This window comes from Phycomyces blakesleeanus (genome assembly GCF_001638985.1).
Source record: "Phycomyces blakesleeanus NRRL 1555(-) unplaced genomic scaffold PHYBLscaffold_17, whole genome shotgun sequence".
NCBI classification, from domain to species: Eukaryota; Fungi; Mucoromycota; class Mucoromycetes; order Mucorales; family Phycomycetaceae; genus Phycomyces; species Phycomyces blakesleeanus.
This window is the reverse complement of record NW_017265150.1, coordinates 329466-602410: the sequence shown is the minus strand read 5'-3', so window position 1 is coordinate 602410 and position 272945 is coordinate 329466. Positions and strand designations below refer to the sequence as shown.

The 272945-nt window shown below is 36.9% G+C and overlaps 88 protein-coding genes across 88 annotated transcripts; 43 read left to right on the top strand and 45 right to left on the bottom strand.

Annotated features, from left to right (window-relative positions):
- Positions 1-262: 262 nt before the first annotated feature.
- Positions 263-2149, top strand: PHYBLDRAFT_170980 (C2H2-type zinc finger transcription factor; the record flags this gene model as incomplete). Its single annotated transcript, XM_018436459.1, has 4 exons — positions 263-320; positions 503-524; positions 730-846; positions 1051-2149. The coding sequence occupies 4 exons, from the start codon at positions 263-265 to the stop codon at positions 2147-2149; spliced, it is 1296 nt and encodes a 431-aa protein (XP_018288937.1).
- Positions 2150-2726: 577 nt separating this feature from the next.
- PHYBLDRAFT_187881 (hypothetical protein) lies at positions 2727-5910 on the top strand. The gene is made up of 14 exons (XM_018439432.1): positions 2727-2810; positions 3021-3121; positions 3265-3300; positions 3391-3495; positions 3603-3650; positions 3813-3868; positions 3977-4094; positions 4167-4345; positions 4420-4499; positions 4591-4622; positions 4710-5256; positions 5349-5381; positions 5462-5536; positions 5678-5910. The coding sequence occupies exons 1-14, from the start codon at positions 2750-2752 to the stop codon at positions 5728-5730; spliced, it is 1524 nt and encodes a 507-aa protein (XP_018288936.1). The 5' UTR covers positions 2727-2749; the 3' UTR covers positions 5731-5910.
- Positions 5911-7907: 1997 nt separating this feature from the next.
- Positions 7908-8386, bottom strand: PHYBLDRAFT_64030 (hypothetical protein; the record flags this gene model as incomplete). Its single annotated transcript, XM_018441223.1, has 2 exons — positions 7908-8157; positions 8325-8386. The coding sequence occupies 2 exons, from the start codon at positions 8384-8386 to the stop codon at positions 7908-7910; spliced, it is 312 nt and encodes a 103-aa protein (XP_018288935.1).
- A 104-nt stretch (positions 8387-8490) lies between these two features.
- On the top strand, positions 8491-12153 carry PHYBLDRAFT_182351 (hypothetical protein; the record flags this gene model as incomplete). The annotated part of the gene is made up of 7 exons (XM_018438604.1): positions 8491-9159; positions 9686-9998; positions 10098-10293; positions 10423-10659; positions 10810-11310; positions 11913-11983; positions 12060-12153. The coding sequence occupies exons 1-7, from the start codon at positions 9045-9047 to the stop codon at positions 12151-12153; spliced, it is 1527 nt and encodes a 508-aa protein (XP_018288934.1). The 5' UTR covers positions 8491-9044.
- A 289-nt stretch (positions 12154-12442) lies between these two features.
- Positions 12443-13831, top strand: PHYBLDRAFT_148116 (CCHC-type zinc finger transcription factor; the record flags this gene model as incomplete). Its single annotated transcript, XM_018432013.1, has 1 exon — positions 12443-13831. The coding sequence occupies one exon, from the start codon at positions 12443-12445 to the stop codon at positions 13829-13831; it is 1389 nt and encodes a 462-aa protein (XP_018288933.1).
- A 5391-nt stretch (positions 13832-19222) lies between these two features.
- Positions 19223-23607, top strand: PHYBLDRAFT_30464 (hypothetical protein). The gene is made up of 10 exons (XM_018439964.1): positions 19223-19428; positions 19661-19729; positions 19894-20033; positions 20134-20327; positions 20420-20549; positions 20693-20794; positions 20890-20995; positions 21122-22347; positions 22426-23127; positions 23247-23607. The coding sequence occupies exons 1-10, from the start codon at positions 19389-19391 to the stop codon at positions 23334-23336; spliced, it is 2799 nt and encodes a 932-aa protein (XP_018288932.1). The 5' UTR covers positions 19223-19388; the 3' UTR covers positions 23337-23607.
- Positions 23608-24024: 417 nt separating this feature from the next.
- PHYBLDRAFT_170975 (hypothetical protein) lies at positions 24025-25377 on the bottom strand (the record flags this gene model as incomplete). Its single annotated transcript, XM_018436458.1, has 1 exon — positions 24025-25377. The coding sequence occupies one exon, from the start codon at positions 25375-25377 to the stop codon at positions 24025-24027; it is 1353 nt and encodes a 450-aa protein (XP_018288931.1).
- Positions 25378-27185: 1808 nt separating this feature from the next.
- On the bottom strand, positions 27186-30297 carry PHYBLDRAFT_114945 (hypothetical protein; the record flags this gene model as incomplete). Its single annotated transcript, XM_018428428.1, has 11 exons — positions 27186-27260; positions 27342-27602; positions 27669-27842; positions 27912-28194; positions 28267-28330; positions 28395-28481; positions 29019-29121; positions 29210-29545; positions 29686-29769; positions 29879-30043; positions 30178-30297. The coding sequence occupies 11 exons, from the start codon at positions 30295-30297 to the stop codon at positions 27186-27188; spliced, it is 1752 nt and encodes a 583-aa protein (XP_018288930.1).
- Positions 30298-32204: 1907 nt separating this feature from the next.
- On the top strand, positions 32205-33345 carry PHYBLDRAFT_148110 (hypothetical protein; the record flags this gene model as incomplete). Its single annotated transcript, XM_018432012.1, has 3 exons — positions 32205-32235; positions 32288-32524; positions 32654-33345. The coding sequence occupies 3 exons, from the start codon at positions 32205-32207 to the stop codon at positions 33343-33345; spliced, it is 960 nt and encodes a 319-aa protein (XP_018288929.1).
- A 586-nt stretch (positions 33346-33931) lies between these two features.
- On the bottom strand, positions 33932-35814 carry PHYBLDRAFT_148109 (CCHC-type zinc finger transcription factor; the record flags this gene model as incomplete). Its single annotated transcript, XM_018432011.1, has 6 exons — positions 33932-34141; positions 34967-35139; positions 35315-35393; positions 35465-35532; positions 35634-35694; positions 35773-35814. 6 exons carry the CDS (start codon positions 35812-35814, stop codon positions 33932-33934), a joined length of 633 nt encoding a protein of 210 aa, XP_018288928.1.
- A 1198-nt stretch (positions 35815-37012) lies between these two features.
- PHYBLDRAFT_170971 (CCHC-type zinc finger transcription factor) lies at positions 37013-38368 on the top strand (the record flags this gene model as incomplete). Its single annotated transcript, XM_018436457.1, has 1 exon — positions 37013-38368. The coding sequence occupies one exon, from the start codon at positions 37013-37015 to the stop codon at positions 38366-38368; it is 1356 nt and encodes a 451-aa protein (XP_018288927.1).
- A 3106-nt stretch (positions 38369-41474) lies between these two features.
- PHYBLDRAFT_159494 (hypothetical protein) lies at positions 41475-42181 on the top strand. The gene has a single exon (XM_018433996.1). It carries the CDS (start codon positions 41524-41526, stop codon positions 42163-42165), a length of 642 nt encoding a protein of 213 aa, XP_018288926.1. The 5' UTR covers positions 41475-41523; the 3' UTR covers positions 42166-42181.
- A 3575-nt stretch (positions 42182-45756) lies between these two features.
- Positions 45757-47808, top strand: PHYBLDRAFT_182346 (hypothetical protein; the record flags this gene model as incomplete). Its single annotated transcript, XM_018438603.1, has 11 exons — positions 45757-45938; positions 45998-46188; positions 46251-46274; positions 46334-46420; positions 46508-46573; positions 46633-46758; positions 46832-46990; positions 47058-47178; positions 47243-47294; positions 47360-47431; positions 47491-47808. The coding sequence occupies 11 exons, from the start codon at positions 45757-45759 to the stop codon at positions 47530-47532; spliced, it is 1122 nt and encodes a 373-aa protein (XP_018288925.1). The 3' UTR covers positions 47533-47808.
- A 130-nt stretch (positions 47809-47938) lies between these two features.
- Positions 47939-49426, bottom strand: PHYBLDRAFT_148105 (hypothetical protein; the record flags this gene model as incomplete). Its single annotated transcript, XM_018432010.1, has 6 exons — positions 47939-48083; positions 48158-48306; positions 48363-48531; positions 48592-48700; positions 48770-49116; positions 49377-49426. The coding sequence occupies 6 exons, from the start codon at positions 49424-49426 to the stop codon at positions 47939-47941; spliced, it is 969 nt and encodes a 322-aa protein (XP_018288924.1).
- Positions 49427-49687: 261 nt separating this feature from the next.
- On the bottom strand, positions 49688-50182 carry PHYBLDRAFT_170967 (hypothetical protein; the record flags this gene model as incomplete). The annotated part of the gene is made up of 1 exon (XM_018436456.1): positions 49688-50182. One exon carries the CDS (start codon positions 50180-50182, stop codon positions 49688-49690), a length of 495 nt encoding a protein of 164 aa, XP_018288923.1.
- Positions 50183-50457: 275 nt separating this feature from the next.
- Positions 50458-51836, top strand: PHYBLDRAFT_170966 (hypothetical protein; the record flags this gene model as incomplete). The annotated part of the gene is made up of 4 exons (XM_018436455.1): positions 50458-50526; positions 50718-50971; positions 51037-51359; positions 51697-51836. The coding sequence occupies 4 exons, from the start codon at positions 50458-50460 to the stop codon at positions 51834-51836; spliced, it is 786 nt and encodes a 261-aa protein (XP_018288922.1).
- A 1225-nt stretch (positions 51837-53061) lies between these two features.
- PHYBLDRAFT_170965 (Homeodomain-like DNA binding domain-containing transcription factor) lies at positions 53062-53788 on the bottom strand (the record flags this gene model as incomplete). The annotated part of the gene is made up of 2 exons (XM_018436454.1): positions 53062-53378; positions 53422-53788. The coding sequence occupies 2 exons, from the start codon at positions 53786-53788 to the stop codon at positions 53062-53064; spliced, it is 684 nt and encodes a 227-aa protein (XP_018288921.1).
- A 2663-nt stretch (positions 53789-56451) lies between these two features.
- Positions 56452-57592, bottom strand: PHYBLDRAFT_89718 (hypothetical protein; the record flags this gene model as incomplete). The annotated part of the gene is made up of 4 exons (XM_018443731.1): positions 56452-56956; positions 57054-57169; positions 57201-57370; positions 57496-57592. Coding segments are annotated over 4 exons (888 nt in total), but the record flags the coding sequence as incomplete, so codon positions are not given.
- A 961-nt stretch (positions 57593-58553) lies between these two features.
- On the top strand, positions 58554-59196 carry PHYBLDRAFT_170962 (hypothetical protein; the record flags this gene model as incomplete). The annotated part of the gene is made up of 4 exons (XM_018436453.1): positions 58554-58719; positions 58829-58919; positions 58971-59089; positions 59144-59196. 4 exons carry the CDS (start codon positions 58554-58556, stop codon positions 59194-59196), a joined length of 429 nt encoding a protein of 142 aa, XP_018288919.1.
- A 1375-nt stretch (positions 59197-60571) lies between these two features.
- Positions 60572-61001, top strand: PHYBLDRAFT_159493 (hypothetical protein; the record flags this gene model as incomplete). Its single annotated transcript, XM_018433995.1, has 2 exons — positions 60572-60574; positions 60633-61001. 2 exons carry the CDS (start codon positions 60572-60574, stop codon positions 60999-61001), a joined length of 372 nt encoding a protein of 123 aa, XP_018288918.1.
- Positions 61002-61318: 317 nt separating this feature from the next.
- On the bottom strand, positions 61319-61674 carry PHYBLDRAFT_148097 (hypothetical protein; the record flags this gene model as incomplete). Its single annotated transcript, XM_018432009.1, has 3 exons — positions 61319-61398; positions 61468-61510; positions 61639-61674. 3 exons carry the CDS (start codon positions 61672-61674, stop codon positions 61319-61321), a joined length of 159 nt encoding a protein of 52 aa, XP_018288917.1.
- A 931-nt stretch (positions 61675-62605) lies between these two features.
- PHYBLDRAFT_187872 (hypothetical protein) lies at positions 62606-64634 on the bottom strand. The gene is made up of 8 exons (XM_018439431.1): positions 64508-64634; positions 64192-64345; positions 64000-64094; positions 63796-63887; positions 63620-63718; positions 63471-63539; positions 63048-63372; positions 62606-62969 (listed from the first exon to the last, which is right to left on the bottom strand). Exons 1-8 carry the CDS (start codon positions 64625-64627, stop codon positions 62769-62771), a joined length of 1155 nt encoding a protein of 384 aa, XP_018288916.1. The 5' UTR covers positions 64628-64634; the 3' UTR covers positions 62606-62768.
- A 628-nt stretch (positions 64635-65262) lies between these two features.
- PHYBLDRAFT_64050 (hypothetical protein) lies at positions 65263-67076 on the top strand (the record flags this gene model as incomplete). Its single annotated transcript, XM_018441224.1, has 4 exons — positions 65263-65643; positions 65664-65903; positions 65965-66555; positions 67065-67076. 4 exons carry the CDS (start codon positions 65263-65265, stop codon positions 67074-67076), a joined length of 1224 nt encoding a protein of 407 aa, XP_018288915.1.
- A 2231-nt stretch (positions 67077-69307) lies between these two features.
- PHYBLDRAFT_170958 (hypothetical protein) lies at positions 69308-70550 on the top strand (the record flags this gene model as incomplete). The annotated part of the gene is made up of 4 exons (XM_018436452.1): positions 69308-69350; positions 69443-69595; positions 69836-69954; positions 70047-70550. 4 exons carry the CDS (start codon positions 69308-69310, stop codon positions 70548-70550), a joined length of 819 nt encoding a protein of 272 aa, XP_018288914.1.
- A 309-nt stretch (positions 70551-70859) lies between these two features.
- On the bottom strand, positions 70860-71903 carry PHYBLDRAFT_57134 (hypothetical protein; the record flags this gene model as incomplete). Its single annotated transcript, XM_018440230.1, has 1 exon — positions 70860-71903. The coding sequence occupies one exon, from the start codon at positions 71901-71903 to the stop codon at positions 70860-70862; it is 1044 nt and encodes a 347-aa protein (XP_018288913.1).
- A 490-nt stretch (positions 71904-72393) lies between these two features.
- On the bottom strand, positions 72394-73497 carry PHYBLDRAFT_159490 (hypothetical protein). Its single transcript, XM_018433994.1, has 2 exons — positions 72956-73497; positions 72394-72849 (listed from the first exon to the last, which is right to left on the bottom strand). The coding sequence occupies exon 1, from the start codon at positions 73337-73339 to the stop codon at positions 73169-73171; it is 171 nt and encodes a 56-aa protein (XP_018288912.1). The 5' UTR covers positions 73340-73497; the 3' UTR covers positions 72394-72849; positions 72956-73168.
- A 1144-nt stretch (positions 73498-74641) lies between these two features.
- Positions 74642-76914, top strand: PHYBLDRAFT_126289 (hypothetical protein). Its single transcript, XM_018429095.1, has 3 exons — positions 74642-75238; positions 75571-76038; positions 76097-76914. Exons 1-3 carry the CDS (start codon positions 74779-74781, stop codon positions 76555-76557), a joined length of 1389 nt encoding a protein of 462 aa, XP_018288911.1. The 5' UTR covers positions 74642-74778; the 3' UTR covers positions 76558-76914.
- Positions 76915-77398: 484 nt separating this feature from the next.
- On the top strand, positions 77399-80882 carry PHYBLDRAFT_170954 (hypothetical protein; the record flags this gene model as incomplete). Its single annotated transcript, XM_018436451.1, has 5 exons — positions 77399-77562; positions 77687-78553; positions 78777-78953; positions 79106-79299; positions 79417-80882. The coding sequence occupies 5 exons, from the start codon at positions 77399-77401 to the stop codon at positions 80880-80882; spliced, it is 2868 nt and encodes a 955-aa protein (XP_018288910.1).
- A 451-nt stretch (positions 80883-81333) lies between these two features.
- PHYBLDRAFT_77579 (hypothetical protein) lies at positions 81334-83539 on the bottom strand. The gene is made up of 10 exons (XM_018443273.1): positions 83371-83539; positions 83290-83312; positions 83120-83180; positions 82974-83022; positions 82792-82814; positions 82673-82729; positions 82484-82575; positions 81772-82312; positions 81442-81632; positions 81334-81382 (listed from the first exon to the last, which is right to left on the bottom strand). The coding sequence occupies exons 1-8, from the start codon at positions 83421-83423 to the stop codon at positions 82236-82238; spliced, it is 435 nt and encodes a 144-aa protein (XP_018288909.1). The 5' UTR covers positions 83424-83539; the 3' UTR covers positions 81334-81382; positions 81442-81632; positions 81772-82235.
- A 658-nt stretch (positions 83540-84197) lies between these two features.
- On the bottom strand, positions 84198-86618 carry PHYBLDRAFT_64058 (hypothetical protein; the record flags this gene model as incomplete). The annotated part of the gene is made up of 3 exons (XM_018441225.1): positions 84198-86005; positions 86117-86197; positions 86432-86618. 3 exons carry the CDS (start codon positions 86616-86618, stop codon positions 84198-84200), a joined length of 2076 nt encoding a protein of 691 aa, XP_018288908.1.
- A 6420-nt stretch (positions 86619-93038) lies between these two features.
- On the top strand, positions 93039-93607 carry PHYBLDRAFT_19689 (hypothetical protein; the record flags this gene model as incomplete). Its single annotated transcript, XM_018439708.1, has 2 exons — positions 93039-93411; positions 93507-93607. Coding segments are annotated over 2 exons (474 nt in total), but the record flags the coding sequence as incomplete, so codon positions are not given.
- A 538-nt stretch (positions 93608-94145) lies between these two features.
- On the top strand, positions 94146-95249 carry PHYBLDRAFT_77580 (hypothetical protein; the record flags this gene model as incomplete). Its single annotated transcript, XM_018443274.1, has 2 exons — positions 94146-94687; positions 95227-95249. The coding sequence occupies exons 1-2, from the start codon at positions 94351-94353 to the stop codon at positions 95247-95249; spliced, it is 360 nt and encodes a 119-aa protein (XP_018288906.1). The 5' UTR covers positions 94146-94350.
- Positions 95250-95328: 79 nt separating this feature from the next.
- On the bottom strand, positions 95329-98878 carry PHYBLDRAFT_187866 (hypothetical protein). Its single transcript, XM_018439430.1, has 12 exons — positions 98744-98878; positions 98506-98670; positions 98316-98432; positions 97919-98259; positions 97130-97814; positions 96958-97023; positions 96573-96840; positions 96421-96493; positions 96316-96362; positions 96051-96182; positions 95851-95988; positions 95329-95699 (listed from the first exon to the last, which is right to left on the bottom strand). Exons 1-12 carry the CDS (start codon positions 98839-98841, stop codon positions 95586-95588), a joined length of 2244 nt encoding a protein of 747 aa, XP_018288905.1. The 5' UTR covers positions 98842-98878; the 3' UTR covers positions 95329-95585.
- A 4666-nt stretch (positions 98879-103544) lies between these two features.
- PHYBLDRAFT_64064 (hypothetical protein) lies at positions 103545-104356 on the bottom strand (the record flags this gene model as incomplete). Its single annotated transcript, XM_018441226.1, has 2 exons — positions 103545-103967; positions 104108-104356. 2 exons carry the CDS (start codon positions 104354-104356, stop codon positions 103545-103547), a joined length of 672 nt encoding a protein of 223 aa, XP_018288904.1.
- An 884-nt stretch (positions 104357-105240) lies between these two features.
- On the bottom strand, positions 105241-107505 carry PHYBLDRAFT_170944 (hypothetical protein; the record flags this gene model as incomplete). Its single annotated transcript, XM_018436450.1, has 7 exons — positions 105241-105287; positions 105313-105314; positions 105438-105466; positions 106061-106152; positions 106888-106922; positions 107275-107292; positions 107423-107505. 7 exons carry the CDS (start codon positions 107503-107505, stop codon positions 105241-105243), a joined length of 306 nt encoding a protein of 101 aa, XP_018288903.1.
- Positions 107506-113404: 5899 nt separating this feature from the next.
- PHYBLDRAFT_148081 (hypothetical protein) lies at positions 113405-114222 on the top strand (the record flags this gene model as incomplete). Its single annotated transcript, XM_018432008.1, has 2 exons — positions 113405-113552; positions 113864-114222. The coding sequence occupies 2 exons, from the start codon at positions 113405-113407 to the stop codon at positions 114220-114222; spliced, it is 507 nt and encodes a 168-aa protein (XP_018288902.1).
- Positions 114223-116580: 2358 nt separating this feature from the next.
- On the bottom strand, positions 116581-117051 carry PHYBLDRAFT_7458 (hypothetical protein; the record flags this gene model as incomplete). Its single annotated transcript, XM_018443027.1, has 1 exon — positions 116581-117051. A coding segment is annotated over one exon (471 nt), but the record flags the coding sequence as incomplete, so codon positions are not given.
- A 1066-nt stretch (positions 117052-118117) lies between these two features.
- SSK1 (Ssk1 response regulator) lies at positions 118118-119538 on the top strand. Its single transcript, XM_018433993.1, has 2 exons — positions 118118-119011; positions 119085-119538. The coding sequence occupies exons 1-2, from the start codon at positions 118472-118474 to the stop codon at positions 119175-119177; spliced, it is 633 nt and encodes a 210-aa protein (XP_018288900.1). The 5' UTR covers positions 118118-118471; the 3' UTR covers positions 119178-119538.
- A 550-nt stretch (positions 119539-120088) lies between these two features.
- Positions 120089-121115, top strand: PHYBLDRAFT_135055 (hypothetical protein; the record flags this gene model as incomplete). The annotated part of the gene is made up of 2 exons (XM_018429694.1): positions 120089-120517; positions 120581-121115. The coding sequence occupies 2 exons, from the start codon at positions 120089-120091 to the stop codon at positions 120860-120862; spliced, it is 711 nt and encodes a 236-aa protein (XP_018288899.1). The 3' UTR covers positions 120863-121115.
- A 226-nt stretch (positions 121116-121341) lies between these two features.
- Positions 121342-122425, bottom strand: PHYBLDRAFT_64069 (CCCH-type zinc finger transcription factor; the record flags this gene model as incomplete). The annotated part of the gene is made up of 4 exons (XM_018441227.1): positions 121342-121453; positions 121658-121804; positions 121913-122177; positions 122374-122425. 4 exons carry the CDS (start codon positions 122423-122425, stop codon positions 121342-121344), a joined length of 576 nt encoding a protein of 191 aa, XP_018288898.1.
- Positions 122426-123048: 623 nt separating this feature from the next.
- Positions 123049-124910, bottom strand: PHYBLDRAFT_148076 (hypothetical protein; the record flags this gene model as incomplete). Its single annotated transcript, XM_018432007.1, has 2 exons — positions 123049-123336; positions 123429-124910. 2 exons carry the CDS (start codon positions 124908-124910, stop codon positions 123049-123051), a joined length of 1770 nt encoding a protein of 589 aa, XP_018288897.1.
- A 2938-nt stretch (positions 124911-127848) lies between these two features.
- Positions 127849-129227, bottom strand: PHYBLDRAFT_148075 (hypothetical protein; the record flags this gene model as incomplete). Its single annotated transcript, XM_018432006.1, has 4 exons — positions 127849-127950; positions 128057-128230; positions 128303-128455; positions 129198-129227. 4 exons carry the CDS (start codon positions 129225-129227, stop codon positions 127849-127851), a joined length of 459 nt encoding a protein of 152 aa, XP_018288896.1.
- A 5092-nt stretch (positions 129228-134319) lies between these two features.
- PHYBLDRAFT_92833 (hypothetical protein) lies at positions 134320-134990 on the top strand (the record flags this gene model as incomplete). The annotated part of the gene is made up of 2 exons (XM_018443804.1): positions 134320-134696; positions 134753-134990. Coding segments are annotated over 2 exons (615 nt in total), but the record flags the coding sequence as incomplete, so codon positions are not given.
- Positions 134991-137591: 2601 nt separating this feature from the next.
- Positions 137592-139471, top strand: PHYBLDRAFT_148073 (hypothetical protein; the record flags this gene model as incomplete). The annotated part of the gene is made up of 5 exons (XM_018432005.1): positions 137592-137694; positions 137807-137925; positions 138027-138135; positions 138258-138434; positions 138594-139471. The coding sequence occupies 5 exons, from the start codon at positions 137592-137594 to the stop codon at positions 139469-139471; spliced, it is 1386 nt and encodes a 461-aa protein (XP_018288894.1).
- An 845-nt stretch (positions 139472-140316) lies between these two features.
- On the top strand, positions 140317-141664 carry PHYBLDRAFT_64074 (hypothetical protein; the record flags this gene model as incomplete). Its single annotated transcript, XM_018441228.1, has 3 exons — positions 140317-140425; positions 140510-140686; positions 140793-141664. The coding sequence occupies 3 exons, from the start codon at positions 140317-140319 to the stop codon at positions 141662-141664; spliced, it is 1158 nt and encodes a 385-aa protein (XP_018288893.1).
- A 175-nt stretch (positions 141665-141839) lies between these two features.
- PHYBLDRAFT_148071 (hypothetical protein) lies at positions 141840-142152 on the top strand (the record flags this gene model as incomplete). Its single annotated transcript, XM_018432004.1, has 2 exons — positions 141840-142077; positions 142139-142152. The coding sequence occupies 2 exons, from the start codon at positions 141840-141842 to the stop codon at positions 142150-142152; spliced, it is 252 nt and encodes an 83-aa protein (XP_018288892.1).
- Positions 142153-142593: 441 nt separating this feature from the next.
- Positions 142594-143328, bottom strand: PHYBLDRAFT_64075 (hypothetical protein; the record flags this gene model as incomplete). The annotated part of the gene is made up of 1 exon (XM_018441229.1): positions 142594-143328. The coding sequence occupies one exon, from the start codon at positions 143326-143328 to the stop codon at positions 142594-142596; it is 735 nt and encodes a 244-aa protein (XP_018288891.1).
- Positions 143329-144117: 789 nt separating this feature from the next.
- PHYBLDRAFT_148069 (hypothetical protein) lies at positions 144118-145503 on the bottom strand (the record flags this gene model as incomplete). The annotated part of the gene is made up of 7 exons (XM_018432003.1): positions 144118-144329; positions 144441-144557; positions 144612-144654; positions 144730-144996; positions 145057-145141; positions 145205-145236; positions 145321-145503. The coding sequence occupies 7 exons, from the start codon at positions 145501-145503 to the stop codon at positions 144118-144120; spliced, it is 939 nt and encodes a 312-aa protein (XP_018288890.1).
- Positions 145504-148344: 2841 nt separating this feature from the next.
- Positions 148345-149030, top strand: PHYBLDRAFT_100694 (C2H2-type zinc finger transcription factor; the record flags this gene model as incomplete). The annotated part of the gene is made up of 3 exons (XM_018427603.1): positions 148345-148531; positions 148603-148850; positions 148923-149030. Coding segments are annotated over 3 exons (543 nt in total), but the record flags the coding sequence as incomplete, so codon positions are not given.
- Positions 149031-149905: 875 nt separating this feature from the next.
- PHYBLDRAFT_86385 (hypothetical protein) lies at positions 149906-152961 on the bottom strand (the record flags this gene model as incomplete). Its single annotated transcript, XM_018443647.1, has 8 exons — positions 149906-150046; positions 150136-150615; positions 150672-150787; positions 150824-151332; positions 151396-151448; positions 151537-151991; positions 152052-152271; positions 152356-152961. Coding segments are annotated over 8 exons (2580 nt in total), but the record flags the coding sequence as incomplete, so codon positions are not given.
- A 1400-nt stretch (positions 152962-154361) lies between these two features.
- Positions 154362-157370, bottom strand: PHYBLDRAFT_148066 (C2H2-type zinc finger transcription factor; the record flags this gene model as incomplete). Its single annotated transcript, XM_018432002.1, has 1 exon — positions 154362-157370. The coding sequence occupies one exon, from the start codon at positions 157368-157370 to the stop codon at positions 154362-154364; it is 3009 nt and encodes a 1002-aa protein (XP_018288887.1).
- Positions 157371-159054: 1684 nt separating this feature from the next.
- Positions 159055-164228, bottom strand: PHYBLDRAFT_126277 (hypothetical protein). Its single transcript, XM_018429094.1, has 14 exons — positions 164107-164228; positions 163769-163872; positions 163409-163572; positions 163090-163279; positions 162850-163023; positions 162608-162739; positions 162237-162420; positions 161937-162136; positions 161796-161885; positions 161533-161674; positions 160049-161432; positions 159786-159895; positions 159562-159717; positions 159055-159326 (listed from the first exon to the last, which is right to left on the bottom strand). Exons 1-11 carry the CDS (start codon positions 164163-164165, stop codon positions 161273-161275), a joined length of 1599 nt encoding a protein of 532 aa, XP_018288886.1. The 5' UTR covers positions 164166-164228; the 3' UTR covers positions 159055-159326; positions 159562-159717; positions 159786-159895; positions 160049-161272.
- A 250-nt stretch (positions 164229-164478) lies between these two features.
- PHYBLDRAFT_115135 (hypothetical protein) lies at positions 164479-167050 on the top strand (the record flags this gene model as incomplete). The annotated part of the gene is made up of 8 exons (XM_018428438.1): positions 164479-164619; positions 164745-164882; positions 165056-165163; positions 165275-165421; positions 165552-165631; positions 165712-166002; positions 166166-166257; positions 166332-167050. Coding segments are annotated over 8 exons (1716 nt in total), but the record flags the coding sequence as incomplete, so codon positions are not given.
- A 61-nt stretch (positions 167051-167111) lies between these two features.
- PHYBLDRAFT_159484 (hypothetical protein) lies at positions 167112-167870 on the top strand. Its single transcript, XM_018433992.1, has one exon. It carries the CDS (start codon positions 167132-167134, stop codon positions 167819-167821), a length of 690 nt encoding a protein of 229 aa, XP_018288884.1. The 5' UTR covers positions 167112-167131; the 3' UTR covers positions 167822-167870.
- A 13-nt stretch (positions 167871-167883) lies between these two features.
- Positions 167884-171088, bottom strand: PHYBLDRAFT_38250 (hypothetical protein). Its single transcript, XM_018440104.1, has 8 exons — positions 170841-171088; positions 170610-170731; positions 170138-170431; positions 169726-170020; positions 169529-169645; positions 169176-169436; positions 168857-169054; positions 167884-168763 (listed from the first exon to the last, which is right to left on the bottom strand). The coding sequence occupies exons 1-8, from the start codon at positions 170988-170990 to the stop codon at positions 168311-168313; spliced, it is 1890 nt and encodes a 629-aa protein (XP_018288883.1). The 5' UTR covers positions 170991-171088; the 3' UTR covers positions 167884-168310.
- Positions 171089-172464: 1376 nt separating this feature from the next.
- On the top strand, positions 172465-172929 carry PHYBLDRAFT_64083 (hypothetical protein; the record flags this gene model as incomplete). Its single annotated transcript, XM_018441230.1, has 3 exons — positions 172465-172490; positions 172522-172535; positions 172664-172929. The coding sequence occupies 3 exons, from the start codon at positions 172465-172467 to the stop codon at positions 172927-172929; spliced, it is 306 nt and encodes a 101-aa protein (XP_018288882.1).
- A 1558-nt stretch (positions 172930-174487) lies between these two features.
- On the bottom strand, positions 174488-176063 carry PHYBLDRAFT_64084 (hypothetical protein; the record flags this gene model as incomplete). The annotated part of the gene is made up of 3 exons (XM_018441231.1): positions 174488-175569; positions 175631-175781; positions 176046-176063. 3 exons carry the CDS (start codon positions 176061-176063, stop codon positions 174488-174490), a joined length of 1251 nt encoding a protein of 416 aa, XP_018288881.1.
- Positions 176064-182921: 6858 nt separating this feature from the next.
- Positions 182922-184204, top strand: PHYBLDRAFT_89594 (hypothetical protein; the record flags this gene model as incomplete). The annotated part of the gene is made up of 3 exons (XM_018443724.1): positions 182922-183164; positions 183433-183720; positions 183866-184204. Coding segments are annotated over 3 exons (870 nt in total), but the record flags the coding sequence as incomplete, so codon positions are not given.
- A 1540-nt stretch (positions 184205-185744) lies between these two features.
- PHYBLDRAFT_170922 (hypothetical protein) lies at positions 185745-187752 on the top strand (the record flags this gene model as incomplete). The annotated part of the gene is made up of 5 exons (XM_018436449.1): positions 185745-185832; positions 186303-186353; positions 187004-187152; positions 187190-187463; positions 187640-187752. The coding sequence occupies 5 exons, from the start codon at positions 185745-185747 to the stop codon at positions 187750-187752; spliced, it is 675 nt and encodes a 224-aa protein (XP_018288879.1).
- Positions 187753-188783: 1031 nt separating this feature from the next.
- PHYBLDRAFT_102846 (hypothetical protein) lies at positions 188784-189290 on the bottom strand (the record flags this gene model as incomplete). The annotated part of the gene is made up of 2 exons (XM_018427742.1): positions 188784-188852; positions 188943-189290. Coding segments are annotated over 2 exons (417 nt in total), but the record flags the coding sequence as incomplete, so codon positions are not given.
- Positions 189291-193912: 4622 nt separating this feature from the next.
- On the top strand, positions 193913-195613 carry PHYBLDRAFT_126265 (hypothetical protein). The gene is made up of 3 exons (XM_018429093.1): positions 193913-194103; positions 194199-194699; positions 194876-195613. Exons 1-3 carry the CDS (start codon positions 193923-193925, stop codon positions 195418-195420), a joined length of 1227 nt encoding a protein of 408 aa, XP_018288877.1. The 5' UTR covers positions 193913-193922; the 3' UTR covers positions 195421-195613.
- Positions 195614-195784: 171 nt separating this feature from the next.
- On the bottom strand, positions 195785-196375 carry PHYBLDRAFT_77593 (hypothetical protein). The gene has a single exon (XM_018443275.1). The coding sequence runs from the start codon at positions 196319-196321 to the stop codon at positions 195911-195913; it is 411 nt and encodes a 136-aa protein (XP_018288876.1). The 5' UTR covers positions 196322-196375; the 3' UTR covers positions 195785-195910.
- A 1457-nt stretch (positions 196376-197832) lies between these two features.
- PHYBLDRAFT_77594 (TATA-binding related factor) lies at positions 197833-198710 on the top strand. Its single transcript, XM_018443276.1, has 3 exons — positions 197833-198149; positions 198280-198363; positions 198431-198710. Exons 1-3 carry the CDS (start codon positions 197862-197864, stop codon positions 198632-198634), a joined length of 576 nt encoding a protein of 191 aa, XP_018288875.1. The 5' UTR covers positions 197833-197861; the 3' UTR covers positions 198635-198710.
- A 3233-nt stretch (positions 198711-201943) lies between these two features.
- Positions 201944-203343, top strand: PHYBLDRAFT_170916 (hypothetical protein; the record flags this gene model as incomplete). Its single annotated transcript, XM_018436448.1, has 4 exons — positions 201944-202001; positions 202321-202611; positions 202770-202893; positions 203325-203343. The coding sequence occupies 4 exons, from the start codon at positions 201944-201946 to the stop codon at positions 203341-203343; spliced, it is 492 nt and encodes a 163-aa protein (XP_018288874.1).
- A 243-nt stretch (positions 203344-203586) lies between these two features.
- Positions 203587-210840, bottom strand: PHYBLDRAFT_64093 (hypothetical protein; the record flags this gene model as incomplete). The annotated part of the gene is made up of 3 exons (XM_018441232.1): positions 203587-203676; positions 203697-203720; positions 203869-210840. 3 exons carry the CDS (start codon positions 210838-210840, stop codon positions 203587-203589), a joined length of 7086 nt encoding a protein of 2361 aa, XP_018288873.1.
- Positions 210841-211298: 458 nt separating this feature from the next.
- On the bottom strand, positions 211299-212773 carry PHYBLDRAFT_155881 (hypothetical protein; the record flags this gene model as incomplete). The annotated part of the gene is made up of 5 exons (XM_018433449.1): positions 211299-211378; positions 211448-212096; positions 212167-212385; positions 212453-212639; positions 212703-212773. 5 exons carry the CDS (start codon positions 212771-212773, stop codon positions 211299-211301), a joined length of 1206 nt encoding a protein of 401 aa, XP_018288872.1.
- A 1210-nt stretch (positions 212774-213983) lies between these two features.
- Positions 213984-215446, bottom strand: PHYBLDRAFT_99097 (hypothetical protein; the record flags this gene model as incomplete). Its single annotated transcript, XM_018444082.1, has 6 exons — positions 213984-214472; positions 214514-214596; positions 214710-215071; positions 215125-215155; positions 215214-215294; positions 215395-215446. Coding segments are annotated over 6 exons (1098 nt in total), but the record flags the coding sequence as incomplete, so codon positions are not given.
- A 1340-nt stretch (positions 215447-216786) lies between these two features.
- PHYBLDRAFT_126259 (hypothetical protein) lies at positions 216787-218109 on the bottom strand. The gene is made up of 3 exons (XM_018429092.1): positions 218097-218109; positions 217170-217726; positions 216787-217055 (listed from the first exon to the last, which is right to left on the bottom strand). Exons 2-3 carry the CDS (start codon positions 217719-217721, stop codon positions 216900-216902), a joined length of 708 nt encoding a protein of 235 aa, XP_018288870.1. The 5' UTR covers positions 217722-217726; positions 218097-218109; the 3' UTR covers positions 216787-216899.
- A 717-nt stretch (positions 218110-218826) lies between these two features.
- PHYBLDRAFT_64097 (hypothetical protein) lies at positions 218827-219679 on the bottom strand (the record flags this gene model as incomplete). Its single annotated transcript, XM_018441233.1, has 2 exons — positions 218827-218920; positions 219285-219679. 2 exons carry the CDS (start codon positions 219677-219679, stop codon positions 218827-218829), a joined length of 489 nt encoding a protein of 162 aa, XP_018288869.1.
- A 933-nt stretch (positions 219680-220612) lies between these two features.
- PHYBLDRAFT_77598 (hypothetical protein) lies at positions 220613-223229 on the bottom strand (the record flags this gene model as incomplete). Its single annotated transcript, XM_018443277.1, has 5 exons — positions 220613-221285; positions 221321-221991; positions 222217-222325; positions 222435-222645; positions 223147-223229. 5 exons carry the CDS (start codon positions 223227-223229, stop codon positions 220743-220745), a joined length of 1617 nt encoding a protein of 538 aa, XP_018288868.1. The 3' UTR covers positions 220613-220742.
- Positions 223230-224746: 1517 nt separating this feature from the next.
- Positions 224747-226966, bottom strand: PHYBLDRAFT_77599 (hypothetical protein). Its single transcript, XM_018443278.1, has 6 exons — positions 226677-226966; positions 226482-226545; positions 225849-226333; positions 225430-225760; positions 225308-225314; positions 224747-225191 (listed from the first exon to the last, which is right to left on the bottom strand). The coding sequence occupies exons 1-6, from the start codon at positions 226901-226903 to the stop codon at positions 224857-224859; spliced, it is 1449 nt and encodes a 482-aa protein (XP_018288867.1). The 5' UTR covers positions 226904-226966; the 3' UTR covers positions 224747-224856.
- Positions 226967-227225: 259 nt separating this feature from the next.
- On the bottom strand, positions 227226-230284 carry PHYBLDRAFT_126253 (hypothetical protein). Its single transcript, XM_018429091.1, has 4 exons — positions 229478-230284; positions 229191-229285; positions 227811-229001; positions 227226-227710 (listed from the first exon to the last, which is right to left on the bottom strand). The coding sequence occupies exons 1-4, from the start codon at positions 230049-230051 to the stop codon at positions 227633-227635; spliced, it is 1938 nt and encodes a 645-aa protein (XP_018288866.1). The 5' UTR covers positions 230052-230284; the 3' UTR covers positions 227226-227632.
- A 3835-nt stretch (positions 230285-234119) lies between these two features.
- Positions 234120-235474, top strand: PHYBLDRAFT_114819 (hypothetical protein; the record flags this gene model as incomplete). Its single annotated transcript, XM_018428416.1, has 3 exons — positions 234120-234176; positions 234545-234791; positions 234948-235474. The coding sequence occupies 3 exons, from the start codon at positions 234120-234122 to the stop codon at positions 235472-235474; spliced, it is 831 nt and encodes a 276-aa protein (XP_018288865.1).
- Positions 235475-235726: 252 nt separating this feature from the next.
- PHYBLDRAFT_77601 (hypothetical protein) lies at positions 235727-237075 on the top strand. Its single transcript, XM_018443279.1, has 3 exons — positions 235727-235967; positions 236123-236383; positions 236456-237075. Exons 1-3 carry the CDS (start codon positions 235845-235847, stop codon positions 236960-236962), a joined length of 891 nt encoding a protein of 296 aa, XP_018288864.1. The 5' UTR covers positions 235727-235844; the 3' UTR covers positions 236963-237075.
- A 37-nt stretch (positions 237076-237112) lies between these two features.
- PHYBLDRAFT_126250 (hypothetical protein) lies at positions 237113-239203 on the bottom strand. Its single transcript, XM_018429090.1, has 6 exons — positions 239101-239203; positions 238958-238972; positions 238757-238799; positions 238362-238393; positions 237621-238236; positions 237113-237501 (listed from the first exon to the last, which is right to left on the bottom strand). The coding sequence occupies exons 1-6, from the start codon at positions 239107-239109 to the stop codon at positions 237452-237454; spliced, it is 765 nt and encodes a 254-aa protein (XP_018288863.1). The 5' UTR covers positions 239110-239203; the 3' UTR covers positions 237113-237451.
- Positions 239204-239669: 466 nt separating this feature from the next.
- PHYBLDRAFT_170904 (hypothetical protein) lies at positions 239670-241323 on the bottom strand (the record flags this gene model as incomplete). Its single annotated transcript, XM_018436447.1, has 5 exons — positions 239670-239941; positions 240053-240188; positions 240246-240905; positions 240997-241100; positions 241185-241323. The coding sequence occupies 5 exons, from the start codon at positions 241321-241323 to the stop codon at positions 239670-239672; spliced, it is 1311 nt and encodes a 436-aa protein (XP_018288862.1).
- A 584-nt stretch (positions 241324-241907) lies between these two features.
- On the bottom strand, positions 241908-243939 carry PHYBLDRAFT_159471 (hypothetical protein). Its single transcript, XM_018433991.1, has 3 exons — positions 243735-243939; positions 242935-243381; positions 241908-242820 (listed from the first exon to the last, which is right to left on the bottom strand). Exons 1-3 carry the CDS (start codon positions 243904-243906, stop codon positions 242279-242281), a joined length of 1161 nt encoding a protein of 386 aa, XP_018288861.1. The 5' UTR covers positions 243907-243939; the 3' UTR covers positions 241908-242278.
- A 287-nt stretch (positions 243940-244226) lies between these two features.
- On the bottom strand, positions 244227-246368 carry PHYBLDRAFT_135019 (hypothetical protein). Its single transcript, XM_018429693.1, has 3 exons — positions 246041-246368; positions 245010-245981; positions 244227-244932 (listed from the first exon to the last, which is right to left on the bottom strand). Exons 1-3 carry the CDS (start codon positions 246328-246330, stop codon positions 244455-244457), a joined length of 1740 nt encoding a protein of 579 aa, XP_018288860.1. The 5' UTR covers positions 246331-246368; the 3' UTR covers positions 244227-244454.
- Positions 246369-249188: 2820 nt separating this feature from the next.
- PHYBLDRAFT_148040 (hypothetical protein) lies at positions 249189-250469 on the top strand (the record flags this gene model as incomplete). Its single annotated transcript, XM_018432001.1, has 4 exons — positions 249189-249591; positions 249750-249790; positions 249929-249985; positions 250191-250469. The coding sequence occupies 4 exons, from the start codon at positions 249189-249191 to the stop codon at positions 250467-250469; spliced, it is 780 nt and encodes a 259-aa protein (XP_018288859.1).
- Positions 250470-252331: 1862 nt separating this feature from the next.
- Positions 252332-252823, top strand: PHYBLDRAFT_6512 (hypothetical protein; the record flags this gene model as incomplete). Its single annotated transcript, XM_018441400.1, has 2 exons — positions 252332-252616; positions 252668-252823. Coding segments are annotated over 2 exons (441 nt in total), but the record flags the coding sequence as incomplete, so codon positions are not given.
- Positions 252824-254586: 1763 nt separating this feature from the next.
- PHYBLDRAFT_148038 (hypothetical protein) lies at positions 254587-254940 on the top strand (the record flags this gene model as incomplete). The annotated part of the gene is made up of 2 exons (XM_018432000.1): positions 254587-254601; positions 254737-254940. 2 exons carry the CDS (start codon positions 254587-254589, stop codon positions 254938-254940), a joined length of 219 nt encoding a protein of 72 aa, XP_018288857.1.
- A 673-nt stretch (positions 254941-255613) lies between these two features.
- On the bottom strand, positions 255614-258906 carry PHYBLDRAFT_114861 (hypothetical protein; the record flags this gene model as incomplete). Its single annotated transcript, XM_018428421.1, has 6 exons — positions 255614-257105; positions 257179-257256; positions 257374-257590; positions 257733-257979; positions 258078-258279; positions 258482-258906. Coding segments are annotated over 6 exons (2661 nt in total), but the record flags the coding sequence as incomplete, so codon positions are not given.
- A 1783-nt stretch (positions 258907-260689) lies between these two features.
- On the top strand, positions 260690-261088 carry PHYBLDRAFT_170898 (hypothetical protein; the record flags this gene model as incomplete). Its single annotated transcript, XM_018436446.1, has 1 exon — positions 260690-261088. The coding sequence occupies one exon, from the start codon at positions 260690-260692 to the stop codon at positions 261086-261088; it is 399 nt and encodes a 132-aa protein (XP_018288855.1).
- Positions 261089-262196: 1108 nt separating this feature from the next.
- Positions 262197-262467, bottom strand: PHYBLDRAFT_148035 (hypothetical protein; the record flags this gene model as incomplete). Its single annotated transcript, XM_018431999.1, has 2 exons — positions 262197-262368; positions 262439-262467. The coding sequence occupies 2 exons, from the start codon at positions 262465-262467 to the stop codon at positions 262197-262199; spliced, it is 201 nt and encodes a 66-aa protein (XP_018288854.1).
- A 2254-nt stretch (positions 262468-264721) lies between these two features.
- Positions 264722-266446, top strand: PHYBLDRAFT_170897 (Homeodomain-like DNA binding domain-containing transcription factor; the record flags this gene model as incomplete). The annotated part of the gene is made up of 5 exons (XM_018436445.1): positions 264722-264980; positions 265898-265949; positions 266044-266062; positions 266119-266155; positions 266373-266446. The coding sequence occupies 5 exons, from the start codon at positions 264722-264724 to the stop codon at positions 266444-266446; spliced, it is 441 nt and encodes a 146-aa protein (XP_018288853.1).
- Positions 266447-267970: 1524 nt separating this feature from the next.
- PHYBLDRAFT_159468 (hypothetical protein) lies at positions 267971-268782 on the top strand. The gene is made up of 2 exons (XM_018433990.1): positions 267971-268375; positions 268444-268782. The coding sequence occupies exons 1-2, from the start codon at positions 267995-267997 to the stop codon at positions 268726-268728; spliced, it is 666 nt and encodes a 221-aa protein (XP_018288852.1). The 5' UTR covers positions 267971-267994; the 3' UTR covers positions 268729-268782.
- A 1803-nt stretch (positions 268783-270585) lies between these two features.
- Positions 270586-271725, top strand: PHYBLDRAFT_4670 (hypothetical protein; the record flags this gene model as incomplete). The annotated part of the gene is made up of 6 exons (XM_018440189.1): positions 270586-270733; positions 270799-270886; positions 270944-271016; positions 271068-271174; positions 271242-271341; positions 271411-271725. Coding segments are annotated over 6 exons (831 nt in total), but the record flags the coding sequence as incomplete, so codon positions are not given.
- A 550-nt stretch (positions 271726-272275) lies between these two features.
- PHYBLDRAFT_114856 (hypothetical protein) lies at positions 272276-272892 on the bottom strand (the record flags this gene model as incomplete). Its single annotated transcript, XM_018428420.1, has 3 exons — positions 272276-272444; positions 272507-272612; positions 272679-272892. The coding sequence occupies 3 exons, from the start codon at positions 272890-272892 to the stop codon at positions 272276-272278; spliced, it is 489 nt and encodes a 162-aa protein (XP_018288850.1).
- Positions 272893-272945: the final 53 nt, after the last annotated feature.

Genomic DNA, 272945 nt, shown 5'->3' with positions numbered 1-272945 from the left:
TACCACTACCACTACCACCACCTCCTCATAATCATCAATTGCCTCCTCCTCCTTCATCAATACCACCTCCATCTTCATCTCCACCTTCGCCTTTGCCTTCATTTCCACACCTATAACGCGTGCCCTTTTTTATTTTTTTTTATTTTTTATTTTTTATTTTTCTTTTTGTTTTTATTTTATTCTCTCTGGTCACTAATATTACTGCTCTTACGCTTTACTTGCATTCAAATCTACTTCGTTGCACACAGTACAACCTCAAAACATGCCACAAGAAGAAGAAGAAGTCGCAAAGATCTTTGCCTGTCCCCAGTGCCCCAAAAGTAATATAAAATAAATTTCTTTAGCTGATCCAATTATATCAAAAACTCTCTTCTTTGCTTTTTTTTATTAACTATTCTTTCTTTCTTTCTTTCTTATTTATTTTCTATATCTGCTATTCGTTAATATCATTGCTCTTGAAATTACTATTATCCTAATTTACGAATCATTTCAAATCTTACAGTATTTGCCACCCGATCCAACCTGTACGTAGCACACCGCATCACTCGCAATCAAATTATACATATATTCATATATCCATATATACACATACATCTTATATACATATTTATGTATGTATGTATGTATGTATGTATGTATGTATGTATGTATGTATAATTTGAATCTAACAACAACAACAACAACAAAATAACATCTTTTCTTTGCCTTTCTTTCTTTTTTTTTAAATAGAAAGCGCCACATGGAAAATCCAAATATTCACAATATCCCCTACATTCGTAGCCGTGATCAAAAGCGATGGAAGGGCCATGCAAAAAAGGTCGTCTCCAAAGAAGAGACAACGGAGAGGTAAAAAGCTAGATTTACATATAGATATATATATGTAAATCATAAAAAGATAAAATAATAATAATAATAATAATGTGGTCCCTGCATCACAGAAAACTCAGTTATAATTTTGTTTTTTTTATATGTATTTAAATATATATTTGTGTTATGTTTTTTTATTATTAAAAAAAAAACTTATATTTTTAAATTTATATGATACTTTAGGATGCGTAAATGGCGTGCTGAAAATCGAGAAAAGAATCGACAAAACGATCTTCGTTGTCGAGTCTACCGTCTTGCACGTCAAAAGTTTGGAGAACATGACAGTCCAGAAAAGCAAAGTTTTGTTAGAGACGAAATAACTCGACGTCTTGGACGACGCATGTTAATCGAACAAAAAGAATCGCGCCAAACTGACGATGAATTTTGGTCAGAGGTACTCCCACGCACCCACCACCACCACCACCACCTTCATCATAACAGCAATCACGCATATAATAACAGCCAAAATCATAACCACAATCCCCAAGACCACGATGACCACGACCACGAACTCGACATCGAACTCGACATCGACCTCGACCTCGACATCGACATCAACCATACTCACTCACACTCACGCACTCTCACTCGCACTCGCACTCGCACTCGCACACACCCACACCCTCATACACACACACACACACACGGACTTGGACACGGACACGGACACGGACACGGACTCGGACACGGATACGACCATGACCTTGGCCTCGACCACAAACTCAAACACAATCACAACAATCACAGCAATGCCAATCAGAATCACCGCCACCAATGCCACTCTCCCTCGTGCGACCTTGTTGAAGATGAAGAAGAAATTACAGAAGGTGGGTTTATACGGCGCCACCTTGTCGAGCTGCCATTCTACAGTGCCCCACAGCAGACAATTGAACTGCCCTCAATTGCAGACATGCGCCAGCCTGTACCGGTTCCCTTCCACTTCAGTCGACCCTGGGCTTCCGAAACCTCCCCATCTGCCTACTCCTCAACATCCTCTCTTTCTTCCTCACCAACCTTACCACATCTATCGCCATCTCTACGCAGTCAGCGACGGACGAGCAGTAGCAGTGTCAGCAGTGTCAGTAGTCTCGTCGGAGAATCCCTCGAACTCCTTGTTCTGCCCCCTATCCATCATGCGTCGTACGGGTCCAGCAACACTGTCGAAACCAAAGACACCATAAAATATGTCGAACAGACAAAAATACTCGACGAATTCGTAGGTGTCGTTCTCCACTACGCCGACACAAACCAACGTCAACAGACCGAACCATCTGTCATCTAATCATAACTACATACCAATTCAACAAATTTAATGCAATGCAATGCAATTCAATTCAATTCAATTCAACCAAAACCCAAAAAAATCAAAATCCCAAAAAAATAATAATAATAATAATAATATTGTTAATCGTCAAAGGTCTTCCTCTCTCTAGCATCTAGACCGTATATCTTTCTTTTATTTATTTATTCCTCTTCCTCTTATTCGTTTTTTTTTTTGCTTTTTTTTTTTTTACTTCTTCCATTCATGAAAGCTAGTCTAGCAGATGAAGCCTAATCTTTAATTTATGCCAATAAACCACAAACACAAACACTTAGTACACACAGCACACGCGGCACACACTAGAAGAAGAATACAAAAAGAATAACATGTGACGCAAGTCTCTCTCTCTCTCTCTCTATATCTATTACTGATTATTTTCATTTTCCACCCCTTAATTCACTGACTTTGTCTGCATCATTGCGGTGGTTAAAATGACGTAGCCCCCTTTGTCCGCTCGAAGGCAGGAAAATGAAATGTAATTTTTTTTTAAAAAAAAAGAAGACTAATCAAAAAAAAAGAGCAAAATCCATTGGTTCTCCCTCTTTTATATTCTTCATTACAATGCCAATCATCAACGTAAACGTTAAATGGACCGGAAAGAAGTTTGAGAACATTGAGCTTGGTAATGAATACGTTTGTTCTTCTTCTTCTTCTTCTTCTTCTTCTTCTTCTTCTTCTTCTTCTTCTTTGTCTTCATCTTTGCCTTTGCTTAAATTTGCTTTACTTTGCCTTGCTTTGCTTTTTATAATCTGTAAAATTTGATTTCAACGCGTCTCATCCAACAAACTGTCTCTCTTCTTTTTCTTTTTCTTTATTACTTATAATAATAAAGATACCGATGAAAGCCCTGAGCTTTTCAAGAGTCAGATTTATTCTCAAACAGGTGTACCTCCCGAGAGACAAAAGATTATGGTCAAGGGCGGTATGCTCAAGGTACAAAAAAACACACACACACACACATACGCATATAAACACATATAACAAGCAAAAATAAGAAGAAAAGGATAGAGAAAGAAATAATGGGGTTGAACCTAACCCAATAATGTCTTTTCTTTCTTTCTATTATTTTATTATAGGACACAACTGATCTCAATGCACTTGGCCTTAAGAACGTAAGGCTATTTTCTCTATTCTTGGATTTTGATTCACTTTTCTCTTGTAAATACTAATATTTAAGCACGTTTTTTTTGTTTCTTTATTAGGGTCATACCTTTATGATGATGGGAACCGCCGGTGAATTGGCAAAAGCACCAGCCAAGCCTACCCAATTCTTGGAAGATATGACAGATGCTCAAGTTGCCGAAGCTGTAAGGGATCGCAATTCCACGAAAATGATAGTAGCATAGAGTGTGTGGATTCACAGTATCTAATAAGTTTTGTGTATGGATCTATTGTGTTTGGTTCAATCATTTAGCTGGAAATTCCTGCAGGTCTCGAGAACTTGGGAAATACATGTTACATGGTAAGTCTTGCAATTATTCATTCTTTCGTTCTTTATTATTCTTTTCTTTTCCTTGCATTTCCTTTTTGGACTCATACAAATCATAAAAAAAAAGTTCAAATTAAAATGCATAATAATAATAATACTAATACTAATAATTTGCTGTGTAATGTGGGTGATTAGAATGCTACACTTCAATGCCTTCGTGTGATTCCAGAATTACAGACCTCCTTGAACAAGTAAAGTATCCACCCATATACTTTGAAATAGACCAATATGTGTATGTGTGTGTGTGTTTTAAACATCGTCTCACCAAACTCGTTTGTTTGTCTGTCTATATATAAAAGGTATCAAGGCGGTGTTAGCGGTGTAGATAACAGAGGCAACCTGACTGCTAGTCTACGAGATCTGTTCAAAGATCTTACAAAAGCAAGTGACGGATTCCCTCCTTTGGTTTTCTGGCAGGCAAGTACAATATTTAAATAATAAAAATTAATAAATGCTATGTGTATATTTACTCTCTCCTTTATTCAATAGATGCTCTGCCAAGCCTTTCCTCAGTTCTCTCAAACAGGACCTGGTGGTGCACCAATGCAGCAGGATGCTGAAGAGTGTTGGAGTGAGATGGTTTCTATTCTTAAGGCCAAATTGCCTGCCGATCAGGAAACTGGCCGAAATTTTATTGAGCAAAGAATGACTGGTGAAATGCGTACAGAGTAAGTGTCAGAGAGAGTATATATATATATATATGTGTGTGTGTGTGTGTGTTTTATTTATTAAATTGTTGTAGGCTTCGTTGCCCAGAAGCACCTGAAGAGAACACTGTCTCAACTGAATCTTTTACGAAATTGAGCTGTCATATTTCTATCAGTAAGCTCTCTCCACAAAGAAAAAAGAAAGAAAAAAAGAATGGATAATGTGAAATGGGGTATTAATGTATATTACTTGTGTGTGTGATTAGCAACAAACTATATGGTTAATGGAATTTTGGAAGTAAGTAAAGATATTTTTTTTGAAGAAAGAAAAACAAGTTCTAGGGTTGATAATCTAACTTTTATGATAAAATTAAACAAACAATAGAGCTTGAAAGAAGAAATTGAGAAGACATCACCTACACTGAACCGCACTGCCAAGTATGAGCGTGTATCGCGTGTAAGCCGTTTACCCCAGTACCTTCCTATCCAATTCATCCGTTTCTTCTGGAAGCCATCCGAGCGTGTGCGTGCAAAGATCCTTCGTAAGGTCAAGTATCCTCTCGAGTTTGATGCATCCGAACTCTGCACACCCGAACTTCAGGGCAAGTTTAGCAAGGCTAAGCTGAAGCTGAAGGATTTGGAAGAGAAAAACGTGGCTAAGAAGAGAGATGAAAAGAGACGCAAGATTGATATCGATGTGTCAGGCGGTGCAGAAAGCTCAGCCGCAGCAGCAGCAGCAGCAGCAGTAGCATCATCATCATCATCATCAGCATCGGGATCATCATCGGCGGCAGCAGTACCAGCAGCTGAAGAGAAGATTGACTGGTCTGAATATATTGATCCTGAATTGCTCAAGGATGTCGGGTGCAATCCTACAGGACAGTACGAACTCTGTGCAGTCCTGACACACGTGGGTCGTTCTGCTGATTCTGGTAAAGTTTAATATACAAACATATAGAATAAAGATTTTGGTTGTTTTATTTATATTTTGTATTCATTTGTTATGCTTATATCTTATTTGTAGGTCATTATATTGCCTGGGTTAAGAAGGCCGAAGGTAAGAAAAAATATATAGAACAGGGGTTCTTTACAAAAAAGGTGAATTATTGGTCTGATGATATACTGTATACATTGTAGATGAATGGTTCAAGTTTGATGATGAAAAAGTATCTATGGTGCGTGATGCCGATATCCAGAAGCTTGATGGCGGAGGTAAATTTTAATAAAATGAAGTAAAATAAAGTAGAATATAATATTAACATTCAATTGATTCTACTCACAATCTCTATATACATGTAACAAATAAACTAATACTTTTTGTGTGTAATTTCTTAAAATTTTCCATTTATTTAGGAGACTGGCACACCGCCTACATTGTGCTTTACCGTGCCAAGCAGCTAGAGTAGACAATTGAATAAATAAACAAGTAAATAAATAAATGAATAAAAGGCCCTACACGTATAGAACGAGAGAAAAGAAATAAGAAGAAGTGGTTCAAGGTGGTTCAAGTAACAAATAAAATCAAATGAAGCAAAGTAAAGCTAAAGCTAAAAAGCTAATAAAAAAAGCTAAAAAGTTAAAAAGCCAGAAAGAATCGAAAGAATCAAAAAGTTAAAGGATAAAACAATGACTTTACTGTAATGTATCATACTGTATCGTACTGTATCGTACTGTATTACAATGTGTTACAATGTAACGCACTGTATTGCAGTTTGTCATAATGTAGTGTGATGTATCCTCATCTTCTTTAATTTTCAAGTCTTTCCAGGTTCACAAAAGCTAATTCATATTATTGGTATTTCTGTCAATAGTAATCATCTAGTCATTACATTGAAATGCTTATCATTGCCATTATCATTATCACTGCTGTTATTCATTTTTCTACCCTGGTACATGTCATCGATCGATTTTGGTCTATTCTTACACCACCCCCACTACCAAAAACAGCATCAAGAAAAAAGAATTAGATACATACATATGTGTGTATGTGTGTGTATATATTTATCACAAGTAAAATATAGGTTTATTATTTTTGTTTTGTTTTGTTTTGGTTTCAATATCGACTGAATGTGCAAGCTTAATTGAACTTCAAATGTTCCTGAAAGAATGTAAATTAACCATTGGAATTGCTTTAATCAAATTATAGTAAGATGAAGTTATTTGGTTCATAATTACCTTTTGGTTAAATAGACTTTAGAAGAATTCCGTTGTATATTGTTTTCATTAAAGAAGTATATATATATATATATATATATATATATATGTAAATGTAAAGTTGATAAAACCAAATAAAGAAATCAATGCATACATTTTTTATTTATCTGTTTGTTTGTATATGTACTTATGTATGTACATATAAAAGAGACTATACTTGAACTCGCATAAGAATAATCTTTTATACATACAGTATATATATATAATAAATAAATAAAAAAACAGGGAATTTACAAAGGGGTTAGAAGAAAGATTGGATTTTTTTTTCTTTCTTTCTTTCAGATTTGTAGTTATTCTCAGATCTGACTGATGAGTAAAATCAAGTCTCCTTTACCTTTTTATATGTATAATATTTCTACCTTTATCTCTACCTCTTTATGCACATTAATCAATTATATAGATTATTTTAAAATAATAAGCACAAAAAGAAAAGCGAAAAGGCTTTGATGTACACGGAATAAGAGTCAAAAGTTATCAAGTTGGTTGGTTGGTCAGTCGGAAGGAGAACCATGCCCATCATATATAAAAATAATAATAAAGGGCTTGGATAGATAGACTTGCTTTATTTGTTGGGCATCCTGCCTCTACTGTATCTGCGCTTCTTACTGCGCCTTTGAAAAGAAAAGAAAAGAAAAGAAAAATCGAGTGTTGATAGGAATCTATATTTGCGCGTGTCTTTCTAAAGAAAATCCCCTTCATTCCCCCCCTTATTTCTTCTTTTCTTCTTTTCTTCTTTTCAATCTTTCAATATTTTTTTTTTTGTTTTTTGTTTTCTCTACTGTTTAACTCCTTTAGTCTGCATGTACAAGCCCACATACAGATACATATTATCCAAGTATTTGTAACAGAAGGGACACATTTCTTTTCTGTATGTGCAATGTTACTCATTCAAAAAGCATCGGCCCTGATTTAGTCTTCAATTTTTAATTTTTTATGTACATTTGGATTTTGGATTTTGGATTTTATTACTCTATTTATACTTGAGATTAAGACGATGTTAGTTAGTTAGTGTGTTTTTTTTTGGACGAATGAAAATTAATTTCTGGGAAATTTTCTTACCTTTTTTGGACAAACAAAAATGAGAATTGAGACACAAAAGAATACAATTTGGGATAGAAAGGGAATTTAGTTGAGACAAGGTAAAAATGAGATTCTGCTAAAAGGTACTAATAGAGTAGTTAATCGATAAAGCTTGTCTTTCTCTGGTAATCATACAAAAAATATAAATATATAAAGAGCATATTCAGTGGTCAATTCGAACTACACTTTTATCTTGAATTTAAATATTTAGTTAAAACTGGTACTCAGCAGTTTATTTTTTATTTTAAATAAAAATCAAACTTGACAAGAATTCAAAATTGTGTATTCTTTATAACACAGGGATTGCTGCATCCTCTCCAGCTCCTTCTGATATGGTATCGTATATAGTATCCATAAAAATAATTTGGTCCACCATTTCTGCCACTTGTTCATACCGGGAGTTTGGCTTGTAGTAGTATCTCTCAAAGGTGTTGCTTGTGAGAGACCAGTTTGCATGCTGTTTGACTGCGACTATATCCATGCCACCTTGTGCTGCAACAGTACTTGCGGCAGCTCTTGTTGAATGGAAATTAAAGATTCTTGTGTAGATGTTGCATTATTTCAGTATGTGCTTGTCAATGCTAGCCATCATTTCTGGTTTGGGGGAGGCTGAAATTTTTTCTGTATCTAGATACGTGAGGAACAAGGTGTGGTCTTTTGGAATAATGAACCGAAAGTTTTTTTTTTGTTTTTTCTACAAACATACGTAAAGTGATCACAAAACATAAGTTTTTCTCTTGGGTGATCCCTAGTTTCGACTGTTTCCATTAGGCCTCCTTGAGTTCTCTTGCTAGTATTTTAACCCCTATTACCCTAGCATTTATGTACACCCATGTCACATCCTGATATTTTAGCCTACCAATATCTGATTGAGGATTACACATTGTTGCAAGACAAAGTAGCATGACCGTTTTTTGTTGGAGTTGTATAAGAGACAATTCTTCCGTGGGACGCCAAGAATCTAACAATTGGAGGACTGGCTACAGTAACCATATCTCGTCTTGGTTGCGAGATGGTAATTTCACCTCTGATTTACGTTTTATCATAAGTAGTGCTGGAATCGGCTCTTGCATCACAAGATTTGGCTAGTCTGAAAGAATCATCTCTCTCAGGCATTGAACTCCTTCCATCTTGAAGTGCTCACACTGGGCGTATTAATGTATTCGCTTGCAGCCTAGAATCAGTCCCTTCTTGACTTATTCGTCCAGAATGAACATGTTTGACAGATAATCGTGACTCTGCTCTGGTGAGTACTCTATTACGCCGGCTTGAATGACTTTTGCGACGGCAGTGTCCACCCCCATTTGGTTGTTTTCTGATACACAGAAATGTCTGTTCCTCCACAGGTGTAGGGTATTTGTTCATTGGATTCGGAAAGCCTCCTCGGCCACCCTCTTTGGCTATTGGTGATTTGTCTGGCTGTCCAATGTCTGGAAAAGTGCTCCAGACGACCCCCTGGTGGAATCCCACCCAGAAGCACTTTGTTGTCTTGGACTTTGAACTTACGGGTAAGCTCAAGGAGCTCTACAATTTGTTCACTGGTAAGAGCATTGACAGTAATTTAAGGTTGTTCACGTTGCGCAACTTGGAAAGATATAATGAATAGGGTATAACAATAACTTACAATAAATAAAGCGCGACTTGGAGAACCAATACTACACCCTCAATCATTGTCGAGTCGTCAGCAACGCCCCAATTTTTCGAACAACTTGAATGTGTATCCATTTTTAAAGAAACAGATATATTTAACTGCTGGGAAAAGTGACTGTATTTGTCTTTATATAAATTAAAAGATATCTCACTGCTGAATATGCTCTCATTCACTTCTTGAGCACCTTTTTTTTATTTCTTTCTTTTCAATATTACCTTAAGATGCGTCCTATTCTCTATCCTGCAGCATAAGAGTTGATTCGAAGTAAAAAGCAACAAAAATCAAACGAGAAATAACAAGGTCCCCAGGAAGAAGGCTCTACTTCTACTAAAAGAAAAAGTAAACTGAAACATTCATCGAAGTGTACCCTATGTACTATGCAAGAAACTAGTGTTCATCATTATTTTATTATTTAGGACAAAAGCACAAAGATACTCCTGATGAGTTGAGAGTAAAAAAAGCTGTTCGCGTATCAAGAACAAATGAACCAGATGAAGCTCACATTCTAATTGTTTACAAGTCATGTAAAGCTCGAGGTAATTCAACTAAAAGAAGTCCTGTATACCCAAACCACGACATGACTTTACTACAGCTGCTAAATAGGGATCTTGGTCCTCATCAACGATATACCCTGTCTATTACTCTCAGTTCCTTTATTTTAAATAATGTTCATGTACAACGTGCTCGCGACAGAATTGTCTTGCAATCGTCTTTCTTACGCGAAGTGGTGTATAAAGTACAGCTTTTTATCAATTAATATATCCTTTGAGGCGTCTCAGATTTATCAACTGATTTATTTGATCAAGATTTCTGGTACCGAGTTTGCAGAGTGCTTTATGGTCGTTTAACGATAGTAGAGTTTCAACACCATTACCCTAGACTACAACATCTTCAGACACTATATACAGAGCTGATTCAAACTAACGAGGTTAATCTTACTGTCAACTTGAATGGCCTTAAAAACTATGGTGCGGTAGTATCTTCTGCATGCAAGACTATTGCGATTACATACAACAACTACTATGTAGAAAACTTTGAAAATATAATAGCAAACTATTTTATGTATATAAAAAGAACGAATTTCAGGGCAAGATATTATTATTGTTCTGTTTATTTACATATATCTGTATAATAAACTTGTATCAAATTTTAGGATCTTTCCATAACGGCAATAAAGAAAATAGTATATGAACATTTACTGGACAGTTTACTAATTAGACTGCCAGCTCCCCTTCAAATCCCAGATCAAATATTGCCAGAAAACACGACTATTAAACTCCCTCGACTTTCTGCATTTCTAAATAAAAGAATCACACCAGTCCGCAATATACTGCCTACAATTCCAGTCAACAAGGCTACTCTTTCAAGAAATCTTCAAGCAATTATGCATGTCTTGAGATAAGTTTTGAATATTTGTGTACAGCCACCTGAGCAACCACAACAATAACAGCAATAACAGCAGTAACAACAATAACAACAATAATAACAATAACATATACTCCCAAGACTTTTTGCATTGTTCCCTTCGTCTAGTTTTAAGTGGAGATTTATTAAAGTAGACAGTGAGAACGTTAAATCGTTTTTCGAGCAAGGTCCACAGAAAATTCGAGACAAATCATCTGTAGCCTACACAAGACGATTATTTTTCCACTTCTTCAATTTTAAGAAGTTCAAAATCAATGATATTGAAGCTTTGATAAATCTCCCAAACGAAAAAAGCAAGATGTTCTTGAACTCAATATACACAGACGGATATATGTTCAGGGTATCGTTTGCGAGACGGACCGCCATTGATCCTCTCAATTATGTTGAGCTCACAACAAATGACTTTAACATCCAGGAAATTGCCGAGAATTGTCGAGTGTGTACGGTGGATCCTGGAAGAAGAGATGCCTTCAAGGCATATTATGGTGATGATGGTATAAGATGCTTAACAAGAAAAGAATATTATAGTGCATCTGGTAGCGTTAAGCGGATGATAAATGAAGATGCAAGGAAGGTGGCCCAAGGAATTAAGGAAGTTGGAAAATATATCCCATCAGTAAAAACAACATCAGGAGAGCAATTTATAAGACACACCCAATATATTATAGCCAATATGCCTACTCTATTCAATTTTTATAACTTCAGAGTAGCTGAAATATATTGGAAAAAATTAGAGGTCGACAGAAAGCCCTAGACAATTGCGCCAACATTCTTATTCATGGGTGTATAAAGTATAACAAAGAAAGAAGAAAAGACTAAATCGAAAGAAGAGACGCCGTATAGCAAACAGGCGGAATCCTGAAAGTACACACCAACCTGTCCAACCAATGTAATAAGTCAATTACTTATTGCTTGTATCTAATTTCACTTATAATAATTTAAGATATTACAGAAACTCTCACCAACGTGTCTTTATAACCGGAAACGTTTCTAAAATGCCCTTAATTGTCTTTGGAAATGGGCTTACAAACAAATCAAGTGTCAGATTTCACAGTTTATGGCATGGAGTATCCGAAAAAAAAAATTACAGTCATCTTCTTGTAAAGCAGAAGATCGGGGAATTGTATTTTTTGGATATCAATGAACTTAACACGTCAAAGGTATTTACGCACTTTTTCTTTGAAGTTGTATTCGTTATGTTCAATGTTGATTTTGTAGGTTCGCAACTCCTGTAAGGCCAAATACCTAAGATATTTCCAAAATTCAAACGACAGACCTATCCATCCAATGTTAGCTTGCAAAAACTGTAATATTTTTTTGGGATAAAGATATCATGGTGGCAAAAACATTTTCTATATTGTGCAGGAAATTTGGAGTGGCAATGGTAGGCCAGAAATGTTCAATCCTCAGCCAAGTTCAAGAACAACAAGAACAACAGAAACACAAAGCGCCACAATGAACGTGGTTTCTCCTCACTCCGGTGGGCGAACTTAAAGATGCTTACAAAGAACATTCTAGTCATTTTTACCTTGTTTCAACTGAATTCCATTTCTATCCCAAATTCTATTCTTTTGCGTCTCAATTCTCATTTTTGTTTGTCCAAAAAAGGTAATAAAATTGTCTAGAAATTAATTTTCATTCGTCCAAAAAAAAACTAACATCGTCTCAATCTCGGGTAGAAACAGTAAATTGGAATGAGAATATTTTTATTTTTAAGAATAGGTCACAGATTCATAAAGCACAAATTAATGAAAAATGATACAACAAATGGACGACAAAATCCGCCTGATCCTATGTATAGTACGATCAACAACCCACGGATTTCACCTCAGCCTAGCCTTAATGGCTCGCCCACCCATCTACACACGGTCTCCCCCTCTGACATCTCATCGTCGACATTGTCACAATCTGCCAAACCCGTACCAATTTTCGGCAATTGGGCTCGTATAGCCCGAGGAAAGCCAGTAACCATTTTTGATGATGCTTCTGCAAAAGCAGAATTAGCCCAGCAAAAGGCAAACCAAATGTGGATTTCGTCGAATGAAGACAATGCTGTTGTTTTTGACATCACAGATAGTGGCTTAGACGCTGCCCAGTTTTTTCAGGCCCTAAAGTCCCAGTACCCTAGCGTAGTAGGGGCCCTGGGTCAAGACCGTAGAGATAGAAATATAGCAATTGTTTCATTTGACACTATTGAAGATGTGCCCAGGGCTTGTTCAGAGGGCGTTGTCGTTGGACACCAAACTCTCTTAGCCACCCCTACATTTGGCGGGGATAGCAACATCCTTCGCGTACACCTTGATAAGTTGCCTCTCCGCAGGGCAGATAAATTAGAGCCTCGAGTTCAAGAAGTCATGGGCCTTTTCGGTCGAGTGATTCATATTGGTCTTTATATGGACCCTCAGTTTCAATTGTTTGGGGGCAAAGGCTTTGTCATGTTGGACACTGCTCCAAAGGAAGGGATTGAATACATTCCCCTAACACACAAGATTGACTTTCGTGGGGAACGAGAGATTTATGCCAAGTGGCAGAACATGCCTGTGGCATGCAATTATTGTCATGGAGAGGGCCATAGGAAAGCAAACTGTGAGAAGAGGACGAAGAGCCCTCGCCTGTGCTATGGTTGTAAAAAGCCAGGCCACATTCGGGCACAATGTCCTGATGAAACAATTGAGAAGGAACGTAAGCGTCAACGCCAAGAAGATCCTCAAGTTATCTCACCAGAGAATGGAGGTAACAACCGCCAGCTTGAAAAAGAACTGGCCCGTCTAGTCAGAGAAAATGCGAAGATGCAAGAGGCACTTGTGCAAAGTGAAAATGCACTTGAGGACAAGATTGCCCTCGTTGAAGAACAACAATGTCGTCTCGAAGGTATAACTGAGAGTAGCGAAATTACAGTCGGACCGACTACAGAAGCACAAGGAGGAATAGCAGGTGATGAAGACACCATAATGACTAATGAAGCTATGGCCAACCCACCCAAGGCGACTGGCCGGAAGTCCCGACTGAGAAATGATGTTGACCCCACTCTCATCATTAATGGTAAAAGAAACCGAAACAACAAACCCACCCAAGGACTCTTCCCAGATCCTTCAACTGTCCACAAGACCATCGTCGCTGATGGTTCAGGGCAGTAAATATGTCTAACCATCTAAGAATTGCCTCGCTTAACTGCAGAGGCTTAAAAAAGATGCTGACCACCTCTGGTCGACATTTCGCCCGCCATATAAGACAACAAAAATATGACATCCTCGCCATCCAAGAATCGCACACTGACACCGAAAATATGCAATCATCCATCTCTACACTCCTTCAAGCTCAATCTAGCACATGGTCACATCACTGTGGTCTAGTTTCCTTTAACCCCGAATACCATATAGAACCACATCTCAACTCCTTCGACCCCACACGCCTAGACGGCCGTCTGCTTACTGCCACAATTCACCACGTCCATAAAATACATGACCCGCTCAACTTCTTTGTCATTTATGCACCTGCCCACCCAGAGCAACGCCCTCTCTTCTACTCTCTTCTAGATCACTATCTAGCCTTTAGTTCTCCACCACTTCCAAAAAGTGTGTTACTCGGAGATCTCAATTACAACACAAGACTCACTTCCTCCCCACCCCTTCCAACCGCATGGACCCAATGGTTATCCCACCATTGGTTTGACGCCATCACTCCTGTGAACTGCACGCCACTCCCAACATTCACCACTGGATCAACCCTCGATTTCCTTTTTGTCACAAACGACCTAAAGATATCAGTACACTCTCCTGTGGTTGAATATGTTGCCGGATCTTGGACGGATCATTTCAGTATCAGCATCCAACTTTCAATTGGGTCACCTCAGCATGGACCTGGAATCTGGAGGTTCAACCCATACCTCCTGTCTGATAAAGAGTTTTGTAACACAATGACTACCTTCCTTGATGCAGCAGAAACACAGATTCCTAATGTAGCACCTCACATCCAATGGGACCTGATAAAGGCTAATTTGAAAGCCATGGCTATAGACCATAGTCGTAAAGCTAGAAACAAAGCCAAGACTATGCAGAAGATACTAGCGGAGCAACGATCTGCTATAGTAACACAGCTGCACAGTCAGTCTCAAAGTGACTCACAATCGAGACACCCAAGCAACCCACACAGTCGTCCACGCACACAGCATACGCAACATATCTCCAACAGAGAGGTAGCTCAGGAATACTTAGGGACTAGCCAACCACAAAGTCATAGAATGGAGGACGAACCCCACACCTCACCGACCCCACTGACCGAAGAACAAGAATACGTTCCCAACTCTCTAGACGACGATCCCTCCTCAGTCCTCCATCAACAGCTGCTTGAAGTTGAGCGTCAGATAGACCGCCAACAAGAAGTTGATGCCCGCATCCTAGCACTTCGATCAGGACATAAGTGGTGCGAACATGGAGAACGCTCAAATGCCTACTTCTACCGATGCTTGAAAGAACGCCGACAGGCACAGAACATCCGAGCACTGCAAGAAAATGGTGGCCTAACCGAATCCCCAGATGGTCTGGTTAAATGCGCTCACTCCTTCTATTCCGATTTGTATGCTGCCGAAACCATCGATGATAATGCCGTCGAGTCACTGTTGGCCAATATTCCAGATTCCAGCTGCCTACCTAGCGAAGAGGGAGAGACTATTACGGCAGAATGGGATGCTGAGGACATATTGAGAGCCCTTAATCACTCCCCCACTCGCAGTAGCCCAGGCGTAGATGGTATACCATACGAACTTCTTCGTTGGCTATTCCAGCACAAATTTGCCCAAGGCCTGATGGTCAAAGTCTTTAACCTAGCTCTCCAACATCAAGAAATTCCGCGCTCATGGAAACGGTCCGTGGTTGTTCTGCTGCCAAAAAAGGGAGACCTTACTTCGTTGTCCAACTGGAGGCCTATATCGCTGATATGCGCTGACGCCAAACTCTTCACTCGCCTTATCACATCACGCCTTCCAACCGCGATGAAACTCACTATCAACCCATACCAAACAGGGTTTTTGGGAAATAGGTTCATTGCAGATAATGGAATAGTTGCCAGAATAATCATGGATACGGCTCAAAGATACAAACTACCCGGAATCGGCTTACTACTTGACCAAGAAAAGGCTTACGATCGAGTTCACCCTGAGTACCTGCGTCGATGCCTTCTTCGGTTTGGGTTTCCTTCCACTTTCATTCTCGCCATCACAGCCCTCTTCTTTGACACAACACTTTGTGTCAATATCAACGGATATCTGTCAGCTCCAATCAAACAAGGCCGAGGTTTGCGACAAGGGGATCCACTCTCCCCTCTTCTTTTCAACCTGGCCCTCGAACCTCTACTCCGCACCATCCTTGCCACCGAACAACTCAAAGGATTCGTCATCTCAAATGGCCTCCCTTTATTGCCTCAGTCTATAGATGAGCCACCACCTATTAAGTTCTTAGCATATGCTGACGACGTAGTAGTGTTCTTGAACACGCCTGACGAGCTCGACACCCTGATGGATCAGCTCCGGGTATATGGCCGTGCGTCAAATGCCAGAATGAATAGACATAAAACAGTCGCGGTCTCCTTATCTGGTCGTGAACAACAGACTTGGAATTCTCATCTGCAGAACCACGAAATAACTTCATGGCATGATAGCCGTAGCTCGCAGCCAATAACATATCTCGGTTACCCTCTCACCAGCTCAAAGGCTCAACTATCCTGTGCTTTTGAAGACGTAATTACAAAGATCCGTAACCACGCACAATTTTTAGCACAGCGAAACCTTTCGGTTCTTGGTAGAGGGCTAGTCGCCAACTCACTTCTTCTGAGTAGGGCATGGCATGTAATACGCATCCTCCCAGTGAATACGGCAGACATAAGCAGACTTCGTTCAGAAGTAATTAAATTTGTATCTCATGGACGCTACCCATTTGTTAGATTTGACTCATGCACTCGTCCGCGACGAGAAGGCGGCCTTGGCGTCCTGGATCCTCAGACCCAATATTCCTTACTGCAAACCAGATGGATCCTCCCCTTGCTCGATCAGACCGCCCACTATCTTTCGCCGGCAAAATACTGGCATACATTATAAGGCAGTATTGCAATACAACCGACCCACTTCTTCCTCTGGTGTTTCCTGAGCTGCGGTCACCTCGCCTCAACACCTTTAGTATCTTTCCTACAATCTTCCGTGCTATGAAAACCATTCCTCTCTCCTTTGACTGGACTGTCATAAATCCTGTCACTGTACAGGAGTTACCTCTCAGCACAATTCTGGCCCCATCTCATCCTCTACCACTCTTCTTTACCTGCGGTAAACTACGTGTATGTAATGCATTCATATATGACTACACTCTTGGATGCATACGTCGACTCAACCAGTATGAACGAAGACGAGCCAGGTCTAACATAGACACGCTGTTTACCCTTTTGGATCACGGTGAACTCCGACTGAAGGAGTGGTTCTCTCTGCTCACAGTTTCTCCATTGCGAGAGCCTGGCTCAGTGATGGCCTCCTTTCCGACTCCACCTCGCCACTTTCAAGGCTTCCTTTCCTCTGGGATACCAAAAGTTCCACGGATACGCAATCTCTCTGCTCAAGTGATCCGTGCACACATAAGACCGCCCCTCACCCAAGTCTCACCCCCATTCCCGCATGCAGCACCAGTACACTGGCGTAGCTTTTGGGAATCACGTCTTCCTCTTAGAATCTACACCATCCGGTGGAGATTGATGCATGGAAAGGTTCCTAGTAGGCAGCGGCTATTTAGCCATAACGTTACGGATGTAGACGACCCACAATGCATTTTATGTGGCGAACTGGAAGATGATGAACATCTATTCTGGGCATGCCCTCATAAAAAGTTAATTTGGCATCAAATTGCAACCCGGTTCCTGGAATATCCCACATCGCTTACGTTTGACCACCTTCTCCTTCCTTCTTCTCCAATGTCAGTTGAAGTCAAGAATACCACAGTGTCCGCCTATAGTATTCTGGGATGCACAATAGGGGCCATTTGGGACGCTCACTTCCAACATATCTTCCATGATGTTCCTTTTGTCACTAACCGAATAGCTGCCATCGCTACCTTAAACATTAGAAAAATAGAATTAGAAGACTCACTCTTTTAGATAGATAGCACATGACTATGAAATTTCTTTAATAAACAATACAAAAAAAACTGTAAATTGGAAATACCAATCGATAACATGCATCCCGTTCTTTTTCGTTATGCTACATTGACAAAGACCCGCCTATCTGGACTGCACTTTCTCCTTAAAGAAGAATATTTCTTCATATTCTATCCCTCTTTTCTCTCTCTTTTGCCTTGCCTTGCCTTGCCTTGCCTTGCCTTGCCTTGCCTTGCCTTGCTTTACCCCTTTTTATCACGTATTGACTCCTGTAAGATAAGAAGAAAAATGAAAGTAATCAACCAATTCCTTTGATCATTCTCACTTTGTACCTGTAATAATAGTAACACACACAAGTATGTATGTATTTTCAAAATCGAGAAATGTTAGGATATAATGATATCGATAGAACAAAGATCTATGCACTTTTCGTTTTATCCTTTCTTTTTATTTTTATTCACTTTACTACGCAGGGTTCCAGTCACAATATAAAAGACACATTATGTATGTATACATATCGTAGTGTATAGCTCTTTAATTCAACATCTACCTCTACCTTTTTATTTTATTTTACTATGCATTATGTACTATTTGGTTTGATTTGGTTTGGTTTGCTACGATTTTCTGGTAATCTAGCTTTGACTGCAAATTATTAAAAATCACCGTTGCCAAATGTTGCACCTGAATGCCTTTGTGTACTCTACTGTACCATGCTGTGCTGTGATGTGCTGCAAAGTGTGTGCATTGAAACATAACAAGATACTGCAAAACCACGCTGTTCTTTATCAAAATAAACAAGTATCTCTTACATTAGCCATGTCAGTTGATGCTTGACATCGTACCATGATAGCATCCTGTATCTACACATGCATATATATATATATATATATATTGTTTTGTCTCTTATTACTACTATTATTTTCTATTTGGTTTGGATTACTCTTCCTTATCAATTAATGTCCTTCCACTATATATATATATATACTTAAGCAACCAATTGATCACATTTGAACATCTTAATCACAAGTTTTTGTACATGTGTATCGAAATAAGCCAAGTCAAGACAATAATTTTGAACAATTGAATTGCCATAATATAGCCGGGCCGGCTTCAATAATTTGTATCCAAAAAAAAACAGCGATCTTTTTCTACGTTTATGGACAATGGCCTTGATGCCATTTAAATCCCAGTGAACAGCGGCGTTGTGTTATATATATATGTATAATTTGTGTGTGTGTCCGTGGGTATCCGTGGGTGTGTGTATTTTTTTTACTTGTGGCAAATTGCCCTTATTCAACCTATATTTCCACTTTTTACTTTTATTTCTATTTTATACTTTTTTCTCTTATTTTTATAGCAGTTGTTGCTATTATAATTATTATCTCCTTTCCATTATAATCGAAAGAAAAGAAGAATACCAACACCAACAACAGGAACAGGAGCAACGACAACAACAACAACAACAATAATAAGAAGAATAAGAACCTTCATCTCCAACAATCTACACAAAACTGAATCCGAACCTTTTACTCTCTATCCAATTATCACCCGAATATAACCACCATGCGAGGTCTATTAGTATTTATATCCGACATTCGCAATTGTAAGTGTAATCAACTAAACAAAAACATCAAGTGCAATAGTAGCAAAAACACCACCACCACCAGTAGTATTAGCAGTAGTAGCGACAACAAAATCACCAGTAACATCAGCATACAATATTACAATCATCTCGCTCTCTTCCCTTTTTATGTGCCTCATACCAATACCAATACCAATACCAACAATAACACGCGATCTCACTATTCTCTGTTATTTTCTTCTTACTTTACTAGGTCGAGTGAGGGAATTGGAAGAAAAACGAATTAATAAAGAAATGGCAAACATTAGATCTAAATTCAAAGGTAAAATAAAATAAAAAAACAGAATGAGAAAGAGTAAACTAGAGATAGCGAGGGAGAAAAGAAGAAGAAGAAGAAGAAGAAGAAGAAGAAGAAACATGTTCCTGAAAGAATGAGCAAAATACATAATCATTCCCAACAATACTAAATGGACTACACATTATAAGATGGCAGCTTGAATGGTTACCAAAAAAAGAAATATGTGTGCAAGCTTCTTTACATGTACATTCTCGGCTGGGACATTGACTTTGGTCATCTCGAGGCAGTCAACCTTATCTCTAGTACAGTCTACAGTGAAAAGCAAATAGTAAGTTAGTTGTATATTTTATTCAATGATGTGTATTTATCAAAAGCAATTGTACATATTTGGACCTTCTTTCCTTACTGTATATTTTCTTCTTCTTTAGGGATATTTGGCTGTCACTCTTTTATTCCATGAGAACAGTGACTTGGTACGCTTGGTGGTCAATTCAACAAAGAAAGACTTGGATGACATGAACGAAATCAACAACTGTCTTGCTTTACACGCAATTGCAAATATTGGTGGCCGTGAAATGGCTGAGTCATTGGCTACTGACGTTCATCGCTTATTAATCTCACCGTAAGGGAAAAAAATAACAATCGTGAATATTTGCGCGGATTACTCAACATCTAGGTTTATGCTTATCGGTGGGATAATTCAATGTGATATAGGACATCAAAGAGTTTTGTAAAAAAGAAGGCTGCCCTTACTTTATTACGTTTGTTTCGTAAACATCCCGACGTAATCCCTGTTACAGACTGGGCAGATAGAATTATTGGATTGATGGATGAATATGATTTGGTAAGCGAGAGAAATATAGAAATATAGAAAGATAGATGGAGAGAGAGAGAGAGAGAGAGAGAGAGAGAGAGAGAGAGAGAATTAATTGCATGAAAAGGCAAATGTAATATTTATATATTTATACATGTACTTCAAATTTGTAGGGTGTTGCATTGTCAGTAACTACATTGGTTCTTACTTTGGCTCAAAGTTTTCCTGTAGAGTATGGTGGATGTTATGAAAAGGCAGTAAACCGAATGAAGAGAGTAAGTTCAAAATTAAAGCATATATATATATATATATGTGTGTGTGTGTGTATGTGTGTATGTATGTAATAGGATTTTAAACGAGGCTTCTGTAGACATTGGTAGACCGTGATTATAGTCTAGACTACATTTATTACAAGGTACCTACACCTTGGTTGCAGGTCAAGTGTCTTCGTCTTTTACAATACTATCCTCCGCCAGGTAAGAACACTATAAATGATAACAATTGGTGTTCATTTTTGAATATATATATATTGCTATTGCCTCGCATGTCTTCATTTATTCCTTTATTTAATCAATCATTTGTTCGGCTGTTTGTTTCTATAGAGGACCCGAAGCTGAGAGAAGACATTAGCGAACTTTTACAAATCATCATTACGAACTCTCAAGACGCTCCCAAGAATGTTCAGCACAGTAATGCTCAAAATGCTGTTCTGTTTGAAGCCATCAATGTCGCCATCCACCTGGATAGTAACTCAACAATATGTGCACAGGCCGCTGCTCTTCTTGGGCGCTTTATCTCTAGCAAAGAGACCAATGTACGCTACCTCGGCCTGGAAACCATGGCTCATTTGGCTGCCTGTGTAGATTCGCTGGAACCCATCAAACGCCACCAAGAGACGATTCTCATGTCTTTGCGTGACAAAGATATCAGTGTCCGCCGCCGTGGTTTGGATCTCCTCTACTCGATGTGTGACACCTCCAATGCAAAGATCATTGTGTCTGAGCTGCTGCGCTATCTCCAGGTGGCCGACTATGCAATGCGCGAAGAGATGGTACTAAAGATTGCCATCTTGGCAGAAAAGTTTGCAACAGCCTACTCGTGGTATGTAGATATCATTCTGCAACTCATCTCTACTGCAGGCGAGCAGGTCGGAGAAGAGGTTTGGTTCCGTGTGGTCCAGATTGTGACAAACAACGACGAGTTGCAAGAATATGCGGCCAAGACGGTTCTCAACTACCTTGGGTCTCCCCAGTATAACGAGACTATGGTCAAGGTGGGTGGCTACATTCTCGGAGAGTTTGGACACTTGATCGCAAACTATCCTGGATGCAGTCCGATTGAGCAGTTCAATGCCGTTCATTCCAAATTCAACCTCTGCTCGCTTCAGACCCGTGCCCTGTTGCTCACCACCTACGTCAAGTTTATCAATTTGTTCCCGGAGATCAAGGGGCAGGTTCTTTCAGTGTTTAACCAGTACCGCTATGTGCTCGACTCTGAACTGCAGCAACGTGCCTGCGAATACCTTGCGATCTCTACCATGCCAACGGATGACATGCTTCAGACAGTGTGCGAAGAAATGCCGCCTTTCCCGGAGCGTGAGTCTACCCTACTACTGAAACTGAACCAGAAGCACGGAGACACCGAGGACAAGCGTGTATGGGTTATTGGTGGCAAGGAAGCCAACATGGAAAGACAGGAGGGCCTCAAGAGAATTGCGTCTATGCGCATGAGCTCTGTAGACTCAGCCGGTGGTAACGGAAGCCCAACTATTGTGAATACCCCCTTGGCCTCAACTCCGCTCGCCATTACTTCTACAGCCACACTTAGCGTCGAGCCTGATCTTCTACAGCTTGGGGATATGACTCTCACCGATTCACCGGTATTGAACCAAGCAATAGTACGTCAGCCAAGGGCTGCCTCTATCCCCGTTATCCCCACCAACCTACCCTTGGCCCAGGGATACGAACTTGGTTTCAATCGACTCCAGTGCTTTAAAGAGGGTGTGCTATATGAAGACGGGCAGATTCAATTGTCGATAAAGACCGAATATCATGGATCTCAGGGAAGGATTGGTCTGTACATCAGTAACAAGACGCCTTTCCCGATGACAAACGTTTTTCTTCAGATACCACCTCATGCACAACTGAATATTCAGCCTCAACAACCAGAAGATACGTCCAATACGATTGGACCCCAATCACAAACACAGCGTCTAATCCAGGTCGAGTGTGTGGATGTATATAGCAGTGCACCCGACTTGTTTTGTACATACACACTCAATGGACCACCAGAGTTTATTCACCTCAAATTGCCAGTCGTTCTGACCAAATTCCAGGAACCTATTGAGGCTATGGATGGAGCCAATTTCTTTAAGAGATGGGGACAGTTGGGTGGCCCACCCCGGGAGAGCCAGATTATTTTCAAGAGTGAAGGAGGACCAATCCAGCTTCCAATTGCAGATGCTGTCTTGCGTGGTTATCGCTTTGGCTTACTACAGGGTGTAGATCCAAATCCTAATAACTTTGTGGGTGCAGGTGTAGTTGATGCTGGAACGACTGGAGGAAAAGTGGGTGTGCTGTTACGGCTGGAACCGAACTTGGAACAGAACGTAAGTTTTTCTTATTCTTCTCCTTCTTTCTATTATTTGAGTTTGTATAGTATAGATGAAATAGTAGCAGAAATCTAATATATAACATTGACTATTTACATATATATTCCTTACAAAAGATGTACCGCCTGACCATTCGATCTCCCAATGAACTTGTGTCAGATCATGTTCGTGCTTTACTTGAACGTACACTGATGTACGGTGCCTAAACACCAGCCAAGGTCCAATCTATAAAACAACTGCAACAACAACGATTATAATAATAATAATACTATACACATGAGAAGGAAGCCTTTTCTTTTAATGAAAAAAAATATAGCAACCACAACAACAAAAGAATCCCGCACCTTTCTTATATTTCTTCCCTTCAATTTTTCACCACTATTCTTCCCACCATTATCTCTGTCTCTGTATCAATTCTCTCACATTTTCTCTTTGCCACCGTGTGATCCAATACCAATCATATTATTTACAAAGCTTACAACGTCAACCTTTTCTACATTCTTTTATTTTTTTTATGTATTCAATATATTCAAGTCTTAAGCTTGAATATAAAATAGATAGCTACCCGTATAATTGACTTGGATTATCACGAGATTATATATATTATATATATTTCAAAAGTTAGAATACAAGCATATGACTTTGACTCTGCCTTAATTCTCTGCAAATTTTCATACTACAGTAGCTACTTTTCCCATTATTGAGATACTAACCCATAAACGATCCCGAATACCTCACCAGTCATTTCTATAAAGTAAATAAGATACTCGTAATAATAGCATTAAGAATAAATAAAAGCTCGTTTCTTTTAAATAAATCTTAATTTATTTATTTTACACATACTTTGAAAAGGAAAAAGGATTTCAATTTTTTCAAAAAGAAATTAATAAAATATTATTTTGGTAAATATCCAATAATCGTAGCAGAAAGGAGAAGTCCGGAAGAAATAAACAAGCCAAAGGCGATTGGTATTTCCAAAAAATTTTCGTAAGTATATATATCAATGAAAGGTCCAGCGCACATATATAAAATAAAATAAGGAATAAGAAAAGGACAAAAAACGATAGGGCTAAGGATCCAGGATAGCACAAGCCATTCTGTTAAACTGTGGCTATTATAATCAGCCCATATACCAATAAACACAAAAACTATTATTCCTGCAAGTATCGAAAGTCCGGTCACAAGTCCATCGTAATAATCATGTTTATGATTACATTTGTCCGAGCTGTTGTTATTTTTTGTAGATGAAGTAGATCCGGCCCCTTCAACCGATGCTTTATATTCTTTAGATAGGCTTAGAATTAAAGCTTCGTCTCTATCTTCATAGATACTGAATGCCGCAATTTGCTTGTGCAGTAAAAGGAGAGAAGACGTCTGGAGCACTGACATTATAGTGTATATAATAATAATGACCTTGGCCCATCTGTCTCCGTCTATATCCATACATTCAACTGTGGTATAAAATAGCTGTCCAATTGTAACAAAGACTTCAATATATGATGTATCGTCCATATTATGCGCCGTTTCCAGTTGATTGATCATAGTGTCCGTCATCAAATGAATTTCATCGGGCCTTGCTTTCTTTTGATATTTACAGGCTGCCCCTGGTCCATTTACTACTAGCTCTTCAGTTTTGCAATATGGATACATTATTTCATTCAAGGGTTCATCTTTTACACCAACAGTTATAGAGCAATTGAGGATACAATGTTTAATTTGCTTTGCTTTTTCGGGGCCCATTATATGCAAAAAAGCTGCTAGGTATGCTGCTTCAGTGTGTCCACATCCTTTATTTTTCATGTCTTTTAATAATCGATCCTTTAGACAGGTGGCGCTCGAAAAATCTGTGTAATGTCTCGTATCTTTGGTAACAATTTCTTTATCATTTTCGCATTCGAGTGTAGATGGCTTAATTAAAGGCGACGAGTCTTGTGAAGCTGGCTTGCTTGAGTTTAGTGGAATTCTGTTGATATCTTTTTTGGGTTTGTTGGTTTCTTCTTTGGCATAACTTTTTAACAGGGGTTTATATTGAGAAATTTTGAGTATTTTGTCCCCAAAGAAAGATTTATACATAGATTCCACTGCCAAGCCAATTCCACTGGAGGGGTATACAAGGGCAATAAAACGTCGATAGCCTGTAGGAAACTTGCTGACACCTGTCCTAGGGCGTATGGTTACAACATGTGATATGTAGCCAAGCAGTACAGTTTGTAAAATCGAAATTATGGGCAGTTTACTGGTGAACATATTATAATCTTGGTGAACTGGTGGAGCGGAGCATTTAGGTATAAAAACCAATAATAAAACACATAAACTGAGTAGTAATCTTTGTAGTAACATCATATAAGCATAGGAAACCACAGGAAGAAAATAGAGAGATAGAGAAAATAATATTTGCGCAGGTTTTATCAGAAGAATATGCGCATTGATGAGCAACAAGAGATTCAATATATATAGCGCTTGGCAGGATTTTATATAAGATTAAAGGTCTTAATAAACCAAGTGACGATGGTGTTCATCAGTTTAGAGCCCATGAGATAGCAGCTTATAATCAAAATAGACTTAAATATAGTTACGGCATGATAGTAGAGTACTCTAACCTTGTGTATTTATTGAAATAAAATGGCGTTTTAATACAATATACAGAATGAGCAGATATAAGGTGTAGTAAGGTGTAGTAAGTAATTTAAATTTATGACGATGCTTATCAAATAAAACAGCTTTAATACTTTTAAAAGAAACGTAACTAGTATTCTAGCATATAAAGTATAAGACAGAACCGTCTGCTGTCAGTACAAAGAAATACTCACACATACACACACTCACAAAAAGATTATTCCAAATGGATACATACTAAATAGCGGCTCAAATACAGCTTCTAATTATTGATGAGCAAGCTCTCAAGCGCCCCAAGATCTACAAGACTTTCTTTTCTTTTCTTTTGTACTTTATTGATGTAATCGCCGTGTGTAATATGAATCTCTAGAATTTTTACACCTAAATATATACAAGATTTTAGAAATGTATTTAGAAAAGACTCATCAATTGATATATTTGACTAAACTTTTAATCCTAAAAGGTTTGTGTAAATATTGCGAGAGCCTTCTAAAAAATCCTTCAATAAGAAAAGCAAAGAAGAGGTTTGTCATCTATTAACTGTAATTAATATTATTTATTTAAATATAATTCAAGCCTATACAAAAAAAAAATATAACAATTATGGCAAACACAGTAGGATAAATGTTGTTCCAAGGTAACAGACAGTCAGCCTGGATCATCCATACGCATAAACTCGTGTGCCTTTAGCCCTAAACTAATCCAATAGTATTCCCAAAAAAATAACAGAAAAACCACATATATACAAGTGCAGAAGTATGTGTGATAAATACCAAGTATTCCAAGCCATTTCTCTTTAAACTCTAGTGTAGCGTATGACTAAACAAACCTATTTATTTCTCTTTCTTCTTAAAACGAAACATTAAACATAAGAATGCGTATAGCCTCTTGTTGCGTATAGAAACCAATGCATAATGAAATACATCTTTTCAACATTAGGCTGTAGATCGAACGATTTTTATTACGAGTACTATATTAAAAGGAAAAGTCACTATTTTGCAGTTAAAATCCTGTACTTGAGAAAAACTCCGTCCAGCCACATAATTTTATATAAAACAAACAAGCAAACAGTAAAATATACAATTTAGATATTTGGTTTTTAGAGGACATGCCTTTTTTTCTATAGCCACTAATTGTTTAGCTAATCAGTCAACCATTTTAGTTAGATACACAATTGCTCTTCTTAAAATTTCCTTGCCCCTGGGGGGAATTTTTTTTTTATTCTAAAACAGAATAGACATCAACTAAACTACGTCTATTATAAATTTTAATGAGTAAAAGAATATGATATATAAAGAAAGGAATAAAGGAAGGAGGATGAAATGTTGAGGTGAGGGTGGATATGGAGGTGGAAGTGAGGGTGAAGGTGAAGGTGGACTCGTTTGGAATATCCAGTTGTCCAATTTATAGGCAAAATGAAGTGAGTGCTTTGGTTTATTCTAATGCTTGCCGGCCTTGAATTTGAGCAGAGGTGCCAGGATTTCCAAAGGTCCTGCCTTCTTGAGGAAGTCATGCTAAGAAAGTAACAGTACGAATAATGATAGTTTAATATTAACCAATAGCAATAATATCACTATTTTGTATATAAAATTTACCTCGATCAGTTCAGCAGATGTAGCTCTTGATCTAACATCAACACACAAGCACACTGCCAAGAAACTCTTGAGCTCACGCGAAAGTCTTTCGGGTGCCTTGAGGGTTGGTGTTCCATTGGTGGCAATGAGATAAAGTGCCTTGAGTGGTTCTTCATCCAGGTAAGGTGGTTCGTTCTCAATCATTTCAATAGCCATGATTCCTAATGACCAGATATCAACCTTGGCACCATACTCCTTTTGCTTGACTACTTCAGGGGCCATCTATATACAATTCAAAAAAAAAGGTTACACTCTTGTTTTCTTTCTTTTGGATCTCCAAAAATTTACCCAATATGGTGTGCCAACCATGGTTGCACGCTTGTTACGCTGATCTGTGAGCTTAGCACAGAATCCAAAATCACTAATCTTGACCTGACCGTGGGCATTGAGAAGAATGTTATCAGACTTGATGTCTCTGTGAATAATATTTTGAGAGTGCAAATGGTGAAGACCGGCAGTAGACTAAGAAAAATAATAAGAATAAGTATATGTGCCTGATTATATTAAATAACTTTATATATATATATATACCTCTAGACAGACGGTAGCAATTTGTTGTTCGGTCATGGTGTTGTTGTCGATAACATCAGTGAGTGCGCCACCCTCCATGTACTCCATAATAACCCAAAGTTCGGCATTCTTGACAAGGAAAGAGTCAAGGAAGTTGACAATGTTGGGGTGCTGAGACTCCTTCATAACCAGAATTTCATTGACAATCAATTCTTTACGGGGTTGATGAGCAAGATCCATTTGTTTGATGGCCACCTTGGTGTTGGTAGACAGTGAGATGGCAACATAAACAGATCCAGAAGCACTATATTATATATATATGCTTTAGTTTTGATTTCTTTTATATCCATACATACAAAGAATTAAATTTCATTACCCTTGGCCAACTCTCTTCAACTTCTTGTACATATCAGTAGGATCACCACGGGTTACAACAGAGCCTAAAAGACAGAATAAAAATCAGTTCATGTTCTGGAACTGTGTGTCTGTATGTCTATCACTTACGCAGCTTGTCCATAATTTGAGCTTCGGTCATTGTGCTTATTCTTTGTTCGACCTTCTTCTTTGAAGAAACCTGGGCAGCCGTCTTTTCTCTCTCGCGTTCTCTCTCACGCAATTCCTTTTCTCTCTCCTGTCTTTCCTGTCGCTCACGTTCCCGCTCACGTTCTCTCTCGAGTTCTCTTTCGCGAGCCCGTTCTCTTTCTCTTTCCTGACGTTCTCTCTCTCGCTCACGCTCTCGTTCTCTCTCACGCTCTCTCTCACGCTCTCTTTCTCTCTCGCGTTCCTTCTTTTCTCTCTCTTGTCTCTCGCGTTCTTGTCTCTCACGCTCATACTGAGCACGTTCGTCATAGGAAGAAGAATAGCCGCCACCGCCACCATTGCTGCTGCTATGGGAAGGTCTACGGCCACTGGTCTGGGATCGTGAAGGTTCGGGAAGGAAGTATGGGTTTTGTGGAGAATAAGGTGATCCTCCAGGGCTGAGATCGCGCGGTGAACGAGGATAGAGACTCTAATCGAGCATTATCATTAGTATTAGTATGATTTTTTTAAAAAAATAAGAAGGAAAAATCAGGTGAGATTGGTAAGAAATCATGCATGGAGTGATTTTTTTAAAAACAGATTATTTACTTACAGGAGACGAGGGTGCTCTGTCATTGGGATTGAGACGAGGTGAGATTTCAAGTGGGTTTGGTGTGCATGGAGGAGTGAGTCTAGAAGACTGAGTGCGATCCTATGTACACACATATATATCAATTGACTTGTTCTCTTTCTTTCTCTAAATTGATATATATATATCAATTGAATTAAACTAAACCTACACTTTGACTGACAGATAGTTCATCCATCATATCATTGACATCACGCTCAGGATAAGTTTGGGATGGTGGTGCTGGTGCAGGGCGAGGGATTGGGCGATAATTGGCTGCAGATGTAGGAGATGTGGGTTGTTTTTCTTGAATGAGAGCAGCCCAGCGATCATCGCTTCTACGCTCAACCGCGCCTTGAAGGTGTGATGATCCGTATTCCTCTGCTTCTCGCTTGGTTTGTTCGGTGTAAAATTCAAGAACGTCAAGAACTGCCTGAGGGTTCTTTGCTGCATCTTCTGCTGTAATTGCAGAGCCCTTGAGTAGTTTAGTCCATTGGTCTGGTAGCCCCTAATAGCAAAAAAAAAAAAACAAATAATAAAATTCAATACAGCACAATAGAATAGAATAAATGTCATTGACTGGACCACCAGCGCGTGCCCCTTATCCTTGTTTAGTCCTTGTTTTTTTTTCACTTCTTTTCTACTTACGGTGAATGCCCCCGTGATGGGATCAAAGCCGACGTGCACCTCGTGAACGAAATTAGTTGGACCAGAAGCCCCGACAGGAGATCGCTAAACAACCCCATCCATAGCAACCAAGAAAATGAAATGAAGATAGGTAAGTATAATATAATGATTTGCGGAATCTTCAATTTGATTCCAAATCAGTTCTGCGACTCACGTTGTAGATCTCATCCATCCATGAATATAACTCTTCGTCGTTCTTGCACGCAATGTAGTATGTCTTGTCCTTGTTTGTTACTTCAAAGCAGTATGGTTTCAAATCTGTGCGAGTCACAGAAGTGATCTCCTTTAGAAATATCAGGGCCACACACTGGCCACTTTGCTAATAAGAACAAGAGTAAATTAGTAAATTAGTGAATTATAAAAATAAAATAAAATAAAAACCAGGTACCAAAAGTTTATTTTAATTTAATATCAAAATTACTGTGCTTATGGATATCTAAACTACAGACTTACTTCGTTTCTATGAAATGTCAATGCTTGGTCTCTAAGAACACAGTATCGTTTGGACCAAATCCATGCCCGCAGACCATCTTCCTTGACGGATAGGTAACCGGCTTGAAGGATCTCAGTCATGAGTCAGAATGGTCGGTAATAAATTCAATCAACAAGGTCGTTGAATTCGTAGAAAAAGATAAAAAATGAAATAAAATCAAGGTATAATTATATGAATATTAAGTGGTAAAGAGCGAGTGAAAGACACGTTCAAGGCTCCAGTTCTTTTGTCTTGTTTGTGTCTGATTCTTGTTTAGATGAGATGGCAGGATGTAGAGTGGAATGAAAGTAGATGAGACGGAGATGAAAAGAAGGAGAGGAGAAACCAATAATTAAAATAAAATAAAAATTCAAAAAGTCAAAAGCTCTCTTTTTGAACAGGCAAAAAAAATGAAAGCAAGAGAAATAAAGAAAAGAAAAGCAGAGTATCTTTAATTTTTATTTTTGGTCCCTCTATACTTTCTTTCTCTTTCTCTCTCCTCTTTCTACCTCTAGATTATCCCCCTTCTTCTTCCTTCTCCTTCTTCTTCTTCTTTACCTCTACATAGAGTCATGTAATTATGTAGATCTAGAGGTCCGTCCATGTCATTGGTAGCGTGGCTACAAGCTATTGTATTATAAATACCTATTTTATCCATATATATATATAAAATATATATATTTTCCTGAGATTCTTGACTATTTCTTTTTGAATCAAAACTCCCCTTGTCTTTTTTCTCTCATTCTTTTTACCAACCGCCCCTTACTACACGTGTAACACTGTTGTTAATGAAGCTTTCTCCGATAATGAACTTACACGCCATTACCCCCCGTTAAAGATCAAGAAAGAAAAATATAAGTTATGGGAACAATAATCACATACACACTTACAAAACTACCCGCTCCATTCAATTACACAATACAAGTGTGTACAGATATTTGGGTATTAATTAAAGGTAAAGAATATAGACCTCTTTAAATCCAAAGGATTTATATTCAAGAGATTATATATATATATATATATATATGTATATATATCCCACGATACCCTACCTGGTTTAGACTATGTACAAGCTTTTTATAGTACTGGCCACCAAAACAATTGCATTTAATTGAGATAAAAATAATTAAAATATGGATGTAGCTGTATGAGTGATTTGGTCAAAGTAACTGAATCATCTCGTCATAATTTAACCACTACACAGATTCTACAAATTCGTACTAACGTACAATTATTGTAGGTACAGGTCTATCTAAACATGATTTATTATTCAGGTATGCTTGTCAATTCTCTATACACTCACAAATAGACTTTATATAACATTTAATAAAAGTCAAGAGTAGAATTGGCCAAGAAACAAAGAATATGTATGGTAATAATCCGAGGATTTAAAAAGTATATATAAAGAGACACTATAGAATGATTTTTAAGGACACTTTGTTAGAAGTCGAGTCCATGATGTTATATTATCTACATATTAATCTATGTGAGCCTAATAATAATGTCCGTCTATATACAAACCTTATACTTTTACAAGTCTTGGTTACAGAATTATACTTCTTTCGAAAATTACAGAATTTTCTTTTGATTAGAATTCCAACAAAATTTACACACTTTACAGATTAAAGTAATTCTTATGAAATTCTTATAATTTTTAAGAAAAAAATTGTCTGAACTTCAACTAAATTACCCTCAACCTCCCCTTTAAAGATTAAATGACTTATGTAGAACAGAACAGAAACCCCCAAGAAAAATAAACTTCTTTGTCAATCTCTCTTCTCTCGAATATATATAAAAAAATCTAATCACAGTGTATGAACAAACCAACACAACCAAAAGGAGAAATAAATATATATAAATACTACTCTTTGCCTTTCTTCTTATTAGTATTTACAATATATTAATGATGCTTCCAACTTAACTTGTGAATAGTTTATACAAAACACATTTATTCATTTATAAATACAAAATATAAATATACTTGTACTTGTACTATCAATTGCTTATAATGACTGACGCTGTTGAAACAATGGAGATTGGTACGATCACATAAATGCTCTTTAACAAACAACTCATCAAATCTACTTGCAGATTCTATCTTGGAGGAAGATCTCTTGGGTACTGATTTGGATAATGCAATCCAAGACGATCTAAATCTAGTCGAATCTACAGAAAAGACTCATCCAGAACAAGACCTCAGCACTCTCGACACAACACGCCAGGAAGCAATCTTTCTTCAAGGAGTAGATGAGATGAGCACCGAGGATATCTGGGAATATTGTTCTGGATTACCTTTGTCAAAGGTTGAATGGATTGATGATTCACATTGTAAGTAATGATTGATCCTTTTAAAAATCTAATACAATTAATAAATAATCGCGTCGATGTGTACTATGCTCTTTTAACATACATATTTTAACCCTTTTTTTGTTTTTATATTTTTTTTTAAAAAAAAAGGTAATCTTGTATTCTCCTCAGAAGAGGAAGCAATAAAGGCAGCTCATGATTTAGTTAGTTTTCCTCTTGCTGAGGATGAGACGTTATCAACGACCAGATTGCGAAAAGCAAAAATCTACACCCGTTCAAAAGATGGAGAGAATTTTGAATCTCTCCAGATCCGATGTGCTACAATGGACGACATCAAGATTCAAGGAGCAGGCAATTATAGTCGTTATTATCTCTTGCACGGCACAGACTCATCAATACGACGACAACAGCAACAACAAAGATCAACATCCTCAAACAAACGGACGGCCCCGGTCAGAAAGACTGACGAGGAGGGTAATCCTTTACCTATCACGAGTCGCCTGGGTGAGCGAAGAACCGACCAGCCTCAAAGAGAGAGAGTAGATCGACGTACAGAATATAGAGATGTCAGAGGTGAAGGCAGACGAAGAGAAAGAAGAGAAAGAGGAGTAGGAGGAGAGAGCGTGCTTAGCCGCCTTGGAGCTCGGATTTCTTCAAACACAGGTCCTGATGACAATGATCGTTATCCAGCATGGCAAAGAAGGCAAAGATCGTCGCGTAGACGGAGATCGATGTCCCCCGTACGATCTACAGAACCAGACGGTGATTCCACAGCAGAAAAGGGGCTTGATTGCTTGTCTGAGAGTCTACGGGGTAGACTTGGAACAAAAAAGACATCTTAGGCTATATAATAATAGTAATAATTTATGTTTTTTATTACTTTTATATACAAGGGGTATTAAGTTTATTAGCCATTATTGTGTTTAAAAGCAAGTTTATTTATTTATTTATATTCGTTCAATATAAATGTAAATGCTGTAGTAGAATCTTCATATACACACATGCTTTTTATGTTCTTATTGAAGAAGATACACGTGAATTTATGGGTCTAAAGATTAGTGATAGTATTATTATTATTTTAAAAAAAAATAGAGGTAAAATGATGATAAAATGATACACATAATATAATGTATATAATGTATATATATAAAGCATATGAAAAAGATATGCCAAGATAAAATTAAGAAGAAGTATGATCTTTGATTGTATTCTTTAAAAACTTTACTCCCATACTTTTCATTCAATTGATGTTCAAGTATTCATTTCATTTCATTTCATTTTGTATGTATGTAATAGAAACACTTCTTTAAAAATATATATATATATAAAAGGGTTTGGATGTGAGGGACGAAAGAAAAAGAGAAAAAAAAATGAATCCTTTAAAGTGTCTGTTTGCTTTGTTTGATTGATTGTTTATGCGAAATATTCTTAATCGCGGTCGTGGACATCTCTTTCGGGAGCACGTTCCACATCCTCTCTGCGTTCACGGTCTTCTCTGGGAGCAGCGTACTCACGGTCACGGTCGCGTCTATCACCACCACGTCGTTCATCGGATCGGTAGTCATCGCGGCGAGGGGATCTGTCGCGACCACGGTCATCACGGCGACGATCGTAGTCTCTGCCACCTCTACTTATGCGCTATTTATGAAATATATACATATGTTAATACTAATATATCATAATATAAGATTAAGTATTGACTTACCGAGGAACAAGATGTAGAAAAGACAAGAAAGAGGATAAGCCAACAGCGAACGGGATACAGCGTATACAAAAAGAAAAGAGAAAAAAGGCAATGCTTTGTGTCAGACGGTGGCGGAAACGGATGTTAAGAGGAACAGTAGAACGACGTGGCGGATTCAAGAAAAAAAAAGGGGGGAGTGAACGGTCCAACACTCATTGAAAGTGCAACAACATAGGAGCGGACGACACATTTTAAGCAGAGAGAGTAGAGGAAGACCACGCGAACGCAGTGCAGTGTGCAAATCAAACGCATAGACTTCTTTTTTTTTTCTCTTTTTTTTACCCAAGCTTTTTTTATAGAGTGAGAGCAACAGAGAGATAGAGAGAGATAGTAAGAGACAATATCGGTTATTTTTTGTCATTAATAACAGAACGCGCGTTCACCAAAATAAAAATCCCGAACAAGGTTACAAAGGGAACACGAGTGATTCTCATCATCATCATCATCATCAAAAAGGTTTCCCTCAAAAGCACGCACACACACAGCACAGCACACAGCACAAGGCACAGAACAGCAAGTTTTCTCACTCTCTCGGTCGGTCGGCCGTTCTCTATCTCTTTCTCTCTCTGTCGCTCTCACTTTCACTCACTCTCTTTTCCTAGCCTTTCAATACCTTCCCTTCTTTTCAAAAGGAAAGCACAGAAGTGCAAGAAGAAGAACAAGAAGGAAAAAAAAGGTCGCTTTTTTTGCTTCCGCTCACGCCGTTACATGGCACTGACAAGGCACGGAACACTGATGATATACTCTGAAGACGGGCTGTACCTTCTGTCACGATCACTTCCACGGCCTTGGTCGCGTCTGGGGGAACGGTCACGGCCACCACGGCTGCCATAGCCTCTGTCACCTCTGTCGCCACCGCGACCTCTCTCACGGCAATCTCTGGCCCAGTGACCTACAAAACATTTTTTTCATTTGATATTAATATTGTTGTTCAAAATAATGATTTGATTTTAAATTTTATTATTTATTTATTGTACACACACACAAGCGCGTGTATGTATAACTATATTTGTGTATATGTGTGTAATATATAATTATATAAAATTATTACTAATAATATGATTTACCTTCTTTGCCGCAGTGGAAGCACTCGTTCTCGCCGGCTCTCTTTCCACCATTCTTGGCCCATTCGACAACGAGCTCCTGCTGTAATATTATAAACAATATGTTTAAATTTTTTCTTGTTCTTTCAATATATATTTATATATAATACTTACAGATTCGTTGACGCCGTTCATGGCATCTTCAGCGTCACGCTTGTCTTCAAACTCAACAAAGCCGAAACCTATTACAAAATATAATTTTTAAAAAAAAAAAAGGTTAATGAGCAAGTAATTTTTTTTTTCGTTTTGATCTCTAATGTTTCTTTAAAGATGATAAACTTACCCTGCTTAACATCAAGACGGGTGATCTTGCCAAACTTGGAGAATCTATCTTCCAAATCACGCTAGATTGAGATGATTAATTTATTAGATGATGTATATTTATAAGAATTTTTTGAATAATAATTGTGAGATTGACTTACGGTGCCCATGTCTCTGGGGATTCTGCCGATAAAAAGTGCCATATTTGTGCTGTATTTATATATTACGATTAATAAAAGATGTAAAAAGAGAAAGTGGGTTTCTTCCTACAAAGATAAAAAGGTGGGATGTGGAAAGAGGTAAAAATAAAATAATAAATAAAAAAGATTGAGGTTGAGGGGAAAAAATTGCGGTCAACACGTGTGTCACTCTCCGCGACCAATCAACATTGACTTCATTGTCGCTGTCTGAACCTACAGGAGAGCAGGTTCCTTTCTTCCAATTCATGCCACACCATTACTACATTTTAAGCCGCACAAACACACACACACACACACACACATACGCACACTAAATGCTGAGCAATTGACCTTCAATAAAATATGAAGAAGAAGAAGAAGAAGAAGAGAATCATAGTAGCAACAACAGCAAGTATATATATACATATTATTATTATTATTATTAATGAAAGAGAGCAAAATAGAGAATGACTCGGATAAACAGAATTTGGTATTGATATATGAATATATAGTACGATTTTATTTATTTATTTTATTTATTGTCTATGTTCTATGCTCTTATTTTAAGCATATTAATTAGCACAACTGTTTGCACTACCGTTCAATTTTACAGTCACTTTTAACTAATAAGCCAAAAAAAATGATAAAAAAAAAAAGTAAACAAACCTACTCAATATAATATTAATCAACCTATTTTTCTGACGACGTCATCGCTATTTGTAATCTCAAGCCACTCATACAACAACTGTTCAATTGTCTCATGATGTAGCCTATTTTTTATATTTATTTTTAGATTGTTTAAAAAAAACCCCCCAAAAACAAAAGGTGATTTTATAATTTTCTTGACTTTATAAAGAAATTAATAGTAATAGTAAAAAAAAAGAACTACTGCTATATAAATATATATATATAAGATATATAATATATTTAGGTACAAACAAGGAGTACGCAGGTTCAGAATAATAACCTTTTTATTTATTTAATAATTTATTATTTAATTTGATTGGCTCGTAATGTTTTTCTGGCGCAAATTCTAATTTAAAAAAAAAATGAAATCAATATACAAATCACGAAACATATCGTATAATTCTGATTGAGCTTGACTGAGTTTTTGTAGGCCATTGAACGACAATTAATCTCAGATTACTAAGGTTGTGGTTGAGGCTCCTTTAGAAAACACAGAATTGATTTTTGTAAGATGAAGTATTAACTTTTGTCTAACATGGCTCTTTCCACTAACACTCCGGAACCACCAGGGGTCAAAAACCCCTCCACCACTGGCTCATCTCCACCATTGGCAACCTCATTCACACCAATCTCACCTACTCTGACACCACTATACTCACAAGTAGCTACACAGAATGCACCTCCACTCACCGAAAAGCAACCACATGTTATCTTTAGCTCTACAAATAACACAACCCCACGTACCTGGCGTGTAGGGTCCTCTAAGTTCTCTGTATTCTTTACCGCCCCACCAAAAACGTCACCCAACTTCGACCCTTTCTGGAGAGCCCTTCTCGCAGCTTACCCTCGCGAAGTTAACATGGGAATCACTCTTGGATCTCGCTATTCCCCTGATACATGCGAGCTCCACCTGGCTACCAGTGCTGACTGTGAGAGAGCGTGCTCTCATCCTTTGGTAGTCGGCGTTTCATCTTTTCCCGCTCAACCGGCTGTTCCCATTGGCACAATTGTTCGCCGTGTTTTCCTGACCAAGCTTCCTCGTGTCCCCTATCCGGAACTTGCTACACAGCTCACGAAATGTATGTCTCCTTTTGGTAAAGTGCGTGAGATCGCCGTTCACGAAACGTATGGGTTTTTTGACGGCTCTGGATATGTTGTCCTTGCCAACACCCCCACTGACGAGGTGCCATCCGATTCCCTGACGTACCAAATAGCATACGACGCTACGCAAAAGATACTCGGTAAGTGGCCTTCGATGGGCTCCCACTGCACTTATTGCAAGGAAATGGGACACGAAGTCACCCAGTGCACTAAGCGCCCAGCCGAAACCCGAACGTGCTTTGGATGCAACAAGATCGGCCACCTGCAAGCCAATTGCCCGCACTCCTCCGATCCATCCAAGACTTCTAAGACCTCAAACAAGCGATCCCGTCACCCCCACCGCAACGTTAAGCTCGATCGACCTATCCGCGAGCCTAAGCCTCTGATTCCGACTGCACTCTCGCTCACCTACGGAGGATCCGAGGCTTCCAAGCACAATCCGCACAAACCTGCTTTGCTTGAGTCTGCAAAACTAACCCTACCGGCAACCCTCCCTGCCATCACGACAATATCTGCGACAACCACGTCCTCCGGCCCTCGTCCCCGAAGTCGTTCTGTTGACACTCCTGTGAAGGGCTGGGACGATGAGATAGACGACGACATGATCACTGACTTCACGGATAGAGTCGAGGCTCGGACTCTCCGTCTTCAGAATGCCTCTCGCCTCTCTCATCTCCGGTTTTCTCGGACAGTACGTCCAATAGGCCGCAACACATCCCTCTCACCTCCTCGCTTCACTCCCCCACATAGCAAGAAAGCCCTCGACGCAGAGGCCAAGATTAACCAATGATAAAAATAGGCACAATGAACTGTAGGGGTCTACCCAAAGTTGGACACCCTGAATCACGCTCCTTTTTTATACGCCACCTACGCTCTCAGGGAATTGATATACTAGCCCTGCAAGAAACCCATGCCTCCTCTTCTATGCTTCAAGACACTTTTGACCAACAATTTCGGTCATCTTCATCTTTATGGTCGCCACACTGTGGTGTTGTATGCCTCTCCCCCCATATTATTCTCACAGACCCTTTATTTAGTCCTTGCGGCAGGTGCATCATTACAACTGTCACTCATACTGACAATAAATTTTCCCCATTCAAGATGGGTGTCATCTATGCTCCCGCCTCTCGAACTCCCCGCTATGATTTTCTTTCTTCCTTACTGTCGACACCTGACCTCATTCCATCCAATCCTTCCAACTTCATTTTATTAGGTGATTTTAACCATGCCATTCACTCTAACTACGCTCTCGGACGTCGTGCCCCACTAGCGTGGCTCCAGTTTCTGGACAACCATATGATTGACTGTGTCACTCCTCCTGGCCAGAACCCACAACCCACCTTTCATCGCGCCTTGTCTTCCACTACAATCGACTATATTCTTGCCTCTCCTGATCTTCACCCTCGCACTACTGACTCCCAGGTGAGATATATTCACCAAAACTGGTCCGATCATTGCCTGTTGACCGTCCGCTTGGCTCTCCCTTCCACCCAATCCTCTGGTAAGGGACTTTGGCGTGCTAACCCCCGACTTGCCAGGTTGACATCTTTCTGCACCGACCTCAACACTCTTCTATCCACCCTCATCCCTGCCCTTCCCGCAAACCTCTCTCCTCAAGCACGATGGGACTCGATAAAGAGCGAAGTCATACGCTTTATCAAGTGTTTCTCTCGCCACCTCCGACCCTCTCTCACCGACCTGGAAGCAAGCCTGCAACAACGGAGAGACAGACTAATACACCGTTTTCGACACCAGCCTGCACAGAATTTTCAGCTGCCTATTGTTGAGCGGCTTCTGCAGCAAGTCCAACTTGAACGAGTGGAGATCATGTCCCTTAGGGCTGGGAAACACTGGCGGGAACAAGGTGAGACCTCTGCTGGATATCTCAAGCGCACCATCGCCACTCGTCAGTCACGCAAGTCAATTGCCAGCCTTTGCCACCCTGCAACAAACGAAATATGTTCCACCCCCGAAAAGATGACCGAAGCAGCTGCCGCCTTTTATGAAGGCTTGTATACCCCGGACCCTATCGACCAATCTGCTCTGGACGACCTGCTCTCTCACCTGCCTTCTGACCTTGGTCTGTCAGAAAGTCGGCAGACTGCCCTCACTCGTCCTCTGTCATTGTCTACTATCCGCTCTGGTGCGTCGCGCACTCCAACCTCTAGCAGTCCCGGTCCCGATGGCTTACCCTACGAGATCCTTCGCTTGATACTAGACCACCCAGTCTGTGGTGATCTGGTTTCGGAAGTCTACAACGACGCCCTATCAAAAGGCATTTTTCCGGAATCCTGGCAATCCACCTGCGTTTGCCTGCTCCCAAAAAAGGGCGATCTCACCTCTTTGAAGAACTGGCGCCCAATTGCCTTGATCAACACCGATGCCAAGGTATTTACCCGATTGCTGAATGCTCGCATGATTACCACGGTCACTTCACTTGTCTCTCCTTACCAGACAGGGTTCGTTCAGGGTCGCTTCATCGCCGATAATGGAATGCTGACCAGGCTGGTCATGGCACAAGCCGCCAAGGAGGGATCAGCTGGTGTTGGACTTCTCCTCGATCAGGAGAAAGCATATGATAGAGTACATCCGGAATATTTTCGCCAAGTACTGACACACTTTCGATTTCCCTCCTCTCTTGTCACCTCGATCTCTAACCTCTTCTTTTCTACTAAATTGCAAATAAATGTGAATGGCTTCCTCTCGCGCCCTTTGCCTCAATCTCGGGGACTACGCCAAGGGGACCCTCTCTCCCCTATACTGTTCAATCTAGTTTTTGAGCCTCTACTACGACGAGTGATCCATGACCAGTCCTTCTCGGGCTTTCAACCATCTGTTCCTGCTGGTCTTTCTCCTCTGTCACCGATCAAACTCCTTGCGTACGCTGATGATTTACTTGTTTTTCTTTCTGACACAGGGCAGTTGTCTCGCCTCCACACCCACCTCAACACCTATGCTGCGGCTTCCAACGCCCGCGTAAATCTTCACAAGACGCAGGCATTTTCACTTTCGGGCTCACCCCTGCCAGACTGGTCCTCACATCTACGGACCCACAATATTACGGATTGGCATGACCGGACCTCCTCCTCTTCTCTTCGCTATCTGGGATATCCAATTTTCTCCTCCATTGCCCAACGAGACTCATTTGGCCAGGCCCTTCTTTCTAAGATTGAGAATAGCTGTATTCTACACGGCTCACGCACCCTGTCCTTCCGCGGCCGTGCCACTGTCATGAACTCTCTCATTCTCGCCCAACTTTGGCATGTCTTGCGCGTAGTATCCTTCCCCGTCTCTTTTCTCGAAAAAATACGCACTCTGATGCGCCGTTTCTTCCGCTTCCGTTCGTTCCCCCCCATTGCTTTGGACACCCTCTGCCTTCCTCGCTTTCAAGGTGGTCTTGGCATCCTCGACCCGATTACACAGCAATGCGCTCTTCAGCTTCGTTGGCTCAAGCCAATAATCCAGAACCCATTGGGTCCCCGTGGTTTGGTCCCCAAATGGATGGCTTCTCTCCTTCGCACTGAGAATACGGATTGTGATCCCCTTCTACTTTGGATCTTCCCAGACTCTAGACCTCGCACCCATCGCTCACTGGATTCGCCTCTTCATCTTGTCCTGAAGGCCATGGACCACCTCCCGCACAAGTTTGACGACGTCCTCACGAATCTATCCACGTGCCTTATGTTGCCCTTGTCCTCCATGGTTAATAGCCCTCCCTCTCATCCGCCCTACCGACAATCTTGGCGAGACCTGAAGGTTAACCACCTATACCAAATTGATCATAATTTGGACGTCCTGATGCCCATTGCCCCTGCTAGACCTCTTCCTCGATTTATCACTCTTAATCGTATCCTGCAAAGACTTCTCGACCGTTCACTTGTGGCTCACCCTATCCTTTTCAGAGCTTGTATTCCTACATTCATCCTAGAATCGCGACATTTGGATATGCCTCCTCGAGATGGGTCCCCCTTTGACTTTGATCCCTTCATCTCTGCTCTGGTCCTCGGCAAACCTTGGTCACGCTTGTCCACGCGCTCTTACCGGCTGACCTGTTCTCATCATCATGCTAATGCTCAACCACTTAGCCCCCATCTTAGCCCTCGCCAACTGCACTCTTTCTGGTCTTTCGCACTTCCTCACCGGGCCCGTAATGTTTGGTTTCGCGGCTTACACAACAAACTATCGTGCCGAGCTCTTTTGCACCACATTATGCCCTTCACTGTTTCTTCACCTCTCTGCAATATCTGCCAGATGTCAATCGAGACGCAAGAGCATTTTCTTCTTTCTTGTCCTTTGAAATCTGCGGTGTGGTTAGGCATTTGGTTAGAATTTTTCGGCACCGTCCCACCACCTTCTGCACTTTCCTCGGCATTCACATCCTTTCTCTTCCCTCCCACGCTGAACCCCAGTATTCCAGCCGCCTCGGTTTTCGGACTGACCATCCTTGCTATCTGGGACCACCATTGGGCACTCCACTTTAACTCTGCTCCCTTTTTACCTTCCTTGGTTCTTGCCACTGCTAGGAAATCAATCTCCCGCATCTGCTCAGAGCTCGAGCTTGACTCCGCTGACTCTTCCCTCGCATAACACCACATTAACATTTTAACAAAAAAAAAAAAAAAAAAGTTTAAATCACACAAAAACAAGTCAAAAACCAAAAAGCCAAAAACATCAAATAACCCCCATAAACCCTCAAAACAAATGTTGTAATTTTCTCTTTTGCCCTACTCATTCAGAGAACTTTAATAAATCTGAGCCTGTCACAGCTCCATACAAACAAAAAACTTTTGTCTAATATTTTACGCAATCTTTCTTTCTTTAAAATAATGATAAATTTATGGGAGATCAGGGCAAGCCCTGACCCTCTCAACTATATATCGAACATTGGCCGTAATGCTTCAGGCTAATGAACCGGGTTTTTTAACAGGTAATGAAACCAACCTAAAAAATAAGATTAGCTAAGCTCATATTACCACAGCCCATAAATTATATTTCATATGAATATCTTTCTTGTCCTATGCATTTTACATGGCAAGGATGTGCATAGCACCCTTTTTTTGAATTTGGTGATCAATGCAAAATACCAACCCTCGATTGCAAACATATTTAACTAGAGAATGAAGAAAATCCCAAGAGAAAATATAACGAAAGCTTGTTTTTTTTTTTTTTTTTTTTGGTTTGTATGAAAAAATTTTATTCAATTCTAGCGATTTTGTGTTACAGAAGCAACTATATTGGTAGGAACAAAAGGTTTATCAAAAAAGGCTGTTCTCTAGTATGTCTTATAAACTGAAACTAGAACGCCATCGGTTTCTAAGACCCACATGTATGCACATACAAAAACTCTTTTTTATTTATTTATTTATTAAGTAAATCTTGCTAGAAAAATCATTTGTCAATTTATAATGTGTTGGTAAAAAAAAAGCAAGCCAATCCTTGTGTACAGTTTAATTATCAACCTGCTATGTAGTCGTTACAAAGCCTGCTATCGCACAGTGCGAATAATTCTTGGTGCATACACTTTTCATTTTCCGACTTGTAAGCAACACCTTTTAGTGGTGGAAATAGCGATATCGTCTTTTTTTCAGTCTATCGATATCTTGATGAATATTTGTCTGCTATTTGTCAAAAAGGTACTGGGCGACGTCAATCAACTTTCTACAGAACGTTACTTAGTAGAAAAAAAAACAAAAATTTCAATATTTTTTCAGATGTTGCTCTGAGGAAAAGTGGGTATCGAAAATGGACTTTTTGGTGCAAATAGCCAATTTAATTAATAAATTGTTTTTTAAGAGTGAAAAAATAGGATGTTTTGGTCAATATTTGGACAATTCTTATCAAACAGCGTTTATATAATGGATCGTATTATGCCGCACCAAGTTACTTACAAATACTGAAGCACTTTGCTCAACCAATTTAGATATATAGCTGATGTTCAGTATTTAATTTGCACATCTGGATCAAAATGATCCTAATCGGCACAGTTCTTCCTTTCAATGGTAAATTAAACAACCCTTCATAGTATAATAGGTATCTATTTTAAATAAAGTATGTTTTTAGTAATGTGCTGCCAAGTGAAAGTGTCTAAACTAAGGTGAAAGAGTCAGAGAGATTCGCTCTTCACTCTATTATCACTATATCTAACCTTGATTGTGGTATCTCTGTATAAAATACCGAGTATAATGAGAAATGTTGGATAAGGGGCGTTTGTATTGTTTTCAGGGTGCCCTACTATAGCAAGAAAAAAAATAAGGCTTGGTAAATAATCCATATTATTGTAACCTTTTTCGCTCCTTTCTTTTTATCTCTCCTTTGTTAACACAAACAGAGAGAAAGAGAGAGAGAAAAAATAGGTTTGCTGTTTTGAGTGTTAACTATAAAGAAAATCATGCGAATATTGTAACTTTTGTGGGATACAGTTAAAATCAACTTTCTTATTATTTCTGAAAGAATATTGTATAGTTCAATTTACTAAAAGGTCTTTGTACATTGTAGTATTTAACGTGTTTGATAAATTTATGAGTAATATACAGCTTATGTGAATAATATGTAATGTAATTAGATGAATAGATATTTACAAGATCAATTGATGTGTCTACATACAGTATAGCAAATGATACAAAAGTTTATTTTTAGGGTTGACCAAAGTGTCTCTTTATTTTTCGATCACAGAAACACAGGAGATAAACTAGGTTTATGTGGTCCCAGAACGTCATTTTAGACACAATAATTGGTAAAGTTCAAGGATACTGAGAATAATATAAAGAAACCTATTTTTGTCAAAGATCAATACACTGCTGCTTTTGTTGTTGTTTTTTCAGAAAAAGAAGTATAATTTCAGTGTTATCTGTAAAGTTGTATTTAGTAAACAACTTCTTGTTAGCAATATGTTTACAGGAGCGCAAGGTTACTCATACGAGCAGTGTAATTAATGTTGCATAAAAACACTTTGGACGGTACATAGAGTACTAGAAACGTTGCACAGGGGCTACAAGTTTTAGTTTATTATTATTGTCATTATGTACTGATATTGTAGCCACCCCTCATAATATGTGTGTATACCCTTACTTGAATATAACAAAGAATATAGGGTATCAATAAACTCTCTCTATATAATATATAAACATATAATAACATAACAGACTTTCATATACATCTGTATAGTATATAAAAGTCGAATAAGCAATTGATGGTCATAGCTATTGTAAGAGTACTTTGCAATTCTGTATTCTTTTTGTAGAAATACTATTAATCATATGACCGTAACCTTGTAAACAATATTAAGTTGTCATTTTATTTTCAGTGCTACTATGTTATTTCTGTCAAACTGTGCTTTCGTTAGCAAAGTATAGGATAATAAACAGTGAGAATAATGAAAAAAAAAGAGGTGGCCTATTAATCATTAATTAACCCAAGCTTTCATTGTTAGCATTTGTAATAATAAAAAGACGGTGTATATAATACAAACATGGCTTTGCAGAAAATTATAAAAGTATGGCTACACCGGAACTAATCCGAGTACAAACGGTTAAATTGTTCGCAATCCGGCCATCACAGTGTAGATATTCTCTCTCAGTTTCTGCTTTTTTTGGAAGCCGGGCCGCGATGTATTAATAAGCTTTACCTTTCAAAAAAAAACAGAACAATAATTCACGCCACAGTCAGTCAGAATACGCAAACTAAAAGGAAAAGGAAACAGATGTGTATTAACCCAACCCAACCCAATTCAATGCACATTAAGCTAGCCATTGCTTGGGGAGTATGAAACAATCCTTGAAAAAGAGCTTATACATTTTAACATTCTGTGTAATTGTCTTACAAGAATTATAGGATAATTATCTCGATCGTACACTAATACACTTCACTGTGTGGTTCATGTTCTTTTATGCTATTATTTGCTTTATTATATCTCTGTACTAATCTCAGATACTGAGGGAATATTTAGTGATTGGAACAAGTATGGAACAAATGAAGCCTGTAGGTTTAACCAGAAAACATATTAGATGTTATGACGTCTTAGTTGACAGATACTCCCCAAAAAATGATCGACGGGTTGATTTCAGTGGCCTTCATGTATATACGTATATAGCCAATGGCTGTGACATATTCTCTTTCTTTATTTTCTTATAAATACAGCTATTTCTATTCTTCTTTATGCTCTCTATTATCAAACTTTAGATGCGTACTTTTAGTCTTTTAGCCATTTCACTTACTGTTTCCCTGCTCTTTTCCGAGACTCAAGCGCGTAATGTGCACGATATCAGTGAATGTCCACCACTGAAACCTCGCAGAAGTCCACCAAAAGATGTAACGGACCTTCGTATTGACGATATAAAAGTGATTGCCTCTCTAGGCGACAGGTAAGCAACCGAGGTTATTTTATCCTACAATATAAACACAGCTCTAACATAATTTACAGTACAATGGCTGGATTTGGTCTTCAAGAAATAATAGATGGCACAACCCCATTAGATGCTTTAGAAATCAGAGGAAAGAACTATGCTACTGGTGGCGATCCTGGAGCAAAGTCTTTGGCTAGATTCACAACAAACTACCAGCCAGAACTAAAGGGAGCTTCTGTTGGACAGATAGTTGTAACTCGCTGTAACTGTAAGTCCAAGGCTGTTAAATGATTGATAAAAATATTCATTCACAATATTTATTATTATTAGATGATTACTGCGCCCTTTCCGATTGTAAGTATATTACAAGTCCATTGGTTACTTTTAGTATGATATCTTAACTTGCTTTATAGACAATCCCGATGTGGATCGTTTGAACGGTGCAAAATCTGGGGCAATTGCCAAGAGAATCAAAGATGAGCTCGACTATGTGATTCCTTGTAAGTAGTCTATTATAACATACTATAATATGGCTATGTCGATGTATATACAGTCTTAAAAATCTTATAATTATGCTTATATTACAGATATGAAAGAATACCCGGGCGTAGATTTTGAAAACGATTGGAAACTCATTATTCTTCACATTGGTAGTAAGTACTTAATAACACAATTTCTTTTTTATTCTATAATACTCACAGTCTATATTCAGACAATGACCAGTGTGATTCTTGCACAGTCCGTGGAAACGAAAGTACTCCTGAGGTTTATGGATCCTACATTGATACTGCCATCGAAAGAATTTCTCAAAATATTCCTAAAGCAATAGTTACCCTTGGTGAGCTTTAGTTTAGAGTTACAATATCCAACTATGTATATACTAAATGATTATTATTTTTATATAATTTAAGTTGGAAATTTGAACGTTTCAACTCTGTATAACTTGGCCTCGAGACATCCTGAATATTGCCCCACTGAAGATGCCACTATTAATTATCTTACTCCAAAAGTCGAGTGTCCTTGTCTCTCCTCACCAGAGCTCATGCTCGGAATGGACGCTGTTGTAGCTGGTAAATAAATGCTTAAAGTGGATATAAAGTGTATTTGTAAACTTACGATAATTTATTTGATCCATAGAGTACAACAAACGACTAATCAAGATTGCTGAAAAATACAAGGCTAAGAAGGGATCAAACTTTGCTGTGGTATATCAGCCCGCTGGAATTGACTTTAGAGGATTTCCTATCAATTACCTGAGGTTAGCCGTGTTGTTACACTTAATTCGTACATAGTTTAACGTATATGACATCTTTACTTTATAGTCCCCTCGATTGTTTCCATCCCAGTATTCATGCACAGGAGTATTTTGCAAAGGTAAGCCCGGCATCCTAACAAGGAGATTGGAAAATAAGAAAATAACATTATATAATCTATCTTAGATCCTTTGGAACTCTCTTTTCCGTCCCAGTATAAAAAAACAGAAAGTATTTGAATACGATGAAAACTTGGCAGTAAGTTGGGAGATGTATAAGCATTGTAAAATCTTAAAAATAACGCTTATATATTTTAGATATACTGCCCAAAGAACTCTGACAGAATCTCTACCAAATAATCCACATAGCCTTTAGTTTTAATTGATTTAGTTTTAGTACACTGTACTGTACTATACTGTTTATGATAAATGTTGAGTATACACCCCAAATAAGCTATATTATACATGTATATATATATTTCCAGAATACAAGCCTAGAAGTTGAACATGCAGTAAAAGTGTAACTTTTCTCCTTTCTCTCAATGCAAGCATATATGTCTAAAAAGGGACTTTTATATCCTTTTACAACTCATATGCTGGGATAACAATAAATGTACATCTTTCATTTATGCCAGTAATATTGGCTATGGATCTCTCTCTGAAAAGTAAAGGACCTATGGTTGAGCGACTCCGCATATAACTGTTAAAAATAGGTCATATATTTATATATTTGTTGAAACAATAAAATATATTTTCCCCATCCTATTCAAGTATGTTTTTTAGCCTTTTTAAGATCAATTGAGCTCCATGGAGTATCAGGTTCGTCCGTCTTGTAAGCCCATGAAACACAATAGTGACTGGACAAAAGGTGCCATTCCTCTAATTCATCCAGTATCTCCAGTCGCGCAATTCTGGATTGCATAACGTTAATCGAGCTGAATATCTCATCGGATTACAACAATATCAAAGAATATTATTGTCATACCTGGACTTTTCTGTGACATCGAGCCAATGGTCATGCAATTCATTGATATCTACTGCCTTTGCTTTTTGCCAGCCTAATCCCATAAACCTGTTTTCCTGTGCACTCAAGTCCGGATAGGCATGTATACCCTTTAGTTCAATTGAACGTTCCTATATACTCAAATATTCTTTAGAATTCCTGCTATATATCTCTGGTTAGAAAGTACCTGTAGATTCTTAAGCATCATACGTCCAAACGCATCGTCTGGTTTGATTTGCTCATACAAAACAAACATGGCTTGCTTAATCTCACGCGTAATCCATTCAAGGATATACTGCGAAACCTCGGGTGCGATGTATATAAACACACACTCGGATAGAAACATAGTTGGAATACTAGTAATACAGAGATTATAAGTCATTGACCGTTATGGGTATTTGTCATCAGATATTTACGTAGGATCTAATCCATGATGAATTAAACGGGCAGCAACTTGATCCCATTCGCGTAAATCACCACCAACCAAGCAATAATCTGGCCCGATAAGCTCAGTGCCTCCTTTCTCTACAAAAACATTCACAGAAACACTCGTATTTATTCACTGGTCTCAACTAACTCTCTACAATTACATACCCAAACGAATGTCTTCTTTCGGACCCAATATATTGTGGAGAGCAGGATGCCGTTGGATAGACATGGCCTTCTTAACAGTCAGCTCAGGAAAATCAACCTCAAAGTACTTTTTCAGATTTTCAGCACCAGGACCTGACTTAATGATAAAGTACCGAGTGTCAAAACCTGCACCCAGAGCTACAATCTGTTTCTTTGGGCCTGGAGATTGTAAGAATTGTTCAACAAGACTGTCAAGGGCACGTTGGCGAATAAACGTGCCACGGTTGATGATAGGTGAGCGACGAACAGGACGTCGGACAAAAAGATGGACAAACGGATCAACCAAGTATCCCAGTTGAGCAGCAGAACTAAACGCGTTGTGTGGGTGTGTGTATACGAAAAATAAAGATATTATATGAGATCTAGTTTATACAAGTGATTTCTGGTTGTTGGATATCTGAATGACTTGCAGTCTGCTCACAGTGGCATCGTCATTTGTGTCTCGAATGGCATTATCCTGTCCTTCAAGATTCTGATGTGGGATCATTATAAGATGAAAGGTACGGGTATAAAATTAGTGAGAAAATAAAGCAAGAGAAGAAAATGAACACAATGGGGGCATACCCACAGTCTATGAAACTGGATTTGAAAATCTTCAAGACTAAAATTGGCGGTCATTTCACTTATGCTGTATTTTACCAATGTACATTGGGGGTATTCAGGTGAAAATATTTTTATTGTGGGTTTGTCTAGGCCTTGAGTATTTTAGCATAGTGGCGACCCAAGAGAACTGCGGCAGAAGAAATAAGAGAAAAAAAACAGAAATATTACTGATAAAACTAGCTAAGGGGAAGAGAAAGAATAATACAGGTTAAAATAAGAGAGACAGAGAGGAGGGGAGAAGACAGGACAAGGAGAGAAGACTATAAGCAAGCTTATTTATCCTATAACCATGGCAGTGGCAGTGTCAATGGCACTGACTTGGGGGCCAGATGGAAGGTTTCGGTCTTCCAGATACTGCTCAAGGCAGACTGGAGGGAGGCGAAGAGAGCTACTTTCCACTGTACAAAAGTGCCTCATGACACTTTTGCCCAGTGGGGCAGGGAGGCGAAGGCAGAGAGCGAGAAGACGTTGGCGGTGTAGCTTGTATGCAAGCTGTTGGCGTTCCTGCACGGGTTTGTGGGCATGTGCCGGATCAGCAATGATCCGATGGTCCAAGGGATCAAAATCTGTCTTCACAGACACGCCAATGTCTGCGAAGAGCTGGGTAATCTTGTCCTTGAAGTCGTTGTGCACAAGGAGGGAGAATTGGGGGTATTCAGTTAGGTTGTTTGAACAAAACCTTATGTGAATCTTAGCCAATGATATTATTTTGTAGTTGAGGATATTCAAAGACAAAATTACAAAATTCGTACAAAATTCATAGATTTTCATAGCATTTATAGAATAAGCTTCTGCACATTCTGATTTCTTCTTTGAGCCGATATGCACCTAGACTCTCGAAGAAGCCAAGTGTTCTTTCCTTTGACACAAGATCTGGAAATACATTGTTAATCTTGTGTATGTATTTATTGGATTTAAGGATTTGTTCAAGCTCCTTCGCAGCAGCTATCTGGCATTTTATCTGGCAATTGTGGCAACATAACCAACTTTTTTTTTATTGTCAAGCAACGATTATCTTGATCATAACACGAAATCAAGCAATATGCATGCTTTTTTATGTTGAATACTCTGAAGAAAATGCTAAAAAAAATGTGAAAAGAAAATTGAAGACCTTGGTGATTTTGAAATCTGTTACAATGTTGATCCCAAACAACCAATACTTGTTTTAAGGCAGAGGATTTGCGGTAACCTATTCCCATATCGTACATACTTGCATTCTGGTTATATACCAGATAAAAGTTCAAAAAGAAAAAGGATTGAATTCCGTAAGCTATGATTATTCGTAATTTTTAATTGAAAAAAAAAGTTGATTCTCAACTCTTCTATTGTAGAAACTGAAAGTCAAGTGATTCAATTCATAAACGAAGTATATCTACCTGAAGAGCCCCATAATACCAATATTTATGACATCAAATTGGTATATACCGCTGAAATATATGATACGGTCAGAAAACATGCAGCTATATTTGAAAATAAGGCTGTGTTATCATTTTCAAGATGGTGTTCAAGTCCTCGTGTGTCATTTCTGAGAGTTGAAGAAGAACAAAAAATAACATTCGAGTAAGATATTGCTATGTTACGGATGAGCAATTTCATGGCAAGCTCAAATATTGGTCTAATTAAAGTATTTTGTTAACCAATTTCTTGGTAGATGACATAAAATCAGCAGTTTGCCAATTTTTACCTCTGTATCAGGAGACAATCAAGAATCTAAAAAAAAAAGAGTTTGAAATAGTGGGATATGCTCGCAAGTCCCCTTCAAACGATAAAGATGAAAAAAGAGTGAAACTTCTGCAGAAAATGGTGGACAACTTGCAGAATCGCTCCTTGACAACCAGAGTATATGCCTCTTTTTCCAGTTCCGCATCCACTCCTTTCAGTGAAAGAGATACTACGAATAATAAATCCATGATTGCAAAGTTAAACAATGTGAAAGGAGATACTCAAGGTAAGCACCAATGTTGACTAAACGAAGACCGAAAATGTGATACATGCTCTCTGAACCGCGGTTTATTTTCCATGTAAATATAATAATAAACTATCTTGTTTCCCCTTATATCTTTCTAAGCCGCGCCTCGTGGAATAACTAATGACTGATAGCACTAATGGACAGACCAGAACGTACACCGAGAAAGAAGTCCTTCAACTCTTTCAAAGATTCAGAAAAGAGGAACGAATTGTTAGATAGCAAAACAGAGAACACAAGTCACTGCTAGTGGATATCGCAACATATTTGGAAGAGAGTACTCCACTCCAAATCTAAGAAAATTTTAAACGATATCAAGACAACGAATGGACCGCGGGCGAAGAGATCAACCGATCCATTTTACCAAAGCTTAAGTCATACACAGTGGACACGGCCCAAGTGGTCACTGTCATCTACAAGAGTTTAGGCACTCCGAAACTACGGAAGACCAGCAACTGAATTGTATGAACAATTGTCAAACACCCAGTAGGTATACTTCGTTTATGAATTGAATCACTTGGCTTTCAGTTTCTACAAGAGAAGAGTTGAGAATCAACTTTTTTTTTCAATTAAAAATTACGAATAATCATAGCTTACGGAATTCAATCCTTTTTCTTTTTGAACTTTTATCTGGTATATCACCAGAATGCAAGTATGTACGATATGGGAATAGGTCACCGCAAATCCTCTGCCTTAAAACAAGTATTGGTTGTTTGGGATCAACATTGTAACAGATTTCAAAATCACCAAGGTCTTCAATTTTCTTTTCACATTTTTTTTAGCATTTTCTTCAGAGTATTCAACATAAAAAAGCATGCATATTGCTTGATTTCGTGTTATGATCAAGATAATCGTTGCTTGACAATAAAAAGAAAGTTGGTTATATTGCCACAATTTCCAGATATATGTCGAATGGTAGCCAGCAGCATTCAACAAGAACCAGCATCGTCGTCGCCATTTTTTTTTACATTGGATAATAATTATGTTGTTTGACCTAATTATGACCTTTTATGACGAGTATATGATCCCAGTCACATGATCCTTAGTTGTCAGGACCGGATTGTAATTGACACTCAGTTCCAGTATTATCCAATCATAAGTCATTGTCTTATTAAGAACGTTAATATGTTGTGATTAAGAGTTACAGATGTACTCCATGTAGTAGTAAAGGACTACTACAAGCAGGTACATGCAACTGCATAAAACATTCTTCTTCTATCCGTCTGTCCCTCTGTCCGTAGTTCTCTCATATAGATAACTTCTCTTTATTTCTCTTCGTACTCAGTCTGGTTGCCTAAACCAGTACTATCACATCTTAAGCTCCGCTGTCATTACAAATAAGCAATGACAAAAAAGTAGTTAGTAATAAACCACTTAGTAATAACTACTTAGCAAATATCGCCTCTTAGTCATTCACCAATTATATCATATATCCCAAAACATATAAATATCTCAAATATTCCAACAAGTAAACATTATCTTTATCTTCATATTTGTTCCATTCATATTCTCTATTGTGTGACTTCTCGCACATTACATAGTGTGTGTCCGAACCCTTTTCTCCTTCACAGTCCTTCATATACCATTTCCCACCCATTTAATAATTTCTGTCAGTCATTACATGAGCTCTCAATTTCGACAATTATCCTAACACCAGTAAGAATGCGAAACCAAACATCTGAAATTACTTTTCTCCACGCTTTCGCAAGCTTCCGCAATTCGTCAGGGAATTCATGTCTGTGTTTTCCCATTCGCGAACCCAATTGTATGGCTCATCAATCTTTGCCGGACTGTTTCTTTCAATAGAATTGAAATCTGCTTTCTTCAACGAAAGGTTGAATTCACTTCTCATAAAGCTATAAACAGTGCTTCGAGAAACTTTAAGATCATAAAATTGCTTTAACAAATTCTCGGTCACTTCTACGACAGAAGCAGATGGATTAGCATCAATGAAGTTGATAGCAGTCATTTTATGATTTTCGGTCAAGATACATTTTCGGTCTATTTTTTTTAGCATTGTTAAAAATGGTATCAGGGCACATACTATACTGCTTAACCTGTCTGTACGCTGTTCGAATGTGTATACCCAACTGCTTCGCTGCAGCCGATGCACTCATACACTTTTCAATCTTCAGATCAAAAAACTGAGCTTTATCCTGGAGAGTATAACACACATAATCCTGTTTTACATTTGCCCCCTTCATACGAGTACCTTCGTCTTTTGGCTTTTCTATCAACATACGAGAAGTCAAAGAGGATTCACTCAAGGACACAGTTTGTATGTATTCACTGAGTAGTAAGTGTCTCAACAGCAAATTCATTATCATCAACAATGTAATCCATGGTCTCAGGACCACCTTCTCATCAACAACATTAACATGTCCATCTTCGTATAAAAATATGGTACTCATGTTAAATTAGTGAAGTATTTGAAAAACAAAAGAAATACCAAGTAAAAAAAAATATCCACCTTGTATTTATACTCTTTTGGTGCCAAAAATTAATTATGGTGATACAGTTTCTAAAAATATGACTTTATTTCTGAGTGACATTGATTTTGATTGGCTGTGACATTACTTGTTGGAAGCACTGTATGCTGACCAGAATAGTTTATTGTGGAATCATACCACGGGTAAAAGGCAAAAACAATGGGAATGTGCTACAAAATAAGCGTAAAAAAACCTTGATTTTATATAAAATAAAACAGAAGCCACAATCTGTGTACAGAGTTCATAGCCCACTTTATTACAAAACAGAATTCATGCCATATATGGCTCTGAGTGAACACCCGGTAAATAGGCTGTAGAGTAAACTAAAACGCTCCCCTTCAAATAATAATATGTAGAAAAAATAGAGAGAGAGAAAGGGAAAGAAGTTTTTTATTTTTTATTTTTTTTACGTCATTAAGGTTAAAATAGCTTGTCCTTACACTACGGTATTCATACCACAAGAAAATAATTTCCCCTTTCTCCTTCTTTTTCTCTATTTTATTTTATTTTTCTTTATCTCTTTATCTCTTTATCTCTTTACTGCGGCCCCTCTTATAACCTTGTATTATTAACAGTGATGAGTCGACCATCATACTTTTACCTATTATCTCACAAACACAAATATGCCCTGGATATCTACGATGGCCAAACAAAAGTAAGAAATGCTCAGCATTACTCCAGAATAACAGCCAATTTCAATTTAAGATTAACATCCCAAACTATTCACAACTGCATTGATTAGCCCGACGCAAACCTCATTGTCTGGCCACAGAAGTTTGAAGACAGTGATAACCAGTATGTACACACACAATAATATACTAGACACTAATCGGAAATGGATTTTTTTGCTTGTTTTATAGACTGTGGACATATGATAATGGATATATCACAAACAAAAAATCCAACCTTGGTAAATGAATTTCTTCTTAAATGATGAATAGCCTGATTACCATCCATACTAATATTCAATGCTTTCATCAAACTCAAAGTATTGGACATAAAAACAAGTAAGTTTGATAAATGATAAAATTTCACATATGAGAACACTAGAAAAAAGATACTAATGGATATAATAGGCTTCTTCAAGAAAGACAAGATGATTGCTCAGAATAAGCGGGTAGAAGGTCTTGAGACACAATTGGTAAGCATTGCTAGGATACATTGAAATTGCATAAATTCTAACGTTCGATTGAGTCAAAAGTGGGATATCCAAGATGGTTTTATTAGTTCTCAAATGTATCCTAGTATGGTTTTCACTATCAAGGTATTTTCTTAAGAGAAAAAACACACTGCACTCAACTACATTACATTACCTTGACAAATTTGTAGTAAATGTATGCAAACCAAGTTCTTATCATAACTAACATATCACAATAGAATAATAGCCCAAAAGGTGGTGCTCAGATCATTTTGTCAAATCGCAAGGAAGTGGATAATTTGGACCAATTGTGGCATAAGGAAAGCTATGGAATTTTTGAGAGTTCACTTATTGCTGTAACTGCTTCTGGCCCATTACACAAGAAAGAAGGGTTTGGAAAGCCAAGACTGGGTTATGGTGCTGAAGTGGGTGTCCCACCAGAGTTGAAGAGTTTGCCAGAAAAGTCTAATATTGCTGGCTTGGGTGCAAATGTTGATACAACTCCAACTCCCACCGTTCCCGAAAATTCCGCGGATTATGTGTACGATCCCAGTCTTCCCGAAAATATGGCCAATATGTATCCTCGTCCTTCCCAAACGCAATCTGGATACCAGGCCAAGCCAGCACCTCAACCATCATTCTCAAATGGTCCTCCCAGCAACTATTCTTCCTACCCTCCACCATCTTCCCCTCCAAACCGCTATCAGGCACCACAGCAGCAGCCAAATGGCTATCCTCCTCAACAACAACAAGAAAATGCTTATCCTCCTCAACAGCAACAGACATATGCTTACCCTCCTCCTCAGCAGCAGGCAAATTCGTATCCTCCCCCTCAGAATCAGTCAAATGTCTATCCTCCTCAACAGCATAAAAATGTCTACCCGCCAACTCAACCGCAATACCCCCCAGAAGGTGATTACCAACCTCAGCCACCATACTCTCCGCAAGGTGGACATCCAGGAGGATTCTCTCCCCAAATGGCATCAATGCCTTATCCCGGTTCTCTACCCCCAGGTCCTCCCGGTCCTCCTCCCATGGCAGGAGGTTTCTACCGCTCTCCTCCACCTGGTGGTATGCCTTCTCCAAGTCAGTCACAGACTCAGCCGCGCCCATATGTGCCATCCGCTCAAGATGATCCATACGGAGGCTATGGTCCTCCCCCTCCTCTTCCTCAAGAAAACCAATACAACAACGGCATAAATAATAACAACCATTACAATTACAACTATCAATAATATTCTCTTTTCTGTTATGTATATGTATATATAAGGACCCCTCAATAAAATAATCATTATCATTATCTTTTATTTGTATTAATATTACTATTATTATTAAAAAGAATAAATATATTTATATCTACATGTATTCTAAAAGAAAAGGCGTGCGCATGATATTACTCTTTCTCTAATTAAGAAAATGCATATGGGTGGGCGAGAGCAGAATCGGCTACAATACCAGACCACAAAAGCCCGCCTGTCCAAGTATTGGATTTGAACTTGTTCCAGCAATCAGCAGGATCATTATAGTTAACCGTCTTTAGCTGCCAGGCAAGATGAGTAGCCACACCTCCTACACTCAACAGATAAAAAGGAAGCCCTTGGCCGCACATATAACCCGAGAGGGCTGTCATTGAGACAAACACGGAAGAGAAACCAGTAAGCCATTCGGTTGTCTTGTCACCAAATCTCAGGGCAGTAGATTTGACTCCGATCTTGACATCATCTGCTTTGTCTTGATGGGCATAAATTGTATCATAAACAAGTGTCCATGCAACACCACCAACATACAATGGTCCAATCGCCGCAAGGTCAAGAGAACCAGTCATTGCAGACCACCCAAGAAGAGCACCCCAATTGTAGGCCAGACCAAGAACAGTCTGGGGCCAATAAGTAACACGTTTCATAAGAGGGTATGAAACCACAAGAGAAAGAGATGAAGCGCCGAGAAATATACTGTAGTTTGAAAAGAAAAGCAAGAAAAGACCAGTTAAAAGGGAAGTACTCATCCATATCGAACAAATAACTGTTTGATCCATTGACTTGCCTATACCAGTTCAATTGAGTCAAGACAGCAAGACCTACAGATAATTGGCATCCTAGAAATGCTATTGCTTTGGCAGGAGAGATTGCACCTGATGCAATAGGACGCACCTTTGTTCTCTCGACCTGTTTGAGTTTAGTATATAAACAGTCTTACGTATATGAAAATCGAACCTGCCTTGTCATCGATATCACGATCCCACAAGTCGTTAATCACACATCCCGCACCACGCATTGTCAAGGCACCTGCTCCAAATAAAGCCAGCATGGCACCCGTCTGAGTGACCGATGCATTAGTGGCTGAGGCTGCTAATGTAATACTCCAGGCTATAATTGCAAAGAAATTCATGTCATATTCATGCATCAGATTACTTTCTTAGTATGATAATGTCATTTTATGCTGTTATCTTTTGTTCGTTAAGAAAAAAGACATATTCAGTAGTTAGTATTACCGCATGGCCAGAATAAAAGCCAGGTTCCAATTGGTTTGTCTAATCTGAGCAAATAAATATATGGCGCTACTTTTGGAGGCAAACGATCGATCCAGTTGTTGTATAACTGACGTACAGGCTCGGCCGTAGCATTTGAAGGAGAAAGCTGTTCATTAGATGTCGAAATAGCCGGTGTGTTTGTAGCTGTAGAAGACGACTGAACCCATTGTTTTTGCTGTAAGGTCAGAGCTCTAAGAGGGATTACAGGTCGTGTGATACGTGTAGAAGAGAGAGAACGAAGGGTAGATAGGCGAGCAGAAGCAGAGGCGCTGACAGAGAACATGCGTGTGGCATTTTTGGTCCGGAGGGAAACTCTACCAAGACGCATGGCCAATGGAATGACCAATGGCATTGTCATTTAAAAAGGTTTTAAAAAAAAGAGAAAGAGAGAGAGAGAGAAAAAAAGAACAGTCGGGATGAAAGTTCAGGGCAAGTGCTAAACTTAGCGTTATGTGACTTGACTCTTTTACAGCTTTCAAGGGTCCACATAAAAATGTAGAAATCAGTAAGATGATTGATAGTATGGGCTTGTGTGTAACAATATATATTTATAATTCTATACATTTATGTAAGTGGCTATGTGATTACCATCAAAATGATAAAATCAACATGTTTATGCACTGAAATGCAATGCTAGAGGCGGTTGAGAAAAACATCGCTTTAAATACTTTAACGGGGATAAACATAATCTACAGTGTTCCTACAGACACTGCATAATAATAGCAGTAAAAAGCTAGCTCAATAAACACATATAAAAACTATTATATACGTATATACGCGGTGTGTGTGTATGCGGGCAGTTCTTTAACTTCTCATTTATATTCGAATTATTTTTGACAGTCAAAAGCTCTCGTGGCTGAATATACTTCTTGAACATTTAATGTTCTTTTTTTTTAAATTGCCGCAATGTAACACCCACCCCAGGCTGTTTTACAAAAAATAGTAAAAAATAATAATAATTACTACCTTTATTATCAGATTTTGGACTCTTCTTCTCTTGTCTCCACACGTTATATCTAATGGATTTCATTATGGAGACCGTTTCAAATGCATTTTCCACTTTACCCGAGGGTAACCTTCCCAAGTGGCTGCTGTTCACTTCTGCTCTCGGTATCTTTAATTCTATCCAGAACTATTGCACTGATTCATTGACCAAACGTGTTTACTCTGGAACACCCGAGTTGGGTGAGTAACCTTGTAGTAAAATAAATTTACAAAAATAATGTAAAAGAGCGTAAATAATAAATTATTCAAACATCTTTATATTTATATCTGTATATGAATAATCCCTAAGTTACTCCAATGACTGGTCGTATGTTTGCTACCTGGACCTGGTCTGTAAGCATGATCCGTATTTATGCTGCTTTCCACCTCGAACACCGTTTGTAAGTTGAGGATAAGATGATATGCGAACAATAATTGATTATGGAATACAGTATGTACGAGCTCGGTATCTGGACCTATGTGATTGCCTTAACCCATTACATGAGTGAACTCCTCATCTTTAAGGGATGCAAGATTAGTGTTCCTTTTATGTCTCCATTTGTTGTTGCGGGTATGTGAATGAGCTTGATGATGAACGATTTCTAAAAATATTGAATGTTTGTAGTGTCATCGCTTATTTGGTTGGCAAGTTCGTATGATTACTATGTAAAATATTAGCTATATATTTTTATTTATTAAAGGTATTATATCATAAGAAGATGAAAGGTGCTGGGATAAATATTTAATTTCTCGGGTTAATAGTGGCTATGTGCACTCCAAAAAGGAATTTGCCTACATTGCCTTGACTCGAAATTAGACAAAGAATCACACTCACTTCCATTTTTTTTTTAAAAAAAAAAAGAAGAAATAGTCAAGCTTTCGCTAGCCAAGAAGTATTTATCGCTAAATAGGTCTCTAAATTTAAAGGAGTCCGAGACGATTCTTAGTTATAGTCTCTTGGTTTATAGTCGTATTATACAATAATATCTTCCCTTGAAGGATAATTATGGGAAACAACAGACATTATTCAATGATATCGAATGCTGATATTTTATTTAAACTTGTTTTAAAATAACGATTTTATGTCAAGTATTTCAAAATACATAAAAGAAAAATGCCTTCATGTTTATTTTTAAGACTAATAGAGCTCTTCTTTATACTATAATGTACATCTTTGCATTAGGCAAACCTATATTTCTAGGTATCTTGCAGTAGATGATGTACTAAAGACCTTTTAAAGTACTCGTCAGAAAATCGTATTGTCTTGCTCTCTGTAGGATATCCAAACACGCTTAGGTCCCGTTTTATTTTGTATTAATGTTTATATACTTTAGTTTTGGGACATATGTTGTAATAGCATCTAAGTTGTGCTGCTACGTCGCATTATTTAAATGTTTCGTGCAAAGGGTAGTAGTTTTAAGATATTATGCTTACAAACAAGATTCTTCATATATTTAGTATAGCAATGTTTAATGCTTAACAACATGATTTTGCCAACTTTTGCAATATAATAATGATAATGATACTCGGTTCAGTATGTAGGGATTTAATGAAAAATTCCAGGTTTCAAAAAGTTGACAAGTATGTTTAGAGGTAAAATCGCCAATAAATGTACAGGAATTGCTTTTGTTCTGTAAAGAAAGTGTTTATTGTTGTCGACCTGCGACTTTAGAATTGGCCAAGAGCTACATTTTATTTTAGAAAGAAAGTGTGTGTGTTTTATAGGCCTACATAGGAACACACTAATAAAAAAAATAAAAAGGTGGATTGATTGGCTTACAAGATTTGGTATCCGACAAGGCCGCGGTGGCGGATGGTGGCCCTCAAGAAGGTACTGGTGGCAAGCCATCATCGTCCTTCCTCTTTACAATCAGTGACCAATGGTAGGTGACCATACAACTATCCCATCCCATCCCATCCATCCCATCCCATCCATCCCATCACATTCCATCCATCTATAAACGATGAGGATATCTACAAAATAGATGGCTACAGACAGATTTAGAGGAGATCGCTATATAACAAAAAAAATCGAGTCCAATACAAAAAATATATGGTCATTGTCTAATATACATATTTTTCCCATTTAAAAAATAAACAATAATATGAAAAAGGCTGGCGTCAAAGCTCACGAACTCCGTAACAAGAACAAGGCCGAGCTCTTGAAGGTTCTCGATGAGCAGAAGCAGGAACTTGCTTCTCTCCGTGTCCAGAAGGTTGCTGGTGGCTCTGCTTCCAAGCTCCAGGCCATCGGCCAGGCACGCAAGAACGTTGCCCGCACCTTGACCGTCATCAACCAGACCCAGCGCGACCAGCTCCGTCTTTTCTACCAGAAGAAGAAGTTGATCCCCATCGACCTCCGTGTCAAGAAGACTCGTGCTCTCCGCAGAGCCTTGACTCCTTATGAGCGTAGCCTCAAGACTGTCAAGTACCAGAAGAAGCAGGCTCATTTCCCCATGCGCAAGTATGCTGTCAAGGCCTAAATATCTTTCTAAGTATTTTGGGATTTACTTCTTTTTGTGAATAAAGAAAAAGCAAAAACAAACCACTGCATCATTCTGTTTTTTGTTGTTGTAATCATTAATGAAATGTCATTTAAGCAACTTGAGAATTCAAAGGAAACTTTAATATGTTTGGTGAATGAAGAGGTGGATGAATATATAAGGAGTACACACATATTTGTAAATATATATATATATATATATATGTATATAAATTTACACACTCATACAATCTTTTATATAAAGAGAACAAAAAATCAAATAGAGCCTTGCAAAAAGCCGAACTCCACAATAAATTTTTAACGTTTGGACTTTGTAGCACGCTCAAGCTCACCCTTCTTGGTAACATAGGTTAATTTATTAACAAGACCTTCTCTAACTGTTTTAACATTAAGGGAGGTATCCCCACAAGTATCAGTATTCAACAAAGAAAGGGGCTAGTTGGTACGACGGAAAGGAGATACATCAACAGCCTGAAGACGAATAGTACTCTAAGGAACGATGCGAAAGAAATATTCGCGGGGACCAATGTTGATAATAGCATCAACAAGGGATTTGGATGGGGATTCTAATCGGTCGACAAGTGAGCAATCTCAAGAACATGCTGAAAAATACGTACAGCTAACAACTTATCATTATTGTGACCATACACCATGAGAGAGTTGTTCGAACGCTCCAAAATGGGGCATCATAGCATGAATTCAAATTATATTCTCTCCAAACCCGTCCTTTTTCCTGTATATATGCATATCAGTCATATTCATATTTATTTTTAATTTTCTATTATTATTATCTTCTATCTTCTAAAATAGAAGATAATGTTCCCCTCGCCTGAGCATTATGGGAATGATTAGTAGAAAAATATTTAGTAGTGTGGGGTAAATAAACTTGTTAGCACTAACATATAGTTCTGGGGAAAGATACCTTTGACTTCATTCTTCTCGTAAGACTACTTGTTGAAAGGCTTTGGGGAGCTGTCAAACAAAGTGTAAATACTAACAGGTAAATTCAGAAAAGTCATTATTATTCGTTGTATCATTTTTTAGTTGTATTTTTAGCAGTGGCAGTAGTCGTGGTAGTGGGTAGACATTCATATATATATATATATGTTTTTGTGTGTGTGGGTATGTATTTTCAACATTGAACATAGTGATATTAAAGCAAAAATGTAAACATTCAAAGAGGTATCCAAATTGATCATAATATTTTTGTGATAAATGAAATCAAAGTCGAAATTAATTCACCCATTGAGACAAGACTAAAATATCCGAGTTGGTAAAAATTCCCGGTAAATGGATAAAATTGGGGAGAGTTCGATGCTGGTAAGTTGGGCGGCTCTTTTTATGCGAGAAAGACTACATGACTATTCTTTTTACCTGGCGAGTAAAGAGGAGAAGTCATCTTGTTACAAACAATTGTTTGTGGTTAAATCGCCATCGGATCCGTTGTGCTTCCGGATACACAGTCACGTATTATATGCTTATTTAACAGATCAAACAATGAAGCAAAAGGTTGAAATTACAAGACTTCAAACTGGCCTAGTAACTCTATCACACGGCTTAAAAAATTCTTTCATCAAGATTCTTGGTATTTGTGGTGCTGTTGGGGGGGTTTGTTTTTTTTTTTAATATTTTATATCTACATCTTTACAATGAACATTTCAAAGTAACTTGGTTTTTTGCAGAATATAAAGTCCCTTTAGGATGTCAAGGTAAAGACAAAGAGATAGATAGATAATCCACAAATTTCTTATTGTCTACGCTCCAAGTCGAACAAGAGTTCAAACTGAACATATGGTCTGTAGTTGTTGTCGTTCATAGTCTGAAGGTCGTGATCCAATATATCCTCACTCTCTGCCTGAGCTTTGGATGTCTGACCATGTACACCGCCCAGACGGCCGTACTGAGCTACCAGGACTTCATCTACCTTCTTCTCATACTTTGGTAAAGCCTAAATTAAACAGAAATGAATGAACAGCCGTACACACATATATATATGTATGTATATATATATTCAGGTTAACGTTACCAAGATGGAGACAGCAGTAAAATCTGGGGGTAGGCCATAGCGAAGTACAGATTCCACAAAGATGCGCAGTGCTTTGAGGTGAACCCAAGCACCAAAAACTTCTCCGAAATTGGTGCGTGCTAAACGGACCAACTCGGCTTGTTGTTCATTAACAGTGATCTTGGACTCTTCGAGTTCACCCTGCTGTTGTTTAAGAGCATCCTCATCGTACTTGAAGTCACGAACGATGAAACGTTCCTCACGTGCCTTTTGCGCAAAATCTTCAGCTGCACGCTGGAAAACAGTAACAGTAAAGAGACCAAACTCGTCGTCTTCAGCAATCTTACTATATATACATATAAAAATACAAAATTGCAAGCCATTAATAAATTTGATAAACGCACATGATATTTCAAGGGCATATTCTACCTCTATCGTACTTACACAGACGAGCGTGGGACGACCATTGGAGCCAAAGTCTCGTAGCTGTTGTTCCACAATTTGTACAGCTGTCTAAAATCATATACATATACACAGCATTAATTTTAATTTGTCTTTATATATTTATCTTTACAAACCCATAGACTATTTACCTTGGAACAGCAACAATAAGGGTGGTGATATATTCAGAGTTGAGGATACAATGCTGCTTCTTTACAATACCGTTTAAGCTCTTGACAGACAAATTACCACTATCGCCGCACATAGATAAACACCGCAAATAAAATGAGTTATCAATTGCTACTTTTGTTTTTGTTTCAACACGTACGTCTGCTTGCGCTGAAGGGTCAAAAGAGCATTCTTGTTGAGGGTATAAGTGTTCATCTTGGTCTTCATCACATTATCAATCGAAGCAACTTCCTACAAAAGTAGTTATACATATATATATATATTTAGCTTTCTTTTAATTCACGTCTTTCTCTCTCTTTCTCTCTCTTTGCATCACTTGTGGTCTTTTGCTTTTTTTATGTACCTGGTTGAGAAGAGTGGTGGTCTCCTGCAAAGATTTGTCAGTGCGATACTTCATGCTATTCCATTGGAAAGAACTGATATATTGATCAATTGTCTCTAAATAACAGTAGCAATAGCAGAAATAACCGAGATGAGTTTCCCTAACCGACTACTTTTTTTTTACTTCTTTTAAGATTCATCGGAAGAAACATACTGTCATTAACAAGAAGGAAATCTTGTACATTGACCTTTTGGTCCTTGACAAGGATGCTCAAGATATCTGCAATCTTGTTGGTCGCTTGTTCAAACACGGCGTCAAACTTGACTAGGTCGTCTGATAGTAAGACAAGGCCATCGAGGGTGCCAATCTTTTAATAATGAACGTGTCATTTGGTTATAGTTTAAAAGCTCATTTCTCTTAATTTTTTTTTCTTGTCCTTTTTCTACTCATTTCATTTCTTCTTCTTTCTTTCTTTTTATTCGTCGTCTTTGACTTTATACGTGTGCGTGTGTATAAAAATCTTCATTACCTTGAACTCGGGAATCAAGAGCTGATGAGTGTCGGCATAGTCAGCAAGCTTGCTTTTAAGGTTAGAGAACGTATTTTGCTTGTTTCCCAGTGCAGGGACCGAGACAAGGGTGTACTTCATATTTAAAATAAGAAACAGTAAAGGAGGAAATCCAAAGGAACGAAAACCAAAGCTACACGTTAAAGGGGGGACAATTGAATCCCCGGTAAGATGTTTCGGCGATAAGTTTATATACAGGTTTTTCGGGCCCAAATGAGCTTTTTTTTTTTTTTGCAAACTTTCGGTTTTTGGTGAAAATTAAATGGGCAAAGTTCAAGTATCGAAATGGTGATATTGGGATACTTGGGCATGAAAATAAAAATTATGAGATATGATTGTTTTATCATATCTTTATTTAAAATCAGCAAAAAGTTGATAGCAATACTTTAAATCTAAGTACTCCAATGTATATAGTCGATCTCTACGAGTGAGGTCAGCTAAGGGAAGGGAGGGTGGGGAAAATCATATTTCATAATTTCTATTTTCATGTAAGTGTCCAAATATCACCATTTCGATACTTGCTTTGTCTCTTATTTCAGTAATTATGAATCAGAAAGCAATTCTCTGTACAACTCTATATGTAACCCTATGATATTTTTTAGATCATCGTGACGCAGCTTTAGAGGAACTAAACGTGATATAAAGCCTTTATTGTGGAAAACACCTTTAGTTGACCTATCTCAAATTCTTACTCTTTCCTCGATCTATAAACAATTATGTCTTGTACCCTTATTTACAGGGACAACGATATAGTCTCCCAAAGTATGATGATCAAGATCTTGTTTGTCGTGAACATAATCAGCAAGATTCAGGCCGATGTTAACGAACAAGGAACATTCAAACTCCCTAAGTTGAATGTCCTTATGAATTACCACCGAGTGAAGAGGAACAGAATACCCGTTTTTCCTTCAACAGAAGTTGATGTTCCCGAGTCATTCCCCACGCCTTTACCTGCTTATACCAACCTGCTGTCTGTACACCTGCGATTCATGATGTCGAGCACATTGAAAGCCAGAAAGATCACATCTTTGCATGACCGAACTCTTGACCAGCCTGCCTGTTTCCACCAAGGCGAAAAAGGGAGAAGCTTTCCGACAGTTGAAAGGAACCTGAACAGACAACTGGACTTTCTCGCAAGTTTACCCGGCTCTTGAGACACTGTGGATCTTTCCTTGGTAGAGAGTTCAAGGTGCTCCTGCAAACTCTTCGCGTTGTTTTCCTCAAAGACTTTGATGATGATGAGGTAATTAAACCAATTTTTCCCTGCCTTGTTGAACTTGGTCGTCTATGTTCATCGGTGTTTGTTCGGCAAGTGGAATCCAAATTCGAAGAGTGCCTCGCCCAGGTTGACAGTACTGTGAGCACATTGATCGCCAAACTCCATGACATTTGACATGACAAATGTGAACGGTCCGAAGCACACGCCTTTATCCACTAAGCCGAAGACCCACAACGTGGCCCATTTGACAGAAGATATCAGACGATTTGGACCTGCTCTGAACTTTGAGACAGAAAAAGGCGAACAGTTCGACAAGTATATTCGAGAGCATCTCATTCATACCAACCGACTGAACACCTCGAGAGATGTCTGGCACAAGTTCGCAAAGCAGGCGGTCATGCAACATATCTTCGCCAACGGATCGTGGATTAACAGCAACGGACAACGAGAGTACCCTGGACCCGGAATTGCAGAATTTATCAAGCCCAACGACGATAAAGATAAAAATTTCCGCAACCTATTTCTTGGAGGATCTCAAGTGCTCGCAGACAACAATGATACCGGTAACATAAATACTTTAAAGGACAATTCCTTTGCTGCTTTTGTTATCAAGAACAGTATTGGCACGACTCCCAGCATTGGACTGATCTCTGGCTCAATGGTTACTTTTCTTCGGCCCACTGCTCGCACGAGTGAGGAGATGAAAAATAACTACCTTAAAGTAGAAATGACTGATGACCGTATGTCTCTCGATTCTCTCAAGCCTCTGTGTAGGATTGATTTAATGAAAGTTAATGATACTACTTACATGGTTAACTTGAGTAAATTTGGTTCATATTGGTTCTATCTGCAGCATGAATTAACACAGTTAATAAAATTGGTCCGTATCTTTTTGTCCGATTCTTTGCAAGCCCTTTTTTTTTGGTCACTCAAAACAACTTTTTTTTTCGATAATCATCTCGTCTCATTTCACTCGTATTTTTTTCTTATCTGAACAGATGAGTATTACTATAATCTTTTTTCTTTAATCATTTACCTAGAAGAAAGAGAAATATATACTAGCCATATTGCTTGGGTGGATATGAGCCACTGCTATTAGTACCAAAATATCCGGTGGGCTATCTCTTGCCAGCCTAAAGCAATCTCTCAGATCGATGTTATTTTGGCGTGACAGCTGTCTTCACCGAATAGCATATGTTCTTTATCGATTGTAATATAGTATTATAATATAATATACCAAGTTTAATGACTTAATTTAATATTTAATAATATTTTAGCTCTTGCTTAGCATATTGGTAGGTGCTGGTATAGGCTTTGTATGTATCATGTGCCTTGCATATATTTATGGCTTCACAAGCAATCATTTCTTCTTCTCTCTAAAAAAAAACATGTAGTAAGTCGATTACTTTTGTGAAGTAACAGTTTTCCCTTTTTTTTGCATGTAATTTAACAAATCCCTCTTCTCTAGGGCCAATAAAAACTTGTCTGCTTATGATTTTAACGTGGCTCTAAGCGGAAGGATATATTGCATATAGCTCAAGTTTAGTTCAATCAAATTATTAATGTATGTAACCCCCCTGTCTTGTCTCATAGTTTTGTTTGAAGACTGACAACTGTTCCACGGAGGGAGGGGGAAGGAAATTGATGGTCTGTGTAAAACCAAAAACCAAAAACCAAAAACCAAAAACCAAAATGACATGACATGACATGACATGACATGCTTCTTTTTATGTATGTGTCTTGGAATTTTCTTGATCTAAACTTCTGTAGTTTGTCCGACAGGGCGCGCGTGTTTCATCCCAGAATATGGGTTGCAAGGGAGGAGAGATTATCAATGTTTTTTGGGGTTGTATCTATAAAATAAAATAAAATAAGAATAGGGTTATTTAGTGATATTTAGAATGTGCTTCAATAATACAATATACTGAGCATTTTCGGACCAAGCTGTGCTTAACTAAACAAACACTCAAGAAGCTGACATGACTCTGCAAGTCGCTATTTGTTTATCATGCATTTGGTTTTTGGTTTACGAATCGTTGCAAGAAATGGCGATCTTGAAAGCAATTCTTTTTTTCTAAATGACGTGCAGATGTGCGTATGTTAATGTTTGGATCTAATATTCACAGATATTACCGAATTACATTTCTCTGCATTCTACTTACTTCTTTTTTCTTTTGGTTCTTTAATATTCGCAAAATATTCATCATATGAAGCAATATTTAGTTAAGGTTTCTTTATTTTTGTATTAAAAGAAAACAGCAACAAAGAATGGCTTACATATGTTGTAACTTGCTGATTTATAAAGCACCATCTGCTGAGTGTTGCTTTAGCCGTATCTAAATTAAGCCTGGATTATAAAAAATCCGTAGTCAATTTTCCCAGGTTATTTTCAAGAAAATGAGGTCTAATTTTTTTTTCAGTTTATAATTTACAAATGACCACTAGAAATAACACCTTCCAAAAAAAGAAGAAAGGTGTTTCATAATTAACCCAGTACAGAATAGAGGCTTATTGTTGGTTACTCGCTTGTGAGTGAGGGTTTTAAAGATAATAATATAATAGCTGATAGGACATATTTGTGTGTATGTCTATGTATATACTTATGCATGCACATATGTATGTACGTGTGTGCTTAGTAATAGCCGCCAATCTCTTCAAAAGCAGGGTGATATTCAAGTCTCTTGGCAGGTGGGTGCATTAACTTGGCATTCAAAGGATAATGTAATAGAGTGCATTATTAGCATTGAGATGGCTAAATCATTATAAAGTGATCATTTGGCTATTCATAGCAATGCCAACCAGCAAAGATTTATAAATAGAATAAATAAGATAAAGATGGCCAAACTTGCTTGTTGTATAATCTCAATTGCTTTCGAGTAAATGCTGCTCTATAGTTTAAAGCTTTTTATGCAGCATGCACCAATATACTCTACATAAGCAAACTGTTTTCTCCCTTCTTCCGTCCTCACCTGCATAAATTCATCTTTTATTCTATTTTGGGTTGAATTAGCTTAATTATCTATCACATAAGTAGAAGAAGAAGAGCCCCAGTCTATCAAAGGTCGTCCCTTTGCCTAAACATGGTTACTCTTATGATCAAATATTCTAATAATACTATCAAATGCTACCTTTTTATTGAGTAAGATTTATATATGGATAATTGAAAATACTGCCAATTGTATAAATTATATAAAATTCAAAAATTCAAAAATTCATTGAGCAACAACAGAGGATTTTCAAAAAGTGTTCCGAATCTTTTAATCTTTAGCACGCTCTTTCTCATCATTAATAATCATTTTAATAGATACACAAATAATCATTTTCTTAGACCATTTTTTTATTTCACCTTTTCCTCTCGCTCTGTATATATTTCTCCCCTTTTCTCTCTTTATATATAATGATCCCACGAGCCGTGGGATCAAAAATAGAGGCAAAGGATCACGTGCAGTCCCTAGCAAAAAAATAATTGCCACACATCTGTCTTTACCTCTTTTACTCTTTTGTTCTATACTTCTTCTCTCTCTTTTTTTTCTTTAAAAAAAATGTCGGTTCAACTATCACCCTCAACTGCACTTGTATTCCAACGTAATTGTGGTTTTTTTTTCTGAAAAAAAAGTTTAACATTCATGCCAACAATCTATACACAAATTCTAAAATCCCTTATCATCTTGACACAGGTCCTCTCCATGTTCTATCAAAGGAAATCTTGATACTTAAGAATCCCGGTGCAGAGCCAATAATATTCAAAGTCAAGACTACTGCACCAAAACAATACTGTGTTCGTCCTAATGCAGGCTATATTGATCCTTATTCTGAAATTGAAGTACAAGGTAAAAATAAATAAATATATAGTGCATAAACAAAGAGAAGTGGCTATATAACAAGCGTAAGGAAAATAAAGAAAGAGAGAGAGAGAGAGAGAGAAAAAAGATAAAGTGGTAGACATTTGAACTTTTTGAATGTTAGTGTCATTCAAATGGCGTTCAAGCTGCACCGCAGTACACTACATTACACTGCAGAAAGAGAAATATGAACTGATTTTTATTTATTTTTGGTTGTCTTTATGACAGTCATCTTACAGCCTTTTAAAGAAGAGCCTCCGTTAGATTATCGGTGCAAAGACAAGTTTCTTATTCAAACAATTGCTCTTGACCCTTCTATCAACGAGAAACTTCCATTGGCTGAGATTGTAGGTTTCGACATGAATATATGCATATTAAACATTTAATGAATTTGGGAGCAAAAAAAAACATTATATTAACCAATCTGCTTGTAATATAGTGGCACACACTAGAGAGTCGAGACAAAGGGGCAATTCATCAGCACAAACTTCGATGCATGTTTTTGAGTCCTAAAGAAGCAGAAATCCATCGTTTGAGCGAGGCAGGAGGAGCACCAGGAGGAGAAGAGTCTCCTCAACAGTCTTCAGAACTTCCAAATGCTGTGCCAGTAGGACCACCACCAGTCTATTCACTAACAGACTCAAACCCAACGGCTGTCGTGCCAACAACCAATGGTTTGGAGGAAACAAAGGCCAAATTGGAAGAGGAGCTAGTGGAAGCAGAAGAAACTATCCGTAGTCTAATCCGTCAGATTGAGAAGCAAAGACAAGCTCCTGTGAGGTCAACGTCTTCCAAGAAACTGCCATCAGTTGTTCAGCCATTGGATGCAGTCCATCGTCATTTGGCTCAACTTGAAAAGGGCCGGACAACCGAAGGTTATCCTCCTCAGGTTGTTTTAATGTTGGCCATCGTGGTGTTTTTGATTACTTTGATCTTCTTTTGAATCGAATCTAATCAAATTGAACTGGACTGGACTGAACTGAACTGAACTGAATTATACATTGTTGTTGTTGTCGTTGTTTTCTTTATACAAATGCACATAATGCAATGATCTCACTCAACTATCACCATTACTATTAGAGCTATGTCTAATAGCTCAAAGAATATTAATTAGCCTTCTATCTAGCTATCTAGTTGTACATCTGCCTATCTATATATCTATATATCTGTATATCTATATATCTATATATCTATATATCTATATATATATCTCATTGGATCTGGATTACATTAGGGGAGCTTTTCTCACAAATCATGACAGTGCTGGTAAAATATCTTCAATCACACCTCCTCCAAGACACCAGTCTTTATCCCACACAACAACCTGTTGGCCTTGTGCCATTGCCCGCACTGGCTCATCAAACATAATCTTATATCGGCCATCATCTTCGAGCGTCAGACTAGCCTTTGCTGCAGCCTGACGGTACCGAACCTGACAATCCACTCTCTCAATTGGCTGGGGACCATTGATCCACACCCAGTTTCGGGCGATGCAGCCTTGATGAAATAACGCAGGGTGTGTTGAACCAGGCACACAAATCAAGGTGTTGGTCTTCATGTCCTTTTGAGCCACAAACCATCGGTGGGGGCCATGGTGGATATGGGATGATTGGCCGATAGTGTAGCCAAACAAGCCCTTGTGCTGTCCGATCGGTTTACCTTCCAGATCCACGGCTGGGCCTGGTGGTTGGTCAATGTACTGGGCCAGAAAGTCGGCAAACCGGCGCTTTTGTCCAACAAAACAAATGCCCATGCTTTCCTTTTTTTGTGCCACATGGAGGCCAAGTTGGGCAGCAAGAAGCTTGACCTGCGACTTGGAAGTAAATTCGCCCAAGGGGAAAATCGTTCTTTGCAAAGCTTGGGACGGCACTGTCGATAGATAGTACGATTGGTCTTTGGTAGGGTCCAGTCCACGCAGCAGACGCCCGTCTGCTTGTTGGCGGCAGTAGTGCCCGGTGGCCAGGAGTGTGTCTTGTGGGAGCTGGTCTAGCAAGGCGCCGAATTTGATTGACCGGTTGCATTGGATGTCAGGGTTTGGAGTGAGCCCGGCCTCATAGTCTTCGAGGGTTTGGGAAAACACATCTTGCCAGTACTGTTTTACAAAGTCGATCTGGCGACATTTGATTCCAATCGTGGCACACACCTGCTGGACATCCTTCCAGTCTTCTGTGCTGGTACACACGCCTCGCTCATCAGCAGTATCCCAATTGCGCATGTAGATTCCCTCAACTTGGTAGCCTTGTTTGTGTAGTAAGGCGGCTGCTACACTAGAGTCCACTCCACCTGACATGGCCATCATGACTTTTGTTGGTCTGGTTAGTGATGAATAGGGTCGTTTCTTTGCAAAGTTTAGGAATCTCGTTAGGCTAGCCATGGCTTCGGGTGGGCTGAACTTTGATTCATTTTAATTTTATTTATTTATTTATTTATTTGATTTGATTTGATTTGATTTGATTTTTTTTTAATAATTATTTTTATTATTAAATAAATATATATATATATATATACACAATATAAAAAAAAGGTATCGTGAATAAAAAGAGAGAGCAAGTGGGATTGATTAATTGATCTCAGCCACAGTGATCGTTACTATGTTTAATGCAGCCAGAATTGAAACAATAGCAGATGATCACATATTATAAGATTTTGGGTTGCATTTCTTGTGCAAAAAAGTACATTTAAGAAAATATTTACCTTAGATATTACATACATTACATGACATGGCATGACATTACATAGATAAGTGTTTATATATATATATGGATATAATAATGGTGTAAAAGTGTAAAAGAAAAAAAAAGAGATCTTTTATTATTATTGGGATTATTGGGATTATTGGGATTATTAGGATTATTAGGATTATTAGGATATAAGATTATTGATAAGTAGTGTAATGGGGAGGAATGATGAGGGGTTTTGTATTTCGAGAAATAAGTCTGGTTAGCCATCCAAAGGGGTAAGTTGACGAGGGTGAACGGAGTGATGGGGCAGTAGGTTGGTAAACCGGTAAACTGAAGGAGGAGGGATCGTGTAGGGTTCCTGGTAAGACGAGTACGGGGGTATCTACCATTATGTCGTGTAAGGTATTGTCCGGAAGGACAAAGGACATGAATATCTGAAGCCAGTGACGGACACGCATATTGCGATTTGTGCTGGAGGTGTGGAGTAGGAGAGATTCTTTGGATGGAACGCGGTAGAGAATGCGGGTTTCATTGATTTGGTCGCCAGAAGGTTTGATTTGACAGGGACTTGTGAATGGACTGTGGGGAGTAAGAGTGATCTGGTGGTGATGGAGTCTGGTTGTATAATGGGCAGGAGCACGAATTCTTTGTCGTTCGATGAGTTTGACTGTAAGGCTAGTTAGTACCAAAGGAGTATTCTTATTCTGATTATTAGATAATGATGATGATGATGATGATGATGTTGTTGTTGTTGTTGTTGTTGTTGTTGTTAAAGACAATAAGGTCTGGAGAGACAAAGAAACAGGCAACAATGCACCTGGGACAAGATTGGTAGTCTCGATTGTGACAGCAAGAGTGTGATTATTGCCCAAGACGCGGGTCAGACTGACAGAGTTCGGGCCCTCTGTGGGCGGAAGGCGGACCAATTCGACTGGGATTTTTGTGCGCAGAGGTAAGAGGCACGGCCAGGGAAACGCCCTGACGAGAGCCTGGCAATGGAGCTTGTATGAGATCCGACCGTAGCTGCACTCGATTGATTCGGACAAGGCATTTGACAAGAGCACTTCGAACGGAAATCTGTGGGTGCCCTTTCCGAGTTGTTGTGGAGTACAAGACACCTGGAGGGTTGAATCTACCAGGACTTGTTTGTCCCAGTGGTCGGCTTGTTCATAAACAATATTACTTTATTGTTTGTAAGACCAATCAACAACAGAAACAACAGAAAACAACAACAGCAGCAAAGAAAGAAAGAAAGAAAGAATGTGTGTATTTTTTTTTATTTTTTTTTTAGATTTTTTTTAGAGTGTTTTGGTCTATTACCTTCTGGCCACAGTGTCTTTGCCGTGCCAACCAACTGCACGGTGATCGCATGTACGACAATAGGACGGGCTAGTTCCAGACGCACAAAGCCACGGAGGAGATTTGTCGTCTGGGTGTCTCTTGGATGTCCACGCAAGTAAACGGTGGTTTCCAAAAGGACCAGCGACAATGACCGGCAAAACATTAATTGTTTCTACACACAAAATATATTTATTTATAAAATATATAGTCCTCTTGTAAGATAAATAAATAATTTTCTTTTTAAAAAAAAACCCTTTCATTGTCTTACTGTTGGGCTTTTTGTAGTCCTTGATTCTGCAGGAGGTTTGGCAGTCCCTTTTTATATATATATATATAAAATAAAAATAAAAAAAAAAGAATAAAGGAACCTACTCCCCCTGAAGACTGTGTGGATATCTTTATTTGGGTTTCCGCATAAAGAGATAGAGGTAGAAGCCTATTATAGTGCACAAGCCCTTTTGTACATTTACATTTACATCTACATTTACATTCACATTCATATTTTAGATACAGACACAAATATATACTTATGTGTATGTGTACATGTGTACTTGAGGATCATGACTCGCACTGTCAACAGAGCTTCTTTCAAATTACAAAATTGTGTGACGCAAACACAAAAACACAAAGCTAAGCTTTTAGCACTTGTAGAACCAAAATATTTGAAATAAGTAAAATACTACTAGTTCCCCTTGTTAAAAATATATATTATACATTAAAAATGCTCCGTCCAGCCCTCCCCCTCTTTTGTCTCATAACACAATGATTCAATTGGACTTTATAAATATATCTAATATCTAATATCTAGTATCTAGTATCTAGTATACAGTATTTAATAGCTGTATACCCTTTTGCACGATACAACACTCTGGGACGACGGTTTCACACACACACACACAAAATAAGAAAAAAAAAATCTTGACTTGCAAATTGCCAATTTTTCTAAGGATGGTATTTAAAGCACCAACTCTTTTTTCTTCATTTGCTTTATTATCATTATTATCATTATTTTAGCTTTCTCACGTCAAGGAATATATTCTACTGTATAAAGTCATTTTTGTTTTAAAAGAAAAAGAAGAAAAAGAAAAGAAAATACATACCTCTTGATTTTTGGTTTCCCTTTTTTTTTCCTTTCTTTCTGGTCTTGCGATGCTTTCGCCTGTAGTTCAGCCTGTTGGGCTTATGACTCCAGACCGTTCTGTGCCCTCTAGCCCTACGGTTTGTCCTGCTGTCGCTTCCAGAACGACACCTTCATCAGCTGCCCCAGTTGACTTGTCAGATCTCGCCCGTCGTCTACAGAAAGCCATTTCTTTTTCCAAACCACCTTCACCAGCCATTTCTTCCTCTTCCTCTTCATCATCCTCCTCTACCTCTTCAACTCCTTCGTCCCTTGCTTTACCTAGCCCGGGCTTACCTATCCAATTCATCTTCAAAAAGCCAGAGTACAACAACCACTACCATGAAACGCACTTCCACCGCCCAAAACCAAAAGATTCTCTCATCTGGTCAGACCTGCGGCAGTTCTTTAGTCCCTTGGCCGAGGAAGATCAGCGATCAGACTTTGGAAATCAATTCCGCCAAAATATCGAGAGCCGCTACGGCAAATGGGGTAAGTCATCTTGCAAACCAAACCTTCTTTTTTTTGGAAATATCATTATATATATATATATATATATATTACATTTTCAGGCACTTGATTTTTTTATATATAATATGTTATACATGGACACACACACACACACACATACAAATTTGTATATATGAATATTATATATATATATATATATATATATATATATAATGATATATATAAAAGATTATCATAGATTTGTTTTATTTTTATTATCTTTATCCTTATCATAAGATATTTCACCCTTATCTATTTTGTAAACCTCTGAGAAGATTCTTATCAAGCAAATTATATATATAAAAAAAATCTAGGTCGTTTTATTGGCAAAGGAGCTGGTGGGTCAGTGCGACTAATCCGACGTGACAATAATTCACTAGCGGTGAAGCATTTCCGAAGTCGACTGAGCCAAGAAAGTGAAAAAGACTATATAAAGAAGGTGACGGCCGAATTTTGTATTGGATCGGCACTCCATCACCCCAACGTCATTCAAACCCTCGACCTCATTCAGGACGGTCCACAATTCTACCAAATTATGGAGTATTGTCCAAACGATTTGTTCAACGTTGTGATGAGTGGAATGATGTCACGCCAGGAAATTGCCTGCACTTTCAGACAATTGCTTCGTGGTGTCGAATACCTGCACGGCCTTGGGATCGCACACCGAGATCTCAAGCTGGATAATCTTGTCCTTTCTCCCCTCGGGACACTCAAGATCATCGATTTTGGCTGTTCGACCGTATTCCGATGTCCTTTTGAGACAAACATTACCCGGTCCAAAGGTAATTTTTAAAGATGATGGGTTGATCTCGAGAAATGAATGCTAAATCAAGCCTAAAGGTATCTATGGATCCGACCCTTACATTGCGCCTGAGCAATACACTCAGCCGACCTATGATCCAAGACAGAGTGATATCTGGTCCTGTGCAATCATCTTTCTTTGCATGACGATCCGCCGTTTTCCATGGCGTGCACCTCATGCCCGAGATCCCTCCTTCCGTGCCTACTGCTCAAACCCCCAGCTCCAGAAAGCACATCTCCTTAAGCTCCTTCCTCGTGAATGTCGCCCTGCAATTGGCTCAATTATCAGTCTTGATCCAGCCGAACGAACTACCTTGCAGGATCTCATGAAAGACAGCTGGGTCCGAGATGAAGATGTCTGTACAGTGGATGCGCCTGGTGCTCACCACGTCCATCATGTCACTCACCCGTCTTCAAATGAGCGTGCCAATCTTGTTGTCCTGTCCCCCGAACCACCAGGCAGAATGGCAGAGCGTGAAAAGAGACGTCGAGGCTACTGACCAGACTGACCAGACTGACCAGACTGACCAGACTGACTTGACCACCCAAAAGAAAAACCAACCAAAAACCAAAAAAAAATGAGAGAATTAATTATACATATACATTATATATATATTTCTTCCTTGTTTGTGTGAGAACAAAAAATTATCTTACCAAAAAAAAATACTCCCTCAACTCAAAAACAAAGATAGCTTATATCAACTCATCTTATACTTCTTTATCATATTCTTAGATTTTACTTACCTTCTTGTCTTTTTATTTCATATTATTATTATTTTCTCTGTTTTATTTTGTTCTGTTTGTATCATATACTTATTTCACTTTTATCTATCAAAAAGAAAAAAGATACATTTAAATATCTGGTTTCAATTGAAACTAAAGTGTGTATATATAATTAATATATATACCTGGTCTAATTTAATGTAATGTAATGTAATGTAACGTAGCTTAGCTTAGCTTAGTGTAGAAAGAAAGAAATTCCCTCTATTACATTCATTTCATTCTTATTCTTATTCTTATTCTTTCCATTTCTTGTGAATTACACGCACACATATATGTATAGTCTCTAAAGGCTAATGGCTCAGTATGGTTAATTAACTAAAATATACATAAATATAAATATGTATAAATTTGTATAAATATCCTTTTGCTTATAAACAAAAATAAAAGCACAAAAAATTAACTTGCTTGTAAGAGAGAAAAAATAATAATGAACTTATTCATTCCATCACCCTTGTCTTTGCTTTTCTCTCCATTCTTTATAAAAATTTATCAATTATAGTCGATATTTGTTTTTATATATATATATATATTTATATATATATACACACATATATAGTCATGGCAACCATCGAGACCGCCTATTATGTACCCACACTACTTGGTCTGTCAACAACGTTTGGCATCTCATGTTCGATATCCATTGTGTGTCTTGTTTTGTTTGAGACTTTTAGACGTATTGACTCGATGCAGTATCTATTTTCCCCACGCACACAACTCTCCGTGTAAGACAAGAAACACTAAATATCAACAAGATAAAGAAAATCAAGAAGAAAAAAAAATTACACAACCCACATATACAAATACAAATACAAATACAAATACAAATACATATATATATATATATAGATCTCCGGCTGTGCCACTCTCGAAACGCCCTTTGGCATGGATTGCATCTACGTTCTGGCTAGACGAAGCATACTTTATTAGCCGAGTCGGATTAGACGCAACAATGTACCTCCGATTTCTGCGGATGGCCATTCATTTTCTCACCTTCCAGTCTATCCTCATCTGCCCAGTCTTGCTCGCTCTTCACTGGACCGGCAGTTCGTCGGCCGCAGACTGGAAACACGGACTGTCGCTCGTGGCTCTTAACGACACCTCTCCAGATACCACCACCGATCAATTCCGCAGCAACTCAACTCTCGCCTATCTCTCCATAGCAACCATTCCAGATCACCACCCCATCGTCTGGATCCACGTCTTCTTTGGCTACTCGGTTGCCCTGGGCTGGCTCTGGCTTCTGTTCGTCAACCACTGGCACCACCTCTATCTCTTACAGGCCAAAGGTCCGTCTTCGTCCATCCAGGAACGATCGATCCTGATAACAAACGTACCACACCCGCTACGGAACCCAGCCTCGCTCCAGCATCACTTCACCATGGCCCAGGTCGGCTCGGTCGAGTCAGTGACCCTGGTCAGCGCAAGGGCTAGTAAAGCTCTGGACCGGGCACTCGACCGGCGAGAACACTGGCTGGACGATTTGGAACGATCCTTGATTGTCCTTGCGCGTGAAAATGCAAAATATCCGAACGCAATGGACATCGATTCCTGGCTCAGACTCTTGCAGGATACACAGCCTCTAGGGCTCACAGAACACATCAAAACCTTGATGCTCGATATCACGCTTGCCGACACTGAGATCGAACAGCTGCGGGATGCCAATGCTTCCCCAGAATATTACCAACCCACGGGCACAGCATTTGTTACCTTTACGTACGTATGTGTTTATTTGTATTTTTTGTTTTTGTTTTATATATGTATATATTGAGCGTGATTTTCGCATGTGCATGATATTATTTATTCATTTATTTAATTATTTATTTGCACAGAAAATAATAATAATAATATATATAGATATATATCATTGTCTTTACCTTTACCTTTACCTTTATCTATATTGATATTATTTATTTATTTATATATGCATTTGATACAGATCACCACATTCCGCTCAGATATGTGCTCAAATTGTGACATCCTGGAAACCAGGCGTGTTTGATACCCGAATGGCGCCTGAACCACGCGATTTACTGTGGACGAGTCTCTTGAGACGAGGTCGAAAAGACAAGTTAATGGGAAGATTGCGCCAGTGGGCAGTGTTTGTTGCTGTGTGGTAAATAAGAAGAATCCTTGGTTTGTATTATAAAGATAAACTATAACTATAAATGCGTATATTTTTATTTGTTATTATTATTGTTATTGTTATTTTGATCTTGTATTGATTATAATATATTATATATTTATGTATATATGTACAAAATATAGGTCATTGACAGTATTCTGGTTATTTCCTATATCATTTATTCTCGGGCTGACTTCGATCGAATCACTGTCCCAGCATTTCGCTTTTCTGCGCTATTTTCTGGACAGCTCTCTTGTGGTCCGGTCGTTTATCCAGAATATTCTACCGACTCTTCTGGTGACACTGTTTATGAGTCTACTACCATGGATATTGCTAGGTAAATAAACAGAACTAAAATCAAATGGCATACCTTTATTTATATATATCCGTGTTTCTCAAACATCTTTTATTATTATTATTATTATTATTATTATTTATTGACAATTATTTTTAGAGATTTCAAAACAACAAGACTTTGTGTCTTACTCTGAACTAGAGGAATGTGTTCTTGGCCGATACTACCATTTTGCGATCTTTAATGTGCTCATTGTCTTTCTGCTCGGCACAACTTTCCTGTCAACCATGCTTGATGTACTGTACGAACCTGCTCGATTGACCCAGCTACTAGCAAACTCTTTACCCCAGGGTGCCAACTTTTTCTTGAACTATATCCTATTCAATGCATGCACACATGCCATGGAGCTCATCCAACTAGGATCCCAGCTATTCGGCCATTTCTTTCTCACCCTTCCCTGGGTGGCCAAGACCCCCCGGATCCTGCGCCGGCTCACCTCGCCTTGGTCGTTTCCGTTTTACTATTACTACCCCAACCACATCCTGGTGTTTGTCATCACGTCAACTTACTCTGTGATCCAGCCTCTGATTCTCATCTTTGCCTTGTTTTACTATATACTTGCCTTGGCATGTTTCAAGCACCAATTTGCGTACTGCTATATACGGCGGTATGAATCAAACGGAGCGCGGCATTTCAGACGCGTGGCACGCTACACCAGCGACGGCTTGATCATATTCCAATTGACAATGGTAGGCTTGCTTTATCTCAAGGGAGTGCCTGCCGCAGCCACTGCGCTCTTGCCATTGATCGTAATTACCCTGTGGGCCAAATGGAAACTCTCGAGGCTGTTCGGACGTCGGTCTAAGCATCCTTATGTAGGTCGGTTTGATGGGACAAAGCAAGCCGGCAGTTTTGGAAAACCAGGGCCGAGTGGATGGTGGGGATGGGTTGATGACATTTGGAAGATCTCGTACGTAAAGGCCTGGTGGGCGAATGGGCGGTATGCTACACCTCAAGTAGATGAAGAACGAAGGTATACAATTCCACTTCCACTACTGCCGCTGCCACTCCTATCACTGCCACCATTGCCAGTACTGGCACCACTGTCACCACTGCCAGTCCCCATCACCACAAATATGACCACAAGTACAAGTACAAGTACAAGTACAACCACAGGCACAGTCACAACCGTAACTGAGACCACAATCACACCCAAAAATGTGCTCACAGGCACAAACCCAAACACGAATGTAAATACAGCTGGGCTAGTTGTGAATGCACTTGGATGTATGGATAGTATCAAGAGTGTAGTACATTGCGTTGTCAACGATACTGGCGTCAACGGTACCAAGTGTGGTAATGGTGGTGATAGCAGTAGTGGTAGTCTTGCAAGTACGATTCGATTAGAGGCCAATGAGATTTGGGATGGTATAGCGACGTATGAACATCCGTCGTTGATTAAGCCTTTGGATGGCAGTGTATGGATGCCATTTGACGTCACACTCACCAGGTGGGATCTTGGCGCGTGTCTGAAGATTCCCCGCTCAGTGCTGCAGCAAGCATTAGCATTGACAGCGCCAGGTCGTGGCAAACCAAACGCCGCCCTCGAGGCAGAGATAGCCTAAAGGTGAATTGTTGTAATGTATATATAGATATATACATATATACATATATACATATATACATATATACATATAAAAGAATGTGTAGAGTATTTTTCACACCCGAGCAGTTTATAGCTCCCCCTGTTTTTGCTATCTGTATAGCCTCTACTTATATTTCTATTTCTATTTCTATTTCTATTTCTTTCTTTCTTGCTTGTCTGCTTTCTCTCCGCCCCTGGGTTATGTTCTTATTTGGCTGATGCCATGTTACCAGGACAGAAAAGGAAAGAGTCCCAAGCCTCTTTACTTCCGACGCATGTCATCCATTCGCAAAGCCCACGCGCATTCCCTTTTTTTTTTCTTTTTTCTTTTTTTTTCTTATAATAAAATTCACTCAAATAAAACCCATATAAAACACGCTCTCCTGGATTTCTTTTTAGTTTCTATTTCTTGTTTCTCTCTTTTTATCTCAACTTACTTTATTTCTCTACTAATCATAAATCATGGAAAAGCTCAAGGATGTAAGTTTCAAAACAAAATCATTATACACTTGAAACAATATGCTAACTGCAGTCAATAGAGAGTAACAGCCCTTCGTGGTCAGTCCGAAGCTGCCAGACAGCGTGGTGATGAACTCGAAGCCAGACAAAAGCAGCTCACTTCCGATATTACTGCCAAAGAGCACGAACTCACTTCCCTGCAGACTCGCGTCAAGAACCTTGAGAAGAAACTCGATGACACAGAGTCCAAGTTGACCGAGACATCTTCAAAGTAAGACGGAAAAGAGAGAGAGAGAGAGAGAGAGAGAGAAAAGGGGGTGGGGGTGTTTAGCTAGTCATTACCATTAAGCAAATATATATATATAAAAATGAGGAGATGATTATTGACACTGGTCCTTACACCTTGACAGCTACAACAAGGCCGATCTCGATGCAGTCAATAATGAGAAAAAGGTCGCAGCACTCGAGGCTGAGTTGATTGAAAAGGAACAAAAGTTCGAGGAGCTGACAGAGAAGTACAAGGCCACAAAGGCAGAGTTGGAGGAGTTTGCTCGCCAGTTTGATGACATGTAAAAAAAAAAGGGAAGAATATGCAACTTACCGAAATCCCTTTCTTTCTCTTTATTTTATTCTTTTAATCAAAGTACCATTTTTTTATATTATTCATCTTTTCTTCTCCTCCTTTCACATAAACCTCGCTTCCTCTTCTATTCTTTCATGTCTACAAACCTTTGTCCATTTATACTCTTCTATCTTATTTTATTTTATTTTCACCTTAATAAAATATATATAAATAATCAAACATACAAAAAAGAAAAAGGAAAAAGCAAAGAAAAGGGCGAAGCAGTAAAAGGATTGTTGTTTGTATTTTTCTTTAGACAATATTGTCTACACCTGTACCACCCAACATTGTGGTGCTTGCATGAGGCTGTTGCTTGAATCCAGCGATACCTAAGTAATCAATAGAAGAGTAAGAGTTGTGTTGTGATTATTACGATTAGTATTAGTATTGATATTGTAAATTCAGTTTCTTAATCCTACAAATCAGGGTCAGGAAAGGTCAGTTCACAGATCAGGTCAAATGAACCAGAACCAGAACCAAAATCAAAAGGCTCGACTCACCATAGCTAATTGCAGCCAAGAGAAGCGTGACACCGGGTATGATAAGGGTGGTAGTACTGATGGTACGGGACAAAAACATGACAATTGCAAAGCTACACACACACACATATATATATATATATACATATAAATTCCATATTCGTATTCGTATATACGATTCTTAATATGTTTCTTGCTCCAAAGACTTACACCAAATAAAGACCTGCTCTGAGGTAGGAATTTTCAAAGGTGGAAACAAATCCATCACTATATAAATGTAAACATTATGAGAATTACTTTATTGCACAGATTATATAATCAAGACTTACAACTTTGGACTTGTAGGACAGAACTAGATCAAGGAGTTTTTTTTTATATAGAAAAAGAAAAAAAAGAGAGAAAGAGGAGGTGGTAGTCAATTATTTATATAAATATTGGTTAAAGAAGTTCAACAACCAAGCCAATAGACTACCAATTTATTCTAGATTTTTATTGTGATTCTTTAGATTACCTTTGTACATAACGGTACTTCTACAAAAACCAATATAAATGCAATAACCCTTTTGTTTTATTTTTATTGATTATTTTTTTTGGTCATAAGAAATCGTCAAAAGATGTCAGTAATCAGACTGTTATTATTTTGACTTTATTACTCACCATCCTATAATGGCAAAGACGAGATTACTGATCAAGGAGACAACTCCAAGTGCAATCAATACTAATATATATAAAATGAATGAATAGATGAATGAGTCACATTATCAATTGTTATATTCAATTTGAAATAAAACAAAAGAAGAATCAGACGTTTAATTGGCAAAACTTACACACAATCGACACCAGTCCAAACCTAGTACGTCAATGTAGCTTTTTGTGAATATGACGATTCCTCAAACAATGTACTTTACCATTGAGCATAAAGTGAAAAGTTACGCGATGCAAATTCAGCAAAGATTCCCATTATTAAGGATAATTGTCTATAGGTTTTCTTTATTTCTTTCCTTGAGAAAAGAAAAGGTCCAAAGAAATGTATCAAGAGCAGAAGAAGAAGAAGGAAGAAGAAGAAGAGAAAATGTTACAAAATAATAATAGTTAATTAATTAATTAAAGAACAGGAGTATTGTGGTTTAGAGGGGACCAAAAAAAAAAAAGGGTGCTTATTTGATTCGAATCGATTTGATTTGAATTGACTATTTTACTTTACTTTATTTATATAATATGTATATACATATATATATACACACATTATTTTATCTTGGTCAGATAAAATAAAGACTGCATTTGAATTTGATTTACGGCATAAACCTAATTCAACCCCTCTTGGATTGTTGGTCTTTATCAGATAGGCTCTTTATATCTGTCTCTTTTTTTTAAAAAAGAAAGAAAGGATACGGTGTATCTCTTCAGCAACAAGAAGTACAAGCACTTGACACAAAGGCAATTAAAGAACATTGTCTGACCAATATTATTTCCTTTAACAAAATAAATTAAAAATTAAATGAAATTAATATGAAAATGAGAAAAAAACTAACAAAGACTATATATTATCTATCTCTTGTCTTGTCTTGATTTGTCTGTGCGTGCGTGCGTGTGCTTGTATGTGTGTGCGGCTTTACATGCTCTATATTTTCCTTGCATATTTTATTATTTTATTACTACTAGTACTAGTACTACTACTATTACTAATATTACTATCATTACTATTAAATATATAATATATATATAAAGAAGAATTTCAATTTTCCTTTTGTTGCATGGATTGATCATCCCAGTGCTTCCAGAGTGCGTCTCGAACTTGGTTATCTTGACTCAACTCTTCAGCATTAGAAAACAGTACAATATCTACAGCTGGCACTGCAGCCCTTGCAGCTGCCAGACGTTCACTCAACCTTTCGGATTCTTGTGATTTTATGATCAAATTGTCTTGATCAGACCATCTTCTTCTTATCCCTCTTCTTCTTATCCTTTCTTCTTCTTCTTCTTCTGTTTCTGATTTTGATTTTTCTTCTGTCTCTTCTAGCCAAGCCTTTGTATGCCACTCCTTGACGTCTAATAAATTTTTGCTGTTTCTGTTGTCCAATGATCTGGAGAGACCGTCGTACCTTTCTGTCAGTGTCACCCTCTCGTCCACGGGTTCAGTGAGCTTGATACCAGGCATCTGAATATTCAGAATGTGGATATTCTTTTCATCACTTTCCTTGTTTTCCTCGTTTTCCCTGTTTTTGATTCTGTTTATTTCCGCAGAAACCATGGCATCGTGATTATACCCATGCTCCTGATCATCAGAATCCTGACTATCTTCTGACATCTTTCGTTTGGAAGACAATAGGAGTGACAAAAACGAGCCTGATCGGCGTGTGGTTGATTGGATCCAGGTTTGTTTGGCAGACACTGAACTGGTGCTGGTGCTACTAGGCTGATCAAAAAACGGCGTGGTAACGTCTCGAATAAAGATCTTTAGGATGCGCCCCGGATTCTCTAGTGCAATCTGGCTGTATATCTCCAGGTCGATTTCGCCCGAATCGCCTACAAGAACAAACCGCCTGTGAGGAAAGTCGCTCATGATCAACAGGATCGCATCCCGCTTGGCCTGGCCGGCCACCTTGACCAGTCTGGAAAACAGGCTGCTGTCGGCTCGGAGGTGGATGCTGCCGGGTGGGAACTGGTTCTGGTGAATAAAGCGGTCCAGCATAGGCAGGAGCTGAAACGGACTGTTGGAGACATAGTGAAACGAGGCACCCTGGGTGTACCACCCCATGTACGCATCAGCCATGCCATCGACGTCCTTGGGCTCTTTGAAAAATGTGTTTGAAATCACGGTCCGTGCGCCGTTTAGGACCCGAGTGTCCTTGATTGTGTCGTCAATGTCAGAGATAATCGAAATACCACTGGGTCTAATCAAGCTGACCAGTCCAGTGGTCGGTAAAAAATTCGACTTTGTAGGGTTGGGTTGGGGTGATGGGTCGGATCTCAGCTGAATAAGACGAGGATCACACAGACCGTGCTGCTTGGCCCAGTTCTGGACCTGTTCGTCTGAGATTTCAAACGTGCCACCAAAAAAGCCAGTGTTTTCTGAAACAAAGCTTTCCTGTAAGGGATCTAAAGGATGCTGGGATGATCCGGTATTTAATGGCGGCGTGTTTTGGAGATAGTCAAAGTAACTTGGGCAATCATAGGTTGTGTATCGGTCGATGAGTGATCCAGACATGGCACGGGATACTATTGATGAATTCAGGACTATCGAAAGTGGGTTCTTTGGTCTGCCAAATGGGGGCGTGGTCCATGAAAATGGTCTGTTGAGGTAGCTGGCGTAGTCTATGGCTTCAGTTTCGTAAAGGCCTGGAAACTGTTCGTCGTCGTTTAGTGAAGAAGACAGACTGTAGGGATCCCTTCGACTGTCCTGCAGAGATATTGGTCCGGTGGCCTTGATAATAAAGACCTTGTTGCGTTTGTTCTTTGCCATAAAGTAGCTAAATCGTTTTTCAAACATATGAGTTGTCTTTGGATCTGTGGAGGCTGCCTTTGCAACACTTTTGGTAATTCCTGTCGGGTAAATTGAATAGATGGTGTCCAATCACACACTTGTTAGAACGATTTGCTTTCTGTATTTGTGATTTATCTCCCGCCATAATATATCTCAAAGTACAATATTACCCATCATTAGCCGTTGCTTTGTGCCGGATGTTTTGTGAGAAAGTGCCCAAGCCTTGACACGAATTATCCACAGTGAAGGATCTAATCCCAGTATGATTTATATATTTTATTTTTATTTTTTAATGTGCAATATTGAATCGAATTTAATTGAATTACATTGAATTGAATTGATTTGTAGTTGTATTATTATTTTGTATTAGTTTTATATTTATTTATAAGGAATACCCTACACAAGAAACTGACCCTTTTTTTTGTTTTTGGTCTTTTCATATATATATATATATATATATATACATATATTTAATTTCAAATTACCTGTGGGGCTTTGCATAGCATAAGTAGGAAATAATATACATTCTTTTTGTAATTCATCAGTCGAAAAGGGTTGTTCGGCTGTATCGTCGAGTAAGAGAGTGTCGAGGTCTAAAGAGGCTGGTTCTTGGTAAAGAGGTGCAGATGTGTCAAGTATGTGTGAGTAGGGTTGATGAGACACAGCTGCCATGCTTATTAAAATAAAACAGAAAGAAGAAGAAAATGTATGTATGTATGTATATAAAAATAAAAGAACAAGTTAAAGTATAAAACAAAAAAAAACAAAAAAGCAATTTATTTTATATTTATATATTTAGTGAACGCCTACTGACGCCTTTGATATCATCACAGCCAAAAGAGTAAAAAAAAAATGAGAGAAGCAAAGGCTTAAAAAGGGGGGGGGTGAGTGAGGACGAAAGGTGAATTAAGGATCTCTAAATAAGGGTTATCATCAGGCTTCTTGTACTCCAACTCTTTGAACACATATTTATTAACCCTCGGCAAAACACTTTTTAGAAGCTCAAATCTTTATCACACGTGGTGATCTTTTGCTGACCAAAATAATAAGAATAATTTGATGTGATGTGATTCAATGTCTTGCACAGGTTTTATTTTGTTTTATATATAATACACTCCTAAAGCTGTTGATTTTTATGATTTACCCAACTGATTTGTCTGTAGGATCCTCTAGTTCTTCAATTGTAGTCTTCAGGCGTCTGGTATTTGCCTCGGCTTCTTCCAATTTGGCTTCCAGACGTCGAGTCTTTTCTTTCAATTGACCAAGTTCTTTTTCGTATGCTTCAATAGCCCTCTCTCGCTCAAGCAATGTTGCATCCGATCGCTGTAAATGAAACAAACAGACGAATGAATCAATGGATAAAGATTTCATTCGAATTAATTCATTAATTGACAAATGAATATTATTGAAGGGCTCTTGGTTACCTCTAATTTGAGTTTCATAGCTCGCATTTTCTCTTCCACTTGTGCAAATGTACTTGTCATGGTTGTAATAGAATTCTGGAAATGTATGTGTGTGTGTGTATGCGCATTAGAATAATATCAAGTCTCTTTTGATTATTATTATTATTTTTAAAGAAAAAGACAAAATCCCTACAAACCAACCTTGAAAGTTTCGTTCTCTTTAACTCTAGCGTCCAATTGACGCTGGAGATGATCCAACTGCCTTTGATTATCATTGACCTCAATTTCTAGATTTGTTATTTGTCGCTTGTGAATAAGTTCGTTGTCCTCCAATTCCTGGCTACGGATTCTTTGTTGGGTTTTCAAATCTTCAACCTCTTGAACATGTTGTCTCTCCATAGACTAAAAATTATTTACCGACTTAATATAACACACACACACACACTCTCTCTCTCTCTCTCATATATATATATACATGCATATATGTATACATTTATACATTTATATATTTATACATTTTTAATTGAAAAAAAAATGTACAGTAATTTATTGATTATTATTTTTTATTGATTTTTGATTGATTTATATATATAAATATGTATATATGTATATATGTATGTATGTATTGATTTAATTAATTGATTTGCTTATATTATTTATTATTACCTGAATCTCTGCTTTCAATTCTGCTTCTCTTTCTAATATTTGCTTTGCTTCAGAAACTTTTTCTTCTACTGTTACCTCGAGGTCTTTACGAGAGCGTTCCAATTCAAGTACTATAGATTCGAAAGCCCATTAATTTATAAAGCTCTATATCCCATTCATTTATGCATTCATTCATTCTTCTACATATATATATATTACGCACATTGTTCGTGGTTCATATCAATCAATTTTTGCATATCACTGACTTTCCCCTAATAAAACTAATCGATAAACAACAACAAAAGAATATAAATGCGTGGGTGTACTAGTAGATACTTTACCCGTAAATCCCATCCTGGTCGTTTTTTAAGTTCTGCTGCTACTTGGGTTGCATTCGGCTTGGGTGCCGGCTGTTTGGGTTCGGTGGGTTCTGCTCTCCGTCCGAATGCTGTTCTTGTGGGTGCTTTGGTGGAAGTGCCAGTATTGGCAGCATTGGTGGCATTTGCACGAGCTAATGAGGCCCTTGTTGTTGCAACAACAGGACGAGGGGTTTTCGGACGAGGATTACTAGACCCAATCGCATTTTCTCTTTTGCGTTTGGTACTTGTTAATGAACTAGACATTGAATGAAACAGAGGATTGTAAAAGGTAAAGGAGAGAAAGAGGATTAGGAGGGGTGAATGCCAGAGAATGAATAAACACAATAATGATTGTAAAAACAATAATTATATATTATTATTTTAATTAAATAAATAAATAAAAGGAACTACTGGATTCGTAATGATGAGGAAGAGAGTCACAAGGTAAAATAGAATAGAATATAAAATAAAATGTGTTCATTGCAAAGTCACGAATAAGAAACGACAATCAAAAGGTGCTTTCAAAAGAAAAGTAGTAACTTTATATTTGAAATACAAATACTAAGAATAATGTATATATTTATAAGGCTGTGTTTGTTCGTTTGCTTTACAAGTGAAATGATCTATTTGCCTGTCCGTCTAAATGGCTCACTTTCAAAGATAGGTTTACATTTTTTGCAAAGAGATCAAATAATATTGCTCGGGATCATAAGGCAACTTGAATCTTCTTGTTGAGCCTATTGCTGTATTCACAGTAAGATACTAAGGAACCAAAAGAAGAATACGTCCTAGTTGAATAAAATTTAAGCCTTGTACAATGCGCATATACTTATATCTAGCTTTTTTACATTTATTCAATATTTATTCACTTGCTTTATTTTAAAGATATAGATGATGATGATTATTATTAACAAATCACATTTCGACTCTTGTCACAAATATATAGTGAATATTGAATATTGATGTCACATCCAAAATGTATATAGAATTTGCTAGTTCTATAAATAGTTCTCTATTTCTTACAACATTGTCTTTTACACATCTTGACGTCTTTTTTTTTAAAAAAAAAAAAAGAGTATAACAAAGGTGCGTCAGTGTTTTCGTCACAGGATTCTATTACTATTATACTTATATCGGTGCTATCACTGTTACTATAGCAACAGAAATAGCAATAAGTATAATGAGGTATAGTTTGAGACAAATGATATAAAGAAAATGTAATAAATAGATACTAATATAGAGGCAATCTATACTTTCAAAAGTAAATGACAATAACAGACATCTACACATATAGATCAGGACAGTTTGATGTTTAATATATTGTTTCAGGACCGTTTGAACTAGTCTGAAATTCTGCAAAAAAAATGATACTAAGAATGATACTAAAAACAATACTAGAAATCAAAGAAAATCCCTAGGTTTATATAGCACATGTGTGTCTAGAGTGCAGTACAGTCGAGAGTAATTTTAGTATGAATTGAGTGGTACACAAGGAGCTCTATATAAAAGAGAAAAAGTTTTGGGAAACATAGAAAGAGCTGCAGATTGCATTTAAATGAGGAGCAAGTGTGTATACAAGGATATTCTACATTGCAGTGCTAAACAATCCTTTGTCAGTTTCGCAAGTGACTAGGAGGGGAGGTAAAAATAAAGTACAATTCTATAGCAACCAAAAAAAAAAAGTCAAATATGTATCTAAGCGTTTTCTTCTCTCAACTCCAAAGTGGGAGGACAAACCCACTGACTCACGCCAGATGTGGGATAACTCTCCTTATCTATTTTCTTTTTAAATAAATAATAAATAATAAATAATTTTAATAATAATAATACAACAGGTTCAAGTGATTTGGATCTTGAGGTTGTTTTTGTGGTTGTGCATGTGTGTTTTTGTACTCGTATTGTATCGTACTCGTGTTGGTGGGTTTTTGGCTCTTATTACTTTATTCATATATATATAATAATAATAATAATGCAAGATATAAATTGACCCTGAAGGAAGTTTATTCAAATGTATGTTATACTTATTCAGGTATAAGAGTCCAAAAACAAACAATGGACTTCTCGGTAATCTCAGTATCCTTTAGCTTTCTACTTCTTTTACTTTTTTGTACTAGATTTACATGTGTGAATATAATGATAAAATATTAGTATCTTGTTGCGATGCCTAGTAATGTACTGCACTGTGTTTACTATACTACATTTCTTTTAGGGCTAAATGATTACCAATATAGATAATAAGGAATCAAGAGTTATAATAATACGATATCAAAATAGAAAAAGAAAAGCAAGTAACGATTTGATCGACGAATTGCACAACAAGTAATTGGTCAACTATTAATATTTGAAAACAAAGAAAGCCAAGTGATTGAATTGATTGAATTGATGTGTCAATCCTGACAAATGCTCCCTCAAAGAAAGCTATAGAAGCGAGGTTAAATTTGTGAATAGATCCGCAGTTTTGTCCATTGATACAAACACAATCCATAAAGTGAGCCTTTAATGTATTTTGAATTCACATGTTAAATAACATATATCTTTTTCTTAATGATAGCAATAAGGTGCCTTTCTTTAGAAGAAAAGAAGATTTGTAACAAAGGAGGGTTCTTGGCACTCCTCAAACTATACAAACACCCTAAATATAAACTTATATGTATAAATATGGCTTGTCTACCTTGCTGAATTGGTTGATTGATCAATAGGTACAATATAAAGTTTGTTTTCTATAATTATCTCTTTATAAGCTAAAAGACTGAAATAACGTTTAGCCAACCAAGAAACCAACGAAAAAAATACCTCTTCTTGGCATTATTGAATATTCTTTTTAAAAAAAAACATATTACAAAGTGATGTATAATGTATTTGTCAGAGGAAGCTACACAACAGATATCACAAATTATTGGCTTCTATTTTCTATTTATGTTAGTGATCAGAGTGCTTTTATTGGATATACTGAATAGAATGGAATCCATAGAATGTGATTGGGCTTATATGGGATCAACATCTTTATTTTTACAAAAAGAAAAAGAAAAAAAAAACTGGCCTGTTGGTCTGTCCCACTTGTACAATGTTATTACTATATATTTAAAAATATCACTTAGCTCCATATATAGAAGGTATTAATCTCTCTTTAAGCACAAATTAAGATATTATATAATTAGATATATATAAAAAAAAAGGGTCCAGTTAAACTTTCTTTTTTTATTATTTTACAATATTTTTGATCAATGACATTGCTATTCTTTAAATGTATATTATGTTTTCAAAGGTTTGTTTCAATTTTATTTTGAATGTTTATAAGAACTGTTTCAATATTACAAGGGCTTAAAAATAAAGCGGTCAGTCAATAGATTGATAAATAGATAGCCGAAGAGAGAGAGAGAACATGGCATAATGAATCAATGGAAATGAATTATTGAATGAATGTGTAATAAAGACAAAAGATTAGAGGTTAAAAAGACTGTGGTGTGACTTCATGATGAACAAAGCATACCCTTTTTGGGTTAAACTATGATTATTTCCCTTTTCACTATAATTTCTTGCCAAGGATTGTAACAAAAAAAAAATACGATTAAAATTTCATCTTTCTTTAAATACCAACTTCTTCTTTCTCTTCTTCTTCTTCTTGTACAAAAACACTTCTTCTATTAATTTAATATTTATATACAAAAAAAAAAGGCAATAATAAAAAATGTTTGCACCAAGCGCTAAAGGAATGTCAACCAATGGAAAGAGGATAGCCTATGGACTATTGAACTTTCGTGACGTGGGTGCATCAACCGAGAACCCAGTAACCAAGCAAAAGTAAGTTTTCTTTTTTTTTTTTTGGCCCCTTATTTTTTTTTTCTATTGTATTATATAAATATATAGATAGATACAGATATGGACAGATAGCCAAGAATATTATTAAAAATCAATAGAAACCATTACAACAAACAGCAAACAGAAAACAGCTTATCTGCATTGGTTATGTTTTTATGTGAAATATGAAATATGAAATCTTAAACAAGAACAAAATAGATATATCAAACAAGGTCTCGTATTCCGATCAGCGACACTGGACAACATGACGAAAGAAGACATTGACGGATTCATCAAGGAGCATGGCATCAAGACCATTCTTGATCTTCGAACAGGGTAAATAATTAATGCATACAGAAATTACAGTATTATAAATAAAAATAAATAAATATATTAAACTCATCACATATATCAACTATTACTATTATTACTATTATTTGATATGTAAAGGATGGAAGCCGTGGAAGGTCTTCCTATTGACAAGAGTTTTCCAACCATGACATTAGAAAATGTAAGCTTATTAAATATTATAATTTTATATATATATATCTTTGATTACCTAATATTAAGATTTTTTTTTATAATACGTAGGTCAGACCAAAGGATCTATTGGTTGACTCCAATGATTCAGGTGTTCATCCTGAGGAAGCCAAGACTGAAGTGATGGATTTCTTGAACAACTCGACCACTCTGCGGAAGAAGTTTAGAATTGATTTTGCAGGAAAGAACTTTCAGCGATACTGTGTATTTATGTCCTGTAGTTTCCGGTTAAAAATGTAAGTTTCTTTTCTTATTTGATCCATTTGATTTGGATGATTTTGTCCACCCCATCATAATAATAATATTAACAAACAATATTGCCTTTTTATTTATTTACTTGTAGTACATTGTTGGTGTTAATGTTGTTCTGTCAGAAGAAAAAGGCATCGTATCTTGTGGGGCGCGAGGTTTTGTCCCCAATGGGAGTCTCGAAAATGTACAGAAAATTCGCTATCTATTGCCAATCCGAGGTCCGTCAGGCGCTCGAAATCTTCACAGATCCGTCCAACTACCCAATTCACATCCACTGCACGCAGGGCAAGGATCGTACAGGTATCATGGCCTGTTTATTGGAGCATATCGCAGGCGTCCCTAAGGATATTATTATTGACGATTATGCAAAGACTCAGCAAGGGCTTGAACCTGTCAGAGACATGATGTTGTCAGAAATCCGTAAAGCTGGACTAACGGAAGACTTTGCAAATGCACCACCAAAGGCAAGTAATTCTTAATATATTAATTAATATTATACCCCACACTATAAGCAATTATCTTATTATCTTTTGCACATACATAGAATATGGAAGAGCTTTTAGAGTATCTGAATGGCAAGTATGGATCTGTTGACGGATACTTGGATGCCATTGGTTTTGGTAAACAATCTAGAGATAAAGTACGCAAGATAATTGCAGTCTAAATAAAGCAAATACATACAATTACTATTTTGCTTTTTTTGTACTCCGACCTTTCACCCTAAAACAGAACTATTTATTATAATATATATAAAAAAGAAAAGATAAGAATCGATTTGTGTATAAATTGTATTATAAATAAAATATATATATATAATATATATATAAAATGGCTGGAGAAGAGCGGATTTCCATTTTTGAGGGATGGTATTTGTGGCTTTAAGAAGCACAATATAAATATAGTCAGGCGCTGCGGTTCTTCTTTTATTTATTTAATGATGCCTGAGACTGATAAGATCCCTTTGGCTAGGATGATTGGCAGTTTACAATATGAGTCGCCTCATATCATTGGCCAATCGTTCCTTGATCTCCCGATTTTCCCTTTCAATAGACTATAGGAATATATTATGGCGTGTATTCGGAGATTAAACCGATTTTAATTTTTTATTTTTTTTATTTAAATACACCGTTGTAAATCACCTACTTTTTTTTTTTTTTTTTTTTTTTGGAATTTCATTTCATTTTTCTCTTAAACCTCTCCACACAACATATATATATATCTCTTTTGTGTGTGTGTGTGTGTGAATGAGTGTGTGCGCGCATATATATATATATATATATTAATATTAATATCTACCTGCCTACCTACCTACCTGCCTGCCTACCTACCTGCCTATAATACATACAATATATATTTATTTATTTAATAAAACCATTATATAAATACATAAAAATATATACACAAAAAATGGATATGGAAATGAATGGCAATATGGAATTCAATATCCCAGGATTCCTTTCGCTGACTCCAGATGAAGAAGATGCTCCTTACTTTGAATACGAAGAAGAAGAAGAACTACCTACCTGGATGGACGACTGCGAAGTCCAAGAGAACCTTTTCCAGATCTTGCCTCTGACACCCGAAGAGTCAAGGATCGACAAGGATAACCACATTGTCCAGTCAAATCCGTGTTACTACTTCTTTGAGGAGCTTGGCTATTTTACGGAAGAACCCGAACCCATCGACCCTACACGGGATTACGAGGCCGAAGCAGAGCAGCTGATCCAAGAACGCAATCGCACTCGTCAGAAGCATATCGACATCTCATCCACTCCATCCTTGGCATCTTCTCGCTCAGGCCTCTCCTCCACTTCATCGTCCATTCACCACTCTGAAGCAGCAGATCCCCGCTTCCCTCACTTTAGCCATCACAACCACCACCACAACCACCACCACCACCACCACCACCATAATCATCACAATCATCATCCTCATAACCATAGCAACCAGTATCCAAGCGACACAAAGCATATTCTACCTAGCAACAACAACAACAACAATCATCATCATAGACCTCCTCTGATGCCTCCATCCTTCCACTGCCTTTAAAGATCAACTCTTTATTTTCATTTCACTTATACCTTTCTTTCTTTTTTGTTCTTTATTTCGTTCTTTTTCTTTCTTTGCATCATGTACATAACACCCAAATCTAAATCTAAATCCCAAATATTCACATATTTAACTATTATTTTTTTCTTTTTTTTTGTTAATTTTAATACAATTCAATTCAATTCAATTTGTTATACACTATATTATATATAGATATTTTGGATATATTAATAGGGGGTAATCAACCCCAGTCTTGAAAAAAAAAATATTTACACATGTAAAAAAGTAAATAAATAAATAAATATTTACTTATTTACAATACAATATAAATTATTTAATTCTTGATTTGGGTTTTTACTTATTTTATTTATTTATTAAGAATGATAATAATATATATCTGATAGATATATATATTTAAATCATCCAATCAAAATTCAATACGAATGGCTTACAAGTGCGTGAGATTTTTTGTTCTTATTGGTAATAGTAATAATAGTAATAATAATATTCTTGTTGTTGTTGCTATGATTTGACTTGTCTTGACTTGACTTGATTTGATTTGAGCTTCTTGTCTGTACAATTGTGTATATAGTCTAATAGTTTTCCTTTGCTTCCTTTGGTAAATTCTCGCCCTTTTTCTTGATTACACCCAGATGAAGAATACGATCTCCAGACATGGCCACCGGGTTGGAACTACGGCCGATTACCTAACCAACCCAAACCCCAACAAAAGACAATGCAATAAAGTGAAATAAGATTAAGAAGGCAAGGAAGGCAAAGAGGATTAGATGTTTGTTATTATCATTATTATTTTCTTTTGTGTTCAAAACAAATAAACTCAAATAAATAATAACTTACGATTCCACCACAAGGAGCAAAATACTCGTCCACAACGTTACCAAAGATATTCTTGATACGTGCAATCAGGTCACCTTTTCTAATGATCGTATTGACTGCTGGATAGACTTCCAAAACACCACCAGTAGTAGTATAAATCTACTTTTTCCAACAATATAAATACACCTCTTCATCTCTCCGTGTCCCAAATCTCAACTTGCCCAGAATCCCTTTGAACAAAGAATAGTACTAGGTGGACTACCGATCGAAAGATCTGGCTGGCTTGTTCCTGTGTTACAAAGTGCAAACATATCAAGGTTGTCCAGAATACGCATCACACCCATAAATGACCACTATTTGTTTGTATATTTGAATTTAAATTTGAATTTGAATTAAGAATAACAATAGCATTAAATATTTTATAGAAAAAGATTAACTTGCCTCTATGTATTGGTTTTGGAATAGCTGTGGGTTACCAATCTCTACCGTCACAGCCTTTATGCCACGCGCAGATGCAGCAGATCTCAAAGTACCTTGATCACAAGGAAACATTAGTGTCTTTGTATCTATTAGCTCTCCTGATCCACTAACCATCTTGACCAGAGTTGTGCAATAGAATCTGAGGTTTCTGAAGATGAGCCATTGTAGCAGATGCTGCATCATTCTATAATATATATTTTTGGATTTTTACAGCACAATGATATTAATCTTATGTATACACAAACAAACACCCAAATATTTACCATGTCGGCCCGGACATAGTATGAGTTCACACGTCCAAAACTAGCCGTGTGTAGATCAATGAGATAGTTGAATTGTGAAATGATCTTGTTCATCAACTGGTAACAGTAAACCTGAGACGCAAACCCATCTTCCTTGCCGGGAAACAATCGGTTGAGATCCCGGCCATCGGCAAACTCTCTTGAAAACTTGAGGTATCCCGTCACATTGACGCACGGCACAGCTACCACAGTTCCATGCAACTTTTGAACATCAATCTCTGCCACAACCCTTTTATTATTATTATTATTATTATTATTATTATATAAAGAAATATCAGTAGTGAGAATCGTGCCGATAAAGCTGTACATATTTAGCTACTCATTATCTCTTTCTTTTTGGATTTACCTGTGAATACATGGCACTCCATTGAGCTCATTACCATGTACTGCGGCAGTTATGCCTACAACCGGACTGAATTTAAATAGCAGAGTTAGAATAACATCAATTAACATCAATGGTAGTAACGATGGCAATAAAAAGTAAATTTCAAAAGTATATACTATCATTCTTTATTTACCCTTCTTCAGATCCGCGGCAGATGATGACTGGTAAGCGGATCCACTCGTTCAAGCCCTGGCGTATCATCTTGATCCAGGCAGTACTCACGCTGTGCTTTGGAAAGTCATCTACTACCAAACGGTCTCTCACAACAGGCGGAGGCGTGTCGGTGTCGTACATGAGGCCAAATGTGGGTGGACTGTAGATCCGAGCACCGTGCTGTTGACTCTGAGCCGACGGCGACAGCAGCTGGTCCACACCTCCCTTTTTGGCTGTGGCTGTGGCTGTGGCTGTGGCTGTGGTTGTGGCTGTAGTTGCCATGGTTGCCGTGGTTGCTGTAGAAGATGAGTCCAATGTATCCACTGTTCCTGAACTGACCAGATCAGAGCCAGAGCCAGAAAACTTGTCTGCGATAACCAGAGAACCCTTGCGATGGGGTTCTCGGCGACGACTGGGAGTGTCTGTTGGCTCAGAGGGAGACATGGGGTGGAGGTTGTGGTAGCCTGACACAATATGGCCTGAGCGTTCGATAGCAGCACCAGGGGTAATAGGAGTACCGACCAAGGATCCTGATCCTGATCCAGAGATAGCACTGGTTCCGATAGCAGCAGTAGGTGTACGCTGAGAGATAAAGTAGTCTGATACAGTTGAAGAAGGTCCACCACCCTTGATTTCTGATATCTGGATAGTCAACACAGTTGCATCTATAATACATAACAAATATATATATAAAAGAAAAATAAGGATTGGTTGATATATTTTATTACTTTAATACTTCTTTGTTTTCTTTATTTTTTATTTGGCTTACCTAGCTCGTGATGGTTGACATTTCCAGCCATATCAGAAGCCTTGATGGTCATGCTGACCGGCGTAGACTCTTCATCATGTTCAACATAGAGTGTCTGGCCAGGTGAGAGCACATGTATGTGGTCACTCGACTGATCTTCGTCTACGCTGATCCTCACGTACCCTTCGACCACATACACCAGTGCAAATGAACCGAGAATCAGTTTCTTTCCCGTCTCGCCACTCTCGTTTGACACCGGCTGTCCTATCTTGTCCACGTCAAACTGAGCTGTTCCAAGATCCCGTTTGATCATAAACTGAAGACTTGTTACTGGTGCATCCGTGACCTTGCAGTTACTTGCCCTATTTACATATATCTTTAGATATATACATACATATATATATATATATATACTAACCATTCACCATGCCAACTGTATGGAAACAAAGGCTTGACTTTTGTGGATACTTCATCGCCTTGATGGTTGAGTAACAAGGCAGCTTTACGGTTTTGACTTGGCAATACAACCGTAGTACTTTATAATAATAAAAGAAGATAAAAATAAATTAAGGGTTGTGATGAGTAAAAGATAAGAGCAATGGACTCACCAATAATAGCCCGGAAAGAGAGTAAAATTACAATCGGCTTCGATACGATGCAGACTTAGTCTCCAGAAAAAGGTGTCCTTGCGAAAGTCCTTTTTTGGTGGATAGATACTGATTTCAGACGTAGTTCCCAGCCCATTTTTCCAAGCTTTGATCTTGTAATCACGTCTAAATAAGAACAACAATTTATAAATATATATATATATTCAAAGTATCATTATCATTAAAAAAAAACAATTACTCTGGTGATAGACTGGCTACAGTCAAAAGAGATGGTTCTGGTGAGTCGGACTCAAGAATAGAACCCTGAGGGAGATCTGATTCAGAATAATTCAACATATCCACAAAGAAGTAAAGGAAGAAGAAGAATAAAGAGAAGAAGAAGAAGAAGAGTAGTAATAAAGGCTATAAAACACCTTTGTCTCTTTTGAACAAAGTAAATATAGAAAACCGTGTTTATTTATTTATTTTTAAAAATATATATAAAAAAAAACCCCCCTTGAATCCTATTCTATTTTCTTGCTTAATCTACAAACATTATACACACGCACACACGCACACACACATACGCATAGAACCAACGTGACCTTTTCCGTTGGCTGCAAATAATTCTCTCTCTCTCTCTCTTTTTTTTTTTTTTTTGAAATGTTTGTGCGTATGTGTGTAAATAGCCAGACACATATAGACGGTCAGCTTAGACGGATAGATTGATATCATGACGTGTACTGTTGTCGGAGTGCAGTCATTTTCACGTGACATCCTAATTCTTATTCTTATTTTTTATTTGCCGTCATTTTGTATTTTGTATTTTTTTTTTTTTAAATTTTTTTTTATAATTCCTTCTCTCCCTCTCTCTCTCTTTTTCTTTCCTTTTCTCTCTCTCTCTCTTATATATACTATTATTACTATTACTATTATTTTTCTTTAAAAAGAAAGGATTGAATCAAGAGAAAAACGAAACCAAAAGGAAAAAGACATAAAAGAAAGAAAGAGAAAATATGGAGTTTCGCCTGCTGTCAAAGTACGATGATTTGTTCACAGACGTCCTGCTTGATGCTCTCCACCTTTGGTTCCCTACCATAAAAATGAACGCAGATCACAGGCACCCAAGAGTACCCTGTGCACGAGTACTTGAAATCATCCAAAAGAATCTATTGGCAACCGAGAGGATCAATGATGCAGTACGAGAACTATTAGAGTAAGTTATATCCATACTATACAATAACAAGATTAATATAAAAAGAGATAGTGAAAAGATGGGGGACGGGGACGGGGACGGGGACGGGGGGATTGTGATAAATACAATGGATCCAAACATATATATGTATGTATGTATGTATGTATGCATGTATGCATGTGGTTATTGTGTGTATGGTCATTGTGTGTGTGATTATTAATGATTTTATTAGTATTGATTACTTTAAACATTATCTGTCCACAAAAACAATCAAACAGCAGCAAGAGTTTGTCCAGCATATGAAGAGATATCTTTGCATGTAAGTTAGAGTGCCAGGACCTTTTTTTACATACCAAAGTATATCAGCGATATCCAATTACTTATAGATCCAATCTCAATTTTTTTTATAAAGGTATTTGCCGAATGCTGGATTTGAGATTGGAGAAACTCGTAGATATTCAAACGGAAGACACGCCGAGGCCTGTATATTGGCAACAAAAGATTGGCACGTTGGGGACGAAATGCGACTGTGTACAGGAATGATCGCATGTCTGGACCCCAGCGCGGATGCAGAACTCAAGCAAGACGACCGTGATTTTAGTGTGATGTGGTCGTCGCGCAAAGGGTGCAGTTGTCTCTTTCTGGGTCCAGCTAGATTTGTGAACGTAAGTCGTAAGTCACTGGTGTAACAAAACTAATCTACAATATATATATATATATATATATAAATATAAATAATCTAATAATAAAATCTTTTTTCTTTTATATATACTATATTGTATTGTATTGTACTTTTTTTACTGTGGGAAACCGTTAGAGTAGCATGACTGCAATTCAAACAGCAAGGTATGGTTATTATAGAAACAGAAATGTTGATTATCAAGAGAAGTGAACCTTTGAATCTTCTTTGGTGTATCAACTGACTCGTAACAATAATTAATCTTATCTTTTGTTAATATCAAGTTTATTGCCCTTGGACAAAACTCAATTACCTTTAAAGTCATACGTGAAATCAAGTGCGGCGAAGAGCTGACGGCATTTTACGGGAAACATTACTTTGGTGAGAATAACTGTGAATGTCGTTGCGTCACCTGCGAAGGGTAAGTTTTTTCCTTTTCCATTTTCTTTATCTTTCTCTATATACATACCACCAAAGATAACAAGAGAGATATTTCACACACCCACATATATATATCTATATCTATATCTATATCTATATATATATATACTTGTGTATGAGTGCGAGTGCGAGTGCGAGTGCTAGTGCTAGTGCTAGTGCTAGTGTGAGTGGGAGTGGGAGTATGTGAGGAATATATACATATATATATATATGTGTGTGTGTGAATTTCTCTTTAGTAATCTTGTATTTTCCTTTATTTTGCTCTTCAATATGTACATGTATTTTATATATATAAAAAAATTATGATATGATAAAAATAATAATAATAATAATTAAACACAAATTTATTACATGTATTCTATTGTATTTACATTGTGCGTCTGTATTGTGTATTGTGTATTGCGTATTGTGAATTGTGAATTGTGAATTGTGTACGTGTGTGATTATTTGTGTTTTGTGATGTGTAAAACAAAGGCGTAGTGAAGGTTATTTTGCAACACCAAACTCAAAAGATCAACTTCCTCAAGCCGAACAAAACGACACAAGCGGAAACCGACGTAGTGTCCGGAAAAGAAAGCCGACAGTCTATGAAGGTTTGACAAAAAAAAATGATACGGATAGAATGAGAGAAAGCAGTATAAAAAGGGATATGGATGGTATATCACAAACACATATTTACAATTGACTCATAAAACTCCAGATTATGTAGCTCATCCGTGTCGAAAAACAACCAGACGTCCTCCCCAACCCTGTCCAGACGCACTCGATTCACTGCTAGATGCAAAAATCCATACTCTTGGATCAACGCCAACATCATCAACCCCATCAACCCCATCAGAAACATCATCATCATTATCATCATTATCATCATCATCATCATCATTATCATTAGCATCACACTCATCAACAAAATCATTATCATTAACAACAACAACGAATAATAATAATAATAATAATAATAAAGACACACCAGAAGAAAGAAGCAATGTGATGAGTATAGGCTTCATTTGTCAGCCAACACCCGCACCAGAAACAGGATCAAGTAGTGCAAGTCCGGGCGAGAGTACAAATGCAAGTAGTCCTCTTGGTTTGCTGTGTGATGCAGTCATGGACGCAGAGTATCTCAAAGTCAAAGGCAGCTCACTCCAGACCACAAAAGAAGACAGTATTGAACCCGACGATTGCAGTGACACAAAAGCAGACTCCGCCATCGGTTTATCTCCTCGTACATCCGCAAAAGACGACGATTATATAAAGTTATTCAAACAAGAAGATGGTGGCAGGGAGAATGATGATGGCTATGACGGCGATAAAGAATCAGGCACAAACCATAAAATTAATAATAAATTAAATAATAAATCAAGTAACTGGCCAAGGCGCATTAAAGAGGAGGATGAGGATGAGGATGAGGATGATGAGGATGATGATGAGGTGAAAGAAGAGGATAACGATTGGACTTTTATGGATGAACTACTGGAAGGTGTCTCTGATCTTTCATCTTGCTCAGACGATTCTTTTTCTTCCTTTTCTTCCTCTGATAATGACGACGACGACAACGACGATGAAGACGACGAAGATGGTGAAGATGAAGAGGATGAGGAGGGTAATCCAAAAGTCAAGGCAGTCAAAGCACCAAAGACCAGAATTTCAGCTGCTGCTGCTGCTGCTGACCTGAGTTGCACCGCATGCCGGAGACCTATTCGCGAAGAAAGAGCAGCAAGGGCCAATGCGGCAGATCTGTCTGTAGCCAGCACCTTGGCCACATGGACATGGAGTCCGAGCGAAGCATTTGTGGATTGGGGTCCTGAGAGATGCGCCCGTTGTGAACGACACTTTATTATCTTTAAACAGGAATGGCCCAGCAGAAAGGCCAAGAAACCCCGGGTCAAGAAACCCAAGAAGAAAGACAAGAAACCAAAGAAGTTGGAAGTGGCCAAGTCAAACTCATTCATTCATCAAAATCAATATTCTTCTTTACCTCATTCTTCACCAACATCAACCTCAACATCAAATGTGGCTTCAATCCATCCACATCTTCCTCCTCCTGCTGCTGTTGCTGCTCCTGTTGCTATTACTGTTATCGATGCTGAACTAATGGAAGATCTCACCTTTTCTGAACACGACGGTCTCTTTACTCCTCAACCACTCACCCCTTCATCCGATGTATTTTCTGATATTGATTTCTCTTGATCGAATATCTATTTCTCTCTCTCACTAATTCACTTATAAAACATATACTATATATCTTATCTTGCTTGTACATATCTCTCTCTTATTCTCTTATTCTTTTATAAAAGCAAAAAAAAACACGCACACATTCAGTCCCCCCTTTTCCTCCAATCCCCCTTTTTATATCTTTTTTTTTATAAAAAAAAATCCACACTCTTGTATAATCCCCTTTATTTTTATTTACTTTATATATCTATATATAAATTATAATATGTATTATTCTTATATATGTATTTATTCTATTTTGATTCCTTTAATATATATATACTACTTGTGTGTAAAAATGAGTATAATTTTCTCTCTTTCTCTATTCCTTTTGTGATTTGTGATCTGTGATTTGTAATTAGAACTGTTAATGGAAATGCAGATAAAAGTGTAAATGTAAATGTGATTGTGATTGTGATTGTGATTGCAGTATAATGATCAAGTACGAAACAGAATTTATTTAAATATATATATATATATATTATATATTATATATTATGTATGTGTATATATAAATATATATAAATATATTTACAGGACAGCCCAGTCTTTGACAGCACTGTTGACATAATTCTTAATTGTGCAGCTCTTCTCGACCACAGAAACTTTGCTGGGCAGCAATTTGGTCAGGGAAGTATAAGAGGTATACTGGAGAACAAAGAAATCGATCTGGCAGCCACTGAAACTCCATCCTCGGTCGTCGACGCGTACACAGCCATTGTGGGTCATGCCGTTCGAAAGTTTGACGCCGTCGAGTTGCTTGATGTACAGCTTTGTTCCGGCTTTGATGTCGTTTGCTGCAATGCTGACCCAGGGCACAAGGTTATTGTCGTTGAATCCTCCGTGGCCGAATGGAGAAGACTTGCGGTTGACTTCCATGAAACTACTGACGCCATCATCAAGATTGACCATCTTTCCGTTTTGGAGCAAACCAGTGCCTTCCATTTGGAATTTCTATATTGATATATATATATATATATAAAGTAAGTAAATTGATTCAAACCAATATATATATATGTATTCTTTGTCTTTTGTTTTGTTTTTTGGCTTAAAATCTATAAATCTATAAATCTATAAAATTTCAAGATACTCACGTCGAATGTGTTGGGTGCTACTTTGGCAATTTCTTTTCCTTTCGATGTCTTGAGACTTTTGGTTTTGGATCCGGTGAGACTGACAATCTTTCCATTGTTGGTCATATCCTTGTCGCCTTCTTTGGGAATCCAGTATTGTGTGATGTAGGCGTTTTTGTAGCAACTGCTGATGGCTCGCTTATCCATTGGTGCAGCCGAGGTGAAGGAAAGGACAGAAAGGGTGGCGGCGAGAATGTAGATGAGCTTCATGGTTGTTGCTTTTGTATATAAAAAGATATATATGTATATGTATATGTATATATAATCAGAGAGAGTAAGAGTCCGGCTCAAAGATAGAAAGGTAGAAGAGGTGTTATGTTAAAGATTGCGATCAACGCAAAATAAACAAGACAGGTATGGAGTAAGAAAAAAAGAAAGAGTAAGAGAGGGAAAGTGAAGTAGAGAGGATCTATAATTCGAGAAAATGTCAGGGCAGGAAAGAAGGAGGGGTATTTATATGTTTTTATTTTTCTGATTGCTGATTGCTGGTTGTATTGGCTTTCATTTGTCTAATTGCCTAAAATAAGTAAATGATCGTTAATTAGACATATAAAGCAGATTGCGCTGTCTGTATATACAGTCTGTGAGTGCAGTCTGTGTGCGTATGTGCGTGTTAGTGTGTGCGTTTTTGGCTAATGGTTGTACAGGTTAAGCAACGTAAATTGCTGCCTTTTTACTTAATTCATCACATTTGGAGTATGAAAAAAATAATAATCGCAACTCCAATTAAGCCATCCAATCAAAATTCATATATGTTTTGTTCTTTATATACAAAAAAAGAAAAAAGCATTTCCGAGTTTCCCCCTTTGGATTTAAAATTTATATATATATTTATATTTTACATGGCCCTCTATTCCTTTTGCCTTTTCTTGACATGTAAGACCAAAGAAGTACATATATATATATATTTATATTACTTTATAATATTCTTATATAAATATATAAAAAATATCAGAACTCGCCTGATTTACACACACATTAAAGATATTTATTTTGTCCGATTCAAGTATATATATATATATAAAAGTCCCAGTAATAATAATAATAACAATAACAACACATAACAGGTCTTTAAAAGAGATATCCCGCTGTAATTATAGCGAATGTGCGCGTGTGCCTGTGCCTGTGCCTGTGCCTGTGGCTGTATAACTAGAATTACATCTTACAGCTACAGTTTATAGTTATAGTTTTAGTTATGGTTATAATTATCAATTTTTTTTTGTATTCCGGGTTACATCTTTATTTTTTATTTTATTTTTTTAAAAAAGAAAAAGTTATCTAAAATAATTACTTTGGCTTGCTGAGCATATTGGAAATAAGCTTCAAATCCGTATTATTATCAATATCAATATCAATATATTCAAAGAAGATATATAAAATAGCTGCTATACTTGAAAGAAAGAAAGAAATCAAGAAGAAAAGGAAGAAGAGAAAAAAATGCGATGTGTAACAGCAAAAACAAAGGGAAACAAAGGGAAAATAAAATAAAATAAGAATCACTGTAATTGAGCTTATTGATAATATTTTCTAAGAAAAAAAACGCGTATTAAACATGTATTTTACTGTATTATTCAAAGAAAAAAGATACATTCATAAGTACATACAGACAAACACGTAAAGAATACAAAAGATGCTTGTAATGATGAATTGTGAGTTTACTGATGTACGTAATTGTGTACATCTAATCTAATCCAGTCATTAAAATTAGCAACAACAGCGACAACAATAGTAACAGTAAATGGTTTGAATTCATGTATAAGATATAATAAAAAAGTGACAAAAAGAATATAACTAGATGTGGCGCAAATGTCTGACAAAGCTGGCGGATTCGTACTTTTTTGTTTAGCAAAGCCACGCCTATAATAACTATATGACTAATAAGATATAACATTTGATGCAATCTGTTCAATTCACCTGTAATTTGCCTATTGATTTTGTTTGCTGGATAAAAAGAAATTCAAGATCAAGTTTTACTGCAAATTCACAAGTGTGTATAGTATAGTAGTCTATATTATTATTATTTTTTAAAAAAAATCAGATAAAACCAATGAATTTCAAATAGGCTTTTGTGATTTCTTAAGAAAATAGTAAATAACATAGAATAGAATTGTGCTTCTGCTGATTGAGTCTCCGTGGCAATAAATGAAAAAGAAAAAGAAAAAAGGAATTCAGAATTACACAAAAAAAGAAACTGAATACATAAATAAGTATAAAATAAAATAAAGGGGGAAAATGAGACAAGAGTACGCATGGCACAATAGGGTATTGTATTTGGTGCTTGTATAATTCTTACAACAACAACAACAACAACGACAGCAGTGGCAAATATTATTTATTATTATTACTCTTATTTGTACATAAATAATAATAAGAATAATAAGAATGCGAATCAGGTACCGGTATCAAAGGAAGTACAAGAAGATAAGATGAGGAAATATTCAGGGCAGGAATGAAATCAATCGATACCATGATGTGATAGCCTATAGTATGGCTACAAATTGGCAAAGAAGGCAAAGATGAAATGGTAAAGAGGTAATTATAATTAACGTATCCCATTTTTGATCTTTTCAATTCAATAGCACGTACACCATAATTGTTCTCTTCTTTCTTTTCTTTGACTCTTCATTAAACCCACCTCCCCTTGAATTTTTTGTTTTTGTTTAAAGAACTTCAATGATGATACAAAAACTCTCTTTCTTGTCCGGGTACTCATCGGACTGGGATAGTTTCCTTTTTCTTACATCCAAAATATACTCGTCCATCGGCTCGGCACACTCTTGATATTCATCATGATTTCTTGATTGCACTACATTCGGAGCAGATTCTTTCTTATTCTTCTTTTCTTTCTTTTTTTTTATATTTTTATTTTATAGAAACCGTAAACGCCATTTGTCGGTAGATAAAATTCTAATAACCATGAATCTTTTTTTTTTTTTCTTTTTTTTTCTTGTCCGGATTTTTAAATCTGATAATCCGGAGTTTTTTCTTTATCACCAAAAGAAAATTATATTTTTCCAAAAAAGGTTATTAACATTTAACCTAGGAATTTAAAAAAGGGGGATTCAAAAGACTTTTATAAATCATTATTATTTGCTGATTATTTTATCCTCATGCACAATTATTCTTACAACACATTTCCCTTTCGTCTATACATATATATAAAGGAACATACAATAAAACCTCTTTATTTGTTAACGAGAAAAATTGGCATTGCTAGCAAAGACTTGGGTATCAGTAAACTATAAGATTATATTTTTTTAAGATACTGCAGCTTACATAGCTGAATATAAAGAGTCGTAAATTGATATCAGCATGTAGCGTGTGATCTTACAAACATAACTCTCCAGATTTGTTGTCATGATGTCACAATCATTGGTCTTCATCAAAGCTGACAGCTTTATTGATTTCTTTATTTATTGTTATAATTTTGGGAAATAAAGCATACAAATATATATTTTCATCAAGAAAAATAAAAATAAAACGTCTTTGTAAAATCCTTTTTTGCTCGGTTGTAAGTATTGTTTATCTTTCCCTGTATTGCTGTGTTTCACTGTAGATACTTTGTTGAAATACACTATATTTTCTGCAGATAACCAGTACTTCTTCTCCAGCGTTAAATACACCAATAAGAATGCCTATAACTTCAGCCAAAGATTCTCTTATATGTCTTGTTAGATAAAGTATAGTGCATTGAATTGAATTAGATATAGAAAACTGTGAAAAAAAAAGAGAGAGAAACCAGATTCCCTGCGGGGAGGTGGGGCTCAAACTATGTCATCATTCAATCTTAGCCCTATTATAATATATAGGAGAAACTTATATACATATTTTTATACCTTTGTGTGTATGAACTCAAGCATACAAATATACATGTATACATACACACGTATGCAAAGTCACTGATGCAAAAGTATGTTTCGGTATTGGTTGGACTAGAAATTGCATCAGTGATGTGCCTCTTTTGTTTTGTTGACGAATGTCGTTGCGAACTTGCTGTCAACTTTGATCTACTATTATGATCTTTATAATAGCAACTTTTGTTCTGGTTTATTATCCCTTGAAAATATACATGTTTTTTGCTTTGTTTTCTTTTTGACTTGGCTTGTATATATTCTACTTTGATTTGACGTCTTAAAAAATTAAAATTAAAATTAAAATTAAAACTGTCTATAAAGCTAATGTTATTAAACCCCCGTTTAATAGAGATTAAAGATCCGAATATGGAGGGAAAAAAAGTTAAAAAAAAAAGGATGTTGGTTAGATATTGATATACCGACTATCATGTTAGAACCCCGTCGGATGATGTTTGCGGTACACTGTACAAGTGGTACAGATAATTACAGGTTTGGTATCTTCCGCAAATTCGTCTTTTTTTTTTATATATGGAATGTATATAAATAAAGTTCAAATATAAAATCATATAAGCTTTTGTGGTTTTCTATACAACAGCAACAACAACAAAATAAAAAAGAAAAGTATAAGGACAGTACAAATCGTGTGGATTGAATAGGATCTCAGGTTAATTATGTAACCTGTATATGTTATCTTCCTCCCTCCCTTCTTTCTTTTCTTTCTCTACTCCTCTCTTGGTACACAAAGCATAGGCCATAAAGATACCCGACCGAATTGAAGCAGGGACCCGACGAGTGGAAGAAAGAAATAAAGAAGAAGAAGAAAAAAAGTGTGTACCTTTTTTTTATAGTATTATTAAGAGATCATGTATACATATAAAAGAAAAAGAAAGCTCGTTTCTCACCCACAAGAATAACTTTATAGATTTTTCTCTTTATTTACACTACTGACTCATGGCTGATGGTCTGTTGTGGTGAACTCGCATGAGAAAATCAACAGGGAGGTGAGTAGTAGAGGTCTTGTACAATTTTTGTCTTTTTTTTTTTACAGGAGAAAATGATTAAGTACTTGACAGGGTCAATGGTCATTTACAATAACCAATATGTTTGTACATTTGTATCTGGATTTGTGAATGTGTGTAATATAAATATATTTATAATAAAATAATAAAATAAAAGATATTAGCTCGCCATTTTTTAACTCAATTAACCATATAATACTTTCTCTCCCTCCCTCTACTTTACCTTACTTTACTTCAATTCAACCCAATCCAATTCAATTAATTTCGTTTCAATTCGATTCAATTCACCAAGTGCGTATGCTTGTATCTGTACAAATAGGAATATGTGCTTGTGTGTGTGCTGGTGTAGTGTATTACTATTGAATTTGTAATATTTCAAAATATCACTACAGAAGCATATTGAAATTCTTTATTCTGCAAAAAAGAATATTAATATAAAATAATACAAGGGTATATGAAAATAACATAAATTAGAAGATCAGGTGGGACTCGGTCCGTTCAGATCATAGAAAAGTGAGAAACATGGACGAAGAGGCTTTTCTCTCTTTTTCTTCTTCTTTGATGTAGAAAATGTTTTACAGAAATTCTGTTAATGAGATGTACAAAATGGAAATATGGCGATAATGAAGTCTAATTGAGTACAAAATCCTTTCCTTCTTTCTTTTCTTACTTTATTTTCTTATATACCTTTGTGCGTGCGTGTGTTTTAATTTGGTGATAATATATTTATATATATATATATACTATATACTCATCATCTTCCTTAAACTCTCTGTTATTTCTAAAAATCCATATAATTTTTCGGAGACCAATTTACTCTATTTGCAAGTGTACAAGGGAGATGAATCTCATCTTTAGCCTTTTCAAAAAATAATAAATATCAAATCAAATCAAATAACAAAGTCCAATAAGAACACACACACACACACACACATGACATTACTTTGTCCAATTAGCCCATATTATTCTGTCAATTATTCCTTTTTCATTCTCTAAAATCAAATTATTGCAATAAAACAAATGTACCAATTGAACGCCCACATTTACTACGGGGATATATATTGTATTATTAAAATAAATACCCAAAAAAAAATATTTATTTCACTGATTTTACACTATAATAAAAAAAAAGTCCAGCGTAGAGCAGGTTTACAGGATATTAAAAATACTTTTTCTTACACATATGTATATCTATTTAATTTCTTTATGTGCATGAGTGTAGTTACTATTATATTAATTTACATGTGTATATAGAAAATAAATAACTTCAATGCCCAGAGTAAAAACATTGACCAAAATTTGTTGCTCTTTTTAATTAAAAAAAAATAATTAAATGAATTGCCCACATGAATTGGCACCCAATTGCATATCTTCAAACTACGCCAAACTCAGATCATGCGGTAGAGCTTGTTCATTTATAAGAGAAATATATATGATTTCCAAGCATGATACCTTTATTTATTCATGTATTTAAATAAATAAAAAGAGATTAATATTTTATATATCCACAACTACACCTACACCTACAGATATATATATATTTTAAACAATTACTAATTATGTACAAAATGCCCAAAATACCCAAAATATATACATTCTTAAATTAGCATTTTAATTATTGAAACACCCTGACTTGACTTGACTTGACTTGACAATTACAGAACACGCACATACAGACACGCTTCTAATGTACTCTATAAAGAATATATATATATATATATATATATATAAAGATATAAATATGAGTTTGTGATATCTCCGCATAAAAGAAATTACATGTTAAATAACTATTTTTTTATTGTTTCCCGTTTACTGTTCATTTTTTTTCTTTATAATTTTACATTAGGATAATAGCTGGTAATAGTTTTCCCCATTTATTAAGACCAGAGTAATAAATATATAGAAACATATAATTTCTTTTTTCACTATCTGTTTTTTTTTCTACCTGTTATTGATTTGTTTGTTTCGCTTGTGCATTAGTGGTCGATAATAATAACACAAGAAGTACACAAGTTTCTTTCATGGACAGAATCTGTTTACATGGTGATCCAAGGCTCTAAAATACTTATTATTTTTAATTTTCTTGCTGAAATTTGTAAAGAATTGTAATGACATGCTTTATCGTGAGAATCAAATCATGCTAAGGAATTACTGAATCATATAACCCTGCAATTGATCATTTCTGTACAACATTATGATTTATCTTTCTCTATTGCACATGCAAACCACACTCTTTAACAATATGACTTGCATTTTGTGTACCTTTCTCACTCATTTTCTCTCTTTATGAATTGATTGCTAATCTATCTATCTATCGATATAATATTAAGTTGAAATTCATTAAAAGAGATCAAATGCCAAGTAATCTTTATCAGTAGACAAAGCAAGATGTACTAATCAAACCTGAATAAATGTAGTGAATAAGTAGCGTGTAATATGTAGTGTGTGTGTATGTGTGTTATCAATAAAAATAAAGAGAGTTTATTTGAAATGTTCACTTGTTTGTTTGTTGATAAATATTTCCCATGGTCTTATCAGATGTTTATCAATCAATAGAGTATCATCATGTATGTATATATATATGATTTATCCTGTTGCTTAGATACCAAACTTTTATATTTAAATATATATTCTGTTAAAAAAAATAAGTATAGTTTACCATGCCTTTTTTGGAATGGACTTTATTTTTTATTTATATACATGGGTATTTGAAAATTATTGTTACAATAGTACCAGCCTCAAACATGCGCCTCACCCAGAAAAGGTGTATTTTGCTGTGGCAGTTCATTCGTTTCTTATTTTGTAACCACGACAAATTCATATCATCTCCGACAATCGACCCTTTTCTTGAAAAAAAAATCACCCTAACCCAAAGATATGTTGTAAAAAAGAATATATATAAAGGCCAAGGCATACATACAGATTTAAACACCCACACAAGTAAAGAGAGGTAAAGAGAGTGAGAGAAAATGATGCTATTCTTCTATATTTCTTTAAAGAGAATATTCTGCCCAAGTCCTCTTTTTGTTTTAATCCATTGCTGTATAAAATGTGCAAACCCTGGCGATTTGACATGAGCTCTGAATCGATTCATTAAAAGAAACATAATATTTTGTTTTTTATTATATTTACTATGTAAGTCTCACTTGTATTTGCCATTTATTTTGTATGATCCCTTTGTATATATAAGCGTGTACATGCATAGATATATAGACACACATGCAAATGTACGAATGTATTTTGTTTGTCTACCTGTCTGTTGGTTTTTGTATGTATCTGAAGAGAGCGAACATTTTGACAGACAAGGTTGTTTCTGTTGTTATTTTATTTTATTTCATTTGTTCTTGATTGTCACGCACAAAAAGTCTATTGGGTACTCAAAACATATATACTGCAAATAAGAAATGGGCTGTGTATTCTTTGGGAAACATTCTCAAATGAACAAGGTTCATCTCCCCTTTATTCCTTCTTTTCTCTTACTCTTTTACTCTCCCCCAAAACCCAAATATAAACCTAAAAATTAAGAATAGGAAAATCAATATTTGCCGCCATCTCTACCAGAACCAACAACCATCACCACCACCCCCCCTCTATTTCTCCTTTGTTCATCCTCATTATTTCTCTTTATTGAACTAAAAAAAATTTCCCGCTCTTTTTTTTTTTTTTTTTTTTTTTTGGTTTTAAATAGTATACTTGCTCTTTCCGGTAAGGTAGAGATGCAGGGGGGAAAGGGCAATAATAAAAGAAAAGAAGTATATTTGTGTATTAGCTGTGGGGAAAATCCTTTTAAATGAACAAATAAATACTATACTGTATTGCATTATCTAAGGCCAGACCATTGTCCACATATTATACATACATACACATGTATATATATATATATAAAATAAAACAATGATTTATTTCGTCTCAATTTATAGCCCTTCTCTATTCTATTACAATAGACTAGCTCAAGTAATAAACAAACAATAAAAGCAACAGTGACAGAAGGAAAGGAAAAATATGAAATATATATATATTGAGTACATATTGGTATTTCCTTCTCTCTTATTCTTTATCATTCTATTTCATTCTTTTTTCATGTAAAAAGACAGATAGATAGACAGACATTTTGTGGTCCTTTGTATTATTTAATTATTATTTTTTGAACTTCTTTGGACCCAATTGGGCGGTGACGATTTTCTTTCTCTATAATTCTTTATTTCTTGCACTACTTACCAAATCAAAGTTAAACCTTATCGAAGAAAAAGAAATATATATAAATTAGAAACACACACTCTGTTTTAAGAATGTACAGTGAGAACGTTAACTTTTGTCACTTTGAGAAAATTAGATGTCATTTTCCAAAAAATTAATGGCACTAGCTCAAAAGTGAATGTCCTTGTATGTTCAGAAATTTTGTCCTTTGGAAATACAGTGAAGGCAACGCCAAAGGGCGGGTGAAAGAATATCCTAAATTTTGTATTCTCAATATCAATATCCAAGTCATCATTGATGGCACTGGCATTGGTAGTAGTATTGCTATTGACATCGGTATTGGTTGTAGTAATAGGGGGGTGCTCAGCCAGATTGATCGATCAAAATTGTAATAACGACGAATAAAATTTGTACGTCTTTTTGAAAGATCAAATTTCGATCAAATTTTGATCGAAAAGCATACGGCTCTCTGATTGGCCGAATTTTTGCTTTTTTTATATGCAATATGATACTGTTTTTATCTTTCTTCTTAATAGATTAATATAATACTTCTTTCTCTCCATCTTACATAAAAAAAATACAGTACAAAGTAGCAAGAAATTGATGCCTTCAAGAAATCGCGTAAAATCAACGAATTTATCGTGAAGAAAAAAAAACACTGGCAGAGTCTTTATCAGCAAGCACAGACGAGCTTATTAAAGATATCCCAGAAGTAATCGAAGAGGAAGTTAATGTAAAGTTGGAGCAGATAGCTATCGTAAAGGAGCTTGAGCAAATCCTTAAATCCAATAAATACATACACAAGGTTGACAATGTATTGCCAGATCTTGAGTCAAAGGAAAGAACACTTGGCTTCTTGGATAGTCTAGGTGCATATGGGTTCAAAGAAGAAATCAGAATGTGCAAAAGCTTATTCTATGAATTTTGTACGAATTTTGTACTTTTGTCTTTTGGTGTCTTCAACTACGAATTGATATCATTGGCTAATATTCACACAAGAATTTGATCGATCAATCTGGCTAAATACCCCCATAAATTTATTCTTTATATCCTTACTAAAAAAAAAACACCCCTAGAACAAAGAAATCAACCAAGAAAAACAAGTATAAATAAGCACAGAATACTATTGTGTACATTAAATCTATGCATGTATCAAAGTATGTACGCAAATGTGTGGGTGCGTGTGTGCGTAAATTTATGTACATGTATAGTTTAGCAAGAATGTAAATAATATTTCTCTATTTATTCATTCCCTCGTAGCAATGATGATAGTCATCAAAGCCCAAAGAAATCAAGTTTTTGTGTGGTGTATATTATGATGCAGTGTAGCAGTGTAGTGTCGGTATTTATATATGAATTTCTTTATTGCTGTTGGTACACAATGGAATCTCTTTGTGGTACGTGGTACTATACTTTTGATAATATATATATATATATATAAATTTATGATTCTAGGAAGTCTAATATAAATTTATATATCCGTGTGTGTGTGTGTGCGGATACGGCAATTTTATTTTAACTGGTTCTTGCTCTTTTTGTATGGTGCATTGGTGTCTAACCAATGTCGTGCTTTCTCAAGATCTTCCTGTTCTGTCTCGAGTGCCTTGACACACCAACCCAGATCATATTTGTCAGCGGTTGATTCGGCAAGCATCTCAGCCAAGAATTTCTTCCGAGTCGTTGCTTCGTCCACACACAAATAGAGGGTTGGTGTGATGCCCGACGCCAGTTGACGTTGCAACGGCTGAATCATGGGAATAAGTGTCCTTGCTGCCAATGTTGCTTCTTGTGGCATGTGTGTACATGTAACGCAACACTATCAAAGAAAAGAAAATAATATTTTTATTGATTAATTGATATTTAGATATTTAGATAGATAGATATATAGATATATGGATAGTATTCATACAGCTATATGCGTTTATTTATCTTACCTTGTTTCGGCACCATTCATGCTGACATCCAGTAACCAATTGTGAATGTAATTTACGTGCAATCCGTTGAACAAGTTTTATGTTATTGGGGTCATCTTCAGTTGCCCAAAATGGCCCAAAGCAGAACTGACACAGGCCAAGTTTGTTGTTTGCCCGCGGACGCACACAGTTTTGATTACTGCACAAGGGGGGAATGGCCTGTTGTTGGCGTGCAACCTCATGTATCTTTGCATGAACTTGTATCTCTTTGATGGGTATCTGTCGTTTGCACTTTTGGCAAGTGATCGTACGCGATCCACAGTAACTTTCGTGGGCAGACAATCCTAGCAATCTATCCCTTGTATCTGTAGACTTGATTCCCTGAGGCACGAGATTCTGATAACCAAAAATAAATAAATAAATAAATAACACTCTACCCATTAGCCTTTGTTACCCAAGCCCAAGCCAAAAACAAACTACACGCACTAAACGCATCATGCACACATGTATATATTAGAAGACTAAAATAAGATAAAATAAAGACTTACTCTGCAGAATCGACATGTAATAAGACGCTCAGGGCACTCTGTCCGACGATGATGTGCCAACTGCACATACGATGGATAACTAGTCTGAAGACACACACACGATTTAGGGGTATGGAAGTAAGCCTCATGCTTGGGCTGATCAGTTGACGCGCCTATGGTATCGCATTGTGCACAATGCCAATGAGTGCGCTCCTCCTCACTATTCTTCTTGAAGATCTGACCACATCCAAAGGGGCACAGAACATTGTTGCGAAGACAAAAGTTTTCGTGGAGCATCAATGTACGCTGAGGCAGCCACGCTTTGCAATTCTTGCATTGGACCTCATTATTAGCCACCCGTCGCTCCTCTTCTTCCTCTTCTTCTTCTCCTTTGTCTGCCACAGATTTTAACCCAGAATTTCCTGCCGGTGTTGGTTCAATAATTGGAGCCAGCGTAGATTCCCATTGAACCACTGCATCCGTGTAGGCATGTATACCCACCCATACCGCCTTGGTATCTAATAAGCTTACTGGCTCTATTACCAAGGTCCGTTCTTGGCTTGAAGTCAAATCACTCCAGTCATGATTATCCAAAGTGGGTTTAGGTTTAGTTGACACTACCAAATCTATCACAACGATAACAACAACCACAATAGTAACATCAATACAAATATTACATGACACTTTATTTCCTTTCTTCTAATCTCACAAAGTCTATTTTGTATCAACCTTTTATTTACCTACATCACCCGACTGTGACTTTAAAGAGATTGAGACACCCGTGGTTACTGTTCCCACGTCGAGTTTCCAATATACATACTGTCCCTGGGTAATTTTTGCAGTGTGTCTTGTGCCGATCCTAACGTCCTCAACAATGTCCGAGTGTGGGGTCGATCGAATGGATTCATCGGTCATCATATTGATTGGATCCAGATCGACTTCGAGATCTGTGTCAGTTACACCTACAGCCTGGTCTGGTTTGAGATCGACTACCAAGAAGCCGTAGCTGTGTGCACCATAACGACACGTAATCGTCTGGCCGGTAGTGAGAGTGGTATAGTGGCCGCGCAGGTGAGATTCAAGAGCTGCACGGTAGTCGGTGATCTCTAGGTAATCTTCGGACAAGGGGCGAAGACGTACCCATGTGCCCTTGGGAAGGGGTTTTGCTTTGATAAGGACATGGTCTTCGTCATTGAGGTCGATTGCGTGTGCCATCCATGCTGGCAGTTGAATATGATTAGTAAGATCGGCAAATTCCTTGACTCCACTGTGGATTATTGCGTTTGTGTGTGGATGGCGTAACTCGAATGTCAGTGGTGAGGGTAGTTGGTTGTTTCCGGCCGTAAGAAGTTCTTGGAGGGCAGAGGAGGGTAGGATGATTTTGTCACCGTCGTTGAGAGAGGGTGTTTGTTGGATACGGTATGCTTTTGACCATTGAAGTGACATTTTGTGTTTTTGTGTTTATTGTTTATTTGATAACGAAGATAATGAGAAAGAATGTGAAAATATTGGTATTAATATTAGTAGTAATTTTTTATTTTTATTTGTATTTGTAATTGAAGTGCGAGAGAAAGATATCCAATAAAGGCAGGAAAGATAAATGTAGGTTGAATAAGATATCTAGAACATTCTGAGCCAATCATTTAGACTTTTTTTACACGTGAGATGTGAAAATAAAGATTTCTATGTCAAAAGTGAGACGGATGATTTAATTTATTTTGTCTATTATAAATCAAGGATTATTCATCAAAATACTACTATCAATATAATGATCAATTATTTAAATAAACAAAGGGTGGGCGGATTTGTACTGATTGCCTTTTTATCTTTCTTTCACCATGGAAACAGCTGGACCAGGCACCTTTACTATAATTTACCGAAATCTACCGTAATGCACTGTACTGTACTATGCCAAACTGGGGGAGTACACACATTGTATTTAAATATAAATAAATAAATAAATAAGATATATAAACGTATTTTCTGGGATCTGCCATTGGTTTTCCATACTTACCAAGAATGGCGCCCAAATCACAACCATAAAAAAATGTGTGTGCTGTGTGTGTGTGTGTGGTGTGCAGTTTATAAATTCCCAAATCGTTTTAGAGTTCCGTGTTGACTGGATGCAGCCCGGACACATACACACACAGCACACACAGCACACACACAAAATAATAATCCCATTCGTAGTCAGTCCCGATGGCCATCTTTATCACACATGGTCTCTATTGGTTTCTTTATCCAAAAAAGCAATGTATATATAGGTTGTCTTTAAGGGGATATAAACAGAAAATCGAAAATTGGTACGGCTGTTGGCATTTTATCCTTTTTTTTTATTTAATTTTTTTTATGGGGGGTGTCTTTGAGGGGTTTGAGGGCAGAAGATTTATTTGTATTTATTTTGTATTTATATATAAAAGTAAAATTTCATTTAAATTTTCAACAGACAAAAAACAAACACAAACACAAAACGCACACACAAAATAAAATAGAATAAAATAAAATTATTTTTATTTATTTTTATAAACATATATAAATATAACCTTTACTAGCTCATCCACTTCAAATTACCTTTTCTCTCTCTCTTTCTTTCTCTTTCTTTCTTACTCTACTTCTTCCACTTCTTCTACTTCTCTATCTATTTATCATATATATATATACATAGTATATATATATATATATTAATATATTGTATAACTTTAGCAAACTGGATTATTTTGGCTATACATCGAATAACAAGGCCACTCAAGGCAGCGACCGTGCCCTGCCAAGGACACAGCGTTCGCCGGCAAACCCACGTTCCTTTCGAAACTCAATGATATTACCTCCTTCGCCTCTTCCGGACGATATTGGACCCGAAGCCATAAAGATTTCTCACCGCCGAACCCCATCCTCCCTCGGTTTTTCCTTGTCCCTCCCATCTCCACCCGTGACACCCTTTGCACCACCATTCAATCTCTATTCTTCCAGCACTCCCCCCGCACAAACTCCCCGTCCGTCAGCAGAAAGCAGCAAAACAGCTACCGTCATTCCGGCAAGAGTTTTGATGATAGATGATAACCCAATCAATCTCCAGATCTTGGCGCGTCTGCTAAAGATATACATGTCCCACGCTATTGGACACATGGAAACAGCCGACAACGGAATCAAGGCACTCAAAATCCTAGCCCACCACCCATTCGACCTTGTCCTGATGGATATTGACATGCCGATAATGAATGGTATTGACACCACCCACCACATACGCCATCCAACACACCACCCCATCCTGCCTTCCAACCGAGGCACCCCCATTGTAGCCGTTACTACAAACGACTCGGCAGAGTGGCAACGCACCTACACACGCATTGGAATGGTAAGCATATAAATATATATTTATTTTTTATATACATAAATATTAAACCTTTTTACTTGGTATTTACGTGTAGAATGGCTGTATCGGAAAGCCAATCTCGCCAAGTGCTCTTAGGGAGACCCTAAACTGTGTCCTTGAACTGGACAGACCACATTTTACACCTTGAGAATCAAACACACACACACACACACATACATACATATATACATACCTACATACCTACATACCTACACATACATATATAAAAAAAACAGCAACAGCAACAGCAACAGCAACAACAACAACAACAATTACCATCTCATCAGGAACCCGTTCATGCACTTCAACATACAACAATCATACCATGTTTCATTCTACCCTCATGCTTCATTATCTTATTTTATTTTCTACTCTTTACATTACAGTTATATATATATTATATACAACTATACATATAGATATAGATATAGATATAAAATATACATATATTTAGGCCTTTTCATTGTACATAATATGTCAAACAAAAATAAAGACAATATACTAGCACTAACACTAACACTAACACTGACACTAATATCAATACTAAATGTAATTGAATATAATGGAGCTCTATTTAATTCAATTCATTTCAATTCATTTAATTTCATTTCAGCTTTTATTCTTTATATTAGAGAAATCATTTTTGTGGATTTTGATTGACCATTTAATCAAAAATCTACAAAGAGACACACTATAAAGATATAAAGAAGCTTATTAAAGTCTTATCCCATTCTCTCCAATTCAATTCATCACCTCACCCCCGCCCGTTCCTCCCCCCCCCCCCCTCCGTTCTTACAACTAATAATCGGGACTTCTATCCTGTGACTGTGGTGTTGTTTTGATCAAGGCCCATTGACTTTTTTAACCCCTCCTCCAAAAAAAAACCATTTTTCTCTATCTATAGTCTTTGTAGCCAAGGTTCTCTCTCCGTTCCCTCTCCTCCCCCCTTTTTTTGTTACTTTTTTTTCTTCTCTTTTTCTCTCTCTCTCTTTTTTTTAAAAAATTTCTTTTGTATATTTACTATATATTTCTTTTTTAGAAAGCAAAACCTAGTCAACAATGTCAAAGAGCATCAAAGCCCTGAGTTTGAAAGGCAAACAGGACTGGAACACTTCCATCTATAGCTTTACTCGTAACGTACGCAACAATCTTCTCTGGGAGAAGGACGGAGCAGCCAAACAGTCCTTAAAGGTCTACTTCCAACAATACTTGACCTCCACCCCTGCATTCCGTCATGCTCCCTCAAGAGTCACCATCCAAATGTTCTACTACGCAGACCCCAACTTCTCCAACCTCCAGAACTTTAAGCTCGAACCTCTGGAAAAGCTCTTGTCGACCATGTACCCCAACAAATTCGTCGACCTTCGTTTCGTACGCGTCCACTACCCTTACATGAATGCCGAGATTCTTGCACAGTACCTCACCGTCAATGCCGAACGATCCGGCTGGTCAATGCTGACCCGCAAATTCATGAAGGGCGTACCGCTCGTAAAGCCTCCTTTACCTCACTCTATGCCATTCGCTGTAGAGTGGAACAGTCTGTTGCCTCAGGTGGCCAACGGACAGCTGACCTCGGCTATCCAGGGTATCAAGTACCAAGTATCTGGCCGTCTCGGCCGTCGTAAAGGTGCTTCCCGTACTCAGGTTATGCGCAAGTCACTCGGTACCTTCCAATTCACCAGCCACAAATCGCTTGTTGATGTCGGTCGTCACACCTTTGCCAACAAGAACGGTAGTATTACTGTCAAGGTCTGGATTGCATCAGCACTGTTTGGTGTCAATGCGCTCGCAAAGAAGATCACCCAAAAGGCAGCAGAATCAGCCAAGCTTTAAAGAAAGAAAAAGAAAAAGAAAAAGAAAAGCAAACCCAAAAGCAAAAAAAAATGAAAAATATATATATACATACATATCGAAACTGAAGCTTTTTCTTTCTATTTTTTCTATTAGAAGAAAATAATGTATGTGGAAAAAGTATACTTACATATATATATATTTGATAGTCAATAGAGATAAAGGTGTTGAATAGGTTTAATGAATTTCTTTTATATTTTTCTATATAAATGTATATGTATATATATTCAGTTTGTGGAAATACATATAAGTGCAGGAAGAAACGTTTGAACGCAAAGTCACGCATACATACACACCAACACACCCACATACGTACACATGTACATCTACATCTGTTACACGCAGGCAGTTACAAAGGAAGAAGAAGAAAAAGGAAGAAAGAGAGATGTGTATATGCTATGTTCTGTTGTGTGTGTATATATATATATAAAATAGAGTTCTTTGATACTGTTATTATTGTTTTATGCTGGAAACAGAGAAAAATGATGAGTGCATAACCAGTCCAGCTGTTGCACTAGGGTTGTGTGTCTATTGTGATGCCAAGCATGATCTTCAAATGCTTGCTGTACTCGACTACAAAAATATAAAATAAGAAGGAGAAAATCACCCAAATCCACACACACATAGAAAGAGATAGATAGATACACATTATAATATTTTATTATTATCATATTACCATGATAAGAAATTGAGTGAGTGAGTAAATAAGAGAGGGGATGGGAATGTGGGATTTCTTTTTTATCTTTTATTTTTGAATGTAGTATAATTATTCCATACCTCTGGATCTCAAGTGAGAGAGATGAATCGAGTTGAAGGACACAATGAGCGTCAGGATAGTCTGAAGGAATAAACAAAAAGAAATGTGCAAGTAGTGGATGGTTGGATGGAATGACTAGTTCAATGATTGTAACTAAGGTTGTGATACTAACAAAATAAATATATAAAGAAAAAACTTTATTTAATAAACGCATTCAACCAACTAGTTTGCCTTGTTCTCTACAGGTATATTAGCATCGAAATAAAGCAACTTACTTTGTACTTTTGTAGAATGGTCTGTACTTATTCTCAAGTTGATCTAATTCCAAGTCACGAATGGCACTTTGAAGTGAGTTTGCCATGTCATCTGATGGACAGAGAAGAACTGGATGAGGTATTTCACTGGGTTTGCCTTGGAGTGGTAGCACATGAGAAAAGACACACTCTTGGCCCGCTCTACAGCTTCCTTGGGCATAGTAACGACATGGTGTTGGGAAGCGTTTAGTGATGTGAGGAGTATTTTTGAACATAAAAAAAAAAGCTGTATAATAAATAAATAAAAAATTAATTCATTAAATAAAAATAAAAATAATAGAAATAGAAATAACGATTACTTTAATATTTTATATATACAATTACAATTACAATTAATTAATTTTTTCATACGAAATATATATACGCGTTAATCACAGTGTCAAATGGCGATTATTCTTTATAAAGAGAAAAAATATACATACATACAAGCGAACAATTAAAACCGTATTTAATTATCATCATAATCATAATCATTAGGCAGCAATTAGAAAGAGTTCAAGACTTGCACTCGCTTTATTGGAGCTTATCTTCACATTCCCAACATTTCTTTTGTTAGACTGCAATTTTGATCTTTGATCTTTGATTTTATTTTTTCATTTGACCAACTCAACGCAAAAGTTTTTTTTGTGTAAATAGATGGGCTTAATGTTCGAAAATCACAAGGAAAGAAATATTACCAACTAACATTTAGAGAAACATTTAAATAGCGAGACTGTACAATACAGGTGAAAAGGGATTGAAATAAATGTAACGCACAATCATCCAGAGAAGATAAATTCATAGATAAATCATAAATGTCTTTATGATAGTTTTGGTCAATAAAGTAATCGTTCAGCCGTTTGATCTCGAATGTCCATGCTTAGTGGTCTCAAAGGCACTCAATAATGCTATCTTATAACATATATGTTGTTCAGTAAATAAGATACTACTGTAGCTTTATGAGAATTAATTGTAATAAGAAATGTTCAAATCAGACAGTTATATTTTATATTCAAGACAGCAAACACAAATAACCCTTGAAAAGATATTAAACATATGTGATCTCCATTTTAATAATCTCGTTTTATTTATAAGAATCAAATTCACCTTTGGATCATCTATTCTTTGTGCTCCCCATCAAATAAAAGAGTCTTTAAAGAACCGTATTTAAAAGTACTGTAGCCCTTGGGAAGTACAGGTCTCCAATCGTTTTCTGATAAACTCTTTATATATTCATCAACCTGCTCTTTTGTGTCTTCTGGACAAACCGATCCGGCAAAGTTACAGAAATATTTTTCAGCCTCCTTGGATTCCTCTTCATTTAGCTTTCGTGTTATTAATTGTGAGCTTCCATTGTTTATCAACGCATCTGGTATAGAGTACACCCATGTGTTCTTTATAGGAGCCTGGAAAAGACAAAAAATACAGTTTTTTTTTTGCCTTTAAACTTAATAATATGGTATCCTTTATTATACCCCTTATATATATATATACTTACCACCGATGATGAAAGAACAAAAAGAGCAATTTGAACTCGGTTGAAAGAGTCAAAAAATTGAATGCCTTTAATATTAAGCTTTGTAAAGTGGGTGGACGACATGTCGATGCAATTGTCTCCAGTATTTCCCTGCTGTGGGCCTTTTATATTTACGAACTTTAGTCGCATGGTGCTAAGTTTCTTGCAGCAGATAGATATATAGTTGAGTGTACTGGCGGTAATAAACGAATCTTTGAGTGAAAAATGGGATAAGCCATGTTCAATTGAAAGAATAGTCAAGTCTGGCCGAAGAGTGAGATCACCACTAGAAATGCTGAGATTCTTCAATGACGGGTATTGCTCTAAGAGAACATCCAGCATAGTTGTAGTGCCCTGGATTTCGATAGTGAGATCAACTAGGCGAGGACAGTACACAAGTTCATCAGAAAATCCCGAATAGTATGAACTTATAAAATATACAATTCTGAGTTTCTCCAACGTATTCGCGAATATCTTAATTGACTGTAGGATATCTTTGTTTGATACATTGAAGCTCAAGGAATTGTAAATAGTAAGATCAATTTCCTTGATGGGAACATTGAAAAGACCAAGCCGGTTTACAAAATCAAGATATGTTTGTTCTGAGGTACTTCCAACCTCGACAGTAAGCTTCTCCAAATGTTGAAAAGGACATGAAAGCTTGGCAAGCATTTGGGACGCTTGATAAGTCTGGAAGCTAATTGTGGACTCGGTAAAACTCAAAAGCTTAAGAGAACTGATATTTGGATACTTGACAGCGATGTAATACAGCCATTCATAGGTATTCTTTTCGATAAACATGCCCAAGGTTTTTAAATAAGGTCTCGGATTAATTTCTTTAACCTTTAATAATTCATCTGGGCTCATTTTATCAAATTGAACGGTAAGAAGCAGTTTCGTTAATTCTGGTAGCTGGTCATTAAGAAGTTCAAAGTCGTCAAAGGTGCATGGAGAAAAACTATCATAGTTTAAGCCTTCGAAGTGTAACCGCTTCAGTCGATGTAGATTTGAGCGTATTGAGTCCAATATCTTTGGTAGTATATCGTAACCATAGTCTTTCACAGTTATTTCGAGATCTGTGAGGGATTCTGCCCATAAATTCCACCCATTAAAATCAGTGAGTAGGAGTAATTTGATTTCCTTGCTACTCCATTTGAAATACTGTATGTTTGGAAGATATTTTTGTAAGGCGTAGAGCTGATGATCGCCTAGAAAAGTACTTTTACTGATCTCGGGAGTCTGAGTTTTGTGGCCATATCTTTGAAGAAGGTTGTTTGCTAAATTGGTTGAATCGACCAACTTGTTGGCACCAGAATAACGCTTAATAATGACTGCTTCAAAAAGAGATTGCTGAAAAGCCGGAGTCCAAGCCTTGCACACGAGACAACACTGAATTTTATCTGCGGATTGAAGAAACCTTGCAATAAAAAGAGTGATTTCGATAGGTAGCTCTGATGCTAACATGGCGAAGACAACGATTTTGCCCTTTTATTGAAGGATATTTCTCAATAGAAATAGAAAGGGAAAGGGCAATTGAAAAATAATAATAAGAAATATAAATTTGTGAGATAACTAATTATTTATACCTGGTCTTTGGCATGGCTTGTGTTCACAAAAGATATTTCTACCAAATATTAATTGCTAAGCCTTGTAATGCTTTCAGCAAAATATGATTCAATCAAAAGCAATCGCTAGAATATCGTACACTATGATATGCTATGAGGCGGTAACTCTAGTCACTTGATAATAGGCCAGTTCCCAGACCACTTCACACACGTGTCAGCCTTATAGTATTTATGAGCACCCAATCAATAAAGGACATCATTTCTCCATTCAAATATTGCTCTTCATTATACAGCATATTAACTAGTGACACGTTGCGCTGCGAGACTTTCGGTCTTGATTAACACCAGACACATCCATTCACTTTCTCTGGTCAGTCGGGAAGCGGCCATGAATTTGTTCAACCTTTTTTCTTCTTCTCTTCTTCCCCACCTCTCTAAATTATATCTTTCGAAGTCACATATTCTTACCCTTCTTATCACTCATCCCCCCATTTTCTACTTCCATGATATTCCTTTTTTAGAAATTTACCACTTCTCACAAAATAATCCCATAAGCTTGTGAGAAAGTGGGCGTGGTGTTTGATGTTTGGTGACCACTCTTTCTTGGAGTATAAAATTAGCAAAGGAAGAAGAATGAAGTGTATACGAACATAGAGATATGAAGAGACAGTAGAGGTCATAACATAATATATCTAGCAAAGAACAACAATAAAGAGTCACTTTTACCAACTTTATTATTTTGAAAACTAGATCTTGTACGTCTAGTCAATTAAATATTATTTGATAAATTCTAATTATTGGAGCGCATATCTATTGTCTTGAGAGATTGTCATTTTGAAGTAGTTTACAGGTTTTTCGGACCCAAATGAGCTTTTTTTGCAAACTTTCGGCTTTTGGTGAAAATTAAATGGACAAAGTTCAAGTATCGAAATGGTGATATTTGGACACTTACATGAAAATAGAAATTATGAGATATTTATGATTGTTTTATTAGGGGGTTTCACCAGCTTTGGATGTTGACTGTTGAATATAGCGGTAGTTTAAGCACCAGCCAATAATAATAAGTATCGAAAAAAGACTGGTGAAACCCCCTAATGACCCTTGGTTGATATGTTTTCTCTCATATACGTCAAAATTCATATGTACAATACGCTTGATTAGAGTACCCATAAATATAGTGCCTATGCCCAAATTCCTCACAAGTAAGTTAGACTTCTATAATTTGGTATCAAGATAACTACTTTTATATAGATTAATTATGTTTTATTTTTGACTTTGCTTTTATATGAACTTCGCCATCAATCGTACATAAAGTACAAAATTTACAAAATTTCGGCTAAGTCACGACATCTAGAGTATCGAACTATTTTTTTAGATGCTTGGATGCTCGTTTTTCATTTTTTGAAGATTCGTTATAGCCAATCATTTTCCGAATTAAACTACCGCTATATCCAACAGTCAACATCCAAAGCTGGTGAAACCCCCTAATAAAACAATCATAAATATCTCATAATTTCTATTTTCATGTAAGTGTCCAAATATCACCATTTCGATACTTGAACTTTGTCCATTTAATTTTCACCAAAAGCCGAAAGTTTGCAAAAAAAGCTCATTTGGGTCCGAAAAACCTGTATCTTATATTGTTACTAAGCCTCCACTACGGATAGAAGACCTGTGCTAGCTAGTAACCCGAACGTAGAGACTATACAACTTGAACGTTCCCTCGGGCAATAGTACCGTAATTAGTTACATTGCCTTACAAGTACCCTATGTACCAGTTTCCAGGCTTTCTTAATAACCTGGCGATTTTTTTTTACAGTGAAGGCCCAAATGCAAGTGCAAGTGCAGATACTTATTTACCTTGCTCGCTTTCCACTTGCGAGTTTTCGTATACTTTTTCGCCTGGCAGGGGAATGTGATGATCCATTGTCAGGCTTATATGAGATGCGTTTGTTTGGCAAGAGAAAATTAAAAATGAAAATAAACATATAATATTTAAATACTTGAAATATTTAAGATATTTGAATATTGCTTATTACTCTGATTACTACAATGAATTTTTTTATATTAAAAATTAAAAATTAAACAAATGATATTGAAACCCCCTTATTTTGTTTTTATTTTTATTTTTAAAATTCAAGAAAATTATTTCCAGCCTAGAAGAGGCAATTTCTTTTCTTATAAAATATAATTAGATTCTTACAAATTATTATAAATCTCTTTAAGCTCAACGATATCTACAAACCCAAAAAAAACAAAATAAAAATGGGTACAGTGCAAGGTAAAGCATTGAAAATAGACAGTGAGGAGACTGTCATATGTAGTAATGAATCGGAAATTTTAGGCTTTGTAAGAAAAACGGATACTGTAATGTCCGTCCGTCCGTTTGTCTGCCTGTTTGTTGCTGATACAAAGATAAAATCCCACTCTGACTACATTTATCCAAAAGTATAAAATGAACAGCTTAAAGAAGAATGATATGAGAAAATATATCTTTGGATTGGAGACTATTTTATAGCCTGTTATGCTGTTTAACAGCATGAATATATATATATATATATATGTTTATGTTTATTCGTTTGAATGCTTTGAAAATTATGAGTCAATATTCTTGGGCTTTGTCAACTTTAAAAGACAAAGCTCCAAGAAAATATAAAGTATCTTCAAGTATAAAGAGAAAGCAAAAGGAGTTTATTGAAGGTCAAGCCAAGCCAAACCAAGCCAAATATATTTATTTTGAAATGGACTTCTCTTTCTTCCTTTTCTGATTTTTTTAAAGAAATGGAATATAATAGTAATATTATTTACAGAATATAGATAAAACAGGTAAAGGGTACTTATTCAAGTTTGTCGAGATGGTCTAATCGGGTCAATACAATATTCTTGCTTGTTTCTTCAATTTCTCCAGCCAAGAATACTTCATCCAAAATAGCATAGACCTTTATACATTCATATACACACAATTGACTTGATATTTTTAGTCGCTGTTGCTTCCAAATAGACATATATATTTATACTTATAGAATAATAATGATAATAACTGACCTTGTAAAAGTTAAAGACCAAGTCCAGCTCACATACATTCCCAAAGAATGCATCCAATACCTCTACAAAAAAGTGAATTGCTTCCAGGTACGCCAATTCATTATCGTTTGCATCCACACACACGCAAAAGAACAAGCCGGCATAACGACGATAGACAATTTTGTAATTACGAAACTAGAGAATTATGATGAGCTTAAATGTATGTATATATATACACATTTGGTGATCATCCTTTGTCATTCTTACTTCTATAAAATTGCTTTGGTGTTTCTGATCTCTGGGTGCAACCAATCGATGGACTTCTCCCTTGAGCTTGACCTTTTCGTCGTCTTCGTATGGGACATACCATTTGGATAGTCTAGTTTTCCCCTGGCGATTCTGAACCAAGATGAACCGAAGCTAAATTAAGATGTTTATTAATACAGACTCTCTTTCACTTTTTTCTTTAAAAATAAAACAAAGACTTGCCATTATGTGCAAGATGTGAGATGGTTTATTTATATGTTAAATGCTGATGTACAATGATAAAAAATGAGCGTGAGAATGAGAGTAAGAATGAGAGTAATAATGAGAGAAAGAAGACTTGGAGTTGAATAAAGAGGTCTTGGAATTAATTAATTAATTAGTATTACTATTTTTTTATTTTATTTTTTTGCTGTATTTCACAAAACCTTTTATGTATAAATACATCCCCTTTCCACCTTTTCTCTCTCTCTTAGTTTTATTTTTTCTTGTGGTGTAATATTTACATTGATTTTATACTACTCTATTTTTTGATTACCCGCTATATATTGCACACAAGTCTCTCCTCCATAAATGGATTTTATCAAAGACCAAAGGCCCAACAAAGTCAAAAGAGGAATTGGTTATAGCACACTCTATGCTTATTATTTAGACTTTAAGAAGATTTATATTGGTTTTAAATGCAAAATTTGGCGAAGAGTGGGGTTCAAGGTATAGTAGCAGTAGCCTTATTTTTAACTAATATTTATCGTACAGTAAAGAAAAAAAATACTTCTTCCAACCAAGAAGAAGTAGGAAGAAGAAGTAAAAAGAAGTCAAGAAAATCAAATTAGATTAAATTAAATCAAATTAAATTAAATCAAATTAAATTAAATCCAAGTAGTAACAAGCAATTGACAAGAACAAGGCCAGGTAAATTAGCTTGCATTAGAATGACAGACTCGATATAGAAATAAATGAATGAATGAATGAATAATGGTTATGTATTGTTCTGACGTAACTCTTTTTTTTTTTGGTTAGTGTTTCCCTTTCTTCCTTTTCTTTCTATCGTTCATTCAACCTTTTGATTTTTCCTTTTTTTGGGCATATCTACCATATGTCATCCTTCATTTTTCTCTCTTTCTCTCTCTTTTACTATGACTCCTACTGAATTAATATTCAACTTCCTCGACCCACAGACCAGAATAGACGTCTTGGACTGGCCCAGATATTGAAAACAAACTCCACTCTAGAAATATGCAAAAAATACAATATATATAATTTATTTTTATATAATAATAAAATACAATCCAGCGATCCAGCCCTTTGTACAATGGGACTAGCAAGATTATTCAAAATAATAATAATAATAATTGAAAATCCTGAAGTGTTTCATCATAGAATTTCAATAAAGAAATCTAAACAAGCAAAGAAAATATTTTGAAGAATTTGTATATTGAAGTCCCTTGACAATAAGAATTAAAGTGAAAATAAAAATAAAAATCATATATAAAAAAAGGGGAAGGAGAACAGCGTAACTTTTTTATATACATAAAAAATGAGTAAGAGAGATGTCAATTCTAAAAGCAGATTTTTACTGTAATTTTTTTTTATTCTTTCTATTGGCTTTAACCTCTATTTTATCTTTCTTATTCTATTTATTTATATAGTGAGATATATACATACATATTGCATTTGACAGCCTTTGTCCTTTATAGAAAGCATTGTAGTTTACAGGAATAATATATATATATATATATGTAAAAGAGATCGATGGGTTTCAGTCATAAATGACTGCTTCTCCTTCAAGCCACTTGAAATTTTGATGAATTTATCTTATTTGCTATATTCATATTTGATTTTATATTTCACCTGAAGGGGTTACCACTTTGAATAGCATCACTTTTTATTTATACTATTAGCTGTGGGTGTATATTACTATTATATTTATATAATATAACATAGTATATAATAGCATATATTATATATATATTTTCTATCTATTGAGAAAGAACCATAGACGCTTTATTGTCATCTTTATCCAACCACCTCCACTCCTCTCTCTCCCCTCTCTCTTTCTCTTTTACTTCTCCTCTATATTTCACGCGCACACACACTCTCTAATTTTATTTGCTGTAAGACTATTATAATTTCTGTTTTTATCAATATATATATTGTGTGTAGTGTGTGTTTATAGCGTGTACAGTATGTATAGTGCTTATAGATATTCTGTATAATTATTCATTCCAACCAAAAAAAGAAAAGAAAAAAAAAAGAAGGGCTGTTTTCAATGAATTTATTATTTTGATTAGAATTATTATTCTCAATATTGTCTTGAACTTATCCTCTTTTGCTTTTACTGCCTACACTTACCTACCTAACTACCTAACTACCTAACTATTTAATTATATATATATATATATATATATATATACATATATTTTTATATATATATTTTATACATATACATACATATATACCTATAAACACCTGTCTATTCAAAACACACACACACACACACACACACACGCACAAAATATATATATATAGATAATTATTTATACATACATACAAACACAGTTGCCAGAACCTTCTCCTATTTGTTCTTACTCTGTTCTATTTTACGTTTTATTTTTATATATATTTTTCTAGTTCCAAAAAAAATTAAGCCCTCTTTTCTATTTCTACAACACTTTACAACACCTTACGACAACAACAAACACACACACACACATATATAAATATCTAACCGAATCGAAAAATGGCCAATACAACTCCTGCCACCACTGATTCGAAGGCGTTGGAGAATGTTGAAAAGCAAACACAACAAACTAAACAAACCGAACAAGCTCCTGCATCAGCTGCATCAGCTACATCAGCAGTAAATGAAGACGAAAGTCCAAAAACCGAAAAACCTAAAGAAAAACAGGTCGTCCCTGCGCCCATCCCGGCTGTCAATGTCTGGGAAACAAGAAAACCAAAATCCGATCAGAACGGAAAGGACAAACAACCACAACAACCACAACAACAGCAACAATCACAACAGCAAGACAAACCTACCACAAATACAGGTAAAGATATATATATATATAATACATATATATAGAGAGAGAGTGTGAAATAGAGCGAAAAGAGCGAAAAAAAAAGTACTTTAGAACAAAATCACAACTTTCTCATTCTCTCTTTGTAATCATGTGAACAATTGTAGCTGACTCACAACAGTCTAAAGCTGATCAAACATCATGGCCTGCTCCTAGTGAGGCACATGAAGAGGAATCTAACGAACTAAAGAAGGAGAAGCTGGTCACTAAAGGTAAATAGCTGTTTTTTACGGGTTGGCAAGAGTGTATTCACTCTTTTCTTTCCTCCCGCTCCCCACTATTTCCCCCCTCTATCGCTCTAGTTCTAGCTTCACCTTTCAATACTTTCCCCTCCACCCCCCCCAAAATTCGTGTATATATATATGTGTGTATATATATGTATGCTTATAAAGCAATAATTCCGCAGTCGACTGACTTAGTTTGACTTGACTTGACTTGAATTGACTTGACTGATCTGTGTTACTACTTAGTTAAAGGTAGAGGTCAGTGGAAATCTTACACCCCGACCATTACACATGCCTCCTCTGCAACTAGTTCACGCCCTCGCAGTACCCGTGGTCGTGTGGCTAGCAGCCTAAAGGACAGACGTACCAGACGTTTAAGTCACTCGAGTGCAAAGGCGAAGGATGGAAAGTCAGCCATCACCTCAGCTACTACTGCTACTGCTACTCCTGCTCCTGCTTCTGCTTCTCCCCCTGCTCCTAATGCGACCACGACCGCGATCACGACTGCTACTCCTACTCCTACTTCCGCTGCTGCTACTACTGTTGCTACTGCTGCAACACCCGCGACTGCAACAGCTACCGCAGCTCCATCAACCGCAACTACTGGATCCGAAAAATCCAAAGAATCTGCTTCAAGTCCTCCCACTACTGCCCGTGCCATTCCCAATACTACTAACAACAAATCTGCCGCTGCCGCCCCTACTACTACCACTACTACTGCCACTGCCACAACCACAAACACAGCCACAAAAGCAACAAACTCCAGTACTGCTAATACTAATGCTAGCGCTAACGTTAACGTTAACGGTAATGGTAATGGTAATGCGGCTACTGACGCGTCGGAAGCTAAGCACAAGGAAAATACCGAAAGTACTCATTTCAACGGGCATTCTGGCGCAACAAGAGGTGCCTATCGTGGGCGCGGACGTGGACATGCACGCGGGCGTGGTGGATTCCATAGCAACCGCCGTGAATTTACAAACGGAACTGCCTTCGCTACCAACCGTGCAAGACCAGCCTTTGTTAACGTGGATGCTGAGACACTCAAGGCATATATTTTGCAACAAATGTAAGATTATTATTATTATTTCTTAAGAAAAAGGTCTATAGGATATTTAAGTTATTTGATCTGGGTTGCTTTCTTTTTTTTCTTCTTATTCTGCATTTAAAAACCTAATTCTTAATTTATAATTCTGTAGTGAGTACTACTTTAGCATTGACAATCTCTGCAAAGATATTTTCTTGCGTAGTCAGGTAAGACAAAATAAATAAATCAATCGATTGATTAATGGAGAGATATGTGGAAGAGAACTATATAGATAGATAGAGAGGCTGTTGTTTTGAGATGAGATATTTTGTGATAGTAATAACGGATTTATTATATTCGGTATGAACTAACTGGGTTGTTTGCTTAGATGGATGCCCAAGGTTATGTCGATCTCTACCTTCTTGCCAATTTCCAACGTGTCAAGGGTCTGACGACAGACATAGATTTAATTCGTGAAGCGTTGGCAGACAGTAAGATTCTCGAGGTTAAGAAAGACAAGCTCCGTAAAAAGGAAGGATGGGAAACATGGATTTTGCCCCCTGTTGCCACTGTCACAACCGGAACAGCTGCTACAATTACAACACCTGTCCAAGAGAAGCTGATCACTCACACTGCAACTTCTAATGCACCCGTTCCTCCTGCTATCGCTGCTGCTGCTGCCGCTGCTGCTACGATCCCTCCTCCTCCCAGTGTAGTCACTGCCCCTGTGATAACTCAACCTCCTGCAGCATCAAAGTCGTCCAAATCGTCCAAATCATCAGCAGGCGCAGAAACAAAAACAGGAGCATCGCCAGCAGCATCGCCAGTAGCTACAAAGACCACAAAGACCACTGAGCATTCAAAGACATCAGCATCTGCATCCCCATCTACTACCCACCAGCAACAACAGCAGCAGCACGGTCAGCCCACACTGGCGTCTTTGGCTGGACCTGGTGCCGCACCTACTCTCAAATTGAACAAGTCAATTGGTACGAACGGTGTCCACAGTGATCGCCGCAGCAAGCCTGCTGCTCCCAAGGAGACAACCGAAGAAGATGACATGTTTGATTTTGAGGATGATGAGGATTGGCAGGATGGAAGTCGTGCCAATACCGTTAAGAAGTATTACTTGTCTGACGACGACTCAGAGTTTGATGACGATGATGACCATGAGATTGACGATGATATGGTGGCTCGTATCATGATCGTTACTCAGCGTAAGCGAGACAAGTCCCACCAGTCGTTTGATCGTGCAAAGATGAACGATGACATCTCGGACATGATTAACGAGGGACTCTATCAGTACGAGTCTGGACTCAGCACCCACAGCAAGACGGTTTCCAAGATTGGAACCATTGACTCTGAGCACTTTGAGCAGTTGAGCTCGAGTGCCAAGCACAGAGACAACAATGAACATCATGCTCAAAAGACCGCAACTGCCAAACCGTAAGTGAACTAATTGACTGACTATTAACTAAGTGATCAGTTAAGTGAGGGGTGGAAGCTTAAAAAATCGAACGCTAACTAAATATATATATATATATATATATATATATATATATATATAATATTAGTATCAAGAGTGACAAATCAGCACCTCGTTTCTACCCTGTTCGTCCTGAATCTCTTCCTAGCAGTGCTTTCTATGGCTCTTTGCCTCGCTCAGGTTCAGGTAAAAAGGACCATCATGACCATGGCCATGTTGGATGGGTGCTTAGTGACCAGCCTTATCACTACAACCCTGCGGATCTCTTGGGCACAAGTCTGGGTAAATCTCCTGCACTCAATGAAGGCATGATGTCGAGTTCGATGGACATTGCCCACTCGTTTGGAAACTTCCAGCACCCTAGCCACGAATTGTTGCGCGAGAATGGGTTTATGCAGCATAAGTACCATAAGTATCACGCAAAGGCATTAAAAGAACGTAAGCAGACCGGTGTTGGTCAGTCTCAGGAGATGAACACCCTCTTCCGTTTCTGGTCCCACTTTTTGCGTGATCACTATAACAAGCGCATGTACAATGAGTTCAAGCGTCTGGCTGTTGAAGATGCCAACCAAAACTACCGGTAAGTTATATCTATATATTTAAAAGATCGTTGTAAATCTAATATGATATAAATAGTTATGGCTTGGAATGTCTTTTCCGATTTTATTCTTATGGTCTCGAGAAGCGTTTCCGCAAAGAAGTGTTTGAGGACTTCCAGGAATTGACTCTGGCAGATTACAACAAAGGTCATTTGTATGGTCTCGAGAAGTTTTGGGCCTACTTGTTCTTCCGCAAGGACAAGAAGAAGAGAGAGATCAAGGTTTGCGAACCTCTGAGCCAGCTTGTTGCCAAATTCAAATCTGTCAAAGAGTTTGCAAATGCAGAGCCACCGGCACCCAAGGAAGGTGAATCCTACAAGGTTCCACATCATGGTGTAAGTACCAAGTACCAAGTACCTTTTAAGTGACAGCAGTGATTTGTATTTTAATGTTAATGTTTGACTAATGATTGTGTATAAAATACTTCTTCTTCTTATAGAAACAAAGAGGTGGTAGTGTGAGTGGACCTTCTGTACCTGCTCATAGTACTTAATCGCCGACTTCTGCCCTCTTTTATTCTTATTCTTCTTTTCTTTGCTTGTGGTTATTCTCTCTCTCTATTTTTTCTCTATTATTATTTTTCCCTCAAGGTGGTCTTTTACATGCTTCTTGAGCCTGTTCTTCTAAACCTGTTCTTTATTATACTTTATTCTACCTTGCTTCACTTCAAAACCCTCAAAAATTTCTTTATACGTATATATCTATATATCTATGTATCAAGAAGTTTTTTTTAAAAAAAAAACAATTGGAAAGAGAGAAGTAGATAAATATATAGATAGGCTAAGAAAGATAGAGATGTACTTCATTTGAGTGCACATTCTTCTTCTTGCTCTTCTTCTTATCATTCTCCTTCTTTCTTTCCTCTTCTTCTTTTTTTGTTTATAAAGAAAAAATCAGCTATGATATAGACTTTCCATATTCTTTTTCTCCTTATTGTCTTTCTACTTTTTCCCTCCACCCTACTTCTACCTCCACCTCTACCTCTTCAATTCACTTTACTTTTATTCTTGTCATCTTTTATTTTTACCTTCTTTGCTATTTGCTATTCTCCATCCATTTACTTTTTTTTTCTTATCTTTTTCTCTTATATACATATAAATATATAAATATATATTTATGGAATTATCCGGTAGTTTTTTTTTTATTTTATTTTTATTTTTATTTTTTCAACTACTTTTACAAAATACAGGGTGAAAGTCACCAAAGGCTTTCGATTATCCCATTTACTGGTCTGTTTAATATTTATTTATCTATTTTCTTTGTAACAAATAATAATAATTATAATAATTATAATAATAATAATAATAATAATTGAGCCAATGAATTGAGTTATCAATTGTAAAGAAAGATATATATATATGTTAAAGATCAAGATTGCAAAAGATAAAGATTATTATTCTAATATCTAAAATTATATACATACATTTTGGAATTCTTTATAGCCTATTGTTCTTGGCAGTATATAATTAAAATAATAATAACAATAATAATAATAAAGGCATTTTGTATATACACATAATTCTGTATTGTGAAAACTATAATTCAAACCCTTGCAGATCGGCAACAGAGGCTTACACCCATTATCCTGACGAGAAATGTAAGTTTTGAGAATAACAGCTTTTCTTTATTTTTCTTTACTTTTTGCCTATAAATAAATATATATATATATATATGGTATTAAGATATTGAATACATGTAATAAAAGAGAGAAAATAACTATATATATATATATAGTGGGTTGGTATTTTATTATTCAACAAATGGCATCATAATTGTGCATAGATATATATGTATGTATATTTATAAGCAATATTCCAAATTTTTTTGATATATTTCTTCTTATTTGCTTTGTGTATTTTATTTTGCCTATCGATCAAGCAGTTTTTTATGAATCAATTTTAAAAACCAAGACAAGATATTGAACAGATGGGCTTACAAGGAATGCTATCTGAGAAGCTGGTTTATTATGCTATATTACATCTAACCAGACAATTAACATTTAAAAAAACACCATCATAATCGTCATAGCTATCATAATCAGCATGTTTTTATTTGTTTTAATTATTAAAGCCAAAGGAGATATTCGTTATTCTTTATACACAATAAGCATGCTCAAAGCTAGATCTCTATAAAATATCACTTATAAACTATAAATCGTATATTTATCCAATTAGCTAGTAATTAGACAAGACATCACTTTTATATATACAAGATTTCAATTCTAATATTTCTTCTTCTTATTTTTGTTTTCCTTTTCTTTAATTAAACCATAGCCTACCCAAAAATAACAATAGATCTATAGGCATATAGCACACCAATATTTAGTATTCCTTTAAGGTGTTTAAAACCCTGCCATTGTTGTAATTACTGATTAATCAATTTTGTTTATAAATATCTGTACTGATGCCTGCTATACAATTTAACTTGGAGTACAATTACAACATAAAATTAAAAGAATACGAGTATATTGTTTGTAATAGGTATATCTGTAGAATAACCATTGTTTTATTTAAATTATGCTGAGAGATTTTGTATTATCCCGGCTCTGCGATCAATAGATACATTTACTTATATACTCACAACAAACTTTAAGCTACAACCAGAACAAATGCATCGACAAATCTTACGATTCATACGGATAACAGTCAAATAAGCTTCTTGTAAAACCTTTTTTTTATATTTTTTTTCGATTGAGCCGAGAATATTGGCAAATTACAATTTAAACATTATATAAATGCACTCTATAAGATAAGTACTAGTTCAATACTTAATTACAAATATATATATATGTACATATGTGTGTATATGTTTCTCTCTATCTTTAATTAAAACAAAAAAAGAAGAAGAAGAATATATATATATATATATATCCAAACATGGTAGACCCAAGAAGCCAGACAAGACTTATCCCAAGAGTATATGTCAATATACCAGACAGAAATACCCCTGATGAAGCATGGAAGAGATTAACTGTTCCCTGTAAGAAGAAAAAATTACAGTAATTGATGATCATAAACTTGGTTTATTTTCTACACATCCATATACATACATATACAAAAGCTAATATTTTCTGTATTTATATTCCATAAAGCAAAAAACCCGGATTTTATTTATACTTCAAAGCGTATTCCTGAACGAGACTATAAGATTCATAATGATATTCGAGAGTATGCGATTGAATACAGAAAGAACCCTCAGATGAGCAAGACAGTGAGTAACCTATCCAAACCTTTTTTTTAGCTTTTCTTTTTAGTATATATACACACACATATTAATTAAAAGCAAAAATTAAATCCTTGCTATTGTCTTAGATGTCCAGCAGCTACCTGGAGAGGTTCATCCCTTTTAAATCATCTATAAAGTGCTATGAAGAATATTCTTCTCCAAACAAGAATATTCGCTTTGGAAAGTTACTCGAAGGTATTTTTTTATATATAAAAAGTAATAATAATAATGCTCAATTAAACCTAAATATTCTCTTCTCTCTTTTGGTTTTCTTAATTGCTATCAATTCTATATTTTCTGTGCTACTGAATACAAAGAGATCGATGATATTGGTGGATCTATCACAGGAAGGCATATCGAATGCTTAAGGTCTAGCGATATATGTTTTCCAATCACAGCTGGTGTAGAGCAAATCTACTCTAATATGCCAGACACAATAGAAGATTACAAGCTCTGTGGACATGTTGCATACACAAGAAATGCATTGATGGTTGGTTAGTTGAACATTTCGGCTTTTCTTTTCTTATTTTATTTATTTCTGTTATCATAATTCCGAGACTTTTATTTTATTATACAAAATTGCATATTTGGATAAATGTATCAATATTTCAAGTATTAACCATATTGATATTATTATTGTTTTTTTTTGGCAGTTTATATTTCATTAGAAATTGTCAGACATAAGGCTGTCATGAGTACTAGAATCATGGCTCCAAAGGTTATTCCTAAATTGGGTGTGTGGAACAAAAATACAGTGGCTGTGTTTTCAGCAACATTCCTCCAGTACAATACCATGACCGGAAGATCAGAGCCTGTTGGTCAATTGATTTACTCTACACCCCAAGAGAAGCAAATGTATGATCAAATGGCCGCCAGGCATATATTGAAGCAAAACCACTTGAAGCAAGCAAATAGAATCCTTTTATTGGCCGAACAAAATAAATATAATAATAGTATAACATCAACTGGTGTCAAGGATCATCCAAATTTCTCAAGTGATTTGGACAAAAACACCTTGTTTGAGACAGTCTACATCTCGAGTACCAAGATCGAGAACACTTTTACGGCAAATCCACAGTACCGGAACTGCAATGGAAAAGTGTTTGGAGGATATATAATTCGGGACTCGTATGAATTCAGCTGTACCGGAGTGACCTACTTCCTTCGATCGTCTCAATTCAGATTGATAAAGATAAACGATATCATCTTTCGATCGCCAATGATGGCCGGGGATCATATCCGCATGACTTTTGAGGTAATCTGCTCAAATGGTCCTCAGGGCGCAGATTTGATCACTTGCACCACGACAGAAACAAGAAATCCAAACACTCTGGAGTACAAGGTGGCTGTCATGATGTATACTACATTTGTTTCAAGAGACCCGTCTGTAAAAGTAAAGATGGTATTACCAGAGACAAATAAGGAGAAACATTTCTGGAGCATTGGCCATGAGCTGATACAACAGAAGAACGAATGCTACCTAGAATTTGTTGGTAAAACCGACGAATCCGAAAAAATGGCAAAATTATGATCAGATTTGTGATATCTGCGCGTATGTGTGCATGGTTCTTAATAATATAAAATAAAAGAAAAAGCTCACAAGAGTAAAATGCTTAATAATTGTTCTGTCAAATATCTCACAAAGTCATTCAAACATCTTGAGAAGGTGTGTGGGTAAATATGTGAGAATATGCGTGTTTGTGTATGTACGACTGTAAATTGTAACATGTTTTTAAAAATTCTTCAAGTAAACGCCAATATTAGTCTAAAGCACATAGAGACCCCTATATTATTTATTGTTTGCATCTTTTAAACCAGCAATCTTGTTTTATTTTATGTCATTTTCTATTTTAAAGCTGACAAAGATCAACTAGGTTCTTCTTGTCAATACGCTTTAGATTCTTGGGTGCGTTCGTGTCTTGATTATTTTCTTGGGCCAATATTAGCTTCCAAACTCAAACAAATACCCTGTACTGTGTTACAGGTAGCTTACAATACAAATTTTACAAGGATTACTTTCATATTTTAAACAAACAAGCGATCAAAAAAGGCCTAATATTGGTGTACTAAAAAAAACATTACACAAAAAGTAAAAAAAGAAGAAGAAAGAGAGAGAAAAGGAAGGAGTCAAGTACTTGGGAATCTTACAAAATTATGCTACTGATTTTGTCTCACATACAAATTGTTATTTACCTTTGAATGTTTATGTTTTGATTTCAATATCGCTCTTGTTTATTATTTTAGAAAACTACCACTCTTTCAAAGAAAATATAATAGTAAGTATTACTTCATTCTTTCTTATGAACTATTTAAAGGAAGAAGAACAAAGGTAGATACCATGTTGAGCTTTCTTTGTTTGCTTTAACTAGGTTGTAAATGTCGTTTGGATACATTGAGAAGCTTATACCATTCAAGACGTCCTCAGCATGTAATAAGGAATACGCATCTTTTGATAGAAGCTTTAATATCGGAAAACTTTTGAAAGGTATAGAAACATCTCAATGAATAAATAAATGAATGCTTCTGTCTTATTCTGATTTTTCTTGTGACATTAAATACTACTCTCAAGATATTGTTGAGTTGGTTCAAGAGAGCTCATCGAATCAGAGGGTCCAAAAAAGTCATGGTGAGATTAGTATCCCTTTGCTGGTTGGAACCGAACAAATATACATGAATATACCGAACACAGCCAAAGATTATAAGCTCATTGGACATTTGGGATATACCAAGGCCGCTTTTTTGGCTTGTAGGTTACAGCAAGTGGGGGTCATCTTTTGTCACAAGAATACATGTACACACAGAGAGAGAGAGACAGCTAATATTCTTATATATACATGTATAACACCTCTTAGATTTTGTAACATTGGAGGTTACTGATAAACCGACTTCCATTAATGCAACTGTCTTGAAATCCAAGTCAGGTCCATGTCTAGGCGTACCCAATCCAAGAATAGCAGCGATATTCTCGGTAGCCCTGACCCTGCGCAACAACTTGAAGGATATACCAGTGACGATAGAACATATTAAATGCACCACAGCTCAGGATAAATATATATTTGATCATTTGGAGAGAATACAATGCTCCAGACAAAAAGCTACAGAGAAAAGGGATGCTTGGAAGGAACATGCTTTCGACAGCGATGTGATGTCTCATAAGCTCAATGCTGTCCCAATGCATAAGAAAATTCACTACCCTGATTTTCATAATTCAGGCTTTAAACTTGTTCCAAATACGATAATAGAAAGCGATTTTGTAGCAAGACCGCATTTTTTTCATCATCGTAGTGGGTATGAAGGAACACTTGATGGAGATGTAGTTCAGGCAGGTTATGAAGCTGCTTGCTTGGCAGCATCAAGTTTCATATCTCCTGCACCCTTCCGAGTAACAAAAGTAAACGACATTGCGTTTAGTCTGCCAATAATGCTAGGAGATCACATTCACATAATTACGAAAATCATTTACTCGAATCCGAATGGAAATTTTGTTACTCATGTCACAGTTGAATCGCGCAACCCAAGAGACCTTGCTTACAAGACGGCCATTACAATGCATGTGTCTTTTGTTTCCTCCAATCCATCTGTACAAATCAGCATGATTTTGCCAGTAACATTCAAAGACAGACTTCTTTGGCACATTGGCCACGAAATGGTGTTTCAAAGAAATGATTATTTTGAGGAATTTATTGATAAAGTAAAACAGACTGAAAACATATGCAAGTTGTAGATCCCCTTTCTTTTTTTTACAAAAATATGTTTATATATATAAAGTATGCTTTCAATAAAGTTTTCTTTTTCTTAATTTTTGAACCAATAAACCACAAGATTTTTATACGAGGGGTTGATTTTTACCCTTGGATTCATTAGAGTATAGTGCTAATTTTAAACTAACAAAAAAAAAGATGAGACTCATCAGATCAGATGAAGGACATTTCACTAAACGATTCGCTAATCATCACAGCTCAAGTCTGGTTAAGGCCATTTGTTTATTGTTTCTTTATATTTACTGCTTTCCTTTTGGAATCAAGAGAGCCAATGGCGGTTTGGTTTCAATTGATGATGACAATGATGCTGATGCTGAAGTTGGTCCCGGTCCCGGTGCTGATGCTGATAATAATGATAGTGATAATGATAATAATAGTAATAGTAATATTAATAGTAATAGTAATAATAAAAAGTAATTTATACATATAATGTTTAGGAAATCGTTCATGATTTTCCAATATTAAAAGGATGAAAAGGAAGAAAGAAACAAGTGTGTTCAAATTGAAATGGCAAAAGTCTATAATTCCTTGAGACCACTTCTTCACAGTCTGATACAGCGTCAGTTTTTCCATGACGCATCATTATATATGACTTTTTTTTTTGGTTTTGTTCTTGCGGTATCCATATTCCTACTCATATGTGAGTGCCCCCCCAAAAAAAGAAAGAAAGATGCTGTTTGCGAACGTTGCCTTTTGGCGCCAGTCTTCTTGTTAAAGATACCAACTCTACCTTTCTTTCTCTCTCTCTCTCTCTCCCTTCCCTTCCCTTCCTCCTCCTCCTCATCCTCCTTCTCCTCGTCGTCATCCTCATCCTCATCTTCATGTGCCGTTCTCCAAATCTGCATCTTTTCATTCTATTTTAGATGCTATTGGTGTACCTCCTTTCCTCTCATCAGATAGTATCAGCCTCTGATTCAGCGGCAGAAAGTGATGTAGACTTTACATGCTGTCCCTGCTTTCGGGGAACAAGGGTGCCTGTCTCCAGGTATTCGATCGCCCACTTGCGAATCGCCTTTGGACGGTAGGTCGTCATCCTCCCCCAGATTTCAAAGGTTGCATTCTCAGAGGCCCTGACCTTCTTCCTACCACGTAACAGATGATAGAAGTACTGGCGAAGAGCGGCGTGCCGAAAGTGTTCATACGTGTTGGCAAACAATTCAGTTCCACTCTCACCATTTCTGGGCATAGCCTTTTCCACGAGTTCTTGGTACACGGCCGTAATTGCTTCAACCTCAGTACTCTTAATACCCTCTTCATCGAGACTATCGACTTCCTCCTTTTCAGCTTTTGGAGAAACAACATGCTCTTCTATTGTGATTTCAGGGCCGGTGTCAGGTACAGTCTGCTGGTGTTTCTTCTTTGTGGAAGCTTCGGCTAGTTCGGCAGCTTTACGTTTGCGCCATAGAGTAGTCCGCGAGTTCTTTGTGTAAGCTCCACGGATCTTTCGCTCAGAATTTTCTTTTGATTTAGTGCTTCCATCAGTAGAACATGACCTTTCCTCAATTTTGGGTTCTTGCTTTTCCTCTGGGGTAATATTTCTGGTTACTGCACTGGTACTTGTAAGCTGGCTTGAATCTTTGACTTCAGCTAGTTTGGCTGATTTCGGTTGGCGTGATTGACGGGCCATTCAGGTTATATATGTACGTATGTGTGATTGATGAAAAATAAATAAAAATAAAAATAAAAAAGAGCAACCTAAAAGTAGTTAATAGTGCATGTCAGTCCTAAAAGAAAGCGAAAGAAACGAGACGCGACTCAGCCGTCACACGTGATACATTTCCGTTTTTAGATGAATTTCAATGTCGATGCGTACGACACAGGGTATCACAGAAAAACTAGCCATGGATGTATTGACACCAAAAGCACGGTAATATTCATATACTAACTTACACTCTTTTTTTTTTGTCTCAGCTATCACATTGAAGTCTCAGCTTTACCAATATCAAGACGAGGTATTAGTGATTTTTGCTGTATTATTTTACCAGGTTTTCTTTTTGGTTTGGCTATTAGAAGAAGAATCAGAAACTAAATTCGATCCAATAGTTAATTCTTTATATAAATAAGCACTTATTTATGTACATATATGAACAGAGCTACCTTGAATGCAATTATATTTTAAATCCCTATTGTTTGGAAAATATATCATCTTTGATTAAAGAAGTGTAATAGCAGTGATATAATTGGAGAATATTCATAATATCCTTCTATCTGTCAGCTTAGTCAGACCTGGGTTTGTGCATTAATCTATTATTTTTTTTTGTCTTTTCATTCCACTTTTTCAACGAGTATTTTACCAAATAAGAATGAACCAAGTATAATTTGATTTTATTCACTTCAAACTATTTATAAAATAGGTGACAGTAATATTAGAAGGAACAGGACAATGTCTCCTCCTTTCTTCTTTCCTTCTTTCCTTTCACTCGGCAATCAAGGGCTTGGCACCAACTACTATAACCGCATTGAGAAACCATTTGTGCTCAATGCAATCCTTGATATAAATGTCGATAATTGAATCAAATGCTTCAGGGTTTTCAGGGCACAAGTGCGGAATCATAAATGGTTTGAATCCATCGAGGGCCTCAATCCAATTTTGTAGAATCATCTTTGACAAATTATCCTCCTCAGAAGCTACAAAATTTTGTAAGTAAACTATAGCAAGAGGATTACACTAGGGGAAAATGAAAGATGGTTCCAATAGTACTATGCTATTATTTCCTTCTTATTCTTCTTTTTACTTACAAAACATCTGCTTTTTATTATCTTCTAAGATAACATCGAATCCACTGTGTAGCAGATATGGGGCCAGCTTTTGAGGAATGAAGAAATCGTTGTTTCTTTCGGTTATGGCAAAATACACTACATTTATTGACCATCATTAGGTACTACCAAAAAAATCATACATATACTTACATGACGTGATAACCTTCAAAATACTTCCTTGCTTTGGTCCAGACTAGAATATAAAGATCAATTATTGTTTACATTAGTAAATGTCTATCCAGAAAAAAAAACGACAATCGAAGCTTACAATAAAATCATATTCCAAAAATTGGACTAATCCTCCTGGAGCTACAATACGGTATATTTCTTTGATCATCGGAATCCACTTATCTGCTGGGAAGCCTGCAATTAGAAGTCGTGTATGGACAAGGCCAAAAGTGTTGTCTTCAAATTCAGAGAGATCAGAAGCGTTCACAATCTTAAATTCAACATTTGGAGGTACATTCTCTTTTGGAAAGACATCAGCCATGTCAATTCCAATAAAAGTACAATCTGGATAAGCCTGGGCCATTTCCTATATAGATACCATTAAAATACTTTATAACTTCTGCTAAGCTGTTATTAAAGAAATTACCATAGTCCAGATTCCTGTTCCACATGCTATATCAAGAACCTTTGAACCAGGTGCAAAGTTATGCTTCACAGCAGGTACAGTCAATCTAAACGTTTCAAGAATAGATAGAATATTAGTAATGTATATAGAGTATTTGTATCCAATATACCCATCAAACATTATTTTAAAAATGTTATGTTGCTATAAGAAGAATAAAAAGAGTTTAGGTTAATATAAATGTATATATATATAACTAAGTAGATGAAGAGTACTTGAGTTACATACCAAGTTCAGGCGTTTTTTCTCATCGTCATCACAAGGAAGGATGTAAGTACCAGTCTCGGCATTATGGTAAGCACGTCCACAGGCTGTTGATCCTTTGTTTTTCAGGGCGGAGGTAGCATCGGTTCCTTTAATATTGGTAACGGATCCATTAATAGTCTCGAAGGAAATTGTGGATGAAGACATGTTTGATAGTTTCAAGGTTGCTTTGTAAGACACAAGAGATTGATGTTTTGTAACTTGTTGGAAGACGAAATCTTCTCGAGGTATATATACTAAATATTATACCAGCCCGCATATTATCAAAGTAGCCAATCTCCAGCTAATGTATGCCAAAAGATCCAAACTGTTCAGGCAATGTTCAAAATTATTATTGGTAAACACAGATATGTATGAAAAGCTTAATTTCTTTCTCTATCTTTCTTTGATATGCTGGAAAATAATCTGAAAATGCCAATAATGGAAATATAAGAACTTATCATCCACGAGTGCTTCGATGATTTCTCTCTTTGTATGCATTTGATTGGTCTTTATCACCTATTCAGGTAATCTAATGTATACATCGACCTGTCATATGATACAATGGAAGTGATTAGAAAGGAAGAAAGCCAGGAATGTCATATTCAGTAACACGTAGAGTGTGTTATACAGTAGCAAATTGTTTCTTGATTACATGATTTTATAGTTGAACTTACTTACGCATACAATTGTATAAACTTAAAAACAAAAATACAACACATTAAGATGAATATTAATCTAACTATAGCATGTTATTTCAATCAGTTGGAAATACGAGCTTCAACAACACCTAAAGATCTTAGATAGAAGAAAACTTGTAGCTATTTGAGAGAAGTAGACATGAATTAAACTACGCTCTTAGCAAACACATTATGTATAAACAGCTATACTTTGAGATTTGGTGATTTGACTAATAAACCAATAGTATTATTAAGTATTATACACAGGGAAACATATACATTTCATATTAACACATATATAGCCAAAAATTAAAGGACATCAGCGCTTGGATTTGTATTTGCAGGTGGTTCCTTTTATTTTTCCAGTTTTCATTAGAGTCATATAATGTAACTCGTGTACCAGACATATAAGAACTTATCAAATAAATAAATAAAATATACTCTAAACAATACACTGGCGTTAATATCCGCCTTCGAATACCAAAGAAAATCACTCTGGTATAGATTTTGTATCCAATATACTAAAGTCTGTATTTTATCATTGTATCTCATACTGAAAAAAAAAATAGTCTAGATCTTGAAAGAAGCCTGTAATTTAATGACAATTATCTACATGTTAAAAAAAAACATTAGTATTTTTTGGTATTGTTTATTGAAGGAATTATATACTTGAAGGTTAGGTAATTAAAAATTCAAGTTTTGTATTTAATAGAGTCTTCTAGTTCTAGACTTTTAATGTTTGAAATAGAAATAGTGGCAATTTAGCTGGTGACAAGGGGGACGTCGTTAAATATATGCTGGAAGTCTTTTTTTTGTATAGTTTATTGAGGAAATGATATGCCCAAAAGCTAAGTATTTAAGATATTAACATGTGTTCTGTGTAGAGTCTTCTAGCTCGAGACATCGAATGTTTAAGGTAGTAATAGCTACAATTCTGTTAGTGACAAAGAAAATATCATTGAAGATATACCGGAAGTGAGCTTCCCGAATAGCACCTAGTGTACATCCCAGGATAAAAAAAAATGTTAGTGTTCCTTGTTAATTCCGTTATTCCCTAAAAAAATGTACGCTTTTTTTTTGACATTTCTGCGCTTTCCCTGGATTTATTTAGGCGGCTTTTAAAAATACAGGATACTGGAATAAGAAAAAAATATTTTTGACTGGGTTGGAGTAACTTGTTTTATTTGTTGAACGTCTGACTTACACCTTTTGCTTACATACTCCACCTTCTCAGGCCCTCTTGCTAATTTGTTTATTTATTTATTTTATTTATTTATTACAAAAAAAATATTTTCTTCAACTATACAATTGTTCCTTTAATTTGTTGTACATATATAATAGAAAGATAAAAGCATAAAAGCAATCTACAATGCACTCATGCTGTTTATCTTCCGTTGCTACTTCAATGTCTCAGCATCACCATGGCCCTCCATTTCACCAACACTACTTTAACCAGCCTACTATTCCAAAACCAAATGAACCTAACATATCCTCTCATCATCATCACAGCCGATTGTTCTACTTCCTTACAGATCCTACCCTTACTAATGCACAGACCATCCTTCAAGCTCAAAGACAGTTATTTTACCCCGGAGTAACGTTGCCACACCCAATTCCTATAGCAAGACCTGCACCACAAGCATCTTCATCACAAGAATTTGCACCAAATGTTATTGCTAGACCTCGCCCAATTGCTCCCTCAATCAGCTCACGACCACAACTTACCAGTCGACCCCCTCAGCCCCAAAATACTCTTCCAGGCATCCCAATGGCTATTGCTGCCGTTGATGACTGTTGTGCCGAGTGTTGTCCAATGGCAGCCGTTGAAAAAGAGAGCGCAGCAACAAATATATCTACCCAGCCTTCTAAACCACCTTCAATACAAACACCCCAAGAAGTACAACGGCCTCCAACCCGATCTGTATCACCATCGGCGTCAGTAGCGTCAGTGTCGTCAGTGGCTTCAGCAGAATCAGTAGCCCAAATTACACAAAATACATCTCGAAAAAATGCGGTTCCCAGAGAGCATCAAACTAGTTTTACTTCACTCCCGCCTGTGACAGCAGCAGAGACGGTGACTGAGCAAACTAATGGACCCAATAGTCAGAAACGAAAACGCTCAGATGCGGACAGAGAGCAAATGCTGTGCAAATGGTTAGCTTGCTCGGCTACCTTTAGTACCCTTGATGATCTGGCACCCCATCTTTTCAAAATACACTTGAGTGGTCGTACAATTGATTTTAAATGTCATTGGGAATCTTGTACAGTGTCCACAGAAGATTCCAAAGATCTTTTTAGCCATCTCACAAACCATCTTGGCCAACTTCTTCATTATTGCCGCTGGATAAACTGTAGAGACCGATTTGAGACATTTGATGAATTGACAGGCCACTTGTCAGATATACATGTTGGCTCTGGTCGGAGTGAATACATCTGTCTTTGGGAAAAATGTGATCGTGAGGGGAAAGTGTTTTCACAGCGGCAAAAGGTGATGCGTCATATCCAAACCCACACAGGTAAACATGACTGATGTGTATCCTATCCACTTTCTAATATGCATTTTTTTGATTTCTCTAAATTTGTGTAGGGGATAAGCCATATCAATGTAGTTTGTGCAAGAAACGTTTCTCAGAAGCAAATATAATAACTCAGCATTTGCGAACTCATACTGGAGAGAAGCCGTACAAGTGCCCCGAAAAAGGCTGTGAAAAACAGTTCTCGATCTCTGGAGCCTTGACAATTCATCGTCGAGTACATTCTGGTGAAAAACCATTCGCTTGTAAATACCAAGGCTGTGAAAAAAGGTTTTCTGAGAGCAGCAACCTGACAAAACATGTAAGATCTAAATCATTGGCCTTATGATATATATATTAATATATATATATATATATCGATGAATCTATCTAGATGAGGGTTCATACTGGAGAACGCCCATTCAGATGCTCTTTTATTCCATGTGGTAAATCATTCCCTCGAGCTGATCAAGTCGCAAGACACGTTAAAACTCACTCAAGACAACAAGGCCAAAGAAACAAGTTTGGGCCAATAATACAAGTTGCTGACACTAATCAATCTACAGCAAAAGACTAATTCATCTGATGTGTTTGAATGTCCTTCTTTTTTTTTGTTTTAACCAAACCCCCCCCCCCCCCCCCCCCGCCTCATCCTCTTCATAGTATTTTTGTTTTCATTATATTAATTCATTGACTGCTTTTTATATCTTGCAATAATCATACAATACAAAGCTCACAATTCTCAAACGGCACTAAATAAGACAATAGAGATTTTTCTTTTTTAAAAAAGAAAAAGAAAAGCAATAGTTAAAACACCTGTTTCAATCTTCTTCTATTCTCTTAATCATCACTTTATGATTTCCGCAGAAGGCTTGTCTTCCCTAGAATATCAATGTCATTTCAATTATTCTTCAAGGAGATACCCGGAGACTACCAAAGAAGGAGGTCTTTGATTCTATTTTGTTTTCAAGTTACAAAAGATGAAAATGTACAGCACAAATTTAAAAGGCTCTTTTCTATTACATTAAGTTTAAAATAAAGAAAGGAAGGAACATGTTTATGCTTTGAAGATATTATTACTGTATTATGTTAGTTTGTATGAAGAATGTTAATGTTTATGAATCTGATACTTTATCATATATTTTTGCTATTGTTATCATTATTACTTTTTTGAGTTTGTTCAATTTACATATTTTTTACTAGAGCTGAACAAGATCTGTAGGTCTTGAAGCTGGTTAACCTTTGATTCTTCTTTGGACATATAAAGTTGACTTGTCAAGACCTACAGAAAACATATAAAAAATAAAAACAGATATATAAATATAGGTATATAAGAAACAAAGGTTTTCTTCTACAGCTCAAAATAACACCTACATGTTTCCTGTCTTGGATCTCTAGAATTCGTTCTTCTACTGTATCCTTCATAATGAAACGGGTCACAACCACATCCTTTGTTTGACCCAACCTGTGCACACGATCAATTGCTTGTGCTTCGACCGCAAAGTTCCACCAGGGATCCTATATTTTATTATTAAAAGATAATCAATTTTTTTTGTTAGTGAAAATAGTACAATCCTCTTTGATTACAGAATAGAAAACATTCTTACCATAAGAAGCACACGGTTAGTGCATGTCAAGTTGAGGCCTACACCACCTGCTCTTAGACTGATAAGAAGCACATCTGTCTTTTGTTCCTTGTTTTCAGAAGAAAAGTTCGATAGGACCTTTTCGCGCTGAGCTTGACTTTGAGACCCATCCAAGCGTGCGAAGGAGATATTGGCTTCTTGTAGTGCGATCTGGATTATGTCCAAGAAACTGGTGAACTGGGAAAATACGACAGTCTTTCGTCCTTCACTCTGATAGAGACGTATGTGAGATAGCATCGCGTTAATCTTTGTAGATGGTTTGTATCCACCCACTGCACGGCGAACATTAACAGCGGCGGAGTATGCACCGTTCTGTGCATCCTGGTCTGATACCTGACCGGATTCTTTTTGTACTTGAGATACTTCAAGAAGGTCATCCTGGCTTACAGGCCCTTGCCTACAGATGGGACATTCTCCCGGAACACCAGAATCCTCAAGTTTCTAGGTAATAACAAAATATGTAAAAATGCTATGAAAATCGCTATATGTATAATTACCTGGAGATAATCCATAACACATGGTCGACATGCCATGTGCGCACACTTTAACATAATCATTGAATCCACTATCTCGAAGCATATTGGACACTCGTTATCAATTTCCATTGCCGTCCCTGATTCGTCACTTTCTTGTTGGGTTCCTTTTTGACGATTCAACAAGTTTTGCAACACACCGACGCTGTAAGACGGGGTCTCTTTGACAGGCGCATCTCCCCCATCTTTACTGTATTTTTCGATTAAATCTTCTAATGAAACTATTCCCCCGTTCTCGGTCATGATTTCGCTATTCTCGCCACTCTTTTTGCTATTAAGGACAAGAGATGGATGGCAGCTTACTTGTCGAAGTCTCATCAGAAGCTGAAAGATACTTGCATAGTTGCTGAGCGCTTTTCCAGAAGCACAATAGTAGGAAAACTTCGTCTTTGAATCTTTGTAAAGTGAGTCATAGATTTCTTGTTCTTGTGGTGTGAAATCAAGGTACTCGATATTGATCTTCTTTTCTGGAAGAGACACCATTGGATCTCCATTTTGGTCTCGCATGGCTTTGGTGCGTCGTAAGACAATAGGCTCCAACACTCTCTTGACTGCAGAAAGTGCGCCAGGGTCCTTTTTCTCGAAAGGAATTGTGATGAATGTTCGCCAGAATGTATAATTTGACCTATACAGCTATTAGTTAGACTCTTTGTTTTTGTATTATTGGATGAAATAAAGAAAGTCTTACCATGGCTCGTGTTTGAGGAATTTTACAAGAGAGAATAGATCCTCTAGTTTGTTCTAATTGAAGATATATAAGTTGAGTATGTCTTAATAATATTTAATGATGAATGTTTTACAATTGGTTTGAATCATCTTCTAATTTTACCTGAATTGGTGTGCCAGATAATGCCCATCTTCTTTGTGCTTTCAGGGCACAGCATGCTTGGGAGGTTTTGCTTTGGCGGTTTTTAATGTGATGGGCTTCATCCAATACGACACGCCAAAACTCGATGTTGAATAGCTTACTGTCTGGTTTCTCCCACTCTGACATGACTGTACCATATGTGGTTACCAGCACATCAGGCGCTGAGCCATCCCAGGCGTTAAACACACTTCTCGTCCCCGAATTTCGCCCGTCGCCATAATATACATCAACTGTGAGTGTACCCGGCTTTGATCCACGTATCATTTCATCTCTCCATTGTGCTAGCAGGGTCATTGGACAAACAACGAGTGTCGTAGGTGATTTTGATTTCTTGGGTGTGGGAACGAGCATACCAGGTTTGAATCGATTTGCGTGGATCAAACTGAGCATCTCGATAGTCTTGCCCAATCCCATTTCTAATCAAGATTATATGAGAATTACTATTTAAGTAATACGCTGCGTATTATCTAACTTACCGTCTGCCAAAATGCCTCCCCTTTCTCTTGAATTTGATTCTGGGAATGTAAGACTTAATTCACCTGAGTAAGGGTTCATATAAAAGTGCCTTGTGACATTATCTGGTGCGTCAGGGTCTGTCGGAAATATATATTCTTCCCAGAGTGGGTGCATAGCCCTCATATCTACATCACCATCCTCATAGGTTGTCGACTCTTTCAAAGACATCCAAGCAAGGGCCTAGATAAAATAAAGACATGTCAACTAATCAATCTCTCGACCACTTATTCGTTTTGCTTGTTTTAATATATCTATGACACTTACTCTTTTTTGATATGGTTTTAGACACAATGACATGCTTTCTGGCTCATCCATTGGTTGTATCTGGGCATCAAACATCTGAGCTTTTTCATAAATTGTATCCAATTGCCCATCTGTCACTTCTTTCTTATCATCATCTTCATCGCAATCTTCGACTCCTTTCTCTTTTTCTTCGGTAGCAGGCTGATCCATTGTAGATACTGCTTGTTCAATCAGATCCCGTATTTGAGATTCGTCCCCATTTGTAGCCATGGTCTTTATAGCCGATCTCGATGGTCTTAATCCAACCCCACGCAAGATTCCTAATAAGGCCAATGCTCCATCTCTACTGTATTTTTCGTCTGTTTCTTTTGTGCGCATTGATACTGGTTGGAAGAACAGGTTTGAAGGGTTATTAGGTTCTTTGTCCTTAAAAGCAGACGCAGAGAAATAACAATTAAGCTGGACAATGATGTCTTCGCCTACTGTGAGGACAGGCGAGCAATAGACAACCTTGCCCTTAAATGTACACATATTTCGATCTAAAAGTCTAGCAACGTATTTCGATACATCTTTTGGTAGTCTTCCGACTTCCTGTCCATTGAGGGTGGTAAATCTAACAATGGTGTCTTCGTACACCTTTTGTCCATATCCTCGTCTTTTCTTTTGGGGATGGGCAGAGTGAGTCGATCGACTCAAAACGATGCCGTCTCCTTCCCTTATTGGGCTTTCCCCTTTGCACAGGGACCAACCTGGCAGAAATTGGAAGGGAGGATAAGAAGAAGCAAAGAAGCAAAAGACGCAAAAAAAAAGCAAAGAAAGAGAAAAAAAAGACTAAATGTTTTTTTTTTGTTCTTTATGGATTTATAATATTTTTATTTATTTATTTAATTAATATGATAAATATTTGGATTATTACTATTATATTACTTTTAAAATTGCATTAATTATTACCTGCGACTACAAGATCACCAATATAATAACTTTGAATTGCTCGTTTAGGCTGTTTAACTTTTGGTATTGTGTATTGTCTTTTATTGGCTGTTGAAAGTCTAGTTGATCTCGTAGGTATTGAGCGTAAGGTTGATGATGATTCTGAGGTGGTTTGAGATTCGACTTGTGATGATTGTGGGGATGAATCAATATCCATGCATGAAAAGTGTGCATTGACAGCCTTTTCGAGATCTCCTTTGGATTGGTTCAAGAGGTTGTATAATTGTGCATCCGAGGTCTCATTGCCAACAATGTTGCGTAATTGAGACAGCTTTTCAGCGATCGAGATCTCTACTTGAGACATGTTTATATGTATGTATATGTACTTAAGCAATTAGAATTAATGGTCAAATTAATACTTTGACTTGTGTGACTAATTTTTTTTTTAAAAAAAAAGAGAGAAAGAGATAGAAGAAGTCGATAATTATCGATACGCGACGCGTACTGGTTTATTTAGCGCGTATATTTTGCTGTCTGTCAGTCTTGTTTATTTATTTTTATTTGTGTACTTGAATTTGAAAACTTGATTATTCTAAGCCTCTGATCATATACAAGGAACACTGGATATTAATCGTTTGTAAGAAAAGAAAAACCAAGACATCAGTTAAAGAATTGCTACTTGTCTAATAAATAGATTTTAATGATAGAAAATGTATATCTGTACAAAAATATATCAATAATTTATATCACCACCAGAGATTTTTGTTATCATTTTGGGTGAAAATTGGCACCTAAGCAATATGATTGGCTTAGAGGCCAAAATATTGTAATTTGTTTTCGTACTCAATTTTTTTCATCCGAATAAAGGATAAAATTAAGTTCAGTACTACTTGTGGGCTTTTAAAGTAAGAAAAAAAACTGTTAGGGAAGTCAGAAAGTGTTCAAGTGAGACAAAGGATTTATTAAGGAAAGTTGGGGGTTGGTTTGAGTAACCAAAAAATGACTTCACAGAAATTACGCAAAAAAATTGATGTTGAGAAGAAGAAAACAGAAGGTTCAAATAATAATTATAATAATAATAAAGAAGTAGCATCATTTTATTCATCAAAAAGAATATTATTGAAAATGAACCAGTAGGAACCGAACTTGCTCAAATTTACAATGTAAAATGGGTTGCGGAAAATGTGCAAATCTAACTTACAAACGAGATTCATGTTAGCAACATCAGAATGCTCACCTGTCATTACAGCCTTGGCATAGTTATTGTTTCTGTCATTATCCGTACGAGGAACAATGCTAAGAAACTTAACAACAGAGCCTGAGACAAGTCCTATACGAGGGCGAGAGATTGGATCATCTTTAAAAACAAACGCGCCAAAACTGTTGTTTTGGACGGCGTCATCTTCAATATCTCCAGTGTCGTTGTTGTCCTTTAGCTCTCTCGAGCCGCCAAAGAAGGTGTAATAGAACAAAGATTCATTGTTGTCCTTAATGAACCTCTCTATTCCAGTTCCAGACTTCTCTCGGTTGCCAGAGCTATTAATCCACGACCCGCCGTCAATTACATGTTGCAATGCTACCTGCTTTGCAAACTTTAGGCAAACATCCCTGGAAGTGTTTTGGCGATTCGTATGAAACAGATGTTCGCGAATGTGCTTATTGAACTGTTCGCCCTTTTCTGTTTCATAATTGAGGGCTGGGCCAAAACGAATTATATCTTCCTTGAGATGTGTCAAGTAATGAACTTTCGGCTTGGTGCAATATGCCTTGTGGAGCTCGTTCTTGGTTCCTTTATCGTAGTCAAATAATGCTCTGATCAAGCGCTTCACTGCATTATCTACTCTGATAATATAGTTATCAAAGTCTGATGTCACCTGACGAACGAATACCAGAGAACACAATCGGCCAAGTTCAACAAAGCATGGTATTACAAGGTCTAGCTCATGATTTCCAGAGAATTCTGTAATCAGAATTACAGGAAGTATTTGAAGCAGAACCTTGAAATCTCTACCGAGGAATGAACCACTATGTCTCAAGTTTCGGGTGAACTTTCTTGATAGACCAGTTGATCGCGTGTAATCTGTCAAGAATTCTGAAAGTCTTGCTATTGTGGCTGTGTCATTCTTAAGCACGACCTTAACCAAGTCAATTACCATATACTTTGCAACACCAAGAAGTATCGTGTGGAGGATTTCCACTGGTGTATCCTTTTCTGGATCAAACGACTGCAATTCTAATAAGCGGCCAGTCGAACGATCTCTAAAGCTTATCTCGTTTGCAGGCGTGTTCATTCCAATTTTCGGAGCATTTGGGATCTCAGTGTCTCTGCCAGGTGACGAGTTTGCAAGAACATAGTGCTCTCGAGTTCGTCTCTCATGGCACTCACAGAAGTAGGACAAGTCCTTCACAAAGTCTTTTGCACGTCTAAGTTCGATGTAGCATCTTCTGCAAGGAAATGTGGTGGCCGGCCCAAGCAATCCGCAAAGTTCCGAATGACATGGCGTGTCAGCCTCAATCCAAAGGATGGGAGCAACAACCAGAACATACTCATTGTCTTCAGCGGAGAACATTTTTACACCTTTCTCGAGTTTCTTAAAGTCATCAACGATTGCTGGCAGAAGAGACATACCATTTGCACCATCTTTCTTAGGGATTGTAGAAAGAAACTGGATGTTTGCTATCGAATTTCGATCCTTAAAAGGCAAGGCAGCGCATCTCATTAACCAGCTTTCAAACGGATTGTACTGCTTTGAACGATTGCCGGAAGTGTCGTCTGTAAAAAGGATGATTGAAACAATCCTAACTTTGTAAAACACTGCATCGCGATCTACATTACCGGGCAAAACAGAAAGAGGCATAGGCTTCTTCATTGGATGAACTCCAAAAAGAAGAAAGTCATGAGCAGGACTCAATCTGGTAAGGCTACTTGAGATACTGTAGTAGTGATCTCTTTCAACAGGAGTGGTGTCAACGTGAGAGATCTGCTCTACTCTAAGATCGGTAACAGCAACCTCAACGCCATAGCATACAATCGAAATCGCTCTGACCAGATACCCTCTCGCAAAAATGTTTTTATTTGCCGTGTGGAACGATTCAACCAAAAAGCGGATGCTGCAATCGTTTGTCTTCAAGTAAACGATGTTTCCAAACCAGACATCTATACCATTTACAGTGTGCATAGGCTGCTGAAAGAGATGGTGGGTTCTCCACTTTTCACCTTGTTCCAAACAGATCGATTGGTTTGGGGTACGATCGGGCATGGACGAGATCAACTTGGATTTCTTTGGGTTTGCCATAAGAAATCTCAAGTGGTCGGACGGAAGGTTAATGTGGGCGAATGCGTTCCCGTTTGATCCAGGTACTGATATTCTTTGTGAAGGAAAGACAGGCATCTTGGACTTCTTTCTTGCCTGATAATTTAAAAGAGCATCCAAACGAGGTAACTTAAATGTTCTTCCTATGGGAGTTTCTTGCTGGATCTTAATGATCAAGTTCATCGCAAGCAGTATCTTCTTCAACATTCGCTGGGAGATCATGTCATTATCCCCATCGATAAAAGCGAAAAGGATCATGGTTTGAAGATCGCGAAAAGGATAACAGCTTGTAGGGTCATTTACAGCGCCAATTGTCTCAAAGACTTCTTCCGGGATCTCAGAGTCATCATCGGTCATTGATACCTCATCAGCAGCAGCAGCAGAAGAAAACATGTCAGAGAACGCGTTGAAAACTGGATTACTGTTCATTTCAATATCAAAGAAATTATCGACAATATCGTTTTCCTCGTCTACAATGTTGTCTTCTTCATCCCCGATACTGGAGGAGTCATCTTCGTCACTCGAGTAATCAAATGCATTAGCATCCGGAATAGTGTTCTCGACTATCAATTCGGCCTGCTCGGGTTCGTCGAGTACAGTATTGGTTGCCATTTGATTACTTATATGGTGAACCTTCGAATGCCTTTTCAGTAACCAAGGCTTTTCGAACTCTTTTTCGCATTCAGAGCAGGTAAAAACACCTGAATTGATGCTAAAGTTAAGTTCGCCTTGCCTTTTAGGGGGGCGAGTCTTAACGATTTTATATGTTTCTTGTCTTGTATTCTTTTGCATAATAGTAAATTGATTGTAAAAACAAAGGGGGGAAAATGACTTTGCGAAAATAATTGAATTTATAAAATGTGGAAAGATCGATATTTAATGTCAGCGGACCAATTAGAATTTTTTTTACTTCTTTTCTTTTAAGAAAATATCGCGTGTTTTTGTCTTCTTTTTCATTTTACTTTTCCACAAAATATTTATTATTTGCATGAGCTTCCATTTGTAAGATATTCCAGTATACTTATAGTATTTATAGAAGCAGAATTTTGCTTAAAGACCGTAAGCTCAAAGGTATTTATGCTATCAAAGTTTTTTATGTCATTGTGTTTATTAATCATACAATTCTAGTTTATAAATTAGTTTTTCATCATCTCGGTAAATCAATAAAGAGGTAATAACTACATGTTCCTCTTACAAAGCAACAGAAGACTAACTATTTACTCCTCACTTGCAGAGATTTGGCTGCCTTTTATTGCAAATGCCTTAATAGAGTCAAAGGTAAAATTCTGTTAAATATATATAACTAAGTTTAATTACTAATTATTAGTTCTTCTGCTTTAGCTTTTCTCGAAATTCAAATCTTTATGCTCTTTGGGTTTATTGGAATTTCTGGCACCGGGTCTCTTGGATTAGCTAGACATAGTAGTTTGCAGCAAACCGATCACGTAATTTACAGGCATAAGTACAAACAGTTATACTACTAGTGTTTCTAGTGGTACGAATATACTGGTGTGCTACTGCCTGTGGATTTTATGGTCCAGTCTAGCTTTTTTTTAGCCTAATTTTTTTCGAAATAAAAAATAAATTTTTTACAACCCAAAATTATTTGAAACAAATTAAAAATTTGAACCATTTTTGAAATTGTGCAGTACATTTTTTAATCGAAATCTATTGGCCGAGAGTAGTCCCCCCATCCCCCCACTTTTCAGTCCCCCAAAAAAATGAATTTCCTGTTATGGGCAAAATTCGCCCCGTATACAAGAATCCTTTTAAGGAACAAGATTACACAAAAAAATCTGCTGTGGTGATTATAATATTAGAAGAAAAGACCCTTTCTTTCTTTTACAACCACAGTACAAAAAAGGTAATAATATAAAGCTTTTTGGATTTGTTTCAATCTGTTACACGGAGATACATAGCATGTCGTACGAATGAGGGCCACCACATCCGTGGTTTAAAGGTGCCCTTCAATCATAATAATGAAAAAAAAAATCGTGCGTACAGTGCGTAGTTTATAGTGTATAATTCGTAGTGTATAATTCGTAGTGTATAGTTTATAGTGTATAGCGTATTCCTTTATGATGGCCACCAATCTTCTTCCTTTAATTATTTTTCATTTTTATATTATTAATACTATTATTTTTTTGCTTTAGCTATAAATGATAGTATAGGATCTCTTGAGCATTAAATATACTTTGAGTTTTTTTTGAGACTGATCGAATTAGGCTATTCTTTCGTGCACCAAAGTACTGTATTATTTTTTCCTTCATGTTTGAATGACCTATCAGATACTCAATCTACTTTATTCGGAGTATTAATTGACTTATACAATGCATGCTTGAAAAAAAAATATATACTTATATGCCTTTTTTTTTATTTTATGGTATTTAGTATTTAGTATTTATTTGCTTGTTTGTTTATTTAACTGTTTATTATTTTTGCGTTCTTTCTTGCTCTTTTGATTCCTTTGCTTTATATTTCTCTCTCTTTCTTTTTCTCTAAATAATCATAAAAAATCTAATATCAAGATGCCTTTCTCTGATGCCCAAGAAGCGACAGAAATCAAAGAGATCGGTGGATCTCCGGCACAGGAAGAATACATGAAGAATATCATCAATGAATTCAGTCTGACTACAGAACATCTTTGTAAAATCAGAACTCGATTTATGAAAGAGATGGACAAAGGTCTCGAAAAAGAAGGTTGCACAGTTGCCATGATTCCCTCTTACGTGGAAGGTCGTTTGACAGGTAAAGATATACGTATAGATACACAACATCATACATATAATCCGCATTTTACATGTAAAAACCCGAGGCGGGAGATATGCAATACCAAAGCAAGAAGAAAAAAAGGAAGAGGGATATTCTACCTAGTCTATTGTGAATGAATGATAATAAGAATAATGAATAAATTGCGTTTTATTTGCCTGGCTTGAATGATTGAATTGTTGGATGATTTATCAAAGGATTGTTTATTATTTAGGCCATGAGCGCGGCCAGTTTCTCGCGTTGGATTTGGGAGGTACCAATCTGCGCGTTGTACTGGTTACTTTGGAAGGGGAGGGAAAATTCAAGACTGTGTCGACAAAGGCCAGAGTATCTGATGCCCTTAAGAACGGTCCTATGCGTAATTTGTGTGGTATGTCGGAGAGCCGTGTGACACCTCTGGGAAGAAACCAATCCTTGACATCTGTTTGCTGTCCTTAGATTATATTGCCGAATGCATCGACACCTTCCTTACGGAGCAGGGTCTCGAAGACAAGGAATCCGAACTCCCGCTCGGTTACACATTTTCATTCCCAGTTCTCCAAACAAAGGTAATCGATCTTTATTATCATTATCTTTATCTTTATCACCAATAAGAAATACAAGGAAGAGATAGAGAAAGGAGAAAAAAATTCTAATATTTAAATTTCAATGTATTTATTTATTCTTTGAAACAAAAACTGTACTCATTTTTCAATCAATAGATCAACCGCGGTACCTTATCTCAATGGACCAAAGGGTTCGCATGCACAGGCGCAATTGGAAAGGATCCTGTCATGCTTCTTCAGGATGCTCTTTTGAGAAAGCACTTACCCGTTAAAGTATCTGCCCTCGTGAACGACACAGTTGGAACACTTTTGTCCAATGCATACAACAAACCCAACACATTGGCCGGTTTGATCCTCGGAACAGGTGCCAATGGTGCGTACATCGAAAAGATTTCCAATATCAAAAAGTGGAAGGATGGGCCCACCAAGTCGCCCGAGATGATCATCAATATGGAATTTGGTGCGTTTGACAACGAGCGCCAGGCACTTCCTCTCACCCGTTTTGACAACAAGCTCGATCGTGAATCGATCAACCCCCATAGCCAGATATTCGAGAAGATGATCTCTGGTATGTACTTGGGCGAGATTGTCCGCAATGTCTTGGTAGACATGATCGATCGCGAGCTGCTCTTCAGCCCCAAGGGTACTTTTAACCCCAATGTCTGGTCCAAGGAAATCTCAACCATGTGGGCATTCGAGACTTCGTTTATGTCCAAAATTGAGGAGGATGACACAGAGAATCTTTCACAGACAAAAGAGGTTTTGGACACAAGTCTCAATCTGAGTAATGTGTCGGTTGTTGAGTGCAGAATTGTCAAGAAAGTATCTGAGCTGGTAGGAAAGAGAGCCGCAAGATTGGCAGCAACTGCAATCGCAGGTATCGTATCCCACTGTGGAATCCCGGACGAAGGCGTGGATATCGGCATCGATGGCTCTCTTTTCGAGTTTTATCCTTCTTTCAAGACAAGAATGTATGAAGCACTTCAGGAGCTGTTCCCTGAACATTCAGATATTCGCACAAAGATTCGATTAGGCCTTGCCAAGGACGGTAGTGGTGTTGGAGCTGCTCTTACTGCCTGTGTTGCGACAAAAGCAGAGGGTACAAAGGTCGTCTAAATTATGATAAACCAATGTGTAGGAAGATCCATAGTATGTGTGTGTTTGTGTGTACCCCACTTATGTATATGTATTGAGACAAATAATAATTCACAGAACATACACATAGAAATATAAATATAAATATACATATACATATACATATAAATAAATATATATATAAAGGATAGCATTTTTTTGTATCACTTTGTCTTAATATTCGTGCTCAAAATAAAGACAAGTATAAAATCATGGGTAAGAGAGTTTTATATGGTACATCCAATATTACAATTCAAATATAGCGCTAGTCGAAGAGATTCCGTTGAACACACACGTGTTGTTAATGGGAATATATTGGCGTGTGATCAACTTGATAACCTCTTGAGCAGCAAGGCCTCCAATGAGAGCGGACAGATTTGCTGTCTCGCGATTAGCAAATCGAACACTATAAAACAAAAAGAATAAGGAAAATGTTTAGTGAGACTTTTGTTTTTCATCCTGACAAAATAACAAGCACAAGACAACTGACTGACTGACTAACTTACTAGTTTGTAATTGCATTTTCCATTGCTTGCTGTTGCAAAAGAATGTCAGATTTCTCTTTAGTGATCTGCAAGCTTCCCAATACTTTTGCGACCTCTATTCTTAAAAGCTTCACATCCTCAAGATTATCTCCACCTCGAGATCCTTTTTTTTTAATATTATTATTCAGAAATACAGTAAGGTGTGTTTAGTAATCATTTTCTCTCTGGTCGGTTTTAGTTTTAATTCTATGGTAATAATATGTATCAATTGTGGTTTAACTCACCAGGCCATCTTTTGTGCTTTTCATGGAATAAATCAGCAGCACGATACACCATGTAATAGCTCATGTTGTCTTCATTCTCTAACCAGGTTACTGCAAACATGGTTTAGAATCCAGACAATAATATATAAATAAATATATTACCAATCTTGTCTGTCTCGGGGTTTTTAACTCTTTCATCCTCAAGAGATCTGTAGCGGACTACCTTGATGTGTGCAGAGTTCTTGCAGAAGCTTTCGATCATATCTTGAGATATGCTATTCTCTGGGATATCATTTGCCTTTAGTAGAGCATTTACATGACCAATTACTGCAGCCAAATCCTTCTTTGCCTTGTCTCGATAGCTTTAAAACAATGATAACAATCAATCAATCATTCAATCGTTCAATTCGATTCAATTAATCTCTTGCTGGATTGGTCTTATATCCATATATCTAGACTTACACATTCTGGAGAGCAACATAATTTGTTGTGTCAGATTTCATATCAGGTAGCTTTCCTGGCAATGGCAATCGGCCATGTCCTTCGTTTTCAAAAAAGTCTCTCACAGCTCTTGCAACTATCCAGAAATGTTCGGACTGTGCTGTAATGTTGTTGCAAGCAGGATCTTCAAATACTTGGCGCACATCTGAAGGAATCTTATGTATCATAAAACCAAGGTTGTGAGTTACAAGTAGAGATGAACTTTTCTCCGGGTGATTTTCTTTTCTATCTCAATCTCTTCTTCTTTGTGCATGAAGATGTCTGTCTTTTTGATTTATTTTATTCATGCACACACACATATATATATATACAGCATAAGATAAAAATGATACATACACTGCTAGAAGAGGGAGCAAGTCGCCAGATGTTGGCTATGGCCTCTTCATAGTTCTCTTCGTCAGAGGTACGCATACCTTTACGAATGATTGCTTTAATCTCATTACGTTCACTGTAACTTTGAGGCTCTTTCCCATTATTCTATATAGTGTGTTAATAAATAACCGCGTATAATATATATATATATATATATAATGTTGAATGCTTCTACTGTTATTTATCTATTTATTGGCATCACTTGCCTCCTTTTTCCATTTTTCGACTGCTTGCAGGATCACAACAATAAATGGAACGTGAGCATGATCTGTTTGATCTAATTCGTCAAGGTCGAAGCTGTTTGAGTACTGCTTCAATTGAGCAAAAGGGTTTCCGAGCCGAAGATCAACAGGGTTTTCTGGATGTGTTTCGATAACTAGTAAAAATTGTATATATACCATAGTTAATTACACGCACACATGCACCTATATATATTGCCTACCTGGATGTTCAGGTCCTTGTATACGGAAAATACCAACTAACCCCTTGGATTTAACAATAACTAATGTCTTGTTGGTTTTCTCACACAAATCTGCCAATTCCATGTTTTCTCTTTCATGTAGGTTTGTAGCAATAATCATGGTAAAAGGATCAAAGAAAGCCTTGTCTTCATGAATAACATCCCTAGGTTCCTTAAGTTATTAAACAAAACACACGCACATATATATATATACATATTAGTTGTTCATATGCTTTACTTGAATAAATACAGAAAAGAAAAATGTCAAAAAAAAAAGATAAAGTTGATCAAGCGTGCTTACTTTGATAGTAAATGTAACAGAGGCATCTTCATTGAGTTCCTGGAGTAATTCAACAACTGCCTTTGCCTTTGGTTGGCCGAGACTTGCAGGCTCAAGGAAGAAATTGGTTTTCATATCTTCCTCTTGAACTAAATTGGCGTCTACCACTGTAACACTACCAACACCTACTTTACGTGTAAGTCTGATTGCAAAAGACAAAATGGCGAAGACAAAATAGGCAAGAGCAAGAACAATAAACTGATAGTAGTAGGAGGGGGAGGGGGAGAAAATATACAAAAAAAAGTGCATATATATATGTTTTTTTTTTGCTTGAATTGTGTGTTCCTGATTTTTATTTTTATTTTTATTTGTTCTTTTTACCTGGTAAAATCAGATTCTTGAGAATCTCACAACCAGTAGACGTGGCATTCAATAGACAAATGTTGGCATGTTCCAATGCAGTTTGACCAGTAACAGCCCACAAACTAAACGCAGAAATACACACACGTACACACGTATAAATATAAATATATTATATATGCTTGAAGAGAGAAATAATATAGGAAGAAACTAAAAGCAAATTGTCTGCGTCTTTTGCTTTCTTGTGTGTTTGTTTTGTAGTTTTCAGTTCTGTGTTTTCTCTATCTGCCTTTCTGTTTGCTTTTTTTTAAAAGATAGTAATGAAGAAAAATAAAAGAAAAGAGCATCTTCTTAATCACCGTAATTGTCTGTCGTATTTCTGGGTTTTCAAGTCAATCAAAGGCGCGGAAACCGACATTTTTTTTTCTTTTAAAAAAAATAAAGAAAAAGGTAGAATATATAAAGAAAGGCAAAGCAAAGCAGTAGAAAAAAAGAATGGTAGCCGTAGGGCTTTTTTTTTAATTATTATTAATATATATATATATAAGCTTGAAAATGATGTGTCCCTCTTCTGGGCACCGTCACGCGAGGTTGTAATGCTTCCAATATATATACACACACACACACACACATGTATATATATATATATATATACTTTACCGCAGCGTGTACCACAAAGGAACAAGACTCGATTGTCTTTTTTTATATTTTATTTATTTATTTAAAGAGTCATGGCGTTTTTCTCTGGTTTTGTAAAGAGCGGCCTGTCTTTTCTAGGAAAGGATTCTTCGGCATTCCCTTACACACTCGGTGACAAAGTCGAATGGTTTAAGGATCGCTCAATCTGGTCATTACATCACGGCACAAAAAAGGTAAATCTCTTTTATTTTATTCTGCTTTTGCTTTTATTTTTTTCTTGAGAGATGATGAATTTTGTATATTTATATATAGTTATATGAATTAATTGGTATCTATTTGTTGTTGGTGACTTGATTAGGAGGATGGATCCCAAGTTTCTATCTTTGTATTCGACTGCACAAAACACAGAGACAAAGTGCAATTAGCTTCAAATGGATTCAAGAGGATGCGTACTATGCGTCATCCTGATTTACTTCGATATCTGGATGGAATCGAGGTAATATTAATATATATATATATATATATATATATGATGGAGTTAAATTTCTTTCTTCTATTTCTCTTTGTAAAAATAATAAGAAGCATAACAATATAACAATAAGAATCAACTCACTAGCTAGAATCAAACTATAAAAATTATCTGGAGTCTGACCGAGTTTGATTAAATAGAACGATCAAGCAATTATGTTTGTAACCGACCCAATTGAACCTCTTTCCAACCAACTCGGCCAAGATCCTGATAGCAATCTTGTTCTTTGGGGTCTTTATAAAGTAGCAGTAAGTTTTGTTTTTTTTTTCTTTGTAATTGAAAAGTTTATCATCAATAAAAGAAAAGGAAGAACTGAATGATATAGAGAGAGAAATGTTTCTGATAGACAGAGTTTGTAGAATGCTATAAAGTTCATCAATCATGACTGTGACATGGTACATGGTAATATCCGAGTATCTTCCATCTTTACCAACAAAGCAGGCGAGTGGAAGCTGGGTGGATTTGAGCTGCTTTGTTCCATGAAAGATGAAAGCCCGATTAGTTTGGTAATATATATATATAGCATAAAGGATATTGTGCCTGTGATGCCATAAAGAGAAAGGAAAAGAAATATTAACAACAAAATGGTTTGATTTGATTTGGACTCTGATTTTCTTCTTTATTAAAACAACAAAGACATTTGGTGGTTTGGTTCCTGAAGCACAAAAATACGCCACACCTGAAATCAAAAAATCTGGCTGGACAATCATGAAAGAGTAAGTTACTCAGAAACTATGCTAAAATTGAAACCGTTTCATTTATTTATTTTCAATTTATTTAATGTTCAACAATAAAGCCTTCCTGTGTCTGCAACAGACTCTTATCATCTAGGTTGTCTGATCTATGAAGCTTACAATCTCCGTTTTGATACCATCGAACAATTATCCCGACCAGGAAATATACCGGCCAACATGGTTGAAGCTTACAAGGCTCTCTTGCGCCAGGTCATGAGCAGAGCAGATGCAGCAACTTACCTCGAGGTCGGATTGCGCCCAAAAAGTTTCTTTGACCATGATTTTGTAAAAGTGAACCTGTTCCTTGAGAACATCAGTATCAAAGAACAAAGTGAAAAAGAAGGTTTTTTCCGGTGCGTACAAATATATATATATATATATATGTGTGTGTGTGTGTGTAGAAGAGAAGGGGAGAGCTGTATTTTGGAAAGAAACCCAAAGAAAAAAAAAAGACTAAACATAAGAATTATCATATATTTATTCATTTTTATATTTTTTTGCTTCTACAAATTATAGGAAACTAGACACCCTTATTGACACCTTTCCCGGAGACTTTTCGAAATACAAGATATTGCCAGAACTTGTAAAAGCATTTGAGTTTGGTTCTGGTGAGTTTACCTCGATTAAAACAATAATTTGCCTTTCTTTTATTTTTACTAACACAGACCCCAAAAACATCAAGGTGGAGCAAAGGCATTAAATGCAATAATCAAAATCGGCCACCATCTTCAAGACAAGGAATATGAAGAAATCATCGTTGGTCCGATTACAAGGATGTTTGCATCCCCTGATCGTGCTATTCGTGTCAGTCTCTTGGAAAACATGCCAAAGTTCATCGACCACATTCCCGCAAAGGCAGTCGCCACCCAGATCTTTCCCAACGTTGCCACCGGCTTCACGGACACGGTGCCTCTGATCCGAGAACACACCATCAAATCCGTCCTGTTGCTGGTCCCTAAACTAAGCGACAAGATTATCAACTACGAGCTCTTGAAGTACCTGGCCAAGCTGCAGATGGACGACGAGCCCGGGATCCGGACAAACACCACGATCTGCTTAGGAAAGATAGCCCGGCATCTTGAGGAAGGCACGCGCAAGAAAGTGCTTGTGCCAGCATTCACCCGCAGTCTCAGGGACGGATTCCACCACGCACGCATTGCGGCCCTGATGGCTCTGGCGGCCACATCAGAATACTACGATGCTCAAGACTGTTCGACCAGAATCGTGCCTTGTGTCTCGCTTGTCCTGATAGACAAGGAAAAGCCGGTGCGTGTCCAGGCCTTCAAGACCATGACATGCTTTATAAACCGACTGCAGGACTTTGCTGACCATATGCCAGATACTGCCATCGTACCTCAGCAGCAATCTGCTGCTTCTCCTGCTGGCAGTGGTACATCAAACGGATCACAATCACAATCAGCATTATCGCCAAATGGAACACAGCCCGAAAGCTCAATGCAACAAGCAGCATTGGCATTGACCATGTCAGGAGTATTGGGTGGGGCAACCAAAGGTCTGGCAGGCTGGGCTGTGTCTTCGATCGGTGCTCGCTTTGCGTCACCAGTTGGCGATATTACTTCTCCTCCGGCTGTTATCAGCACACCCTCATTCTCTCCAACAACAGTTGAAAATTCGGCAACAAGCAACCAGCTTTTCAAACCACAGCCAGCAGTAAATTATAATAACAATAGTAGCTATGGAGTAGAAGAAGAAGAAGAGAATGGAGGAGGCTGGGGTGATGATGAACCACTGGAAGATTTACAAGACACATGGGAGCCTTTGGAGACTGCAAAGTCAGAACCACTCTATACAATGTCTGTTTCTCCTAAAAAGACAATGGGCTCATTTGGCTCAACGTCCATGGCCCACAAGGCAGGAACTTCGATGCAACTTGGAGGAGCAGGAGCAGGAGTAGGTGGATCAAAGAAGGTTGATTATAGTATAGAGCCAGACACAGATAGTTTCTTCAAGTCAGTAGCAGCAGCAGCAGCAACAACAACAACTACTACTACTACTACAGCAACAACTGTGAGAGACTCGCAGCAGGGATCAAGTGCACAGAGTGTAGCTGACCGAAAAGCGGAAATGGAACGAAGGAGAGATGAGCGCAGATTGAGATTGGCTGAGCTTCGAGACAAGAAAAAGTCTGGCATTGGGGCCAAAAAGATATAAAATCAATAAAACCAATAAAACAATAAAAATACACATTTATATGCAGACCAATCAGCACCAAAACACAAAAATACTGGCTCTTTCTTGGCCTTTATTATTATATTGTTATTAGTTGTTATTGTTGTTGTTGTAGTAGTAGTAGTAGTAATGATTATTATTATACTATGATTTTGATTTTGATTTTGATTTTGATTTTATCTGTACGATCTATAGTAGGTTAATTTGACTATTAACTAAAGAAGATCAATAAGAAAAAGAAAAAAGAAAGTATCTAAAGAAAGTGAAGATGAACAGAACAGAACATTGAAGGATGAGAAGAAGAAAGGAAGAAAGCAGGCGTGGGAAAGGAATAAGAGGACATTTGAAATTTGAGACGTGTAATGGAGGTTTTGGTTCTGATTCTCATGAACGAGAAAAGAATTATGCAAAACAGAAAGAAAGAATGATAAAATAGAAAGAAAATATGGAAAGGATGTTTTGCTCGTTTTGTTATGCGGCAAAGTTACCCAAGAGTTCGGGAACCTTGAGTTCGCCTTTTGCAATCTTATCGACTGTCTCTACCAAATCAAAGGTGATTTCTGGAGAAACAACCGAATCATGTTTGTAGGCCGGGTGGTTCATTACAAACTGTCGCAGGTATGCTGCTCCTGTCATCAGCTCACCACTAGCACGGCGGCTGATGAGTGACAGATAGCTTGAAAGTTTGCAGCGAGTCTGGACATCGATGTTTGTACTCTCGAGGTAATGGTGGATTAAAGGCACAAATCCAGTAAATCCATTTTCCTTGCCGTTGATGATCTCGTTCACAGTCATAAGTTCGTATTCATCGTCATCGTCTTCATTCTGGGTATCTGAATGAGAATTAAAGATGTTCTTTCTAAAGTAGAATTTTTCGTTCAAGACAGCTCCTCGTTTTTGAGCCGTTTGCATATTGATGTCAATCTTAAGCCCACACACACAAAGAGATGCAAAAGAAAATTGAGGTTAAAGATATTAGAACATTAAACATCCGTAAATCACGGTATAGGGTTCTACCTTTGAAATGGGGATATAAAGGTTTAGGCCATAACTGAGGATAACACGAGTCAACAGGACGATAAAGACGGAGAATGCAGCATTTTCAAAGTCTGTAAGCTGAACTTCCATACTTCTAAACTCAACGCGCCATCCGATATCAGAGTTTGGTGGTGGGGGTTTGAAGCGAACGGTCTGCCAGTTGGTTGATTGAAGATTCTGTTTGTGTAAAGCATATAAAGTCACAGATTGATGTATTTAAGCTTTATATTCATATATATATATATGAAGAAGAGGATGATAAACTATAGAGTTCCACTAATAAGGTCACTTTACTTACTTCAAAATGATCAGAAGATTTTGTGTCATCTTGATCCAACAGCTCCTTAAAGATTACCAGAGGATCACGGATAAACAAGTGCGACACATGTTTTGCCAACAGATCATCGACGTCGTTCTTTCGCAGTTTATCGTAAATGTCGTGATCGTACACCAAGTCCAGATCATTGTACTTGGGCTTGTTGATTGGATCTGTGGAGAGATAGGTGTCGATGGAGTCGTAGCGGGACTTGTTTATGACAAATCGGTTGTTTTTCAAGGGCTATAAATAAATCATTAATATTCATATCAGCCTCCTTATTTGAATACACATTTAATCCTGTTATATCACTTCAATACAGACAGCTTACTAACCTCCAATCCTCTTTCTTCGCGTGTGCGATCATCTACTGCGGCAGCAATTACATTCCAACGGCAATCTACATCGGCAAGATAGCCTCTGAAGATGGGTGCAGCAGCAGTCAAGGCCAACTAAGAAATAAATAAATAAATGTACACACAAAATTTTCTTGTATCCAAAACACCAAAACAAATATATATTTTTTTGTTACCATCACGGGAGTCATTGGGGCCAACTGGTCATAAAGACGTCTGGCCTCATCTACATTACAGGCCTGGAAAGTGATCTGGAGACAGCAGCAGCCCATTCCAAAAGCCATGGCATCCATGTAGATATGATCAGGCTTGGCAGCACCTTCCTTTGCTTCCTTGTCGTGCTTAAACAAGGTTCTGTCCCACAGGACGGTAGGATCGATAAAAGGTTTTGGGGTTTTGGTGTCATGGAAGATTGGAACATTGATCTCCACCTTTGCACCACGACGACGGCGAATATTTGCCGTTAATGTTCTGTGAATTTATTTTTTTTAAAAAAAAAGACAAGATGGTATCATTTTAAGCTCTTTGTGCTCTTATATACAAATTCATATACTCCTTTACGATAAGGATATATGTGGTGTAACTTACGGGAATCTTGCATGAGGATTGATGATCTCGTCCGGTACAAACATACTCTGGCATGCTTTACCATTGGGCTCATGAGGAGGTACTAATTCATCGGGGCAACCGAGACGAGGGTAGTTGACAAGAGTCATCGGCTTTTCATTTGGTTTCATGGCAGCCAATGCGAGACGTCTTCTGAGCTTCATGCTGGGTTCGACTGTCAATAGATCTTGGAATGTGGCGCCATAGGGCTCTCCTGGTGTGCCTTCAATCATGAATCTTCCATATTCTGGTCTCCAGAGAGCATCTGGTACTACCCTATAAAAAAAAGAGACAAGATAAAGAAGTACGGATAATATAATTATTGATAAGTTATCTTGTTTTCTTCCAATCATCCATAGTAGTAATCTCTTTTTATCTCTCTATCTGACTTGTTTTTTGTTCTTGTCTTTGTCGTTGACTATAGCTTATATCCATATCCATATCCAGTACTTACTTTGTTTTGCCTTCCAGATACTCTTGTTCTGCAACCTGAAGTTCGGCCAGTACCTCGAATACGCGAAGAGAAAGTCTTGTTCGTTTTGCCTTTTCATCCACATCAACCACAACATACTCAACCTAATACACAAAGACAAATAGATCTTGTGTGTGAGACTTTGCCAATACGCTAGGTACTCTCTCTCTCTCTTTTGTTTTATATGCTGAATTTTACTGTTATTGTTATTACCTCGTCACCCCATAGCAAGCACTGCTTCTTCTGGCCCTTTTGACTATGATAGATATGAAGGAATTGATCGATACCGTGGGAGCGGACGTGATCAGCGTGTGTTTTGGCTTCTTTCCAGTGAAGTGGTGTTCCAAGTGACAAAAGACCCATTTGATAGTTTTATATATAAATTTGTATGTAGATGCTTGTTGTTGTTTTTAATGATTAAAAAAAAAAGAAGAGTGAAGGAGAGAGAGAAAGAGAGAGAGAGAGATGCAAAGACCAGGCTGAAGAAGGAAAAAAAAATATTAAGAAAAGTAGATCTCAATTTAAAGAAGCGCCCTTAATCCACAAACAAACACACAAAAGTAAGAGCCAAAGCACAAAAAAGTCACTTTTACCTCTACAGCCAATAGAAATTTAGCAGATCATGATTTTAGACAGCGAAGTGTGTGTACGTGTATGTGCGTATTATTGCGAGCATTTTCCTGAGTGCTGACAAATACTTGCTTTCCTTTTTTTTTCTTCTTTCTTCTTTCTGCTTTAGATAAATCATCATTTGTATATCTACTTTTTTTTTTATAAAAAAAAAATTGAAAAATTAAAAAATTAAAATTCAATTATTATTCCCCCCTTCTTTTTTTTTTTTTAATTTTTTAATTTTTTTATTTTATTTTTGGTGCTGATGACTCTTTAATAGTGAAGGCTGTCAATCAAAAATATTTTTAAACTCTTACAGTTCAATCACAAGTCAATTATATTTTTGGTGTAAAGAACAAAGGTCTCGAGGATAAATGGGACAGGGGTGGGTTGGTTGGCTGTAGAGTGAGTGAATTAAAAAGAAAATCATATGTCCAAATCAAACCGTGATTCTACATACATAGATACATTTTGATGTGTGTATATAAGATAATGGTGGTTTCCAGGGAAACAGATTAATTTTTTTTTTAAAAAAAAAAGTCAAAAGACCTCTTGTGATTCCAGGTGAGCTCCTTTAACTGAACGAACGGCTTATTACTAAGTGTACCTTTTTAACTTTATTTTGAAACTAATGCAAGCTGGTTTGAAAGATGCATAAGTCGTCACTTATTCTCTCTTTATCTCTATTGTACAAGGTTAAACTACAGTCAGTATTTATATATATACATATGAATATTGTCATTCTTTGTATTTTAGTTTCTGTTTAATGATATAATTGATGGATTATTAATCAAAAGAATTATTAATTGCCATCAAGAAAATATTTCTGTTTCCAATATATAAGAATTATTATTATTCTGTTGCTGTGGTTACATAGGGTGTACTTGAATCTTACCTGTTGCTTGTCTATAGATTAAAAGTATAAATGACATTTTGACATTTAAATATCAAAGATTATATATATATATAAAGCTTTTCTGGTTTAATTTATATAACCTCGGTCATTACCATTACCATTACCATTACCAATATCAATATTTTATTTTATCTTCTCATGTAGTTGATGTAGTTCGAGTATATATATATATGAAAAGAAAAGAAAAAAGATGTAATAAATTCCAAGACTTCTTTGTAAATATATGTGGGTGTCTTTATTAGTAGATTGTTTTATATGGGAGGACTATTCTTCTGTCATGGCTTTTAGTAAGTCTTTGCTTAAATAAATATGGACTTTTTAGTTTTTGTGTCAGGGTATTTTTGTTTTGTTTTTTTTTTTTGACAGGTACAATTTCATTTGTAAGTTACTTGATACTTTGTGTACTTTACGCTCTAATATACTACAGTTCCAGTTCTAGTTAGAATTATAAAAGAAAAGTTGAGCGACACACACACATATATATATATATATACTGTCTGTACCATAGTAGTACCTGTTACTGTTATACACATTTTTGTGTTTTTGGAATACAAAATCACATACAGTGAGGGGCTTCTCAAGCGCCCGACAAGACCCAAAAGTTTGTCCAGGATTTCCTTATACAAATTGGACGGAGTTTCTATAATTAGTAATCATGGACAAAGTTTTGTCCAGGCAAAAAGTGAAATCCAAAGTTTTGTCCAGCGATTACTAATTTTGGAAACTCCGGCCAATCCGTATAAGAAAATCCTGGACAAACTTTTGGGTCTTTGAGACGGTGGGCGTGGTGGTTGGTGGCCGCCACACTGCGGAGAAAGTGAGAAGTGGCGAGAGGAGACTGAAGTGGATGTAGAGTAGGCAGGACGAAGTTGGCAGAGGAGGCCATTATCAGAGGAAGTTTAGTGAAGAATAATAAAGTAACCTTTTTACCTCGTTAAAAACGCTTTCCCATTTTTATTTCATTTTGACAACTGATTCCATCCCCATACGCCTAGTCATAAGTATTATTTGACGCCCCTAATTAAATACTGAGTGCAGTTCTATTGTCTTGAGAACGTTTCCTCTTAACAGTAGTTTATTGACCCTCGTTACCACGCATCCAATTGGGAATACAACCCTTGCTAGCTAGTAGCCCGGTCATAAACGCTATTCAACTAGAGCGTCCTTCCTCATAGTAGACTTGTAATTAGTTACACCTGCTCCCTCAAGTACCCTACGTGTCATCTTGTCGGGCGCTTGAGAAGCCCCTGAGAACAATAAATTTTGTCACTTTGAGAAAATTGAATGTAACTTTCCAAAAAATGAATGGCATTAAGCCAAAAATGATTGTCCCTTTATGTCAAGAAGTTTTGTCTCTTTGAAGTAAGAGAAATGTCACAATAAGTTAAATCAAATTGACCTAAAAATGATATTTATTTTTTGACCTCAAAACAATTAGAATGGAGTTTTATTATAACATTGAATGATTTGTCGTTTAGAACGACTGGCAAATATGTATAGAATTTCAGCAGGTACGCCGTTACATGCCTCAGCAATTCTATCAGACATTTTTTTCTTCAGTCAATAGTTTGTGGCGTTTCAATTTTTCTTTTAAGATTGCCCAAAACTGTTCAATTGGGTTTAATTCAAGTAACTTTCATCCATCTTTCATCCATCTTCCATCCATCTTTCCCACATCATAATTCTGGCCTAGGCCAAAAAACCGACTTTCACTTGATATAAAAGCACCAGCAAAAGAAAAAAAACCATTTACCTAGTCATGGAAATCTCAAGGAATTTAGCAATATGCATGTTTTTTTATGTGGACTATACTGATGAAAACATTAAAAAATACATCAATTGACTTAAAGATTTTGGTGACGTTGAAATTTGCTACAACACGGAACCAAATCAACCCATCTTGGTCTCAATGAAGCGAATCCATAATGATCCTGAAAGCTATCATTTATATTCTGATGTTACGCCTGGGATCTCCCAGTAGCTCTTGGTGTCTCTTTTGTTCTCCTCCCTTTCTTTTGTCTGTTCTTCCCTTTTTGTCTCTCTCTGTTGTTCTCTTTCTGGCCTCTGAGCACTCTAACTCACACCCCATTATTTCTACATTCGTCATCTTGTCTGATACATTTTATATTAATTATTGGAAAATAATCCCTTGGATAGCATAATATTCATTGTGATTTGATTTGATCTTTATATTTATTATATTTTCTCATTCTAAGTTCGCAACTTATAGCGTGGTGCTCACAAAACTCGATCATAACTGATCTCCTTTTACTTTATTTTATATCTTTTTTTTTATAACAAACCCTTTCTTGTAACGCTGACAATTGCTAATTTATTTTGATCTTTGAATACAATAATTTCTATTCTCAAATTTTTGTAATAGGCCATTATCTTTAACTAATCTCTCGGTGTCAAAAATAAACACCTCATTGCATTGGGCAAAGGTTTCAACTGCAATCCTTTTTAAAGAGGGATTTGCCTCAACCAAGTTAACAATATCTTCACTTCTTGTTGTTATACCAGCAAAGTCAATGGTAACCAAGCAAACATCATGATGAACAGACTTAAGGTAGACAAGCAAGTCTTGCGTGTTACCATCAACACTTAACTCGTTCATAATAACTCGTGAATTGCCTTGTAAATCACGCGATACAAGTGGCGGAGAGGCCCAACTACAAGGTGAAACGAATATTTTGGTTGCAAAAGATCGTTCTTTCAAATTTGATACCATGGATTTCAAAAGTCTTGCTCTAGAAGTAACGTCTTCACTTGGTGATTTTCGAGCATAACCTATAATTTCATATCCATTTTTCTTGAGGTTTTTTAATGATTCTTGGTACTTCGGTAAGTAAGTGCGCATGGAATTGATAAGGTTGTCTATAATTAAATACATTAGCGACCATTTTAATTCCGTCGTATCTTGGTTTACCATAATAAATGTATTCCAAAATATATAACTCTCTGGTGATACTTCGGGATTTTTTTCTTTTGCAAGTAAAAAATTCAACTTTTGATTACGACACCAGGCTGCAAATGACTGAGCTGTTTTTTCACGAAAAACAGTGGTAAAAGTCTTGACTAATTCATAAATCTCCTTGGTAGAAATAATTCCCTTGACATAGATTACATCGTTTTCTGGCTGAGACGGACAATAGACTTCGTTGATAAATTGCTTGACTTGTGCCTCAGTAACTAATTCAACTCTTTCTCTCTTATTGACTTTTTCTTCAGGAGTTTCATCAAGATATTTTTTATAAGTCAATGGATCGCCTCTTATTCTTTGTTTCAAAACCAAAATGGGATCTTGCTCTCTAATATTCCAACATATTTCAGAATCTTCAAATTCTTTGATTTTCTTTCTATAAGTATTGACGCTTTCCTCAGTAAAATCGACATAGAAAAACGCACAAATGGCTTGGTTTTTTGTCAGAATTTTTGTAAGGGAAAAGATGGATGAAAGATGGATGAAAGTTACTTGAATTAAACCCAATTGAACAGTTTTGGGCAATCTTAAAAGAAAAATTGAAACGCCACAAACTATTGACTGAAGAAAAAAATGTCTGATAGAATTGCTGAGGCATGTAACGGCGTACCTGCTGAAATTCTATACATATTTGCCAGTCGTTCTAAACGACAAATCATTCAATGTTATAATAAAACTCCATTCTAATTGTTTTGAGGTCAAAAAATAAATATCATTTTTAGGTCAATTTGATTTAACTTATTGTGACATTTCTCTTACTTCAAAGAGACAAAACTTCTTGACATAAAGGGACAATCATTTTTGGCTTAATGCCATTCATTTTTTGGAAAGTGATATTTATTTTTTTGGAAAGTTACATTCAATTTTCTCAAAGTGACAAAAATTTCCGTTCTCACTGTATCATTACCATCATCATCAGCATCATAATTTATCACAATTCATCACAATTTATCATCATATCTACAATTATTTATCTCTACAAATATCATTAAATTTCCATATATATATATATATCAAATATCAAATACCAAATAGTCTATACTATATAAAGAAATGACAAATGTACAAAGAAAAACCTTGTTTAAGAAAAATTGATAACAGCGAAGAACAAAGAAGAAGAAGGGAAAAGAATGATACTATTAACATTAAGGTTAACATTAATAATATGTGAGAAAGATATTCTGTGAATGATACTTACTCTTACTTTCTTTTGTGTATCAATGTGGTTAAAAATAAGGATCATTTAATTATCCGTTCGGTTCTGTTCCCTTGACATAAACCTCTATTTATTTTCTTTTGATTTTCATTCATTTCCAGAAAAGTTATAAAATACATTAAAAATAAGGAGAAATGTCTTGGTTTGGTTTGGTTTGGTTTGGTTTGAATTGGCTTTTGTGGTTTATATTACAAGAAGTATGTGCAGTATGTAGTATGTGTATTAGATGCTTGTCTGTGAGTTACTCCGGGAAAAATTCTTTTTAATTCGGGAAAGGAAAATCTCATGCCACGGTCTTTATTCGGAAGACAAAAAGAATTAAAGTGTAGGAAGAACAAAGGAAACAAGAATATTAAAGATACATACAATGATTATAAAGGTATTGGCTCTAAATTACTTGGTATATTTAATACTAGATATATTTTTGAGTAGGTAGTATTCTTGTTGAATACTTTAATCCTCTTCTTTATTCTGCAAATTAAAATATATAAATTAATTGATTAGATATGGTGCAGTGAAAGTTGCGATGTCGGAAATAAAAGCGGGATATATTTGTAATCTCAATAGTGATCAAAATTAAAACCAAGTAGCGCTAGTATAGATCATTAATCATAAATAATTCCAAATATTTTATCAATAAAACGAAGTATCATTATCAATATTGCTACCTTTTATGCAAGTTAACCATATGCACATATATTATTTTATGTTGATATTTTTAAGTCTAATAAGTCATTTAATAAATGAATCAATAATACTTTTTATGAAGTGCTGTAAAAGCTATTTTCTATTGCTCTTGTAATTATAACAATGCCTTTCTTTTTTCAAGGGTTATGCTTTCTGAAAAAATGAAGCTTACAACCAGTAAAGCAAGGTTCTTCTACAATTAAATAATCAAGCTGTGAATTCTGGACTTAAGTAATGTAAGCTTTCTATTTTTTTCTTACTTACTCCTTGATACTATATTAAATGACTTGCTAACTCGATTTTCTCCCTGTCTAAAAAAGGTCACATTTCACTTGTGCTTAAAATGGTTCATTAATACGTATGCAAGAGGTTGTTGCTTAAGTTCCTGATCCTAAGCTGAATTAAATGATATTTGAATTTATTTGTTTGTTCATGGTTTCCCTCATTTGCTTTTATTAAAAACAAATAATACTACCACCTCTGCCAATTATTCAAAGCTTACAACATAACACCCAACAGAACCAATAAAGTAGTAACACAATATCTAGCACACAAAGAAGATATTCCGGAACTGTGTACAACAGAACATATTGATTTTGGAGTTGCTAAGTAAAGAACCTTGGTTTTGTAGTTCTGATGGACAGATATATATTTCTCGGGCGTCTATAGGTATATATAAAAGATATTTGGAATGTTATATTGCCTGTTGATATATTATCTAATATGAAAATTTCTTTTAGCAGAATTAATTAATATTTCAAGCAGATATTTTAATATATGTTTGGCGATTACATGGCTAGACCAAGTACACAGAACAAAAAGGATAGAGTAACAGCAAAAGGGTATTGAACTTAGTTTGAACGAATTCAAGGTACCTCGTCCCACACCATTAGTTTAATTACGACAGTAATGCAGCAATGTTAATCAACATACGCTCTTTGGACCCACGGAAAGCATTCACACATGTCATAGTTATGGGTTTGCTTGGTCCGGTTTTATACTTATATATTATGACAGACATCGATGGGTTGTATTGCGCGCATAAAATTGGTATACTCTATTTGCCCAGGTCGCTGCATGCCTTACAAAATTTCCAGTTTACTTTGGACCTTTTATTTCGCTATCGATATGAAATACTGAATCGTGGGTCTAAAGCTGCTGCTGCTGCCTTGGCTAAGACGACACATAGTGTGTTGGCTATTTAATGTAGGTGTCTAACTCAGTGACAAGAAAATGAATATGGGTAAAAAGAAAGTTTTATTAAAGAACAAATAAAAAAAAGAGCTATCGAACTACTGTTGGCCATTTATACAGCTAAATCACTACTTTAAAGTTTACTGCGATAAGAGATACAAGAGTCACTGGTGGATATAGTTCACCGTATCAAAACGACAAGGTTTTCGTCAGCTTTTTGAACTTGTTGGCATAAATAAAGATTTTTTCACAACGCCTCATCATAACATATATCTCACACCAGCCCAAAATCAAACAAAAAACCACACAATATAATCCGTTAAATTAAACTTCTTTATCTTATATCATTAAAGGAAAAAAATATCAGTGATGGTTTTTTTTTTAAAAAAAAGTACTGTTTACCTTTTTATAATATCTCCTTGTTACGAAAATTGCTAAAGAATCTGGCAGAATGAAAAACAAAAGCCTTGAAATCACTTGAATATAAGCCATTACATGCCTCACTAATACTTACCATTAGCGCATCTTTTTCTCAAGACGTTTTTTTTTCAAAGTCTTTATAATGGCGTTTGACACATCTCTGCACCGCACGAACATGAATACCTAATTGTTTAATTGTGGGCAAAGTACTACAGCCTTTATTCAAAGAAGAAGACAAATAAAAGACAAATGAGAAAATCTGGTTTCCTTGTTACCAGAATAAAACGTATAACGACGTTTATTTTGTAGCTCCATATAAATATCTACATCGTTCTGCTCACCTCCAGTTGGATGCACCGTAAAATTTAAAAGGTCTATCTGGAGACTTATTATTTCGATAAAAAAAAGAAAAGCTTCTCATTGGCAGAAATATCTTTGTCTATATTTTTTAAAAGAAAATGCATATTCATTTTTGGTTCGGACTGACTGAAAAGTTCAACAAAAAAAGTACAGGCTATTGACTGGTTAATATTCTTCCATTGCCAATTGGATTGGGAAAAAACTCATAGTTTGGATGGAGGAGATGCACCACAGGGTGCAAAGTTATAGAAAAAAAAAGCTTTACAATAAAATATTTTCACCTGGCTTAAAGAAATAATATTATTTTCCTTTGATTTTTATCTAATATGGATTTGAACTAATTTTGAACATTTTTTTTTTTGACCTTTTCAATCTGTCCACACCAACTGTATGCAGATATAATTTTAAGTAATTTTTCTTTTGTAATATTTTTGAAAGTCACATAATTAACCATTTTGGGAACGATTTATAACTCAGCGGGATCGAAAGAAAAGAAAAAGAAGATTAAAATAGGGAGGATTGGTTTGGTTTGGTTTGGTTTGGTTTGTATTGGATTGGGTTGGATTGTCATATATATACATGCGTGTGTGTAGTTAGTAATGAATGTCAAGGGAGCTAGGTTAATAAGAATTCCGGTTGAGAATGAGGTTAAACGAGAAGCTGTGGAAGGTAAATGACTTGAATTTAACCAGTCAAATATATACACATACATAAATACATATATAGTGTAAACTTTGTAACCGAGGAGGATTTTTCTATTGCTATTATTCTTAATGATTATTCTTTTAAGAAAGTACCCAAGTATCTGGTTTTCGTATATATGCATGTGTGTAGGCGCTGTATGGTAGTAAGTTACTAGACAGAAAATTTTAGCTTGAATTGGCTTTTGTAGCTTATATTACAAGAAGTATGTATAGTATGTAATATGTTGTGTTTGCAATATGTGCAGTGTATGTATTAGATGCTTGTCTGTGAGTTACTCCGGGGAAAAATTCTTTTTAATTCGGGAAAGGAAAATCTCATGCCATGGTCTTTATTTGGAAGACAAAAAGAATTAAAGTGTAGGAAGAACAAAGGAAACAAGAATATTAAAGATACATACAATGATTATAAAGGTATTGGCTCTAAATTACTTGGTATATTTAATACTAGATATATTTTTGAGTAGGTAGTATTCTTGTTGAATACTTTAATCCTCTTCTTTATTCTGCAAATTAAAATATATAAATTAATTGATTAGATATGGTGCAGTGAAAGTTGCGATGTCGGAAATAAAAGCGGGATATATTTGTAATCTCAATAGTGATCAAAATTAAAACCAAGTAGCGCGAATATAAATCATTAATCATAAATACCTTACCACGAAAATGAAATATTAATATTAATATTAGTATTAATATTAATATTGTTCTCTTTTGCAAGCCAACCGTACAAATATAAATGTATGACTTTATATTGATGTTTTTAAATCAAGTCATGTCATTTAATGAATGGATACTTATTTTTTTTTATAAAATGTTGTAGAATTTTGTTTATTGTTCTTGTAATTATGACAATGCCTTTTGTTTTGTTTTTCAAGGGTTATACTTTCTAAAAAGGAAGTTTACAACCAGTAAAACAAGGTTCTTCTACAATCATATAAGCAAACTGTAAATTCTGGACTTAAGCAATGCAAGGTTTCTATTTTATGTTTTTTTTTACTCACTCCTTGCTGCTGTATTAAAGCATTGTCTTTTTTGTTTTTAATTAAAAAAAAAACATAAATAAGGATTTTGGATCCCCATGTTTTCATTGGAAGGGGAACCTTTCTTCTTTTTAACCCGTTTATTAACTGACACAAATGCCGCAATTGCATATACAACAGATCGGATCCAAATATATATATATATATATAGTTAAATAAAAAATATTTTGGTATCAAGTATAATGTTCATGAAAATACATCCTTGCATTCTTACATATATATGTATATGTATATTTATCCATAAGACAAAGACAAAGACTAAACGAAAACAATATAAAATTTAATTCGGATTTTTGATCTCAATAAATTTAAGATTCCTTTTTAAATATTTTCAGCTCATGTCGCAAAAAAACTAAAAATTAAAAATAAAAATAAGAAAATAGCCGTGTATTCTTGTGTAACTTTAAACAATTTCTCTATATTTTTTTTATATACGTATATATTTGAAAAGGTCACAGAATTGACCATTTTTGGAATGTTTTTGAACCCAGCGGGATCGAAAAATAAAATAAAATAAAATATATATATATTTGTTTCTATGTATGTATCTTCTGATTATTTGCTCGATTAACTGTTTTTGACAGCAACCATTCGAAAAGAAACTTTCTTTCTATCTACTTCTATCTACTTCTCTCTATTCCTGTATATATATATATATTATATAAATTCAAACTTTTAGAGTTTTGCATGGTAAAATAAATTTTGTTACCTTTTTGCTACAAAAAAAAAAAAAAAAAGAAAAGAAAGGGGGTGGATATTTTTTGTTGTTGCTACTAAATTCTCAAGAGATTCTTTATCTTGCATTTGTCTATAAATAGTTGTATTACAAGAAAGACATCAATTTACATCATATCTATATTATTGTTCTCTTTTTTTCTTTTTCTTTGGGGTGGAAGCTTGAGGAGCTTGTCTATTTGGTTACATATCGAATTGAATTGACTTTATTTGAGACAAGGAGGAGAATAGGAGAAAAGAAGATGAGGATGAAAAGGGGAAGGGGACTCATCTTTCAATTGACATTTTGTTTCTAGGAACAATAATGGTACTAGTAGCAATGCCACACTTATTGGTTGTTATTATTTTAAAACAAGAAAAAACCTGTATCTAAATTGATCAGAATTTCAAATATATAAAATATATACAGCATGTCTTATATTATAATATTAAGTAATGTAAAATGTTGAAAGACATGCTCGAGACTTTGAAATATTTTTATTTTATTTTATTTATATATATTTTTGATCAAAAAAAAAATGCTATAAAATATATTCAAAAGGGTTTTTATAAGCCAGGTGGAATATCATATAGCCTATACAGAATAAAGCCAAAAAATAAATAAATAAATAAAACAAACCCTAAGCCTAAAAGGCCAGTATATAATATAGTATATGTCTTTAGTTTTTATAATACTAATATACAGTAAAGATTATTTAAGTTTATATATATATATATATATATATATATTCTCTTTTAAGCATGGTAAACACTCCGGTTTATCCATGACGGACATTGAATTAGAATCCATATTAAATTTAGACTCTGCCTGCCTGCCTGCCTGCCTGCCTGTCTGTCTGTTTGTCTACCTGTCGGCTTGCTTGTTTGCCTGTCTGTCTTACTATCTCTGTATAATCTGTATAATCTGTCTTTAATATCTATAGTGTGTGTTTCTTAATTTTATTTTTATTTTTATTTTTTTATTTTTATTTTTATTTTTTTATTTTCTTTTATTTTATTCTTATTTATTTATTTTTCTATTCCTTCTTCTTGCTTCTTGCTTCTTGCTTCTTTAAACTATTACTTTATTTTATTATTTACATGACAGTAAATATTCAACAACGCTTAGGAACAGACGGGAAAATGAAGAAGAGGATGCCTTTAAAGAAGCCCAGTCCAAAAAAGACTTTCCCGACATTCAAGGAAATGGGCAAACATCTTGCAAAGAACCAAATCGGTAATTGCAAACCCTCCCCTCCCCTCCCATGCATACACTCTTTCTATTTCTACTACTATTATTATCAGTCATTATCATCGTAATCGTACTCGTAATCGTCATCATAAATTTCATCCTTAATGTCATTATCAACTTACTTATATTATCATATTTAGAAATACCGGCTCAGTTTATGGCTGTAATTCTGGCTGGATACTTTCTTGGTATTCCTTTGTTTGAAAAGTTTCTGTTTGTCTCAAACCAGAGACCGAGCGGGTTATTCGAAAAGTCAGGGTGGGACCTTACATTCTTGCTGTTCTATGTCGCTTTCTTCACTGCTGCCCGTGCAATTGCGATCAACCACATCCTCATCCCATATGCAATCCGTAAGAATGTACCTCGAAACAAGCATGAACGGTTTGCAGAACAAATCTGGTCTTTTGTGTATTATAGTATAAGCTTTACTTTTGGAATGGTAAGCGTTGTATACATTATTATCATTTTCGATTCAGAGGCTTTTTTTTTTCTTTTCTTTCTTTCTTATTTGGCTAGGAAAAGGGGATTTTTTTGGGGGGTGGAGGGGAGGAAATACCTTATTATGTCTGATCCACACATTTTGTGGTCTGTGTCTCTTGTGTCTCTTGTGTCTGTCTGTGTGTCCGTGTGTGTGTGTGTGTGTGTGTGTGTTTTGTTATACCTTTTATACTTAATATTCTTATGTATATATTTATTTTATATTGTAGTGTGTTATGTATGGATCTCCTTGGTGGTTTGATTCGTCCTACTTCTGGCGCTTCTACCCTGTTACAGAATCATCGATGGCTCTCAAATACTATTATCTATTGCAATTTGCATTTTGGGTTCAGCAGATCTTTGTCCTTCAAATCGAGGCGCCGCGTAAAGACTATCGAGAGTTGGTCGCTCACCACATTGCGACCATTATTTTGATTGGGTTCAGTTACCTTTTTAACTTTTTACGCATTGGAAACGCTGTATTTGTGTGTATGGATCTTCCGGATGCTCTACTTGCAGTAAGTCATACAGAAAAGAAAAGAATAAGCCAAGCTACTATCAGTACATGTGTTTTTAAATTTTTAAATTTTTAATTTTTTAATTAATTGATTGATTGATTGATTGATTAATTATAATGATTCTCTTCTTCTTCTTCTTTACTAGTTGGCAAAGGCATTGAACTATGTTTCTCCCGGCCCATTGTGCAATGGAACATTTGTATTGATGTTGATCTCTTGGATGTACACTCGTGTCTATGTCTACGGATACATCGTTCTCTCGACCCTCATCGAACCAGATCTGTATGTCGCAGAATTCAAACTTGATCCACTCCAGGGCCACTTTTATCCCTACATCCTCAAGTACCTCATGTTCCTCACCATGGCCTTTCTGTACGCTCTCATTCTGTTCTGGACTGCCATGATCTTCAAGGTTCTCTACAAGATGGCATTCTCAACCGAAGTTCGAGATGTTCGCTCGGATGATGAAGGTGAAGGTGAAGATGAAGATGAAGAAGTGGAAGGAAAAACTACTGGAAGGTAAGGCAGAGTAGAGAGAGAGTGTGTGTGTTTTTGGGTGTCGAATGAAAAAGTGAGAGAGTCTTTGAGAAAAAATGGATTTGGAGGTGGTTTTTGGAATATTTTTAAGTAAATGTTCTAATACAAAATCCCCCAAAAAAATGTCTATTTTGTATGTATAGAATTGTTGGTTCTAAAAAACAGTCCATAACAACAACCCGCCGTACCATCAGAGCCACAAAGACATCAAAGTAGAAGGATTTATTTGGATTTTAGAGGAATCCCAAAAAAAAAGAGAGAAAGGGAAAGTTGATTAGAAAATTGCGTTTTTTTTTTACTTATAATAATAATAATAATATACTACTACTAATAACAATAACAATAATCATATTCATCATCATCATAATAAATAATACATACACCATTATATATATGAACATTAAAATGAATGTGTTTATGCATATTTTATATACATACATTACTTAATAAGGCTGACTGATTGATTGGCTGATTGAATATATTGGTTGCATTGTGGATAAGATCAATTAATGGCTACCAAGTGTATAGCCAGGTATATAGTATCAAATAATACAATCCCCTCTTGATCAGGTTTGTCTTTATAAACATTATAATTTTTTTTTAAAAAAAAAGCAAAAGGAACTTTATAGTCAACTGTCTATGTATCTATAGATACAAAGTTATCAGTTTATTAATCGATTGATAGTGCTATTATACTTCTTTTAATTGATCAAGTTTAAAGAATAAAAACATAACAAGAAAGTCATGTATATATATATATATATATTGGTGTATTTGTACCGAAACTGAATGCCTGTACGTATGTATGAGTGAGTGTGATAATAATGAACTAACTACTAATTATGATGTGTCGAGTGAAGAGTATGCCCGACCCGGAATAGTCCGAGGTAAATTATATCACTATTTCCTCTTAACATTTGGATTTTTTGAAGCTTATTTAGTATAGGCAAGGCAATATATTAAAGAATAAAAAAAAGAGGTCAAATCATTGTTCTGATGAGAAGGTTAAATTTACGGTGTATAGATTGAGTAGAGTAGGGTCTACCTGAATAAAGAACAAAAAAATTTACTTGTCGTCTCCAACAGCAGTGAAGGATACTAAAGTCTGACATCTCAGTTGAGGAGTTCGATTGATTTTACTGTTACAGAAAATGTTGAGCCCATTATTTTACCTGAATATGCACCCTATCCAAGCTAGCAAACAAGTTATTCATTCATTCACTCATATTTTAATTTCCATAATTAGGTTTGTACACAAATCGTACGTTTTTTTTTTTTTAAAAAAAAAACACACACACACACACATTTCCTTTATTTAGCTATTTTATATTATTAAATATAGGCTTCTTTAACAATAAGAAATATATATATATATATATATATGTAAAGTATGAATATAATTGAAGAATTTAAAGACTCAATGATAGCGTGTATAATATAGTATAGTATAGTATAGTATAGTATAGTATAGTATAGTATAGTATAGTATGGTAAATACAATATGGTGTTTGGGTGATTTGGTAATTAAGTCGGATACAAGTACTACTCTAAAACCGTTGTCCAGTGACAAGATAAGTAATTAATAAAATAAAGATAAAAAAAACGAGAAAGTAAATATAGTTTTTTTTTGTTCTCGAGTAAAGACAGAGAGGAAAGGCTTGAAGATGATTGGTGTAATGCACTAACATCAATTGAAACAACTCCAAAATCACCAAAAGCAAACCACAGCCCGAACTACACTGCTTTTTGACCTTTCTCTCTCTCTCTCTACATATCTTTATTAGTGTGTGAGTGTGTGTGTGTGTGTGTGTGTGTGTGTGTGTGTGAGAACGTAGATCAATAGATCAATAGATCAATAGATCAATAGACCTATCAATGAATCTAACATTCTTTTTATTTTATTTTACTCCCTATTGTTATTATCATCGTGTGTGTGTATGTGTGGCTCTGTAGTGAAGAATAGCTTATAAACGTATGTATGTTTAAATATGTATATATCTTAAAAATAATTAATATATACTGGGTCTCCTTTATTAATCATAAAGGCACCAAACGATTCAAGGCAATTCATGTCTATCTTCCCTTAATTAAAGAAAGTAATAAAATATATCGACTTTCTCTTTTATTTTTTTGTACGAGTGTCTTAAGATCGCCAATCCCAGATCAATTGCTTCAAATTGTGTGACAAAAGATCATTTCCTCATATTCTTTTGGGAGGAATCGGAAGCAGATAATGCATTTGTCCTACAGTCAGGGCACACCTTTTTTTTATATATTTGTGTATTTGTGTATTTGTGTGTATTTCTTGGCTGCCCAATTGACTGCCCAATTGACTGACCATTATACAGCAGAATGATTCCAAAAACTTTTATGAATACTACCAACGCACACAGTATGTGACCTTTAGAATTGAAATTTGAGAAAAAATAAAGTTAGGAGAACATTACGGACAGCCTGGCAGGACAGCCTGAAAGTATGCAACGTCACTCATAATTAGTATTTTTTTGGCTGAGGGTCAAACTTTGCAGTAATCTTATGGGAACAACTTTTCCTGGTGGGGCACAACGTTTCTATCTAACCGGACTAATTAATTCTGACCACCTCTCTTTGGCCCAATGTCCTTTTCTAATCCTTCAGGGCAAAATCAGATGTCTTGAAATTAATACAATATATTCAATTAGTAACCCTATATTTAGACTTGACAATAAAGAAATAATAATTAATAGCAAATACACTATATCAATAGCCAGTTATGTAGAGGATCATAAGAGGTTGTTGTCATTAAAGTGTAGTGCAATCTCGCTAGATATCTTACTATCTATTGGCCTTTTTATGCGTACAATGTCTCTCTCTTTCTTTCACCTAAATATTCCCAGAGTTCAGCAGCACCGGCTGGTATTAATTATCGTAGTAATATTGAAACCTTGGGTAGGAAGGGGGAGCTGTCAAAGATAAATTCCCAGTGCGTACGCAAAATGGTATGAGCCGTGATGGACGCAATCGCAATCTGAAGAGAAGAGTAAACGGAAGGAAAAGGCCGAGTAATAGTGAGAAACTAGATAACATCAGAAATAGACCAATACAGACACAGTTACTGCAATACCAACGTCCATACAGGAAAATTGCGAGGGCAGGAAAAGACGAAATGTCGGAGAGAGTCTACCATAGAGAGAACCTACAAGAGGTATCTTCAAGCGACTCCCAAGGTAAGTGAAGTCGACAATATCCTCCAACTTTGTAAGTAATTTAGAGACTTGCAAATTGTACAATTTGTGAATGCAATATTTGGAGTAGATATGCAAACATACACAGATTATGAAAATCAATGTGTATTTGTGCAAAGGATATCTTTGGAATTGTAAAATTGTAACATTGTATACAGACAAGCTCAAATTGGAATCTGATTTTATCACTTCTAAACAAAAGGCGTGCATAGTCATCATAGACTATGCTGGTCTCTCCACTGACCCAGTAAACAAACATTCAACAAATTAATAATTTTTTTGTCTTTTGTCTGCAGAAGGAGACTGTGTAATCAAATAAATAAATAAATAAATAAAAGAGGGTCTGTACTGATTAAAATAATAGCAGTAGTAATTATGATAACCTTGTTTGTTTTTAATGTGTATTTAATTCGTTCATTCTTTTCATTAATATTAATATTTTCTTGAAAAATTAAAATAAAAAAAAAGGGAGGGGGGATTCAATCACTTTGATTCTTGTAAAAAATAATAATAATAACAATATAGAAATACATGAAAAGAAAGTTTGACATGAAGAAAATAAAAAATCAAAAAAATAAAAAAAAAAAAAAGTATAAAAGTAAATAAGTAAATAAATAGATTAAAAAGGTTGTGGGCATTAAAAATCAACCAGACTCAATTATTGGAAGAAAAGAAGAAGGGGAAGCGAAGGAAGGAAAGAAGAAAAGCGGACAGAGAACAAGGGACAAAAAAAAAGGGGGGAGCGAACGAGGGGTAAAACAGGGTGCGCGGACCAAAAATAATAACTAAATTTTTCAAAGTTTGAAAGCGAGATAGAGAAAGCGCACACGCGTGTGTGTTGTTGTGTGTGTGAATTTGGGAGGTGATATATATATGTATGTATGTATGTATGTATGTTTGTGTGGAGGGGAGGGAATTAAATTAAAGAGACAACAGGGCAGCAGAGATCAGCATGCCTGCAGCAGTGTAAAAAGCGGGACGAATGGCTCCAGCACCAGACTCGGGAATTGACTGAGCAGTAACAGACTTGTCAGCAAGGTTTTCAGAGACAGATGAGGATCCCTTTGATACAGAGGAAGATACAGCGTGAGAAGAGGCAGCGACAGGAGCACTAGAAGAGATGGCGACAGGAGCGCTAGAAGAGGCAGCAACGCTTGAAGGTGCCTCAGCAAGAGTGGTGGTGGTGACGGCAGGAGCGACAGGTGTGGTAGTGACGACGGGAGCAGAAGTTGTGGCGGCTTCGGGAACAGTAGTGGTGGTTTCAGCAGGTGTTTCCGAACCGGCAGGGATACCAGGACCACTGTAGTCACCGGGAATGATATGAGCGCAACCCTTCTCGGAAATGCCACGGTTACAAGTCTTGGAATCGTTCTAAAGAAAAGAAAAATAAAAAGAAGATTAATAACAATAACAATGATAGTGATATGATTTAGGTAATGACTCAATATAGTTTATACTTACACAGCATCTCATGCAGTAGGTTCCAATGGTAGGCTCTACAAGGTTGACATAGAACAGCCACCCGGCACACGATGAACCATCGGGAGCCTTGATATCGTACTGTCCACCGTCGTCTGTGACGTTGAGATTACCCTTAATAGGATCGATCTGACCGGTGACCTGAACGTATTCATCGGTGGCAAGGTAGTGGGCGGACAGGATAAAGTTGTCGTTGAGCTTACCGGCATTGGTAGCCTTTGGTGCTTTTCCGATACAGAATGCCTCTGCGTTCCACTCAGTGTCAGCGATGTTGCGGTTGACCGAATCAGCGGGGGGCATGAACAAGCAAAAGTTGCTGGCATCAACGACCTGGGCAATCTGACCAAAGGCGTGGACAGAGGGTGCAATTAAAGACAATGAAGCTACGATGGCGCAAAGACGGATAGAAAGCATTTTTCTTTTTTTGGTGTTGTTGAGTGTGTTGTTGAGTCTAGGTGGTTTGACTTTCTTAAAAGAGATTGGTAAATAGGTTGGGTAGACCTTTTTTTTTCTTTTTCTTTCTTGATTATTATTGGCTGTATTAGGTTTTTCTTATTACAGTTAAGTAAGCAGATAAAGTTGACAGTGGCTGTAGAAGAAGGAGTTGTAAAAATAATAGTAATGACTCTTCAGAAAACCAATGCAATTAAGAATTTTATATATATAAAGATATTTAAAGAAGAAGAACCAAAAGAAAAATGAGGAGGTAAATAGTTAAAGAGATGCAAAAAAGTACGAGGTTTATATAGCCAAATAAAATAATAAAAAATGGCTGTTTATTTTTATTTTTTGTATGTGGGACGGACTAATGTTACACACCAGTGGACTTGGGTGGCTCGAGTTGGGCACAGACAGCGCTTAATACCCTATAATAACACTACTACTATTGTATATGTATAAAATACAAATTCCTCCCTTTCTTGAACTTCTTTTTCATCTCCTTTTCCTTTACCTTTTTCTGTCATTTTTGTACTAAAATAATAATAATTCTACTTCCCTTGGGATTTAACGACCAAAAATATCTCGCGATTCCTGTACGCTTTTATCTCTCTCTCTCTTTATTTATTTATTTATTTATAGAATTCACTCTCATAATTGCCTTTTTCTTCTTCTTCTTTATTTTTCTTTGGTCTCTCGTTCTTTGTCACCGATATAGTTCTTTAAAAAAATAATAATCCTTATTTATCACTTTCTCCTTCCCCTTTTCCTTTGTCTCCTCTTTTCCCTCACCCCTCTATATATAATAATAAAAGCTTTATCATTGGCAGCTAATACATATATATATATGTATTTATGTACGTAGATTTATTAATAAATATTTTACTATATTCTACTATAGTATATTATATGTATATTTATGAATGTATGTATCTATGCATATGAATTATTTCCGGGTAACCATACAGTACATACTACAAAACAACAATAACAACAGCAGCAAGTAGTTGATAGATAGCCAGACTGAAATATGTCTAGTCAATCTAGTTTTTCTCTTTTATTCTATTCAATTGTATATATAAAGAAGTCTTTCTTGAATTATACATATTTCACCTTTTGGTACCAAAATATAAAAATAAATAAAAAGATGAGGCACTTTTTTTTTTGCTTTTTTTTAATATTCTCCTCCTTCCATTTTTTAATATGTATATTCTATTTTTGTCATAAAAATATATATAATATTCATACATTTACAAGTAAAGCACCGTATAAAGAATTGTAAAGAAGTGTCTAATGTTTTAGGGATCAAATGAATAACATAATACACAAAGATCATAATAAAAAAAAATCTTTATATTTGTGCCTTGAATACAGCTCATTTGTTTGTGTGGGTAAAATAATAATAATCTTTTTTTTATTTATTACCTTTTGGTATCTGAATTCCTGGACCAAAGTTGGACAGGACACCAAAAGAAAAAAGAGTATGTAGTATATATAATTATCATTATCATTATCTTACTTTTTTTTTAAAGGTCAGATATTGCATGAGCAATTCTTTCCTTCTTTTTATACATTTCTCGGCTAACACCTAAACAGACATACAATGACTCGCTTGTGAGTGATTTATTAGGTATCTTGTATGTTCCTTATGTACTCAGGATGCATAAATAGAATCACTTTTTTTGGGCTGTCGAAACATGTAGATTATGTATAGAGCAAACCAGGTCTAAAGGAAGAAATCGATAAAACAAGAGATAGACTATCAGCTAGAAAGAAGCAATGAACAGGGTATTCAATTAGATAATCTAATAGCTGTTGTGCAATTAGACAGGTACCACAATCATCCTATTGCTCAAAACAACTCCTCCAGCGATACTCTACTTTCAATATTAACCAAAATATTTATTCATCTATCTTGATTCGCTCTGATTTGATCTTTATAAAACTGTACCTTGATTATTTAGTAGGTCGAAACAGGCGCGTTTTTATCTGAATATTTATATTCCATATTTATATTTGTATTCTGTATAAGCTTGGCATTGTGTGTGCTGTGTATTACAAGGATTAAACTCGAGTTGTTGATGTTTCTTATATATATATATATTAGAGTAAGCGAACAGCAGGTAATTTAAAAACTCACCTTCATTCATTTATGTATTCAGATCTTTTTTTTTAATAGTAACATTTGGCGCGATTACAATAACAAAGCTGTTACTATACTATCAGATATTAAATAAAGGCCGTCTCAAAAAATTATGCGTTGTTGTTTATGGTCTGTAGGTTTTTTTTGAACTTGTTTTATAGCTCATATGATTATATTTATATTTATATAAATTCTTTCTATCTATTCACTATATAGAGAATCTAATAGTGTAATAAGAAATGAAAGTAAAAAAAATATAAAGGTTTCAATAGAGACAAGTTAATTGAAACACAAGGTGTGACAAAAATATTTTTATTAATTATCTAAGGGCTCTTACACGTGCAATAACCTAATTTTCCCATTTATTTTTCATTCACTTTGTATTCATACAAATGTATATATATAGATTTTTGTGTTTTCTGTCTTTTTTTTTAAAAAAAAGAATAATAATAATAATAATCGGTAATTCAAGAGCGCTTAAATGATCCTGAATAAATTCATAAACGAATGCATATCCTTAAAGGACAAAGACAACGGTTAATTAAAGCTAAAACTACATGAGCATAATTTTTCATCTGTATATAATACTTGGCCTTTTATTTTAAATAGAACAGTAATGATTTTTGAGTGAGTTTTTGTGATTAAGATATCTTGATACTTAATTATTCAGTCAGGGTCATTCAAACAAAAACAATTTTTTTAAAAAAAGTATGTTCTATATATATAACAGAATCTTTGTGTTTGATGTACAAGGGAAATGTCAGAATATTATTCAATCTGATCAAACCAATCTTTGGTGCTTTAATATACACCATAAAGATCATCACACTGAAAATCAAATGGAATACAGCCAAACCTATGGAATTTGGCATTTATATATAAAATAAAATAAAGTAAAACGCTAATTTTTTTTTTTGGTTACTTTGTGTTAAGACTGATTGTCAGTTCAGGTTAACTAGAGTTAGCAGAGAAAGTTATCTGTATCTAACTGAAGCTTATCTTGTTTTCCATATAGCTCTGACTAACATAGTATTAAAGTAATACAACAACAACAACAACAAAATTACAGTAAAGGGTCTTTTGTATTCACAAAGTTCGTTTTTAAAAAGAAATTCAAATGAACAGCTATTATTTAACTAATATTATAATAAGAGGAATAAAGCAAATATATATATATATATGAGGGGACGTATGTCATTGCGATAATTGACTTTTGGCCAAATGTGTTCTAGGTATTATGATAACATAGGTAGGTATTGACTTGATGAGCTCGTTAGAAAAGCTGTACCGATACAATTTATTCCGATAAAACCATTATTTTCTAATATACACTTTTAATGGCATTGCTAAATGAACCGTGATATGGACAAAGTCGAACAAAAAATTGAAAGTTGCGTCTACCTCGGTTCATTAGTACGCTTAAACCACGGTTCTTTATTCCGGCTAAATCCCAGTTATTTGGCCCGCTTCTAGCCCGGTTCATTTGCCCAGTTCATTAGCCTGATGCATTACAGCCAACGTTCGATATAGTAGGCAGGGTGGGCACTAAACAATTTTGCACCCCATACAACTCTATGCACAATTCTTATTCTTCAACAACATACACACAGAAAGAGAGAGAAAAACATTAGTTGAAAATCTAACATTGCCTTTTGCTGATATCTTTTATTTATTTATTTTATATTAGTCTATAAAGTATATTTCTTTCTTTCAAATATATATAGAATTTGGAACGTTATTTTGTTCTCTAGAATCCATGACTTTTGTAGCCAATATATATATATACGTGTATTTAGATAAGCTCTCTAAATTGCTTACTATTATCTACAAAATTGTTACAATAGAGATAGAATGATCGCTGGTGTAACAGGGTCAAACAACACAAATACTTTTGTATAGGCAATTAATTAGTAGTCTCTTTAGTGACTGACTGATTATGACTCGAGAAATATAGAAAACGCGCAGTAATGTCAAGGCGTGAGCATGATACCTAAACAAGCAGTTCCCGAAGAACTGTGAACTGATTTTTTCTCTTCTTCTTATTATTATTTTTGGTAAGAGAGAAGAAAAGTTGCTGAGCCATACACACTACTGAGGACTGTGGTTATTGAACGACACGCCCTTGATTCATTAGAAAATGTTGACTTTTGTCCTGTGTCTTAGGCACACAAGGCCTCCATTTTGATTGGCCTTTCTTTTGCCTTCCTCCCTCAGTCCCTCCCCCCCTTTTTTTTTTATGTAACAATCGTTGTGACTGCAACCCTATTTTCTTAAGATTCCTGCCTTTTGGGTTCTTGTCGTGACTGGCTTGGACAAAGCGTATATACCAGGGGAAACTTTCCCGATAGTTCTTTAATATTCCATTCAGCTACTCCATCAGAATGGCATCAACACAAATCGCCCTCGCTTCTATTCTTGATAATGACCTTTACAAGTTCACCATGCAGCATTGCGCTCTGCAGCATTACAAAGATGCTCAGGTTGTATATCAATTCACCAACCGCGAAAAAGAACTTTCTTTAAACCAGGAAGCTTTTAACTGGCTCCAAGAACAAATTACTAGTAAGAGCACACACATAAGACATGTAAAAGATACATTGTCAATTTGCTTATTTAATTAAATAAAATATATGTATATGTATATTTAATACTTTCAGGTATGGAGTCTCTTGTGCTTACAGCTGATGAGCGTGATTATATGGCAAGTTTCCCATTTTTCGATCAGAGCTACATAGACTACCTTGCCAAGTTCCGTTTCCGTCCTCAGGAACAAATCCACGCCCAATTTGACGCAAGTACTGAATCTCTCAGTCTGACGATCAAGGGCCTGTGGCACGAAACAATTCTATACGAAGTTCCTCTACTTGCCTTGATTTCTGAGGCCTATTTCCGCTTTGTGGACCGTGATTGGAATTACGATGGCCAGGAAGAACGGGCCAAGGAAAAGACCAGAGCTTTGTTGACCAACGGATGTCACTTTTCTGAGTTTGGCACCCGTAGACGGCGCGATTTCAAGACACATGATATTGTTTTTGGTGCCATTCATGCTGAGCATCAAGCGCTTTTGAAAGAGGATCCTGAAATCAAAGGCGGCGTCACAGGCACAAGCAACGTCCACCTTGCCAAAAAGTACGGTGTCAAAGCAATTGGCACACTTGGTAAAATACGCACAAACAAGCACACACACACACACACACACACATATATATATATACATTTCACATTTTATGCACAAGATTTTCTTTTCAAAAGAAAAGAAGAGGAAAAAAAAAGAATTGGCCACTAAATGTTCAATTTGTTTTTTTTATACTATTATTGCTGTCATCATAATTAGCCCATGAATTCTTTATGGCAGTGTCTGCTCTCGAAGGCATTAAGCATGCCAATCGTACCACACTCAAGCGTTGGTACGAAACTTACCACGGCAACCTTGGCATTGCTCTCACCGATACCTTCACAACCAAAGTATTCCTCCAGGACTTCAACAAGGATCTCGCAGATAAATACATTGCTGTCCGCCAAGATTCTGGGGATGCGATCAAGTTCATCACTACTATTGTGGACCATTACAAGTCTATTGGTGTTGACCCGAGTACAAAGATGATCGTGTTCTCAGACGCATTGGATGTCAAACGCGCTGTTCAGCTTGTTAGCTTGTCGGAGGAGGCAGGAATCAAGGCTAGCTTTGGTATCGGCACTTCGCTGACAAATGATTTCAAGAAGGCCAGTGATCCTACCAAGAAGAGCAAGCCTTTGAACATTGTGATCAAGATGAGCGAGTGCAATGGAAAGCGTGTCATCAAGTTGAGTGACGACGTACTGAAAAATAGTGCTGATGCAGAGACTGTGAGAAAATTCAAAGAGGAGCTAGGCATTTAGATAATATAAGATACATATATAAAATATTTGATAAACAACAATATCCCACACATACACACACACAAAGAGAGAGAGAGGTGTATATTATTTCCTGCTAATAGTAAAATAGACTAAAGAAGAAGAATAAAAAGACAGCGACACCAATAATAATAATATATGATATATCTATACATAAAAGAGCCAATATTTCAATAATACATCAAGCTTATAGAATAGCGTGATCTCACTTGACCACCCGATATTCTAAAATAGTCAATCTCTTGGGCCCAGGTCTGTCAAAGTCCCCACGCCCATCCCAAAGAGAAACCTTGTCTAATGGTATATTTGTCTATATACTTAAAGTCAATTGAATGCTTTCAAGCTTCATGGACAAAATAGAGAGGGGTTTTATTGACAAATTTAAACATAATGAGAAAGAGAAAAAGGATTTTATAATAAAGGGTTGACTCGTGTAGACTGGAAGCAAATGATATATAGTAAGATAGCAAGATCAACTAAGTACATCTTTGTTTTCTCGATTCTTTTTGTTGGCCAAGCGAGACACTCTCGGCTTTCGGCCACCATGAATACCCTTATAGATCTGCTCTCCCCAGTTAAAGCACTCGTTGCAGCCAACCTCTCTGTGGGCAGTGCAGGCAGGCTTTCCGTTGTAGCGAACCCATTTGTGGGAGATAACAAATGGATCGCGGTCATCGCCTTTCCATTTGGTTTCGCGTTCTTCTTTGGTAAGCCTTTCAAGTACATCGCCGATAGTTTCATTGTTGCAATTCCGGTTGTCTGTAGGACACTTGTCACAGACTTCTTTGCCATGGCGTGTACAGAAGATGAACTTGTTGATTGTCACAGTATCAGAGTCAAACTGATTTGTGGTGTCTTCCTCTTTCTCGAATTGAGAGTCCATGATGAATCAATCAAATGATAATAATAATGATAGTAAGAAAGAAATAATAATAATAATAAAAGTCGAATAAACAACGATTCAATCCAGTTTGACACGGTGCCTTTTATATTCATTTTTTTGGTCTATGAGAAAAATGATCTATGATGGCTCTTGGGAGTTTTTGAACCATCACACCACAAAATAAAAAATGCGCCCACACTCATGTCAAAAACAGAACAAAAAAAAAGAGTCCCGAAATTCATGCGGCCAACCATAATAGTTATATGTGAGAAGGGGAGGGGACCTAAACTTAGAATTCAGGTTACAACATTCCAATCTTTCTCACAAAAATAGTTCCAAGAGCATGTATTTGACCTGTCGCCAAAGTCATCATGTCTCACGCCTATGTTACATTTGCAGCTTACAAGTGCCAGACTGCATGAAGAAATCTAGATTTGTTTTTTATCCACTTCTGTCTCATAATTTTTTTTCAGTCAGCTGCTTCCCATTACGATAACCAAAAGGAAAATAAACCAATTTCTTTTTGCTTTATTTTTTTTTCTCATGGTTTTATTCCCAGTCAATATGGACCGGGTTGCCCATCTTGAAACTAAAAGATGTATAGATATAATGAAGGCAAAGACACTAACAAAGAACAAATAAAACAATAAAATATCTCCTTGGAGGATCTTGCGATAGTCTGAGCTGATACTAAACAAACCTGTTCTTGTTAATCATTTCAATGCGTATCAATTAAAAATCCCACGGATTAAAAAGAACTTGGCGCCTGGATTGCTTTGACATTGTGTACCAGTGTGTTTTCAAATGGTATGATTCACACGTCTTTTTCTTTTCTTTTAAAAAAAATGTATCGTGCTAACCCGTCTGGTTTATTTTTTACTGGATAATATATTTATATACATTACATTACATTACACACATACACGTTCAGAGATATACATACATACATACATTCATACAAGCATATAATTTTATTTGGCACGTAATTTATTTAACTGAAAATATATGCATACATTTATACATTTCAGAAAGCCTTTTCAAAGTTCTTTTTTCTTTTTTTTTTTTTTTTTAAAAAAAAAGAGCTTGGTCAAGTAAAATGAGTAAAGCATTTTTTGAACAATTGTTTTCTTCAACCAGATCCTCACTTATTAACATTAATATTTCCAAAATACTTGATACTAACAGTAATAATAAGGTCATAAATCTCTCTTGATCAATTGTTGAGCTTCTACTACTATAACAACAACATCAGTAACTAAAGCGTAGAGAGAGAAAGAGAGAGAAAAAAAAGAAAAAAGAAAAGCCCGTCAGTAGACTTTGAAGTGTCAATTTATGCAAGTCACTAAGCCACGTTTTGCTGCCATTACTTGCTCTCTACTTCAAAGATACTTGTCCGGACCATGGGTGTTACTTGGTGAGTTGGACTTCCCCCTCTTGTCCCCTTCTTTTTTATTATTATCCTCATTACTGCTTTTTACAACACAATTCAGAACGTTAATAAATGTCATAAAGTCTTGTACGATGGAAGAATGCAACCGGCATGCGTGATTTCGCATCTATTGCTGAACATGTTACCAAATCCCTTCAGGGCAAAAACACAGGTCCTTGGTCGCTATCTGTCAAAGTACATCGCGATGTAAATCAGATTATGCGACAGGCAGTAGTAAAAGACAGCCGATTTCTTTATCAAGTGGCTTTAGCACAACAGCCTGGCCAGGTTTACTGCATGGTCGATGGAAGCGTGGTTGTAGAAGCTGAAAAGGAAATGGAGATTATTCTTTCACGATTGAAGAATCTGTGGCAATTGCGTCAAAGTGTGGTTGTTGAGGTAAAGCCACTCTCATCTTGTTCGTGGAGGAGTGTAATGGAAGTAGAAGCTTATTTAATCTATGTATACCCATATCCATACACGTACAAACCTATGCCTGCAAATATTATGTGTGCGTGTGCGTATAAAGGGCACCAGTTATGAAATCGGTGATTTCACCCTCAGAGTTGCAAACATCCTACTAGGCTCAGCCTACAAGGGACTTTTACTAGAGGTAAGAGGAAATAGACCCTGTTATAATAATTTCATAGTAATATATCTTACACTCCTGTCAATCATAGATTGATTATCATCCATGCTCTGCTCCAAACGTAGCCAGCGATTTACTCCGTGAATTTGTCGAAAATATTGTACCTCCTACAGCTCAATTATCTTGTGAATATGAGTATGATTACGAGAGTGTCGGACTGAGTAATCATGAGTTTACTACTGCACATACTGGATATCAATACATGATGTTATTTAGAAATGACGGCTTGCTGTAAAGAAAAAGGCAAACAAAAACAAGAAAAGAAAGGAATCTTCTCCCTTTGATTTATTATATATACATATATACACCTATTTTATATCTTGTTTGTTTGTTTGACATGTAATTTATGCCTGAGTAATCATCGATAAAGAAGAGAGAAAGAGCAGAAGTTTATTACTATTACTATTAATTATGACTGTTTATTGGAACTTCTTTACTTTTCTCTTTCTAAAGAAGTGGAATGAAAAGAAAATAGTGTCAAATTCTTATCTTCTTTAATATTAGAAGATCCTTTTAATAATAATAATAATAATAATAATAATAATAAAAGGAAACACCAAATCAGAATATAATGTAAAAATAATGTTTTAAATAATAATTAAATGAGATATAATTCATGACACCCAAATAAAGCATTCAATGAATGATTATTGACCCTTTAGAAAAAGGCAACGGCAACAAGAGCAGGGACAGCTATAGCAAAAGCAGTCAACTTGAGGGTACCGGCAGCGCTATCAGGGGAGGCAACGTGGGAGGCAGCCAAGGAAGAGGCGGCAGCAGCAGAGCGGGAAGCAATAGCAATTGTGCCAGAAGCAGCGCTGTGAGAGGCGCTGCCAGAGGCGCTACCGGAAGCACTGTGGGAAGCAGCGTGGGAGACGGGGACGGAGGCACTGGCAACGGCACTGGCAACGGCACTTCCAGAAGCAACAGCAGCAGCCGAAGCAGCAGTGGGGGTGGAAGAGGAGGCAGCAACAGAGGCACCGGGGTTGACGTAGAAAGAAGCAGAGAAGACGGACTCACTAGATATAAAATAATAATAATAAAATATTAATGACCATAATAATGCAGGAGCAAATGCTTTTTTTTTTGTTCTTTCTTTCAAGAATATAAACTTACGAAACACCGTTGGCAGTGTAATGGATCTGGAATGCGTACTGGATAGCATTGGAGACGAGGTCAGCGGGGACCTGAAGGACGGAGACACCAAGATAGAGTAAAAAAACGTGTGAGTATATGGTTACACACGATACCCGATAATGGGTTACAGACACGAGAGTAATTTTGATATATGCTAAGAAAAAAAAACAATACTTACAACCCATTCAGCAGTACCAGAGGCACCATCAGCAGTAAAGGTCTTGCCGGTGGGCTGCATGGCAGTGGCAATAGTACCACCAATTACATCAATGGTGACCTGCTCGCTAGCACCGTTAGCCCAGGCTGATAGGAAGATAATTAAAAAAAATGTAAAGTTTAGTATTCGATCACCAGGGTAAAGTTTGTAGTCTAAGTACTGAATAGGTGCATTTCGTTTTTTAGCACTTACTAATCTTTGCACTAAAGAAATAAAATGAACAATGATAAAATTAATAATTGAAACTTTTTTTAACAAAATAAATAAACAATGGTCTACATACGTTTCTCCGGCGGTATAGGAAACACCGGGCAAAGGAGCGGTGATGTAGTAGGGGAGGAGGGAGGACTGTGCAGAGGCCAAAGAGGCGGCAAGGATTGTGAAGAGGGAGACAAAGACGGCCTTCATTTTGGGAAATTTCTCTGAAGAAAGATAGTAAGGAGTGGGTAGGTTGCTGAAGAGGGTGAAGAGATCCCAAGAAGTTGAATGTATGCTTTTTATATAATCAGTTCAGGCGCTGTTTATTCTTGTCACGGCGGTGTAGAACATACCAAAAAAAAGGGACGAAAAATAAGAGCCGGACTCGTCTAAGCATCCCGCTCGTGTACCATTAACCTCTTTTAAGTATCAGTCTTTGCTGGCTGAATACGTCTATGGCGCCCGAATCTTCCGCGTTAATTGGCAAACGGAAGAGGTATATTCAGTTGTATCCGCGGCAATACAGGTCTTCATACATTTATTAATACCTTTTTCATTATTTTTAAGCTTCAAAGTTTATTATGAACTGAATTGATAGTTTGTTAAAGATAGCTTATGCGACATATTTAGTAAGGGTTTTTGGGATTGTTTGTTTTTTTTTCGAGGGTATCAGTGCACTATTAGGAGGAGATCAAATTGTAACTTGTTTTCGCATACAAACTCATTCTGATAGAAATGTGCATCGTTATTACCTTATTTAGTACTTTATACAATCAGCATCTCTTACTTTCTTGTCTGTAAGATCCAGTCAGCACTGCATCAGCTATAGATGTGTTATCTGGATATTGTATTGTATTATATTACATTATATAATATTATAACATTAATTGTGAATTCTGGATATTACTACATTAAATATCAGAATTGGAACCTCAGACTACACAATGGAAGGATATTTTATTTTATTTTATTTTTAGTTTATAAAATATAGATATATATACATATAATTTAGGTTTTATGTATCATTATTTCTTATGGCTGTCAAAATATGCAAACTCAAATATCAGTAATAAAGTATTAGTTTATTATCATTAAATAGTCATATCATATCAATGTATTCATCTTGGCACAAGCAGCTAAAAAATATCTACTGAAATTTTCAAAGGTTGTTTCGGTAACATCGACATGCAATTGTGTATTGAATTTAGTAACTGGCCATATTCTTTTTCTTGTCAGATGAAAAGGATTTTTATCTCGAAATTGATTGGTTGCTGAGGGATTCCCAATTTCTTTAGCCGTTACACTCTAAGAAACGGCAGATTTTAAAGCACCGGCTTGGCAACAATCGTCGATAAGTTGCTCGCCTGGCAACGTTATTTATAAGCCAATAGATGCCTCTTTTTTTTTAGTATTTAGCCATTAGTGTTACCTGTTTAAGCAAATAAGAAGCGTGGATTTTTATAGATTTAAACTTTATTTTAACCAATAGCTTTAGAGAGTACCTTTATACAATGTTGCAATGGCTTTCTTGTACCTATGAGGATCAACATCCTTCTTAAGAAGTTACAAATACTCAAACCAGCAACCCTAAGAGTACAACGTTTCTATATTGCCATACTGATCAGTTGTGCCTATTTGTCCAGAGCCCGACATTTTTTCTCCAATTCTCCAGAGTAAAACGACGTGCTCTGAAATGATGAACATGACGCCGTGTTCAGATTCCAAGAAGATAGTTTCAGTTGCAATACTGAGTTCTACACTTAGCCAAAGCTAGTATACTACCTTGTACTAAAGGAGCCTTATTATGACAAGTATGAATCCTTAGGGACCAGCTATAATTATTTGATCCCTGACAGCAAGTTATCAAATGGTCGAAAAAATCAAAAGTTATCTCCCACCATATAATGTCGTCTTTCATATGAAAATATCGGCTCTCTCCCCTCTAGGCTTAGCTGTCTCCAGCATATCAGCAGCAAAGATTAATAAGAAGTTATGGCTGTTTCAGCGATTGCCAACTGGCTTAATAACCAAAATTCAACATTTTTCCATGGTAATCAACAGTGCTATAGAAAATGAAGATCATTCTTCAGTATCAGCAGCGAATCGCACAGTCCACATATTTGTACATCCCATACAGCCATTTTGCATTTAATAAAGCAAAGCATGCCCAAACAATTGATATTCGACATGATATATACCACGCTTTTATCCGAAAAAGAATACAATTTTGTCCAACAATACATACAAAAACAACGCTTTGAAACAGGAAGATTTTACTAAATGGATGAGTAAAGATGTGTTTTAGGATCCTGTAAAGCGCAGACAGACAAACAAAAATATTCGGAAACGCGATTGCATTTATAACATAGTCAAGTTTAAGTATCATGCTTTTACTTGGGTCGATATCAGCTACATCTATCAATTTCGTGTTATATTTAAAGCGACCCACTTAAAAACTTACATGATTGGATACGCAGGCAAAAATCCAAAGCTAGAAGCATTGTATATAAAGGAAAAAACACAAAAAGATCAGACTTACGAGCTCAAGACAAAACTCTTATGCGAGGATATGCTTGAATCGATTGGTACGCCGGCTTTTGATCCGATAACTTCGCGTGATTATGAACACACAGATATGATGAATCTCGATCATTATAGTGGTAACACGCAAACCATGATACAGAAAAGAAGAAAGTCGGCACACAAAGACATGCTTGTGGCGATTTATTACCGTGTCCTGACGGCTAATGTTGATAATCTACACAATTTCTTCTGAGCCAACAAAAATATTGTCGAGCTCATTGTTGATATTGGACAGACCGCGAAGGTTTACAGCAGGCATGCTATTCTGGACAACGACAGTATTATTCAAGTGTTCAGTGGTCAAAGATGATTCGTTCACTTATCACAAACATGAATCAAAACATTGGGGGTTATCTTATGTAACAGAAGATCTTTCCCATATTGAGGAACAACACCACCACATTCTTTCTTAACGCAATACAAGTAGACCAGTATGACTATATTACGAATAACAGTATAAAATGCTCTTACTCAAGCCAAATATCTTGTCATATTTTGTCACTATATAATATTTAGATGAATATAAAAAGAAAATCACTAGAATTTGTTTTTATCAGTGACAAAGATTTTAGTTTAGTTTTACTTTGAAACTCTATAAGAAAGTAACTATCTGTACATGGTATTTCAAGAAGCACTAACTAGTTATTCCTTTTTTTTTTTGAAGAAATAACCAATTCTTCCATGGCATACACAATGGGCATAAAAAGTATTATGTACTATACATGCTGTATGTGAATGATTTAATTAAACTTATAAACCTAATATTATATATATATATATAATATTAAAGACGTATGCTAATACTTTAATATTACCAAAAGTTATCCTCTTAAAATTAAATGCCCTATAAACAATTAAATGAGAAGAAATGGCAAAACTTGATTTTTTAAGAAGCCTTGTAAAAAAAACGAGGTGCAGAATAAAGTAAAATAAAAAAAAGCACGCCTCTTTTAATTTGGCTGTTTATTTTTAATAAAGGTCTCGCACAAAGGATATAAATGTAAATATACAATTGAAAATTTATTGTACTTTCATTTATTATAATACATAATTCACTCATTACATGGTACACAAATCATGTTGCCATACATGCCAAATACTCTAGTAATTTTTTTTTCAAAATCAGCCTTCAAGGTACTGTTCTCTACATGAAACAAGGTACCTTCTTTTCAAATTTTATACGTCTCTTTAAAAATTTATTAAAGCAAAAAATAAAATAAAAGAAATAGTAATACAGTGCTAATAAATTATATAAAAAGTATGTCCGAAAATTGGGACACTACTTCATCCAGCTTCCACACATCCCATTGAGAATTATCTCGAATTATACTTACGCCCCTGGATAGAGCTTCATCAAAGGCCACATTCTTTTTTACTCGAATACTTTCTAGTCGTTTAACTCGGTCTTCCAATGATACTCGTGACGGTGTGAGAGAAGACGCTCCCATTCCGGCCTCTTCTAATCGTAAAGCAAGAAAACTATCGAGAAGCAGTGAGAAATGTTGCCAGGCTAAGCAAGCCGGGAGTGGCTTAGGATCATTTATTCCATTAGGTGTAGCGTTGGATAGTGGTAGACCTGGGTTGGCCCACCGTGCAGTTGTCCTTGAGAGTGAGATTAGACCGGCTACAAGTCGGGCTTTCTTTAGAGTGTCGGCCTTGTTTTTACAAAATATCTCTGAAAATTGTTGGATTAGATAGGTCATCTTCTTGGCCTCATTTGGCTCTGACGTCTGAATCTTAGTAATAGACACAATGGCGGCAATTTCTTCAGCAAACTCGACTTGCTTAGCCTGTGCATTTTGATTCTGTTGAATCATCGCTTCACAGTAAGCACGGATGGTGAGTAAAAACGATTTATCCATGCAGTATTTTAATAACAAGGTGGTATCGACCTTAGAGTTTGTAACCACAAAAGCTACTCCATTCCAACGCACTTGTGGGATTTTTTCGTTTTTGCTGTTTTGCAAGTACTTTTCCAAACATCTTTCCATAAAACGAGTCGTTTTCGGGCTTAGTTGTATTGATAAAAGGGCTGAGAAGAGAGCCAAGAGAGTCTCTGGTTGGCTTTGCTCCGCATTCTTTACCAATATATTCCATCCTGCCTCAAACCTGTCCTGATAAAGATTATCCAACATACTTTTCATGAGATCCTTAAGTTGAGGGTCAAACGTCCCATTAGAACTGTATTCTGTGTGATTGTCGATGCTGGTCCAGATGTTGTTGACCCAGTATTCTTGAACATCTTTGGGTGGAGATTGGTCTTCCGGCGATTCTGATAAAAGTTTCATGACGAAATCACTAAAAACCTTTTTCATCCTCATCGGCGTTTCTTTCTCATCAAATCTTGTCATTTCACGGACCCATTGGACGCAAAGTGGAGTTGTCGATGTATCTTTGTCGTCTGCCCATTTACCAAGGCATAGTTTCAATCTTTCGGTGGGCATCAAGAGAGTCTCTTCAATATCTTCTGGTATTATCGTATCAATGTTATCCTTTTCAATCATAAGTTTGTATAAAATCTGGAGGGCTTCAGATCTTTCTTTTTCTACCGGCCAAATGTTGATTGAATCTTGTAAGAATATGAAGAAAACCTGAAAGTAACTCTTGAGCCACGAGCGACTAATAGAAACAGTCTCCTTCTTTTGTGTGTATTTCTTCAGCCATGATCGTAGGATGACAAAAGTAAACCCAAGGTAGACAATTCGTTTAGTGGGGTCGTCTGGTTCTAGCAATGACCAAGTATCTCTCATTCGATTGAGCTGCGCCTCGGACATTTCAAAGAAACCCCAGGGAAGCTTTGATAGTGCACTGTGGAACCGATCTAACCACAGGTCCGAGTGGTGTGTAATGATATTTTCATGATAGTAATCAAACAATACGCCCAAGAGATTTGCTTTGTAGGCAGGTGATACAAGAATTAGCATTCGTTTGATGAGATGCCCATAAGCTTCTGCAAAAAATGGCAAGTATTCTCGCTTGCTGTAGGCATGATTTGATTCACCACACGACATAGCACAGCTATCAGAGCTTTGCCACCATCCATGAAAACATTCAGTTGTGCGGGTCCAGAAAGATGGTACTGGGACAACAATGTTGGTGCTCTTATCCATGATACGTTCATCACATAGCACATTGACCATGAGGCGACAGAGTGCAGGACTGGCATAACCAAATACACCAAACAGATCTCCTGTTTCCCCTTTCTTGCTCGCAATATTTGACAAATATGATCCAAGATAGTCAACAAGTGATGTTACCTCCTCTAGTGTAGATAGCATAGTCAATCTAAACCGCATTTCGTCTGGGTTTGTATTCAATATATCTAGCACTTTTCGAGAACGACCCCCAAGGCTCTCTGTCAAACTGTCTATCATGGCTCCTGAAAATCCATCCGCCTCTTTTGTATCATCTGTTTCGGAAAGAAGATCAAGTGCATGCCCAAGTAAAGTCACGTGCTCCATATCTTGCGGTTGTTTTTCAAGCATGGCTGCCATAAGTGCGAGTGATAGTTTGTACTGCTGAATACGTATACTGGCAATGGTTGGCACATCGATTTGATCCGTCTGAGGTTCCATCCATTTTTTCAAAGACACAAATGAATTTTCATAGAATGTGTCACGGTTGTTTTTTGTTGCAAATTCTGTCGCCCCCCAAGCTGCCATATCAAATGCTGATAAGAGGTAGAGCTGTGAGCGTGCCCCGAAATTGTCAGTGCTGGAGATACGCTTGTGCATCGAAACTATATTTTTGGAATCTACATTTGGCCTAAATGCAGGGTAGAGGATAACAACTCGCCCCTCCTTTTCCGCCATCAGCTGTAATAATCTTTCTGCGGAAGACGACTGAGAGTTAAGCAAGTCGGCCAGAGATCTAGCCATTTGACGCAAAAATAAACGAAATGGTGGATAAATCTCTGTACCATTTTCAAAGCTTTCAATAGCATAGATGAGACAAGACCAACTCAGATGCAAACACCTCGTATCTTCTTGTGTCTCTTTTTTGGTGAATACTTCAGTATAATAGGTTGTGATACTTTCAATATTCTTTAGTCCAACTAGTGCTTCGTGACATACGCTTGTATCGATAGAGTCAAATATCAATTCCTTGGCTTCTTTGCGATTTTGCTCTATTTGCTGGCGTACTTCTGTATTGGTTTCAACAAAAGTGGCCGAGAGCGTGAGTTGAGCGGGCTTTTTACATATTCCCTGAGGCATCTGAACGCATGGGATAGTTAATGTCTCTGTGATAGGTGTGTTGGTATAAAGGAGCCCTAGCTGCTCTACATAAGCTTCATCCAAGTCCTCTTGGTTCTTGATACGTTCCTGAAATAATGCTGCATGATGCTGAAATTTTTCAAACGATGAACCAAGCAAATCCTTGGGAGTCATATCTATGAGCTGTTCTGCAGCCAGCGTAATGATAGGCTCGTTGAATTGTGCTATCGGAGGTGGTTGGATAGTTGTTGGAATAACCTTTGGAATAGCCCGAAACACCTCATAGCTACTATAGACAGATCCTTCATCTGCTACTGTTGCCTGAGTTTCGATAGAGCCTGGTGGTCTTTTACAAAACTTTTCCGAGCCTTCCCAAGGAAATTGGATAAATGCGTCTTGGAGCTGTTTCTTGTTTATAAGATCAAACCAGAGCGAAGTTTTCGAGTTCCATGGCTGATGCAATTCCCAGGCATCAGGTGTACTTGGCTGACGACATTGCTTGAGGCGGTTTATTGAGTAATTAGTGGGCAAAGTAGATAGATCAAAATCAGGTCGGAGTAAATCTGTATTTCCCAACCATAGCCACATGGAATAGTAAATTTGACGAAGAGCCTCATGATTATTTCCGCTGGTCTGGTTACTACTGCAGCAACTACTGATGCTGCCATTACTATTTGAATTAGAGTTTATATAGAGTTCACCCTTTTCTCCTGATGGTTGTTGTTGTCCATGGTATGTCTGGAGATAGGCGGTACGATCACGGACCTTATGTAAAAGCTCTTGCTTCTTGCTGAAGAAATATGTGCCATATAAAAGTGTCTTATCGCCTACAGTAATACTTGAATAATACAAGCAGAAGAATATCTGGAGGTAAAGTGGCAGGAGAGGGTGGTTATGTGGAAGTACTAGGATATGCTGTGCCCATCGATATATAGACAGATAATCGGACGGTTTCTTTGACTGTGCGTTAATTGTCTTGAAAAGAGCACTAATTTCTGGTTCTACAAGAGGTTCCGTCTTTCTTTGTTTTATGAGATCCAGAGCAGCATTAGCTAGTGCATACCGCTGTTCCTGATCGTGTATTGTCTCCATAACTAATACTTCATAAGCAAACCAAAATGACTTTGCCTCTACGCCAGGAGCTCTCATCAAATTATTAGCTGTAAGAGACATCATTGTCCATTCTCCTGCTAAAAGACTTGTATAGGCTGTGTCTGGCATGATGTTCTTGATAAATCGCAATGGGTTTCGATGCTGACCTCCCAATGCAGCTAGTTTAGGAGAACTCAAGAGCTGCTGACTTCTATTCTGTTCAAGCCTCATGTGCTCGCTACTAAGCATGCTTCGCACAAGGCTGTAACGTCCAAGACTAAAGGCAATCTTGGCTATACAATCAATAGCCACCACGTATTGATCTGACCACATCCATTCTTTGCGTGCGAAGATTGTTTTGAGCCAGGAGTGCAGCATTAGATCGAGATAGGAGAATCCCCCACCATTTTCATCCATCAGGTCCCCCACAGAATCAATAAAATGACCTTGCCAAGCATGAGAGCCAATTACTAATCCAATACCAGTAATTTCTTGTTTGTTCCAAAAGGTACTCTGATGATATCGTTTAGGGACACGCAACAAAGCAGCCTTTGTGAGCATAGGATCGGCTTTGAACTCCATCATCTGACGCAGGAATTCAGACAAGCTCTCATCATTGAAAAAATCATCGCCGTGCATGTAAACAAAGGCCGGGATTATGTCGCTCATAACTTGAAGAACTGCTTCTGGCTTTCCACGGCGTAAGATTAATAGCAATTTGAGCCAACCATTACTTGTCTCAAATCTTAAGAAGTGACGGCTAGTACTGGAAAGTAAGAATGATATATAGGTCAATAGAGCATGATGCATTCCAATAGCGTCGTGGTGATGGTGAAGAGCGTCTTTTAAAAATGCAGGAGTAATGGCCTTTTCGATATCAGATGCACGAGTAGTAATGGGACAATCATAAAGCTTTAATTTAAGTGCCATCTTCCATGCCCACTGAATGAATTCTGTTGCTATGATTGTGCTGGTAGCTGCTGTCCACAGTTGATCTGGAGTAACCATATAGGTAGACATGGCCGTGGCCACTATCCCGAGTACATCTGAGCTTTTGTCACTCTCTGGCAAAGGCTGGTACTTTTGACAGGCGTCCAAGAGAAGAAAGGCAATTTCTTCGTGTATCTCATATGGTAAGAATGGCATAGTACGGTTATGCCATGGTTGTGATTTTGAGATTGTCAAGTCTTCTGATCCAGAAATTGTTCCAAAATTGAGGTGCTCAATTACATAACGACCAAAGCTAACTTGAGTGCTGGCTGATGGTCCTTGACAAAGAAGCCGATGAAGAAGAACAAGATCGTCTGTCTGGGGAATCCATTTATTGAGTGGAAGAGAATGGAACAAATAGAGAGCCATGCCTTCCATCTTTGAAAAATTATCATATGTCCAGCGCAAGAGCAATGATATCACAAAAGGATGACAAGTACAAACTGGGTCAAAATTGTCCCGGACATCCTTGTAATATATATCACACAAATTAGTGTCTACAAATGCGATAATAAATAGTGTGTGGGCAACAATGGTAATAAGACAGCCAGAGAGACTGTTTCGGAAACTATCGATAGACCCCTTTGCAGGTAGAATACAAGTCGTAATATTAGAAAGACATCCGAGCATAAAGATTCCTTGTGTTTGGTTAGCTTCCAAGAAACGAAGAAATTGTGTCATGTCAGGTAAGGTGAGCTGTTCTCCAAAGTTATCTGGTTTTTTGTATTCGTCTATTTTGAGAAGACGAAGCGTGATGATCCATAGACTGTCGATTGAAACACCGTGAAAGGGTAGGATAGGAAGAAAATTATACATCGTTTTTTCCTCGACTTCCAAATAACCAAGAACCACGTTAGATACGAAATTATCAATCCGATTTTGTGATTCTTTGCGTATATTCTCATCCCCAATATTCTCGATCAATCGCTGAGCCATATGGCAAGTCGTTTGCCCTAAATGCTTAGCCAAATCCCTGTACCCTTTACTTGACATGGCCTTCATGCCAACATTCAATGCCTCCAAAAGTTCATCTGCAAAATTGAACAATGCATCGATTGATTCTTTCGAAAATGGTTGGCGAAATGCTTCCTGAATAGTCGCACAAAACGTTTGGGCCACTCCAAATTGATCCAATGCTACCAAGAAATCGTCTTCAGTCCAGACAGGCAGAGGGCATATCCGAGTATCATCCTTTGATTCATATAGACGATGATCAAATACCATTCTAATAGCAACCACGTATTCTTCCATATCAGCAACTGGGAGTTTGGCTGTAGGATGGAATGAATACTGAAGCAAGGGAATTGCCCACGAGGCTGATTTCGTTTGAAGTAAATGTAACAATAGGCATCTTCGTTCGGATGGTAGACTCAAGTCCAATAGTACAGCACCAACCTGAAGTATCCAGGTACGGACACATTTTTCAAATAAGTCGACCTCCTGTTCTTCTGTGGGTTCTTTTAACACCGAACTCCACAATGGTGCAGTGGAAAAAAGTGTGTTCAATAACCGTATCAAGGTTATACCATCGTGTTTTCTGGTTTCTTGGTCCTCCCATTCATTTGGTAATGTGTGTTTTATGATTGCTCTGGATGGCAATTCCCACAAGATTTGGTCCAGCAATGTCTGAATCTCGAGGCGAATAAGAGTTGCTTCGTAAAAACGGCGATATAGGAGTGTGTTGATTTCTGAGCGTAATCTGTGTAGTGTGAGGTTGAGACGAGCATTTTCATGTGTCTGGTACTGGGCCTGTTGGTAGTTGTATTCATGCTTGATCGCAGATTGATCACCGCATTTTGTTTCGAGTGTCTGTTTAATTGTTTCAGTCTTCCAGAGACGTTTTGCGATGTTATGCTCGGATCTCTGTGTCTTGCTGATACTTTCTTTGACTTCTTGAACTTGATCGAGACTGCTGTTGTAATTATAAAGTAATCGTTCCAACTTTGGATCTCTCATCTCGGGATTCCTGACATTGTCAATATAGCAATCCAAGAGATTTTCTTGTAGCATGGCCAGAGTGGTATGATCGTCTGATAAAAAATATTCTTGACATTTGATCGATCTGAGTAATGGTCGTCTTTGAAGTCTTGAGCGTCAAAGTACCTTTTTTGTCTGTTTCAGTGTCTTTCAGAAAGTAGGTGGACTAGATGAGTGATGAGCAACTTCACAAGTGAAGAGCTTACCTTTCATAGAAAGAGTAAAAAAAAAAAGAATATACAATAGGAGAGAAACGTTGCGTCATGGTTGGATCAAGTGTACCTTTATTTTAGTTTCTCATTCGGCATTTAGTGTTTGCACCACCAATGCAAGGTAGGCGGCTGATGGGTTCTGTGACCCTCACTAACTAGTTTGCAATTTTTATTCGCTTTGTATATTATTGAAAAAGTCAAAAGCTTGAAGGCAATGTTCAACATTTTGTAAAGAATTTGGACTATAAATGGATGATTGCTATTATACAACTGCTATCCTTATTTTGCCTTAGCTAGACCAACTCTGTTGTTTTTAAGGTCATAAACACTATAGAACTTGCGCAGGAATACATCTCCCACTATATAAAAAAGTAAAATAAATTATTGTTAGTAAAACATAAATTGGCTATATTCTTTTTTATTATTACCAATCCAGAGTGGGCCGGCGGGTTCAGGAATGTCCATGCCAATAAATCCAGAAATGCACTGATCCTGGACCTTGAGCACATAGTCTTGCCCAGTAAGACAATAATCCTTGCCGCCAAATACAAAGCAAAATTCTGGAAGATCGGGAATCTTGGCACAATCAAGTATATATTGACCAGACCAATTCTTTTCTGCGCCTAATTCCTTGTTGATCAAATCAGCTATAGTAGTAGGAGCAACTAAAAGGGAAGACCCGGTATCGATGGCTGCTCCAATAGGGTCAAGCTCAATCGATTCGCCACCAAACTTGATGTCTTCCAAATCAACTTCCCAATAACCCTTGCGTCTCACGTTTGACCATCCAAGCTCGCCCACATAATGATTACTATCTGCACCGCCAAAGATTAGCTCCCCGCCATTGGCTTCATCTTCATCAGCATTATTGATCTTAAACGAAAATATTTGCTCGTCTATAAGATCACGGTCGATCATGTGGTAAAATGGAGGGACAACATGCTTAACAGCAATGTTACTGTATCCCAGTCCAAAAATTCCATCGAATTTAGCCAAAGCAAAAGTAAATCCAGGCTCCTTTGTCGATTCTCCAAATTGCTGGCCAGGAATCTTGATCCCACCAACGCGTAAGGTATCCTATAGGTATATAAATGTTAAAAATAAGGTGCCATAACTTCAATAAGACAAGATCATCGAGATCCCATACCTGACTAATAATACCCTCGAGAGAACCAGTACCATAATGGATTTCGAATGAAGTTCCGTTCTCCTTGGCTGTGGTGGACTTTGAGGAGTCATATCGATTGTGTAGGAAACAAGCAATGGACGTGCATTTTATGGAGGGAATCCAGAGATTAGAAGAGCCAGTGTCAAAGACAACAGAGAATGTCTGAGGTGGGGTGCCGATCTCAATGTTGCCATAATACTAACGACCCGTACATATGTCTCAATTAATCTGTATCGGTAGTATATGTACGCATAATATCTCCTACCTGTGCATTCAAATAGTTTGAAAGAGGAACACCATGCTTAACACTTCCATCTGCCTCCATATAAAGAGAATCAGAAAGGTCTGATGTTTTTTGTTGGCCAAAGTACTTTTGGCCCAAATACTCTCCGGTGCGAGAGTATCTGTTTAGTGTGTCTGAAGAACTCTCTTTGATTTTCTTGATGGGAATTCTAATAAGTATTACTTTTTTTTGTTAAACAAAGGAAATTAAATTGCTTTTGAGTGGACAATACCTCAAGAGAGATGCTTCTGATACAACAGCCAGTAATGTAGCAATAGCAGCAGATAGGGCAATAATTTTCATAATTAAGGACACGTAAAATTCAGGTAAAGAGAAGAGAACAAGAATAAAGAAAGTGAAATACACAAGTAATAATTAATCTAAAAGGTTCTTGTTCTAGTCCTGGTTCTGGCTCTGGTTCTGATGTCATTCAATTACAGAAAAAAAAGGAAGTTATTGATATCTTTATCAGTCACATATATCACAACGTTCAGTTCTGTAATGACGGGAGGAAAGGAGCAATTATCAGAACTCAAAATTATAAGGACAATATATTTGTTTATTTCTCTTGGGTATCCACTTTCTACCCTATCTCTTTTTTGATTTTTTTTTGAAGACTTAATTATAATCATTGGCTCGTAAACTCATCCCACTATTACGATAGCTATTACGGTTACTGTTCATTGGACCTCCACGACCACGTCCACGACCGTCCCCAAAGTAATTCGTGGGTCTGTTAACAATAAGTCTGTTGTCACGGAGTATCTATTGAATGAAAAAGAAAAGAAAATTAATTGTCCGTTTTTGCGCATATTTGTTTACATTTTTATATTATTATTCGTATTCGTTACCTGTCCATTCCTCTGAAGGGCATTTTCAAGGGCCATAGCATCTACAAAGTCCACATAGCAGTGTGGCTTTGGGAGTTGAGTGTTCGTGTCAATGGGGAATCGTACGCTGGTCACCTAACAAATACACATTATGTTAGCTTCACTTTATACAGCAATATTTAACAGGCAGTTTGGTCTTTGGTAGACCTGTGTTGTTACTTACCACATTGCGACCAAAGTAGCTTTTGATATCTTCGTCTGTCAATGTGCTATTAGACAGACCACCCACATATGCTACATGGGGGTTTCTTGTGTACTACATATACATAGCAGTTATAGATATCTCATAAGCAATTCGATCCATCATTACGATTATCACTTACTGAAGCTGGTCTTCGTGTTTCTCTCTGGTTGTATACATCATCCCGTGAACTAACACTTTCCCTCCAGCCGTTATTTGCACCTTCATATGCATTCACTGGTGACTGGCTATTCCATTCATTGGCTCTTGGATATTGATGAGGTTTTTCTGTGTTGGTTGCTTCGGTTGGTGTATAAGTAGAATTTGGGCTGTCCACATATTGTGCCTGTTGATGTGGCTGTTGTTGTTTTTGCTGTTGTAATGATTGTTGCTGTTGCTGCTGTTGCTGTTGAGGAGGAGATTTTCTGTAGGCAAAACTAAATCCTCCACTGTGTGTCTCTGTTCCAATGTGACCATTTTGAATGTTCAGGATAGTCCAACCGTAAGCAGCATCTGGCAAATTAAAGTTCCACATGTTCTTGAAGGCTTGGTCATCCAAGTTGGCGTCTGGTTGAGATCCTGCTGGTCCTGGAGCAGAAGGTGTATATTGAGCATCTGGAGGAAGGCGGTTCACAACGTCAAGTGCGTGTTTAAGGAGCTTCTTTTGGTGGACATCTACACTGCTCTCTACTTGGCTCTGAATACTGTTCCACAAATTCATAAAGCTTTCTTTTGATGCCTCCAATCGATTTCTGTAATGGTCCTGATGAGGCTGACACGCAAACTCATTGTAACTGATACCGTATCTGAAATGGAGACCAGCAGATATGGTGAAATCAACTCTTAGGGAGAGTGCCAGCTGGGCCAAAAGGCCTTCTCTTCCAGGACTTGCATGGGTCACCAACACCCTAACCTCAGAGGGATCAAATACCTACGCACGTTTAAGTATGTTTTATGATATTAGTCACTAACCTCTTGAGCTGTCTCCACTAGTTCACCGATCTGCAGAGTTGTTGTCCACATGGTACCTGATCCACCGGCAATTGTGTCTGTGCCTATAATCCAAGTATACCAGAATGTTCATTACTACTATTTTTGTTTCCCACTAATTTTTATAAAATTTATATAGAAAGAGAAGAAGAAAGAAATGAAAATATAGGCGCCTTACCTTCACCATTGTCGAAAAGTTTGTGCTGGACACAGGCACCACCTAATCCAAACAAACGTAGGGAAACACCACCGATGTTCAATAACTCACTATTGGCCTCATCAAGAATATGCAGGTTTGGGATGCTATATTCTCCAGATCTAAACTTTTCAAGCACCGAAACATCTTCACATGCGCCCCAAACTGTATAGACTGGTACTTCCAGCCTTTGTTTTCCGGCCAAGAAGTCTGTAAACTGCGAAAGCAGGTGTTGATAGGATTCCTCAAATGCAGAGCGGACTTTTGGTACTTCGAGCTTGCTGAGATAGTTGCGGGTGGTGGCTGGAATCAAAGTGCTGTACTGAACCAAGTGACGCAGAGTCCTTTAGAGTATAATTTTCTTGTCAGCACAGGCCACCTTAACCGTGTTCTTTACCTGTCACTGATACGGTCTAAACTAGATTGTTCTGAAAGATAGAAGGATCAATACTAGAAAAAAGAAGGAAAAAGACAAAGTTGTGTTACCATAGAAACCAAAGTCACCCGTGTGAATGATGTATTGTGCGTTTGTGTCCTTGGCGAGTTTATTCAGGAGAGCGATGTTGCCTAGAGAAATGAATAAGCAAAAATAATAATGAGGTTGAGCAAAAGCGTGGAATAGTATTTTGTTTTCTCTTGCTAAGAAAAAAAGAAGTATTGTCCTAACCTCGTACATCGGCCGTGCAAAGGATTCTTTTGCCATCCATGTCAAATACCTGAGGGCTCAATTGCCCATCTGGGGTTGGGCTCATGGCAGATTCTGTGCGGGATAATAGGTGTCAAACCAACAAAACACATTTGCCTGATTCATCAATGTCCAGAAAATGTACCTTCGGTTGACTTTTCCCATTTGTTAGATAAAAGTGTCATGATGACTTGTAAGCAAGAATGGAAAGAGGTAAACCCGGGTTTCCTTGACCCATCATAGATAAAAAAAAAAGAAAAAAAAAAGAAATGGTTCGAGGTACAGAGAACCAAATAAAATATTGAGATATTAATTGTCCGCCAAAAAGACGCTTCATATAGAAACTTTACTAAGCTTTTGTTTTTTGTTTTTTCCTCATCCGAGTTATGGTATAGTTAAATACTCCTTCTTTAAAAGTATGTTTATGATCAACATAATACATTATCTTTAATAGGATATGCTACTTTGCATATCTGTTTTCTATCTTATATATCATATAAATATGACGTGAATGCTTTACAAAAAAATTAGGGTGATATCGCATAGTTTACAAGGGTCCAATTCCTCAAGTCTCCTTCAGGGTAACCAGTGTTTATATATCATAAAATAAAGCATCTCATATTTTCTGATTTATTTTCTGTATTTGGGTTTTATTTTGGGGTAGTAATAAGAGATCAAGTGCTCGAAAATGAAACAAAAACTATTTAAACTATTGGTGTGATTTTTTGTTTGGCTGACATGTAATAATAAGCTGTAGGTCTAATATTGACTTATTCATCTGTATCTCCACATCCAGGCTTTTATTTCTCTATATTTTTTGTTCGGTTATGCTCTTTAAACAAGCGTATTATAAACTAAGTTGTGAAAGTAATAAAAAAAAAAGGAACATTTTACTTTATTCCTTTGCTTTAAGGGAATATTTCCTGGTTAAAACTATATATTGATTTATCAGTAGAACAAGAATGATGAAGGGGATTATATATATAGCCAAAAGATATATGACAATCTCAAAGCAACGGCTAGAAAAAATGTAGAAAATGAAATAAAACGCACCGGAAATATAAATTCCAATCAAATATATGACTCGAGGCAGCCTATCAATCTTGGTACAACAACCGACTCACATGAAATGTGCTCCAATAAGAGACAGGGCAATGATTTTTTTTGGTGGATTTGACGCCTTTTTATGCTCCCTGTCAAGGAGATTGTCCCTGTACGACACCAACTAACTAACAAACTAAATCACTTGATTTCTCGCTCGCGTATGCACTCATCACAAACTACTCCTATTTCACAGCTTATCCGAATGTTGCATAGAACATAATTCACCAAAATTATAAAAAAATCATATAAATATATATAGAGACAATAAGAGAATCAGACAGAAGACAAAATGTAAAGTTCCATTGCATATTCAATATTTTTGGTCAGGTTATAAAGTCTGTTAAAAAAATCAAAAGGCACACTAGGCCTCTCTTTTTCATTGCTTAGAACTGCATGGCGTGGGGGAACTGACCCTTGGACAAACCAAAGGTGGAGCTCAAGTACTGACGGAGGAGGGGGGTCTTGGCAGCGGCATCGATGATGGCCTTGTCAACAACCTTCTGGTCAGCAGCCTTGGAGGCGGGGAAGGCAGCCTTCTTCTACTCGACAGAAAAAAAATTAGAAAACCAAATCCAAACAATGATCCAGAAACCATATAATTCTAAAAAAAATCTAAAAGAAAAACGAAATAAAACTATAAAAGCGATATTTACCTCGGCACCCTCGAGGAAACCCTGGGCCTTGGCACCAGCAGCCTTCTTGAAGTAGGCATCGTTGATCTTGGCATCCAACTTGACGGAGGAGACATCAATCTTGGTGGAGGTGGCAAGGACGTAGGCCTGGTTGACACGACGGAGGGGGACACCGTTGATCTTGAAGGGACCAGTGACCAACAAAAGTCCGCTGTCGAGCTGCTTCAAGGCGACAACGCGCTTTCCGCGATGACGACCGGCAAGGAGGATGACGACGGTACCGGGGGTGATGGTGGCACGGAGGGCACCAATCTTGGAGACCTTACGGGACTTCTTGGGCTGGGGGACATCCTCAGCGGGGTAGAAGCGGTCAGCCTTCTTGGCGGGGACAGTGCGCTTGGAACCGTTCTTGGCACCCTTGACCTCAACAGTCTTGTCAGCAACGACCTTCTTGGCAGGGGCAGCAACAGCCTTCTTCTGACGCTTGTGGAGAGCCTTCTTGGCGAAGGTGGTCGAGCGACTGAACTGGGCGACGCCGGGAACGAGGAAGCTGTTTCTGGGTGCGTGCGGCATGGTTGCTATTGACAAGGATCATTGAAAATGAGTTCCATGTTCACATGCTTTATAAACAAAATCCACAATAATGTTGAAGAAAAAAATATCCCCAAGAATGAACAGAAAGAAGAACCCTATTATTATGATCTTGTTGGTATTGTTCGTCGTCGTCAATGGTCGATAGTTGTCGAGTGTCAAATTCTGCGAGTCGTATTGGTTTGTTGAAGGGTTTCATTTTTTTCTTTTCATTTCCTTCATTTGCTCTTTTGGATGCAGGCGACCAATCCATTGTGAATCATCTAATTTTTGACGATCCATCCCTGTCCATCCTTTTCCAATAACTTCATCCTATCTTCTAATAAAGTTGGCCATGATGGATCGGCCGATACATACCTTTGGCAATGGCGGAAAAGAGGATGTCCTAATCTCCACTCTTCTTCGATTTTAACCCGAATTCCTATCGTCGGCCCACCTCCTCGCCGAGCGTGACGTGAATATCATCTTGTGTGACGTAGACACTTTTTTCATAGTCCAAGAGACTGGGAATCATGCCGCTTTTGGAGCAATAAAAAGACAAAGGGAAGAAAAATATGAAGCTATATGTATAGTAGAAATACTTGAGTTGTGTGTTGAAGAATTTTTGATGCATGTACTATATTAGAGTATGGCTGTGTCTACGACAGATTTATTTAACGGTATAAAAATTTATGTATATGTTGATTTTTTTACAGTACAATATACCCACATGTATATACACACACATTATATGTAGAGGTTTTTGCATAAGACATAAAGTTCTTAGTTACAGGCAAAATCAAATGCAAGTAACCGTCAGAGCCGCTAGTTTGGTATATGCGTTATTATTGAGAGCTGCGTTGTATAAGTATGCACTTTTAATGAAAAAAAAAATTCAGTGCATAGACCTTTACGTTCTTAGTTGCTTCTTTCTTTCTTTCTTTCTTCTTCTTACTATTAAAACAAGTTGATTGTTCCCTAAAATGAAAAATAAGAATTTTTTTTTCTTTATCTTGTAGCTCTCATCTAAATCCAGAATAATAAAAAAATGCAAGCTTTTATCGAAAATGCAGGAAATTAGCAATACTAATTTTACTTAATAAAGTATCTATTCAATCACTCGCAAAGTGAAATTTGGACCAATGCGATTCCCCTTGAAAGTTTGAAAGTTAACACATTGATTGAAACAGAAGAAACTGTTTCTAAATGTATTTTGTATATTTTTAAGAGAAGAAGAAAAATTAATGTAATCGCATAATATACGATTGAAAGAGAAAGACCCTGTTTTCATATAACCAAATTTAGGATTAGATATTAAAGAATGATGAAAAGAAAAAGAAAGTTTTATTATTTACATAAATGGAGAATGAGATGAAAAGATGTACAGAAAGGCACCAAGCTAAAGAGAGGAAGAGATGCTTGTATGTATAAATATATATAAATATATATAGAAGGGTTAAGGAGGGGCTGAGGGGGTGGGAAATGGTTATTACAATTTGGCTTTGGTTTACAAGAATAAGATCACGAAGCAGAAGAGTATGCGATATTTTTTTTTAATCTTTTTACAATTCTCTATGAGGCGACAGGCGTAATTTTATGGTTACAGAAGGATGGTCAAATATAAGTGTTTCGAGATCCATGGATTTTGCAGAGTGAGGGCTGGTGGGAATAAAGAACTCGTATTCTTCTTCATCTTCCGAAATACTTGAATCAAAGGATGACAGTGAAAATGTGGAATAGAATTGAGGTTGTATGTTGGCATGACTCCATTCTTCTGGACACTTTGTATTGGCTTGCTGGGAATGGGGTTTGATACCGTGAGTAATCGGTTTAAGTTTGCGGTATTGAGACGTGTTTACAGGACGTCTGGTTGGATGAGGTGCAAGAGAAGGTTCACTAGAGTAAGGGTGGTGGTGTTGGTGGCGAGTTTTGGAAAGGTGGTATTTGACGCAATTCATCATTATCAAAGATAGATAAAGGTAAGAGTGAGAGTGAGAGTAGAAGTGGTTTGTTAATGAAAGAGAAAAGAGAGGTTCACAAGAGGGAAACTTTTATATTTGCTGGATATTTCTGGTCCGTGCACAAATTATTTATATATTTTATACTTATTATTTAATGTATTCCTTAATTACTATTATATATATATTTTTACCATAATTTTACTAAAAAAAATCATACTCCTTGATCTTGTATAATACAAATAGCCTATTTAGACACTACTTTCTTTCTTTTTCATATTTGGTGACAAAGGGGCATGGCTTTGAAAGCTAAATTATCTGTTTATTTATCGGCAAATATGGCGCTTCATTCTGATTTCTACGAATAAATCCCTTGTATTACACTATATTTTACTCATCTAAAAAAGCGTTGGTTGACACAATCCATGTATTAAGCTATGTGGTTACTGCGAGAATGACGCTTATTCTGGCTACTAACGAATCCAAGAAGATATCATCTATTCTAGATTTAAATATTTAACGATGGGAATGCAGTCCTTTAAAAAGAAAGGCATTAAGAGTCGAGTAAAGTAGTGTTGTTCTTTCGTATTCTTTTGTATTTTGCTTATTTTGCTTTCCTTTTTTGATAAAAGGGAACCAATACTATGTTAGAGTTCGACTCGATTTGAATTTCAAGTAATCCAATCACTCTATCGAAAAATATTATCGCGATAATATACACATAAATATAGAGAGAAACCCTAATTTATGGATATTTAAAGGCTGGAACTTTATTCAAACGGACTAGCCCTTGAAACAGATTCAATATCTTTCAACACGTGAATTCCTTTTATTACTCCCTATAGCCTCTTTATATATGTATATCGTTCGATACCATTAATGATAGTGATATATGTATAAAAGTATATAAAAGTATATATAAATTGAATTAATATTAGTGTTGTGATCGATGAGTTTTTTTTATTCATTCATTATAGCCATTTTTATAGCCAACAAAAAAAATACAAACAAAACATAGTAATAAATATGCATAAATATATATAATAGTGTTGCTTTTGGATGAATTTTAATTCTCCCCAAAGGACCACACCACAAGTGACATGGCTGCATCAGGCACTAGAGGTCGTTTGAGAGCTACTATCTTGGTAGCATCCGAACACAGCCAGTCTATCTGCCATGGATAGTCCTCGTCGTGCTCAAGATCGAGTCTGACCAGATAATCAACTCCTTGGTGCCATTTTATCAATTGGCCACTACGATCCATAGGCACTCCTTTGGTACATGCGAGATCCCATATCCTGAGACCTGTACGATCAGCACTCACAAGCCGTCTGGCGGGCCCATCCAAAGTAAGCGCAGTAACCATGCATGTGTGGCCATATAGAGTCTGTAGAAAGACGAGATTGAAGACGTCAGGAGTAATGTCTACTCTATAGTGGCGAATCGTATTATTCGCATGAGCGGTTGCAAGGAATGGTGCATCGTATGCAATAGCAGTGATAGGAGGTTGGGTCGTATTGGTAAGGTTAGGTGTAAAGAAGAACGTATCTTGGTCAAGGGCAGAACAGTGTCGAGAAGAAATCAATGTGTGAAGCGAGACGATGATTTCCTAAATTCCAATTGTGCAGACAAAATAGCAGTCACATTAGTCTTAAAAAGGAAACAGGCTAGAAGTTCTGTTAGATTTTTATCCAGATGACTCGCACTTGCCTGTATTCCAATAGAGTAAGCATTTGTTCCGATACCCATGCCAAAACACACCAGCAGCCGCCAACGGTCCTTTATGCAACCTGCAGATGGCTTCTGTAACTTGAGGTCAAGCTCAACTGGGGTCCAATGCACAGGACTCTGCAGCTGGTAGATCAATCCTAGACGTTTTCTTTCTGTATTCTGATTGACATTAAATAAAGAGATCTTCATGGCAGCAGTGCAGATGGCTACAACAGGATATGCCATGGCAATTGATACCACACTGTCTGCTGACCGTGCCGAAGGTCGATAATCCACCCATTCTGTAGCATTATATCCGCCTTTCACAATCTCGATTTCCCACATGGCCATTCCCCCGTGTTCATATCCGGCCACAAGATGATATATGTCTTCTTGGCTAGTTTTTATCAACTTTAGGCATGTAACAGGAACCTCTTGGTGAGATAATGCCTGAAGATATCCGAGAATACGGTTTTTTTTCAGAGACCAGATTTCTATCTGAGAACCCGAGTTTGACTGGCACAAAATGGAGTCTATCGATTGAATACAAGGCTGACAGGGTGGCATAGGTTGCTTTCTCTCTGAATGGACAATTTGGCAATTACCTACATATATGCACACATAATAATAATAACAGTTATTATGATTATTATTTTATAAGAGCACAAATTAATAATCCTCATTTTAGTATATTCTATTTACAAACAAACAAATTAAGAGAAAAAGACAGTTCACTGCACTGTTAAAATACAGAATATACACAGGTACATATGCATCTTTATCTCTTTCTCCTTGTGTAGGTGAATTTAAGTAAGAAACATTATATTTACCAGAGCGCCAGTTGTGACTAATCTTGTACTTTGTTTTCCAAGGATGGACATTACAAGAATTCAATCTTGATCGATGACGGAATCTATCGAGAAAAAGAGGTCTCCAGAGCTGGTAAGGTTAATCAAAGTTCTTGCCTCCTTCTTTCTTTCATTTTTTCTTTAAAGAAGATTATTTTATTATATTTTGATGATTTAATTTTGTAAAATAATGAATGTACCAATTCATCGTTGGCTAATCGGGACCAACCTGTGCTGACCATAGCACATTGAGCAAGATCGTTTGCAGACAGATAGCTAAACACATGCAATACTATCTCATCCGACAAAAGTGAACTTGTGAAATCGATCAAGCGACTGATCTGTGGTGTTCGGCGTTGTCGTTTACGAGGCGGTTTTTGCATCGCACTGCGGCAAATACCCTTATTTTTTCTGTAAAGAAAATAAAGTAAAATAAAGTCGGATTCTGGCAACAGAAAAATAAAAATGCAGCAGGAACCCAAAAAAATGAAACACAAAAAAATGAAAATAGAAAAAGAAATGGAACAGCTCCATTATTGGAAGCTGTGATATTATTATTTATAAAAGGCATCCAATGCTACTGCTGCCCTTTTTTTTATATATTCTTGTTATATCACCTTCTATATATGTATGAGTATAAATTTTACTTTCACACAAGCATTATCAGATATAGATATAGATATATATATATATTGGGGGTATTCAGCCAGATTGATCGATCAAATTCTTGTGTGAATCTTGGCCAATGGTATCAATTTGTAGTTGAGGACACCAAAAGACAAAAGTACAAAATTCGTACAAAATTCATAGATTTTTATAGCATTTATAGAATAATCTTTGCACATTCTGATTTCTTCTTTGAACCTGTAGGCATCTAGACTCTCGAAGAAGTCAAGTGCTCTTTCCCTTTACTCAACACCTAGCAATACATTGTCAACCTTGTGTATGTATTTATTGGCTTTAAGTGTTTGTTTAAGCTCCTTCGCGGCAGCCATCTGCTCCAACTTTATATTAACTTCCTTTTTGATTACTTCTAAAATATCTTTAATAAGCTCGTCTGCACTTGCTAATAAAGACTCTACCAGTGTTTTTTTTTTCACGATAAATTCCCTGATTTTATGCGATTTCTTCTAGGCATCAATTGCTTGTTGCTTTGTACTATATTTTGGCATGTAAGATGGAGAGAAAGAAGTATTATATGACTGTTGGCAATACATTCTATGATTTATTAAGGAGAAAGATAAAAACAATATCGTATTGCATATAAAAAAGTAAAGATTAGGTTAATCAGAGCCGTACGTTTTTCGATCAAATTTTGATCGTCGCTATTACAATTTTAGTCCAATAATATCGCGTTCTGAATTCAAAGTTTGATCGATCAATCTGGCTGAGTACCCCCATTAAGAACGCTTAGCTTGTAATTCATTCATATTCAATTCGTTTCAAAATCCAACAAAAAGGTATATTTTAGCACTGTGCTAGTTTCAAAAACCAAAAAATCAATCAGTTATGTAAGGCCGTGAAATAAAAAGAAAAGGTCAAATCTAATCAGTTGCTTTATTATTATTACATGTAATAAGCTTGATCTCTTTCTTTTCCCTTCTTCTTCTTATTTTTTCCCAGGATATATAAAGGTCTTGTGGGATATCCAGTATCAGATTAAACTCCCTTTTTTTGGTGGACTGTGTAATTAATCCTGTGAGAATTGGGGGGGTCAACCGCAACTAAATAAAAAATAAATAAAAGAAAGATAGTCTGTTTCACAAGCATATCATTCTCATTATCATTATCATTATCACTATCACTATCACTATATTTATTTTCCTTATTGTATATAGCCCCTCACATTTAGATACGACATTAACATGCAAATTATACTCTTATTAAAAAAAAGCAGTAAGTCAAAAAAAGAAGCACATTATACTGACCAGAATTTTCTTTCTTTCTTTAAAATAATGCAAACAACAGTAGTAATAAAAGGTGTAACTAAGAGTATAAAATCAGGTCAATTCAGGGTTAAATTCTTTGCAGAGTTGATGTACAAGAAGAAGAAAATAAGAATGAAAAGTATAATATAGCACCATTGTTTTACAGAGTGTACATGCAGACATACGCACATATAATTTGGTTTTCAAAATATTCTATGCAGACAGCCTCTGTAGTTTAAGTAAAATAGGTACATACAAAAAGAAGATAAAGATAAAGAATACGTGCGTGAATAATACTCTCTAAAATAACTGTGCTCCTTTTCTTGGTAGATTTTACTTTTATACCTGTTATACCTCTAAAAAGAATACAATGGTATAAGCGTTAATTGTTGGCCCGGGAAGATCTTTGTACTATGGTGTACAAATATAACCAATATATCTTTTTTACCTCTTCTAGATTGATTCGTCTTAGTTACCCCCAAAATAAACGCACGCACTCAAAGGCACAAAATTCTATAGGCACATAAGCACAGACAGACAAATACATAGAATAAAGTAAAGCTGTGTAGCTATACATGGTTTCTACACTGTAAATATTTGACTCACTTTTATTTATATTTTATTTTATATATATGGGTGTGGGTGTGTGTGTAATGGTAATGATAGTAATAGTGATATATAAATATAAAAACATCTAATAGTTCTTCAAAGAAGATTCGAAAATAGCAGCAATCTGCTCGCGTCCAGGCTCTCCAGCAGGGGCCAACTTGGTAACACGGTGCTGAGGAAGGACACCTTCGACAAGGGCAGGGATATCAGAGTACTTGTAGCCGAGAGCACTGATGCCGTTGGGAACACCGAGGTCCTGGAGGAAGCGAGTCAAACGCTCGGCAAGGACTTCACCTGCAGATTCGGCCTTGATGGTAGCCCGGTCAGCACCGAAAGCAACGGCAGCATCAATGTGGCGATCAGGGCATGAAGCAGCCGTGAAACGGAAGACGGAGGGTGCAGACAAGGCAACAGACACACCTATGACAGCAAGTATTAGTTACAAATCGATCATGCACACAAGTCAAAGCTTATTGTATACACAAATATGCAGACAAGAATAACAGAGATTGTTTCAAAAAAAAAAGAATTCTTACCGTGAGGCTATAATAATAATAAAAGAGATAGAGAGAGAGATTGATTAGATATTAAAGTCCTTTTTGTTGTCGATGATGATTTTGGATCACAAAAAAAAAAGATGTGGTTTCAATAAACTTACAATAATAGAGTGGTCGACATCATAACCAGGGTGCTTGTAAGTCTTGTTGAGACCACTGATAGGATAACTCAAACCGTGGCAAAGATGGACACCTGCGTTACCGAAACCAATACCGGCAAAAGTAGAGGCCAACAACATCTGCTGTTGGGCTTCAAAGTCTTCGGGATCCTTGACAGCACGGGGCAAAAACTCGACAACCATCTTGAGAGCATGTAAAGACCAAATATCAGAGATGGGATTTGATCCTTGGTAAGCAGGACGCTCAATGGGATCTCTGGGACGAGGTGAGCGCTGGTTGTAAGGAAGAGCAGTGTAGGACTCAAGAGCGTGGCTAAGTCAACAAACCCAATTTTTTTATTAAAAAACAAAGAATATAACCATTTGATTTTTTATATAAATTGAAAAAAAGAGAGACTTACCAAAGAACATCAAGACCACTTGAGGCGTGGACCTGGGAAGGCATGCTGCGGGTGTTCAAAGGATCGACAATACCCAACAAAGGCTTGAGGGCACGGTGGGCAATACCGGTCTTGACGTGGAGAGGCTCATAGTCAAAGATGGCAGTACCGGTGGTCTCTGAGCCAGTACCAGCAGTGGTAGGTACAGCAATAAGAGGCTTGAGCTTGGATCTGACGGGAAGACCCTTGCCGATTGGTGCATTGACGAAATCGAGGAAGTCTGCCTCGGGGTTGGCACTGTAGAGACTGGCAGCCTTGGCAGTATCCATAACCGAGCCACCACCAACAGCAACAAAGGCGTCAGGACGGTGCTGGCGAGCAAATTCAATAGCCTGCTTGAAACTGGTATCGGTGGGCTCTACACGGACGGTATCGTAGAGTACGTAATTGACTTTGTTCATCTCGAGAGATTCGATCACAGCACGCATGGGGTGCAATTTGGCAATCTAGATCATAAATCATAAATCATAAATATAAATATAAATATATAAAAGAAGGAAAGGTATAAACGAAAAATCTGTGCAACTATGCTTCTGTATCTTATGTATATAATATTCTTATTATTGCAGTTGCTGTTGCAAATATACCACTCACAGTCTTGTCAGTATAGACGGCGACCTTCTTGGCGTGGAGATTGTTGAGATCCATACCGATTTCACTACACAATTTAATCCATACACGCACATCAATACATATACATACATACATACACCCATGATATCAAAAAAGTACTAGCCAATACTTTTGAAGAAAATAAAATAAAGCTACTTTTATATGTATATGATTTACCTTGTTACTCCCGGGCCAAAACGGATGTTACTGGCAGCCATCTCGAATGCATAGTCGGTAGAGTCTGCAGCATTTGCGTACTGGCGGCCGTACTTGAGGAGACTCGAGAAGGATCCTGGGGTGGGCAAGGCAGTGTGTGCGTGCGAGTGACAGGGACAAGCGTTCGAGGAGCTCTGAAGAAGACTCAACAGACGGACAACATTGGAGCGAGATGCAGACGCAGCCATTTTTTTTTCTCTTTAAGAAATTATTATGATTTGGAAAGGGGAGGTTGGAAAGAAAGAAAAAAACAAAGCAAAGCAAAGAAGAGCAAGGAGTCCCAGGCAAAGGCACCTCCTCTATTTGAGCTTTTTTTGTGAACAGCTTTCCCACACCTTGGCCCGACTTACAACTATTTGCCATTTTCTCCACGGTCACATGATGTGTCTCACCAGAACAGCCTTGAATACCCCACAGGAGCGCACGTACATTTAACCGTCAAAGCAAATAGAGTGAGAAAAGGGTCAAGTAAAGTTAAATGTTTTACCTCCACCTCCTCTCCATCATACTGCCTTTTGCATGAGTTATTTTATTTTTCGTTGATTGAATAGGGACTGTCTGTGGGTTTGGGATCGTTTCTTTCTTTTTTAAAAAAAAAACTTTGCTTGCTTGCTTGGATGTTTATAAAAAGCATTTGATTTGAAACACTTGAAAATATATGTATTTATAAATTACACACTCGGGACAGAGGACATTTTAATGAATATGTAAAAATAAGATAAGAAGAAGAGGCAATATAATAAAATATACCATAATAGAACAGAACAGAATTGGGAGATGGCGAAAATAAATGTTGATTTTTAAATAAGAGTAAAGAAAGCGAAAAATAAAGTATGAAAGTAAGATAATAGTAATAAAGAGTATATGGGGCACTTGTTTTAATATACAATGTCAAGACAAGAACCAGGTAAACCAGCCTAGGCAGTCGCGACAGCAATCTCCTCCACATTTTGAGGGATATAGTGGATCACATTGGGTACAGGGCAATAGATGTACTATAAGATGGGGTTAGTACTACATCAAAACCCAAAAAGAGAAATAAAGAAACCCAAAACCAAAAAGCTAAAGCTAAAGAGAGAGAAAAGAAATACTTACATCACGGTAGAGTTCTTCGATCTTCATACGAACCAAGCACTTTCCAGGAACCTTTGGTGTCTCCATAAATACCTTCCACATAGGATGATCCCTGGGAATCATTTGGCTCATGTGCTTTCGCAGGAGTTCCCAGCCAACACCGTTGTAGTGGAGATCAAGGACGCGGATGAGACGCTGGAGGTGAGAGTGGATAAGGGTGTGGTAGAGTAGTTTGTAGACTTCCTCGAGTGTGTCAGCCACGACGCAGCTGTCTGGCAGGACATCAATGTCAACACCGGCCGACTTGCGAAGGGTTTCACGGTGAACCTTGACTCCACCAAAATCACGGGCCACAAATCCCTTGAGTTCGCCGGTCTCCTTGTCGAAGCGAGCAAGAGTGTTCTGGCCGTGGGCTTCAAAAGCAACGCCGTTGATCAGACAGGGTGGGAGGAAGGCCTGGAGGGCAAGATCGATGTAACGATCGAGGAAGGCGATCCGCTTGGCCTCCGAATCGAGCTTCCAGACATGGGTCAGCAGAGTTTCATCAGTGTCAGGGCGCTGGATCTTTTCGACTAGTGCGGCACAGACAACAACCTTGTCCGGACACTGTTCAGCATCTACAGGGAATTCGACTGCCTCACGTAACACACAGCTGCAGTGTTTAGCGATGTCAAAGTCGGCATTGACGTGGACCGCACTGCTCAATTCACGCTCGACGGTGAGGACATTGGGATCGTAGGTGAGTTTGGGGACGACGTCGTAAGAGAATCCGGGCCCAAAGTGAGTCGAGAAGGGTGTGATGGTGCGGAGAGCAGAGGAGATCTTGATGCCAAGACAAAGCTTGAGACTGAGTCCGGGAAGAATGTCAGGAACGGCCACAGAACGGAGAGAAGTCAAGCTCTGGATTGTGACACTGTTCTCTTTGGGCAACACTGTTGCTTCCGGAAACTTGGACTCGACGTTTGGTACTTGGAGTTCATGGATAGGAATAAAGATGTGGTTGGGGTACGCAGCACGCATTTCATCAGCCGATTTGCCCTCGGACTTGCTGAGGATGGCATTGACAATAGGAGCCGACAGCTTTTCAAAATCACCACGTATCTTTAGAGAGCTTACAGGTACGGCAACCAGACGAAGCTGAGGTTGCTCGAGATTGACCTTGCCGGGAATAAGAGGGGGCATTGGAGGATAGCTCTTTCTGGCTTTGTGCATCTACGACCAACCCAAAAGAAAATATTAATGATAAGAATACAAGAGTAACATACTTTTTACAAATATGCGTATTATTATTTTTTGGGTGAATTTGTTTTTTATTTGCAATATTTGCGGCGCTATAATAATCATAATCATAATGATGATGATGATAATGATATATATATATATATATAATATTATACTTACGGGATGAGTGGCATGGCCTTCAAGGACAGACTGCTCCCAATGAATGCTTGAAGACTTGAGAGTAGGAAGTGACTTGGGGTTATCATAAGCATAATCTGTCAAAGATAATTATGTTTTTTTTAATGAGATGATATTGTTGATAGGTGAGGAATTTTTGGTTTAAAATATAAATCAAAAATATATATACGCACAAACACACAGACAAAAAGAAACAAACAAACGAAAAAAATGCAATAGAATCTAACTAAAGCAGTAGTACAGATTCAAACATTCTCATTGTAACTTACTCTGGTGTTCAATAGAGCTGTTCAACTCCAATCCAATTTCCTCGGTCAACTTGGGATCGACGCCAAAGTCATCGGCAAACTGCTTCCAGAGCTGTACGGCATCAAAGGCATCGATGAGCTTCTTGGCAGTCAACTGAATGTTGGGTTTGCAGACAGAAACCAAGAGATCATAGACCTGGTTGCGGAGGTTGTCGTCCGAGATGGTGAGGGTAGAAGGTTCTTGGCCTTGAATGGAATAGATGTGGGACAACATGTCCATAGGATCGATAAGATCAATGCGGGGACATTTGATGTCGTTGAGTACGGCACATGAGCCAGTCTCGGTCGAGAGGATTGGGACACCACGGAGAGGGATGACAGCCAGGACATCAGATAGACGGATGGTAGAGGGAGTTTCCTGGGTAGAGCTGCAGTTTGGACGGACCAAGAGGCAGATTGGGGTGCCCTGGGGTGTGTTTGCGGGAACATAGTAGGCAGATACCAGGGTTTCCATCACAAGGCAGGAGATAAGTCTGGATGTGGTAGCAAACTTTGCATACTGAAGGTTCTTTGACATGGTGAGAGAGACAGGCATTTGAGAGTGTTTTAATCAAAAGAAAAGGTATATATTATTATTATGACTATTGAAATAATAGCTTGATATTTTTATTTATATATATATATATAAATATATATATATAAATATTTTTAGTGGCGAAACAAGTGTAAAGATTGAAAGTGAATTATTTATACGCGTCTTTAAATATCCTAAAAAAAAATCCAAAAATTTATTCTATTTTATTTTTATTATATTATTTTATATTATTTTATGTACCCAATCCAAAGGTTTTCTTATCAGATCTTTCTGTCTGTCATCCAGAATATATATATTTATATCGTTATATTCACAATTTCTTTTTTTATTGATTGAAAGATCGGGATCTTTGATGTCCTGCCTAATATTTCGATACAAGAACATCACCAAAATAAGAATACATTTCTTTCTTTCTTTCTTTCTTTCTTTTTTTTTTGCAAGATCTACTGGTCTTGGTGGTACATTTATTCTCTATTACAGACCATGACGTTTCAGAACTGGTGAATGCACACACACAATTGTACACACCTGTACACATCTCCGCGGACTCAATTATGGACCCAAGGTTTCAGTAAATGGATTTTTAGACCTTTTATATATATATATATTCTATTTAATTTAAGCGTAGATTATTTATTTATACAAGAAATCTTATCTATTGTTAAAGATTATTAATATTATTATTATTTCATTCACTCAACTCCTAAACTTTTTTCTTACTACCGTATCGTGGTTTATACTCTATAGACTTTTGACGATCCCGACAAAGCACCATTCCAACAGAATTCTGGGAATTCAGTTCAATATGTGTGTGTGAGTGTGTTTTTTTTCTAGTGCGGATAAGCCAGCAAAATATTGCACAAGCTAGACTGTTAACCGGGAGCAAAATAATAATAATAATGTGAATAAAATATATTATATATACATATATATAATACATGGTTATTCTATATAAAATAAAATAAAATAAAATAATTTTTATTTTTTAAAATTAAAAAATAATAATATTATATTTATTTATTTACTATACTTTGATCCCATTGTGTATATACCATTAGAAGATTGATGTTGTTGTTTTTTGGCTCTGTTTATTCATCCTGGTGAAACAACAGTAATAATATATATATATTTATATATATTTATATTAAAGAACAAGACGATCAAAAGGGCGCTGTTTTGGACAGTATAGAAATGAATGTTGGTTGTAGGCACAAACTGAACGGCGTAGGAATGTTCATAATGCTAATGCTAATGTTAGGGCCAAGGCCAAGGCTAACGTTAATGCTAAAGCTAAAGTTAAAACTAAAATAAATAAAAAAATAAAAAATAATTCACAAGTGTGTAGATTTTAATTAACTCTTAGTTATCTGATCTTTATTTCCATTTTATCCAGCCAATAATTTTACAGCACCGATCACTTTGGAAACTGCAGTGTATTGATTACATTATAATAAATTATAAGATAAGATGAAACATATTAAATATACAGATGTATATGTGTGTGTATGTTTAAATCTACATCTATACCCATTATAAGCTAGTCAGATAACCATAGTATTATTAGTATTTCCATACATTTAGCTACATCTAATTTAATCTGATAAATAAGTAGATGCATACAAATACATATATCTGATCTACTTTATTCATTTATTTATTTTCTTGTTGCTAGCATTCTGTTACTAGGCAACTGTTGATCATGTGAGATTATCTATACTTTCCTATTTCGTATTGTTATGGAAACCTGTCTTCTCATTTGTATGTATATGTATATTTATATGTATTTCATTTTATACGCCCGCCTTCTCCGTTGCATTAACTTTTTTGTAATCTGATCGATTGAAGCGGTTTTTTCTTAGTTTCTTGCCTATGTGTTTGTACTCTGGTGATAAAAACTGTACACAAGGCACACTTAATTGACTTAGACTTGTGTAAGATCTTATCAAATTAGATCTTGTCTTTTTGTGTATGTGATTGTGATTATGATTATATGATCATTATTATTATTATTTTTTAAGAAAACAGGGATCACATAATCCAGCTGTTTGTTATTTTCAACAAAATAAGACACCATTTCAGTTTATACAACTTGTATTTTCCGCAAGTAACCAAGGCAGTTTGTTTTCTTTTGTATTAATTTGGAATGAATCGCTTCATTTGCTTTAGTGAAACATATCCACAACATACATTTACACACACACACACACACATACGGAATACATACATGTACATGTGTATGTACATGTGTACATCTATATCCAAATCTACATGTATATGTACATGTACATACGTGTACTTGTGTATGTGTGTATGTGTGTACGTGTGGATAACTTTTATGTTGATAATCTGTAATCTTTTTTTTTAATGAATTTATGTATAATAAGAATATGATGTCTTGATATATACATTTAAACATTTAAGCATTTAAGCATTTAAACATTTGTAAATCCATTTACATAAAGTTGGCTTTACATATCAATGTAGCCAGTATCTTGTACCTGGGTTCATAAATGGAAATCAATATTCATTTTAGCCACAATTATCAAATCCTTGTTGGTAAACCTGTAAGGATTTACAGAAATTGACTTTTTTTTTTTCAATAATTCAAATATATTACTCTACTAATCTTTAACTCCTTTCTATTCCTTTTTCTTTCTTCCTTTATATTATTCGAGATATGTACATATATACATATATTAAGCCCTTGTAGTTTAAGTTCAAGTAACTGAAGATAAACAGTCTCATTAGTCTTCTGGGTTATAGCGGGGGTGTTCGGGTGGGTTGACCATTGTTGAACAAAAAAAAACAAGGCAGAGGAAAATGGTATATTCGGAAAATAGACTGCGTAGTATTGACAGGCCATACGGAATGGTTCCACAGACGGTAAGCCAAAAAAAAAAAAAAAAAAAAACCAAGCCAAGCCAAGATACAGTGTCCGATACACGGACGGCCCAAGAATTTCTCTTCTCAATCTATCTCTGCCTCTTTGTGTCTTTGTTTCAATTATTATTTCTAATATATATATATATATTTAATATTTAATATTTAATATTTAATATTGTAATCATTAAAATAAAGAAAAAAAATTGGTCTTCCCTACAAAGAACTTCATTCTTTACCCGCTTAATGTTGCAATAGAAAACGAAGTCTTGCTGTCCTTTCCAATCTTGTTTTCTTTCTTTATTTCTTTCTTTCAATCATAAAATTATATGTATATGTATATATATATATATATAAAGTTGTAAGACCGCGTAAGACAAGAAAAAGGAATATGTGTGAACAGATTCATATTAACGCAACGGAAAATGTATCATCCAACGGCATAAAGGACATAATTAAAAAAGGGAGAAATGTATTGCTTTGTAATCAATACAAATCCTATTGAGATTATTCCACAGACTAGATGCCAAGTGATATGAATGTGTGATTTTATTTTATGTATGTAATTTTGCGTGCATGTGCGTGTGTTTATATCAAAGCAAGTTACTCTTATTATTATTATTTTTTATGCTTTTAGTTTTATAGACATTAAATTATAATTTCTACCTATTCTCCTTCTCCTTCTTCTTCCTCTTCTTCCTTCTTCTTCTCCAATTGCCTATTTAAGTCTTTTAAGCTTCCATTGAAAGTAGAAAGAATACCATATATATATATAGATAAAAAACATGTGCAATATTTTGGTTCATTCTTTTCTCTTAATGAACCACTTTTATCGTTAATATATTTATACTAGACAATTTCAATAATCGTCTCAGTCTCTTTTAAATATCAGCATCTTCTTTACAAAACTAAACAGAACAAAGAGAACAAGAAGAACAACCAAGAATATACTTATAATAATAATACAAAATTGTAGATCATGAAAGACTTAACCAATTGAAACCCAGTCCTTATTGGTTTTTCTTTTTCTGTTTGGTTACCCTTTCCATTTTTTTTAAAAATTCTTTTTTTTTCTCTCTGTTGAAACTTGATGCAATGAGTTCTGGTCTCACACGTCGTCATGTACAGCGACAAGAATCTGCTCCAGAAGAAACCAATGAAACTGACCCTGATGTTCAAGACCCAACCATGCCACGTCTGACTCTTTTAGAAGAAGTCCTATTATTGGGATTAAAAGACGAACAGGTACAGGCACAAATCCAACTCATCTATACATTATACATTATACATTATACATTTCATACAAAAGAAAAACAAAAAAAATTATTATAATAATAATAATAATACAAAGGCACCTTATTACTATATTCTTCTTCTTCTTATTATTCTCTTGCTGCTACTGTTGTTGCTGTTATTGTTGCTATGTGTGTGTGTGTGTGTTTTTGTGTGGGGAAGAAAGATAAATAACTAAATGAGATTACATCTACTTATATATATATATACATACATACATATATACATATATACATATATACATATATACATATATACTTTATTTATTTATTTTTTAAAAAAAAAACCCAAACAAACAAAAAAAAACTTATAAACATTAGGGTCATTTATCATTTTGGAATGACCACATCAGTTACGTTTTACGTGGTTGCATTCTTCTCGAGCTGGCATTGAGGGGCAGGATTGCCATGGTTAAGGATCCCAATAGACGACATTTTGAATTATGCGAACGGATGATCGAGGTGATCAATGACCGAAACACAGGTGAAATGTTGTTGGATGAGACTCTCAAGTTGATGAAGGCCAGTGAGCCAATGAGTGTACAAACTTGGATTGACCTATTGAGTGGTATGTTTTTTATTTTTTTTATTATTATTATTATAATAATAATAATAATAGTATTAGTAGTAGTAGACTTGAATATATATACATATACCTAAAACTTAACACCTACTACAACAACAATAATAATAATAATATACGTGGATTTGTTTAATATAATAGGAGAGACGTGGAATGTACTCAAGCTAGGATATCAGTTAAAGCAGGTCCGAGAAAGACTAGCAAAAGGATTGGTAGACAAGGGTATCCTGAGAACAGAAAAACGCAACTTCTTGCTGTTCGATATGGCCACCCACCCGCTCGCCGATCGTCATTGTAAAGAGGCTCTGCTGGACCGGGTGTGTTCATCACTAGTATCCCGCCATTCAAGTCCCCCAAACGGCACAGACATCGACAAGGTCTATGGCTACTTGCGAACGACTACTATGGTTTGTAGTGCATATGCAGCAAATGTTCTCGAGAATGCGCTGATGACACTTGACTACGAGTCGCGCGAGAAGGCGTACGCAAAAGTCGATGAATTATTAGCAGATTTCTCGGTATGGCCATTGACCGGCTCAGGTGCCCAATTGCAGATTCCAGATGGAAAAGCCCTGAGTTTTGAAGTGATCCCAGCTGTCCTAAGTGTCTTTACCAAGATGGATTCCATTGTAAGTCTAATATACATTATATGGGTCTGTGAAATGTGAATTGTGAAATGTGAAATGTGCATTTTTGTATGTGTAATATGGTATGTAATTAATTTTGACTCTATCCTTATTTTCTTTAGCTGTAAATAATTTAAAACGTATGTGCTGGTAATTGAATTAGAAGATATTGGGATGAAGAAGTATATTGTGACTGTGTGCTCAACCATTATTTTTTTAATATAATATATATATATATATATATATGTATATAAAAATGATTTCTTCATTTTTATTTTATTTCACTGCCTTTCTTTTCTTCTTCTTTTTAATACTACTTTATATATACATTTAAATATATATCTCTCTTTCTCCTTTTTTTATTACTATTTTTGGAAGGCCCTCTCTTTTTTTTTTGAAAAAAAAAAAACAAATGGCGGACGACGAATCCCCTTTTCAATTCGACTTTGATGACGATGTATTTCTGACAGAAAGAATCAGATCCAAACCTGAAACTGTTAAAGTGGAATATGAAGCTAAACAAGAAACCGATGGCGTGAGTCGATTCAAATTTCACATTTCTTTTCGCATAATGGACTACCAAAAAGATAACAACAGCAATGATAATAGAAAAACTAAAGCATAATATATATATATATATATATCTTTTCTCTTTCTCTTTTTATCGTTTTGTAAAAAAAATCGGACAAGTGGTTCCACAGCACAAAGAATTACGAAGTCTTGATGTTGGAACGTCATGGGCCTAATCAACTCAAGAGTGCGATCGAACACGATTACCTCTACAAACGATACGAGCGTGCACTCGAAGGTGCCCTGGCTTTTATTCACATTTCTGATACCAATCCTGCCTGCAAGATCAACAACACTCGTGAGATGTGTGAGATTGCGATCCATTCTGCAGTTCGATTGAATAACTATGCATTGGCTGAAAAAATACTGGATAGAAAACAGGTAATAGGCCAATATATAAATATATATATATAAAGGTACTTTTTGGCTTATTGTTGGTTTGTATTGCTGTAGCCTACAATGGAACTCGGGCCTTTACTGTTAAAAGGAGCAATCTACCCTCATTGCAATAATCGACATGGAGACGCACTTGCTAGTTTGGTAGATTACAGTCAACAACGTCGACTCGATTACGCTGCATGGAGACAGATGGCAGCAATCTTTATGGATGCCTGGACAAAAGATAAGAATTTAAATGAAAACCCCGAAGAGATGCGAATCAATATAGCATTCCTGTGCTTGCAACGTGCTCATCGGATCATGACTTCAAGCCGATGGTTCCTCAAGTCAGAGTTTGTACGTCGTCGGTATGAGAGGGAACTCAAGGTTCTGGTGAAAGAGATGGAGGCAGTCGAACAAGGAGATGCAGGCCAATTTGTGGCGTGGATCAATGGGCCAAAGCCGAATGCAAAAGCAGCAGGACTGGGAGTGTACAAATGGAAGGATATTGAGTGGATAGCTTGTGAGTGGACATCCCTCTTTGAAGAAGAAGAAGAACAAGTAAAGGTAGCTGATCTTTAGAATGAATAAAGTATATAGAGGATCTATACAGCTTTCTTCTCTTTGTAAAAATAAAATAAAATAAAATAATATATATATATATATATATATAAATAAAACACAAAATATAATATAAAATAGAAGGCAACATTTGATTGCTTGAATTGAATTGAATTGAGGAATATTGTTTTTTTTTTCATATCCATATTCAGTTGTATGTTTGTTTTTATGTTGTTCTTTAATATTATTGTGGTAATGATTTGGCTTTTTTTTTTTTGTTTTTTTTGGAAAAGCACTTCTCTTTCTCTAAAGAAGAGTTAAAAAAAAGGGGGGGTAAAGGAAGAGACGTTCAAGGGTTTGTTTTTTTTATGATTTCCTTATTAATTATTTTTTTTTGAAAAAAAAAACAGAATAAAAAGGAAAATAAAAAGCACCCCTTGAAATCACTCCTTTTGTTTATTTGGTGTCTCTTTCTCTCTTTGATGCTCTTTATAACAAAAACAAACTTCTTTAATCGCGAGCCTCATCATCCTCTGCCTTCTTGTCGTTCTTCTCGCTCTCTATATATACGTTTGAAATAAAAAAGAAAGAATTAAAAAATAATAATTAACATCAGAAATTGAAACACCCTTAATTTTTATATATATATATATTGATAAAGAAAAAGAAACAAACTTACCCTCTTGGAGGTCAGAAGTCCACAAGGTGAGGTTGTCTCTCAAGAGCTGCATGATGAGAGTAGAATCCTTGTAAGACTCCTCGGACAGAGTATCGAGTTCGGCAATGGCATCGTCGAATGCCTGCTTGGCAAGGTGGCAAGCACGGTCGGGGGAGTTGAGGATCTCGTAGTAGAAGACGGAGAAGTTGAGGGCAAGACCAAGACGGATGGGGTGGGTGGTGGCCAACTCGACCTGGGCAACATCGGTGGCAGCCTTGTAGGCATCGTGGGCAGCAGTGGCGGCTTCCTTGCGCTCGTCGCCGGTGGCGTACTCGGCAACGTAGCGGTGGTAGTCACCCTTCATCTTGTAGTAGAATACCTTGGCCTCACCCTCGGTGGCAGAGGGAATGAGGTGGTCCTTGAGGAGGGCAAGGATGTCGTTGCAGACATCGTAGAGCTCGCTCTCGATCTTCTTTCTGTATTCCTTGATCTTGGCAACCTGGGCATCGTGGCCCTTGGACTCCTCCTTCTGCTCGATGGAGGAAACGATTCTCCAGGAAGCACGACGGGCACCAATCACGTTCTTGTAAGCGACAGACAACAAGTTGCGCTCCTCAACAGTCAGATCAACACCCAACTAATATTATTATTTTTATAAAATAAAAAAAGAAAGGTGTATTAGATATTGGGTTTTAAATAAGCGTGATTTGATTTGATTTGATTTGATTAGAATATAAATATTTTTTTAACTACAATCCTTACCTTGGCGACATCCTTCATGGAGTTAACCATTTCTATTTAGTACACAGAATAGATCATGTATTTGTTAGCCACAAGAATTCCATATGATTATACAATCAAAATTGATGGTAGCAAAAGAGGGAGAAAAAAAGGCAAAGGAAATGAATGGAAATGAATGGAAAATAAAGGGGGTAGAGAAGAAGAAGAAGAACAAAAAGAGATTAAAAACAGAGGAGGTAGAATATGGGTGCGTAGGAGAGGGGGAGTAAAAGAAAGAGCGAGAAGGAAATCAAATACACACATGTATGTATGTATGTATGTATGTGTATGTGTGTATGTATATATTTATATATAATAAAATAAAATAAAATAAAATAAAAAGGCTTTCTAATTTATATTCCGCTTCATGGACTCACCATCATAACGCTCCGCCTGTTCGGCAATCTTGGCCATGTAGACCTACAAAACATGTCACTAATTTAGTCATCTTGGGTCATCACTTGCTTTTACAGCAGTGGGACACAGCCAGTATAGACCGGACACTGGTTATGTAGGTAGATGAGGTGTCCTTGGTCGGTCATCTGGTGTGACGGCAACTCAAAACGCATCTTGTTTACCTTATCTTCACGTTCCTACACGAGCACACACACACACACACACACATACAAATATTATATTTAGTAAACCTATTCATGACTCACTTGAGGGTCTTGATGGAACCCAAATAAAGATGATACCAAGACAAGAGCAATATACTTACGGTAGCCATGTCAGTTATTGAAATTGTGTGTGTAAGTGAGAGAGAGAGAGAGGGAGAGAGAGAGAGAGAAAGTGTGTGCGTGTGTGTGTACAAAGAAAGTAAGAAGCAGAGAAGAAGAAGAGGGCGAGGTCGGGGCCCGGAGCTCCGTTAAAAACTCGCTTTTTTTTTACAAAAAAAAAAAAAGGAAAATGCACGTGGTGCAAGTTGAATCGCGTGTCGTCACTAGACCGACTATTGAGATTATATTATTTTTGGTAGAAACAGAAACCAAAATAGCATATATAAATATATATATATATATATATATATATATATGTATATACAGAGATACGTATGTATGATATGTATGATATATATGATATGCTTGTATGGTGAAATTTCAGCTTGAGAATTAATCGATATCCACGGACACATTTGGTATTTTGATTTTGTGATTTTGTGTGTCTGTATCAGTTTTTGTACAAACACACAGATATATTATATATATGAGTCCTTTATTTGAATTGAATTATGTCCAAAAGAAACTATCATTTAATGAAAAGTAAAGGTATAGATATATAGGTGGGTGCTTAAAAATGCTTTCCTAACCAGCGAAAGGGAGCTTTGGCTGCTGGTAAAGTAAAGATTACAAGGCCAGCTGTGGCAACCAATCCAAGCATAATCCACATATCGGCCACTCCGCGATTTTCATATACGTAACCAGCCACTAATGCTCCTGTGCCTCCACCGACGCCATTGAAACTGACATTCAGTAGGCCTTGAGCCGTACTCTTTAAACCAAGAGGAGCCACTGCATCTGCCTGCAGAGCTGCAGCAGTCCATATCATTGAAAACATTACACCTATCAGAAAATAAAAATAAAAATAAAAAAAAAGCATTATTTAGGATTTTGATTTTAACTTTAATTTTTCTTTTTTTTTCTTTTTCTTTTCGTTTGGAATCCACAACTTACCATGAGCAAGATGGTTAATGGTAACCAGCCAAGCACCCCAGGTAATCTCCATGGCCAAGATGTAGATAATGACTCGATAGATAGCAATAAGGTGAGCTATGGTCAGCATCCACCGGACGCCCATAGCCTTGAATATCTGGTGTTTGATTTGTTAGAATCAGTAGATTGGTATTGGTATGGTTTGTTGATTTACCTGCTTGGAGAAGAAGAACACCAATAATTCAGAGAAGCCACTTAGTGGACCAAGCAGACCAATCATGGCAGGTGTGCCATGAAGATCATTGCGGATAAACATAAACAAAAAGATCTGAAAGGTGGAGAAACAGAAGCCGAGGATTGCGACTACTGTGTAGAAATGCATGCTTTCTGGCTGACGGAACAGATGCCACATCGACTTGTCTTGCTTCTCGACACCGTTTTCAGACAAAGATGGGGTGGTTGATCCTACGGCTATTAAGGTGGCAGCTGATGCAGGGTCCGGCAGAAGAGGTGTTTCTTCCTCGTCGACGGGCTTGGGGTATCGGTGGGGTGTCAGATCTATGGCTGCAATTGTGGCAATAAACCCAAGCACATACACGGCGTATACCCAAAAGAGTGCATACTGAGTCTCAAAAGTCTCCTGCAGCAGACCAACCAAAAAGATTGCAGAGCTGACTCCAATCGGACAGCCAATCTTTTGTCTTCCATATAATGCCTTGTCATCACCCAATGCCCTCAGAGTCACACAGTCGACCATGGCAGAAATCATCGGATATCCACAGAATGCATAGCCAAAGCAACCAAGAGCCACCAAAACAATTGTGGTTGATTCCTGGTTGGTTATAAAAGGTACCAGACCGATAGATAGAATAGACTTGACAAAAAAAAATTTTTTTTTTAAAAAAAAAGGTTCGACTTTATTTGCTTTCTTTCTTTCTTTTTGGGTGTGCGGGTCTTGGACTTACAAAAAGTGCGATAAACATATTGCTTATCATAATGGTCTTATAGGCATGTGTACGGTCTGCCAGATGGGTCCAGTACGGAAACGCAATGCAGGATGTAAACGGAACTGAGAAGTTGTTTAAGGATAGCTTGTTTTAGCTTAATGTGTGTTTATGTAAAAGAAACTTGTTTATTTATTTATTCTTCTTACTGATAGAAAATATCATTCCAATCTTATCTGACCCCAGCCCAAGGATGTCTTTGAAGAATAGTGGAAGAAATAGCTGGGAAGCAACAAGACTTCCGATACTAAAGACACTCAATAGCTTGAGTCCGATAAAATGAGGCATTTCAAGGCAACAACAAAAACAATAAAATTAGACTATCAAAGTAACAGCAGGAAATATATAGGAAATTAAAGGGGTTGAATAAAGCAAAATGTATATATAAATAAATAAAAAAAAGAAAGAAAGAAAGAAAGTGAAAAAGTGAAAAAGGATAAAATCGAGGGATAAAAAGAGAAAGATGCGAGGAGTTGAGAAATTGTTGTTATTATTATTATTATTATTATTATTATTATTATTATTATAGAGGGGGTTTCAATATTCCTGTACTGTACTGCACTGTACTGTGCTGTGCTGTGCTGTGCTGTGCTGTGCTGTGTACTATGTACCGTGAGCTGTGTACTATGTAATGTGAGCTGTGTACTGGTGTTGCTGTCTGTTGCACGTCAAAAATAAGAAATAAAAAAAAAGGTTATTATGGCTTATTAATAATCTGCACTCACACAAAGGCTTGTTTGCTGTGCACATAATCATGTTTGAACCCTAAACCAAAATAATAATAATAATAATAGGCAAGTGCCAGAAATAAAGCTTATCTTGCCTTATTCATGCCTTTGAGAAATGCATCAAGATCTACCATTTTCTGTTCCATTGTACATACATGTTTATTATTACTTTTATTATTATTACTATTCTTTTCACTTGGGAAATATACAGAATATACAGTATTTATATAAAGTAACCACAGCGAAACAGGCAGAGTCTAAAAGACTAAAAGCCTAAAAGCCTAAAAGCCTAAAATCCAAAGAGCCTAAAATCCAAAGAACCAAAGAGCCAAAGAGCCAGAGAGATAAAGGAATCCAGGGGGTTTGTATGTGTATGTGTATATATATATATATATATATATATATATATATATATTGTTGTTGTTGTTGTTGTTGTTATTGTGGAATTTAAAAAAGCGATTACAAAATAAAATAAAAAAAAATAAAAAAAAAGCCATAGGTATTAAACACATCTATTATTCTGAATGGCTCATAAAGGGTGGCACATTGGGTTGAATAGGCGGCTGTTGCTGTTGATGTTGTTGCTGTTGTTGTCGTGCGTAGGTGTCATAAAAGTCATCATTTGGATAGCTCATCCGATGTTGATGAACCGGACGATCTTTGTCAAATGCTTTGGTGTAATCCAACGGGACAAAGGACGGCAGTGGGCTCGGCTGGACGGCGAGAGGGTGCAGAGGATGTACAACAGGGTTCAGGAGCTGGACAAGATTGGTGGAGTCTGGCTTGGGTGAGAAGCCAAACGGTGATTGTTGTTGGGGATGGGGTTGGGGTTGTCCGTAGAGTATATCTGATCTTGGCTCACTCTCGCTGCTGCTACTGTTGCTGTTGCTGTATGGCGCAGAGGACGTTGAGGAGTGGCGTTGGTGGAATCGTTCGTGGGTGTACAATGGAGCAAAAGAAGGCTGCCGTGCCATCTCAGATTCCATGACGTGCGATTTTTCAGTTTGATAGGATCCCAGAGACAGACTACGTGGTCCACACGCCTGAGGTTTTTCTACTATAATAACTTTTTAATATCTTTATTTTGGCAACCCTTACATACAATGAAAAAGATTTCTTTATAAAATGATAAAGAAATAGAGTATTTAATTTTGATTCTTATGAAATGTACCTTTGTAATAGGGGGCCGGGACCGGTGGGGGTTGTCTCTGAGGGTTAGATTCTTCTGCAAATAGCGGAACCCTGAAATTCTGTTTGACGAGCAGGTCGGGGGAGATTTCCAATCGTGAGAGTTGTGGATTGGACGACGGTGTGCTGAGCCGATGTTGAACCACGTCAAGGGGATTGTAGTAAGACACCAGATGATGCGATACTCCATGGACTACAATCGACATGCTCTTCTTGATCAGCCCATCCGGACGAAATCTAAAGCTGTCCGAAAGACTTCCCACCAGCTGGCGTTCCCGACTGCGATGCATCGTGCCAGGGTCTGGGTTGAGGGACCAGCTTGAAGAAGACTTTTTTTTGTCTGATTTCTTGTCGATTTCCCTGTAGATCAGAAAGTTTCCCAGGATACGACTCGGACTCCAGTAACGACCGTCTGTCCACCTCTTGATTCCTTTTATTATTCATTATTCATTATTCATTATTATTCATTTATTATTAATTTAAATGATCAATATTTATTTATTTATTTATTTATTTATTCATTCATTTATTACATATACATATGTATATTTATATTTATATTTATATACATGGATACACACGCACACACACACACACACACATACACACGCACACACACAAAATATAGACATTTTTTTTTGTAAAGTTATTAAATAAATAAATAAAATAAAAGACGTTGAAATTATGATTATTACTTTTCTTTTTATTTTAAATAGCAGCTATATGTATTCTGTAAAGAAGTAGAAAAAGAAAAAGATAGGAAGGAAGGACAGTCCATCGTACCTGATTCATGTTCGTCAAATACAAACACGGAACCTGATCTAATCATGCGCCGTTCTCTTTCTTGTAAGCGACGTCCTATTCTCGGCAAAAGGCCCCTTCGACAGCCTTCAAACACGAGAAGAACATCGTGAGTGTTTTCTATAAACCCGTGGAATGTCTCGGTGACAGTCATATAAAGATAGTAGTAAAGGTATGTGGATGGATGAGTGAAGAAAAGTGAAAGAGAAGGAAAATAGAAAAAAAAGAAGAGAGAAAACCTTAAAAATATGTAAAACAAGGAGAAAAAAAAAAGAAAAAAAAATCCAGAGTCAAAATCGGCTACACACATTCTATTGGGCCCAAAAATCAAATCACAAAAAGGTTGGTGCGTCGCCAAGGTTTCTGGCTAAATAGTTCTTCCATCCTATAAGAAAGCTTACATGAGTGAGTTACAAAGTACCCAACAGATTGCACGCGTCTTAAAGAACAAAAAATATATGTCTTTAGGTCTTTATAGCTAATTGCTTTTTACAATAATGCTTTGAATTTATTAGATTTATGGTACAAAATGGCAAATAATTATGAACGAATTCATTATGGGAAAAAAAGGGGCGGATTGTGATGTGTTGATAGATTAAAGTCAAAGGTTGATGTATGTATGATGTGTGTGTGTGTCTGTGTGTGTCTGTGTTTTTTTTTATGGTATGTATTTATATATCGCTTCTGCTTTTTGTTTTTTTTTTACATCATACCACCCATACCACCCATACCACCCATACCGGGCATACCACCCATAGGAGCAGCTGCCTGAGCCTTGACAGGTGCGTCGACAATCATGCACTCAGTAGTGGTCAAGAGAGAGGCGACACCGGAAGCGTCAAGAAGAGCAGTGCGGACAACCTTGGTGGGATCAATGATACCACGCTCAATCATATCGACGTACTCGTTGCACGAAGCATCGTAACCCCAGTTGATGTTCTCGGCCTTCTCCTCCAACAACTTGCCTGCAACAACCGAACCCTCACCACCAGCATTGTCAACAATGGTACGGCAGGGAGTCTGGATAGCCTGGCGGATGATGCTGATACCCAATTGCTGGTCAAAGTTGGCACCCTTCAAGTTGTCCAAGACCTTGGCGGCCTTCAACAGAGCAACACCACCTCCAGGAACAATACCTTCCTCGACAGCAGCGCGAGTGGCGCAAAGAGCATCATCGAATCTAAGAAAGTATATTAGCATCACAATCTTTTATATATATACAAATTTTGATTCTATACATCTCTCTTTGTTTCTTACCTGTCCTTCTTCTCTCCAACCTCAACTTCAGAGGAACCACCGACCTTGATGACAGCAACACCACCAGAGAGCTTGGCAAGACGCTCGTGGAGCTTCTCCTTCTCGTAGTCAGACACACCGGTCTCGTTCATGGCGCCACGGATCTGCTCGCAACGCTGGTTGATCTGATCCTTGGATCCGGCACCGTTGAGGATGATGGTGTCTTCCTTGGTGATCGAGACCGAGCCGGTGGTACCGAACAGGTCAGGTGAGGCCTTCTCGAGCTTGACGTCGAGTTCGTCAGAGAACACGACACTGTGGGTCAAGACACCAATGTCGCCCAAGATAGACTTGCGGTTGTCACCAAAGCCAGGGGCCTTGACGGCAGCAACCTGGATCTGGCCACGGAGCTTGTTGAGGATACAGGCAGCAAGAGCCTCGCCGTCAAGATCCTCGGCGATGATCAAAAGCGGGCGGCGTTGGGTAGCAGAAGCCTCGAGAGCGGGCAGGATATCGTGGAGCATCGAGATCTTCTTCTCGGACAGCAGGATCAATGGCTTCTCAAACTCGACACGCTGGGTCTTGGTGTCGGTGATGAAGTAGGGCGAGATGAAACCGCGGTCGAAACGCATACCCTCGGTGACCTCGAGCTCGTCCTCAAGAGTCTTTCCGGCCTTGACGGTAATGACACCTTCCTTACCGACGCGCTCCATAGCCTGGGCAATCATGCCACCGACGTGGTGGTCGCCGTTGGCGGAGATGGTGGCAACCTGGGCAATCTCGGACGAAGATGTGATTTCCTTGGTGATCGACTTGAGGAAGCCAATGACAGCATCGACAGCCAACTGGGAACCACGGCGGAGATCCATGGGGTTGCAGCCGGCAGCGACGTTCTTGACACCCTCGGTGAAAATGGCACGGGTGAGGACGGTGGCAGTAGTAGTACCATCACCAGCAACCTCGTTGGTCTTGTTTGCGACGTCCTGGACAAGACTAAGAGACCCATATAAGTTACATGTTATTTAATTATTTAATTATTTTTTTTAACTCACCGTGCACCAAGGTTCTCAAACTTATCCTCGAGGACAATGGACTTGGCGACAGTAACACCATCCTTGGTGATCTTGGGAGAGCCATAGGGCTGCTCAATCAAGACATTGCGACCCTTGGGACCGAGGGTGACAGCAACGGAACGGGCGAGGATATCAACACCACGCAAGAGGCCAGCGCGACCATCGACACCGAAACGAACTTCCTTGTGGGTCGAGTAGAGACGGTTAAGGACACCGGTGGAGCGAGCGCCGAAACGGCCTTGGACAGCCTTGGATGCAATACGGTTCATGGCTAAAGAGAGGAAAGAGAAAGTGTAGAGAATAGAACAAAAAAAAAGAAAAAGAATGACAAAGAGATCGGTCTTTGTTTTATACGTATTCGCATGGAAGCCGCTAGAAACATCATCCAGTGGCTTAGGTCGCCTTGTCTGACTTCTTTTCCCCCCTGTCGACTTCTTTAAGTACAAAGAAGCTCTGTGACTCGAGACTAATTGAGTTTGGGTTTGGGTTTGGGTTTGAAGCTCAAGCGCAAGTGCAAGTCTCATTTCAAGTAAGACTATAGACCGCAAATCATTATAGAGAATTAGGACATCTATATACATAAGCTGCTTGTTTGTCTTTTCGTCTTCTTTACTTTCTTGTTTCTATAATTTTTCTTTTTATGAAACATATATATTTTATTTATTTATTTATTTATTTAGCAACGTTTATAGATTGACAAGGGTTGGGGGCACAAATATGTAAGATGGACTATCTTTTCCCATAATTTTTTTTTCTTTGGTTTGATTTGTCTGTGAAAGAACAGTACCGTGGGAGAGATGACATTAATTTTATTGGCCAAGTCGATTTTCTGTACACCTTTTTCATCTCTTTTTCTTTTCTCCACTTCATATCTACTGGCTGATGACGTACTACATAGAAAAACCTTATAAACCATTCTTACAATTCGATTAAGAAAAAAAAAAGTAATAGTGGAGGGGGAGGTCAACTGTAAAGATGTTTCTTTTTTTGTCATTAATTAGAGGAACAAACAAGAAGAAAAAAAAAAAGAAAATCTTATGCAAAGGTGGGTTGATTCATATCTTCCATACTCACACCACCCATATAGTAGAGGAAAATGAAATCAAAATTCAGAAAAGAAAAACCTATTTTTTTTTGCTGTTGTTGTTATAGGCTATTGTGCTCCTTTTTCGAGTAGTAAGAAAGAGACCTATATAAATATTATCCGTAACAATCTTCTTCTCTTACCCTGTCAGACTGTGTATTTGTCAACAAAGATCTTAAAGAAACCCCCTTTCTTTTTACATATAAAGCATATATCAATCTCCAGATTACTAAATAAATAGTCTTTTTTTTTTTGTACACCCGTTAAGAGGTGTGGGGAAATTAGCTCTGTTCCGGATAAATTTAAAGATGAACCATTTTCAGTTCTTTGGTTAGATTTCTTTTATTTACTTATATATAAAGGAAAAGAACTTCTTTATGTCTTGGGTCATCAACATTTAACTTCCTTTTTTTTGTACATACGCATAATAGAAAATGATCATTGCGAAAGAAAATAAAATAAGAAATCCTATGAGTTCAACTCTTATTCTCTTTTGCTCTTTTCTTATTGATAATATTTTCCCATGCTTTTGGAACACAGTCTGTAGTACACACATGCGTACAGTGTGGGTTGGATCAGCGATGACACCTATCAAAGTAAGCCCTGAGAGTTATTTATTAAGAGTAATAGTAAAACGGGAAATTGCTGAATAAACCATAAATAATAATCATGCTCTACAGTATCACCAAAAACTCTCCTGTTTTTTCCCTTTCATATCATCATTCAAGAGCATAATATTTACGTAGACCTAAAAGTATAGACATACCTTTTTGCTTATAAATTATCCATGAAATATCCTTGAACAGTCAACAATAAGCTAAAAGAAAATAATTAATTAATTTACATTTAAATGTCCCACTCAGAATTATTATTATTATTATTTATATTGAATATTAAAGCGGAACAAAAGAAGATGACCAGACTTTTCATATATACGGTGGAATATCATTCATTACACACCTTTGGCTGCTTTGAAAACATCCTACTATTTATTTAATTTTTCTCAAGGCACAACTTGCAAAAAAAAAGTACCATCTTTGAGAAAATATACTTCTTTAACTACAGCAAAGCACAAATTTATTATCTTTATTATCATTACATATACATATGTATGTATATTGCAATATCAAGTCATGCTTCCATAATGCTTCTAGTCGTCTTGTTGAAAACAATTGTAATGAAGAAAAGTATATCGACAGTGAATAGCTTTTATATATATATATATTTCCTAACTTTTGGTAAAAATTCCAACCCCTAGTTTGTTTTGTGCTAGACTTTTGGTCAATTATTTGGTTCTGGTAGGTAGTGATATTACTGTCTACTAATGAAAGAAGCAAGATAAAGAAAAGAAAAAAAAAAGAAAAAAAAAACGTCTGTGTTTTTCTGCTTCTTGCATGCAAAAGTCTACAGTTAGAGATAAACAGAAAATACAAGTAGCAGTAGTGATTGTGATAATAGTAAAGAAGCAGAAAAGAAAAATAGATGTGCGATATTCTTATATTTTACAAGCGTAGAAGTCTAGCAATAAATAAGTAAATAAATCAATGTACAATTACATGTTGAGACACGCATGTATTCAATATATGCATATACTTTTAGTCTACTTGCTTGCTTGCTTAACTATCTATATATATTTCTGCCTTTAAAACCAACCAATTTATGTGTGAAAGGGTAGATATCAAGGGGTGGACGGGAATGCCACTCCATATTTCAAAAAAATAAATAAACGAAATCAAATCAAATGGCCTTGTATTCTATAATAATTACACAGCTTTTATATATAAGAAAAAAATAATAAAAAGTCAAAGGAGTATTTTATAGTGTTTAAGGCTATAGAAAACACTCGCACACAAATATATATATATATATGGGTGTTGTATGATGAGGAAGAAGAAGAAGAAAAATAATAATTAATAGAGTCAATTATAAATACCCCGAGTTAAATAAGAACTTAATCCAAGAAGTTTTCATTCAAACTTTCCTAATGCTTCTCATTCCTCTCTCTCTCTCTCTCTCTCTCTTCTTTCCTAGCTCCCAAAAGCAATGGAGATTGTCTCGAGTGCAGTATCAGAGCAAGTACTTAAGCCTACATTTTGCCTAGAAGTGCATGAGCCTCTCACGACCACATCCTTCCTACCTCTACCCCAAGCCAACCACTCGATCACCAAAACCCAGGCCTCCTCCGCCCTATCTTTTCAATCTCGCCTATCGTTCCAGAAAGACCAGAAACATTATTGCAGAAGAGTGTCGTTTGACAATGCTGCAGACCAGCGAAAATCAGAGCAGACCTTTACTCTATCATTCACAACCGAACGTTTTTCGCCCAGCCATCGATCACGGTGCTTTTTATTGCCGATTGATCTGGACGTAGGCACGACCGATGCAATTCAGTATGCTATGGAGGCAAGCTATCAATCATCAACCGGCCAATTGGACAGACCAATAAGTATATACTTAGTCTAATCAAGCTAGGGTTAGACATTGATAGATGATGGAGATTCATTGGTAGTTTTGGGGGTTTATGCACCACACACAAGTAAAGGTAGGCTTGGTTATCTATGCATTATACTTGGTGGCTACTGATACTAATGCATTTGATTAAAGGCGAGAGAATATACACCCCTCCAAAAAAAATAGCCCAGGATGTTATGAAATCGATCATGAGCTTTCACCGAGAAGAACAGGCAATTAACAAGAAAGAGAAACACAAAGATATATAAATCTAAACATATAAATTACGATTCCAACTATTTCCTTTTGGCGTTAACATGTTGTGATTGTAGATTCGAGTGACTATCGAACTTCATTTCGGACGGCCAGAAACGTCACTTATCCATATGGTAAGATTATATTATATAATATAATATAATATAATATAATATAAATTTAAATGTAATTATTCGGATTGGGGGATTGCAAGGAGTATTATTTATATAAAATTTATTGTTTGGTGCGCACAGACCCTCTTTGGGTATTTCTTATATTCTATCTTTCTTTAATTAAATAGAAGGAGAACATTAATCTTGGAATATATTCTTTGTGTAGGCTGCAATGTATGAGCCATCTGTAATAGTGCTTGGGACCAGAAATCGTCCTAGACAGAAAACACCTTTTTCGGGAGCTGGTGTGTTCAAGTACAGTTTACGCCAGGTGCGTATACCGGTAATTGTGGTGCGAGACAGTCAGGACAGGATGAAAGAAACCGAGAGTCAGGTTCAATCGATTGCATCTTTTCATTTCTTACAATTCTTATCCCCACGCCGACTACTGAAGCAATTGAGACAGCAGGTGCATGCCTTTCATAATACAACTCCTTTAGCCTAATTTCTTCTTCTTCCCTCCCTTTCCCTCCTTTTAACCTACAATTAATAATTAAAAAAACCTTTTTTTTTTTTTAAAAAAAAAAAGTCATAATAAACCATAAACCATAAATAAGAATATAAGAATTCATTTATGTTACATACACAAAGACATCTTCTTTTTCTTCAAAAAAGGAAACACGAAGAAGTTACATTGTTATCAAACCTGTTACATCTCTATATAGCAGAAGCCAAGACATTGTATAAGAGAGGGAAGAAAATATACCAAAAAAATAAAAATAAATAAAAATAAAGGTATATTTTGAGAGTAATTCATTTTATTAATTTTATTTTATTTTATTTTATTTTATTTTATTATTAATTTTATTTTTATTTTATCCCCGAGCGTAGTAGAAGCACGTTCTTCTATCTCTCACTTCTTTTTCTTTTCTTTTTTCTTCTTTCCTCTACTTCTTCTTCTTCCTTCAACTCCACTCATCGTTGCCTCACTCATAATGGAGGATGCGCAGAGTTCTCTTGCGCCGGCTATCCAAATGGAGGACGATGGCCACATCAAGGTAATCTCAATTCTCAATTCTCATTATATGTATTGCATTGTATTGTATATACATATATATATATTTTTAAAAAAAGGACACATTTCTAACTACACATGTTTATTATCATTACTACTATTATGTGCAGGAAGCCTACATGGCTTATCTGAACACAGCTCAACAGTCGCTCGAGGCCCTGTTCGATATAAAATTCGTTCATTCAGGTCAGTTACATAGAAAGAGCCAAAGATAAAACAGTAACAACAATAACAATAACAATAACAATAAAGTATATATACATGCAAAAACTAAATAAATAAACTCAATTCCCAACATCCCTCTTTCTGTAGCTATCATTGGAAAACCAAAAAATTACTCAATCGTGATCAACACAATGCGATTGTGTATGGACCACATTGAAAATATGATTGAGCGCCATTCACCTGCACCACCCCGAACACTTCCAAACCAAACAAGACACCCACCGATAATAGCCCAGACAACTGGAGATTCCAAGGCACCTCCTCCTCTTCCACCAAAACCATCGTACATACAAAAACCAGTCCTTCCACCAAAACCAGCTCGCGCTATCCCCCCTCGACCACCACCACCACCTTCTATAGCCAACAAAGAAAAACCTCTTACTCCCAATCATCTCTCAAACCAAAACCAAAACCAAAGTCCTACTCCACCTCCTCCTGTAGCTCGCTCACGTGTGTTTCGGCCCGTGGACGAAGGAAGACCGTTGAGCTTACCATCCCAGTCAGAACACCGCCGACCCCCTCATCGTCCATTAACCGAATTCCCCGACACTGTGGCGCCAGTGTGGGTTGTGGCTGAGGGCGATATAGATCCTACTCATCTTGTTCCTGCACAGACAAACGCAGGCGACAGTCTGACGCCAAGCGACCACCAACCGGCTTCCTCCGACCACATCCCACTTATCCCTGCACCTCCACTACTCACCACACACCGCGCCCTTCAGGCACAACTAGACGAACTTGAACAGATCCTCAAGGAGTACCGGGCACGCAAACAAAATGTCGCGCACCGCACCAGTCTCGAGACGATGACAGAAGACGACCTCAACCAATTGATTCTTCAGGCCTCTAGACGCTTAGCAGACGTCAAACAGACCCTGAACCGAGTCCGGACTCTGTACATGAGTGCAGCCACCATACCGACCGTCATGCAGTTCCAGGCACACATCATCGCCTACCAGATCACCCTCATTGAGTCCGCCATATACATTTCCATCCCACCTCATGCTCTCCTCGAACACACCGCAAAACACCCTCATCCTCGCATTGTGGCATCCACAGACTTTTTCAATTATGTGACCCGTTTCATTGAACACTCAATCCTGCTCTCCCAGGACGCCTCGGCACGCGCCCAGCAGGTCCACTACTGGATCAAGGTGGCCTCGCGATGTCTTGATCTCAACAACTACCAGACCCTCAAGGCAATCGTGTCCGCGCTCGGTACGCCACCTGTCCAGAGACTCAGGCGTACCTGGGCATACATCCCAAAAAAGAGTCTGGTCAAGCTGGAATCCTTGAGCGAACTCATGTCCGAAGCAAGCAACTACGGCCGCTATCGAGAACACATGGGCATGGTTAGTGTGTCAGTTGTCAATGGCAAGAGTGTCGCTCTTATACGGGCCGAGCATGCCACACGCCCGACTGTTCCTTTTTTGGGCACATTTATCCACGACATTACCTATCTTTTGGCTGCCTTCAAGACACATTCCCAGGCAGGAGATTTACCCGAAGAAGAGCCTCGGATCCATGAGGTGCTGATGATAATGGCCCAGTTCCAGAGCGGGCCTCGGTATCCTTCAGTGCCACCCGCATCGTACCTCAAGCAGTCCCAGAAGCATTACTTTCGGCCAGCTCTCTCAAATGCACTTCATCGGGGTGCATCTGGAATCAGTCGCATAAGCGGTGCCGGCCTGTTTGGATTCGGACAGCCCTCGGCCTCATCCCCTGGGGAGCGTAATAGCAACAATGGCAGTAATAATGACGACGATGATGACAATAACAATGGACCCTTGGAGGAGCAGCAGCAGATGGCCACACAGTACATCCTGATGCGATCATGGGTCGCACAGTCGACGGTCGATGAGCTGAGTGCCTTGAGAGAACCTCCCCACCAAAAGTCGTCTTCGATTCCTGGAAGTCGGTCCAGCAACGGAAACGGCCAGAGTTCTGTTCTTAGTACTGCAAGTTCAGCCATGCGGTTCTCTACCGATAGTGTTTCTCTTGGCGCTCTTTCTTCTAGTGGGAATGGAAGCCGGCCAAACAGTGCAGACGACTCTTGATTTCTTTTATTTTATCTCATACTTCTTCTTCTTCTTAAAGGTTACCATTCTTTGGGCCAATGTATAGTAATTCTTTTTTTTTTTTATTTTATTTTATTTTATTTTATATTTTTATATTATTATTTCTTGTTCATCATTTTTTTTTGTTTTCTCCCTCTACTTCCCTTTTCTTATTATTTCTCCTGGGGCAGGTCACCCACAAGTCTTTTTTTTTTTACCTCTTTTCCACCCCTTCATCTACTTCATCCCTTTTGTCTGATCTCTTTCCCAAAAAAAATTCAACACAACAAGAAGTCCTTTCATTTCACTCTCTCTCTTTCTCTTCCTCCGTCTGATATTCAACACATTATATATATATATCTTTTTTTTTGTTTAAATGAGTATATCAATTCATAGTAATAAAAGCAGAAAAAAAAACAGCAAATGAATGAATGGGGCTCATTGAATGAATGTCCCATTGATTGCTCTATCGATCAAAAATAATAATAACATTAAGCTTGATGATCCAAGAGTGAATTAATTTTCAAATCGCCAGTGATTTACATATGAACCCACTAAATGCCCCTTGCTTATTTTATATACAAATACATATGAGTGATAAAGGGGGATAGTTTGATCATTGACTTGAATACCTCAACGGACCATCTGGTACATGTACTCCCCCCTTTTTTTTATTCTTTTCTTGTGCGTGCAAGTATGTGAGCTTGTGAGCTTGTGCGTGTGCGTGTGTATGTGTATGTGTAGTTGAGTATTGTACTCCTAAATTTTGTCCTTTTAATACTTTTCGACATCACAGAAAGATAGTAATACAAACAAACACAAAGGGGAGTTGGAGGGGGTGTAAATCCTCTCGCATTATTATTGTTATTATTATAATAATAATAATAACAGTTGGTTGTTTGTTGAGTAAATCTAACATCATTTGGGATTGAGCTGATCTCATTCTTCACTATCCCCCCTTTCTTTTGTGCCTGTGCCTGTGCTTGTGCCTGTGCCTGTGCCTGTGCCTGTGCTTGTGCCTGTGCCTGTGCCTGTGCCTGTGCCTGTGCCTGTGCTTGTGCTTGTGCCTGTGCTTGTACTAGTGCTAGTGCTAGTGCTAGTGCTAGTGTATGTATGCATTTATGTATGTGATCTTCAATAAAGATCTCTCCTTCTCTTCAAGGAGACTTGGACTTTCTTTTCTGGATTCTATTCTGGACTAAACTATGTACACACTAATATTAATCACAGTTGCTATAGTTATAGAGCTTAAAGTCCTGGATTTGATGTCAAATTCATTAGTATATAAAGGCAGGGAATAAAGGAAAGAAAGAAAAAAAAAACAATATTGAATACATTTCTTTCCTTTTCAAATTAAATACATACATACATACATACATACATACATACATACATACATATATATATATATAAAGATTATGCATCGATTTATCCTACTTGTAACCATTGTGTTGGCCATGATCTTGGTTACTCAGGCAGTTGAGGCTCGTTCTCTTAAACACCAGGTTAAGAAGTATGGCAAAAAGCTTTCCAAGCAAGCACCTGATCTTCTTGAACAATACACCGGACAAGGGAAGAAGGGGGGCCACAAGGACAAGAAGCACAAGAAGCATCATTAAGTACAAGTAAGAGGCATTTAAATCATGCTACCTGTAGATAAATGTGTGTGTGTGTGCGTTTTTTTTTTTAAAAAATTAATAGCCTATTAGCCGTATGAATATATGATTTAACCGATATCATCTTTCTCTCTCTCTATCTTTCCTAGAGACAAAATCACATACACACTCGCACACACAGTTATTACTCTCAAAGCATTCTACACCTGTGACTGTACATTACAATCAAATCAAATCAAATCAAATTAAATCAAATAAAAAAATATACCTGAAAAGAGCGCATACCCACACCCACATCCACATATAATATATATAATGTTGATTGTCAGACTTCTTTAAAGAATGACACACCTTGTATATTCTTCTTATTATTTTTTTGGGTTTGTTTTGTTATATATAGATATTATATATATATATATAAAAGAGGGAATATATTTGTGATTTGAATATTAAAGAAAATACGTTAAACCAGTTGATATAATATAAAAAGAAAGGAAGAGGTATAGGTTAAAGAACAAAAAAAAAAGAAAGAAATAAATAAAGAAGAAGAAAGCAGAAACTTGACCAAACCACTACCACAAAGAATAAGTTTCTTTCATTTCCACTATGCAACCATTTCTTTGCTTTGCTTGGTTTGGTTTGATCTGACTGATATATATATATATATATATATAATTTAAGCGAATGGGTTGGCAGCAAGAATACGAATAAGTGGCGGTGTTCTGATCATGTCAATACTGACAGCAACGACGATCTTGTTCAAAGCCTTGATGGTCTGAGAACCCTCTGCGATGTTGTAATCCACATTCTCTGAGAGACGGTTGTACACAATCGAAGCTCTGCGACTCATAGGACGCGATGTACGACCTCTCAGGTTGGACGAGGCTGTCACCGAGGGAGAGGGGCCACCAGCGCCACCTGCAGCAGCAGTAGCAGCATTCAAAAGCTGGGCTTCCAATGATTCGGTGACTGTTTTGAAGTTCGTCGAGTCTAGAGTATCATTGATAGACAGGATAGACATCTTGGTCACAGGTCCATCGACAGCATTCAAGTTTGTGGACAGACCATTCTTCTGTCGGTCTGCCTCGTCCTCTTCACACATGTCTTCGACCAACGCATCTTCATCAACCAGGTCATATTCATCATCCTCAATACTCCAAGGAGTCGGCTTGCCAGTAGAGGTGTCGACACCAACCTTCCAAAAGACAGTCAAGTGTCGTTCCTTTTCATCAAATCGGGAGTCACGTACAGGCAGACTGGCCAGGTGGATACGTTTTTCCATGTTCAGCTCGGGAACCATGACATCGATATATTCTCTTGCGACCGCAACAACCACAGCCTCACGGTTGACAACCGACACGGTATCAATGACCTTGGCCTGCTTGTTGAGATTGCGAGCAAGGAAGAGAAGCTGGCTCTGCTCACGAGCATATCGGGCGGCTTCTTTCTTGACATTACAGTGCTGAGCAAGCTTGTGTACCATGTCGCGGTCCAATGCAAATCTCCTTTCGGGGCTTAATGCAGCCTCCAACTGACGGTGCACAAGAAGATCAGAGAATCGGCGACTGGGTGCTGTGAAATGAGTGAAGAGCGGCACATCAAGTGCGTAATGTGCATATTTGGAGATATCAAGGGCACCAGCACAGAAGTAGCTGGGGCTCTGGAGGGTCTTGAGGACCAGCACAGACACAATCTTGCGCAAGACAGGGTCCTGGATAGTCGTAATCGAGCGCTCAAGCGTTCCTGCATCGCGAGTGTCCAACAGAACACCGAGGTAGCGAGAGCAGTACAGATGAAGGTCGTGAAGTTTGTGACTGACAGGAGGAGCTTGACGGCGCAACAAAGCCTGTTCGGGGAAAGCACTGGAAATCTTTTGGGCAACAGCCGTGTTTGCCATCAGCAGCCATTCCTTAACCATCGCTTCTGCCTTGCCCGGGCGGCGCATGGCCACACGCACCGGGATCTCTCGTTCGGCGTCAAATTCAAACAGGAGCTCGTCTCTCTTTTGGGTAAGTGTGCTGGATTCCATGCGAGTCGTATAGATCTTGTCGGCAATGGCAGACAAGCTACGGATATCTTGTTCCATCTCACGACTAATCTTGGCATTATTTGCAGATTGTTCATCCAACACAACCTGTGCCTCTTCATAAGACAGACTGGCTGACGATCTATATATATATATATATATATACATTTAAAAGAAATGTCCATTTTCAACAATAGCAAAAACAAACTGTTTACCTGACTACACTCTTTCCGATCCAAGTATCAAATACCTGGCCACGAGAGTTAACCTTCCAGATAACCGAGAATGCGAGTCTATAAACAGATACACACAGAGATTAGCAATCGTGCTAAGATGACTATCCTATTTCAACCTATCGATCGATTAATCGGTTTCATTTTCTCTCTTTTTTATTTATTTATTATTTTTACCTTGATTCTAAAGGAGTGAGGTTGGTGACTTGGGCTGTGAGACGCTCGGGAACCATTGGGACAGAATGATGGACCAAGTCTACACGCACACCACGGGCTCTGGCTTCTTTATCAAGGAAGGAGTTGATCTTAACATGAGCGCTCACATCGCTCACATGCACACCAACTTCAAAGGTATCATCTCCCAATTTCTGAATCGACAGAGCATCATCCAACACTAATACACACACATACACACATACACATAAAGTTTTGTAAGAAAAAATTAGTACAACATGAGATTGAGCGAATAAAGCCAAGCCCTAAAGTATATATATATAAATATATATATATATATATATATAAGAATAATTACGCACCAGTGGAGCCAGCAGGATCAATGGTAAATAAACGGCACTCCCTAAGATCACGTCTGTCGTCAGTGTGCTCGTAACGGAAAGGAGGGGGGACACAGCTTTCGACTGCATCTGAAAATGGTGAATCGCTGACATTATTGTCGGCAAGAATAGCTTGGGTCTGCGTGGAAAGATCATAAATAGATCCCAATTCGCGCTCAAGAGTACCAAAGGGATGGAGTGAGGTGATAGGCCAACGCTTGATAGATCCCTGTATAAATGTGTGTGTGTGTGTTGAGTGTGCCAGAATCAAATAACAATTTATTTTTTTCTTTGTTTAAATAAAATATGTATGTAGATATTACTTACAACAAACAGACGAGTGGTGTATACATCGCTGGTCTCGACGAAGTTGGCCGGGGCTTGTTCGATAGGAATTGCAATCAAAGGCACTCTCTTATCGGAAGACTTGAACCAAACAATTCGTGGGGTCTCTTTTCCGTTATTGTTGTGTCGGACAGACTCATCCTTTTGGGCACGTTTGTTATTCGGTCGCATCAAAGTAAGATTACTGTAAAGTATGGATACACAACATCATAAAGTTAGTTAGCCAATTAGTTGTTGCTTCATTGGCTCATTGGCTCATTGGTTCAATAGTTCCGTTAACTAGTTATCCAACACAGCCCAACCTACACATCACATCACATCACATCACACACAACACACACATATATATTAAAGAGAATAAAAGAAAGAAGAAAAGTCTTCCTTACCCAGAAAATACTTGGTTTTGAGATCTCTCGAGAATAGCTACCACAACACCACAGTACTTTGGCTTGACCACCTCGACTTCCTCATCTCCACCAAAGATAATCTCGTTTTCGTCTTCCTCATCTGGCAAGCGAACGCGGACTTGGCCGCCATTTCGCTGAAGTTTGACTTCTTCCTTTTCTCTCTTTTCACGCAGGATCTTGTCCACATCAGTCAGCCGAACAGCCACCACATCACCCTCGAGGGCTCTGTTGCGGTCACGCGAGCCGCACACGTAGATATCGGCGTCAAGCTCGTCGCAGTAGACATATGCATCACTTCTGTTGCGCTTGTTGACTCGCAGGGTACCACGGACCAATTGGCGGGATCGCAATAATGGAGTCAAGGCAGAAAATGGCAAGTGGGCGATAAATAATGGACGTCGCTGGTGAGGGTTGCAATCATCACGGCCGAACGACACCTTTGTGGGAGTGAAAGGCACAATGTTGACAGGACGCTGGCCGAGCAAACCAGCCCCACCCAAGTTAAATCCGCCTCCACCTCCACTTCCACTTCCACTTCCATTACTGCTGCTATTGTTGTTTCCGTTATTACTTCCTGTGCTAAAGGTAGAGCCGGTGCTGGAGCGCCAGTCGTCAAAGTTGCGAGACGCCCGGCGGCTGTGGCCTGGAGTGAGGTCAAGCGGGCTGTTGAACTGAATTCGTCTGCGTCCAGGATCAGCATCGATACTGAGGGAACTGCGTCGGGCAGTGGAAGAAGACAAAGTATCTTCGGAGGGTCGGCGTTGGAATCTACCTTCGTCTCCCACAATTCCTTCGCGTTCAGGACGGAAAGTGCCCGATAGTTTTGCGGCTGTCTCTGCAAGGGCAGCATCACGGGAAAGAGGCTCTTCAAAGGAAGAGAAGCGAGATTGGGAGAACCGATGGGAGTTCTGGCTGCCAGAAGCAGAGGTGTTGGCCAGGTCCTCGATTCTGTTGTACGACGTGCGTCGAGAAGCCATTGTTTGGCCGACGTTGAGAGAGGACATAGACTGCTGTTTGCGGTGACCGCGAGGTCTACCACCAGCACCCATACCACCCATACCATTTCCACCAATACTGACATTATTCCCACCACCTTCAGAGGGAAGGGTTTTAATGGAGTTGATCATGCTTGTGACAGCCTCGACTGTGCCCGAGGTAGAGGATCTGGAAAAGGAATTATCATCTCTTCTGCGGTGAGAAGAATCCTCGCTTTCTTCGGCGAGGGTCTGGAGACCAAAGTTGTTACGACGTGTGCCGGAACTGTTGAGCATCATATCAGAGGCATTGGCGGACATGGAGCGTTGATGGCGGCGAACATGGTTACCACCACTGCCATGAATACCTGGCCGACTGTTCTCGGGGGGAGGGAGAGTGCGTCTTCGATCGACGCTGGATGAAGTAGCAGGAAGGACTGGCTAGAATGTGATAATGAGTAAGATATAATATATGTATATGTATATATATATATATGTATTTAAATGAAAAACCTATTTGATGTTGTCTTTGTTCTTGTTTACCTTGGGTTCGACGGCATCGAACAAGCCGCGGGTGCTCTCGGGGGCCGTCTGCTGCTCGAGGGTCTCTATCGTGTCCATGGCTTGGATAAGTAAAGGAGAGGGAAGAGATGCGGTGTGAGTTGATTGTGAATTTGAATTGACCCAAATGACAATATTTCTGTCTTGTCCCACCACCACTCGGGTCCACCCACGGCTAGCCTATCTTTCACTTTCTTTTCTATTTATTGCCCACACACACATATATATATATATATATATATATTGACTCTTCTATCCATCTTGTATATATATATATATATATAATAATAATCTTGTTTTTGGATATGTAATTATATTATATGTACCTTTTATATACTTGCTTATAAGCGTATACTGTTACATTTATGTAAATCTATAGTTTTATATATGACCTAACAAAAATAATAATATATATAAATTATTTATATTACAAAAAAAATTAGAGTTGCGGTCTTGTAAAGATCATTAATTCCCCATAATTTATAAAATACAAAGTATTTATATAGTGCTTATGATTGAAGGACAATACAGATGGTAAATATTCTTATGGGACAATTGTTCTTTTAGAAACAGACATTTTATTTTCGCAAAGTAAAGATCTGTTTTATTCATGCCAAGAGAACCTTTTATTTTTATTTTTGAGTAAGGAGAAATGTCACAATACATTGCTTCCAACAAGCAAGATGGATATCGAAATGTCATTGATGAGAATTGCGGCCCTGAACCAATGGAGTATATCTTTAATCAGGATAAATGCATTGTTGAGATGTTTGCAGCTCATAGTGAATACTTGAATAATAAAATCTCGAATGAGTTTTCTCCGGCTTGTCCAACACGGATTGAAAAGCCAAAAGATAAAGACATTCGAATAAAAGAGCCCAACGTAAAGCGTGATTATGTGCGTTATACTATCCTTTCAATTAAAAAAAAATATACGGTCGAACCTAAACATTGGAATAAATCTTTTTGCGGGACTGTATTATGGATGCTTTCATATTCCCTTACCAGAACCAAGGAACAGGAACATGATAAATACTTGATCTTCGAATAGCTATCAAAAATTACGTTAATTGGAAAGTAAGACGACTTTGGTGTCTCAAAAAAAAAGCACCATTCACTTGAAAAACAATTGCTTTATTGTCAGGTTTGGCTCTTTCGTTATTTCTTTCTTTTTATTATAACTACACTTACAGTAGGTATGTTGGGTAATTCCTATACTAATGGATAACTATCTATGGATTGTCTTAACATGTAACTTACATGGCAACTAACACTGTTTATAATTAAAAGTCTATTACAACACATTAGTCCAAGTTGAGGTCAAGAAGAATACAATAAGTTACCTTTCCTTGTTAAACTCTTACTATTTTAAACATCTAGTCTTAGAGGATCCCAAAAGTGTGATATTTTAGATTCATATTTCAAAATGGCTCATTCGACCCTCATCGCCTTTTCTTTATAAGCCAAATACTCCAATAAAACGTGTTATTATATATAACTAACATCTTATAACTTCAACGTGGATAAATTACTGACTATTCCAATACATTTTTATGTTTTATCGAGTATATTTTTCAATGGATTTTTTAATTGGTATGCTCTCACACTGTTACGACGTTGGATACTGGTGCTTAAGCTTAAGAATATATGTGCTCATGCTTGTCGCTGTAATTAAACAATGCTCTAGTATGATGCGCTTTTTCTTTAAAAAAAAACTACAGTAATGATTATAACATAAATACTGCTACCAAAACTACAAGAATACTTTATAATCCATTAAACCTTATTTCTTTCTCCGGGCTCTCTTATATGCTGAACAGAGTTCCTTTTTTTTTGCTTGATAATCTGCTGCTATTATTGAACATGCTTGCTATTTCTTCGTGTTTGGAAGATAACAAAAGAGTAACTAGTGAACGTATCTGGTCATTAACACTACAGACATTATATACAGTCCTATACATTCAGTTTAACTAAATGCCTCATCGTACCATATACTCTATGCATGTTTCTGTTGAGTTTGTAATAAGAGTTACAAAAACTAAACAATTTAAAAATATTTAATATAGTAATATATGAATCGTAACCTTATTTTAAAAGAAAAATATACCAAGTCAACAGGTGCAAACAAACATATGGTGTAAGCAAGTTGAAATATATATCTATTCTGTCGCTAAATGCCATGTTTGTTGCTGCTGCTGAGGCTGTGGTTGCTGTAGTAACTGCTGCTCATAAGAAAATCGTTGCCGTGATCGTCGCACTGGTGCTTTGTGGCATGCGAAAGCCTTGCAGTCATCCCCTTTTAGCAATACTTCCTTGGAAAATGACTCGGACCTGTGAACGCAGGCGTACCAGCTTGGATTCACTGGAGTGGCTTTAACGAGTGTATCCTATTGTTGTGTACTCGTCGGCTTTGGCGCTCTTGATGAACATGTGCTCATTAAATAGATTCGCTGCTACCTGATATTTAATATTTTTTTTTTAAAAAAAAAAGCAAGATGCCATCTTACGCTGATTTTTATCTTGTGCATCTACCTTGTCTATCTGGCACCAAAAACTACATACTTCACACGAACATCTGCTTGTCATTTGTCCATTTTTGGGAGGTCAACCTAGTCGCAGATTGAAGGCTATTAGAGAGCTTTCTATCTGGATTTAAATATTGTATACCAAAAGTGGCAAAATTCTTATATCTGTGTTTAAATTATCCATCGACTTAGAATAGGGAGACTGGTTGTGATGAGAGAGAAAAAACAGACATAATGACTTTGTTAACATACATTTTTACAAATACTTGGTCTATAAAATATCTATATTAATATTTTTCTATATATATTAGAGTGGGTGTTGTGTTGTGGCAAAATCGAATCAAATTGCCATAACGCCTAAATAAGGAAATAGGGGGTTGAACTTCTCGAAGCATTCTAAACACCAGAACATTAGAGGGAAATTGTGGCAAATTGGGGTCATTTTGCCATAGAATTATGGCAAAATTGATTCTTTTGTGCTGTTGGTTCTAATGGAATTTGTTGTATTTGAGGATAGTTCACATTTATAAAGTAATAAAAGTTCACTATAATAAAACAAACAAGAAAATTTCGTATAATGAATTTTCTAGTATTGAAATCAAGTTTATAAAAAAAAATGCATGAACTTATACTATTCAATTAGCTATATAACAATAAACAGAACGCCAAATGTAATTAATTGATATAAGCAAATAAAAGATGGAGCATAATAAAGACCAGGCTTGGCCCACACGACAGTTAGGTAAGTTTTGTTAAGGTTGCTTCTAGCCTTTTATCATGACGCATGTTGTGAGTTGTTGCAATATAAGGTACAAGAGGTCTGTCAAATACAAAACGCGTAAAAATAATAGATACGCTGATAGCTGAAAGAAATAGATAATAGTGAAACAGCAGAAACATCCCTAAATATACTGAGCAAAAATATAGCTGCTCTTCAGAGATCACTTATTTATCAAAAGAAAAGAATGAAATCAGAATTGAATAATCTTTATTGTTGTAATTTTTAATGTTTTGAAGTAAAAAATAGAAATGAATGGATGGAAAGGTGCCATTGAAGGGATATTTCATGATTGGATACGTGAAAAGGAAATAGGATGTAATAGTATAAATAAAAAGTGCAATAATCGAAAGTGATATGTCAAAAAGGAAGAAAGAATATAGATACAGGGAGCTAAAAGAGGGATTGTTACAACTCCCAAATGAAGAAAGAGAGGAGTGTAGAGAAGGAGGAAAGTACTACGGGGTTTTTTCTACGTTATAATTATTACTAGTGAGATGATGGTCGAAGACAAACCCACTACTCCCCGCGTGTCACTTGCCACTGACATCTGATTCGATATTGGTCAAAATAGTACTACGTAGCCAGCAAAGTCGTTTATTGAATGGCTGAACACCTACATTAATCAGATTATTAGATCATAATAAAAAAAGAAAAGAAAAGGTTAGTACAAGATATATACGCAGCTTATGAGGCTTTTGACTTCCTCGCGTTGGCTTGGTAATCACTTACACAGGATGATTTGATCGTCCATTTAAATTTCAAAGCTTTTTTACGAGGCAATCGGAAACCCATTCCAATGCTTATATTATAGTCCAAAGGAACGAAACAACGTCCCAATGCTAAAGGTTAAGACAAAGGAATAGTAGAATGGTCGTTCAGATGGTTCGTAAACCACCCTACTAAGCACAAACATTCCGAAACAAAAGTGTCCATTTCAATGCTTATATTATAGTTCAAAGGAACGAAACAACATCCCAATGCTAAAGGTTAAGACAAAGGAACAGTAGAATGGTCGTTCAGATGATTCATAAACCAACTTATTAAACACAAGCACTACTTTTGCTGCTCAACTTTGAAAACACTTGAAAAAGAAAGATTCCAATATTGTTTTAAAAAACACCTTTTTGAGCCGATTTACTCGCGTCGAAAATAAGTGACGCAAGCACAAGGAAAAAAAAATGGCAATTTTACGGACATGCAAAAGCGAGCAAATGGAGAACCTTACGGATAGCATGAAGGTATACAACGTCACGCGTAATTAGTAAGTTATACACTCCGACAAAAGAATGTTTGGACCTCTCCCAAAAATCGCAAGAAAAAGTGATATTTTTTAAAACTAAAATCTTATTTTCTCTTTATTCTATTAATCGAACCCACAATGGAAACCTCATCTTCATCAAAAACCAAGCGTGGTTCTTATTATAAAGCTGATGACTTGAAATATGGTGGCATCATGTACTTGCATTTGGCTGAAATCGGTCCGACCAAGATCTCAGCCATAGTCCAGATGAAGTTGTCAACTGTGAAGAAGATCATTAAGAGATTCCAGAATACAGGCTCACCTTTGCCTGGAAAGAGCCCTGACCGACCTAAAATAGTTAACGAGAGGAAAGAAAGGCACCTTGTACAGATTGTTCGTAAGGACTTATTCGCCAACTATGATCAGCTGAGATTGGCATTGAGAGAGATGGAGATCTTTGTCTGCAGAGCTACAGTAATCAGCTCCCTCAGGAATCTTGGCTTTGGTTCTTATATTGCAGCTCATAAGCCAGTTTTGACAGAAAGACACAAGAAGACACGACTGCAATGGGCGAAGGATTATATCAATTGGACAGATGACCAATGGAGTAGCATAGTTTGGTCTGATGAGTCTAGATTCACAGTTGAGGGTAACGATGGAGGTGCCAGAGTGATTGGAAAAGTTAACGAAAGGTATTCAGAAGATCATATTATCCAAGGAACGAAGTGAGGTAAAGGTAGCGTCATGATCTGGAGCTGTTTCTGGACTGGTGGTTTTAGACCCTTAGCGTTACTTGAAGGCAATGTAAACCAAGAAGTATATGTCGACACTCTGTCTCAGAAATTTGTACTCTGGGTTAAAAATCTGTCAGAGCAACATCAGAAGGACTTCAAGCTCCAAGAGTATGGTGCTAGCTGCCATACTGGGGCCTATGTGAAGTGGTGGAAAGAGACCCACGAAATTAAGGGCTTTGAGTACTGGCCTGCTCAAAGTCCAGATCTAAACCCAATAGAGCATGTTTGGTGGGCTCTTGAGGTCAAATTAAGTAAAGTACGAGCCAGTATACAAAACGTCAATGAGTTGAATATTGCAATTCAACGAGAGTGGGAGAACATAGACCTCAAACTTGCTTCACAGTTGGTGGGAAGTATGTCCTCCCGATGCCGTGCAGTAATTGACGCCAAAGGTGGCCATACTCACTATTAAACCTCTAATTTTTTTGACAATTCAATAATAAATATGTATATATTTTTGTATTCGAAGTCTGAAGTTCTTAACTAGACTCATTGACAAGTGGTTGTATGTTGAATATAGGTCATGTTTTTTGGCATGATAAATTTATTCGCGGAGGTCCAAACATTCTTTTGTGAGAGTGTACAATCTCTTTTCTTCTTATTTAGCCTTGAAAGCTTTACTAACATATCTTTACTTTTAATCTCTTTTGACTGAATTTATCATAGTGACAAAGAATTGGAGCGTGTATAGTAATTCTGGTCTAAATAATCTGATTCAATTTTATATACATACTTTTATAGTTGACTTATGAAAGTAAAGATATGCAGTGGTCCTTAGGTAATTTCAATCCTCTTTAATTTCACTTCAATAATTTTTGGCTTTGGATCCTTAATGAAGAAGAATTTAGACCTATCAAGTTATGATAGTACTTGGCTGCCATTTTCTTTATTGTATGTACGGGTACTTCTAACTAAGCGTATTTTGACACTCCCTCTATCTTCACCGGGAAATACATAATCCGCACTCGTTAATTTCATTCTTCGATAATTTCAAGGCACTCAGTCACCCCCATTGGTCTTGAAATTATCGAGGGACCACTGTGCACTGTGGTTACAAAAGGCGTTTTAAAGTAATGCTTTCAAACCAAGGTAAACAAAATAAAATAAAATAAATAAGCATCATATACACCTCCCATTCTTTATTAGATCTATATATTTAGCTTGTTAAATGAGTAATACTAGTATATCCATTAAGTCAAGGTGATATTTCAATGATTCTCTCTTGGAAGTAGTGTCCACAGTTAGTTAAAGGACCTTGATATGACAACTTTTTGTAATTGCTTTTTATTGGATCATATTTTGTGGAAAGTGTACAAGGCTTAGAAATTAAGGTTCGTTAAAACCATGATTTGAAAATACAAGCGATAAAAAATATATATATTCCCCCCTTTTTTTTCTTTCTCTTGATAAATCCGCCAAAAACATTCCAGAGCTATTCTTTTTTATCATGTTGGTGTCAGAACTACCTATTGAAGTCACGCTTCTTATTGCAAAGCTTCTTCAACCCGTCGATAAAGTCCAGTGCTGTCTAGTTTGCAAGGCTTGGTTTCCGACTTTCCAGGGATCTCTTTTTGAAAAGCTCACTATTAGAAGTGATTCATCTATCAATAAGTTGACCGATTTAACCAAATCACCAAACGGCCTTTTTGGAAGACACGGCCACAAAACCCGAAAAATTGAAATCGATATACCCGATATCATGGACGATATGCAGCTTTCCATCCTTCAGAAACATCTTCCGAATGTACAGTGCTTCAAATGGACCAATACATTAGTTGGAACAACTATAAATGGACTTTTATTTCAAAAGTATTATTTACATTTACGTCGACTGTTATGCCTACTTCCGCGTGTACCTATTGATTTGCGCGGGTGGAACGTATGGGCTAAATCCCTCACAGATATTGAAATAACCGCGAACGCTTCCGATTACACGGAACTACCGAACATCTTTGATTTAATACGGTCGAATTTACGTCAACTGAAGCGGATACACATCGACTCAAGCTATAATAGACGGTCCCTGTGCACCTTTGCCGATTTCGAACTCCTTAATGATCAACTGCCCGAATTAACGTACCTGTTTCTTAATGTACAACTTGATAAAATGGGCCCCGCTGAACTATCAAAAATTAAAGAAGTAAAGCCAAGGCCTTGTCTTAAAACCTTTGGAATGTCTATCGAAGATACTGCTGGCGAGTGGCTTTACTACATCGCTGCCAAGTATCCAAACATCAGTACTCTTAAAGCCGTTAATTATACCGTGGGTACCCTTGCTACATTAAATTTTCAAGCGCTAAGCATGCTTTCCGAGCTGTCGTGTCCCTTTCAGCAGCTGGAAAACATTGATGTCAATATTGGAAATTCTACAGAAGAAGTATATCTTGCTTTTATGAGTCAACTCTGCCGTTCAAATGTCCAAATGAAAACATTTTACCTTGGCTTCACTTCAATAAACAAAGACGACATAAGATCAAGAAATACCCTAGAACCAACACAATCATGTGCGGATACATTGGAGAGAATCAAAATTACATCCTTTCAAGCCGATATGTGGTGTATGGGGAAATCTATTAACTTCGAGTGTTATCCTAACCTGGTTCATCTCGATCTCCAAATGGACCAAATTACCATCATACTGGATATGCTTCTAAGGGAATGCCCGGCATTAGAAACCTTGAGCATGGTGCACGGATTTATTGTTTGTAGGCCAGGATCATTTATCTTTCCAACGGATCATGCGCTGTGCAATTTATTCCTCAAAGATGTAGATGTTTCCGCTAAAACACTCAAGATGTTTGCCACTTCTTGCAAGAAACTTAGCAGCATGAAGTTGGAACTCGTAAGACTAGCAGTATCTTCGAGAAGGACGGATACGTTAGAAACCTTTATTGATATGTCATCAATCCACTTTTCAGAGCTCCGTTTTGAAAAGGTTAAAGTTTTCAACATTGTGAACAAATATGAGAGTAATATGATAAAATTTTCTTCATCAATGGTGAGTGCATATATACATCTAAAAACTACATTATAAAAATGATGATTAAAATCAAACATCTTATCTAGGTTCCTACCGAAAATATATGGCTGGATTGTCAGCACTCTATATATGAAAATCATAAACACTCGTCGTTAAAATTAAACAACGAAAATGAAGATGTATCAAAGAAAGTCGAAGATTTAAATAGCTCTCTCACAAGAGCTCCTGCAGAGGATGCCAATGATGATATTGACGAAAACAAAGACGTTTCTTCAGTAGCCAGATGGATAAGTGAACCTCCTGAACAACGTGTTACTTTTAAATACGGCTCTTTGAAAAAATTTGTATTTAAGGGCAAACAAAGAGCATAAATGATCCAAAGTTGAAGTCGATTCTTCTTGTAAAGAAATGAATAAAACGAGATTATTAAAATGGAGATCACATATGTTTAATATCTTTTCAAGGGTTATTTGTGTCTGATGTCTTGAATATAAAATATAACTGTCTGATTTGAACATTTCTTATTACAATTAATTCTCATAAAGCTACAGTAGTATCTTATTTACTAAACAACATATATGTTACAAGATAGCATTATTGAGTGCCTTTGAGACCACTAAGCATGGACATTCGAGATCAAACGGCCGAACGATTACTTTATTGACCAAAACTATCATAAAGACATTTATAATTTACCTATGAATTTATCTTCTCTGGATGATTGTGCGTTACATTTATTTCAATCCCTTTTCACCTGTATTGTACAGTCTCACTATTTAAATGTTTCTCTAAATGTTAGTTGGTAATATTTCTTTCCTTGTGATTTTTCATGGCTAATGCCTAACTTTTTTGGAATTCTGCGACCAATCTTGATATTTAAATACTTTTATTTTATTGTATAATACTAAAGTCTCTATTATTTCAAGATTAATGTTGTATAAATTCTAAATTAATGACTACCCTTACCTTTTGGCTTCAAAGAGTATCCACAGCCGCCTGTCTAAATAAATGTTTTAGTTGAATATTTTTCAATAATATAGAACGAATATTTAAATTTACCATTTCACTAAAATATCCAAATAGTAAAAAAACTGACTTCAGGTTTAGATAAACCGATGTGGATGCTCTAAATGATTACAGAATCTGCCCTCCATAGTGATATTAATTTTTTGGTGCATACACTTTTCATTTTCGGACTTGTAAGCAACACCTTTTAGTGGTGGAAATAGCGATATCGTCTTTTTTCAGTCTATAGATATCTTGATGAATATTTGTTTGTTTTTTGTCAAAAAGGTACTGAGCGGTGTCAATTAACTTTCTACACAACTTTACTTAATGAAAAAAAAAACAAAATTTTCAATATTTTTTCAGGTGTTGCTCTGAGGAAAAGTGGGTATCGAAAATGGACTTTTTGGTGCAAATAGCCAATTCTATTAGTAAATTGTTTTTTTTATAGTGAAAAAATAGGATGTTTTGATCAATATTTAAGCAATCAATATCAAATAAGCTTTAAATGGTGGATCGTAGCATGCCGCACCAAGTTCTTTACAAGCATTAAAACACTTTGCTTAGCCAATTTATATACATATTTGATTTTCAGTATTTAATTTGCACATCTTAAAAGTAGAGCATTTTTAATGTGGAACTTGGAGAGGCTTTTGCTCTTAATTCATTTGATGAAATATATAAGTTATGATAGCCGTTGGTATATGTCTATATATTACTATTGACAAAAAAAGAAAGGTTGCAGAGTAACCATTGTAACTATTGATATAGAGATGGTGATATGACTCTTCTTATCCACTAGTATTACGATGCCAAACTTTGGCTGTATACTTTTCTAGGTTTCTCTCATAAAAAGTGCCCAAATATTAAATATAATTCATTTACAAAAAATCCAAATTCGTTTCAATTTCAAGTAAAAAAAAAAGACTGCAGTATGAGGATTTAAGCATAATTAGAATGATCCCTCGATAATTTCAAGGGCAAGGGAGGGAGGGACCAAGTGCCTTGAAATTACCGAAGAGTGAAATTAAAGGGGATTGAAATTATCGAAGGACTACTGTACTCAGTCACATATATTGTGACAAGTTTACGAAGCTTGCTTTCCATTTACAGACGCATAAAAAAAACATAATTAAAGTTATACCATGTCCACAGAAAACGACGCAGAAGCAGGCTCTTTAGCTCCTCTCAAGTTTAAACAAGCTGTTTTTCACTTTGCTACTCATCCCAGCGAACCAATTATTGTTTCCGGTTTGATCAATGGAAAGATCAAGTGCCACCGTTATGGTGAAAAATCTCATCAAGAGCTTTGGACTGAAAAAGCATTTAAGAAGTCATGTAGAGGAGTTGCCTTTAATCCTGATGGATCTCGTAAGTATATTAAAGAAAGAGGATTTCTTCGAAATGCATATTAATGTATAAAAAAAAATGGGCAGAACTTTATAGTGTTTCAAAGGACAAGATGATTCTTTTGATGGACACTAGCACAGGACAGACAATTAAATCTCGAGAGATGACCCATGAGTGAGTGAATTAGATTCAAAACGAATCTGTTCTAAATTTTGGGATATTTTAACATAGGAACCCATTGAATTCTCTTCTCAACTTGAATGAGAATATGTTCGCCACAGGCGACGATCAGGGTGTTATCAAAGTAAGAAATTAATCAGGTCCCAGGGCAGGAAAATTGATTGTGTTTATTTAGATCTGGGATAACAGAAAGGAGGATGCTGTCATGACATACTCGGAGCACGAAGACTTTATTGCTGATATGGCGTATAGTCCTTCCCATAAAACTCTAGTGGCAGTAGGGTAAAGAGAAAAAAAGTCCGCTAATCCAAATAACGGGTAATGAAGTTAATTAACATGTTATATTTAGAGGAGATGGTTATTTGTCTACCTGGGATATTCGCAAACCAAATGTTGCAGCCATGTCTGATCAGATGGGCGATGAATTGCTTTCTGTGAAACTTGTCAAGGTGGCTTAAGAGGAACAAATATATATATATATCAAAATAAGGCGACTAACCTCACCTTTGTGCGAATAGAATGGGCGCAAGGCCGTAGTAGGATCACAAGAAGGCATATTGAGTTTATGGTCTTGGGGAGACTGGGGAGACTACAAGGACCGTATTGTTGGGCATCCTCACTCTATTGATGCAATCTGTAAAATTGACGAAGATACAATCTGTACCGGAAGTAGTGATGGTATGATCCGAGTTGTTTCTATTCTCCCTAATGCTTTCCATGGTGTTATTGGTGATCATGGTCAAGATATGCCTATTGAGCATATTGAGTTGACACACGACAAGAAATACTTGATAAGCTGTGGCCATGATGAATCACTGCGATTCTGGGACGTTGGATACTTGTTTGACGAAGACCAAGACGAAGAAAAAGATGGTGATGATGATCAGTCAGACGCAGAAGGTGAAGTCACCAGTAATTTAGAGAATAACAAAAACGAAGACCAGGATGATGAAAGTCAAGACGAAGACAAAAAACAAAAACAAGATGCAGATGATGATGAAGACGAAGAAAAGGCATTGGCAGAATTTGAAGGCTTTGAGGATGATAGTGATGATAGCGATGATGATAAGCCCTCTAAGAAGCGCCAGAAAAAGCAACTAAAGAAAGAACAGAAGAAAAAAGAAGCTGAACATAAAAAGAAGTCGAGTAGACCAAATACCTTTTTCTCTGATCTTTAATAATGAATTCACTATAGATTATACTTATTCACTGCATATTTACAATATTATTCAATTTTCAATATTTGTTAGCATTATTTATTTATTAGCATTTTGAATGCGAGAGAGAAATGAGTATAGGATGTGTGTAAAAATGTAAGATTAATAAGAAGGATAGATAAGTACAATGATGGGATGCGAATAAAGTATATAGATAAATGTCTTGTTAAACAAAGATTTCAAATGCTCTGTCAATAACAAAGTCCATGGTGGCATTCTTATAACTCATGTCTAAAAAGTCTCTTGAGGAATCTCTATCGCGCATTAAAGTCGGGGCGAATACCATGGCAAGGTTCTTTGTAGTCATTAGATTCTCACTTGAACGTCCTTTGACACTGTGAAAAGTTAAATATTAATTACCACAGAAAAACATATACAAACAACATTAACAGCTTACCGGTGTAAATGTTGCATTAATAGCTTTAAGGTATCATAATTTGCTTTTGGTAGCTGGTTCATAAGAGAAATGAACTTGTCTGTTTTTGTTTGATCGGCTTGCATTGCTATTATTTACATGAAGAGAAGAAAAAAATCAATAAAACGACTCAAATATTTTGTGGCTACTTTACCAATTGATTCGATGAATTCTTGATATACGTCGTATGTTAAAAGTGGGTCAGGGAGTTCACGGAAATATTGCTTGAGGACACTTGTGATGGCTGCTACGTCGTTGATTTCATCCGGATCTTTCAAATCGATGGTATCCCCTTGCTCAAATGCTATCTGGATAGCGCGCATTTGCGCAGCTCCTCCAGATTTTCGATAGATTCCTTCATAATCCATTCCGCGTAGCTCAATAGCCTCGATACATTTTTCTACCAGCAATGGTACAGATC

Bases quoted from the DNA above. Each gene is read 5' to 3' on its own strand.
- PHYBLDRAFT_187881 (XM_018439432.1), top strand. From the start codon at position 2,750: ATGCCAATCATCAACGTAAACGTTAAATGGACCGGAAAGAAGTTTGAG. The intron at 3,651-3,812 runs GTAAGTCTTGCA...GTGGGTGATTAG, and splicing joins TGGGAAATACATGTTACATG to AATGCTACACTTCAATGCCT. The intron at 5,257-5,348 runs GTAAAGTTTAAT...TCTTATTTGTAG, and splicing joins GGGTCGTTCTGCTGATTCTG to GTCATTATATTGCCTGGGTT.
- PHYBLDRAFT_30464 (XM_018439964.1), top strand. From the start codon at position 19,389: ATGCGAGGTCTATTAGTATTTATATCCGACATTCGCAATT. The intron at 19,429-19,660 runs GTAAGTGTAATC...TTACTTTACTAG, and splicing joins TATATCCGACATTCGCAATT to GTCGAGTGAGGGAATTGGAA. The intron at 22,348-22,425 runs GTCGAGCCTGAT...ATAGTACGTCAG, and splicing joins CTTCTACAGCCACACTTAGC to CCAAGGGCTGCCTCTATCCC.
- PHYBLDRAFT_159494 (XM_018433996.1), top strand. From the start codon at position 41,524: ATGCCTCCTCGAGATGGGTCCCCCTTTGACTTTGATCCCTTCATCTCT.
- PHYBLDRAFT_187872 (XM_018439431.1), bottom strand. From the start codon at position 64,627: ATGAAGTACACCCTTGTCTCGGTCCCTGCACTGGGAAACAAGCAAAAT. The intron at 64,346-64,507 runs GTAATGAAGATT...CATTATTAAAAG, and splicing joins TCTTGATTCCCGAGTTCAAG to ATTGGCACCCTCGATGGCCT. The intron at 64,095-64,191 runs GTATGTTTCTTC...ACTGTTATTTAG, and splicing joins TTTCCTTCTTGTTAATGACA to AGACAATTGATCAATATATC.
- PHYBLDRAFT_159490 (XM_018433994.1), bottom strand. From the start codon at position 73,339: ATGCCTTGTCCGAATCAATCGAGTGCAGCTACGGTCGGATCTCATACA.
- PHYBLDRAFT_126289 (XM_018429095.1), top strand. From the start codon at position 74,779: ATGCTTTCGCCTGTAGTTCAGCCTGTTGGGCTTATGACTCCAGACCGT. The intron at 75,239-75,570 runs GTAAGTCATCTT...AAAAAAATCTAG, and splicing joins GAGCCGCTACGGCAAATGGG to GTCGTTTTATTGGCAAAGGA. The intron at 76,039-76,096 runs GTAATTTTTAAA...TCAAGCCTAAAG, and splicing joins AAACATTACCCGGTCCAAAG to GTATCTATGGATCCGACCCT.
- PHYBLDRAFT_77579 (XM_018443273.1), bottom strand. From the start codon at position 83,423: ATGGGAATCTTTGCTGAATTTGCATCGCGTAACTTTTCACTTTATGCT. The intron at 83,313-83,370 runs GTAAAGTACATT...TTGACGTACTAG, and splicing joins TTTTCACTTTATGCTCAATG to GTTTGGACTGGTGTCGATTG. The intron at 82,313-82,483 runs GTGAGTCGAGCC...TTGATTACTTAG, and splicing joins CTTGGCTGCAATTAGCTATG to GTATCGCTGGATTCAAGCAA.
- PHYBLDRAFT_187866 (XM_018439430.1), bottom strand. From the start codon at position 98,841: ATGTTGAATTATTCTGAATCAGATCTCCCTCAGGGTTCTATTCTTGAG. The intron at 96,494-96,572 runs GTAAATATTTGG...TATATATTATAG, and splicing joins ACTATGTCCGGGCCGACATG to AATGATGCAGCATCTGCTAC. The intron at 96,183-96,315 runs GTAGAGATTGGT...ACAAACAAATAG, and splicing joins GTGGCATAAAGGCTGTGACG to TGGTCATTTATGGGTGTGAT.
- SSK1 (XM_018433993.1), top strand. From the start codon at position 118,472: ATGATATTACCTCCTTCGCCTCTTCCGGACGATATTGGACCCGAAGCC. The intron at 119,012-119,084 runs GTAAGCATATAA...ATTTACGTGTAG, and splicing joins CCTACACACGCATTGGAATG to AATGGCTGTATCGGAAAGCC.
- PHYBLDRAFT_126277 (XM_018429094.1), bottom strand. From the start codon at position 164,165: ATGTCGGTTTCCGCGCCTTTGATTGACTTGAAAACCCAGAAATACGAC. The intron at 163,873-164,106 runs GTGATTAAGAAG...TTCTGCGTTTAG, and splicing joins AAATACGACAGACAATTACG to TTTGTGGGCTGTTACTGGTC. The intron at 163,573-163,768 runs GTAAAAAGAACA...CACGTAAAGTAG, and splicing joins CAAGAATCTGATTTTACCAG to GTGTTGGTAGTGTTACAGTG.
- PHYBLDRAFT_159484 (XM_018433992.1), top strand. From the start codon at position 167,132: ATGTCAGGAGTATTGGGTGGGGCAACCAAAGGTCTGGCAGGCTGGGCT.
- PHYBLDRAFT_38250 (XM_018440104.1), bottom strand. From the start codon at position 170,990: ATGGGTCTTTTGTCACTTGGAACACCACTTCACTGGAAAGAAGCCAAA. The intron at 170,732-170,840 runs GTAATAACAATA...TTTGTGTATTAG, and splicing joins GCTTGCTATGGGGTGACGAG to GTTGAGTATGTTGTGGTTGA. The intron at 169,646-169,725 runs GTAACAAAAAAA...TTTATTTCTTAG, and splicing joins CCCCAATGACTCCCGTGATG to TTGGCCTTGACTGCTGCTGC.
- PHYBLDRAFT_126265 (XM_018429093.1), top strand. From the start codon at position 193,923: ATGGCATCAACACAAATCGCCCTCGCTTCTATTCTTGATAATGACCTT. The intron at 194,104-194,198 runs GTAAGAGCACAC...TAATACTTTCAG, and splicing joins GCTCCAAGAACAAATTACTA to GTATGGAGTCTCTTGTGCTT. The intron at 194,700-194,875 runs GTAAAATACGCA...CATCATAATTAG, and splicing joins CAAAGCAATTGGCACACTTG to CCCATGAATTCTTTATGGCA.
- PHYBLDRAFT_77593 (XM_018443275.1), bottom strand. From the start codon at position 196,321: ATGGACTCTCAATTCGAGAAAGAGGAAGACACCACAAATCAGTTTGAC.
- PHYBLDRAFT_77594 (XM_018443276.1), top strand. From the start codon at position 197,862: ATGCGTGATTTCGCATCTATTGCTGAACATGTTACCAAATCCCTTCAG. The intron at 198,150-198,279 runs GTAAAGCCACTC...GTGCGTATAAAG, and splicing joins GTCAAAGTGTGGTTGTTGAG to GGCACCAGTTATGAAATCGG. The intron at 198,364-198,430 runs GTAAGAGGAAAT...TGTCAATCATAG, and splicing joins ACAAGGGACTTTTACTAGAG to ATTGATTATCATCCATGCTC.
- PHYBLDRAFT_126259 (XM_018429092.1), bottom strand. From the start codon at position 217,721: ATGCCGCACGCACCCAGAAACAGCTTCCTCGTTCCCGGCGTCGCCCAG. The intron at 217,056-217,169 runs GTAAATATCGCT...TCTGTCGAGTAG, and splicing joins GTTTCCTCGAGGGTGCCGAG to AAGAAGGCTGCCTTCCCCGC.
- PHYBLDRAFT_77599 (XM_018443278.1), bottom strand. From the start codon at position 226,903: ATGGCTGCGTCTGCATCTCGCTCCAATGTTGTCCGTCTGTTGAGTCTT. The intron at 226,334-226,481 runs GTGAGTGGTATA...TTTATGATCTAG, and splicing joins CCGTCTATACTGACAAGACT to ATTGCCAAATTGCACCCCAT. The intron at 225,761-225,848 runs GTAAGTCTCTCT...TTGTTGACTTAG, and splicing joins AGTGGTCTTGATGTTCTTTG to CCACGCTCTTGAGTCCTACA.
- PHYBLDRAFT_126253 (XM_018429091.1), bottom strand. From the start codon at position 230,051: ATGCCTGTCTCTCTCACCATGTCAAAGAACCTTCAGTATGCAAAGTTT. The intron at 229,286-229,477 runs GTAAGTTACAAT...TATCTTTGACAG, and splicing joins CAGCTCTATTGAACACCAGA to ATTATGCTTATGATAACCCC. The intron at 229,002-229,190 runs GTAAGTATAATA...GGTTGGTCGTAG, and splicing joins AAGGCCATGCCACTCATCCC to ATGCACAAAGCCAGAAAGAG.
- PHYBLDRAFT_77601 (XM_018443279.1), top strand. From the start codon at position 235,845: ATGGCGGACGACGAATCCCCTTTTCAATTCGACTTTGATGACGATGTA. The intron at 235,968-236,122 runs GTGAGTCGATTC...AAATCGGACAAG, and splicing joins CTAAACAAGAAACCGATGGC to TGGTTCCACAGCACAAAGAA. The intron at 236,384-236,455 runs GTAATAGGCCAA...GTATTGCTGTAG, and splicing joins AAATACTGGATAGAAAACAG to CCTACAATGGAACTCGGGCC.
- PHYBLDRAFT_126250 (XM_018429090.1), bottom strand. The intron at 238,237-238,361 runs GTAAGGATTGTA...TAATAATATTAG, and splicing joins CCATGAAGGATGTCGCCAAG to TTGGGTGTTGATCTGACTGT. The intron at 237,502-237,620 runs GTAAGTTTGTTT...ACGTATATATAG, and splicing joins GACTTCTGACCTCCAAGAGG to AGAGCGAGAAGAACGACAAG.
- PHYBLDRAFT_159471 (XM_018433991.1), bottom strand. From the start codon at position 243,906: ATGACTGTCACCGAGACATTCCACGGGTTTATAGAAAACACTCACGAT. The intron at 243,382-243,734 runs GTACGATGGACT...GAATAATAAAAG, and splicing joins ATTTGACGAACATGAATCAG to GAATCAAGAGGTGGACAGAC. The intron at 242,821-242,934 runs GTACATTTCATA...AAGTTATTATAG, and splicing joins CCCGGCCCCCTATTACAAAG to TAGAAAAACCTCAGGCGTGT.
- PHYBLDRAFT_135019 (XM_018429693.1), bottom strand. From the start codon at position 246,330: ATGAACCGTATTGCATCCAAGGCTGTCCAAGGCCGTTTCGGCGCTCGC. The intron at 245,982-246,040 runs GTGAGTTAAAAA...TGGGTCTCTTAG, and splicing joins TTTGAGAACCTTGGTGCACG to TCTTGTCCAGGACGTCGCAA. The intron at 244,933-245,009 runs GTAAGAAACAAA...ATACTTTCTTAG, and splicing joins GTTGGAGAGAAGAAGGACAG to ATTCGATGATGCTCTTTGCG.
- PHYBLDRAFT_159468 (XM_018433990.1), top strand. From the start codon at position 267,995: ATGGACCAAATTACCATCATACTGGATATGCTTCTAAGGGAATGCCCG. The intron at 268,376-268,443 runs GTGAGTGCATAT...CATCTTATCTAG, and splicing joins TAAAATTTTCTTCATCAATG to GTTCCTACCGAAAATATATG.